Source organism: Lissotriton vulgaris, chromosome 4_1 (genome assembly GCF_964263255.1).
Source record: "Lissotriton vulgaris chromosome 4_1, aLisVul1.2, whole genome shotgun sequence".
Lineage (NCBI taxonomy): Eukaryota > Metazoa > Chordata > Amphibia > Caudata > Salamandridae > Lissotriton > Lissotriton vulgaris.
In genome coordinates this window covers 2,063,757,940-2,064,046,297 of record NC_141691.1, presented here as the reverse complement: position 1 = coordinate 2,064,046,297, position 288,358 = coordinate 2,063,757,940, and the positions used below count along the sequence as shown (strand labels likewise).

At 45.6% G+C, this 288,358-nt stretch overlaps 1 protein-coding gene across 1 annotated transcript; it reads right to left on the bottom strand.

The window, feature by feature from the left end:
• Positions 1-60,126: 60,126 nt before the first annotated feature.
• LOC147724986 (E3 ubiquitin-protein ligase TRIM39-like) lies at positions 60,127-285,127 on the bottom strand. The gene is made up of 6 exons (XM_086967097.1): positions 284,711-285,127; positions 148,570-148,665; positions 109,199-109,429; positions 107,287-107,309; positions 82,112-82,161; positions 60,127-60,659 (listed from the first exon to the last, which is right to left on the bottom strand). Exons 1-6 carry the CDS (start codon positions 285,125-285,127, stop codon positions 60,145-60,147), a joined length of 1,332 nt encoding a protein of 443 aa, XP_086823223.1. The 3' UTR covers positions 60,127-60,144.
• Between the last annotated feature and the right edge of the window lie 3,231 nt (positions 285,128-288,358).

The window sequence follows — 288,358 nt, the reverse complement described above, 5'->3', positions numbered from 1 at the left end:
AAGAGTTGCAGGGAAGGTGATGCGTCCGTTCCTTACATGCAAGAACAGGGATGCGTTGGTTCCTTACTCCGGGCAAGGTGATGCGTCGGTTTCCTACTGCTGTGTAGGGGACGGGGATGCGTCGGTTCCTTACCGGAGGTGAGGTGATGCATCGGTTCTTCTCCGCGTGGGGAGGTGATGCGTCGGTTTCTTACTACGCTTCTGTGGCAATACGACCAGCAATGCCGCGATGTGATGCCGATCCAATGCAATGAAACAAAATGGCGTCTTCTTCTTGATGTGACAATGATGAGGAGATGTGTGCATGCCTGAATTCAGGGGAGCTTGTTAGTAAAGTCTGTTATCCCTGAGACTTCAGCAGGAGGCAAGCTCAATCTTCAAGCCCTTGGAGATCCTTCACAAGATGATGTAAGTAGCACAAAGTTCCTTTCTCCTTCCTTTGGCAGTCAGGCAACCACTGCAGGCCAATCGCCCAAACAGCCCTCAGCTTAGTCTCCTCCTTCAGGTTCTCTCTGGTCCCTCTCCTCAGCAAAGGTTCTTCTTGTTTCCCAAAAGTGATGTAATGTTCTGGGGTCTGGGTCCCCCCTTTAATACACCTATCCTCTTTGTTCTCTTAAGGCAGAGAGTGTCTGTACCTAGTCCAAACCAGTTCTGGTCAGTCCTGGAGCACTTTGTTGACAAGACTCCTTCTTTCCTTTGACAGGGTTGGCCTGGGACATCAGACGCACCACAGGAGGTGTAGCCAGCATTGTTGAAGGCAGGCACAGCCCTATTCAGGTCCAAGTGCAACTCTATTGCCACCACTCTACATGCAGATAGCTCTATTCAGCCCTGTGCTGACTCACCCTGTCTCCTGGAATCCCCCAGCCCCTGTCACTCATACTCCAGACATGGAATACACAACCTAGCAGGGGTAGGCTTGGATAGTTAGGCAAGAAAATACCTACTTTCTAAAAGTGGTATTTTCAAACACAGAATGTGAAAACTAACTTCACTAAAAGATGTATTTTATCATTCTGAGTTCAGGCGTACTAAACGCAAATTTCTACCTAGTTAACCCTGGTAGTCACGTAGTACTGCGTAGCTTAGCTGATAGCACTGTGTATTTGTCTGCACTGTGAAATAATTTCAAATAACATCTTGCACAGTGGGTGCCAGTAATGATAACATAAGTATCTCTATCTTTATATGCTAAAAAAGCATATAATACTTTCACAAAAGTGAAACTGAAAAATTAGCAAGCAGTGAGAGAGGTGATGATTTTGGGATCCTCCCTAACCTAGGGAGAGAACCAAGCAGATGCCTTGAAAACAAAAGGCACATCTTGTTTGTTAGGCTCCAGCCCAACCCACACACTGCAGGAACGTTGCAAGTCCCAACCACTTCCCCGACTCACCGGTCACTCACTAGATGGTCAAAATGAGTTAACCGATGAACCAGAAAAGGGGGTGGAAACAAATGGCTCCAAACCTTCCACCCCTGTAGAACGGAGATTCAAATAACACCCTCCTCCTCGCTTCCGCACCGTTAGTAAATGCAGGTTTTGTTTCGAGGGGAATTATCAAGAACAGAGATCTTGGGTGTATCAGGTTTGGGCGTGACGGGATTGTTCAGGGTAAAAAACATGCAAAAGGAACGTGCATGAACAAAAAACCCCTGTGTCTCAAAGAACGAGTGAGAAGTGGTAAAACTAAAACAAATGAGAAACGATAATGCTCGTTTCACGAGTGGAAGTAAAAACTAATCCCAGCCGGGAATTAGCTAACAACGTCAGATCCGTCTACAACGAGGCGGATACTCTCCACAAGACTTGTTGATTGAACGGGCGACTAGCGCCCGATCTCAAGCTCTGACAAGTCTCGGGGTCCAAAGGGACAAAGACACAAAAGTTAGTGTCTGACAAACAGGAGCCCCTGAATGTCGTTGGATAATCTCTAATGGGGGTAGGAGGGGAACGGGAACTGGAACACTAACTAACTCACTACGGGAATACAAGGCGGGGAACAGCAAAGGAACAAGAGGGAACAGGATCAGGGAATTAACCACACTGGGGATCAAGGTAAGGGATACGGGAAAAAGGCAAGTTTTCCAATGTTCCTCATGAGCCCGTGAGGAACGGCAACGACCAACAGCTTTCTCAGGAACCAAAAGAAGCAGGAACCCACAGGTTTGTAATAACAAGCAAGGATCCTATGGTAAGACTCCTTTTTATACTGCTGGCGTGTCACGTGATGGTGAAGGCTATGGTCATCAACAGAGGACTGGGAACCGAATCCTAACAGTACCCCCCTCAATGATCCTCCCCACTGGTCTAGGCTTCCGGGGATGTTGTCTATGAAATAGCCTCACTAAACGGGGCGCATGGACCCCTCCGGCTGGTTCCCATGTCCTGTCCTCCGGAACATACCCCTTCCAATCTACCAGGTAATACAATCTACCCCTCCGTCTCCTAGAATCAAGGATGGCCTGAACTTCAAACTCCTCCTCTCCATCCACCACCACCGGAGCAGGAGGGGGCAAGACCTGATCTGAGGGGACAAAGGGCTTCAGCAAGGAAGTGTGAAATACTGGGTGAACCTTATAATCAGATGGCAATAACAGCTTCATCGCCACAGGATTGACCACCTGTACAATCGGAAAAGGGCCTACATACCGGGGCTGTAGCTTGCGCGACCCCTGTAGCCTCAGGTTACGTGAAACCAACCATACTTGATCGCCCACCTTATAAGCAAGGGCCGAAACCCTATGGCGATCCGCCTGTACTTTCATAGCTGCCTTGGCCTCCTGTAGCCTGACCCTAGCTACCTCCCAGATGTCACTCAATCGTTTACACGCATCATCAATGGCTGGCATGTGCCCAGTGGGTTGGATTGCTAGGGCTCTTGGATGATATCCCATAGAACAATAGAATGGTGTCATTCCCAGAGCCGTGTGGATGCTGTTGTTATATGCAAATTCTGCAATGGGTAATGCCATTACCCATTCACACGACAGGGAAGTAGTCAAGCACCTCAGGTATTGTTCCATTGTCTGGTTGGTGCGCTCTGTCTGCCCATCTGACTGGGGATGGTATGCAGATGACAAGCGTATATCCATCTTAAGCACCAGACAGAGCTCCGTCCAGAAATGGGATACAAATTGCGCCCCCCTGTCTGAGATGACAGCTGTTGGCAGCCCATGTAATCTTACTATTGAAGACATAAACTCCAAGGCCATTTCCTTTGCTGTGGGGATTTTCTGAAGCGGTATGAAGTGGGCCATTTTGGTGAACAAATCCACAACCACGAGAATGGCCGTGAAGCCGGATACCAAGGGAAGATCTGTGACAAAATCCATGCTGATGGTATGCCAAGGGGAAGGGGGTATCACCAAAGGTTGTAATAGACCGGAAGGCTTACTATGCAAAGGCTTATTGATGGCACAGACAGGACAAGCTGTTACGTATTTCTGAATATCCTGCGCCACATTTTCCCACCAAAACCACCTCAAAAACAATTCCTTTGTCTTCCCTATTCCTGGATGTGCGATCAAGGAGGAAGAGTGACATCACTCCACCACCTTTGCTCTCAACTCGGGCGGAACAAACAACCTATTCCCCTGATACAGCAACCCCTCCCGGAGCACCACCTGCGCTAGCCGTAACCACGGGGCCATATCCGTTTGCTTCAACTGCTCTTTTATCTTAGTAGTAAACTCTTCGACCGAGGTCACTCCCACAATCCTCCTGCTATCGAGCATTGGTCTGCTTTCTTTTCCTACTTTCCCTTCTTCCGGATCCATATGTATCCTAGACAGTGCATCTGATTTAATCTGCTGTGCAGCGGGTCTGTAAGTTATGATAAAATCATATTCATTAAAAAACAAGACCCACCGCATCTGTCTAGGTGTCAATGCCCTGGCTGATCTGAAAAACTCCAAGTTCTTATGATCCGTGTAAATCGTAATTCTATGGCGGGCCCCCCACAGATAGTGACGCCATTCCTCAAACGACAATTTCACTGCTAACAACTCCCGTTCCGCCACCGTGTAATTGCGTTCGGCCGGTAACAATGTCTTTGAAAAATGCGCAATAGGATGCATATGGCCAGTGCCCTCCTCCTTTTGGGACAACACCCCTCCTACTGCTCCCGCGGATGCATCTGTCTCAACAAAGAAAGGAAATGCTGGATCAGGATGGGCTAGTACTGGCGCCGTTGTAAAGGTCTTCAACAACAGATGAAAAGCACCCTGCGCTTCCTGAGACCACACAAAAGGGACTTCCTTACGCAACAACCTGGTCATCGGCGCCACTATATCTGAAAATCGAGCAATGAAGCGCCGATAAAAATTGGCGAACCCTAGGAGTACCTGAATGTGCTTAACAGAAGTTGGTACCGGCCAGTCCAGAATTGCCTGTATCTTTTTCGGGTCCATCCGTATTCCTTCGGCTGCTATTAAAAAACCCAGAAATTCTACCTCCTCCGCATCAAATAGGCACTTTTCCAGTTTGGCATAAAGCCGATGTTCCCGCAATTTCTGCAACACTTGCTGGACATGTGTATGGTGTTCTACACAGGTCTCTGAGAAGATAAGGATATCATCCAGGTACACAATTACCGTCCTATCCAAATACTCACTCAGGACCTCGTTAATGAAGTACTGGAATGCCGCTGGCGCATTGCACAGGCCAAACGGCATCACACAGTACTCATACAGCCCATGTTTCGTTTTAAAAGCCGTTTTCCACTCATCCCCGGGTCGCATACGGATCAGATGGTAGGCTCCACGCAAGTCCAGTTTAGTAAACACCTTGGCCTTGCGGAGTTGGGCCAGTAACACGGGGATAAGTGGAAGAGGGTACCTGTTCTTTATGGTAGCCTTATTTAGCGTCCGGTAGTCAACGCACGCCCTCAAAGTGCCTTCCTTCTTTGGTATAAAGAAGATTGCGGAAGACACGGGCGAAGAAGAAGGACGGATGAACCCTAATTCCAACATCTCATCCAGATAGTCTTTGAGATGCTTCTCATCCGGTTCAGACAAAGCATATATACGGCTACAGGGCAAAGGAGCCCCCTCCACTAGATCAATCCTACAGTCGAAAGACCGATGTGGGGGTAAACTCTGAGCACACCCTTTGTCAAAGACATCAGCATAATCCCCGTACTGTCTCGGAACTCCACTCTCCCCCACGGTCGCACAATACAAGGGAGGGACCTTCTTACTGGCCACACTATAGCAGTTCTTCAAACAATAATGCGAGTCTAGCGTAACTAACCGCCGCACCCAGTCAATCCTGGGATTGTGCTCCTGCAGCCAAGGCACCCCCAACACCAACCCGAAGAAAGGCGGATCAATCAAATCGAACACCACACACTCCGAGTGGCCGTTGTCGCATATCAACCGTAACGGCTTCGTCTGTCTAGTGATGCACCCAGATGACAACTCGGTTCCGTCTATTGCTCGAACCAACTCCGGTTGTTTCTTATACTGGCAGGGCACACCAAGTTTTTCCGCTAGGGAGATGTCAATGAAATTGCCGGTGGCACCCGAATCTAACAACACCGATACCGGCACTCTATTCTGAGCAGTTACTAGAAGTTGAGCCGAGATGACGAAATGTCGCGGCGCCAGATCAACCGCCCCCAACACCTCATACTGCCCTATCTTATGCTCCGGGAGGGGCAGCCTTTCTACCTGCACATATGCCACCTTTTTGCTGTAACCCACCCCTGATGGTTTGACGGGGCATTCCCTTGCAAAGTGGCCCCCCTGTCCACAATAGAGGCATAGATTCTTGTCTCTTCGTCGTTTCCTTTCTTCAGGTGTCAAAGGACCCCTTACTCCCCCTATTTCCATGGGCTCAGGCTTCGATTCCCCGAGAGGTTGTTTAACTTCAGGTTTTATGAAGCTACCGCGGGACACCTGAAATCGTAAACGATCCCCACGTCTTTCCGATAGTCGATGGTTCAATTTAACCACTAGGTCAATGAACGCGGCACACTCCTCCGGTGGATCCACCACTTGTGATACCACGTCTTTCAAATCGTCATTAAGACCCTGGTAAAATAATGAGGTCCGCTTATCGGCTGGCCAATGTGTCTCAGAGATCAAGCGATTGAAGGTCGCTATATACGTAAGGAGATCTTGTCTGCCCTGTCGCAATTTCAGCAGTTCTGAGTCGCTGGCTTGCATGAATGCATGTTTGGCAAACAACCCCCTCATCAGCTCCTTAAAGGCGTCATAATCCCTCAACACCTGATCCTTACCCTCCACTAAGGGGATAGCCCACTGGGCAGCAGTACCAGCCAAATACGAAAGCGTAAACGCTACCTTCGCCGCATCGTCAGGAAAGGCCCCTGGCCTACACATGAAGTGTAGCTGGCACTGATTCATGAACATGCCAAATTTCCCACTGTCTCCATAGAATCGTTCAGGTTGAGCCAGGGGAACAGGAACAGGGGAGGACACAGTGATCGCAACCGGGGTACTACCTCCAGGGTTACTCTGTCCCGCCCCTCCATACTGAAACGTGGCCGGGTGTATGAGAGGTGTCGGTCCCCTTGGTTGCACGGTTTCCCGCGCTCTTACCGCCCCCAGTTCTTGCCTCAATCCCACGTTCTCTTGTCTCAAGTCCTGCACCTGAGCCTGTAAGGCAGCTAAGGCACCCATAACATCGAGCATGGTAGGGACTTCCGTCCCTGCCGTGGCTCTGCCTTCTACATCCATTTGTTTGGGCAGTGTATTAAAACGTGGGCTTGTTATTCTGTTAGGCTCCAGCCCAACCCACACACTGCAGGAGCGTTGCAAGTCCCAACCACTTCCCCGACTCACCGGTCACTCACTAGATGGTCAAAATGAGTTAACCGATGAACCAGAAAAGGGGGTGGAAACAAATGGCTCCAAACCTTCCACCCCTGTAGAACGGAGATTCAAATAACACCCTCCTCCTCGCTTCCGCACCGTTAGTAAATGCAGGTTTTGTTTCGAGGGGAATTATCAAGAACAGAGATCTTGGGTGTATCAGGTTTGGGCGTGACGGGATTGCTCAGGGTAAAAAACATGCAAAAGGAACGTGCATGAACAAAAAACCCCTGTGTCTCAAAAAACGAGTGAGAAGTGGTAAAACTAAAACAAATGAGAAACGATAATGCTCGTTTCACGAGTGGAAGTAAAAACTAATCCCAGCCGGGAATTAGCTAACCACGTCAGATCCGTCTACAACGAGGCGGATACTCTCCACAAGACTTGTTGATTGAACGGGCGACTAGCGCCCGATCTCAAGCTCTGACAAGTCTCGGGGTCCAAAGGGACAAAGACACAAAAGTTAGTGTCTGACAAACAGGAGCCCCTGAATGTCGTTGGATAATCTCTAACGGGCGTAGGAGGGGAACGGGAACTGGAACACTAACTAACTCACTACGGGAATACAAGGCGGGGAACAGCAAAGGAACAAGAGGGAACAGGATCAGGGAATTAACCACACTGGGGATCAAGGTAAGGGATACGGGAAAAAGGCAAGTTTTCCAATGTTCCTCACGAGCCCGTGAGGAACGGCAACGACCAACAGCTTTCTCAGGAACCAAAAGAAGCAGGAACCCACAGGTTTGTAATAACAAGCAAGGATCCTATGGTAAGACTCCTTTTTATACTGCTGGCGTGTCACGTGATGGTGAAGGCTATGGTCATCAACAGAGGACTGGGAACCGAATCCTAACATTGTTGTACAATTTGGTGGGGCTCCCATCCTCCTAGGACCAACCCAAGCACAGTTATTATCGGCAAAAAAACAATCCGAACCAAAAGCCCTGCAAAGCATTATGGGATGAGATTAGCAGTGAGCAGTGAATTTTATAGTATCCAATATCAAAATAATTCTACAAAGAGCTGCAGTTCAACTGGTGGTTACTAGTTGTCCCTCACGAGTCAAATGCAAATGCTTGATGAAAGGGTTTCAATGATTTTGCATTTGACTCGTGAGGGACATCTAGTAACGACTAGTGGAACTGCAGCTTGATGTAAGAATAATTTCAATGCATTTTCATTTGACTCGTCAGGGACATCTAGTAACGACCAGTTGAACTGCAGCTCTTTGTAGAATTATTTTGATATTGGATACTATAATATTCACTGCCCACTGATAATCTTGTCCCATAATGCTGTGCTGGGCATTTGGTTGGGATTGTTTTTTTGCCATTAACTGTGCCTGGGGTGGTCCTAAGAGGATGAGACCACCACCGAAGTTCAACAAGATGTGCCTTTTGTTTATGCTCTTTGTCAAGGCATCTCCTTGGTCCTCCCCCTAGGTTTGGGGAGACCCGAAAATCAACACCTCTCTCATTGCCTAGTGTTTTCATTCAGAATTTTCACGTTAGTGGATTGGTTATATGCTTTTTAGCATGTAAATTTCCTTAATCAAAGAATCTGAGGGTGTTGTTGATTTAACTGCTACGTTACGTGAGCGCCGTTAGCGTAGCGTAGTACTATGCCCAGGGTTAGTCATATTCAAACTGCCCATTCTGGCCTATGGAGAACAGGTAGCCTTGCAATAGTGAAAAATGAAAATGGCTGTAATTCACTATCAGGACATGTCACACACATCAGGGCATGGCATTCCTTTTACCTACAATGCACCCTGCCCGTAGGCATACCATAGGGGTGACTAATATGCAGAAAAGGGAAGGTTTAGGGACTGAAGTGGGTGTACTTGCTAGTCAACATGGCAGCACCAGACTGCACACTGGCTCTGCAATGGCAGGCCTGAGACACACTTTACAAGCTGCTTCTGTGGGTGGCACAACCAGTGCTGCAAGCCCACCAGCAGCATTTGATTTACAAGCTCTGGGCACACGCAGTGCACTGTACTAGGGTCTGACAAGTAAACCAAATAAGCCAATCATGGATTCACTAATCCATACATTAATTTATAATAGGGAGAGCATATGCACTTTAGCACTGATCAGCAGTGGTTAAGTACCCAGAGTCATATAACTAACAAAAACAGGTCATACAAAATACAGGAGGAAGGCAAAAAGTTCAGGGATGACCCTACAAAAAGGGCCAAGTCCAACACAACTCCCTTCTAGCCAAAACGCAGGGTAGACCAATCACTACTGTGATGGGCTTCCCTGCTTTAGGCGATAGAACAGGGACCCTAGCCCGCAACAGCAGGGGCATATTCCAGTTCTACGCCAATATGATCCCAGTTGGATCCCTCTGTCCATACTCTCAGGACCAACTAGGCTACCCCACTGGTACTCCCTAGTTGTACACGGCCAGGACCAGGCCCTAGGCCATCCAGGGACCTCCGGTCCTTGCCAATCCACAGAGTGGGGTGCAGTAACCCCGGGCACAGAAGAGCCATTCTCCACCCTTCCTTTCAGTGTAGTTCCCAACTGCCATTGATCCTTCCACCTGGGGTTCTGCACTCTCCTCCTATGAGAGGCATCCTCAGAACACAACTCTCCCACCAGTACGGGACCTCTCTCCAGCAACTGGTCTACCAACCTGGGATCTAAACCCTCAGGCTGCACCGGGGTCAGAGGCAAAGACTCCCTCCCTTTGCACCCCCTTCTAGAGCACTGCACCCTTCCAACTGGAGTGGTACCCTAGAAGCTACATTGGTCAGGACACTGATTTCAGTTGCTCCTCCCTCCAGCTCAGACAACACCTGAACCTGGCTTCCCATCCCAGGGACCAACCCCTGCAGTTGAACACTTGCCCGGCTCACCAGGTCTTCGTTGGGAACACATATGCCCCACCCGAGGGTGACACATAACTCATGTGTCATGTGACAGTCTGCCTGGCTCAGATCTCCTGACCCCTGTCCATCTGACAGCTCGTGAAGATCCCCCAGGACAGAAGTGGGGTCCCCATGGTCATCCACCGGTGACTCAGCCCTTCTGGCTGGCCCCTGACCCACTGGTTCGTCCCCTGGGGACTCTTCCCCCTCTCACCCCTCAATATGGACTTCTGCACCCTCCACTTAGGAATGGTACTGCCAGACACCAGAACTGATGGAAGCCTGCTTACAGACACTCCCAGTTCACCAGACACTTGGGAATCTCGCTCAACGGGTGGCCCATCAGGACAGCCTAGGCTCCCCACCTGGTGTTCCCTTAAAAAAACCATCCAGGCTCTGAGACTGGGTTTCGGGCACCTTGGGACAGGCAGCCCCACACTCACGCCATTTCCACTGAGATAGGATGTGACCCCCTACACCCCTCCCACTACACCAGGACCTAGCTGGGGTACTCTGAACCTCTTCCCTCACATAGGTCTGGAAGATACCTGAGCCACTCCTGTTAGGATCACTCTAAAATGCCTCTTCAGACCCTCTCACACGCAGCCAGAGGTCTGCCTCCTGTGCAAGCTCCCTGGGATCAGAGACCTCACACTCCAACCGGTTTTGGCATAGCTCTGGGAAACAGGGACTTAGAATATGCTCTCCCACAATTAGATCACACAGCCTCCTACAAGGGTTAACCAAATTATCCTTCACCTCTCCATCCAGTGCCTCGTACACGTACTCCACACCACTCTCTTGAGATTGGCAAGACAGTATCTGACTGTCTCTGTCACTCAACCCATACTCTTCTGGACGGTCTTCACACTCACATACCAGGACTTCAACATTGGGGGAACCCCTCCCCCTGCACACCTCTCATCTAGAGTCAGTAGAGTGTTCCTGCCACCACTAGGACCATGAACACCTCGTCAGTTTTCCCATTTCCATCAGAGACACTGCACACTACTGGAGCTACGTCATGTCCTTGAACCTCCTGGTGTATGTTAACCTCCTCCTTCAAGTCAGGCGCCAAATCTCTGAGTGTGTGTACTACTCCCACAGCACTTGAAAATTCAATTTTGCTGCCACCATCTCAGCTTGACTCCACCTCCAACTCGGCAGAGCTAATTTCCTGAGCTACCCAGATTTCTTCTTCTTGGGCTAAGGCCCTTTTGGCCTCATCAAGCTTTCTCAGCTCCTCCTCAATCTCTGTCAGCTTCTGGTCACAAGCCAGAAACCAGTCATCTTCTTCTGTTTCTTCCTCATTTTTAGAGAACTCCCCCACCTTAGCTCAACTGGTAGTGTTGCCTTCCAGTTGTGTAACTCATACTGAAATAGGGATGCTCTAAATCCTCCCTGGACCTTCTCTTCAAAGGCAGCAACTCTTTCCTTGCAAAACACACGTAGCTCCTTGATTGTGTAGAGAAACATGTGCCAGAAGTCGAGTTCCATTTTGCAACAACTAACCAGAGTCATAGTATCAAAAATACTTCCAGGAGGACACCAGAAAACAGAAAAACAGTATGTGGTTGTGGTCTGCGCTCACTAGTGGTGTACACCCATCACTGTATATGAGTCACAAATGCAAGTCCAGAATCCTACTGCTGCTACCAATGTCAGATTTGGGGGGTCTCTAGTTGGCAGAGGTTGTTACATTTGACCAAATAGGGACCCTTGCGTCCAGTCAGGGTAAGGGACTACACTCCTAAATAACCCCTGCTCACCTCCTTGGTAGCTTGGCACGAGCAGACAGGCTTATCTCAGAGGCAATGTGTAAAGCATTTGTGAACACATACAGTAATACAGTGACAACACTACAGATGGACACCACACACGTTGTATTATAAAAAGAGTATTTTTATATAGGCTTAACAAAAGACCACAAATGACAATAATCCACAATACTCTACTTTAAAATGGCAGAAATAGCTTAGTTCTCTTTAGATGGTAAATGCAACACTTTATGTTCAATGTACCTTTGGATGTGTAGCGCTATACAACGAAAGCGTTGCAAGGGAGGTGATGCGTCAGTTCCTTACACGCAGGAACAGTGATGCATCGGTTCCTTACTGCGCTTCCGTGGAGATGCGACCAGCAGCGCTGTGATGGGATGACGATCCAATGCAATGAAACAAAATGGCGTCTTCTTCTTGATGCGAAAATGAAGAGACGGCCGTGCAGCGACTCGGTGAATCTTCTGAGCGGTGCCAGGCTTCTTCTGTTATGTGCCGGTGTCTGCTGCTACGGCAACACTCTTCTCTGGTAATGCGAGGCGCTTCGTGATGCGATGCAACAGCGGCAGCAGCAGCAGCAGCGGCACCCTTACACAGTGATGCGACGGCTGCGGCGGCAACACCCTTCTCCGATGATGCAACAGCATCTGCTGCAATTACGACACTCTTCTCCGGTGATGCAAGGTGCTTCGGTGATGCGATGCGACAGAGGCAGCGGTGGAACCCTTACTCAGTGTTGGGACTACAGCGGCTGTGCCGGCGTCATGCTTCTTCTCTGTTAGTCACGCTTCCAGCTCCCAGCGACACACAGTCTCTCAGAAGGTCCAGTACAATAGTAGGCACTTCAAATTCCCAGCAAGGGAATGCAGGGGAGCTGGTTGGTGAAGTCTGTTATCCCTGAGACTTCAGCAGGAGGCAAGCTCAATCTTCAAGCCCTTGGAGATCCTTTACAAGTTGATGAAAGTAGCACAAAGTTCCCTTCTCCTTTCTTTGGCAGTCAGGCAACCACTGCAGTCCAATCCCTCAAACAGCTCTCAGCTTAGGGATAGTCTCCTCCTTCAGTTTCTCTCTGGTTTCTCTCCTCAGCAAAGGCTCTTCTTGCTTCCCAAAATTTATAAATTATTATATATAAAATTGGGCCCCAATATTTATACTATTATTCTCTTTGTTCTCTGAAGGCAGAGAGTGTCTGTGCCTAGTCCAAACCAGTTCTGGTCAGTCCTGGAGCACTTTGTTTACAGGACTCCTTCCTTCATTTGACAGTGTGGGCCAGGGACATCAGACGCACCACAGGAGGTCGAGCCAGCAGAGTGGAAGGCAGGCACCACCCTATTGAGACCCAGGTGCCACTCCTTCCCTCATTCTCTATGCAGATAGCCTGTGGCGGCTGGTCCATAGGGGCGCCGGGGCGCTGGAAACTGCTCATTGCAGTTCCGGCAAAAGGAATGTAAGCAGACAAATTGACAGCTTTCACAGTTTTTCTGTTTACATTTCCGGGCCGGCCTGTGCTTCATTGGAGAAAGTGCGCATGTCAACGCACAGCACACGCAGGCTAGAGGCGAGAGGTGAGTAGGGATCCAGAAGATAGTCTGTCTGACTGCGCATGTGAGTGATGAGCGTTGCTCCTCACTCACATTCACGAACCATTAGGTATGCTGCACATGCCTAATGTACTGCAGGCGTCTATAGATAGGCTCCTGCTCGGGTGGTGATGTGTTTTTCGTAAAGTCGCCCCATGTCCTGTCAAATGCCAGCCGCCCGGCCCCCCATCGCATCCAGTCTCCTGATTTGGCAGTTCATTTCTTGTAGTGCGGCAAAGGAGCAGGTTAGTTCCAGTCCACCACGTTGCAGAGGAGACGTGATGCGACGCGGGACCGGAGGAGATGCCTGGTAAGTTTTATTCATTAAATTAAGTTTAACCCCCAAAGCCCCTCCCTGCGCGTAACCCCCCCCCCCCCCCCCCCCGGAGTCATGCCGGCTGAGACGGGTCAGGGGGTAATTTGCATATGCTTAGGGTGTGAAACGCTTGTGGGTGCACACAGGGTACGATATGTGGTGAGTCAACATACAGTAATACTCCAAGACTAAACGTAAGTGCTGCCACCTTTTCTCGACTGCTGCATCCTAAACGCCACATTTTCACTGTAACAGTGATGAGGTTTTATGGGTGACCAGAGAGTTTTCAGAGGATCGGTTTCACATTGGTTTCCAGGTTATTTAACCGAGTTAATATATCTTATAATGGGGGCATGGCTTACGCGCCGAAGGAAGATGGTGGCACCCTGCTAGGCCATTCCATCACGGAGCTTAATTAAAGATTACCGGCCTCTCCTGATGTTCCCCTGAGGCTCTTCTTCGTGCACTCATCCCCCGCACTTCCTGGCATCGATGTGAGGTGTTGTTGTGCCTTTCTGCGCTGTTTTCGCTACCCTACTTTCAACATGTCAATTCCTGTCAGACCTGCATCTCGGCCATTTTGCGGTTGTGGTGTCTTAATTAAATGAAATGATTCTATCTCCCGTGGCGGATTCATATGGGTGAGCTGATTGTATCCTCACTGATGTTGTGTGTAAGAAAGAGCCTGTTTTCTGTAAGCTGTTTTTGAAAAACTTTGGATTATGCACCTCGTCAACTTGAAAGTCAGCTTGAAAGCCTTTTGTTGAGCTCCGGTTTCCTCTATACTTCGTGACCGGCTGCTGATCTTTCCAAGCCATTAACTCCGAGCTCTTAGCACTAGACTGGATATACATTATTACCTCTGTCACCCTTTACAACTTATTGCTGAGCTACCTTTTGACTGAACTTTTGCAAACACTGCAGTAACTCTCTCTGGATAGCACTCAGCTGCTTTATTTGTTTCAGAATAAGCACACGCTATATATGTGGCGCTTTCAATGTTTCCTCTTCAATTTGTGGCAAGATATTTTCATCAGTTTTCTCTAACAAAACTCTTTTTTAAATTTTTTTATTTAAATTTTATTTATTTTTTATTATGTCATAAACTATGTGGTGGCTCATGCATTTTATAATGTATTACTGCTCTACTGCTACGCACTGAATGCGTTTTGTCTCCTTGCATGCCTCCTTGATATCCTGCATGGCTTTTTTCGCAGGCGTTGTTGAGATGACTTCTCCTTGAATTCACATAATATTTGGAACAGACTTTCCATATTTCTTCTTTTATAATTGTTGTTCCTTCTGCACCTCCGGCATTTCAATCCTTTCTGCCCATTTTTGGATGGTTACTGTTCCTGGCCACTTTTTCTCTGTTATATAGGCCTGATTCGTCCATTTTTACCCTCTACTCGTTGTTCTCTTCAACAATTTAAGATGGCCAGTGACCCACATGTCTCCTCTAAACCATTATCTTCATGTGCAAAGCCAAAAAGGCATAACAATTATCTGCCTTCTCCCATTCTCTCCTCCCAAAATCCTGTTTTGGACTCTATTCTGGAGGAGGTTCGCAGTCTTCAACCTTTCATGTCCGCCACTAATGAAAAGTTACGACAAATAGAAGACCGCTGGATCGTCATGGAAGGGAAAGTATTGGAGCTTGAGCATCGTGTGGAAGATCTTCAAGATATATCTACAAAAATTCCCCTGTTAGAACAAGAGATTCACAAACTCAAACTCCATACCGAGGACCTTGAAAACCGAAATCGTAGGATCCGACATAATATCCATCCTGAAGAAATTTTTACCAGAGCTCTTAGACCTTCCATTCTCCCCACCTCTCAATATACAACGTGCACATCGTTTGGGCCGTCTTCATCCAAACTCGAATAAGCCACATGGTATCATAATCCTTTTTCTGGAATTTACTGAACTTATGCATGTTCTCATCGCTGTTAAACTTAAACGACGTCTCATTTGGTCAGGACATAATATTTACATTTCACAGGATGTCTACAATTTTACGAATGCCCGTCGTAAGGAATTTTTGTCTCTTCGTCCTCACATGAACATCCAGTATGGCATTCTTCATCCCTGTCTTTGCAGGATTACCCATGAAGGATCCTCACTTTCTTTTGAAGACCCTGATAAACTGAAACTCTTTCTGCATAATATTTCTTCTCGTAATATGGAGTCTAATGCTTAGACTTTTTTTTTCCAGTTACCGATTTATTGTTCTTCCTAAAACCACTTACATATCTGTTTTCTATTACTTAAAACAGCATTTCCTCTCACAATACGAGTACTAATGTTAAACTTCTTTGTAGTTCACTGGTTGCTACTGTTCACCTAAATATACTCAGTTTCATGCTATATATTTCTTGAATTATATCTATCTTCTCATTCTTACTTTTTGTTTTCTGCTATATACTCATTTCTCTATTCTTACGAGGCTACTTCTTACCTTTTTACTTTTTCTTCACTTATTGTCTTCGCAATGTTACTGTTCTCCCAAGTATACTCCCTTTCTTGCTTTGTACTCCTTGACTTATCTTTATTTTCTCATCTTTCTTTTATACTTTCTGTCTTCTGATATGTGCTCACTTTCTTTGTTATTTCTGTATCCTTTAGGAGGCCTTTTCTTACCTATTCTCTTCTTCCGCCGTTTCTTGTCTTTGGCATCACCATGCTACTCTCATTCCGATTGCTTTTTTCTTTTCAGATCTGGACTCTTTTCCTTGATCTGCTTACTCTTTCTGTCTATATTTCTCTTGTTTCCTCTTTCTTACTTTTTCTTTTTATTCTCTGCTTACTCCTTCCCACATTTTCTTCTCACTTCATCTTTTTTACTCTTCTGAGTGTATTGTTGTTATCATATTGTAAATGTTTTACATTGGTCTTACAGCCTATTAGTCCCGTTTTCATATGTTCCTCCCTTCCCACCAACATGTTTAATATTGTCTCGCGGAATGTGCGAGGGTTAGGTCAACCTGTCAAGCGTCAAAAGGTATTGTCTCACCTATCCAAACTTAGTACCCATGTTGCCTTTTTACAAGAAACTCACTGTACTGATGTGGAATTGCTTAAACTTAAACATCAATGAGTTAATCAAATTGTTTTCTCTCCTGCTCTTGATCGTCATGGTGGTGTTGCTATTTTATTTCATAAGTCGATTAATGCACAAATTGTATCAACAGAATGTGATGCTAATGGACGATGGGTTCTGTAGTAGGGGATCTCTGTGTATAGTCATAATCTAGTGAATAGTCCCGCCCATGTGCGTGGACCCCGGCAATCAAAAATAATCTCTTAAAGTGTCAAATGATGCAGAAACTGCAAAGACACTTAAGAGAGAATTTAAAGACAAATAATGCAGCCTATATCCACAGGCTACACTGTCCAGTACTTCAACTAGAAATTCCACCAACAAAAACCACACACAACACAGCCTGCCCAGTTTCTTCCCTAGAGAAACTTGCCTCTACCAGTAAAAGACTCTGGAATGATAGAGAGGAACTAAACAAATAAAGAGAGTTCCCTTAAGTTCCTAGTTTCTTAATTCGGACTGGACAGTCCACTATAGAGATAGTAATCGTATATGTGACCCGCAAGCATTCAATTACTTCATACTTCCATGGAACCATCAAAAAGAGCACTTACAATCTAAAATCATATGTACTACGTAGCCGGTAAGTTGTATGTTATAAGCAAATTAATTTTTATTATTATTTATAAAAACAGAACCAAATATAAAAAAAGCCTTTCAGTTAAAAACATGCACATATATATATATTCCTTATGATAGTTGTTATTATTTGCATCAGTGTACTGTTGGTTTTAAAGCACTCTGTCAATTCAAAGGTACATTACTTCATGGCAGGAATTTTAGTAAACAATACATTCAAACAAATTTATTTTAAAATGATTTTTTTTAAAACCAAGTCGACGCGTTTCTGTGGATCTCTGCTGGGCGCACCACCTTCTTCAGGACAATAATTAAACAGTTCTGTAAAAATAGTTATTAAAAACAATATCAAACTTTATCCTCGGCATACGTTTACAAAGAAAAATAATAGTAACAATCTGACCATACATGTTATCAATTTATATACCGGTTATCCAAAGATCATTGACCGTTTTTGGCTACTAACATACAAAGATAGATTATAGGTACAGGACTACTTATTGTCTGTATTGTACATTCCTGTAAATCCTATTACTAGGTTCCATATTGGTTGCTAAGCATTACAGTTGAACCTTTCCCTGTGCTAATTTTGTGATCCCAATGTCTTACATACATCCCCACATGTTGTTGTCTGTTCTAGCACTACATATAGTCTATGCTAGATTTTTACTACGGTGGGCCACATGCATACAATGGTTAAGCACCCACCTTTTAGATTATCTTTTTTCAGCTTAAATCATAAACCTCCTAATCAATTGAGGCGCTGATTCCAGATGGTTATATAATTCCTGTATCAATAATAGACAGAAGTATTATAGTCACGAACACTTGTTGCCCTTCGGGTCATTATGTTTCTATACATAATACTTACTGATAGGGATAATGATTAAAGTGAATTCTTGTTATTTATTAGAAACTTCACGTCCTCGTAGTAGGTGAATAAGTTCTTTAACGTACAAGAGGGCACCTAATAATAAAAACATGTTTCAGGTGCTATTCTGACAATAGAGTCTCTATATTCGACTATGTTTAATAATAATGGAATTAGTCTTACCAATGTTAAAAGTGATTAGCTGATATGTGTAAGGTTGTTTCTTTCCTTACATCTGGGGTAATAATAATAATAATAATAAAACATTTATTAAGCGCATGGCTGCACAACTGTGTATTCCCGCGCTGATTGCTGAAAACTCTCATCCGAGAATCAAGTCAAAGGGAAGAGTGAGGCAGAATTATTGAGGGAAGAGGTGGGTTTTCAAGTTAGCTCTGAAAAGAGTTTCAGAGGGTTCCATTCTTAAATGAATCGGGAGAGCGTTCCAAAGTTTCACTCCTAGATAACGAAAGGAGCGGCCACCGATTTTAGCTCTGTGGACGCGGGGGAGTTTGAAAAGGGACATTCCTGAGGACCTCAGATGACGAGTGGGGCGATGAATGGTCATGAGGCTTCTTAAATAGGTAGGGCCCTTGTTGTGGGCTATCCTGTGGGCATAGCAGAGGCTCTTGAATTTTATTCTTTCCCTTACGGGGAGCCAGTGCAGTTTGGACAGTGCTGTCTTGGCAGAAGATCTTTTCGGAAGGCCTAATACCAATCGGGCTGCTGCATTTTGTACACATTGCAGCTGGTGAAGAAGTTTTTGGTTGATGCCTAGAAGGAGGGCATTCCCGTAGTCCAGGTGCGGTGTTATAAGAGCATGCACGATGGTTTTCCTGGCTTTGATAGGTATCAGGTCAATGATTTTTCTAAGAATTCTTAATGTGCCGATGCATTTACCAATGATCTTGTAAACTTGGGATTTTCCTGAAAGATCCGAGTCGATCATGATCCCAAGGTTCTTGACTTTCTCGACAGGTTGAGGACATTCGCCAAGAGATGTGGGCCACCACGCTTGAGACCATAGGGAGGTTTTGTTCCCTATCACTAACACCTCTGTTTTGTCTCCATTAAGCCGGAGGCAATTACTGTCCATCCACCCGGCAACAGCAGCCATGCACTCCGAGAAGTTTGAGGCACACTTCTCAGTATCCGGAGTGAGCTTAAACATGAGCTGAGTGTCATCGGCGTAGCTAACTATGCCAACACCAAAGTTCTCTATGATTTGAGCCAGGGGTTCCATATAGATGTTGAACAAGGTAGGGCTCAAACTAGAGCCCTGTGGAACCCCATAGCTCACGGCCCGAGAGGATGATTTAAAGGGCGGGCAATGAAGCTGGAAAGTTCTATTGGTGAGGAAAGATTTAATCCACTCCAATGCACAGTCTTTTACTCCGATATCTGAAAGACGGGACAGCAGCGTGGCATGTAGCACCGTGTCGAAAGCGGCGCTTAAGTCAAGCATGACCAACGCTGCTGTTTCACCCTCGTCCACCATCTTGCGGATAGATTCCGTGGAATACAGGACAGCTGTTTCCGTGGAGTAATTAGGTCTGAATCCGGATTGAGTGGGGTGGAGAATGTTTTCTTCCTCTAAAAACGCCATGAGTTGGATGTTCACAATTTTTTCTATTATTTTGGCGCATTGAGGCAATAGAGATATTGGCCGGAGGTTTTGGAATTGGGTGATCGGAACATTAGGTTTTTTTTTCAGGGGAATGACTTGGGCGTTTTTCCAAGCCTCCAGGACGTGACATTCTTTGAAAGAGAGGGTAATTAGTTGGCTTATTTGATCCATAAGAGTGTTGTTTATGATATCTTTGCATTTATCTAATGGACACACATCATTAGGGGAGCCAGAGTGGATACTGTTAATTATGCTGGACAGTTTTTCTTTGTCGGGAGTGTGAAAGTGGGTGAGAGTGGTTTTATGAAGAGGGGGTAATGTCTTACCAGATGTGGGGGGAGCGGAGAAAGTGGCGTGAATTTTATCTACTTTGTTGACAAAGAAGTCTGCAATTTCTTCGCATAACTCATCAGAATACGTGTCCTGCGTGTCCAGGCTCGATGTGTCTGTAAGTTCTTTGTAAATCCGAAATAATTCTTTAGATGGATTTATAGCCTCTTCAATTCTGTTTTGGTAAAAGAGACTTTTTTCCTCTCTTATAAGTCTCTGATAAGCCTTTAGTTCTTGTTTGTAGCTCTCCTTCAGTTCCGTGGAGTAGTTCTTTCTCCATTTCCTTTCAATCGCTTTGCATCGAGCTTTAGCTACCTTTAATTTTTCTGAGAACCACGGTTCAGATTTTGTTCGCCTAGCTGGGGGCTTACAAGTCCAAGGAGCGATTTTATCAAGTGCCTTGCCCAACCAAAGTTCATAAGAATTCCAGGTGTCTTGAAGAGACTGACCTTGGGGAGGGGGGTGAATTTGTAATTCGTCAATCAGACGTTCTGGGGTATAGTTTTTCCAGTTACGCCGCTTGGCATACAAGGGTTTTTGAACATTATTCTTAGTCCTGGTCTTGGGTATGTTGAACATGATCATATGGTGGTCTGACCAAATGATAGGGACCGGAGGGTGTATGTCAATGCCTTCCCAAGTCGCAAAGATAGGATCGAGAAGGTGGCCATGTTTATGTGTGGGAGAAGAGGAGAACAGGGTAATCCCCAAAGCATGTAGGGCAGTCTTCAGAAGTTGAGCTTCCTTAGCATGTAAATCTTCGAAATGAAGATTAAGATCACCTAGTATCATAAAGTTGTTATATTTAATAGCTAGTTGCGTTGCCGTTTCTATTAGCTGATTGCAAAAAAGAGTGGCATTGCCAGGGGGCCGATAAATGAGAAGCCCAGTAATGGTCATGTGAGGGGTCACTTTAACGGTGAAAGTGCCGCTTTCACTATTAGTGATGCCTTTGTTAGTGAGGGTACATTTCAGTTCTTTTTTAAAGATCATTGCAAGACCTCCACCGCGCTGAATAGGCCTATCAATTCTCAGTAAGCTGTAATTCAGCGGGACTGCCTCAAGTATTTCTGGGGATGAAGATTCTTCTAGCCAGGTTTCTGTTAAAAACAATACATCAAAGTCATTATGTAATAATAGGTCATGAAGTTCCAGTTTGTGTTTGACCATGGATCTACAGTTAAGTAGCATCAATTTAAGACTGGTTGCAAGATGGTTAGAGTTGGGGGCATCAACAAAGCGAAAGTTGCATGAATTGCATTGAGATAACAGCGCATTGGGGTCTATGGAGTGATGACATGATTTAGTGGGGATCTTACCGATTTCAAGTAGCATCTCGCGACTGTAGCGGATTTGCTGATGAGAGAGCGCTATCTCGGATGACTGCGTGATGACAGTATGGCCAGAGTCCCCTGCCCCGCGTCCCGTCTGGTCGCGGACGGGCGCAGACGGGCAGGACTCTGGCTTGACTCCGGCGCGCGATCGGCGCGCACGCAATGCGCGTCCGCTGCGCGGAGCCATGGACGTATGATTTTAAGCGCTCGAAGCGCGACGTGCAGCGCGAGCCCTCACCAAGATGGCCGCTGCCTGACTTCCCTGCCAATCTGTTGTCCCACCTGAAGCCGGTCTAACAGTCGACCGCTTCCCAGGACAGGCAGGAGTGAAAGTAGACTAAGGAAATTGGTCCTAGCGCAGTTAGGCGAGCGGCGCTAATGTAGCTGGTAATACTGGTTCAATTTTAAATTCAAAAATACTGTGCGAGGGGGGGGAGCGGACACACGGGAAGAAGTGAAGGTACAGCACACAATTTTAAAAGCAGCCTCCCGGCTCAAGCCTCAGGAGGAAAATAACAGCAAGGGGTCTTGCTGGGGATTCCTTCAGTCTTCTCCCTTACAGCATGCAGCTCTATCAGATAAATTGTTTTAATTAGGAGCATGCTGCTTAACTCTTAGATCAACTCGGTTGTTTATCTCTAGTGACTAGGCATAATTTGTGATGCTGTTCTCCATATATTTAAAAAATATATATATCACAAACTAGGATTCAGGGTTAGCGTTCATCAACCCGACCTCCTGGCTCTATAATCACTATTATAACCCCGTGTTATTGAAGATTTTATAAGGGTTGTTGGATCTAACATTTCTGCTAGTATCATGCAAAGCGCTAGTTAAATATCACGCTGGTTGTGTATAAACATTATTAATTGTGGGCGTGTTTTCTTCCTTTTGAGCTACCCCGTTGTTGTGTGTATAAAGCGAATTATATATTCTCAAGAAAACAGGCTAAATCTACCTCTTTACGTACGAGCACAGGCTCTTTACAGTGGGGGAGTGACATATCTTTCTCGGTGCCTGTCTACGTGTATCTACAACTCTGCAGAGCGTTGTCATCTACTTTACGTGTGCCACGTGGTATCCTACCCTGGTTCTTTAAAGAGAGCCCCTCATTATAGGAACTTCAAAAAAAACCTCAGTATGAACACCTCTTACTTGGTGCCTCTCTGTGTCACGTCTCTCATGGATTCTGGTAGGTTATACGGCACAGTCACTTCCTGTTTTTTAAGCGTTCACGTCCGATCACGTGGTTGCACTTAATGCGCCCACATCTATTGCTATTTAGAGAACCTTTCGGCCATCTTAGAATGGTGTTTTTTCTCGCATTATGACGTTTAAAAGTATAGTTTAAGTTTGTAGGAGCCTTATGTGCGTAGAGAACCGATATATTTAAGCCTTATACTACAGGTTTCTTCCGCATGTGTGTAATTATTTTAACTCAAAAACCTCTCTCGGGCGTACTCTCCTCTAAGGAGCCCTTTAATCGGGGTGTTTGTTGTTCTGCCTAGTCCCATTGCTTGTAGCATAATGTTACAAGTTATTTAATATTAATGGACATTCTCGATGAAATTCACAAATAATCTCTGGGAGTAATTCGGCTTGCTCTTTCTTACGCATATCAGTTACTAGTCAGGCTTAGCCTAACCATCCTCTGGTGCTGGTTCCCTTGGTGGTGATAGGGAATGGTCATCATTAGAGATACTAGTGGCCTAGATCTTACAGTTTACTTATACATTCTTTCCCACTCTTCACGTTTATTTAATCCATGCGTAAATGTTTTAAATTTACACATGTAGAATTGCTCTCTTATTTTTCTTTTATTTTCAATGTTGCCTCCTCGTTTGGATAGTTCTATTTTTTCAATGACACACCATCTGAGATCTTCTATTTTGTGTTTATTCTCAAACCAGTGTTCAGTGAGGGGGGCATTGCATTTATTGTTTTTCAGTGCTTATCTATGTTCATTAAGTCGTGTCCTGACTTCTCTGCCTGTCTCCCCTATATATCCTAAGCCACAAGGGCATTGGATCAGATAAATGACATTTTTTGTTCTACAGTTGAACATTTCCTTAGCTGTGTGTTCAATTCTGTTTATTGTTATTTTTTGTCCTGTAATGATTGATTTACAGTTAACACAACCATTGCATGGGTATGTTCCTATTACTTTTTTGTCGGTGTCTATGCTTTTTTGGTAACCAGTCTTTTTATCTTTATACGTTTTTACCAGTCTATTTCTGATGTTCCGGTTCCTTCTAAAGGAAAACAGGGGTTTTTCCAGAGCTGCCATGTTTTTATCTTGTAACAAACTCCAATTTCTATTAATAATATTTTTAATTTTGTTACTGAGTAAGGAGTAGTTTGTAACAAAGGTGATTCTGTTCAGTTCAGTTTTGTGGCTCTTTTCACTATCAAACAATAAATCAAGATTGTAATATTTAGCTCTTTTATATGCCTGCTTGATGATTCCTTTGGGATAACCTCTGCTGGATAGTTTCCTTTTTAGATTGCCTGCATGTTTTTCAAAGTCTCGTTTATCTGAGCAGTTTCTGCGTAGACGCAGAAACTGCCCAAACGGTATGTTGTCTTTTTGACATCTGGGGTGTTCACTGTCATAATGCAGCATGGTGTTCCTATCTGTTGGTTTTACATATAAATCCACGCTGAGTATGTTATCCTTATTTAGTATTTTAATGTCTAAGAAGTCACAGTATTCTTGACTGATATTATGTGTGAATCTCAGGTTGGGGTCACCGCAATTCAACCAATCAATAAATTCTAATAGGGTTGCTTCATCACCTGTCCAGATAAAGAAAATGTCATCGATGAAACGTGACCACTGGGTCACGTTTTCAAAGAAAGGGGCCGCCTCATTGTGTATGTGTTTATTCCTAAAGGCACCAACATAGAGACACGCCAGGCTCGGCGCACAGGTGGCCCCCATGCTGGTGCCCTTCGTTTGGCAGAATAGATCATCCTCAAAGATAAAAAAATTATTCATGAGGATTAGTTCAACCAGATCCACTATAAAATAAGAGTGTTCTGATAGATCTCCATTTATGTCCATTAGGACTTCCTTAACTGTATTCACTGTTGCTTTCTGCGGGATGTTCGTGTATAACGCCTCAATATCGAGGCTTACCATCCATTGGTTGTTGCTATTGAATTTAAGGCCTTCGACCTTTTTTATCATTTCGGTGGTATCTTTTATATAAGATTTTTGTAATGCTACCAATGGTCGCAGAAATTTATCTACGTAAATGCTCAATGGTTCAGTGGCTGAATTTAAACTAGAAACTATCGGTCTCATAGGGGGGTCTGTTATGCTTTTATGGACTTTAGGTAGTCCATAAATAGCTGGAAGGGTTGGGTCTTTATTGTATAAAAAATCATACTCTTCAATACATATAATTTGGTCTTCTTTTGCAAAGTCGAGGACTCTTTTTATATTAACTTGTAAATGTTTCCATTCCTCTCTAGTTGATTTCCTGTAGTGTTCATTTACATCTAGCAGGGACCTCATTCTTCTATTATAGTCATCCGTGTCTAATAACACGATACTCCCACCTTTGTCTCCAGGTTTTATTGTGAGCTGGTCACATTTTTCTAGATTTAATAAAGCATCTCTACACTCCTTGGACAAATTATTGTTGTAAATTTTAAGGTCTAAATCCAACAGATCTTCAATGTCTTTTTCCACAGCTCTTTCGAATAATTCCACATTTTTGTGTACCATGGTGCGAGATGGTGTCCACGTAGAGGCCGGCTTTAGACCTGAGAGGTTTATTTTATCATTTGGCTCTTTATTGAGGAAAAATTATTTTAGCCTAATTTTTTTAAATAAACTTTTTATGTCTTTCTGGATGTCATAACTGTTGGGTTTAGACGTGGGAGCAAAGCCTAAGCCTAAATTTAGTACTACCTCCTCTGATTTGTTTAGAACTTTTTTGGATAAATTAATGATTGGAGCTTTGTCATAGGGTGTTAGTCCCATTGTTTCTGGCTTCTCGTTCTCATATAGGGGGGTCGGTATGTTTGTGCTGGTCGTCGGTAGTTCCCACGGCCTCTCCCTCTGTTTACTTGGTTCGGTCTGGTTTGTTGTTGTCCTAAAAAAGGTCTTTGTTCCCTGTGTTGTCCTTGATTTTCTCATTTCTATTCATACCTCTAGAGCGATATGGGTACCAAGTTATTTTCTGATAGGTAGTATCCTGTGCTGGGGTATCAAAGTAGTCTTTTTTAGTGTAGGGATAAATTAATTCTCTACTGAATCTAGACACATCTTTGATTAGTTTATTCGTTTTTTTATTTATCAAATACTCTTTATACCCTTCAACATCAGTTTCTATTTCTTTGAGTTTACGTTTTGCCTCCTCTAGTGCGTTACTCATACTGGCTTTTAGTTCTTCTTCTAGTTTATCTAGCTCTCTTTTTTCTATTAGGATAAATTCTTGTGCAGTTTCAATTATTAACAGCATCCAGTCCCTGCTGCATCTGTTTGCTATCAGGGTCCAGTGCTCTATGAACTTATCATTTTTTACAAAGAGGCCAGGTTCATTCTTAACCTGTAATCCAATAGGAATAATACCCTTTTTACAGTATTCAATTAGGAACTCAGCGTGTGGTTCAGTCCGTGTCACCTTCTTTTTAAGGTTCCAAAAGTTATTCCACTTTTCTGCATTGCTACCCGTCAAAGCAGAGGTGTTAATATTTTTGGAACTACCAATAATTTTCGAAAATTGGTCTTCAGTAAAACCAAAGATTTTTATCGAGTCCATTGTGGGTTACACAATGTTGTGACTACCTCTCCGGCTAACCAGCCGTACAATAACAATGTAAATCAAAGGAGAGTAACCCTTATATGTCATGGGAACAGGGTATGTAAAACTAAACAAATAAAGAGAGTTCCCTTGAGTTCCTAGTTTCTTAATTCGGACTGGACAGTCCACTATAGAGATAGTAATCGTATATGTGACCCGCAAGCATTCAAATACTTCATACTTTCATGGAACCATCAAAAAGAACACTTACAATCTAAAATCATATGTACTACGTAGCCGGTAAGTTGTATGTTATAAGCAAATTAATTTGTATTATTATTTATAAAAACAGAACCAAATATAAAAAAACCCTTTCAGTTAAAAATATGCACATATATATATATTCCTTATGATAGTTGTTATTATTTGCATCAGTGTACTGTTGGTTTTAAAGCACTCTGTCAATTCAAAGGTACATTACTTCATGGCAGGAATTTTAGTAAACAATACATTCAAACAAATTTATTTTAAAATGATTTTTTTTTAAAACCAAGTCGACGCGTTTCGGTGGATCTCTGCTGTGCGCACCACCTTCTTCAGGACAATATTTAAACAGTTCTGTAAAAATAATTATTAAAAACAATATCAAACTTTATCCTCGGCATACGTTTACAAAGAAAAATAATAGTAACAATCTGACCATACATGTTATCAATTTATATACCGGTTATCCAAAGATCATTTACCGTTGTTGGCTACTTATATACAAAGATAGATTATAGGTACAGGACTACTTATTGTCTGTATTGTACATTCCTGTAAATCCTATTACTAGGTTCCATATTGGTTGCTAAGCATTACAGTTGAACCTTTCCCTGTGCTAATTTTGTGATCCCAATGTCTTTCATACATCCCCACATTCATACATGTTGTTGTCTGTTCTAGCACTACATATAGTCTATGCTAGATTTTTACTACGGTGGGCCACATGCATACAATGGTTAAGCACCCACCTTTTAGATTGTCTTTTTTCAGCTTAAATCATAAACCTCCTAATCAATTGAGGCGCTGATTCCAGATGGTTATATAATTCCTGCATCAATAATAGACAGAAGTATTATAGTCACGAACCCTTGTTGCCCTTCGGGTCATTATGTTTCTATACATAATACTTACTGATAGGGATAATGATTAACGTGAATTCTCTTTATTTATTAGAAACTTCACATCCTCGTGGTAGGTGAATATGTTCTTTAACGTACAAGAGGGCACCTAATAATAAAAACATGTTTCAGGTGCTATTCTGACAATAGAGTCTCTATATTCGACTATGTTTAATAATAATGGAATTAGTCTTACCAATGTTAAAAGTGATTAGCTGATATGTGTAAGGTTGTTTCTTTCCTTACATCTGGGGTCTTGCTGGGGATTCCTTCAGTCTTCTCCCTTACAGCATGCAGCTCTATCAGATACATTGTTTTAATTAGGAGCATGCTGCTTAACTCTTAGATCAACTTGGTTGTTTATCTCTAGTGACTAGGCATAATTCGTGATGCTGTTCTCCATATATTTAAAAAATATATATATCACACACTAGGATTCAGGGTTAGCGTTCATCAACCCGACCTCCTGGCTCTATAATCACTATTATAACCCCGTGTTATTGAAGATTTTATAAGGGTTGTTGGATCTATCATTTCTGCTAGTATCATGCAAAGCGCTAGTTAAATATCACGCTGGTTGTGTATAAACATTATTAATTGAGGGCGTGTTTTATTCCTTTTGAGCTACCCCGTTGTTGTGTGTATAAAGCGAATTATATATTCTCAAGAAAACAGGCTAAATCTACCTCTTTACGTACGAGCACAGGCTCTTTACAGTGGGGGAGTGACATATCTTTCCCGGTGCCTGTCTACTTGTATCTACAACTCTGCAAAGCGTGGTCATCCACTTTACGTGTGCCACGTGGTATCCTACCCTAGTTCTTTAAAGAGAGCCCCTCATTATAGGAACTTCAAAAAAAACCTCAGTATGAACACCTCTTACCTGGTGCCTCTCTGTGTCACGTCTCTCATGGATTCTGGTAGGTTATACGGCTCAGTCACTTCCTGTTTTTTAAGCGTTCACGTCCGATCACGTGGTTGCACTTAATGCGCCCACATCTATTGCTATTTAGAGAACCTTTCGGCCATCTTAGAATGGTGTTTTTTCTCGCATTATGTATAGTGATGCATCCATCTACTATGACGTTTAAAAGTATAGTTTAAGTTTGTAGGAGCCTTATGTGCGTAGAGAACCGATATATTTAAGCCTTATACTACAGATTTCTTCCGCATGTGTGTAATTAGTTTAACTTAAAAACCTCTCTCGGGCGTACTCTCCTCTCAGGAGCCCTTTAATCGGGGTGTTTGTTGTTCTGCCTAGTCCCATTGCTTGTAGCATAATGTTACAAGTTATTTAATATTAATGGACATTCTCGATGAAATTCACAAATAATCTCTGGGAGTAATTCGGCTTGCTCTTTCTTAAGCATATCAGTTACTAGTCAGGCTTGGCCTAACCATCCTCCGGTGCTGGTTCCCTTGGTGGTGATAGGGAATATTCATCATTAGAGATACTAGTGGCCTAGATCTTACAGTTTACTTATACATTCTTTCCCACTCTTCACGTTTATTTAATCCATGTGTAAATGTTTTAAATTTACACATGTAGAATTGCTCTCTTATTTTTCTTTTATTTTCAATGTTGCCTCCTCGTTTGGATAGTTCTAATTTTTTCAATGACACACCATCTGAGATCTTCTATTTTGTGTTTATTCTCAAACCAGTGTTCAGTGAGGGGGGCATTGCATTTATTGTTTTTCAGTGCTGATCCATGTTCATTAAGTCGTGTCCTGACTTCTCTGCCTGTCTCCCCTAAATATCCTAACCACAAGGGCATTGGATCAGATAAATGACATTTTTTGTTCTACAGTTGAACATTTCCTTAGCTGTGTGTTCAATTCTGTTTATTGTTATTTTTTGTCCTGTAATGATTGATTTACAGTTAACACAACCAGTGCATGAGTATGTTCCTATTACTTTTTTGACGGTGTCTATGCTTTTTTGGTAACCAGTCTTTTTATCTTTATACGTTTTTACCAGTCTATTTCTGATGTTCCGGTTCCTTCTAAAGGAAAACAGGGGGTTTTCCAGAGCTGCCATGTTTTTATCTTGTAACAAACTCCAATTTCTATTAATAATATTTTTAATTTTGTTACTGAGTAAGGAGTAGTTTGTAACAAAGGTGATTCTGTTCAGTTCAGTTTTGTGGCTCTTTTCACTATCAAACAATAAATCACAATTGTAATATTTAGCTCTTTTATATGCCTGCTTGATGATTCCTTTGGGATAACCTCTGCTGGATAGTTTCTTTTTTAGATTGCCTGCATGTTTTTCAAAGTCTCGTTTATCTGAGCAGTTTCTGCGTAGACGCAGAAACTGCCCAAACGGGATGTTGTCTTTTTGACATCTGGGGTGTTCACTGTCATAATGCAGCATGGTGTTCCTATCTGTTGGTTTTACATATAAATCCACGCTGAGTATGTTATCCTTATTTTGTATTTTAATGTCTAAGAAGTAACAGTATTCTTGACTGATATTATGTATGAATCTCAGGTTGGGGGCACCGCAATTCAACCAATAAATACATTCTAATAGGGTTGCTTCATCACCTGTCCAAATAAAGAAAATGTCATCGATGAAACGTGACCACTGGGTCACGTTTTCAAAGAAAGGGGCCGCCTCATTGTGTATGTCACAAAAGAGGGTGACAGTTTATATGGAGCGCACAGCGTGTATAAGTCAATCAAATCATAAATGTAACAAGGTGCTCAAAGTGAACAAGAGTCTGTCACCAAGACTCTTATAATTGCCAAAGGGTGGCTAATCACAGTACATTAATTCACCAAGCACTCAAATTAAAGTCCACTTAGAGTTCACAAAGTAAGTAAGCTTCTCCAATTCTTTTTTCTTTATTCGGTCATCAAATTCAATGGAATTCTTGAACAGCAATACAGCCAACACGTGTTTCGTCTAGTCTTTGTTTGACAATTAGACTTCTTCAGGGCAATAAATATACGACCAAATATTCAGCAATCCTCCGTACTAGTGCAACCTCATCTGTCCAATAGGGTACACAAATTCGTTCATCGTTCATCCGTAAATACGCGGAATTATGGATGAACGATAAGATTGGAGAACACTCCATGCAGGTATAAATACAGAGAAAGACGAATTACTTCGTGGGACTTATACTTTTGGATTTAGTAAAGCTACATGCAGATAGTTACAACTACGCTATTGAAAATTGAGGTTACTACTTGCTCTACATATATGTGATGATGATGGTATTAAGACGTGCTACAAGAGATTTGTGTACCCTATTGGACAGATGAGGTTGCACTAGTACGGAGGATTGCTGAATATTTGGTCGTATATTTATTGCCCTGAAGAAGTCTAATTGTCAAACAAAGACTAGACGAAACACGTGTTGGCTGTATTGCTGTTCAAGAATTCCATTGAATTTGATGACCGAATAAAGAAAAAAGAATTGGAGAAGCTTACTTACTTTGTGAACTCTAAGTGGACTTTAATTTGAGTGCTTGGTGAATTAATGTACTCATTGTGTATGTGTTTATTCTCAAAGGCACCAACATAGAGACACGCCAGTCTCGTCGCACAGGTGGCCCCCATGCTGGTGCCCTTCGTTTGGCAGAATAGATCATCCTCAAAGATAAAAATATTATTCATGAGGATTATTTCAACCAGCTCCACTATAAAATAAGAGTGTTCTGATAGATCTCCATTTATGTCCATTAGGACTTCCTTAACTGTATTCACTGTTGCTTTCTGCGGGATGTTCGTGTATAACGCCTCAATATCGAGGCTTACCATCCATTGGTTGTTGCTATTGAATTTAAGGCCTTCGACCTTTTTTATCATTTCGGTGGTATCTTTTATATAAGATTTTTGTAATGCTACCAATGGTCGCAGAAATTTATCTACGTAAATGCTCAATGGTTCAGTGGCTGAATTTAAACTAGAAACTATCGGTCTCATAGGGGGGTCTGTTATGCTTTTATGGACTTTAGGTAGTCCATAAATAGCTGGAAGGGTTGGGTCTTTATTGTATAAAAAACCATACTCTTCAATACATATATTTGGTCTTCTTTTGCAAAGTCGAGGACTCTTTTTATATTAACTTGTAAATTTTTCCATTCCTCTCTAGTTGATTTCCTGTAGTGTTCATTTACATATAGCAGGGACCTCATTCTTCTATTATAGTCATCCGTGTCTAATAACACGATACTCCCACCTTTGTCTCCAGGTTTTATTGTGAGCTGGTCACATTTTTCTAGATTTAATAAAGCATCTCTACACTCCTTGGACAAATTATTGTTGTAAATTTTAAGGTCTAAATCCAATAGATCTTCAATGTCTTTTTCCACAGCTCTTTCGAATAATTCCACATTTTTGTGTACCATGGTGCGAGCTGGTGTCCACGTAGAGGCCGGCTTTAGACCTGAGCGGTTTATTTTATCATTTGGCTCTTTATTGAGGAAAAAATATTTTAGCCTAATTCTTCTAAATAAACTTTTTATGTCTTTCTGGATGTCATAACTGTTGGGTTTAGACGTGGGAGCAAAGCCGAAGCCTACATTTAGTACTACCTCCTCTGATTTGTTTAAAACTTTTTTGGATAAATTAATGATTGGAGCTTTGTCATAGGGTGTTAGTCCCATTGTTTCTGGCTTCTCGTTCTCATATAGGGCGGTCTGTATGTTTGTGCTGGTCGTCGGTAGTTCCCACGGCCCCTCCCTCTGTTTACTTGGTTCGGTCTGGTTTGTTGTTGTCCTAAAAAAGGTCTTTGTTCCCTGTGTTGTCCTTGATTGTTCTCATTTCTATTCTTGTCACTAAGTTGACCTTCATCCTCTGATTCAGTGCTTGCATATGGGGTATCGGAAAAACGTACGTTTTTCTTCATACCTCTAGGGCGATATGGGTACCAAGTTTTTTTCTGATAGGTAGTATCCTGTGCTGGGGTATCATAGTAGTCTTTTTTAGTGTAGGGATAAATTAAATCTCTACTGAATCTAGACACATCTTTGATTAGTTTATTAGTTTTTTTATTTATCAAATACTCTTTATACCCTTCAACATCAGTTTCTATTTCTTTGAGTTTACGTTTTGCCTCCTCTAGTGCGTTACTCATACTGACTTTTAGTTCTTCTAGTTTATCTAGCTCTCTTTTTTCTATTATTTACAAGTTAATATAAAAAAAGTCCTCGACTTTGCAAAAGAAGACCAAATTATATGTATTGAAGAGTATGATTTTTTATACAATAAAGACCCAACCCTTCCAGCTATTTATGGACTATCTAAAGTCCATAAAGTCCATAAAAGCATAACAGACCCCCTATGAGGCCGATAGTTTCTAGTTTAAATTCAGCCACTGAACCATTGAGCATTTACGTAGATAAATTTCTGCGACCATTGGTAGCATTTCTTCATTTGGACAGGTGATGAAGCAAACCTATTAGAATTTATTGATTGGTTGAATTGCGGTGACCCCAACCTGAGATTCACACATAATATCAATGAAGAATACTGTGACTTCTTAGACATTAAAATACAAAATAAGGATAACATACTCAGCGTGGATTTATATGTAAAACCAACAGATAGGAAGACCATGCTGCATTATGACAGTGAATACCCCAGATGTCAAAAAGACAACATCCCGTTTGGGCAGTTTCTGCGTCTACGCAGAAACTGCTCAGATAAATGAGACTTTAAAAAACATGCAGGCAATCTAAAAAGGAAACAATCCAGCAGAGGTTATCCCAAAGGAATCATCAAGCAGGCATATAAAAGAGCTAAATATTACAATCGTGATGTATTGTTTGATAGTGAAAAGAGCCACAAAACTGAACTGAACAAAATCACCTTTGTTACAAACTACTCCTTACTCAGTAACAAAATTAAAAATATTATTAATAGAAATTGGAGTTTGTTACAAGATAAAAACATGGCAGCTCTGGAAAAACCCCTGTTTTCCTTTAGAAGGAACCGGAACATCAGAAATAGACTGGTAAAAACGTATAAAGATAAAAAGACTGGTTACCAAAAAAGCATAGACACCGACAAAAAAGTAATAGGAACATACCCATGCAATGGTTGTGTTAACTGTAAATCAATCATTACAGGACAAAAAAATAACAATAAACAGAATTGAACACACAGCTAAGGAAATGTTCAACCGTAGAACAAAAAATGTCATTTATCTGATCCAATGACCTTGTGGCTTAGGATATTTAGGGGAGACAGGCAGAGAAGTCAGGACACGACTTATTGAACATAGATCAGCACTGAAAAACAATAAATGCAATGCCCCCCTCACTGAACACTGGTTTGAGAATAAACACAAAATAGAAGATCTCAGATGGTGTGTCATTGAAAAAATAGAACTATCCAAACGAGGAGGCAACATTGAAAATAAAAGAAAAATAAGAGAGCAATTCTACATGTGTAAATTTAAAACATTTACACATGGATTAAATAATCGTGAAGAGTGGGAAAGAATGTATAAGTAAACTGTAAGATCTAGGCCACTAGTATCTCTAATGATGACCATTCCCTATCACCACCAAGGGAACCAGCACCAGAGGATGGTTAGGCTAAGCCTGACTAGTAACTGATATGCGTAAGAAAGAGCAAGCCAAATTACTCCCAGAGATTATTTGTGAATTTCATCGAGAATGTCCATTAATATTAAATAACTTGTAACATTATGCTACAAGCAATGGGACTAGGCAGAACAACAAACACCCCGATTAAAGGGCTCCTGAGAGGAGAGTACGCCCGAGAGAGGTTTTTGAGGTAAAATAATTACACACATGCGGAAGAAACCTGTAGTATAAGGCTTAAATATATCGGTTCTCTACGCACATAAGGCTCCTACAAACTTAAACTATACTTTTAAACGTCATAGTAGATGGATGCATCACTATACATAATGCAAGAAAAAACACCATTCTAAGACGGCCGAAAGGTTCTCTAAATAGCAATAGATGTGGGTGCATTAAGTGCAACCACGTGATCGGACGTGAACGCTTAAAAAACAGGAAGTGACTGAGCCGTATAACCTACCAGAATCCATGAGAGACGTGACACAGAGAGGCACCAGGTAAGAGGTGTTCATACCGAGGGTTTTTTTGATGTTCCTATAATGAGGGGCTCTCTTTAGAGAACTAGGTTAGGATACCACGTGGCACACATAAAGTGGATGACCACGCTCTGCAGAGTTGTAGATACACGTAGACAGGCACCGGGAAACATATGTCACTCCCCCACTGTAAAGAGCCTGTGCTCGTACGTAAAGAGGTAGATTTAGCCAGTTTTCTTGAGAATATATAATTCGCTTTATACACACAACAACGGGGTAGCTCAAAAGGAAGAAAACACTCCCACAATTAATAATGTTTATACACAACCAGCGTGATATTTAACTAGCGCTTTGCATGATACTAGCAGAAATGTTAGATCCAACAACCCTTATTAAATCTTCAATAACACTGGGTTATAATAGTGATTATAGAGCAAGGAGGTCGGGTTGATGAACGCTAACCCTGAATCCTAGTGTGTGATATATATATTTTTTAAATATATGGAGAACAGCATCACAAATTATGCCTAGTCACTAGAGATAAACAACCGAGTTGATCTAAGAGTTAAGCAGCATGCTCCTAATTAAAACAATTTATCTGATAGAGCTGCATGCTGTAAGGGAGAAGACTGAAGGAATCCCCAGCAAGACCCCAGATGTAAGGAAAGAAACAACCTTACACATATCAGCCAATCACTTTTAACATTGGTAAGACTAATTCCATTATTATTAAACATAGTCGAATATAGAGACTTTATTGTCAGAATAGCACCTGAAACATGTTTTTATTATTAGGTGCCCTCTTGTACGTTAAAGAACTTATTCACCTACCACGAGGACGTGAAGTTTCTAATAAATAACAAGAATTCACGTTAATCATTATCCCTATCATTAAGTATTATGTATAGAAACATAATGACCCGAAGGGCAACAAGGGTTCGTGACTATAATACTTCTGTCTATTATTGAGACAGTAATTATATAACCATCTGGAATCAGCGCCTCAATTGATTAGGAGGTTTATGATTTAAGCTGAAAAAAGACAATCTAAAAGGTGGGTGCTTAACCATTGTATGCATGTGGGCCACCGTAGTAAAAATCTAGCATAGACTATATGTAGTGCTAGAACAGACAACAACATGTATGAATGTGGGGATGTATGTAAGACATTGGGATCACAAAATTAGCACAGGGAAAGGTTCAACTGTAATGCTTAGCAACCAATATGGAACCTAGTAATAGGATTTACAGGAATGTACAATACAGACAATAAGTAGTCCTGTACCTATAATCTATCTTTGTATATAAGTAGCCAACAACGGTCAATGATCTTTGGATAACCGGTATATAAATTGATAGCATGTATGGTCAGATTGTTACTATTATTTTTCTTTGTAAACGTATGCCGAGGATAAAGTTTGATATTGTTTTTAATTATTATTTTTACAGAACTGTTTAAATATTGTCCTGAAGAAGGTGGTGTGCACAGCAGAGATCCACCGAAACGCGTCGACTTGGTTTTAAAAAAAAATCATTTTAAAATAAATTTGTTTGAATGTATTGTTTACTAAAATTCCTGCCATGAAGTAATGTACCTTTGAATTGACAGAGTGCTTTAAAACCAACAGTACACTGATGCAAATAATAACAACTATCATAAGGAATATATATATGTGCATGTTTTTAACTGAAAGGCTTTTTTTATATTTAGTTCTGTTTTTATAAATAATAATAAAAATTAGTTTGCTTATAACGTACAACTTACCGGCTACGTAGTACATATGATTTTAGATTGTAAGTGCTCTTTTTGATGGTTCCATGGAAGTATGAAGTAATTGAATGCTTGCTGGTCACATATACGATTACTATCTCTATAGTGGACTGTCCAGTCCGAATTAAGAAACTAGGAACTCAAGGGAACTCTCTTTATTTGTTTAGTTTTACATACCCTGTTCCCTTGACATATAAGGGTTACTCTCCTTTGATTTACATTACAATGATAGAGAGGAAGGCATGGACAGACAAGCCCCATAGGCTGTTATTATGTGGCTTAAATAGGATACTGAGAACTCTCCAGAACTTTCTCCCAGTATCCCAGAATGCACAGCAGGTCCCTTTTACTTTCAGTTCTTTTTTCCGACTCCTGCTAACAGGACCCTGGCATTGAGCTCTCCATTTTTCAAGGGTGTATATTGGATTTAAGTTCACTTTTCATGATAAAAGTGTTTGCAGTTATACTCTTGGTGTTTCCCTTCTCTCCTGTGTGTGTTTGTCAGGCTTTTAGGGCTCTAAAATGCCTGCTCTTTTCGACAAATGCCCAGCATGTGGAAGGAAGAAGGCCAAGACTGATCCACACGATGCCTGCATTATTTGTCTCCCTGAAGCATGTCCCTGAAGACTGTGACATCTGCCAGAACCTCTCAGCAAGGACCCTGAGGGACAGGCTGAAGATTAGGCTTCAAGGCCTGGAAGAGAGACGACTGCAGGCTGCAGGTGGGTCTGGGCAGACTAGGAAGGTTCCATCTGCCTCTGCTGAGGCCTCTGGGGGGGCTCCCCAGAGGCAGGAAGACCAGCAAGCGGTCCCGGTCTCCGTCGGGGTTGATTGCATCGACGACGACGTCGAGAGGGATGACGACGGTGTGTTCCCCGTCTCCCCGGCGCTCCGGGTCGAGGCGGCGTGAAGATTTGACGTCGAAGAGCCTGGTTAGGCCTCTGTCGAAACAACTGTCTACGGCGTCTTCGTCGTCGTCGTTGAAGGAGAAGCCACAGGCGTCGGCGCTCGTCATTGAGGCGATACCGACGGTCGCCGTCGAGGAGACGGTCAGCGTCGAGGGGATCCTCGGCATCGAGGACCTCGAGGAAGAGGACGACGTCAAGGAGGAGTCAACGATCGTCGTCGAGAAAGGTGCGGTCGACGTCGCGGAGGCGGCGTTCGGCGTCAAGAAAGGAACGGTCAACGTCGCGGAGGCGACGTTCGGCGTCAAGGAAGGAGAGGTCGACATCGCGGAGGCGACGGTCGACAACTGAGTCGCGGAGGCGACATTCGGCACCGGAAGAACGACGTTCGGAGTCGAGGAGAAAGAGGTCAGCGTCGCGGAGTCGTTCTTACTCCCCGAAGCGGTGCAGAAGGAGTTCTGGCGCCAGAAGTCACGCTGAGTCTGTTGGAGGGCACCAGAGACGGCGATCACATACTGGAGGGGCTGGTTCGCAGTCCCCTCCTCCGAAGAAGTAACCAGCCTTGGTGTACTCGGTGGTATATACACCACCTCGGCCGAAGACACCTCCTCCGCCTTTACCTAAGGAGAACCCTCCCGTCAACCCTCCGCTTCCATCACTTCCTCCCTCGGGACAGCCACCACCTCCGCTCCCGCCACGTGGTCCCGCCCCTCGGCCAGAGATACCTCCTGTTCCTCCTCCAAAATCGGTGTCACTACCTCTGCTGCCTACACCACCTAAGGGGACTCCAAAACCAAGACCCCAGGATAGGCCATGGAAACCTGCGGAGCGCCAACGAACCGGGAGGTCACGCTCTCGCTCCAGGAGGAGGGAGCGATCGCGCCAAAGGTCGTCCACGCGGTTGAGACGCCACTATTGGAGGCACAGATCTTGCTCTCACACAAGGTCCTCAGGGACCAGGGACTACTCTCCGACTTTGTCGTGATCACTGGACACAAGGGTGTCTCCGGTTGATGACCTGGTGGCGTTTCATGATGTCCTTTAGAGAGGCGCAGCCAAACTGGGCATATCCTTGATGGTGCCCACGCCCAAGACGTCGGTCATTTTCGAGACACTGCACCAGAAACACCTGTCTCGTCCACTACTACCTCTGGTTCTGGGCCTGGAGGAACCGGCCATGGACCTTTTCCTCACCCCTGCAGTGACTAAGGCGGCACCATCGAGATTGCAGAAAAAATACCGGGCTCCCGATTCGGACCCGGCTTTTCTAAGGGTGGAACCTCTTCCGGATTCTGTGATTGTGACGGCGGCCCGCAAACAGCATGCAGCCACCCCGTCATCCACTGCCCCCCCAGACAAAGAGTCTAGATGGATGGATTCAGCTGGAAGGAAAGTGTGTGGAACATCAGCGACCTCTATGAAGGCTGCGAGTGCCACGGCTTTGTTGGGACGCTACGACCGTGCCCTCTGGGACTCCCTCCAGCAGTTTGCGGAACACTTGCCTCGCGAGAAGCGGGAAGATTTCCAGGAAGTGCTAAACAAAGGGATGCTGGTAGCGAATCAAATTATCAGCGCTGCAGCAGATTCATCCATCTTGGCGGCACATGGCTTTTGCCATGGGATTAACCAGCGACGACACGCCTGGCTCCGCCTTACGTCACTAAAACCAGACGCACAGCAAAGGGTGGCCAATCTTCCATTCTCTGGCGAAACCCTATTTGGGAAACATGCGGATGACGAAATGGCCCGCATGAAGGCGGAGGCCGAAACACTCACGGCTGTGGGTCTAGAGAAGCCTAAAGAAGCGAAGAAATCGTACCGCCCTTTCCAGCGGCGGTTCGATGGGCAGGGCAGAGGACATGGCCAAGCTTCGGGACAGTCGCAGCAACAACAACAGTTCCGTAAGCCGTTCCAGAAATGCCCGAAGGGCAGAGGAGGCCAGCAGTCGGCAGCAGTGACCAAAGACCCGGCTGAGTCTAGGCCCTGAGCGCTTACTTCTCCCAGATCTGTTACCCACTCCGGTAGGGGGAAGCATTCAATTTTTTCTGGCAGAGTGGAGAAAAATTACTCCGGACAAGTGGGTGCTGAATATTGTTTGCAATGGATACAGTCTTCGGTTCACCAGCCCGCCTCCTGCAATTCCACCGGTCAGCTCGCAGTTTCAACTGCGCGAGCTCCAGGCGGAAGCAGATATTCTGTTAAGGAAAAGGGCGATAGAAGACGTACCTCTGTCTCAGAGAGGAAGAGGTCTGTACTCCCGGTTCTTCCTGGTTCGCAAAAAGGACAAGAACGAGTTCAGGCCCATTCTGGACTTGCGACAGGCAAACAGATGGATTCGCAGGGAAAAGTTTTGCATGCTGTCGTTGCATCAGATTTATCCTCAGTTGCAACAGGGAGACTGGCTATGTGCTATAGACCTACAGGATGCGTACTTCCATGTGCCCATTGCACACAAACACAGGAAGTTCCTGCGGTTCCAAGTCAGCGCCAATCATTATCAATACACAGTACTCCCATTCGGACTAAAGTCTGCGCCGAGAACATTCTCGAAGTGCATGGCGGTGGTAGCAGCACACCTGAGGAAGAACAAGGTGTTCGTCTACCCGTACCTGGACGATTGGTTGATCAAGGCATCCTCCTTCTCGGAAGCTCGAGCACACTTCCAGAAGACGTGCGTTCTCTTGAACAAACTGGGGTTGCACATCAACATGTCCAAGTCTATCCCGACTCCGGTCCAATACATACAGTACTTGGGAGCCTCCATCAATACGCTGTCAGCAAGCGTGTCTCCTTCGGAAGAGCGATGATTATCACTCCTTCGGAAGGCTCAGGCTCTTATGACCACTCCATCTACAACAGTGAGGACGGTGTCTTCTTTACTGGGATCGATGGCCTCCTGTATCTTCCTGACGCCACATGCACAGCTGCACATGAGACCTGCAGGAGTGCTTGGAGGACCAGTGGGATCAGAGGAAAGGATCTTGAGACAACAAGATACGGCTGTCTCTGTATGCTCTTCAGTCTCTGAAGTGGTGATGTTCAGCGGAGAATCTCCTCAGGGGGGTTCCCTTCCACAAGGACATTCCCACGCAGACTGTTGTGATGGATGCTTCTCTACAAGGGTGGGGAGCGCACTCCAGAAACCTACAGATTCAAGGAACGTGGTCCCCGATGGAGGCCACGTATCCCATCAATTTCCTGGAACTCAGGGCTGTTCACTTGGCGCTGAAGGCCTTTCTTCCGTCCTTTCAGACCAACTCTCTGCTTGTACAGACGGACAATACCACCACAATGTATTACCTCAACAAGCAGGGGGGCTCGAGGTCACGCACTCTGTCGCAGGAGGCGCAGGCGATCTGGCACTGGCTTCTGGCCAGAGGACTGACGATAACGGCTACCCCTCTGCCAGGTGTGCAGAATGTTCAGGCAGACGCGCTGAGCAGACTGATTCAGGAAAACCACGAATGGGTCATGAACGACGAAGTACTAGGAAAAGTCTTCGCAAGGTGGGGGACTCCAGACGTAGATCTGTTCGCCACCGCCGAAAACAGCAAATGCAGAGACTTCGCCTCTTCGGTACCACCAGCAGGGGACGCTGGGGAATGCGTTATGGATCAACTGGTCGAACAGCTTTCTGTATGCTTTTCCACCCATTCCCCTGATTCCGGCGGTGCTCATCAAACTGGCCCGGTCCAGGGCTCGGATGATACTCATTGCCCCGGAATGGCCCAGACAGTGGTGGTTCACGGACCTGCTTCACCGGTCTATCCTTCCTCGCATTCGGCTGCCGTGCAGGCCGGACCTTCTCACAAAGTTCGGGGGACAGATGTTGCACCCCAACCTCTCGTCTTTGAGTTTGGCAGCATGGCTCCTGAGATAGTACAATATGGCCATCTAAATCTGTCCGAAGATTGCATGGACATACTGAAGGAATCTAAGAGACCTTCCACTCGGACTTCCTATGCTTACAAGTGGAAGAGGTTCTGTATCTCGTGTCAGTCCAAGAACTATGACCCGACGACATGCAAGGAAGACGCCATCCTTCCTTACCTTCTACACTTGGCGCAGTCTGGCCTTAATGTTCATTCCATTAAGGTTCATCTTGCTGCATTGACTGCCTACAGGAAATGCCCTTCACAGACTTCCTTCTTCCAGATCCCTGTGATCAAAGATTTTTTGGAAGGCTTGAAGAAAGTGTTCCCTCCTGTCAGGCTTCCTTCGCCTTCATGGGAATTGAATGTGGTGCTGTCCAGATTGATGAAGGAGCCTTTTGAACCTATTCATAAGGCTTCATTGCAGCACCTATCCTGGAAGGCGGCGTTCCTCGTGGCCATTACATCGGCCCGCAGGGTGAGTGAAATTCAGGCGTTGTGTTGCCAAGAACCTTATACTGTATTTCATGCTGCTAAGGTTGTTATGCGTACTCACCCTAAATTTCTTCCCAAGGTTATTTCTGATTTTCATGTCAACCAGACTATAACTTTGCCTGCGTTTTTTCAGAATCCTTCATCTCCAGCGGAAAGGTCTCTACATTCCCTGGATGTTAGGAGGGTGTTGAAATTTTATCTGGATAAAACCAAAGATATTCGTAGGTCAGACCAATAATTTGTCAATTATGGATCGGTCGGGACGGGTCTTGCTACCTCTAAGCAGTCCATCTCTAGGTGGATTGTGTCCTGCATACAGTTGTGTTACCAAAAAGCTAATAAGACCTTAGGGGGTAAACCTAAGGCTCATTCCACCAGGGGAAAAGCTGCCACGACAGCTTTACTCCGTAATGTTACGATTGCAGAGATCTGCAAGGCAGCCACTTGGAAGTCGGTTCATACCTTTTGTAATATTTAATACTGCAGCTTTAATAGAATTTTATAGATCTCATTAGTTATGTCATCTTATGTTGACATGGGTATGTTCTAATTTCTGTCAGTTGATGTCTGCTGGCATTGTATGTGGATGGGATATTTTGTTCCTGGATTAAACTTCATTTTATGAACCATATTTTATCCTGGATTTATTGGAAAATACTTCACCGGCGTAGTCGGCTTGGAGCAAAGGAAAAAGATCCCAACATAAGTCTTTGTGAGGAGAGGAGAAGAATCAACTTTATTCTTTCTGGGCAAGAAGATAAGCCAACCCTTCACTTAACTGCCTAACATTGACATCAATCAACTATTGACAGCAATCAAAAGCAATCAACTTGTGAGTAATCTCTCTTTGACAAGAACACTTGCTAAAGATGTCTTCACTATTTTCTTCAAGTTAGTCTTGCTTTTCGCTCATGTGCAAACATTATTTAACCTCTTCATGTTAATCAGCTGCGTATTTTATAGACTATCCTCGTATGCTGGAGCGTAAAGAATATATTTGTCTTTAACTGAATCCATCTGGCAACTTGTTTCGTACGTTTTTGCAATTTATGTTTGGTTGTGGAATAGAAAAAGTTCGAGATGAGTTATGGCTAAAAGATGAGCCTTCACTTGATGAGGTATTATCTATTGCTAAGCGTATTGAACATTCACTTAAATGTGTGGCTATAATCAAAAAAAGTGCTGAAAAAGAGAATAAGGTCCAGATGGTAAAGACTAAAAATGATAAATATGTTAAGGATGCCACTAGGCCAGAGTCTAAAAGGTCTGGATCCGAACTTAATTGTTTCAGATGTGGCAAACCAGGTTATCTTGCTAATGACAAAAAAATTCGTGCTCTCAAACAAACCTGTTCTAAATGTAAGTTGAAAGGTCACGTCACTTCTTTGTGTAAAACAAAAATTAGATCTAAGGTAAAAGAGGTAGAAATTTTTGAGAGAACTTCTTCAGGATCTGATTGTGATATTGAAGTGGTTTAAGCTATTGGTGATGGTGGGGTAATCCCGCGTAAAAGACCTGATCCCATTGATGAAATATTAGTTGAGGGCGAAAAATCAAAAGTATTGTTTGATTCTGGTGCCAAAATTACTATCATTTCTGATGAATTTTTCACTAGGAAATTGAAAGGTAAGGTATCTCTTATAAAACCTGACATCATTCCATTAGGATATGATAAGAAACCTATAAAACTACATGGTTATTTTATAGGTCTTAAAGAGTACAAGTCTAGGTTTGTGTCTGGCAAAGTGTATGTCTCGAAGAAGGGAGACAGCATTATCAGCTGGATACATCAAGTTGATTTAGGTGTATATTTAGACCCTAATGCCACTCCTTGCATACAATTGAGAGATAAAATTCTTAGTGTTGTAAGTGAGGAAGAAAAATTAATTGAAGGGAAGTCAATGGAAGACAAATTTACATGTGAATTAAAAAAGAAATTTCCTAATGTCTTTAAGGAGACTCTAGGTTGCCTTAAAGGTTATCAACATAAGATACGGGTAAAGAATGATTCTATTCCTGTGAGTTGTAAGGTCAGGAGTGTACCTTTAGCAGTAAAAGAAGATATGAAAAGAGAAATTGGAAAACTCATTGAAAATGGCATAATTGAAGAAATAGAGGGTTGCGAATGGATGGCTCCGGTCGTCGCAGCGCGAAAACCTAATGGCGATTTGCGCTTATGCATTGATCTCAGGCAACTGAATAAATGTGTAATTGTTGACAGATATCCTTTACCTAATATTGCAGAGTTGTTGGTATTGTTAGGGAATGCTAAAGTCTTTAGTACAATAGATCTTACCTCTGCATATCATCAGATTGAATTAGAGGAGTCTTGCAGAGATCTTACGTCCTTTATTACACCTTTTGGCACGTATAGATTCAAGAGGATGCCATTTGGGTTAGTATCTGCTTCCTCTGTGTTTCAGCGGGTAATGTAGAAAGTCTTAAAAGATGTTCCTGGTGTTTGTATATATCAAGATGATGTATTAATCTTTGCAGATAATGTGTCTGATCATGATATAACATTGAATATGGTATTGGAAAGATTCAGCAAACACAATCTCACTGTAAAAGCAAGCAAATGTAGATTCAGATCTGATTCTATAAATTACTTCGGTCATAATATTTCAGGTGAAGGTGTGAAACCTAAATCCAAATTGGTAGACACTATAAACAAAATGGTGGCACCGGAAAATAAAACTGAACTCATAAAGCTTTTAGGTATGATAGAATATTATGCAAAATTTGTCAAAGGCTTTGCCGAATTAGCAGTAAACATGAGGTGTTTGTTGAGGAAAGGTGTGGAATTTCAGTGGTCTGATCAATGTGAGAATGAGTTTGTTGAAATTAAACAAAGGTTAAACAGTGCTCCTGCATTAAAAAGCTTCAACCCCAAGATCAAGTCTATTCTAGTCACTGATGCAAGTGAGAAAGGGTTAGGTGCTGTATTAAAGCAAAATGGTCCAGAAGGCATGCAAACCATAATGTTTCTGTCTAGAAGTTTGAGAGATGCTGAAACTCGTTATTCTGTCGTAGAGAGGGAAGCTTTGGCAGTGTTTTGGGCAGTGAGAAAGCTAAAGAAATTTCTTTGGGGTCTGGTCTTTGATGTCCATACTGATCATAAACCCTTAGTGGAAATTTTTAGTAAGAAAGGTTTGGATCTGGTATCTGGGAGGATATCAAAGTGGGTTATTGGCCTACAAGAATATAGCTTTGGTATTCAATACATTCCGGGTGTTGATAATGGTATAGCGGATGTTCTCTAACGTTTAGTTTCTAATAGAGATTTGGAAGATGATCTTTTGGAGTTAGATGATGAATTGGTTTGTGCTGTGGATTATGAATTTCTATCTGAGAAGAAATGGTCTGAAGAATTGGGAAAGGATGATACTTTATGTGGTTATGTCTTTGATGAAAAATGGTTGGGTCCATTGCAAAGAAGGTTCTGCTTTGACTAAGCCTTTTTGGACGGTACGCAGTGAATTATCTGTTGATAATGATTTATTGTTTCGTGGGACAAGGTTGATTCCTCCATCTAGTCTCAGGAAAGATTTGATAGATTTGGTTCATGTTGCTCATTCAGGTTTATCCAAAAGTAAGGAGATGCTTCGCATATCATATTGGTGGCCGGGCATGGATAAAATGGTTGAAAGAATAATTAGAGATTGTATACACTGTAATGTTAGCGACAAGTCGTATAGTACACACACACAACCTATGTTTTTAAGAAGAAGACCTAATGGTCCTTGGCAGGACATAGCTCTGGATTTAGTGGGTCCCATACAACATAGAGATTCTCAGGTTTTCATACTGGTGGTCATTGACATGTACTCAAGATGGCCAGAGGTATTTTTTTTGTCAGGAATTGATTCAGGTAAGATTATCTAATGTTTGGGTGAATTATTTTCTAAAGAAGGTCTTCCTGCAACCATTTTATCAGATAATGGTGTTCAATTTGTCTCCAAGGAAATGGAACATTATCTATCTTCTAATGGTATTTCTCATAAGACTTGTTCTCTTTACCACCCGGAGGCCAATGGTATAGTTGAGAGGTTTAATAAGGTGATCAAGGATACCATTTGTTTAGCTAAAAACTTGTCATCTGATTGGAAAAAATGTGTTTTGGCACAAATAGAAGAATACCGATTTACTCCTCATGCTACAACTGGAAAGACTCCATTTTTATTGTTTCGTGGGAGAATTCCTAACACGCATGTTGAACCTTTTTGGGTTAATAAGTATGAAATGTTGAAGGGTAAAGAATGTGTGTGCAACAAAGATGAAGTTATTAAAAATGAGAAGGATAAAGCTGAGCGTAGAAAAGCGTACTTTGATGTTAAAAAAAGCGTCAAAAAAACTGTTGTCTGTGTTGGCGATATGGTCATGGTCAGACGACCTGGTATGGTGGGTTGTTCGGTAACAAAGTTCATGAAGCCTATCAAAGTGATCAAAATTTTCAACAATGCAGTACAAACTCAAGATCATCGCATTTGGAATTTAAATAGAGTTGTCGTCGTTAGAAGGAAATTGCAAGGAGGTGAACATTTTGATTCCAAGGAAAAGGATTCGGAAAATTGTAAAGCAATTGATTCTGGAAATATTAGGTCTTCTACACGAGTGTCCAGAAGACCTAGTCATCTTACTGATTTTGTATAGTTTGAGTATCTTGATAATTTTGTGTAAGTTGTGTATCTTTATTTTTTGTTTTTTGGAGGGAAGGAGATGTGTAATATTTAACACTGCAGCTTTAATAGAATTTTATAGATGTCATTAGTTATGTCATCTTATGTTGACGTGGGTATGTTCTCATTTCTGTCAGTTGATGTCTGCTGGCATTGTATGTGGATGGGATCTTTTGTTCCTGGATTAAACTTCATTTTATGAACCATATTTTATCCTGGATTTATTGGAAAATACTTCACCTTTGCTAAGCATTACTGTCTGGACACTGATGCCAGGGCAGATGCTCAGGTTGGGCAGGCTTCGCTGCGGAATTTGTTCGCACAATAGTGGTGTTATTTTCATTTCTCCACCGCCGCTTTGGTGTGGGGATGGGCTTGCCATTCTATTCACTAGATTATGACTATACACAGAGATCCCCTACTACAGAAGGAGTAGTTTCTGTCCTGTAACTCCAGTTCTGTAGTAGGGGTATCTCTGTTATAGTCATAAGCGCCCGCCCTCCTCCCCGGTGGAGATAAATATTCATGTAGGAATGCTACAGGTCTGGCGTGCTACGCCTTCAAAAAGAACTGAAAGTAAAAGGGACCTGCTGTGCATTCTGGGATACTGGGAGAAAGTTCTGGAGAGTTCTCTTAAAGGCACAGTATCCTATTTAAGCCACATAATAGCAGCCTATGGGGCTTGTCTGTCCATGCCTTCCTTCTCTATCATTCCAGAGTCTTTTACTGGTAGAGGCAAGTTTCTCTAGGGAAGAAACTGGGCAGGCTGTGTTGTGTGTGGTTTTTGTTAGTGGAATTTCTAGTTGAAGTACTGGACAGTGTAGCCTGTGGATATAGGCTGCATTATTTCTCTTTAAATTCTCTCTTAAGTGTCTTTGCAGTTTCTGCATGATTTGACACCTTAAGAGATTATTTTTGATTGCCGGGGTCCACGCACATGGGCGGGACTATTCACTAGATTATGACTATAGCAGAGATACCCCTACTACAGAATTGGAGTTACAGGACAGAAACTACTCCTTATGGTTGATGCTAGAATTTGTAAAATGCAAATTACGTTCTTTAATATTTATGGTCCTGTTAAACCATACCCCGAATTTTGGAACTGTATTACATTGAAATTCTCTTCCATCTCTAATCCTAATATAATTTTTGGTGGTGACTTCAATATTTGTCTTGATCCCTTTTCTGATAGGAAATCAAATTGTAAATTTAAGCCTGACAAAACTCATAAAGCATTTCAATTGGCCATCACCTCTCGTCCTTTTTATGATGTATGGAAAACATGTAATCCTGATACCTCTGAATTTACCTCCTATTCTCCTGTTTACCATACTATGTCACGTATTGATTACATTTTGGTCTCTAAATCACTACTTCCTTGTATCCATACCTCCATAATTGGTTCTATTTATATCTCTGATCACGCCCCAATTTTTGCCTCTTTTGATTTATCCCATACCACTTGCAAATAAGGCCGTTGGTGTTTTAACAACCACCTACTCTCAGATCCAATTTTTATGTCAGGAGCGACATCTTTTATTAATTAATTTTTTCATTTCAATAAACCTTCAGATACCTCGGTTCATAACAATTGGGATGCCTTTAAAGTCGTATTTAGAGCATTTACCATTGCTTGATCTGAAAAGAAAAAAAAATTACTTCAAACTACTTATCAGGAACCTCATTTAAAAATTAAAACCCTGGAACACAGTTACTTTTCCGTGAAGTCCTCCTCTGATCTACAAGAACCCATTAAAGCCAAATGTACATTAAATAAAATTGCCACTGTTGATGCTTCTTAAGATGACATCTAAATTTCATGGTGACCAAAATAAAGCAGGAAAAATGTTAGCAAACTATTTAAAAATTAAGTCAGAACGCAAGAATATTGGTCCTATTCACTCGGAAAAAAACAACAAACTTCTTTATTCCGATTCTGACATTATTGATACATTCCAATCCTACTATGAACTTCTATATACAGAGGATACTAATCCTTATGAAAAAGGCCTTGAAACATTCTTTCAAGATATCCTTAAACCTCATTCTCCCCCGATACTTTTGTGTCCCTTGAGAATGATCTTTCCATTCAAGAAATAACCAATGCACTTAAATCCTTAAAAAAGGCCAAAGCACCGGGGCCCGATGGTTTTTTAATTGAGCTATTCTTATCTTTCTCCTCAATTTTTACACCAATATTATTAAACCTCTTTAACTCATTCCTCTTAAACTCTAAAGCATGTGGTTAATTTTTAGAAGCCCTTATTATTGTCATTCCCAAACCAGCCAAGGATTCTTCCTTTTGTAAAAAGTTTCGACCCATTTCGCTCATTAATTCTGATTGTAAAATGTTTGCAAACATTTTAGCTTCACGCTTAGAAAACATTATCCCACTTCTTATCAAACCAGATCAGTATGGATTTGTTAAGGGCAGACTTGCCTCTGACAATGCTAGAATGTTCTCAAATATTCTGCCCCTTGGTAGAAAGTACTACTCTCCTTTAGTTGCCCTTTTACTTGATGCTGAAAAAGCCTTTGACCGAATAAAGTGGCAATTCATGCTATATACCCTTCTATGGTTCGGCTTCGGTCAAAAGTTTATTTCTTATATTAAATTATTATATACTGCTCCACGTGCTTGTGTTTTTGTTAATGGTTCTTCCTCCCCTTATTTCCACTTGCAACAAGGTACCCGTCAGGGTTGTCCTCCCTCTCCATTACTTTTCCTTATTTGTTTGGAACCTTTTCCTGAACGTATTAGAAATATTCCTAATATTACTGGTTTCAATTTGAATTCCCACCATATTAAATTATCTGCTTATGCAGATGATATTCTTATTTATATGTCCAATCCCTGCAAATCTCTCCCTCCTTTTTTACAAGAGATTGCTTCATTTTCTAACGTCTCTGGATATAAACTAACATTTTCAAAAACTGAGATTTTACCTTTAAATTCAACATGTTATCAATATATGTTTGATACCACCAATTTTACTTGGTGTCCCCATAAGATTAACTATTTAGGAACATGGTTTTCCCCCAATATTTCTGTTACTTTAACTCATAATTTCTCAACATTACAATCCAAGATTACTAATTGGATTTCTTCCTGGTCCCCATTATTTTTATATTGGTGGGGTCGCTCAAATACGATTAAAATGATGATTGTTCCCCAAATACATTTTTAACTCTCAATGTTACCTTTTAAAATTCCTAATTATTATTTCTCTCAGATTAACTCTATTTGTACCATTTTTTTTGTGAAACAATTAACGAGCTTGTATTGCTCTTTCTAAATTAATTTGTCCTAAATCAGAGGGTGGTGTTCGATTTCTGATTTTAAAATGTATCACAATGCTTTTTTAATTTGTCAGTTTTATGCTACGTCCAAAGATTATCTTGATTTGCTGATACCAACCCGGGTGGTTGTTGAACGTTTATTGTTACAGGATTTTTCTTTTCAAGATATTATGTTTATGTCCAATTGTACTTTCATCTCCAAGTATCCCATTTTAAAACACTCTCACCACCTAATACACGCATTATTTTTCAAAGATTTTGACCCTTATCAATCTTTTCTTTCCTCGTCCATATGGTTTAATAAACACATTATATTTCGTTACAAATCTTTTTACTTCAAACATTGGAATAAAAAGGGCATTTATTATGTACATCAATTGCTATTTAATAACTCGATCATGCCTTTCCTCCAACTCCAAAAGACATTCAATCTTCCTGACTCTTGTATTCAACAATACAATAAATGATCTCCTATTATTCAAACCTGTTTCCAAGGATTTACCTCTTAAACTATTCATATTTCATTTACCCCTATTACACCGGTATTCCATGTACCTCATGATCCAATTCCCAGTGCTTCCTTTATATATAAAACCCTATCCTCACACACTACTATCCGTAGCAAATCCTATATTGAATTGTCCTGGGAACTAGACCTATCTCAATCAATGTCTATTCATCAATGGGATCGTTTTTGGCAAAAGATTTTCAAAACATCTAAAGCTGCTAACATTACACAATCATTATATTTTATTTTTAATAGGGTTATAAAACTCCCCTTTTTCTACATAAAATTGACCATTCTATTTCACCATTATGTTGCTCATGTCTTTCTTCTGAGGGCTCATTGATGCACTTGCTTTATTATTGTCCTAAGGTCCTTAACTTTTGGAAAACTATTTGGTCGAAGTGTTGCTTAATTTTCTCCTGTGATGTTCCTTTTGCTATTCATAATATCTTTTTATGTACTATGTCTCCCGATTTTGACCAAATCCTATCAAAAACTATATTATTTCCTTTTTATTGCTGTTGCATTTAAAGTCATATTAACATCTTGGAAAGACAACTATAAAATATCTTTTATGCTTTGGTGGAATTTAATTTGTGATGAACACAGAATTGCATCAGTCTCCCACTGTTCCGTTTACCAAAAGATTAAGCTAGATTTATTATGGTTACATTTTACATCATTCCTATCCTCACACTCATCTATCTCATAATTTTTGGTCTTCCTCCCTTTTCATGTTTTCTCCTTCTCTAATTCTTCCCCTCCCTTCTCTTCTTTCTTCTCGTCTCTTCTTTTTCTTTTCTTTCCTCCTCTCTATCACAAAATTATAATGCCTCTATAATTTTTATCTTTTGGAACACACTTTTCATTAAGATGTTATAAGGTTATACTACTCTTATTCCTCCTCTTATGCAATTATATTCTTTTCTTAAAATAGTTACAATTATCATTATACTATTCATTCATTCTTAATGGACTCTAGCAATGTATGCATAGTCTTATTTAATAGTTTTGTCCTAATTATGTACTGTCTATTTGATGTGTTCATTCTTTCACTAAAAAGTATTTAACGAAAAAAATATATATCTTGTAATGTCAAAAGTCGGCGAAGCGGCACTCATTCACTTTGTTTACTTACTCACGATAACCTTCACAGCAAAAACGGTTTATGATTTTACACTGGGGCTCTGCAAAAATCCGGTGACCTTACATTTTAGGAGCCTGTCTGTTGTTTATTTGTGTATCAGATTGGCTCGATAAAATATGAAATATAATCTTCCGCTTGTATTATTAATATGCTATTTTAGGGGTAAAAAATAACGAGGTTGTGAGGCCCACTGAGTTATCACCAATATAGAGAAAGAGACAGACGGGGCACCAGACAGATACTCAGAAAGAAAGTGAAACCGACAGAATGACCGAAAGTGACAGACAGAGTAAGACATAAACAGGCTTACAGTGAAAGACACAGAGAAAGAGATATAAAAGCAGGCACACGTAGAGTAAAATGCAAGCTATCAGTAAGACACAGGCAGGCATACGTAGTGGCATGAAAAAATACAAACCAAGACAGACAAGTACCATCGGCAGAATGACGATTAGAGAAAGAAAAATGGAAACAGTGACAGGCAGGACAGTAAGAACAGATAGAACAGTTAAGCAGAATTACAGAAATTAAGGACAATAGAGAGAGAGACGGGATGACGGTAGACACGCACAGAGTAACAAACAGATAAATAGTACCTGAGACATAATATTATGAGGACTGCCTAGAAATAAAATAACAGAACGACAAAATGACAGCTAGACACAGTGAGTCACAGAAAATGAATGACAGAGAGACTGTAAGACAAGTTGACAAACATAGACATAGAAACCAACAGACATATCGACAGAGAAATAGTCAGGGAAACTGTGTGACTTAGGACATGAGCTCACAGTGTGCAAGATTTGTCAACACGTATGAGCCTGCCTGGCTCATTCCGCTTGACTGTTTCCTCTGTCAGTCGGTCTGTCAACACAGTGAAACCCTCATCTTTGAATGCGCAACCATGTTCCATTTTCCTTGCATTTTGAAAGGATCGGGAAAGATAACTTCTTGTACAGCTGGAAGCCACCTCTCACCTTGCAGAACATTCAAATGCTGGAAAAAATACACAAGTTTCAGATCAATGCCACACTTAAGGTGAGGTGAGCAAGATTTAGATCTTGCGCCGAATTGCTGTGAGTGTCTTTATCTGGCAGAGTACTGGCATTTAAAACACCATTATGCACTGGCATAAAATGCCAGGCCCTCCATCTCCGTAACCAGGAAAAGGGTGGGCGTAAATACTGGTCTTTTTGTAGGACCAGATGTTAAACTATAGGTTGTAGTGTTTGGTGAGCTTTCGCCGCCACTGACTTTAGTGAGATCGGAACCTAGCTTGCTAAGGACTCGGTTGCAAGTCTGGTGGTGAAGCACTAGCCTCAGCAGGGTACTGCCTCAAACAAATTCTAAGGACCCATTTATTCTGCTTCAATTTACAAACTGCTTGCAGCCGGTGGTAAATTTCAAAGAAAAAGTCCCCAACATCAGGGATAACCAGTGCTTAATTTGAGCTGGTGGTTGTGAGTGTTTGTGTGCGTGAGGTTGTTTGCCATTTCTCAGTGGGAAAGAGTAGCGGACAGTGGAGGTGGGTGACAGACGGGGAACAGGGAGGGCCATTACGGGCCTTTGTAATGTTTGGCATTCAGTGAAATGATGAAGTCTGAGGAATGGTGCACTTGCCGGCGGCTGGTGTCAGGAGTTGTGATTGGCCCTCGCTGCACATTGCTCGCTCCTTTAGAAGTGGAGCTGCAGCATTTGCTCCCTTGTGAAATGGATCCAAATATCTGAGTCAGACCCAAAGCGAGAGATATGTGCTTACTGTGTAACATGTGTAACATGTGCTTACAGTGGCCAGTCCTCTGATGTATGGCATTTAAACTGGCCCTGTGTGCATGCCCCTAAGTTAACACTGATGCCAAAAACATGGATTGACTTGCAAGCAATGATATTAAAACTTTGAGGGAATGCATTTCAGTGATTTATTTATTTCTTATTTTACATGTATACTTGATCTTGCATTCCCCACGAGTTTGCTATTTTATAATGTAGTTGTTTATCTGTATTTAGTCTGTGCATACTTTGAGGCTTGAGCCATGCCAGGTGTTTGAGGGGCTTTGATTGAGCATGCAGGCACGAAGGCTAAAGCCAAACAATGTGCCTGTCAGTGGGTTGGCCTCTCTGCAGAGCACACAGAACAATATTTGTGTATTCCATTTTCAACTGAAACTCTGTGGAAATGTGTGTGAAGGGGGTACACTGATGTTAAAATATTTTCAAGGCAAAAGTAAGAGAAATTAAAGTGTTTATATTTGAGGGAGTGCAGTGCATGTTGGAGGCGGTGAAGTGACAGAGATGTGAAGAAGGGCATTCAGGGAAGAGTGAAAATAGGATGCTGAAGAGGAAAGAGAGGGGGTTGAAGATGTGCAGATGGCCAAGATATGCAGAGAAAAAGAGGATACATATCTAACATAAAGCACACATAATTGAAGGCCAAAAGTCCTTCCACAGGCATCAATGCTATTTAATTCACAGACTCACTATTTCAGAATTTAAAAATTTTCAATGTTAATTATTTATAAGAAATCATTGTTGTTACTCATTTATCTTAAACAGCTAACACCCACTGACAAAGCCAATCATACTGACAGGCTTTAGGCATATGTCAGTTGCTGTGCCATTTATCTGGATAAAATTACATCTCAGCGAGAAACCAAAATACTGGTCTGATGGCACACTATTGGAATCACAGAAATGTATTTGGCATGTTCCTTTATAGGGAGCACCCATTTTTTTTTATCTCACTTAAAGTCCTGTCTGCACATATTTCTATATGACTGGTTACAGCCAGCAGCCGTGGGTACTTCCCGAAGTCTGGTTAGAGCATATTTTTCCAAAGTTAATGCTTCATGCTGTGCAAGACACTGGGCAAGCATACATTTTAAAGGGCTAAAGTTGTCATGCAGAACACTTTACATATTACAGTAACTGTTGAACAAATTAATGCAAGAAGATACGGGGCAGTTTTTAATGTGTTTAATATTTCAAGACTATACGTTCCCACTGCTTAATAAGCCTTGCTTTATCGCTGCATTCATTTGCTTAAAATGCACCATTTGCCAATCTTTTTTAAATTTCTTTCTCAGGAGAGGGAGTCTCCATAGACCCCAGGTTTGTCCATTGAACGTGTTCACATCGCTAAGTAGTGGTTTCTATTGGAAAGGGTAGAGCTAAAGCAGTCTTGCTTAGTACCCTAGCCCTCTTCAGAAGCCAGACTTGCTTGGCAACCCAGAAATTCTCTGAAATAATGTATGAGTTTTAAATTATGAATGCCTAGAAGAACAGAATTTTTAGTCCATGTATCATAGAAATAGTGCTAAAAATCGCACCAAAAACAATTTATTCGTGGGGGAAGAACACCCCCGCACCCCACTGATTGCCGTCGGACTCGCTTGCTCGCATACTTTGATTCGTTCTGCATATGCATCACCAAGGTGGTTTCAAATTCCACCAGCCGCCACTGCAGATAGCTCCATTCAGCTCTGCGCTGACTCACCCTGTCTCCTGGAATCCCCCATCCCCTGTCACTCAAACTCCAGACATAAAATACACAACCTAGCAGAGGCAGGCTTGGATAGTTAGGCAATGAAATACCTACTATCTAAAAGTGGGTATTTTCAAACACTAAGGGGCCAATTCCTAAAAGTGGGTATTTTCAAACACTAAGGGGCCAATTCCGATGTCGGACGAACCTAAGTCCGTCCGACATCGGGCAGGAGCTGTAACCGACCGACCTGCTGTCATCGGTTACAGCTCTGCTAGTATGGTGCGACCAAATAGGGTTCGGTCGCATTCGTATACCTTACAATGCAAGCATGCTTTCCAACCAGAAAGCATGCTTGCAATGTAGAAAGCAGGGGTGCAGTTCATCCCTGCACCCTGTGGCCGGCACCCCAAAGTGCCTGCCTCCGGGTGCAGGGATCAACGGAGGGGCACCGTAGGTGCCCCCAGGCCACCATCCAGCAGCCTCACATCTATGGGGGCCCTGCTGGGGCCCCCAGAGACAGCTTCCGACTGCCTTTTTGTGCCAGACAGACCGGCACAAAAAGCAGTGAAAAGCTGCAATCGTACTCCCTTGGTCGCACAGAGGCGACCGGGGGAGTACTGGAGGATTTCCGGATTGCGGACAGGCTCTCCGAGCCCATCGTCTGTAATCCGGAAATCCGAGTCGGATTCCTTCCCGACCGAGCCCATCGGAATGGTTTGTTCGGGAAGGAATCCGTCCGGCACTGACCGATTCGGTCGGAAGGGATCCGAACATGGTTCGAAATCGGAATCGGCCCCAGAATGTTAAAACCAACTTCACTAAAAGATGTATTTTATCATTCTGAGTTCAGGTGTATTATACACAAATTTCTACCTAGTTCCCTGAGTCAGTTAGGATTATAAGATGTTATATTCAAACTGCTCATTCTGGCCTATGGAGAACAGGTAGTCGGGCAATAGTGAAAATGAAAATGGCTGTAATTCACTATCAGGACATGCCACACACATCAGGGCATGTCCTACCTTTTACTGACAATGCACCCTGCCCTTGGGCCTACCATAGGGGTGACTAACATGCAGAAAAGGGAAGGTTCAGGGGCTGGCAAGTGGGTACACTTGCCAGTCAACAAGGAAATACCAGACTGTACACAGGCTCTGAGACACACTTTACAAGCTGCTTCTTTGGGTGGCACACCCCGTACTGCAAGCCCACCAGCAGCATTTAATTTACAAGCCCTGGGCGCATGCAGTGCACTGTACTAGGGTCTGACAAGCAAACCAAATAAGCCAATCATTCAGTCACTAATTCATACATTCATTTATAATAGGGAGAGCATATGCACTTTAGCACTGATCAGCAGTGGTAAAGTGCCCAGAGTCAAAAAACCAACAAAAACAGGTCAGACAAAATACAGGAGGAAGGCAAAAAGTTCTGGGATGACCCTGCAAAATGATCCAAGTCCAACAATATGGTGTTCGGAAAACAATGCATATCGTCCATCACCAGTTCTTTTTATATATGTTTGAAATCAGGAATGCCTCTAGGGCTCATGCTGGTAGACTGGAGTACCTGTCACTGGAGTGACCATTACCTGCATTTGGAAAGAGATTATCTGTATTTGAGTGAGCAGTGCCTGTTTGTAGATTAAGCAGTGACAGTATTTCACATCAGTAGTGCCCATGTTAAGCAGTGCCTGTATTTGCAGTCAGCCTTATTTGTCATGGGTTTTGAGTGACTGTGCTTGGAGTGAGCAGTGCCTGTGATTTGAAAGAGAAGTGGCTGGGCTTGGAGTCAAGTGCCATTGAGTGGAGTCAGTAGTGCCTGTGTTTATGAGTTAGCAGTGCCTGTATTTGGAATCAGGGTTATCTGTAACTGAGGCAGCAATGCCTGTGCGTCAGTATTAGATGCACTGTAGACAGTGGTGTTTGAGGCACCTATGCCTGTGCTTGTGCCAGGAATCCCAGTGCTTGAAGTGAGCATTAAGTGTATCAGAATCAGTCAGGAGTGTCTGTGCTTCGAGTACAAATTAGAGAATAGTGCTCGGAGACAGCCTTGCCTGTTTTGAATGAGCAGTGCACATGTTTGAGGCAGCCGTTTCTGTGTTTGAATCAGCAGTGTCAATGCTTGCAGTCAGCAGTGCCTGGCTTGAGTCAACCGTTTCTGTACTTTGACTAAAAAGTGCTTAAAGTCAAGAGTGTCTGTATTTAGAGTCAGGAGTGCCCATGCGAGGAGTCTGTAGCACCTGTGCCTGGAGCAAAGGTCAGCTGTAACTGCGTGAGCAGTGCCTTTTCATGGAGTAAACTGGGACTGTGTTTTCATCAATAGTGATTGTGCCCCTGGGCTTGGAAGTCAACACTATGGGCCTCATTAGGATGGAGGATTTTCCGCATCCTCCGGGCCGGCGGAAGCCACCGCCGGCCTGGAGGATGCGGAAAATCCTCTGCGGACCCACCAAGACCCACCGCCACATTAGGATGGCTGGTGGGTCCTGGTTTCCGTCCGCAGCTTTTCCTCCGCGGTTGGCTTACAACCGCGGCGGAAAAGCACTAATATGGTGACGGTGTCTCTCAGACACCGTCAGCCAGATTAGGATGTGCATGGAAACATGCTTTTCTGTGCCGGCTTTTCCGCCGTGGAAAAGCATGTGTAACTTCACTGCGGGGGCCCGTTGCGGGCCCCCTAGGTGAAGGGGGGGTGCACATGGGGGGTACCTATGGTACCCCCCTGCATTTGTATGCAGTAAGCGGCAGGCACCGCGCGGTGCCTGCCACTTTCTACATAGAAATGCAATGCGTGCATTTTTAACATTGCTGCGGGTGCAGCTTGAAGCTCCACCCGCCGCAATGTTAAAAATAGAGGATGTGACCGCAACCCTTGCGGTCACATCCTAATTGCACAGGAGGGAACTCCGCATGCCATGCGGAGGTTCCCTCCTGCTCTGGGGTCGCGGACGGACGCAAGTCCGTCCGCGATCCTAATGACCCCCTATATGTAATGAATCAGGAGAGGTTGTGCCTGGAGTCAGCACTGCCTGTGTTTTGGAAGACAAGTGGCTGGGCTTCCACTCAAGTGCCACTGAATGAAGTCAGTAGTCCTGTGTTTTGAGTTAGCAGTGCCTGTATTTGTAATCCAGGTTATCTGGAGCTGATTCAGCAGTGCCTGTGCTTGTGTTGCAGGGATTCTGCACATACACAGAACTATGTGCAGGAAAACACGACCTCAGTGTATAGGGGTATACCAACCTCCCACATTAGTACCCAAAATCCTCAAACCGACTAGCTATAGTATCTCCTTCGTTCTCCTCCAAATATCACAAAGCTACAAATGATTAGACAACTCAGAACACAACACTCCCGACTCTCTCGGGAATCGCGGGAGCAAGACATACTCTTTCGCACACTCACTTGTACTCGTCCACAATAAGAATAGGCAGAGTCACTGAAATAGTTCAAAATGTTTATATTAACAATCGTGCTCTACAATACAGTATATGAGCCACTACCAGCAGCAAAATGCATAAACTCAACACAGTTAGCATTGTTACAATTCCAAAGAGTACAAAGGGGAAAGTCATTATATAAAGACTGGGAAAAGGACAATAAGGCCTAACCACCCTACCCTTGACTAGAATACGTTTATTTATATAAAGGAAGATCTCTGGGCTTTGGCAGCAGACCCCATACCTTAAAACCTAGATGTAGGGTTTACATAATAGGAACAGGGGAGCTCTTCTCCATGGAACAGCTTTCTCCAAGTGCATTAAAACAACATGCAACCCCGTAATATCAAAGCACGGCGCTTCAGTACTGCAGCTGTGTGTAGCATGTTATGTCTAGGTGCTAGGGACTGACCAGAACGGAATAAAAAGGGTCATTGTTTATCGACCTTGCACATAATGTTCAGACTAAACTCCAGGAAAGGCAGAGAACGCGAAAAGCAGCCCATTCTCATGTGAAAGGCACAAACAGAGTCTTGTAAAAACAAAGTCTTGTAGTAACATGCGCAAAAGAAGCATCATGGCAGCCAAGCTCCTGCTAATTTAGCAATGTCGAGAATGTCCCTATGGGCCATATAACACTTGGGAGTCAGTATTTGAAGCACTGGAGACAGTGGTGTTTTGTGCTTGGTGTAAGAATGATCTATAACTGAGTGAGCAGTGCCTATTATTTGAATCTGGACAGACTATGACTTGAGGGTTATCTAAAAATGCCTGTATTTGAAGTCAACAGTACTTGTAATTTGATTCAGCAGTGCCTGTGGTTGAGGTCAGTAGCGTCTGTATCAGCAGTATTAGTGTTTTTGCATCAGCAGTGCCTGTAGAGTAACTGTGATTGGAGTCAGCAGTGCCTGTGCTTGGAGACTGGGTTACCTGTAATTAAGTGAACAATATCTGATTGCGGAGTAACCTGTGACAGTATTTGACATCAGTGGAGCATGTGCTTGGAGTCAGTAGTGACTAATCATGGAATAGGCAGTCCATGTGACAGTATTCAGCAGTGCCTGTATTTGCATTCAGAAGTGCCTGTGATTGCAGTCAGAGTTATGTGCTAGCAGTGCTTGTTCGTGGAGTAAGCTGTGACAGTATTTTACATCAGTAGTCCATGTGCTGGGAGTCATCAGTGCCTGTTCTTGAAGCCCAAGATAGCTGTAATGGAGTCAGCAGTGCCTGCGTATTGAATAAGCAGTGCCAGTGACTAGAATCAGTGGTGCCGCTTTGAATCAGCAGTAATTGAGTTTTGAATCAGCAGTGCCTGTGCTTAGAGCTAGCAGTGCCTGTGGTCAGGTGTATCTGTGCTTGGGTTCAGAGTTAGTGGTGCATATGGTTGGAGTTGTGAGTGCCCGTGACAGGAGTCTGTAATACATGGGCCCGGAGTTAGGGTTATCTGTATTTGATTGAGCGGTGTCTGTTTTTGGAGTATGCAGGGACAGTGTTTCACATTAGTGATGCGTATGTTTAGTTTACAGTGGCTGTATTTGAAGTTACGGTCATCTGCAACTGAGCCAACAGTGCCTGTTCCTTGAGTCGGGAGTGAGGGGTGTCTGGAGTAATCATTATCGTTAATGAGACAGGAGTGCCTGTGACTAGACTAAGGAGTACCTTTTCTGGAATTGGCAGTGCCTGTGCCTCTAGTCTGTAGTGCCTGTTTTTGGGTTTAGTATTATTTGAAATGGAGCCGCCTGTGTTGGTAACTGGCAGTGCCGGTGGTTGCAGTGCTTGTATTCGGAATCAGCTGTGCTTGTGAAGTCAGTGCTGAATGTTAATTAAATGACAAATCAGGAGCAGAAGGGGTTAAATCTGAGCTGGGAGATGGAACATCACTGCCCCTCCCCCACACACGGCACAGATCCTACCCCACTTGAGCTGGCACCCCTCCCCACACAAGACAGAAATCCTACCCCACATGAGTCTCATAAACACAACCCCTCCAGTAAGAACAACTAAAGGGTCACCCCTCCCCCACTGGAGCCACACCTCTTCTCCCAAATGAGTCACAGCCCCTCCCCTACATGAAGAGACTCAGACACAGTGCTTCCCATCTGAACCACAAGCAGGGTCACCCGCTCCCCTCACTGGAGGCACAGCCCCTCCTCCACACACACAGGAATCACTGCCCCCCATAGAGGAGTCATTGCCCCTCTCCCACAATGGCCACAGCCCCTCCCACACACAGGAGTCACAGCTCCGGCTCCGGAGGGTGCTCCTACACCAGCCTCAGCTCTGCTCCTGGTGGGCTGCAGCTCCTACACCGGGCTGCACTTTGCACCCGGGGGGAGGCTGCAGCTCCTACACCAGCCTCAGCTCTGCTCCTATATATAGATAGAATGCCGGGAAGAGCCTGCGTGTGAAAGGAGCCAGGGGGAAATTGTAGAGACACTCCATGGAGTTCGCATTGTACAGGGACACCCGCCCCCCATCGTAGTCCAAATACACCCCCAGCTTGAGGGGCTTTTCTCGGGGGTACAGAGGGGCCGGAGGGGAGGTGAGAGCCCAGTACTGACCATTCCATCTCCTCTCCACAGCCCAGACTCCCCCCTCAGGTGACCATGTGATCAGCCCCTTCCTCTCTACAGACTCTGCTGCGACCCCCACAGTCCATCCTCCCCCCTCCTGCAGCAGCTGCACCTCCCAGTAATGTCTTCCAGAGGTGAACCCCTCGCTCCCCAGCACACAGGGCCAGGAGGTGAATCTCTTGGGGGTGTCTGGTAGGTGCTGCCATGGTTCTGTCTCTCTCACACATCTCCCCCCCTCAGATAGGTGGAGCTGCGGATGCGCTGTTTCTGGATCCAGAGTCACCGTCACTGCAGGGAAGAGATTCAGAATTAGAGATCTAAGCAGCAGTGCAGAGGACCAATCACAAAGAACCACGCCGTACTTTTACACTGCACTAGACAGCACATACGCAGAAGGATCACACTGTACCCTACAATATACTGCACTATAACAGCACCTACCTGGAAGGAGCACTAGACAGCACCTATCTGGACAGACATACTTTTGTAATATGCACTGCACTAGAAAGTTCCCGTGTGGAAGGAGCACACTATACAGTCAATATACCATACTATACAGCAGGTACTTGGAAGAGGCTCATTGCACTATGCAATACACTGCACGATACCACATCTACCTCGAAGGAGCACATTAGTAGTTACTGCACTAGACAGCACCTATCTGGACAGCGCATACTTTTGTAATGTGCACTGCACTAGACCGTTCCTACCTGGAAGGTGCACACTGTACCTTACAATACACTGCACTACACCACACCTACCTGGAAGGAGCGCACTGTACTGCTCTAGACAGAACCTATCCTACAGGGGCGCACTGACTGCACTGTACAATAGACAGCACAATATATTACAGAGCACACTGCAGAGTGCACAGTTCTAAAGTACCCACTGTCCTAGATGGGAGACTGAACCAGACAGCACAATATGCTACAGAGCACAGTGCAGAGAGTAGACAGCTCTAAAGCGCCCGCTGTCCTAGATGGGAGACTGCACTAGACACACAATACACTACGGGGTGAACTGCAGAGAGTACACTGTGCTAGAGTACCCCTGTCAGTCCTAGACAGAACAATGTGCTTGACAGCACACTGTACTAAACACTGAGATAGATGCTCACAGCACTAAACTGCACACTGCCCTAAGCCACTCTTTGCACTAGATGGTACTCAGTAATACACGCTATACCATAGTATACACTTCAATGCACATTGCACTAGACAGCACACTCCATTAGATGGTGCACAGCTCTAGACAGCACATCACAAACTACCACTGTACTAAATGTTAAGCTGTACAATACACACAGAGCACATCATTGTATAATTTAGTAGAGGGAACACTGTGCAAAGCTGCACTCTGCTCTAGACAGCACAATGATAGGCAGCACACTGGTATGCTGCACTTGACATACCAGCGCAGTAGAGAGCACCCAGTCCTAGATGTGCACTGCACTATTAAGCATACTATATTAGACCACACACTCCATCCAACTGAACCCTAAAATAGTGCAATCTACCACAGTACACTGCACCAATTAGCACACTGTATGAAAGTGCCTACTGCCATAGGCAGCCAAAGCTCTACACAGTACACTGCACTAGAACGATCACTATATTAGACAGCACATTAGGTTACAAAATACACTGTATTGGACAGCACATAGTTCTAGGCAGCATACAGCACTAGAGAGCAGAACACAATTGACAATACTCTATTTGACAAAACGCTGCACCAGAGAGCACACTGTACTATGTGTCACACAGTGCTAGATGACTTACTGTACAAGAGAGCTTTCTGCATTACGGCATACACTATACTACAGTGTCCACAGTGCTGCACTGGACAGTACACTGGAGTAAATGGTAGATTTTCCGCACCATCTCCATTCTCAACCAAATCTTTTTAGCTTTAGAAAACAGCTCAAGACTTTTCTGTTCATGCACAACTTTAATTTTGGCTAGTCTCCACTTTTGTTTTCCTTCCCATTTCCTTGATTTCAGGGTTAGAGATGGAGATGTGATCTTGGTTAGTTACCCAAGAGCCCAGGCAATGCTTTCTGAAGTAGCTGATTGTGCTTTTCGATCAATGCACCAGGCGTCACATTGCACTAGAGAGTACGGAGTGCTAGGGAGCTCACTGCACCAGATGACACACAGTAATAGACAGTATACTATATTAGAAAGCACACTGCATTAAACCAAACACTGCACTAGTGGTACACTGTATTAAACAGCAATCTGCACTTTGCAGTTAAGTCTACAAGGTGTCACACTCTGTTCAAAGATACGGTGCAGTAGACAGCACATTGCCCTAGAGGGCACACTGTACAAGACAGTACAACTATCAAGAGCACTGTGCTGTGTAGAACACAATACAAGACAGTACAGTGTAGAAGACGAACATTAACAAGAACCTTGCACTGTATGGCACACTGCCATAGAGGGTGCACTGTACATGACAGTGCAGGGACCATGAGAGCACTAGCAAAACACTGAACTATAAGGAACACTGCTCTAGAGAGAGCGCCGTACAAGACAGTGCAGTATTACCTACTGGCGGTCACCACTAGGTAGTTATAGTTAGGACCTAGTTTCCGTCGGAAAAGAGGTTTTTCTTTTGCCAATATCTTTGGCTCTGTTTGACAAATCTTTGAAGAATTGTCAAAACTAATGGCCCACTCACTTCAGCTGCTGTCTTGAAAGTTTCGGGGTGATTTGTCAAGCGGGGCAGAGAAAAAGGGGGGCCCTAAAGGCATTTTCTCCATGTTAATTTCCATTGGAAAATTTAAACACAGCTACAGCCCGAACTGCTGAACAGAATTACACCAAATTTGGAAAAAAGTTAGGTCTTGATTCAGAAAGCACTCTTTTTGTTAAATGGTGTAAATCTGTTCAGTGGTTCCTGAGAAATGTGAATATTTCTCAGATATACAACTAGTGACGCAGAGGATCCGCAAACCCTCCCGATCTTGTGCCTGCAATCTGATTGGCTGCCAACACTTTAAACCAGGAAGTGTTGGCAGCAACCTTGTGACTTAATAACCGAGTCACAAGGAAAAAGGTAAAAAACAATGAAAAACAAGAAAAAGGGGCGGGGTAGAAATACCTTGACCCCCTAGGCCTGCTCAGGGGGTCCCGCAGGGACCCCCAGATCCCAAAAAATCATTTTTTATTTTTGGCGGGATCCACACTTCGTTTTCTTTAAGCCCCGGGTGGGCCAGGTCCCGGGGGCACTGAAAAAATTAGATGCGGAGACTGCCACCTCCACTGGGCTTATAGAATGTATGCAGGCGGCTATGTGGCTCCCCTCAGCCCCTGGCACCGCCACCTCCCAGGGGGTCTGTTTGTGAAATAGGGGGATAAGTGGCCCCTGCAGGCTGGTGTAAGATCTTCAGCCCCCCTCCTATGATGCACAGGGTCAAGACTGATTTGCATATGGCTGGGTCCATACTGGGGTGGCGTAGTGGGCAAAAAAACAATGGATTTATCCCACATCTTTCGACTGGGGGAGAATGTTTGCATTGTCAGCATTCCGTCCATCATTTGTTTGCTGTAATATTACTTGAGCGCATGTTGACCTGACAATCCGATATCCAGCAGAGCGCAAGTTTCCCTTTATACTATTAAAAAAAAAACTATTCTGAGAATATTTGCATTGTCAGCATTCCGTCCATCATTTGTTTGCTGTAACACTTTTTGCCCTAAGTGGGATGGGTATGCCCAGACGTGGATCCCTTGCTCACTGTGCATCTGGATTCAAGCTAGCCTGGCTGACGAAGGGCGACATACCCTAAACCCGGTCCCAGGATGCCTGTTTCCGGTCCAGGGAGGACCTGGACTGGCAGTTCAGTCTGGACTGTTCCTCTGGGGCACAGGGTCAAGACTGATTTTCATATGGCTGGGTCCAAACTGAGGTGGTGTAGTGCACAAAAGAACAATGGATTTAACCCAGATCTTTTGACTGGGGGGAATGTTTGCATTGTCACAATTCCATCCATCATTTTGTTGCTGTAACACTTTTTGCCTTAAGTGGGATGGGTATGCCCAGACGTGGGTTCCTTGCTCACTGTGCTGCTGGATTCAAGCTAGCTTGGCTGAAGAAGGGTGACAGACCCTGAAACCGGTCCCAGGATGCTTGTTTCCGGTCCAGGGTGGACCATGACTGGCAGTTCGGTCTGGACTGTTCCTATGGGGCACAGGGTCAAGACTGATTTGCATATGGCTGGGTCCAAACTGGGGTGGTGTAGTGCGCAAAAGAACAATGGATTTAACCCAGATCTTTTGACTGCCGGGAATGTTTACATTGTCAGCATTCCATCCATCATTTGTTTGCTGTACCACTTTTCACCCTAAGTGGGATGGGTATGCCCAGACGTGGGTCTCTTGCTCGCTGTGCCACTGGATTCAAGCTAGCCTGGCTAAAGAAGGGTGACATACCCTGAAACCGGTCACAGGATCCTTGTTTCTGGTCTGGGGAGGACTTGGACGGGCAGTTCAGTCTGGACAGTTCCTATGGACACAGGTCAAGACTGATTTGCTTAAGGCGGGGTCAAACCTGGGGTGGCGTAGTGGGCAAAAAAACAATGGATTTAACCCAGATCTTTTGAATGGGGAGAATGTTTGCATTGTCAGCATTCCGTCTATCATTTGTTTGCTGTAACACTTTTCACCCTAAGTGGAATGGGTATGCCCAGACGTGGGTCATTGCTCACTGTGCCACTGGATTCAAGCTAGTGTGGTTGAAGAAGTGTGACAGACTCTGAAAATGGTCCCAGGATGCTTGTTTCTGGTCACGGGAGGACCAGGCCTGGCAGTTCAGTCTGGACTGTTCCTATGGGGCACAGGGTCAAGACTGATTTGCATATGGCTGGGCCCAAACTGGGGTGGCTTAGTGGGCAACAGAACAATGGATTTAACCCAGATCTTTTAAATGGGGGGAGAATATTTACATTGTCAGCATTCCGTTCATCATTTGTTTGCTGTAACACCCCCTCCAGGGACCAGCACCTTCCCAGGGCTCTTTACATAATAAGGCGTGGGGGGCTCCTGCCCCTTCAAGGCAGCCCCGGGGATCGCCACTTCCCCGGTGCAAAATAATATATGGTTGGGGCCTAAGCCCCCCACACTACCCTGGCAACCACCATCTCCTGGCTTCTTTGAAATGTATAGGAAGGTCGCGAGGCCCTCCTCCTGGAGCCATAAATGGCCTGGGGACCGACACCCCTCAGGGCCAGCTCTAGCAATGTCCTGGGGTGCCCACCCCCACAACATTGCAGTCTGCTATGCCTCGGCTGTAGAACTGCTCCTGCGAAACAATAGCAAACTCTGCTTTGCTTCATGGAAGCAAGAGCAGGAAGCATGCTCTACCTTCCATGAAGGGAAGCAGCATTGCTTTTGGCCAGAGGGAGCTGCTGAGTGTTAGCAACTCAATCTGCCCAAAAACAATGCCGGCTCCTGCAGGAGGCAGGGAGCCGATCCCCCTGCGCTCCCCAAGGACGTGGCCATGCCCCGAGGGATGTGATCCCTGGGCCGCAAATGGCCCGGGTAGGGCCCCATACCTATTTTTTTAAACAAGAAAGGAGGCAGGGGGATGTCATCCCCCAACCAAGAGCATGCCAGGAGGTGCGTTTGCAAAGTGGTGGAGAAAGGGGGCATGGCCTGTGACCACCTCTCAGTGAGCCCGCTGTGTGGGGCTTACTGAAGGTAACAGGTAAGCTAGTTGACCCCTAAGGACCCCCAGAAATGAAGGGGACTTGATTCCCCTACTAAGAGCGCGCCAGGAGGTGCGCTTTGCAGACTGGTAGAGAAAGGGGGTGTGGCCTGCTAAAAGAACTCCGCAATCCTGCTGTGTGGGACTTACTGGAGGTAGCCGGAGGTGTAGGTGGCCCACAAGGACATCCTTTGAGCCAACTACCCCTCTTGTTACCTCCAGTAAGTCCCACACAGCGCGATTCCTAAGAGGTCTTAGAATGCCATACCCCCCTTTCTCCAGCTCTCTGCAAACACGCCTCCTGGTGCACTACTGGTTGGGGGATGAAGTCCACTTTACCTCTGAGGGACCTTAGGGCCAAGAAGCCATCCTGGTATCTCCTGTAAGTCCTATGCAACGGAGAGCTGGTTGTAGACCCTTTCTCCACACCTCTTCAAATGTGACTACGACTTAAAAAAACTAAGAAATTCACAGCAAAAAAACAGAGATTACAGGGCCGTTATAGTTAGGAATTAGGATTTAAAAAACCTAGAAATTCACTGAAAAAACACACAGGTTTCAGGGACGTGCTAGTTAGGCTGACATTTCACTCATACACAACCAGAGAAATTCACTTGTTATAGTTAGCTGAGCTAAGTATACAGTTGCTCTTGTTAGATTGGGTGCATATTGAAGGGAAGGGCGGGCACACTGTGCTCTCACACCATCTAAAATAATAGATAATAAACTGTAGTTTAGCATCTCATGTTATAATGAATCATTAGATAAATGAAGAAAGAATTAATTATTTTACTAACCTCTGGCGTCATACGCTCAGAGTGATCTGGTAGTTGCTAAAAAAATTGGGAGCAGTCTGCTTCCTACGTAAAACCAAGTTTGTTTCTATTCAGTGATTCTCATCTATAATAGCACGTTAAAACAATCACTCTTGATGAAAATCTAATAAATTACAACGTTGCATACATGGTGATTCTTCTTAGTTTAGGAGTAGTAAAGTTAGGACTCCTAACTTTAGGACTCCTAAATGCCTTCTGTGAATACCGAAAGTCTTGAAGTTAAGATTGTTCTCAGTTTAGGAGTACTAAAGTTAGATGTCCTAACTTCACTACTCCTAAACTGAGAAAAATCCTAACTTTAAGACTTTGGGTATTCACAGAAGGCATTTAGGAGTCCTAAAGTTAGGACTCCTAACTTCTGTGAATACCGAAATGAGTAAGTGCCTTCTGTGAATACCAAAATGGTAGTAAGTTTAGGATTTTGTCTTAAGTTAGTTCTGTGAATCGGCCCATAGTGGCAGCCAAAAGAGGACATTTGATGCTCAACAGGTTTAAGGGTTAGAGTGATGTTTTTAACTTGCAAGGACTTACATAGCGCCCAATTATTTCCACTTGCCAAGCTTGCAAAGTTTTCCATTGAAATCCCACAAAGTTTGTCTCTGCATAGTGTGATCATTTCTACTGCATAGCAATATTTTTTTTCCCTTTCAACAAATATAGCCAGGATGAAAAATGTGTCTGCGAGTTTACCTGTTGCAGAGTTTTTCTATGTTTAATGACATTGCAGAGAGAAAGATACTGGCCACAATCTCCAAAGGTTTTTGCAATGACTTAATTTTGTAGCACTCCTGGTTTATGCTTGAATTCTGTGAGGAAGGCAGGAGTAAGTTAGGAACAGTCTACCTTATGTCTACAATTCATGAGCAAGATAGGAGTACTATATGTGTAAGTCTCACCTACTCCCAGCAAATCTTTTGTAAATTGGCTCATGGAGCTCAATTCAGACACACACTGATTCACAAAAGGTTTTCTTATGAGTTGGTATGACGTATTTGTGCATTATTCCTGGCTTACTTCAAAATTTCATTAATAAAACAGGAAAACTCTTGGCTTACTTCTGGAATTCAGTCCCAAGAATACACGCCATTCTCTGGTCCCCTCCTAAAACATCAGAACCCATTGCCTCTAATACCCCCTGAAGCCCTACCCACCCTACAAAGGCTCACCTGGTTCTGCACCTATTTATTACTTCCTAATAGCTGATGGTGAATCGAAGCAGATTTGTCCACAGAATGGAGGCTTCAGATGCTGTTTGTGACCAGGTAATTCCCAGTTCACATGTTAATTCACATTCTGGAGACCAGTACTCAGAACAGCAGGATTCAGGTCTGGATATACCATCTGGAATCGCTCTTTCTGGCTGGATAGTATCATGACATCTCTATCCAGACCACCTGTAATTGGGGGCTTAATGTTTCCTTTCATTTAAACCCATTCATTTTCTCTGCACCAGTTTTGGGAACGCCTTGAATTGGCTTAACCTGAGTGCCTACCTGCCGACCCATGACTGCTGCATGTTCTACTTTTATAAGCATAATGAGAAATACCACTTTAGCTTTCAAAAGAGATTGCTGACTATTTTAATCTTGAAGAGAAATATTAGTGCTCTCCTACTGTGGCTCATTTTTAGCAGGAACTAGATAAATAGACAAAGTTAGAGGGGATGAAGTGTTACCCCAATTTATGGTACCATGGCCCTCTTCGGGCATGGAGAGAAGAGTAACTAGCTATTTGCCTATACTATTATGGTTTCAGAGAGAGGTTTTCGAAACCTACAATCATGATTTTGATCCTGGCTTTAAATGCCTTCATAATTGCATAAAAATTACCTGTCCCCCTTAAAGAATCTATCTATCTATCTATCTATCTATCTATCTATCTATCTATCTATCTATCTATCTATCTATCTATCTAAAAAGTCCTCTGTATGCCTAAAGATGTGTACCCCTGCTCTGATGGCTCGGCTGTACTGTTGTCTGGATCCCTAAGGCTGATTTTTTTCTCATAGGTGATCACATATCTTGCGGGTACGCTATGACACAGGTCTACTTCAAGGTATGCAGTCTTGTTGGACCAGGAGGGGTACCTAATGTGCTATCCTTATAGTGGTGGAAGGCTACAGCCTTCGCCAGGTGTTACGCAGCACAAGCACAGTGGTGGCAGCATACTGTGTAGTGATCAGTAGTAGTGAACAGGTCCTTTTTACCCTGTCACCAGAGTGTGGCCTACAGGCACACTCACTTTAAAGTTCCACTGCTGTGTGCTTGACTCACCCAGGGTCTACTTCAGGTAGATGTGCAGTGCTGCGCAGGAGCAGTGACTCTGCACTAGATGTGTGTGTGCCTGGGAAGGGTACAGTACAGGGATTTTTAGGTCTCGGCCTGATCCAGCGCATGCGCTGGTCTGGCCGAGACATTTAGTAGCTGCTTTTAAAAGTGCTACTTTGCCGGCCACTAGCTTGCTAGAACGCGCACAAGAGCGCGAGGGCATGCGCGTAATAGCAAGCTGGTGGCCGGCAATTGACTCTGCCCTTCTAGACTCCACCACCTTTCTCCCTCCTAGATTTGTGGGTTCACTGGGTATATATTTTTCATTTCCATCACTGAACAGTAACTTGAAGAGTTAATTAAACAATTAAACTCTGAATGTAAATATTCTTTTGTGTCGCTGTTTATGTCAGAGGCTGGCGAAAGACTGCAAATTGCACCACTGTTTTGGATCTGTGTGCAAACTAAGACTCCTTTATTGACGTTTTTGGAGAAGAATTCCCTCTCCACGTATAAACAAATTAGATTTTATGAATTGTGTATGATTTGAAAGGTTTGGCGTAACTTTGCATTTATAACTATCCCTCCAAAGCAACCAACTTTACCTGTCCCCAACAAATGCGACACCGGAGCTTATTCAACTTTGCCTGTCCCCAACAAATGCGACACCAGAGCTTTTCTGACCTTGCCTGTCCCCAAAAAATGCAACACCGGAGCTTTCCCGACTTTGTATGTCCCCAACAAATGCGACACCGGAGCTTTACCGACTAAGACTGTCCCCAACAAATGCGATACCGGAGCTTTCCCGACTTTGCATGTCCCCAACAAATGCGACACCGGAGCTTTACCGACTACGACTGTCCCCAACAAAAGCGACACCGGAGCTTTCCCGACTTTGCTCTGCATGTCCCGATTTGTACAACCTCGTTGCACGGGTTTGTGGGCCGGGACTTTGCTCAACCTCAGAGGCAATTAATGTGCATCAGCTGCAAAACCTTTCAGAGACCGTGCAACTCGAAAGAAATGAAAGACGGAAGTTTCAGTTAGTCCTATGTAATGGAAGAGGGCGCTGTCTGCATTCTGACCAGTAAATGTCTACTCTTTTATGTACAGGTCATGTAAAACTTTGGATATATATATACTTTTTAAAAGAAAAAAATGAATAAAGAATAATTTTGCAACTGAGATACTGGCGTCAGATATAGTGATTTACGATATGTCGGACTCTCAATAAACTGATGTATTGTTAATAGAATTGTGAATGCTGGATCACCATTGAAACATTCATTGGCATAGCAAATAGGTCTCGCCTTTGGAACGTTATAAGTATTTAGTAATGCAGCACAATATACATGGTGCAACAACATTAACTGTTGCATGGCTAAACACTTAGAAGGTCCCAAAGGCGAGACCTATTGGCTATGCCAATGCTTGTTATATGCTGCTGCCTGCTGTACTTATTATTGTTTTAACAGTGACTTTCAAATATCTGCACCATCATGCACAAACCAAAGGGGCATTGGTTGACTAAGCTGGTTTGATTTTTGTATGCTGCTGCCGCCTGCTGTGCAGGAAGGTAGGATCTGCTTACTATGGTTACTCCCACTTTTTGCTTGTGTTTCACTGTTTTTCGACTTTAGTCTGGCTGGGGCCGTGCTATCCATGACCGCAGCCTGCCGCTTCCTCTCTAAATGGATTGCATGTACTATAGGTACACTCCAGTTTGGTTACTGGGGTACTCTTGTAAGTCCCTAGAATATGGTACACTAGGTACTAAGGGCATAGGTACCCCAGCGGCCTACCAGTGTCTGCAGCATGTATTATGCCACCCCTGGGAAGCCTTCCAAAATTACACCACAGGACTGCTACTGCAGCCTGGGTAAGGTGGTGCATGCACCCTTTACTAAGATATAGGTTACCTATATCTACCTTAAATCACTGCACATAGAAACCTATCAGTCACCCCTATGGCAGGCCTTATCAATCCTGAAGGCAGGGTGCTTGGGTTTGTGTGAGAGGGTGCCCATGCATGAGCTGAGCCCCTCTGCAGCCTTCGAAATCTATTCCCTGTGGCTGTTCTGTGATGCAGCCAGACCATATACTCTGAAGTGCATATGATCCTCGCGGTAAATGCTAACTTTGGAATGGCTGCATGGAAACATGTTGTGTTTGGTGTCAAACACTTTAAAATCCTACCCCCCGTCCCCCTGCCATTCCTGGCGGCAGGGGTAGATTTCCACCCTTCTAGAGGGAGAGACATGTACACACCGGTACACCCAGTACCAGTTTATAAGAGCCCTGGGATCACAAAATGGATGCTGCAGGCACAGACACGAGTCTGGCCTCCTGCTGTTGATTGAAACTCCAGCAGGGGAGGCCTGGACAATAGCTTTCCTGTCACAGGGAGGTGTAACCACCTCCCAGACAGGCTTTAGTGTATTGGGGCTGGGTGGGTGCACTATGAGAGTGCTTTAAAGTCTGCACTGGGGGCACATTTGGTGTCCCTGTGCATAGTCCAGTTCAAACCGGTTACAGGGGCTACCAGCCCCTGCTCTGGCGCGAAACTGGACAAAGGAAATGGGTGTGGCCACCACTCTTTCCAGACCCTCCCATAGGTGGGTCCCCATCGTATGCCCAACCCCTTTCTTCAGCATAAGTAAGGAATCCCTGGCAACAGGACTTGAGATTACACCTGGACGAAACTCTGAAACCGACTCCTGGAACTTCGATGCTCTACTAAAGACTAGAGGATGGAAGAATCTCCCTTGGGGTCAAGGAGTGACTCCCCTGCTTGGCAGGCACCAACGAAGCAATTGCTAGTATGCATCTCCGAAGCTCCCAATGGACTCCGAAGTACCTGCAACCCAGGAAGAGGATTTCCAGACTTCGCAGAGGCTGACCCGAGTCCCCAGCAAAGCTGAGACCCGCAGCCTTCGTGAGTGATCTGGAACCAGAACTCCTGGACACTGTGCTCATTTGCTAGTGCATTAACTTGTCAACGTCTCTTGAAGTTGTGATTTGGGTTACTTTTAGCCCAAGCCCTGAGCACCATCTGCACCGAAGATTGTGGGCCTACACTCCACGAGTGTCCCGTGAGCACGCTTCTTGCATTTCAGCTTGAGGCTCCTTCGCGATCCCTGGTGAGTCAACTGGTGGGTCCCTGTGAAGGCAACTCTTATTTTCCTTGGGCTTTCTTGATTGCTCCAGACGTGCCCTGAATCCCTACCAAGTGGTGAGTCCCTCGGACCTTGCTGGTCCGCACCGAAGCATTTCTCTGCTTTCTGTGTGGGTTGCTGTTGCCAAGGCTTGTTGGGTCCAATCCGGGCACCGATACCGCAGCCCTTGACATCTTTTGTGGACAGCTTGATTCCAGATCCTGGTTGTCGTCGACACCTCCTGGTCTTTGTGGCTGAAGAGTCAAGCTTCACCTTCACCTGAAATCACCCAACATCAGTGGGCAACCGCCTATCGTGCTCCTGGTCACTGGCTAGTGACCCAGACTCTATCCCCTTAGCTTTCAGGTTCTTCTCATCTTCGATCCAGGCTTGGATCACCCTGGACACTTTCCACTCCGACGGCAGCAGCACTTTGAAGCAGATCGCCATTGGAAACAACAACGATTCCCGACACCAAAAGACACCTATGCACCCGGCTTCCCTGGGTGAGGTAACTCAAGTACTCCGGTGCTCCCGTGGGTGTTGGCTCTAGAACCTCTGAAGTCTAAAGGGGTTTGCTCAAAGTCCTCTTCTAAGTGTCCCTTTTCTTTAAATTTCCAACCAGACTTTCCCCATAGAAGTTAACGGCAACCCGCGGCTGTGTTTAGACACTGCAAGCGTCCCCTGTGGGTCGCCTGTGTCACTACATTGGGTGGTTCCTTGTAGCCCCAGCACTTCTACAGGCTCTAGGCCTTGTATATAGGCAAGTTGTGGTTATTATACGACTTTCTAAATATATGGTTTGGTACCCCCCAAGGGCTCAACGTATATTGTGCTAATTTTCTGTGTGCTAATAAGTTTACTGTGTGTAATTTTGCCTCTAGCCTCATAAAGAGACTAGAGGGATGTATTTAAAATAAATACATATATTTTATATATATACCTGGTGTGGTTCTCCTTTCATTTGGTCATCACTTGACTATAGACTGGTAAAACAAGCTGCTTTACATTCCTTCAAGACTTAGCCTGATGGCTGCTCTCCATAGTTCGAATGTGTGTTTCCAAACACCTTGGTCACAAATCCCAATGGGGCACTCTTTTTTGGTGATCAAAATGAATGCTTCAAGTTTGATTAGTTGAATTTTATTCATTCAATAAGTTTTTTTCTTGGAAAATCACTTCATTTTCATGTATTACTTTCATTTCAGTTAATTCAGATGAGTAATGCAATTATATTCATATTAACAATATCCATCCTCCAATGCATTTCGAGCATAGAGTCTGCTCTTCATCAGGGAGTAATGTCTAAAAAAAGATACAATGCAACCAATAAGTTTCTCACTCCAAACGACAGGGATCATTGTACAAAAATTCATCATACATGCAAAATAAACCCAAATCTAAAGTGTCATTGTCAAGAATAGAAAAACTCAGTGAAAACCTTATAACCTCGTGAAAGAGTTGTGGGAAGGTCATGCCGAGTGCTGTGAGGGTTCAACTACTCACGTTTCCATATGTGCGTGTACGAAGTTACTCTGTAAAAGAGATATCGGGGAGCGAGGGTTAAGACAAAGCTGGTAGCGCTACCAATATTACAAATACAGACGTCGCGTTTCGAAATATGACGAAAACGCTTCAGAAGTTAAAGTGAGGAAACAAAGTCCGTTCAAAAAACGGAGGCAATGTTACAGAGGTAACATTTCTTACCCGATAATGATTATTCGCGTGTCCCAGTCAGAAACCGGCAACAAGTTCAGGGTGGCGTTTACCGCGTGTGTTGTGTGAAGTAAAGCGGGTGATAGAAATAAAGGGATGGACCAATGTAAACAAACCCGAAAAGTACGGCGGCCATGTTGGAGAAGTATAAACGAAAACTAAACAGTGATTACAAATGGTGTAATAGTAAGCAGTCTAAAGAACCATAAGTAAATTAAATGGAAAGGCATCTGTTAACAGGAATTAAAGAGCAATATAGTACATTGATTTTAGAGATTCAAAGGTAACATAAAAATTCAGTTCTTTCATTTAAACCTTTTGGTTTCAAAGCCTGTAGATGGTAAATCCAGTAATTTTCTCTGCGCAATAGTTCTTTATTATTGTCTTTTCCTTCAGTTTTTTCAACAACTTCCAGGATAAGAAATCTTAGTTGCGCAATGTTGTGTTTCAGTTCATGAAAATGAGTTGCTACAGTGGACTTCAAATTCTTTGTCCTAATATTGGATTTATGTTCATTTATGCGCAAACGAATTTTTCGTTCAGTCTTCCCCACATAGATTTTTCCACAGGGACATTTTAGAAGGTAGATGACGTTGGAGGTTTCACAAGTAGCAGAAACTCGTAATTTGATTTCTTGACCCCGCATGGGGTGATGAATCACATTTCCACGAATGATGTTATGGCAGTTTTGGCAGTTTAGACAAGGCATGGTGCCCATGTAAGATTGTTTGCGTGATTCTTTTTTCTTGATTATTTCTCCTATATTTCTATTCCTAGTGTAGGCAAATAGAGGAGGTTCCATAAATGCGTTTTTAAAATCTGGTTCCATAGTTAACACTGGCCAGTGTTTGTTGATAATCCTCTTGAACGTCTGACTCGACGTAGTAAATTTGGTAACTACCACCATTCTGGTGGTTTCCTTTTCTTTACTTTTGGTTAAAGAATCATTCCGTGAGATTTGTTGCCATTTTGAGGCAGATTTAACAATAACTGCTGGGGGATATCCTCTGTCTTTGAACCTTTCAGACATTTCCTTAATTCTTATTTCAACTTTTTGTTCATCAGACACAATTCTTTTGATTCTCAACATTTGAGATGTTGGTAAATTGTTTTTTAAGGAAAATTGATGGTGACTTGAATAGTGGAGAATGCTGTTTCTATCTGTGGTTTTCCTAAAAATATCCGTTTCCAAGCCAGTACTGTTTTTAGATATCAAGACATCAAGAAATGTGATTTCGCTGTCTGAGATTACATTGGTAAATTGAAGGTGCTCATTAAATGAGTTCCATGTTTCAATGGCCAACCTTGCACTTTCTTTGTCTCCTTTCCACAACATAAATACATCGTCTATATATCGTTGATACATTAGAATATGAGGCTTCCATTCCAGGTTCGACAATATATGATCCTCCTCAAATCTCTCCATCACAAGATTCGCATAGGAAGGAGCCATACAATTCCCCATGGAAGTACCGCTGAGTTGGAGGAACCATTCCTCCTTCCACTTGAAGTAGCTATGGTACAAGGAGAAAGTAACCAATTCCATAATAAACAATTGCATAGTGTGTTCTATGTTACTGTTTAACAAAGTATGTTCGATTGCCTCCAATCCTAATTGGTGAGGGATTGATGTGTAAAGTGATGAAACATCAGCTGTACATAACGTAATTTCCTCATCTTCTGACCATTTTATTTCTTGCAATTTCAAGATGAAGTCAGTGGTGTCCTTGGTATAGGATCTCATTTTTTTCACGCTCGGTTGTAAATATTTGTCAATGAATTGGCCAGTATGTTCGTGAATGCTACCACAAGTTGAGACTATTGGTCTAAAAGGTGGGTTTGTTAAGTTCTTGTGAACTTTGGGTAACATATACAGGGTTGGACTTCTAGGATTCGTGATAAGTAAGAATAGCTTAGTTTTCTCTTTAATAATGCCCATTTCTACAGCCTTATCCACAAGCCCTTTAAGTATCAAGTTGAATTCCCTAGTGGGATTTTTGTCGAGTTTCATGTAGGTATTTTGGTCCATAATATGTTCCAAGACTTTATTCTCATAATGTGAAGTATTAATGACTACCAGTCCTCCTCCTTTGTCGGCTTTTTGTAACGTTATTTCTGAGTTGTTTGATAGTTTTTTCAGGGTGTTCCAATCTCTCCGTGATAAGTTTTTCTTGTTGGTGGTTTTAAATTTCAATGAGTTCAACTCTTTTTTAACCAAGTTTTCGAATAGGTCAAGGGTTTTGTGGCTGACAGGAGTCATAAACGTGCTCCGATTTCTTAAACCCATAAGCTCACCCTCTTCCTCTTCTTCACCACTCTTGTTTGATAGTGTCACATTATCAAAAAAGTTTCTCAGACGGAGTTTTCGCATAAGTTTGAACAGATCAATTTCAAGTTCTAGTAAGTTACTATCTGACGTTGGTACAAATGAAATTCCCTTTTGTAATATGGCTAACTCGAGGAGATAGTTCATAGTCGGATATATTGATAACTAGGTTTCCTTCACTGTTTTCTTCTTGTCTTTTTTCGGAAGATTCATACTTCTGGTATTCGGATGTTCTTTCTCCCTCTCTTTTTCCTTTTCTCTTGTTCTTTCCCCGCCTGGGTCTTCTGTTACGTCTTGGCCTACCTCTAAAAAAGCATGTCCAGAAGTAGTTGGTGTGGACTTTTCAGTTGATTGTGCACTTATGTTACTCGTCGTGGTTCTTGATTGTTGTTGGGTCTTACGGGATTGGCGCTCTGTGTTATCACTGCCAGATGAAGACGTGTCTGTAGATTGAGTGTATGGACGATTTCTCCGCCGTTGGGCATAAACCTCAGCCCATGTATACACTTCCCCCAATTTATAATCTAGGGTGTCTCGTTTATATTTCCGTACTTTTCGTTCATTAACTTCCTGGGAATGTTTCGAAAGTTGATTGTTGATATCTTCCAATATCTTAGACCAATCCTCAGTTGACATCATTTTAGTTAACTCATCAGTGACCTCAATTATTTCTTTTGAAAGCTCTTCCAAAATGTTGGATAACTCTTCCACAATTAGCAAGATTAGGTCAAGCGAACATTTATTTAGAATAGCGTACCAACGCTCTTGGAATTTTTTTGCATTCTTACATAAAGAAGGTTTTAAAGCGATACGTAGCCCCCGGGGAATTCTTAGGGCCCGATGATATTTAATCAGGGTACTCGCGTGTAAACGCTGATTTATCTCTCGTTTTGACAAATATAATAGATGTTTAATACTTTGCTCTTTTGTTCTGTGTGTAGATGCCTCAGAGGTATCCTCTTGAATCAAAGCATAAATCCTGGTTGCTGCATCCTCTTTGAAAGCAAATGTATCTGCCCTTTGATCAGTTGTGTTAGTGATTTCCTCAAAAGTTGCCATGGTGTGCCACTTGTTAATGGTCGGAATCCAATTTAAAACAAACACTTGTGGACAAGTGCACAACCGTAGATTTGGTGATTTATATCCTTTTGTACTAGATTGCTCTTTAATTCCTGTTAACAGATGCCTTTCCATTTAATTTACTTATGGTTCTTTAGACTGCTTACTATTACACCATTTGTAATCACTGTTTAGTTTTCGTTTATACTTCTCCAACATGGCCGCCGTACTTTTCGGGTTTGTTTACATTGGTCCATCCCTTTATTTCTATCACCCGCTTTACTTCACACAACACACGCGGTAAACGCCACCCTGAACTTGTTGCCGGTTTCTGACTGGGACACGCGAATAATCATTATCGGGTAAGAAATGTTACCTCTGTAACATTGCCTCCATTTTTTGAACGGACTTTGTTTCCTTACTTTAACTTCTGAAGCGTTTCCGTCATATTTCGAAACGCGACGTCTGTATTTGTAATATTGGTAGCGCTACCAGCTTTGTCTTAACCCTCGCTCCCCGATATCTCTTTTACAGAGTAACTTCGTACACGCACATATGGAAACGTGAGTAGTTGAACCCTCACAGCACTCGGCATGACCTTCCCACAACTCTTTCACGAGGTTATAAGGTTTTCACTGAGTTTTTCTATTCTTGACAATGACACTTTAGATTTGGGTTTATTTTGCATGTATGATGAATTTTTGTACAATGATCCCTGTCGTTTGGAGTGAGAAACTTATTGGTTGCATTGTATCTTTTTTTAGACATTACTCCCTGATGAAGAGCAGACTCTATGCTCGAAATGCATTGGAGGATGGATATTGTCAATATGAATATAATTGCATTACTCATCTGAATTAACTGAAATGAAAGTAATACATGAAAATGAAGTGATTTTCAAAGAAAAAAAAACTTATTGAATGAATAAAATTCAACTAATCAAACTTGAAGCATTCATTTTGATCACCAAAAAGGAGTGCCCCATTGGGATTTGTGACCAAGGTGTTTGGAAACACACATTCGTGCTTTATTTTTACGTTTCACAGGACGGAAAACGTACTCCTGGGAGCAACCTTAAATTACTAAAAATTTCTTTTTGAACATCGCTGTTAACAAAAGGATATAAATCACCAAATCTACGGTTGTGCACTTGTCCACAAGTGTTTGCTCTCCATAGTTACCACTAGAATAGCTTTCAATAAAGGTTGTCTTTAACCTACCATCAATAAGGGGCTTTTGGACTAGTGCAAGGTGCCCACTAGAACAGTGGTTAGCATATGCCAGGCCAACTTCTCACATGCTGGACTTATTATTTTTTTAACAGAGACTTTGAAATATCTGCACCTTCATTCACAAATCAAAGGGGCATTGGTTGACTAAGCTGGTTTGATTTTTGTATGCTGCTGCCTGCTGTCCTTATTATTGTTTTAACAGTGACTTTGGAATATCTGCACCTTCATGCACAAACCAAAGTGGCATTGGTTGACTAAACTGGTTTGATTTTTGTATACTGCTGCCTGTTGTACTTGTTGTTGTTTAAAAAGTAATTGTGAAATATGTGCATCTTCATTCACAAACCAATGGGCCATAGTCTGATTAAACTGGTTAGATTTGATTTTTGTGTGCTGTTGTGCTTGTTATTGTTTGACCAGTCACTTTTAAATACTTGCGCCTTCATACACAAACCAAAGGGGAATTTGTTTTATCAACCTGGTTTCATTTCTGCATATTGCTGGATTTGTTTTTGTCACGCACTTTGATTAAAGTGTTTTCACCTTGGTGGAAGAAGAAAGGGGGAATGCTTTGCAAAACATGCTTGAGTTTTGTATATTGCTGGATTGCTGATTCTTTTATTATGCAATTTGAAAGTATTTGCACTTTCTCCTTTGCTTCACCAGCTACAGTTAGTATAGATTCTGTCATTAGGTACTTGCTAATATGGTTTGTTTTTATCCTATAATTGTGCACCTGAAATTGTATAATTAGCTTTGTGTACAATACAGAAATGATAAATACATACACACATCTGCATCAATGTTCTGAAGCATCCAAGCAGTTTTCATCGTCAGCCTTGTGTGGCTGCCTGTTTATGCCCTGCTTACTAAAAAAGCCCTGATTGTAGATATAGAAATTGCATCCTCAGTTCATTTTAATTACTATTGAGTGGTTAATATCATACAAAATCCCTGGCAGACGCGTGCGTGTGGCATGCAGATATTTCACATCAGTTTATTTCTCTTGTAGCTAGCAGGATACTGGGTTATATCTTGTGGACTGCTCGTGTATATGGTGTCAGTAGAGTTTGTTAAATTGCAGATTTGGGTTTGTCTTTCAGAGTTTCAAGTTTTTTTCCTTCAATGTCAATTCTAATTCAGACCCTATGTAGTTGTTCTTCAGCGAAAGGCAGTTCCTCAAACAATATGACCGCTCCTTGGCATTGCTCTGATTCCTGTCTCAGTTAAATAATCTGCTCTTGACAATAATGTTGCAAATGGCGTAGCTTATATGTTAAGAGTGTTTCTTACTTTCTCATTCAAACTTTGAGTATGCAATGTAGAGGCATTTCATTGAATGTTCGAGGTTTCAATTCAAAATATACCAGATTTTTTGGTGGTGGGCGGGGGGCCCCCTCCATGTAGTTTGCAGGGGGGCCCGTCAGGTTTTGTTATGCCACTGAGCAACACTTATAACTATGCGAGCGCCTACAAATAAGGGGCAGAAATTCCCTTCTAATTGAAATGGAACATACTTTCAAAATTGCTCGCACGGAGCGTAACAGCACTTCTTCTCTTTACGGGAGACCGCTGATTGTGAAGCAAATATAAAGCTTACGTGAGGCGTGACGTCAACGTCCTCGCCGGCAGTTAGTAACGTAGGAATGTGAATTCCTATGCGTCCCTTGTGGATTTGTCAGTTGCCTGGGTCTTGCAACAACGTTACACTTCCGATCTTGTTAGGGATAGTGTTTAGAATAATGTTTAGAAAAACTGATAAAAGAAATCAAATTAGATGCTCGACGTACTAGAAAGAGGACATTCAAAAGATTGTGGTGTGTTGTTGTGCTGATGACACGATTACATAATTGCATAGGTAATTTTTAGATATTTTTTGTACAAACAAAAGGAAGAATCCAGTGTGCGACGTTCTTAGAGTATGTTTCCTTATAGTGAAAAAACATACAAAGATCGTAGTGTTGCATTGCACAGATGAACAATTACATACATGTAGCAAACAATATTGGATAATGTGTGTATATAAAACAGTTACATTCATATAATAATTAATTCACATGTACAGTCAATGATTACATCATTCCATGTCTGCTCCATGCGTTATGTAATGAAGATGCTAGTATCAATCCAGGTACTCACTTCAATAAAATGCTTATGTCCTAAGATTATTATCTATTGGTTTAGATGGTGGGAGAGCATGGTGTGCCCGCCCTTCTCTTCAATACGCACCTAGGCCAACAGGAGCAATTCATAACCTATAGGAGGAATCAATATTAGCCCTCCTATTTACTATTGGATTCCCAATGGGACCATAAGGTGAGCTAAGTTGGTGATCTCACCCGATTTTATAAGCTACAGGTCTAAACACTTGAATTCTAAAATATTTATTTTTTCTATACAGGCTATACACAGATCTCATTTATCTTGTCCTGAAGAAGACCCTAATTTGATGCTTTTCATCCTGCACATGATAGAAGGGTCAAAACGCAGATGCCCATTTATACGCGCTAGTCCATTTTGGCCATTATAAATACCCCGGAATATACCCTTCGGTCATTCTGAGACATATTATGTTTTCACGCTATGCTTATATGTAATTGTTTGTCATGTAAATAATTTATGTAATCTTTGTATTGTACTGTGGTAGATGTACAATTCACTTCACTTATTTCTGTGTATTTGCTCTGTTTTTTTAATAGACTTATGACGTGTCCTGTTATTGAATGATATATGATTTTTCAATATATAAATTCCTGCAATATAATACATTTGTATTTTAGTTTTTGAATATGTATTTAGATCTTCTCTCTTGTAAATATTTAGTGTAATCCCACGGTTTAAGGGAATCAAAGGTCAATTGTGTAAAGTGTGTTGTGGCAGAACCACTGTTTGTTTACTGATACAGGCCCCAGGTTCTGAATGTTACTAGTAATCCCCATTGTTTAATACTGAAAAATCACTACAGAGCACAAAGTATTACTATGTATTAAACATCACACTGTACTAGACAGCAAACAGTACTAGACTGTCATACATAGCACAATGAACCAGTCTGAATACCGTGCACACAGTGTAAAACACCCACTGCACTAGAAAGAGCCTCAGACATCACACTGCACTAAACACTGCACTGCACTAAAGATTACACTGCAAACTATAGTACACTGAGTAGAGAAGAACTGCTTTTGTATATGAGTTCTCCCCGTGAGAGGTCTGCACTGCAGCTTATACAGGCCCCAGGAACAGACACACGTTAGTTTCATTGTGTCCCTGATCGAGCTCCGCCCTGAAGGGGCCCCTCTGGATTGTTAGTCATTTTCATGGCTCCTGTTTGGGGCCACGGACAGAGGTTCTATACTTAGAAGTGGTCTTATCACAGATCTGTTGGGTGGGAGTGTGGGGTAGGGGTAGTTGGGATCTGTCAGTTCAAGTCCACTTACCTTTATATATCTTGATCGGCACTGGACCCTGAATCTTCACCTCCTTACACCTGAAGGGACACACAAATCATGTTAGTGTTACAGAACACTAGGAGGCTACATAATCAGATCCACATAAGCAGGTCTGGGGTATTACAAATGTCACAAACTATCCCTTCGACTAGGAATGCCCCTCTGCTCAGAACATTGCAAGGATTCGCGCCTGATAAAGCAAACTTCAGGATCTAGGAGGAAACAGTGAAAAACTCAGCAACCAACACACACAACCACCCTTCCTCTCCTTCCCCGTCTATTTATCTGATTATCTGTGTCACTCTCTCTCCCTCTGCCACACCCCTTTGTGTTTCTCTCTCTCGCTGCCTCAATGAGTGTCTCAACCTAACTCCATCTCTTTGAGGAAGCTCCAGGGATCTCAAAGGTGACTGTGAACATTGCTTGTTACTACAAATGGAATCAAACACTCACTCTATTTGCCACACTCTCTACTTTGTTTCACTCTCTCTCTCCTCTCCCCGCTTTCTGTCTCTCTCGGCGACTCTAACAGCACAAAGATCATTGTGAACAATTGCTGTAACTGCACTCACACACTCTTTCTATCTCAGCATTTCTCTATCCCTCTTTGCTTTTCTGTCACTGAATAACACTAGTCACTACATACACACATATACGCACGCATGCACAAACACATATACACAGACACACTCTTTCTCTCTCTCTCTCTAACACTCCTGCTTTGTTTGTCTCTTTCTCTCACAGTTCTTGGGATCTCAAAGGCAGATGTGAATAATCACACTGACTATCTCTCTCACTCCCTCTTTCTCTCCCTACAGATGCCTTCTCATCTTCTACTCACTCTCAGGATCTCCTTCATCTGTCTGTCTTGCTCTCTCTCTGTGTCTCTCTTTTTTGCTTTCTCCCTCTCCCTCCTAGTTGTACTGCACATGAACATCTCAGTAGTGCTGACTAAAAGCGTCTGTGAAATGCTGAATCCTGCGCCTAGTCTGTGAAAGCCTTCAATCTGGAATTACTAAACCACCCGCATCTTCCACTCACTGAGCTCTTCCACCATGGCATCCTTGACATCCAACACCGTGGAATCTCTAGTCATGATCCTTGGAATCTTTGCAGCTCTGCACCTTGGAATTTCTGGACCCTTGCATCTTGGAATCTCTGGATTGCTTTACATTGGAATCTCTCAATTCCTGTACATTGGAATAACTGGATTCATGTACCTTGGAATCTCTGGATTCCTGTACCTTGGAATCTCTGGATCCCGGTAACTTGGACTCACTGAAGGCCTGTGCCGTGAATTCTCTAAATAGCTAAACACTGGACTCATTTAAGTCCTGCAGTTTAGAGGCCTTGGGACTCTGCATATTGATTCTCTGGATCCCTGTACCTTTAAATCACTGGATCCCTGCACACTGAAGTCACTGAAGTTCTGTACCTTGGAATTTATCAGGCTGTGCACCTTTGAGTCTATAAGCTCCTAACACTTGAAGGCTCGGAGGTCCTGCATCTTGGAGACTTGGAGGTCCTTCACCTTAGTCTCTCTGAGGTCTTGCACATTGGGGATTCTGAGGTCCTGCGCCTTGAAGACTTGGAGGTCCTGCACCTTTGGAGACTCAGAGATCTTGCATCTCTTGGAGATTCGAAGGTCCTTCACCTTGGAGTCTCTGAGGTACTGCACCTTTGACCCTGCTGCAAATGCTGTTTCTGAACATCTCATTTCAAGTCTGCAGCATTTGGTTTGACTACTTCTTGATGGCTACCTCTAGCACCTCCCTAAAATGGGACCTTAACTTTTCTTCTTTAGGTTGAGCCTATGCTGCTCGCTTTGCGAGGCATGCAGTATTCAGTATGGAGTGGAAGCTCCGCCCATTCTCCACCCATCTTTTTCATTGGTGTGTGTCTTTGTCGTTCCTAAATGCTGCCTTCCGATTGGTCTTAGGCTTGTTAGTCCGTTCTTATGAGGGCCATGTCGTCATTTGTATCCTTCCATAGCAACTGGCCCTTTTACTTCAAGTGTTGCACAGTATGCTTTATTTAAATTGTGAGCACTATTTTCTTCCTGTGCATTCCTCGCCTCCTGCAGTTCGTGCCTTCTCGCCCGCACTCCCGTTGTAGTGCTTTCTCGCCCTCCCTCACTCTCGTTTGCAATGCAATAGGTCTTGCGTAAATACAAGTCCTATTGCTTTGCAAATGCTTGTTCTAGTTAGATGCCTGTCTGGCCAGTTGGGTGTCAGTTTGCCTACTTGTGTGGCAGTGTACCTGATTGTGTCTCAGTGTTCATGGTCACTCCTCTGTCTCCCTAGTTATTTGTCAGTCTCTCCGTGTGGATGTCAGCCTCCCCGATTGGATGTTAGTCTCTGATTATATGTCGTTCTTGCTTGGATGAGTGTCAGTTTCCTCTGTTGAAAGCCAGTTCCCCTGTTAAATGCCAACTCCAGCAGTGGCGGGTGCAGCGCATCCCTGTCTAAGTGTCGAAGACCTTGAAAGGTGAGATCTGTATGGGACACACGGAATGAGCCCTGTGGGGACCCGTCCGGCCTGGTTCACTCCTCGAAGGCATTCAGTGTGCGCCTGTGAGTCCCTGTCTGGTATAACCGAGTGCTTGTGCGTCACTAACGGTGATATTGCCGCTGTGTGGGACACTCTGGCCGCGCACTTGTGTCACACTGAATGACTGTCTATCTATTACAGAGATGTGAAAAAGCGGCGTTTCTGGCTAAAAACATAAGAATTCTGTACAATATAAACAGTTGTGCGCATGAGTTGTGCAGTGAGAATAATGTTCAGATTTGAAGCCTTCAATACATACCCTGGCAGTTGTCTTGTGCACCGGTGGAGTTGAGTGGTCGGGCAGGAGTATGTTATGACGTAGAACGTGCCAGAAGGATGGATGCAGTCCTTTTAAAAGGCCAGTCACACGTCTTATGTGTCATAGGTCTAAGAGTGGGTCAGAGCTGCCAAGTTTTCAGTCTGCACATGTGTGACATTTCCACATTTGAGTATGCCCATGAGTGACATTTTCATTTCTTGTGTGTGACACGTCATCAATGGCAATTACAGTGCCCTGTGTTTTTCCTAGATATATCTCACGTGTCTGTCTGAGTACAGGGCCACAAGTCTTTTTTTTACGCTTGTTGTGCTCCGGCTCCATGAGGCCAGGTGGAGGCCCTTGCTTAATTTGTTTGTGAAACAAAGAAACAACGTATAAACGAGCTGGGTCAAGGCCGTCAACTAGCAACAGTCGCCCTCTCCTTAACCTGGGCTGCGCGGCTCATTATTCATATTGCCGTAGGCAGCAGTGCACATCACGCACGCTGGCTGCTTTACTCCCACTGAACTGCTGCAGGGCCTCATCACACTACTATGAGTTTGCAATACATGACTAATGAACTTTAGTGCAATGATGAGGACACTGGCACTAAAATGCGTTATTCTAACCTCTCATGCGTGGTACAAGGCAGGGCTAGTGTGCATGCCTTGATATGAATTTGCAGATAAAGTGGCAAACATCCAGCCGACAGTATGGCGCGTAGCTGTATTACAAGGGGTCGTCTCTAATGAGTACTGTTAGTGACTTAAATGTTTTAGTACCCCATAGCTCCCTCTCTATTTACTTGTCACAGAAAAGGCTACGTTGAGGCATCAGTGGGCATCCAGATAGTAGGCTCTAAAGGACGGCCTACAGCTTCTCATTGGGCATGAGCCACCGGCTTAAAAGGTGCAGTCCCACCATGAGATCTCAGCACTGACTTCTGAGTCTCCCTATGATAAAGTACCGGGAAAATTATTTTTTTTATTAGAAGAATGTAAGAAATTGGTAAACATTTTTATGTTAGTTATTATTTGTAAGAAACTGGCTCTATATATACTGCACCAAAGTGAGGTACAGTGTGTATAGAGTCCAAGGGTCTCCAGAGGTTTGGCAGAGGCTAATTTTAGATATAACCTTACTCTCTAAGTGGTAGCTTCGTCGAGCAGGAAGGCAGTATCAGAGGGCAGTCTTAAGCATTTGATGTACACACTCATTCAGCAAATGAATTCACACACTCAAGAACTGAACTCCAGGCAAATTGTTTTGAATACAAAAATATACTGTTATTTTATTTCTAGAACCAAGCAAGCCTGATACAGGTAAGCATCTAAATACTTTTCAGCTACAAGATGCTGTTGTTGAATACTTTCAAAATATAGTAGGACTTTGTACCAATTTCAGTTTACCAGGGTTGCAATGCAATGCACAAACTTAGTAAACTCAGTACATAGGAATCCATAGGCTTTTTCAGTAAAAATGCAATCAATTACTTTTCAGATTCCTTTTACTAACACAGTGCTGGATCCTAGATTCAACACTGCAGCATTTTCTGAAAACAGTTAAGTAAATACGTTTTAATTAGAGGTACAATTTTTAAAGAATATTATTGTATTTCAAAAGTTGACATAAAAACTTTTTCACATAGAATCACCAATGTTATCCTATGGGAGGAAATTCACTTAGCAGGTAAGTTACTTTAACAATACTTTTCTTACTCAGTGCTGGATACCTAGATTCAGCAGTGGGTCATCTCCTGAAAACAGCTGAGAAAATGCATTTTAGTTAATCGGGTGATTTTTAAGGAATATTCTCAGTTTTCAAAAGTCGACAATGAGTCGTTAATGAACAGCTTTATTTCCAATGAGTATCTCTTTTAAGTCCCTATCTCCATTACATTCTACTAGAGTGTATTGAAGTACCTGTAAGTGGTCACTCAACTCTGAAGTTTATCCTGAGTCCTAGGCCTCTTCTTGACCTTATAGATAACAGCAACTTACACAGTTCTGTTTCTGGCAAAGGCCTCTATTTTGTGGAGCATACGGGGGTCCTTCAGATGTCAGAAGAAGATCAACTACTAGCAGAGGTTAGCAGGTATGTATACTTTTTTGCTGGCACTGCCAGGAAACCAGAGCCTAACAAAGCACACGTTTTCTCAATCAGAGTGTCTCTTCCTGGGCTTTTCCAGTGGTCAGGCTACATGGATTAGCCTCTTACTGAAGCCAGGTGCTTCCAGCAAAGTCTCTATAGTTACTATGTGATACTCAGCACATCCCAGGGAAGGAGGAAGATAGAGTTGGTGTCTTTGGTAGACAGAAGATGATTGACAAGGGGAAGACGGATGTTTCCTCAAGACACCAGACACCCGCTGAGTTTTGGGGAAGAGTCCCTAGAACTCGGTCCATGCAGAATGTCAAAGCCACAGGGCAGGATAATGACAACTTGGAGATGAATCACCCTTTTATGGAGGCCCTCTACATTTGCCTTGCAAACAGGGTGCAGAGCACCCCTGTAACATGCCCCTGTCTGCCCACATCGTACCATAGGGGCATGAAAGGATCCTGGATATGGATTAACTCGCAGATTGTACAGTGGAGATATTGTTATTCCTGCTCATCCCCAAATGAACAGGAAAACATTCCTTGGCCTAGGATCAACTATCTTCAGTCTTCAGTCACCATCTCACCTGCTATGAGGAGGCTCTACTCACTCAGGACAAGACTTGGGATACATTTTGGGGGGATCCTCTGGGTAGAAGAGTTCTTCTGTTGAATGTCTCAGCAAAACATGGAACACCTCCGATAGACTCACAGATTGTTGAGTGCAGCAATGGGGGACAGGGGGGATATGGAGCAGGAGAGAAAATGGTGCTGCGGTGCATGCACAAGCACCAGTTGCTTTTGTAGAATATGTCAGAATATTGCCCCAAACCTGAGTCAATCACAGATCTACCACATTGCCTCAGATCTTCACTATTTACCCACATCATTCCCAGCCACAGGTCAAGTGCGGTGCCAGGGGGGTATTTTATGGGCAGATTCATTGGGTACGAGACTGGCTGAGTCTCTATAGTTTCAGGACACACTTTAGGGCCAGGTAGGGTGTTAATGGCAACACGTGTCTAGGTCTGGTGGCTCAGTGGACAAATGCGTCAACTGCAGGTACCTGTTTTTTATCTCATGATTCAGGTACAAAACCCGGCAAGCACACTCAGCCTTTCATCCATCTGAGGTCGATCAAATGAGTACCATTGAGTTGGGTAACAATAAACATTTGTTATTCAGTGCCAAGATGCCTACGGGTGAACGTGCGCTTTACAAATACATGTTAAGTTTTATGGGCAGTGCCAGGCACAATCTGTATTAGACATATTAGTAAGGTTTGGTGTAGGCACGATTAGGCTGGCTTTGTAAAGGAGCTACCAGACTGACTTGTTGTAGGTGTACGAGATCTATTTTGAAAAAAAAATTTGAGGCACTTTCTATATGGAAAGTTTCTCCCTAGACAAGAAAAAAGATGATGGACGGATGCTCAACATTATCAAACATTCACTCCTATTCCCAGATCTGGGCCTAAATCCTACATTTTTTTGCTTGCCATTCCAGTTTTGACTTCAAATCAGTCTTGACCCTGCTCCCCATGGTAACAGCCAGGCCCGTACTACCAGCTCAAGTCCTCTCTGGACCGGAAAACAAGCATCATGGGTCTAGTTTTGAGGTATCACCCCTCATCAGCCAGTCTAGCTTGAATCTGGTGGCGTAGTGAGCACGGGACCCAGGTCTGAGCATACCCATCACACTGAGGGCTGAAACTGCAACACAAAAAGATGGTGGACGGAATGATGAACATTGTCAAACATTCTGGGCCTAAATCCATTGTTTTTTTTGTTCCCCACACCATTTCAGTTTGGACCAACTATATGCAAATCAGTCTTGACCCTGTTCCCAGTGGAAAAGTCCAGCCCAAACTACCAGGTCAGGTCCTCGCTGGACCGGAAAACAAGCATCCTGGGACTGGTTTTCGTGGATCACCCCTCATCAGCCAGGCTAGCTTGAATCCGGTGGCATAGCGAGCACAGGACCTATATCTTCGCACACCCATCCCATTTAGGGCGAAAATTGTAATACAAAAAGTTGCACCTGGTGCCTGCCTGGATCACATTGACAATATCAGATTAGCCATTTATGGACTTTTTGCAATGCTTGGTCTTTATGGACCCTGACACGTAGGTGATAGAATGTTTGTGAATTGTTGTTCCAGACTTGCATGTGTAGGAAAGTAGGCTCTGCCTTCATGATTACTGCCACTTTTTGCTTGGTGTCAGTGTGTTTTTTAGGTCGAGCCTGGGCATTGCATGCGCTGCTGCGAGGCATGCTGTATTGGAGTAAGCACTTGAAGCCCCGCCCACTCACCGCCCATATTTTTTATTGGCTTGTGTCATTGTCCTTCGTAAATGCTGCCTTCTGATTTGTGAATAGGCTTGTTAGTCCCTCCTTAGTATCGCCTTGTCTTCATTTGTGACCTCCCATGAGGACTGGCCCTTTTACTTCGGTTGTTACACAGTATGTGTTATTTAGTCTGTAAGCACTATTTTCTTTAATGATTTTCTCCTACAGCGGGCACACCGTGCTTTAGCTTCTTAATCTGGTAAGGGTCATTGCCTCTCCCACCAGGACTAGGCCTGTGTACCTTTGTTGCTTTAGTGTAACACTGCTAATGCTAAGCAGCAAAAGCACCTATTCCAAAAAAACGCCTTTCCTTTGAACGCTGATTCGAGCTTATGCGCAACTTCATTCTGTTTCTCTTAACCAATATTACATTTTGTTATGCAAGCATTTATTTAGCATGCATCTTTTGCAGTCAGGCGTAATAAAAAGAGTGGGCGACTTGGTATTACGTTGTTCCCAAAAAAACAACCACAGAATACGACTGTGTATGTACGATGACATTTACATTCTAAGAGCTGCACAATTGCAGGAAGTGACTTAATACCTTATGCATAGGGTTTGTTCCCAGAAACAGATGCACATATTATTAACAAGCATTTGCAATACAATAGGTCTCGCATTTATGCAAGTTTGAGCTATTGGCATTATAAATGACAATGCCTTTTATTTATGCTTTGGTTTTTAAAACATAAATAAAAGGCATTGTAATTTACAATGCCAACAGCTTAAACTCGCCAAATGCGAGACCTATTGCATTGCAAATGCTTGTTTTCTTGGAGCCATTCTGTAAAGTACCGGATTACTCAAACTGCTCTCAGAGTATCCTAAACCAGGTGCACAAGATATTCACTCCAGCCCAGCTCCAAAAGTGAAATGGTGCCACCAGCAAGCAGGGGCTCTTCTCTCCAATTCCTGTCTGTGTCCCTTTCACTCTCCTCTTCTCCACCTCCCTCTGCATTGCTGTCCCTTCTCACTCCCTTCCTCAACAATCGCCTTTGTCTCTACCTCTTTCTTCTTTCTTCTTCTCTCTCGTTTTCAATATTTTAGTCTCTATCTCTCCCTCCCCATCTTTGTTGCCCTAAGTGAGGGTCCGGAACACTTTCAAATGATCAAGAATTTATTTGATGCTGACCTGAGGATGATGTAGGCTGAAGGGAAGTGATTGCGTGACAAACAAACGTTTCTTTCCACCAAAAGCAGAACTGAGGAATAAAGTTCGGTTCTTGAGGATCAAAAGCCATAATACAAAAGAAGAAGTAAACTTATAAGTAGGATTACAAAGTATTCAGATGAATTAATATCCACATTTGACCCCCACAATCAAATCCAGAGAGGACAAAGACCTGATTGACCTCCTACTAACAGCGGCGGTCAAGACAGTACTGAACAACTGGAAAGACACGGGGAAGGCCTCTCTCAAAACCTGGTTCAACTGGGTCACCTTTCTAAGGGGGGCAGACACCATAACGGCCAACTACACACCGAAGACACACACAAAGTGCGAAATGTGGCTCTCTCTAGACAACTACCTGTCCTCGCACAAGCCGCTGTAAACATCGCAGCAAACAAAGCTCCTGCAGGAGTCATAATTCTGGCCTAGAATAGTAACGCACGCCCTCTAGTACCACAGCCAAACTAAACTCTCCCTATACCTCCCACCTTTTGCTCCTTCTCTTTTCTCTTTTCCTGCCGCTGAGGGGGTGGACAATCAATGGCCACGAAAGGGACAATCTCACCGGCCACACGAATGTATACACAGCCTGACCGCAGACGCGGGTGGGGGGGAAAGAAGGGGCAGAAAGCCGAGATGTAACCCACAAGATGACACGAACAACAGGACGCAATGCCAAGACTACACAGCCAGTCAGAAATGCCAAAAGCCAATGTTATGTTATGTGATATTGTTACCTCTATACCCCCCCCCCCCCCTCCGGGCGTCTCTTCTGCCTCTCGCCTAATTGCTACCCATCTAAATGTAATGCACCGTGTATATATATATAATTTCAATAAAAAATTTACTGAAATGAAAAAAAAGAGCAGGAAACAATCCAAACAATGTGGACAGAGCCACACGCAAGGGCTACCACTCTTGCCTTAACAATGCATATGCCTTAACCACACATATGGGTGGTTACGGCTGTGCACGGTCTAGCTGCTGGAATGGGTGGAAGCAGGAAGGATAGGTGGGGATGGGGCCGGGATTTGGGGGGTAGGGGTCGTTTTTAGGGAAAGGGGGCAGGTTAGTTTTAGGGCTTAGGGGAGGGCAGAGTAGTGTTTAGGACTTAGGGGAGCAGGGAAGTTTTTAGGGCTCAGGGGAGGGGGTTGGTTTTCAGGACAGAGGGGGGTAGTTTTAGGTTTCCGGGCGGAGGCCAGGGGGTTGTTTTAGGGCTCACGGTGAGGGTAGGGATCAGGATACGTTTTAGGGCTATGGGGGGCAGGGTAGTTTTTAGGGCTCGGGGGCAGTGTCGTTTTCAGTGCTTAGGGGAGGGCAGAGTAGTTTTGGGATGGGGAAGGGGTTGGATTTCAGGAGGGAGGGGGTTCGTTTCAGATCTCAGGGTAGGGGTTATACTTACTTGATAAGTCTTAATCAAGCATATGTCTTTGCCATACATGCCTTAACAATGCATATTTCGTTGAATAGGCACAGCTGGTGAAGTCGTTAAGACCACATGGAACCGGCATGTGCAGTTATCGCATGCGTGGTTCCATCACACAACCTAAAAGAACTGAATCTAACAATGAGTGGAACTGTAGAGAAAATATAAATTGTACTTTTTTATAGAATGACCAGTGGGTTTGTTTATACCTGTACGCTCGCATTGAGGTTTTTGATTCCCAGAACTTTGACCGGCGCTGCAGGAGCAGCTTACTTGCTTCAAGCCCTGTTCAAGATCAACCGACACCACCGTGAGGAGACGTGTGTGTGCGAGGCCGCAGAGGAGGTGAGAGGTGCGGCCCCGGGACTGCGAGGACCAGCAAGCAACACCAACAGCTGGTAACACCAACAGCTGGTCCTCCTCCCGAGGGAGCCGCGCCCCCTCACAGTGCCACGCCCCCAGCCAGCGTCCATAACCTCTCGCGGCCCCCGCTTCGCGGGAGCCACTCGCATTGAGGTTTTTGATTCCCAGAACTTTGACCGGCGCTGCAGGAGCAGCTTACTTGCTTCAAGCCCTGTTCAAGATCAACCGACACCACCGTGAGGAGACGCGTGTGTGCGAGGCTGCAGAGGAGGTGAGAGGTGCGGCCCCGGGACTGCGAGGACCAGCAAGCAACACCAACAGCTGGTCCTCTTCCCGAGGGAGCCGCGCCCCCTCCCAGTGCCACGCCCCCTTTGACCTAACACCTATTAAAGAGAAATCACACCACGCAACGCGGGACGCGCGCGGGTCGCAGCCCAGGCCAAGGGCGGGCCCGTTGTTGCCCGTTAGTGCCCGGCAGTGACCGGACCGGGCCACCCCCCTTTCATCACTGAAACTCCAGCCTGCAGGCTACAACCATGCCGCCGAAAACCAGGAGTACCTCAAAGACGAAATCTAAGCACGCCCAGGAGGTTGCACAAATAACCGGGCCCATCGACTTATTCATCTCACGGACACATGAGGTAATCAATCAGAGCATTTCCCTCATGGAAAAGAGAGTGTCATTAGACCTCATGAATGCGAATGTGAAACGATCTTCCCTAGGCACCATAGCAACTGCCACTTCTCCCATTCACCTTAATTCCCAAAACTGTTCCCTTCCCGCGACTATGTCTGCTCCCGACATTAACACAGTCCCATCCATAGTAGATCTTTCCGTAACACAGTCGGAGTCTGATTTATCACTAACTTCAGACAATCTAGAGGCAACCCCCGATTTGGCGGCCTGTCAAACTCAGGAGGAAGTCCAGACCAATTCAAATCTGCACCTTCAAGGAGAAAGGGAAGGAGCCATCCCCAAACAAGGTACCACAAAAATCATTGATAATGCAGCAGCCTTAGTTCCCTGTTCAGGTCATGTTATAGCCCACCCAAACCTCACAATCCAACAAAACACATTACTTCCTTCTGTAGCTAATCCCCATCATTTTACAATCCCAAATGAGGCTATCGACAACCTCTGCAGAACATGCAAAGTCACCTCACAAGTTTTGACCACAACAAAAGATCTCCTGTTCCAGTATTTGAAACCTATTCAACTCAGCATCAGAAACATAGAAGCCCAGCTGTCCATACTTTCTGCAACACTTCTTGACACCAATACGCATATAGAAATAAAGGGCCAGCGAAATGCCCAGCAGCCCTCTAGAACTCATTTTCAAACACAACCACCCAAAGCATCAAAACGACCAAATCCGACTACCTTACCCCCAAAAAATCAAAAACAAAACACTACGAACCAAAATTCGCATATTACAACGCCCCGACCACAGCAGAGCAAAACCACTGTTGTACCAAACCAACAAACACCTAATACAGGCCCAATCACCCTAGATACTCCAGGACCTGCAATAAACAATCCTAGTAATGTTCACCCTACAAAAAAGCCAGTACCTCCTCCATCAAAACCAGCGGTCCCCCAGCCTTCTCCTAAAAACATCGCTAAAAAAACACCAGTAACCAGACGCCCAGCCCACTTACCTCCGGAAGCCACTCCCTATACAATAGTACTCACTGGCGTACCAGAGCTAACCGACGATACACCTGAAACTGCATGGTCACTTAAAAACAAGGTCATGCAATGGCTAAGTATTAACAGGCCTTTAGAACCCCATCTCTCTGGAGGGATCTCCACAGTCCACAGGGTAGTTTGGGTAGGCAAAACAACAAAAACGACCCGCGGAGACTGCATTATAGTAACTTGCAGAGACCCCTCCGCAGTGGATTATATTTGCGCCTGGCCCTCGCTGGAAAAAAAGGGGGGAATTGATACTCGGCATCTTTCTTTCTTTTATCCTCCAGCGAGACAACATCGCTATACCCCACCCTGGAACTGGCACCAGACCCCTAAAGAACCATGGAACCAAGAACCATGGAACCAGACGGAGTATACATACGACCATAGAGGCAGAAACGCCCCGAGAGAACGGCCAAGGCATTACTGGCAAGACAGGCCTTTCCAACCTTATGAAGGCTGGCAGGGCTTTCCAACGCAAAACCGCTTTGACTGTCTAGAGATGGTGGATTGACCACTCAGGGCTGAACCTAGGAATATAAATTCCATTGTCTCACCACAATCAACAAATCCTACCCAGCAGCTAGTATCCTTGGAGCCCACTCCTTACAACCATAAAAACCTATTCCAGGAACCGTCAACTGCTTCCCCCAACACTTCTAACAATGTTACTCACACACCCCCCTCATTTACAGACGGAATCACACCTGGTTCGTACCATCAGCAAATCATAGTTCCTAAAGCTTCCGTTAAACCCCCACAGGTTCAAATACACCAATTGCCAGAAACCCAGACTGCGAATACCGTGTTAGTTTCACCGCATGCCTCTGGAGACACCACAAATCTGAGTTTCTCCACCGCATATTGGAATATTGCAGGCTTGTCCTCAAAAATAACACTGGGGTTATGGCTCGACACAGCCAGGCAACATCAGATACTGTGCCTACAAGAAACCTGGTGCACAATCCCACTACACCTTGTGGGATATAAAACTTTTTTCACCCCTGCAGTACATGGAAACATGGGCAGACCAAAGGGGGGGCTCACGACCTATGTCGCCAATACCCTCCCCCTCAGAGTGAAACTATTAAAGGAGTCACCGACATTCCAAATCATGCAAATCATGCAGAAAACAGCACCCAAAGATAATAATTATATACTCGTAAATTACTACAATAACTCTGGTACTTTGGACTGCTGGTCAAAACTTAGAAGAGATAGCTACATTTCTAACCTCACTTCAAAATGATAATATATCTACAACTCACTTCATCTGGGGTGGCGACTTCAACTTCCCTTTGTGCCCAAACCACAAAAATGGAAACTGTGGTCTCCTAAACGAACTTGGGAACCCTATTCCTCACTTCGCCCACTCGACATGTGGTAACAAACTCAACGAAATCCTATTCTCCCTAGATATGGACTATGTGAATGAACTGGTTGACCCGCAGCAGGATTTTTTACCCACCTTCCACGGGCGAGGCTACTCCACAACCATAGATTATATAATAGCCTCAAACTCACTCAAAGGGCAATTAGCGAACTATGAAATTGGGTCAAACTCAATGAGTGACCACTACCCGCTCAGCATGAAAATCAACATCAAACGGGCAAGAGCTCACCCTGCAAAGTTAAGCTCTCTTAACCAACATTCACTGTCCATGAACAAACTGAATGGGTACACAGTTAAATGGGCAAAGATCGACCCGGAAGAGGTGACACAGAGGGTCCTTGAAAAAACTGAACAATGGTTATCTAAATGTATGTCTCTGGAGACACCACCGCAAATAATTGTCAGTAGTTTCCAAAGTATCCAGGAAACAGTAAGGGATGAGCTATTTGTTAACTTAAAAAACAAGACTAAGTCCCCCACCACGAGATGGTTCGACACCGCTTGCCGGAAGGCACTTACATCTCTTAAAGAAGCCCTGCGTAAACCTATGAGAGACCCCCAGGAAATCTCCTACCTGAGAAAAATTTATAATTCTGCAAGGCAAGACCGCAAAAAACAAATCAAACAAGATCTTTGGCTACGTTTACACGATAGTGCCAAAAGGAAAGACAGCACCGCATTCTGGCAAACTATAAGATCTCCTTTCTTGGCTAATAGCACAGATACTGAACATCTTGACGTGGCAATAACCGAGGAAGACTGGGTTTCCCACTTTGCAAAAACCTTTGGAACACCCTCAGACTCTGTAGTAGACAATCCAATACACGAGGTCCAGCCGATGAGAAACAACATCTACCCGATTAACATATATTTTTCTCTTAATGAAATTACAAAAGCAATCAGGGCTTCCAAAACAGGCAAGGCCCCCGGCCCTGACGGGGTTCCAATGGACTTGTTCCTCTATGATGTAGACTTCTGGTCGGAGATAATCACCCGGGTCATGTCAGCAGTAGCTTCGACCGGCCTTTTTCACTCATGGTCAACTTCAATCCTACTACCCATTTTCAAAAAAGGCGACCGCAACGATCCCGCTTGCTACAGACCAATCTCCCTTCTGGACTCCATGGGTAAGATTGCAGGTCGAGCGACTACAATCTTGGGCCCGGGAGAATAACATCATAACCGACCTGCAATACGGTTTCCAGAAGGGGCTCGGGACCGTGGAGCAGGCCCTCAATCTTGTTCTTCTGGCTGGTAAATACGTTCACGCCAAAGGAGGTAACATCTTCCTCGTCTATGTCGACTTAAGTGCGGCATTTGACTGCATCCAGCATGCGAAACTCTGGCAATTACTAACCGACCTTGGTGTGGATCCCCCGTTAATAACTTTTCTACGAGAACTCTACACAAATGCGGAAGGCCGAGTACGATTCGGTACCAGCGGCGAACTGTCACGACCATTCCAAATAACGAAGGGAGTAAGGCAGGGATGTGTACTGGCTCCCTTCCTGTTCAACCTTTATACAAACGGGCTTGAACAGGCTATGCTGGAAGGGATAGGTTAATCAAAAGGGAAGGATCACTTGTCCTGCTCAACCTTGAGTGTACAGGACTGGTAAGGGGTGTCCCAATAAAAAGACCCTCATGCACGTGATGGGTAAGGTGGGTTCAGAGCGGTATATCTTGATTCTCCGCTTTGCTATCACGTGTCTGCATAATCATAAGGTCTAGTTTCGGTATGCAGCCTCCACCCGGAGGTATTTTACCCAAGGTTGGTGCAGTAGTGAGCCAGAAATAAAAATAGAAATATTAAAAAGACCAAAAAGCTCAGATAAGGTAAATTTATTCAGTCTGGTTCATGGTCTAGTACACTCTGTTACAGTGCAACTTGTTTACTTGGTAATGGGTAGTAGTTGCACTTAGAGTTAAGAAATTACAAAAATAGGGAGGGGGGTGACTGAACATAGGTCGACATGTTTCTGCCTTGATTGCCTGGTTTTTAGGGCTTACGGGCATTCATCAGGACCAGTGATAAGTGAGGTGGGGGTTAAAAATTCAAGTGCTCAGAAAAGTGAAAAAAGGAAGAGGGTTATTGACCTGTTCCTATGTTTGGAGGTCTTATGGTACCTGTAACGAGTAAACACAAGTTTGCAACACTCATACAGGGAGGGGAATAGTGGAGGGACACACGTTAAGCAAAAGTTTGCTTCTCATATCCAACAATTGTAAACAACTATAAAATGACAATACTTTACAGGACCGGTTACTGTCTACGATAGTTTCAACTTACTCCACTACTTTCCTGTCTCATGCAGTAGGCTATAGCATGCTGGTGGAAAAACGAGCATGCATCTCTTGTGAGTATCACATCGTCTTGTGCTCGTAAAGGTTTGCGCTAAATGTGATCAACTCTGTCGTGTTTCCTATTAAATTGTGAAAAAAACACACTTAAAAATGCACAGAATCTTGGTGGGCATCGCGTATTTAATACGTGGAGCTAGGTGCAATAATGCGGATATACAGCGTAGTGCACGATGGACTGATTCGCATGCGTATGGGAAAAGGGGCATTGTGACTGTCGGCGTGTTCTGGCTTTACCTCGCGCAAATGTTATGCACACTCCAATCGGTGGTAAGGCTCTGAGGAGGGGCTATGAGGAAAGAAGAAAAGGCAGAAGGATTCTGAAAATTAGACAGAACGCCGTTCAATACTTGCGGTTTTGATGGGAGCGCATTCGCGATGTTTTGGCGTCTACCTATTGCGCCCATCCCGCTGCTTTCGAGTTGATGCGCTGTGCTGCTCTTACCGAACCGGAAGCACTAGGCATTGCTTCCGGTTCGTATAAATGGGCGTTGGTTGTGTACTTAGCGGCTTCCTATTGGTCTAGAGCTTGTATCAACGTTACTATGGAGACCGAGTGTGTTGATCTCGGTGTTATAGTCCGGTTTACGGAGGGCATTGTATGCGTTGTTAAGCTCATTGGGTCACTGGTTCATTTCAAGGTAGAGGGAGGATTTGAGTAGTCAAAAAATATTCCTGCATTTTATATTTCGTTCCCTCATGTTTTTGATGGAATATAATGTTCCTCTTTGGTGCACAGATTTATATTGCATACTGGACAGTGAGGGGATCATCGTGGATGTATATTTTCATATAATGGTATGTCTGGGTTATTCACTGATTGATCACCTTCTCACTAAGGATAACCAAGGTATATTATCATTCAGTCCCTCGGTATCGGTCCTGAGTCTATGGACCCATCTTTGCTCTTTCTCAAATAGGGTTTTTTCCGCATTGTGATCCTTATTTGTCAAAGTTTCAAGGACCACCCATTGTAGGTCCAGAACAGTGTGTCCTTTCTCCAGATAATGTGAAGCCATTTTGGTCGTGTTTTTTCTGCATTTCACGCTGCTTCTATGTTCACAAATTCTTTGCTTCACTTTTCTGCATGTCATCCCAATGTAGTTAAGTTGACACGGACACGTGATCATATATACAACATGTGTGGTGTTGCAGTTAGTATGGTTGTTAAGTGTCCATCTGAAATTGGGTAAAAGCTGTATTTCTTTTACTGATCTTGTCAGGGCACAGACCGAGCACGAGCCACATGGATAGTGGCCTATAACTCTGGGGTTGCCCCATAAAGAGACATTGTCTCTAGGTGTTTTAGGGGGCGGTCGTGTGTGAACCAGCATATCTTTTAGGTTTCTGTAAGGTAGACCTCTAAGAGAGAATCTACCTTACAGTCAGTTCCTCAGGTTACGACGTAATTGTAGCAACCTCTCAGAGTATAAGTCTCAAGCCAACGATCTTTGTGAAAAGCTTGAAGCCCGAGATTACCCAAAGAAGATCATATCTAACTGTAAGAAACGGGCTCGAAACCAGAACAGAGAGGCACTTCTGGATAGTGTTCAAAAAGCCCCACAAGAGGAAGTGCTGACATGTGTAACCACATACAGCCCCATGACAAATGCCATTAAAAAGATTGTCAATAAAAATTGGCGAATATTGACATCAGGTAATCTAACTTGGCAGAAACCCAGATTTGCAAACAAAAGGAGTAGAAACCTAAAAGATATGCTGGTTCACACACGACCGCCCCCTAAAACACCTAGAGACAATGTCTCTTTATGGGGCAACCCCAGAGTTATAGGCCACTATCCATGTGGCTCGTGCTCGGTCTGTGCCCTGACAAGATCAGTAAAAGAAATACAGCTTTTACCCAATTTCAGATGGACACTTAACAACCATACTAACTGCAACACCACACATGTTGTATATATGATCACGTGTCCGTGTCAACTTAACTACATTGGGATGACATGCAGAAAAGTGAAGCAAAGAATTTGTGAACATAGAAGCAGCGTGAAATGCAGAAAAAACACGACCAAAATGGCTTCACATTATCTGGAGAAAGGACACACTGTTCTGGACCTACAATGGGTGGTCCTTGAAACTTTGACAAATAAGGATCACAATGCGGAAAAAACCCTATTTGAGAAAGAGCAAAGATGGGTCCATAGACTCAGGACCGATACCGAGGGACTGAATGATAATATACCTTGGTTATCCTTAGTGAGAAGGTGATCAATCAGTGAATAACCCAGACATACCATTATATGAAAATATACATCCACGATGATCCCCTCACTGTCCAGTATGCAATATAAATCTGTGCACCAAAGAGGAACATTATATTCCATCAAAAACATGAGGGAACGAAATATAAAATGCAGGAATATTTTTTGACTACTCAAATCCTCCCTCTACCTTGAAATGAACCAGTGACCCAATGAGCTTAACAACGCATACAATGCCCTCCGTAAACCGGACTATAACACCGAGATCAACACACTCGGTCTCCATAGTAACGTTGATACAAGCTCTAGACCAATAGGAAGCCGCTAAGTACACAACCAACGCCCATTTATACGAACCGGAAGCAATGCCTAGTGCTTCCGGTTCGGTAAGAGCAGCACAGCGCATCAACTCGAAAGCAGCGGGACGGGCGCAATAGGTAGACGCCAAAACATCGCGAATGCGCTCCCATCAAAACCGCAAGTATTGAACGGCGTTCTGTCTAATTTTCAGAATCCTTCTGCCTTTTCTTCTTTCCTCATAGCCCCTCCTCAGAGCCTTACCACCGATTGGAGTGTGCATAACATTTGCGCGAGGTAAAGCCAGAACACGCCGACAGTCACAATGCCCCTTTTCCCATACGCATGCGAATCAGTCCATCGTGCACTACGCTGTATATCCGCATTATTGCACCTAGCTCCACGTATTAAATACGCGATGCCCACCAAGATTCTGTGCATTTTTAAGTGTGTTTTTTTCACAATTTAATAGGAAACACGACAGAGTTGATCACATTTAGCGCAAACCTTTACGAGCACAAGACGATGTGATACTCACAAGAGATGCATGCTCGTTTTTCCACCAGCATGCTATAGCCTACTGCATGAGACAGGAAAGTAGTGGAGTAAGTTGAAACTATCGTAGACAGTAACCGGTCCTGTAAAGTATTGTCATTTTATAGTTGTTTACAATTGTTGGATATGAGAAGCAAACTTTTGCTTAACGTGTGTCCCTCCACTATTCCCCTCCCTGTATGAGTGTTGCAAACTTGTGTTTACTCGTTACAGGTACCATAAGACCTCCAAACATAGGAACAGGTCAATAACCCTCTTCCTTTTTTCACTTTTCTGAGCACTTGAATTTTTAACCCCCACCTCACTTATCACTGGTCCTGATGAATGCCCGTAAGCCCTAAAAACCAGGCAATCAAGGCAGAAACATGTCGACCTATGTTCAGTCACCCCCCTCCCTATTTTTGTAATTTCTTAACTCTAAGTGCAACTACTACCCATTACCAAGTAAACAAGTTGCACTGTAACAGAGTGTACTAGACCATGAACCAGACTGAATAAATTTACCTTATCTGAGCTTTTTGGTCTTTTTAATATTTCTATTTTTATTTCTGGCTCACTACTGCACCAACCTTGGGTAAAATACCTCCGGGTGGAGGCTGCATACCGAAACTAGACCTTATGATTATGCAGACACGTGATAGCAAAGCGGAGAATCAAGATATACCGCTCTGAACCCACCTTACCCATCACGTGCATGAGGGTCTTTTTATTGGGACACCCCTTACCAGTCCTGTACACTCAAGGTTGAGCAGGACAAGTGATCCTTCCCTTTTGATTAACCTATATCTACCTGGAAAATGAATGGATCTATTTTCCACCTCCCCCTTTTTGATTAGAATATGCTGGAAGGGAGCCAGGACCTCCCCCAGATAAACCATCGCCCGATACCCATTCTCTTGTACGCTGACGATTCAGTTATTCTAGCACGGACTTTAAACCAACTCCAGCTACAAACAAACAAATACGCAGCATTTATGGAATCACTTGGTCTTAAAATAAACATCAAGAAAACCTTCACAATGCATATCGGTCCCAGGATTAAAAATTCCAAACCAATAATGGTTGACAACAACAAACTGGAAAAAACCCCGGTCTACCCATACCTGGGTATCCTAGTGGACGACGCAATGAATTGGCGAAAGGCAATTGAAGCCAGGAATCTCCATTTCCGTCGTGCAACCTCAGCACTAACCTCTTTCTCGAGGAAATTTGGGAAACCAGCTCCACCTGAACTCCTGACTATATACTATGCAAAATGCCATAGTGTGGCCACCTATGGTGCCGGAATCTGGGGCCATGGACGTATCGACCAGCTACAGGTCACTGAAAATGCTTTTATAAAATACATCTTAGCCCTCCCTCAAAGTTCCCCGATATTAGCCTCACACCGGGAGCTTGGCATGGAATACATCATTGACACCATCCGATGCCAGCCTATCTTACTGCTTAATTCAGACACTCTGTTCATCACCACCCCCTTTTCTGAATCGTTTTTGGCCACTATAGGTGTGGCAGGGTATACTCAGACATGAGTCCCTTTCTCAATGCACCATCAGGATTCAAGCAAGCCGGGCCGAAGACGGCTGAAATGCCAGAAACCGGTCCCCGGTAGCTTGTCTCCTTTCTGGTGAAGAATTGGCTTGGTAGTTTAGTCTGCCCTGTTCCCATGATGCACTGGGCCAGGGACAGACTGATTTGCATATAGCCAGGTTCTGAGCTGGGATGGTGCAGTGAGATAAATAACGGTGATGGATCAAGCCCTGATCTTTGGACTGGGTAAGAGTGGTCTGCTTAATTCAGACACTCTGTTCATCACCACCCCCTTTTCTGAATCGTTTTTGGCCACTATAGGTGTGGCAGGGTATACTCAGACATGAGTCCCTTTCTCACTGCACCATCAGGATTCAAGCAAGCCGGGCCGAAGACGGCTGAAATGCCAGAAACCGGTCCCCGGTAGCTTGTCTCCTTTCTGGTGAAGAATTGGCTTGGTAGTTTAGTCTGCCCTGTTCCCATGATGCACTGGGCCAGGGACAGACTGATTTGCATATAGCCAGGTTCTGAGCTGGGATGGTGTAGTGAGATAAATAACGGTGATGGATCAAGCCCTGATCTTTGGACTGGGTAAGAGTGGTCTGCTTAATTCAGACACTCTGTTCATCACCACCCCCTTTTCTGAATCGTTTTTGGCCACTATAGGTGTGGCAGGGTATACTCAGACATGAGTCCCTTTCTCACTGCACCATCAGGATTCAAGCAAGCCGGGCCGAAGACGGCTGAAATGCCAGAAACCGGTCCCCGGTAGCTTGTCTCCTTTCTGGTGAAGAATTGGCTTGGTAGTTTAGTCTGCCCTGTTCCCATGATGCACTGGGCCAGGGACAGACTGATTTGCATATAGCCAGGTTCTGAGCTGGGATGGTGCAGTGAGATAAATAACGGTGATGGATCAAGCCCTGATCTTTGGACTGGGTAAGAGTGGTCTGCTTAATTCAGACACTCTGTTCATCACCACCCCCTTTTCTGAATCGTTTTTGGCCACTATAGGTGTGGCAGGGTATACTCAGACATGAGTCCCTTTCTCACTGCACCATCAGGATTCAAGCAAGCCGGGCCGAAGACGGCTGAAATGCCAGAAACCGGTCCCCGGTAGCTTGTCTCCTTTCTGGTGAAGAATTGGCTTGGTAGTTTAGTCTGCCCTGTTCCCATGATGCACTGGGCCAGGGACAGACTGATTTGCATATAGCCAGGTTCTGAGCTGGGATGGTGCAGTGAGATAAATAACGGTGATGGATCAAGCCCTGATCTTTGGACTGGGTAAGAGTGGTCTGCTTAATTCAGACACTCTGTTCATCACCACCCCCTTTTCTGAATCGTTTTTGGCCACTATAGGTGTGGCAGGGTATACTCAGACATGAGTCCCTTTCTCACTGCACCATCAGGATTCAAGCAAGCCGGGCCGAAGACGGCTGAAATGCCAGAAACCGGTCCCCGGTAGCTTGTCTCCTTTCTGGTGAAGAATTGGCTTGGTAGTTTAGTCTGCCCTGTTCCCATGATGCACTGGGCCAGGGACAGACTGATTTGCATATAGCCAGGTTCTGAGCTGGGATGGTGCAGTGAGATAAATAACGGTGATGGATCAAGCCCTGATCTTTGGACTGGGTAAGAGTGGTCTGCTTAATTCAGACACTCTGTTCATCACCACCCCCTTTTCTGAATCGTTTTTGGCCACTATAGGTGTGGCAGGGTATACTCAGACATGAGTCCCTTTCTCACTGCACCATCAGGATTCAAGCAAGCCGGGCCGAAGACGGCTGAAATGCCAGAAACCGGTCCCCGGTAGCTTGTCTCCTTTCTGGTGAAGAATTGGCTTGGTAGTTTAGTCTGCCCTGTTCCCATGATGCACTGGGCCAGGGACAGACTGATTTGCATATAGCCAGGTTCTGAGCTGGGATGGTGCAGTGAGATAAATAACGGTGATGGATCAAGCCCTGATCTTTGGACTGGGTAAGAGTGGTCTGCTTAATTCAGACACTCTGTTCATCACCACCCCCTTTTCTGAATCGTTTTTGGCCACTATAGGTGTGGCAGGGTATACTCAGACATGAGTCCCTTTCTCACTGCACCATCAGGATTCAAGCAAGCCGGGCCGAAGACGGCTGAAATGCCAGAAACCGGTCCCCGGTAGCTTGTCTCCTTTCTGGTGAAGAATTGGCTTGGTAGTTTAGTCTGCCCTGTTCCCATGATGCACTGGGCCAGGGACAGACTGATTTGCATATAGCCAGGTTCTGAGCTGGGATGGTGCAGTGAGATAAATAACGGTGATGGATCAAGCCCTGATCTTTGGACTGGGTAAGAGTGGTCTGCTTAATTCAGACACTCTGTTCATCACCACCCCCTTTTCTGAATCGTTTTTGGCCACTATAGGTGTGGCAGGGTATACTCAGACATGAGTCCCTTTCTCACTGCACCATCAGGATTCAAGCAAGCCGGGCCGAAGACGGCTGAAATGCCAGAAACCGGTCCCCGGTAGCTTGTCTCCTTTCTGGTGAAGAATTGGCTTGGTAGTTTAGTCTGCCCTGTTCCCATGATGCACTGGGCCAGGGACAGACTGATTTGCATATAGCCAGGTTCTGAGCTGGGATGGTGCAGTGAGATAAATAACGGTGATGGATCAAGCCCTGATCTTTGGACTGGGTAAGAGTGGTCTGCTTAATTCAGACACTCTGTTCATCACCACCCCCTTTTCTGAATCGTAGCCTATCTTACTGTGGCATCAAATATGGTGCAATCCCGAATGTCATCTAACTCGCTCCCTCATCACTGACTGTTTAGCCCTGACAAACTGGCGAAAAATCCCGTGGCTAACCTATATATGTAACTTTTTTAAAGATCTGGATTGCGAGTCCTATTTCAAAGAACCTTCCTCAGAGGAAGACATTTCCAGGAAACAGTTAAAGCTAATGTGGATGGGTCATCTGACGGATCTTCGGAACCAGGCAGAGATCATTAAACCACAAAACGAGAAAATTTGCGCTCAACAGTCTGGAAAATGTATACAGCCCTACCTGACGTACTTTTTATCTAATCATGAAAAGTTCTTATTAACAAGACTACGCTTTAATATTTTCTCCCGTTTAGTTTCATTTCCGGAAACGCATAACTGGTCGCACAACTTGATGAATTGCCCCTGTGATGGAATCTCCCCACAATCTACGATGTCCTTTTTTTGCAAATATTATAAACTACCAAGGAAAACGTGGATTATCCCGATTCTCCGAACCAGTGGTCACAGACAATCTTATCCAGCATTTCTCTATTTGCAATCTCTAAAATCGCCACACGAAGCTAAACTTATAGTGACTTTTCTCAAAGCAGTCTTAACAATACGTCGCAATGTTCCCAGCTAAACCAGAACTGTATAGAATTGTTAAAACTATTTTTCTACTTCAAATGTCTTTTTCTACTGTGACTTAGTTTCTTCTTATTTATGTGCAAAAATTTTTTAACATGTACTTTTTATGATAACTTAATGATAATCGAATAAAAGTTGATGAAACTATACCTGTATTTTGGGCAATACATGACATTGTGATCAGACACAGGTACAAGCCCATTTCTGGGCTTAGTGTTCCAGTGCACGCAGGACGTCTTAATACAACTGTGACTTTCACTAGCCCAGGGCAGTATCTCTGAGTGCCGTTCCTTCATGCGCATCTTTATGGCACTGAATGACACTGGAATAATCCATTCCTATTTTATGTTGTCTCTTTGTTTCTTTTTTTTAACAACTGCTGCACATCAACCATTTCTCGCTTTTATAATCTGTTTCTCTTGAAGCCCTCACCGGGGCTGAAACTGATGGATTGGTGTGCAGAGTGTTACACACGTCAGGTGAACATATCACCATAAGAGTGGCGGTTTGCTTTAAATTGAAATAACTGCTCTAAAGATTTTCCCTTGGAACACCTTAATCACAAGTGGGTGAAAAGTGTTTTGACGCAGCCTTCTGAGCATAAAGTATGTGTGCGGAATGCATTATTATGCATAAACCGCTGAATGTGAAATATTAAGCCTGAATAACAAATGTATTATAATATTGTAACCTTCCTTTCCCCCAAGTGACCCTCTGTTTTCCTTTTTCCCTCTCGAGCCTGATTCTAGTGCAGCGCTGGGATGCCTCCGGGTAACCATGCGCTTTATAAAACCGGTTACATTACATTACATTACATTGTAACTCAGCAACCACATCACTTTGCCTCAATTTGAACAACTGTAGTCCGCGTCTCTCTACTGTACCCGTCATTATGTGAGAACTAGTCGCTTTCATTAAGCTGTTAATTCCCCAGAAAAAGTTTTCAAATTGTGCCCACTCACTTCTATTGGTAATTTAACTCTGGGTACTGGGGCCACTTGCAGTCCGATAGGCGCAAGCAATACATTATGTATGCTTCTTAAACTTGGGTCATAAAACTAGGATGAGACAGGTTTAGGGGAGGATGAGGGTTTTAGACATTTCTAATGATGTTTCAAAGCACTAGAGGGACATTTGAGGATTGGCAGTGGCGCCGGAATCTATCGAAGGAGGTTTTCAGTACTCTGGGTTTGTGGACAAAGGTGCTTTTTGTGGACACACAGGAATTCCAAGAGTAGATGTTTGAGGAGTGTCAAGGTCATTTTTTGAAAACTCAATTAATTTTTATTAGATTGAAATTTTTTTTTTAAAGTATGTGGATGGTTTGAAAACAAGCCAGGGGCCTCGACACTGTTTGTAAGTAGGAGAGTAGTTATGAGGTGATCTACATATAATAATTGTCTGAGGTGGTGTTGCTCTGGCAGCAGAGAGGATCTGTGTGAGCTCAGTACTGACATTTCCACACTGCAGCCAGACCTGCTCCCTACACACTGAGAGGAGGACAATAAAACAGCCTTACCTGTCCAGGGTGCTTCTGATATCCTGCAAAACAAAAGGACGACATCAGTTTCCACAACAGATTTTAAATGTTTGCAAAAGTTTAGGTATTAGTTGTACAATTCAGGGTAATGCAAGGATCTCATCTAAGGAGACACTAGGGTGCCCACCTCACACCTCAACACACACAGTCTGTGATATTCTGAATAGGGTCACATGACACAGCACAGCTTGCAAAATCCCAAATGGGCCCTCAAGACAGCAGAACTTTTAAATTCAGAGTGAGGGCAGATGGAGTACAGACTGATATATTCTGAATGCGTCATGCATTATAGCCTCTCGTTCCTGCTTTAAAACTCCTGCATCACTGGAAATAATTTGTGCTATACCAGAGAAACAACTAGTATCCATGCTCAGAGTATACCACACCAACATACTTCTAATGCTCTTATATGGAATTAAATGTACACCTATGAATAAACAAGGATTTTGGATAAAGCAGAGGATAAGACCCTTAAGCCTCTTGTTGCTGTTAGTTAATGTCTACCCATTCAAGCTGCAAAGCTAGAACTGGGTATAACCCGTACTCAGGAAAAAGCACTACTGTCTGCTATGCCAGGGTGTTTTTGTTCACAACAGGAGGCGCTTAATACTCTGGAAGAACTGGTCACACTTGAACTGGAACAGCCTCAGTCATTAAATCATGTTCTATGTAAAAAAAATGGACTTCACTCAGAATTGTTTCAGTTTTAAAAACAAATTATGAAATGAATGGACTGGGGTAATTCAGCTTAAGTGACCTTTAAGACCACGAGCACCAGAGCTTTATTACCGTTTGGATACACAGCGCTTAACCTTACTAAAAACCCTGAAACCTGCTGTTGATACAGCTGTACCAAAGTATTCAGCCATATCCCACAATGTGACCATTCTACGAGAGTCTTCTCTTTCACCTGTGCACACATGGTTTGTTGTAAAATGTAAACAAGGGGTGATGGGTCGTGCTAGCTAGATTCACTAAAACTGCACACACTGTAGTAAGTATATTCAGAGTCTCAACCAATTAATGAATTTGACCAGTGCTCACTCTATTTATTTGAGTTCCATCAATAATAGCATTAACTAGAAATGTATCAAATCCGTTAATATATTTCAGCTTAGGAATGAAATTGAAAAGATTCATATTTAACACTGTTTTAAGGATCTTCATTGCTGCCTCCATAGGAAATTTTAAGCAATAGAAATTAGAACATTGGAATGTTGGGAGCTCCATTGCGGACAATGGAGTGCTCCCTGCTTCTACGGGCCGGTAAAGGCCCGCAGAGCAACATTCCAATGTTCTACAAAGGCTTCTCGAAGCTCGAGGGGATTTATATCCCCTCGAGCTTCGAGAACCCTTTGTTTAATTTGTTATAACATTCTGTCCTCTAGTGGCAGAATGTTCTAATAGCCTTATAGCCCTTCGTAGCTGGGCTATACCGGCAATTAAAGTCCCGCTGTCTCGTTAAAGTCCCTCGCCTTCGGCTCGGGCCTTTAACGATTCAGCGGGCCTTTAATAGCCGGTATAGTCCGCTACGGCGGGCTATAAGGCTATAATAATGTATTACCACATTCTGAATGGGGTCATGTTACACAGCGGAGTGTGATATTCTGAATGGGATTGTTTGACGTAGTACAGCTCTTCTTTATACTGTGTTGGGCTGTCAGTATACAAGTAGTTTCCTCTGTACTGAATCAGTCTGTACTATGGGTAGGGCTGTCAGAGCAGAAGGATTTGCTGTTAGTTTATATTTTGTTGGGTTGTCTGAAATAGGAGGTCAATGTAAATTAACCCTGTCTGTTGATCATACATGTTCTCCACTTACATTCAACGCTTCACTCCATATGAATGTAGCTCTTCTGTATTGTCTTGTTTTCACTAAGCGGTGTCTCACCTTCAGGAGGTCCAACGCTGGCTCCTTGTATTTTTCCTCCAGATCTGTTATCAGGGCTTTCAGAGAAGTGATTTGATTGGACAACTTGGTGATATTTGCATTTTCTACAGCGGTAATCCTCTTCTCCATCTCCTCCAGTCTCTGGTTCAGTGTCTGCTCTTTATCTCTCAGGAGCTGGCGCAGCTGTTTACTCTCAGTCGCAATTTTCTGCTTCTCCGCTCTCACCTTGTTCTGTCAACATCAAAGAAATGATGGTTAGATTCTGGGGAGCTTTAAATGAGCATCGCTATATGTAGTGTGTAACCTGGGGGTGGGGGGTTTGAGGGGCACAAGGCGTTCTGACAGAAACCAACAAAACTAGGGCTGCTGCCATATTTAGGGGCGCAGGCGGTGCGAAGCTAAAGCTAAGCACGAAAACTGTGTTTTTGCAGCTGCGCACTCTTGCTGCCTTCCCTTCTACTGTCTTAGTTTTCCGGTCCCACCAACACAGCCCCTCACTGGCGGTGCACTGTCCACCCACTGCCCCCCTGAGCTCTGCACTCTCCACCAACACAGACCCTCCACCCCCAATGGGCGGTGCGCTGTCCACCCACCTCCCCCTCTGAGCTCTGCACTCTCCACCAACACAGACCCTCCACCCCCAACGGGCGGTGCGCTGTCCACCCACCTCCCCCTCTGAGCTCTGCACTCTCCACCAACACAGACCCTCCACCCCCAACGGGCGGTGCGCTGTCCACCCACCTCCCCCTCTGAGCTCTGCACTCTCCACCAACACAGACCCTCCACCCCCAACGGGCGGTGCACTGTCCACCCACCTCCCCCTCTGAGCTCTGCACTCTCCACCAACACAGACCCTCCACCCCCAACGGGCGGTGCACTGTCCACCCACCTCCCCCTCTGAGCTCTGCACTCTCCACCAACACAGACCCTCCACCCCCAATGGGCGGTGCACTGTCCACCCACCTCCCCCTGAGCTCTACCCACAGTTAAATCCTAAGGTTCTTAAAAACGTAACCAAATCACTGACTGTCCAAGGAGAGATGCATTTTCAACAACAGCCTCTAATCCTTCCTACCTAGGAACTTCAGGGAGGGGTTTTGTGAGTGGTAACGACACTGCCACAGCCTGTCAGAGGACCCACAGCTGCTCTCTTGTTAGTACTGAGATCCTCCTGGTGGACGTCCGTAAACATGGATGTCGAGCAGTATTTCCTGGCTTGCCGAATATTGCATTCAATGAAAATTAATGCATTCCAGACCATTTACATCTAAGCCTGGAACTCCTGAACCATGGCACAGAATGTCACCTGCTTTAAATCTTACATCCTGCAAGAGGATATCGATTTTTTATGGCCATCATTGAGGCCTTTTCCAATGTAGCTAATTTTTCTCTTCTTAAAACCATACCATCTGCTTCCACCATGGCCAAATACTTTCTAACAGATATGGATTGATCACATGGGCTTTGGGACACATACCATGGCTTGACAAATCTGCAGGAAAAAGGGAAAATCACGGAACTGCTCAGAACCAGTCTCAGAACTAGCTGCAGGAATACACAATGTCAGTCTGCAATTTGGAAAACTAACTCCCTGTAACGAGCTTTCTTGACTAGAAGCCGAGGGACAACAAACAAGCAACGACTGAGAGATTCTTTAGAAAACCATAGGTGGAGTAGCTGCTGCCAAACCCCCTTGCATGGATAACATTCAACCAGTCTGCCAGGATGGGTGCCCTTGACCCTGCTTCGAAGGAGTGATGTGACTGATTGCTCAAGAGCAGTGTTGGTGATGTCCTTGTATGAGAAAGAAACAACTTTAACCCCTCATTGTAACACAAGACATCATTACAGCTGTTCTGGAAATGTCTCCCTTGTGAACGCGGCTGTGCTGACACCTGAGGCACAGAGTGTCTTGGAACTCAACACGCTGCCAGTTCTGCTGCGCGGTCTAACACCAAGAAGCATCTGAAGTTTTGGATATCTTCGGTAGTAGGGAAGGCAGAAGTGACATGCGCTGGAAGAAGATTGGCACCATCAGAAGGCAGTGGCACCTGCCCGGAGCGCTCACCCCTGGGACACAGACTGTGGGTAGCTGCTTGCTTGGGTGCGGGGTTTTAGACTGGGATGAGAAGATCCCAAGCTTGTGGTCGGGATCTCCTTGACCACGAGCACCACAACCCCATCACAACACCCTCTTGAACGGTGTTGGCAGGGCTGTAGTTTACTTAAGGTTGTGAGCATCACCGCCTGTATCATGAATTGTAACTCCCCATCAACTGGGCAGGGGTATGGATTGGGGCATCATTGCCCAATGAGTCATGCATGGCGTACAGCATCCGGCGCTGTACGGACTCCACTGAATAGAGTCGTCGGCGTCGCTACCGGCACAAAAGAACTTCACATACTTTTACACCCAGGACATAGAGGTACGGCAGCATTTCATGCCAGGGGTCTGGAAAGAGTGCATGACTAGCTGGGACCGAATCAGAATATTCAAAGTGAGCTCCTCAAAAGAATGGCCCCAATAACACCACTGAGAATCCCCACGGCAGAGCCAGGGGTCCAAGAGATTTACCACTTGTCAGACCCTGTTGGGGGAGCCATGGGGAAGGCAGAGGCTAGAGGGCCTTGGCCATGGCTTGTTAAAGTCATTTGCCAATGATGACAGGTGGGCAGCTCTAATAAGACTGTAAAGTGGGTCAAGTGCAACCCCTTCACACTTGACACTCCGGGTAGCGAGGGTGAGCAGTCACAGGCCTCTCAGGACTGTAGTGTGGGGGGTTCTCAAGCTCAGCGCTCAACAATAAAATAAAAGACACATCAATCTTAAAGTACAGCCCAGTGGTTGTCTTTATAAAAAGACAGTTGTCCTAAATTTTACACATTAAAATGAACACACAGGATAGTGTTCCTGCGTGTAATCCCTCGAAGGCTCTACCATCGCCCCTCTCCATCTATACTGCTCCCCAGTGACCCCCCTCTGGATTGGGTTCCCCTTCCCTTCTGGCTGGTGAGTCATCAGTAGTGTGAGCCAAGCTCAGGTGCAGTTTATATGTGCCACAGTTTAAATGCTCTCAGTCGTTCCTTTTCTTACCCTTTCTCGAGAGAGGTGATACTGTTTCAGTCCTTCTGGTGTATCTTGTAGCGGTGGTGGCCCTACTGAGTACCCAGCAGGAGATGCAGAGAACCCACAAGTCTTCTGATGGGCGTCAGAGCCAGATGCAGGCCATGTCTGGCAGCGCACTCACCCAGCCCTGTTGGATAAGTTGCGGCGACAGGTTATACAGGAGCAGACCTATGTCAGATGGAGCTGAACTGACAGTCTTGAGGTTGCAATCCCAGATGGACCTAAGGGAAGCACAGCTCTGGCTAGGCAGAAGGCAATCCCTCAGTTGCAGCCCTCCGCAAGGCCTATGCAATAAAGCAGTTACTGCTCTCATGTGGCCCTACAGCAATCTTGCAGTCGCAGCACTTGTCATTGACTATGGCAATCCTGTAGTTGCAACTCTAACTGGACCGTCGTTGACCACAAAACAACCATTCTCACCAGGAACTGAGATGAGAAACTGTGGGGCACCAGGATCCTCTTAAGATTTCTCTTGAGTAGTCTGCTTCTTCCTGGATGTGCTGGACCTCGCTCATCCTAGACAGTGAAGTCACCTGCAGGATTAGACAGACAACGTACCACTCTCAGCAGACAGCCAGGCTTCAGGGCACATCAGGCAGGTCCACAGCTTCTTCAGTAGATAGGCCAGACTTCAGGTTATGCCCCTCACCTCTGGTAGATCATCTGTCAGGCAAACAGTATTCCTGTCTGCTCTTCAGTCTTTTGAATATTATGTGGAGTATTGCCTTTCTTGGTCATAAAATAAGTGGAACTGCAACTAAGTGGGTGGTTTTGGTCCCATTTTATAAACCACTTCCAGAAAGAGACTGTTGATCCACTGACTCAAACTGAGGAACCGGTTTGGGGTGGTTCTCCCTTAAATATAACATATAATTTGTATTTGGAAAACACAAATTCAAACTTGTATCTATTGGCACTGAAATAACAGATGTTTATTGTTAACAAACTCAATGTCACTCCTTTTGTGGAGCTCAGAAGGATGAAAGGCTGAGTGGACCCATCGGGATTCCAACCTGTGACCATGAGATGAACCCTCATTTCTGGAGTGAGTGTTCCAGTCCCCTGACCCACCAGACCCAGCAAGTGTTCCGCTCAGGCTGTTTCAAGAGGTCCCTTCAGGCTGCTCTCCTGACACAACCTTTGTGTAGAGTGATGGTTTTCACATCAGGTAGCACCGGGCCGTCTCCATCCTGGAGCACCACAACAGAGTCATAAAGAGGAGTGAGGTCTCTGCACCCAGATGTCATCAGCCCAACTGAAGGAGTAATAGGGACGGACAAAAGTGGAGGCCTCACCTAGAGACTTACTCACCTTCCAAAACCGATCCTACAATCTCAGCATTCATCCTGTCCATCCACCAAATGGCAGTGTTCAGTAACACTAATCAGCAGCTCATTCATTCCAAACCAAAAGCCTCATAGAATTGTGAAAAGGCCCCCCTGTCTCCACTCCCCTCACTTCAGTGAGTGGTTCTTCCCGCTTCAGCTACAGGTGACACACGCCCACTGTCCGACAACATAGTCATCATGCTCCACTTTGTTCTAGGCCTGTCTAGGGGTATCCAAATGGATCCCACTGTCCTCCATTACTCTGGATCACTCACATACCGTTGAAGTGCTACACTCATGTAAATGAAACAGTAAAACTAACATAAAGAGAGGACAATGAAATAAGAAAATGAAGGTTTAACAAAGAGATTAAGTGGAAAGAATAATCATTAAATTAAATGGAGCTAACCAAAGTGAAGAACATGAAAGATATAAATCAAAATAGAACAAAAGGGAAAAAAGAAAACCAGAAGAGAAAAAGCAGTGACAAGAAGTAAGGGAACAGTAAAGAGTGAGGGAAAGAAAAAGAGAAGGAGAAAGAAAACATTCTCACTTTTTTACAAATAACTTTATTACTGTGATTCATTAATATTGCACAGATGTGGCATAGATTGCAACAGTGCAAGCTGCCCTTAAATGCAGAGAATAAAATTACATAGCTGCAAAGTGGTCCTTTCTCCTTTCACCCCATATGCAGACTTTCATTTTTAACGTACAGCAACTTGCATTCTGGGTCTTGTATTTTTATTTCACATTGTAAATGTGGGCTCAAAATCACAGTAAACGTAATGCTATTGAATAAAATGCCAAGACCAGTTTAAGGTATCGCATGCCACAGAGCCGCATGCCAGTCCTTCTCATTTGATGCCTTCCATGTCCATCTTGGTTTGTCCCTCCCCTGGAGCATAGCCTCTTTACCATTGTTTAGCTTCACCAACTGAATACCACCGCTGCTCACTTTTAGTGAACTACTTTTTTCCTTTTGCTTAAGGAATCCATTAGAGTGCATGTGTTTTCCATCTCTCTCTTGCTTTATCACCCTTAAATATCCACCACTTGAGCTATATATGTTGATGGTTCCCTCGTGTGCTGCAAGCTCTCTATTGTGTACTTCTCAGCCTGGCCAACACCCTTGGCCCTTGTTCCATGTTGTTTCCCCCTCATGTGCTTCTATTCTACTCCCATGTTGCCATACCCAATCTGCCATTGCCCCAGTCCCCTGTGTGGTCCTTATTTTAAAAAAATTACTTTTGGGACTACAAATCAGCAAATTGCTGTGGGCCTCACAGCCTTAAAAAATACTTTAACACTATTTTTAACTAACGTTTCTTTATTTACCACTCCATCTAGGGTCCATAAATTAAATTGAAAAGCACCCACATCATTTAGTAGGTGTGTGCATGACCTTTCTTTCATCCTTTGACCATGCTCCACAGCATCCTGACAATGCTGTACAGCATTGCCCAAAAGCTAATGTAAAACTAATAAGTTCTGGAGGTGAGATTCTTTTTTGCAATTTTTCATGTCCAGTCCAATGATATTCTTACTGTGGGTGTGTCAGGTGTAGGAAGGTGGAATCTGACTGCATGATTGCCCCCACTTTTTTCCTGGTGTTTTGCTGGTTTTCGACTTAGTTTGGCTGGGATCCTGCTATTCAGGACCCTCGCCTATCTGTCCTCTCCCTAAATTGGTTGTTCCTGTACTTTAGGTACACTCCAGATTGGATTCTGGGGTACCCTTATAAGTCCCTAGTATATGGTATCCTGTAATCCCAGGGCATAGGTACCACAGGGATCTCCCAGGGACTGCAGCATGTATTATGCCACCCCTGAGAAGCCACTCAAAATGACACAACAGGTCTGCTACAGCAGCCTGTGTAAGGTGGTGTGTGCACCCCTTACTTAGATATAGGTTCCCTATATCTACCTTACATCACTACACATATAATCAGTCCCCCCTATGGCAGGGTTTATCAATCCTGAAGGCAGGGTGCTGGGTTTTGTGTAAGAGGGTGCCTATGCATGAGCTGGGCCCCTTTGCAGACTTCATTTAGTAATAAATACATATATATATATATATATATATATATATATATATATATATACACACACATATATATATATATATATATATATATATATATATATATATATATATATATATATATATATATATATATATATATATCTGGTTTGGTTCTCCTTTCATTTGGTCATTCAAGAGGTTATAATCCGGTAATCCAAGCTGCTTTACACTCCTTCAAGCTGCTCTCCATAGCTACCACGAGGATCGCTTTCGATAAAGGTTTTTTTTAAACCTACCATCAATAAGGGTTGTTTGGACTGGTGCAAGGGGCCCACTATAACTGTAACTTCTCACACCAGGAACAACAGAGAATGTGTGATTTTCAGCCAAACTGTCTGAGTCGTGGGTACTAATGGTGTTGTAGATGATGCAGGTGTTTATGTTGCTGGCTGAAAATGGGAGCCAGTGGGGTTTCTTTAGGGTATGAGTGATGGTTTATACTTCTTCAGGCTCTCAATGAGGCTTCTACAGCTTATAGGATGCCCTTAAGGGAGCGCACTCCGGAGTCAAGGTAGGCCGTGGATGTTGACACCATCCAGATGCGAGAGTATGAGGGCTTGGACAGCAGCTCTGAAGTCCCTCTGTGAAAAAACAGTTTCACTTTCATCAGTAGAGAGCGCTGGTACCATGTTTATTGTTCTTGGCAACGAGCAGGAATTCTGTCTTGGTGGGCTGAGCTGAAGGTAAGTGCTGGACATCCAGGTCTGGGTTAGTTGCAGACAGAGGCACTGGATGTCAGTAGCGGGGGAGACTTTCAAGCAGAGTTTTGTCATCAGTGCACTGGTGAATTTTGACGCTGTTATCGGTGATTAGCGTACGTGGGGCTCCATGTTGTGTCTCTTGAATCGGGAAGAGAACAGATAATTATGCTGTCAGTGAATCCCACTCAAGACTTCGGAGTGTGGATGAGGGTGAGGGAGTCAGTGGAGTCAAAGACTGCTGAGAGCTCCCGCCATGTCTGACGAGAGGGATCATCTTTGTCTGTGGTGTGAATGGTATTGCATTCAGTTTATTGGTAGCTGTCTCTGTGCTACAGAACAATTTAAAGCTGGATTGGTAGTTGTTTAGGAGATGATTTGGCAGGCTCTTGTTTGAAGTCTGAAAGGTTCGATGTGTGTCTTTTAATTGGAGTGTGAATGTTTACAGGGTTTTCCAGGAATGTGTGGAAGTCACTTGACAAGGGGTTGATGTTGATGGAGGTGGCAGGGCGAGAGAGGAGGTCAAGGTTTCCGTTTAAAGTTATCGATCAAGTATTTGAAACTTATAAAGTTGTTTTATGTTTTTGTCTGCTCTCTGAGGTTATGATAAAGGTGCTGATTGCACAGTTCACCAAGGGCATGACACTAGTTGCTGACACAAAATCCTAAATCATTTTGTTGTCCTCATATTGCTGCCTTTTAAATGGGTAAAGAAAAGGACAAGGTGTGGAAATGTGCTTAATCACACACACAAGACGGTTTGTGAAGTTTACCAAACTTGTTTATTTAACTTCCGTTGTAACCTGTCGACCTCAGCCACAGCCTCTCGCCAAGATCCTCTTCACACAGTCCCCGGCGCTTGCTCTGGAATGCTGGTCGCGGTGACATTTGAAGTGATGTCACCGCGAGCAGCTCCATTACACGCGGAGCCGCCGGGGGAAACAAAGGTGGGAGATACCACACATCCCCCTCCCCTGCGGAATGAAAAGTGGGAATAAAAAGAAGAACAACAGTGTACAGAAATGAACATCATGACATATTGACCTAAATCCAGTATACAGGAAGTCACATCATAACATATTGATCCCAGTGTCTGGGGGGCCTGGTCACTCTCCTACTAGACCTAACACCTGGGTGTGAGACCGGCAACGGCTTCCTAGCATTAGGACGATTGTTACCTCCCACATCACTTTTCTCCGGATGTATGACGTTACAACGCATACTTTTACAACGCCTACCTTTACAACGCAGTTTTTACAACGCATACCATTACAATGCATAATGCTTTTAGGCGCTGGATAGTGAATAGTTTAATTTACTATTCCAACTCCAGTCCCCGTGGATAGTAGGGAAGGTTATTGGATAGTAAATTAACCTATTCCCTATCCTAGAGCGCCCCCCAGCGCAATGCGTTGTAATAGTTTGCATTGTAAAAGTTGCGTTGTAATGGTAGGTCGTTGTAAAAGTTGCGTTGTAACGGTTGTATACCCTTTTCTCCTCCCCTTCACTATCGGAGTCATTCCCGGGTGGGTGAAACCTCACTACTCTTCCCAGGTTCCATATTTTCCCTTCCTGAGTCTTCGCAGCGTTCTTGAACAGCTTTGTGATCTTGGTTGGACCACTGCATCCTGACCAACTTGCTCTACCAGTAGGTGTCCTGATCTTGATGTTATCTCCTACTTTGAACTCAGCATCCCGCGTAGATTTGAGTTGGTCGTATCTTTCTTTCCTTTCCCTCATGGCTCCTTCTTGTTTCTCTAGGCTTTTAGTTTCTTTTGAGTGATCCGACCATCCCTTGTGCCACCCCATCCATCCTGGGGATAGCTTGGTGTTGGGTACCCTTGCCCTGAGGAACTCGAAAGGAGTGACCCCCGTCGTTTGATGCGGGGTGAACCTGTATGCTTCCACACGTCTCCACATCTCTTCCTTCCAGCTCAAACCACTGGCTTTCGCTAGTTGGATGCTTTCCTTGAGGTTTTATTGAAACGTTCGATCATGCCGTTAGTCTCAGGGTGATACAGGGCACACCGTTTATGTGTGATACCTCTTCCCTCCAGGAAGTCTTCCATCTCTTTGGAACACAATTGCACCCCATTGTCTATGAGTAGGCTGCTGGGTAGCCCCTCTCTGACAAATAACTCTTGCATGAATTCAATGACAACTTTCGTCGTGACCTCGCTCACTAGTCTCACTTCCGGCCATCTAGAATACATGTCCATGAGCACCAGAATGTACGGGGTGCGTACCTCTCCTGTCAATGGACCCACAATGTCCAGTGCCACCTCCTCCCAGGGTCCTGACGGGGTGGCCTACATACCATTGGTGGTGTCATTTGCTTCAAGACTGTTGCAGCACGGAATGCAGTCCCTAATTTTCCTTTCAATTGCAATGTCCATACTTGGCCACCAATAGTTCTCTCTCAGCCTTTGCTTCGTCTTGGTGATACCCATGTGGCCTTCATGGGCTATTTCGACTAGGCTTTCTCTCACCGACGCAGGCGGTACCAGTCTTGTCCCCCTGAACAGGCATTCATCGACCATGGAAAGCTCATCTTTGACCATCCAGTACGGCCGCATACTCTCCTCTTTTTTGTCTTCTTGCTTCCACCTGCTCTTTATTCTGTTGTACACCTTCTCCAAGATTTAGTCTTCCTTCATAGCGTTTTTCCATGTTTCTTCTCCTATTGCCCTCTGGATAGCGCAGACATTCTCCATCTGGTGTTCATCCGCTTCAACATCCGCCTCCTTCACTTCCTCTTCATTCACGAGTCTTGACAAGCAGTCCGCTGCAAAATTGTGCGTACCAGGGACATACTCGACGCAGAAGGTATATTCTTGAAGACTGACCACCCATCGCCTGATCCTGCTGGAGATGGCATCTAGGCCCTTCTTGCTGAAGACTTCGACTAGCCGCTTGTGGTCAGTACGCAGTGTGAATTGTGTGCCCCACAGGAAGTCTCTGAATTTACCTAGTGCCCAGGAAACTGGCAGAGCCTCTTTTTCCATGACTGAGTAGTTGTTTTCAGACTTCTGGAGTGATCTAGAGGCGAACGCAATGGTTTCTTCTCCGCCTCTGCCTATTTGTGTGAGGACCGCTCCCAGCCCTTTAGCACTTGCATCGGTGGTGACTACTGTCGCCTGGTTGGGTATGTAGGACTTCAAACTGGGGGCTTCTGACAGTGCTTTTCTTACATCTTCAAACTCCCTTTGACACTCTTTACTCCAGTTGAACTCCAACTCTTTCTTCAATAGCAACCTGATGGCGTACGTCCTTCCTGCAAGGTTCCGTATAAATTTCCCATAGAACTCCAACATACCCATGAATGACTTGATTTCATCCTTGCTTGTGGGGGGCATCAAACTCACAATAGTGTTCTGGAGCTCCGCTTTAGGCCATATTCCTTCAGCTGTCACTTTGTGTCCCAAAAAGTCCAATTCTGCGCAGCCAAAGACGCATTTTTCTTCTTTTAGAGTTAGCCCTTGTGACCTGAACCTTCCTAGCACTTGTCTCAAAGTTTCATCATGTTCTTTGTGGTCTTTAGCTAATTTCAGTACGTCGTCCTGATAACACACGACGCCAGGGATGCCTTTCAAAATGTTCCCCATGAGCCTCTGGAACACGGCGGCCGCCGAGACCAAACCAAAAGGCATCCTTTTGAACTTGTACGCGCCCATGGGTGTCACAAACGCCGTGAGTTCTTGTGACTCTTCATGCAGTTTGATCTGAAAGTATGCAGAGGTGAGGTTGAGGGTGGAGAACACCTTGGCCCCTTCAAGCAAGCTCATCATCTGGGTGATGTTCGGAAGGGGGAATCGATCAACCACGACCTCTCTGTTGAGCGCTCTCAGATCAATGCAGAGCCGGACCGACCCATCCTTTTTCTTAGCGTCCACAATGGGTGCCAACCATTCCGTCGCTTCCACTGGTTCGATGACCCCTGCTTTGCATAGTTTCTCCAGTTCAGATTTCACCTCTTCTTGGATGGCAATGGGAAGCTTCCTGACCTTGGCTACGACAGGCTTGGCGTTTTCCTTCAACTTGATTTTGTGGCAGTAGTTCTTTAAGCATCCTAGTTCTTCTCTGAATACTTCTTTAAACTCAGACACTACATCATCTTTATGTTGGATTATCTCCTGTATTAAAATCTGGGGGTTGCTGTTGGGATTGAGATATACCCCCAGCTCCTTTTGTGCCTGCCACCCCAAAATGCTGTCTCCGACAGTGGACACATACACCTTGGACACTGTTGACCTGTTCTTGTATTCTATTTTGCCCCAGAAATACCCTTTCATGGAGATGGGGCGCCCAGCATACCCTCCGGGTCTCATATCCATTCTCCTCAGGATTATCTTCCCCTTGGACACGCAGGTGAACTCCCTAGCATTAATAATTGTTATTCTAGAGCAGGAATCGAACAACACCTCTAACTCAGTGTTCCCTACTTTTATGGTGTCTTTGGGGCTGCTGACCTGCCCCTCCTCAACCTGTACTACAATTTCTTCACACACAGTGTCATTTTGGCATTTGACCTGACTTTCTTTGACCTGCACCACAAATTCATCACAGACTACGTACGTCCTGTCCCTACTCTGTCTGTTGAACCCTTGTCCAGTCTTGCAATATTGCTTAAAATGACTTTTCTTCCCACACTTGTTACATGTGAACCTCAAAGCGGGACACTCTTTATCATTGGCGAGAGGCCCTTGCTTGCCACATCTGTAACAGGTGCCCTTGAATGATCCACTCACTCTGTTTTCTTTCTGCTCTCTACCCGTTACTTTCTGCCCTTTGATCACTGAGACGGCCTCACATTCGGTCACCACTTCACTCACAACGGGCTTATCATCTTTCCATTTTTCTCCTGTGTCCTGCTTTATCTCCTTGACACACTGCAACATGTGCTCCACTTGTTTGGCTATGATCAAAACCTCCCTCAAAGGTGGGTCATCCTTGAGCCATAGTTCTTCACGTACACGCTCCATTCTGCAACCCACTACAAATTGATCCCTTATCCTCTCCTCACTTGCACCACCAAATTTACAAGTTGCAGCTAGTTTCCTCAACTCTGATACAAAATCTTCAATAGATTCTCCCTCCTTCTGTGCCCTCTTTCCAAAATGGTACCTTTCCATTATGGTGCTAGTCTTGGGAAGGTAATGTAAATCCAATTTTTTAAGACTCACTTCTAGCTCATTGAGGCCTCTCGCTTCCTGCGTGCCTAAGTCCGGGAGGTGATCTAGGACTTCTTCCCCCTCTGCCCCCAAGTAGTATGCCAATAACGCTACCTTCCTCTCAAGTCCCAGGTTAGGCCCGCACACTGTGGCATAATTCAAAAATACTTTCTTCCACTTTTTCCATTGAATACTCGGCTCCCCTGGGTTGGTCAGGAAGAAAGGCGGAGGAGTCACACTCTGCATAATTAGCGTGGGGAGCACTAAGTCAGCCTAAAACCCCAACCCACAGGTGATAGTTTCAGCGCGGGGACACGCCGGGAGGCGTCACCAGGCGCTTTACAAACCCCTATAATAATAGTTAGGTTGCAGGGGCAGGTAAAGGACAGTGTAGGGTAAAATGTCACAAAATGCTTAAGTAAACAGTAATGCAAACACAGGGTAAAAGGTAAACCACTAATGTACAGAGAGGTGCTCTGTGCTGTTCACAGTGTCATAGAAAAATAACGTACAGTTAATACTACCTCACATTTTCCTTAATGACTATTATGAGGGGGGTATAAATCAGTTATTTGTTGACAGCGGCGAGCATGCCAGTCCATGGGAATACAAGACACAATATGAGAGGTGTCTCCTCTGAGATGGCGCAGGGGAATACAGAGCACACAGCGTAAGACCCCTGTTACTATAACTAATTCCAACAGGGTGTCTTACACTGCTACAAACACACCACCGTTAAGAAAGCCGCAGGCTGATGAGGCGAGTTCCACACAATTTCCAGGTTCACACTGTTTCACGACAAGACGGCATGAATGTCAAAACGCAGCATGGGAAAGTTTAAGAGGTCTCAGTTAATGAAGGTGAGAGAGAACAAAGGTGACGACACGCTTAAGCCATCCTTAACTGCATCTAAATGCCAAGATCATCAATTGAAATGAAAGGCTGACGCGCTGAGGATTCCTTGCTTGTGATCACATATGGGGCGCAAAGTTGGCCTGTCAGGGATTTGTCTTGCTGCAACGCCCTCGTACTTGAGCTCACCACTAGCGTCACGGGTCATGTAGCGCACCTCCTTCTCCCCTCTTGGCGCTATGAATCAATGTAACGGGGACGAGATTAGAGCAGCCCACTCCCTGCGCTTCTGCTCCCCTCAGGAATGTCTCGTGGAGGTGGGAGCCACGCGCCTTACTTTTATTAGCTGGCTGACAGATGCCGGATGCCTACGATGTGCCTGCCACTTTAATCACTGCTCACAGACGCCGGCAGTCGAACGCCTCGCTTCTTCAGCTGATTGTCAAAAGCCGGTTTATACACTGTCGGGCTGCCGCCTCAATCTCTGCTTGCAGGCACCGACGGCAGCAAACACTTCACACACACGCTGACCCCAGCCGTGGGTACTGCTCTCCTCAATTACGGAACGCGGGCAATGAAATAGCGCACCAAGACCAGCTGGCAGGCATACCTTACTTCAGGCAAAGGCGCCGACCGGAGCACTCCTTCTTCCGACCAGCAGCCGCTTGCACTCACGCTTGTGGTGCCATGGTTCAGCACTTCTTCCACGACTGTTCCGTAGGAATTTCTTTACACGCCTCAGCTTCAGACATGAACGTTACTTCTTTCTTCCTTTTCTTCAGCGTGTTGAGGTCGCAGGAGAGAACCAGTCCTCCTCGCCAGTGTGGAAATGTGCTTAATCACACACACAAGACGGTTCGTGAAGTTTACCAAACTTGTTTATTTAACTTCCGTTGTAACCTGTCGACCTCAGCCACAGCCTCTCGCCAAGATCCTCTTCACACAGTCCCTGGCGCTCGCTCTGGAATGCTGGTCGCGGTGACATTCGAAGTGATGTCACCGCGAGCAGCTCCATTACACGCGGAGCCGCCGGGGGAAACAAAGGTGGGAGATACCACACAAGGTCACAAGGAGACCGAGAGGAATGATAGGATGAAGAGGGTGAGATATTTCCAGCATAAATGGGAGATTTTGTTACCACTCTACAGAATACCCATCACTGGTAAAACATCAAATGGGTTCAGTTTTGTATAAAATAAAGATCTGTATTGTGTTGTTGTTTACATTGTGTCCAGTCTGTAAGCCTAGTCTAGAGGATTGCATCCATATCTAAAGCCAATTTCTGGAGAGTTGTGTCCAGTTCTGGGGGTCATAGGTTAGATCTTGTTTGTGGGAACGGGGCAAGCAGAGGCTTCTGGGCCACGGCAGTGCAGCTTGGGCTTGCTTGCCTCTGATGTCCAGGGGTCCATCCTACTGTGAATGTTCAAACTGGGCCAAGCCCAAGCCCTTCACTGCTTTCCTCTCAGTGGCAGCGATGGCAGCAGCCACAGGCTTCACAGAGAGGTTAGTGTGAGGGGACAGCAAGCTCAGGACTCAACAAACACCCAACAGCAAAATACTCCACACTGGAAAAGTGCAGGTACTCACAATCGCTTGCATGGGGGGCACTGTCATATGTGTGAGGATGCCCCCTCGGCTCCCCTCCACCACCTGTCACTCTCTGTCCGTGTGAGGGTATCCCCGGTTGGGGGTCTCAGACACAGGTTCGTGCTCCTGTGGCAGTGTCCTTTGCCCTGTCTCAGTTTGGAGTTTCTCACCAAAGGCTAGTCTGTTGTAGCCCTCTGTGTACTTCATTCCATGTCCTCCTCTCAGTGAATGACAGATGAACAGTGAAATCCAGAGGCGGCAGCAGGCAGGAGCGTATCCCTCTTCAGGAAGGTGTCTATTGAAAGTAGGCTGGAGCTTTCAGCACACGGGTTCACTCTGGCTGCTTGGTGAGTCGGTGGCTTGGCTGAGTAGGTCTCCCATCGGTCGAGACAGAGATGCAGTTTGTTTTTGGCCTTAAGTCCATGTGGCTATATTTTGGCAGCTTCTAGGTGCTTCATAGGCCAGCGGCATAGTCCGATCAGACACACTTCTGGCCAGCACCTCCCAAAGCCGCACAGTCCCTTGGTCAAAAAATGGACAAGAGTCTTGAGGCAGCAGCTTCTATTACAGTGGCGTAGTCAGCTTGGGCACAAATTAAGCAAGTACTGTGCGCTAACCACTTAAAGACCATTGAGGCCCACTTGGCAAGTTCCTTGGACTCAGCAACAGTCAGTTCTCTGGCACTTCTTTGGCAGTACAGTCTGCTCAGGCACACTTGGGCCATGCTTCAGGCAAGCAGCAGGCTGGTTTCATCAGGGCAATGCACTCACGGACGCCACGGCTACGCTGCAGAATCCCCGCTTCAGCCTGGATGACAGCCTCTGAACATGATGCTACCAACCATGCTCTTTGCAATCTCCGCTGGGCAGACCCTCAGATCCAGGATCAAAGGTTCTTGGCCGAGTGGCGAGTGACCTGCAGGATTTGCCTGCTCCTTCCCTCTTCTCTCGGGCAGGTCACTTCCACGTGTTCCAGGACAGGGAGACGGCTCTCCAGACAGATCCCACTTCAGGTGATGTAGCCTCGCCTCTGAGAAGCGGGCTGCCAGGCAGACACCAGCTGTGGATGCCCCTTAGCCCCCTGGGTAACCTACTTCTTGGTCAAACAGAGACGGAACTGAAACCCAAAGTGAGCCAGCAGCTCTGACAGGAGATGTGAATTCTCCACCTGCACTTTCAGAACCGGTTTGGGTTGGTTCTCCGTTCATGTGTCCTCCTCAGGCAGAATTCAGACTCAGCCTTTGTCTGGAGTGATGCTCCTTACAGCAGAGCCATCTCCAGGCTGGAGCAACACAACAGAGGCATAAAAAGGTGCGAGAAATCTGCAACCAGCTATAAACATTCACACTGAGCGAGTCTAGGAGGAGAGACATGAAGCTCACCTCTTCCAAAGGATCCTTCGCACTCTGAACAACAGAGACTGCAGTCTCACCCTCCACCAAGGATGACTAACCAGCAGCTCACTGCAGCAAAAGAAACATATTGAATTACTAAAGGGTGACCTGACCCCAGGCCGCCCCCCACGCCGCACGGCTCCTCCTGACTGCCCGAGTCTCTGCCCCACTGCTCCTCCGGTTCGCCCCTGGAAAAGTGCTCTTGTTCCCCTCTGCACTGCCAACCTTTTTTCTCTGCTGGCACTGTATTTGCATTTTTGTCTGTTTTAATTGTATTTTTGTTTCGTTTCTGTATTGTATTTTCAGGCGCCCCTGCCCTCTGTCCCCCCCGCTCTCTGCTTCCCGCCGCTGCTCCCCCGCTGCACGCCCCCTTTTTTCTTCTGTACCCCCTGCCACTTGCCCATTGGTCGCCCCGCTCCCGCCTCCCAGCTGTTCCTCCCTCCCACAAGGCGCGCAAAAGGCAAGCCCATCTGCACCCGTCTGCGCCCGTACGCGCCTGGACCGCGCCCAGCGCCAGAACCACTGGCCCCCACCGAAGCCAAGCTACCCGAATGAGATAGGACTCCGCCGCCCTCAACGCACTCAACACCAGACGACCACCCGCCTGCCACCAAGCCACCCCAATGCAAATCCACGGACCCTTCACCTGCCAAGCCTGCAAATTCACCTGCCTCCGAACCTGCAGGCCTCCCACCGGACCTAACACCGACAACAACCACCTCAAGTGCATCCTCCTCAACACCCGCTCCGTCCACAAGCACGCCGTCGAACTCTGGGACCTCCTCGACACAACAGCACCAGACGTCGCCTTCCTCACGGAAACTTGGATGAACGCCTCCTCGGCCCCCGACATCGCCATAGCCATCCCGGACGGCTACAAAATCACACGGAAGGACCACATCAACCAAACCGGAGGAGGAATCGCCATCATCTACAGAAACACCATCAACATCACGACCAACGAAGAAGACACACTCTCTGCCGCCAAACACCTACACTTCCAGATTCACACCGACCCCAAGACCACCCTTAGAGGAACACTCATCTACAGACCCCCGGGCCCATGCACACAATTCAGCGAAACCATCGCCGACTTCATCAGCCCGCACGCCCTAGCCTCACCAGAATACATCCTCCTAGGGGACCTGAACTTCCACCTGGAGAAAAACAATGACAACACCACCACCCTGCTCACCAACCTCGGACTCAAGCAACTGGTGAACACCCCCTCCCACCGAACTGGCCACACACTCGACCCCATCTTCTCCGCCAGCAACCACATCTCCTTCAGCCACTCCACCGAGCTACACTGGACCAACCACAGATGCATCTACTTCACCTTCAAAGAGACTACATCCCACCTCCACATGCTACAAATCCCCTGCAGATGCTGGAGCAAAATTACCACCGACCAGCTCCTCTCATCACTGAGCCAGAACCCGCCAGCCGACACCACGGACACCAACAACGCAGCCCACAACCTCGCACAGTGGATCACCAATTGCGCCGACGACCTCGCTCCACTGAAGAACCCCCCAGGCGATTCTCGCAACAGGAAATCCTCATGGTTCACCGACGCCCTCAAAATCCCAAGGAAATCCTGCCGAACCCTCAAAAAAACTGGCGCCAGGATCAGACTACCGAAAACATGACTGCCCTCAAGAATGCCAATCGCGAACACCACCAGCGGATCCGCAACCCCAAAAGTGCATTGTTCAAAGAGCGGCTAGACAGCAACACCCACAACAGCAAGGAACTCTTCAGCATCGTCAAAGAGCTCTCCAACCCCAGCGCCAGCAACAACAACATCACACCATCACAAGACCTCTGCAACTCCCTCGACACATTCTTTTACCGCAAAATCGCAGACATACACGACAGCTTCGGACCCCAGACTCCGCCTCCAGCCACCGTACCACCGACCCCCAACACCATCCTCAGCACCTGGACCCCCATTAGCACTGAAGACACCACACATGTCATAAACACCATTCACTATGGCTCCCCCTCTGACCCTTGCCCCCATCACATCTTCAACAAAGCCGACATCATCATCGCACCCCACCTCCGGAACAACTCCTTCATGTCAGCCTCATTCCCTGAGAGCTGGAAGCACGCAGAAATTAACGCCCTTCTGAAGAAACCCACAGCAGACCCCAAAGACCTCAAGCACTTCCTCCCCATCTCTCTTCTTCCCTTCCGAGCTAAAGTCATCGAGAAGACCGTCAATAAACAGCTGACTACTTTCTTCGAGGCAAACAACTCGCTTGACCTGTCCCAGTCTGGATTTCGAGCCAAACACAGCACCGAGACCGCCCTCATTGCAGCCACAGATGACATCAGGACCCTAATGGACAACGAAGAAACTACCGCTCTCATCCTCCTAGACCTCTCAGCTGCCTTCGACACCATATGCCACCGCACCCTGATAACCCGCCTCTTCAATAAAGTGATCCAAGGAAAGGCCTCGGACTGGAACACCTTGTTCCTCTCCGACAGAACCCAGAGAGTCCGCCTACCCCCTTTCCGCTCAGCGGCCACCGGGATCATCTGCAGCGTACCCCAAGGCTCCTCATTCAGCCCAACCCTCTTCAATATCTACATGAGCCCCCTCGCCGCCATCGCACGCAAACACAACATCAACATCATCTCCTACGCCGACGACACCCAACTGATACTCTCCCTCACCAAAGACCCAGCCACCGCCAAAACCAACCTCCAGGAAGGAATGAAAGGCGTTGCAGAATGGATGAAACTTAGTCGCCTGAAGCTGAACTCAGACAAGATGGAGGTCCTCATCCTCGGACAATCCCCTTCCGCCTGGGACGACACCAGGTGGCCAACAGCGCTGGGCTCCGCACCAAAACCCACGGACTACGCACGCACCCTGGGATTCATCCTGGACTCCGCCCTCACTATGACCAAGCTAGTCAACGCCGTCTCGTCATCTTGCTTCAACACCCTGCGCATGCTCCGTAAAATCTTTCGGTGAATCCCCACCGAAACCAGAAAAACCGTCACCCAGGCCCTCGTCACCAGCCGACTGGACTACGGAAACGCCCTATACGCAGGAACCACAGCCAACCTTCAGAAACGACTCCAGCGCATACAGAACACCTCTGCACGACTCATCCTCGACATCCCCCGCCACAGCCACATATCCGCCCACCTGAGAAGCGTGCACTGGCTCCCCATCAGCAAGAGGATCACATTCAGGCTCCTCACCCACGCACACAAAGCACTTCACGACAATGGCCCAGAACACCTCAACAACCGCCTCTCGTTCTACATCCCCACTCGCCAGCTACACTCTGCCAGCCTCGCCCTCGCCACCGTCCCACGGATCCGCAGAACCACCACCGGAGGAATATCGTTCTCCTACCAGGCAGCCAAAACATGGAACTCCCTCCCCACACACCTACGACTGACCGAGGACCACCTCACCTTCAGGAAACACCTCAAGACCTGGCTTTTCGAGCAGTAGCGCCACCCCCCCTCACCCCTCCAGCGCCTTGAGACCCTCACGGGTGAGTAGCGCGCTCTATAAATGTTCTGATAGATTGATTGAAGGGAATCCTGTCTCCTGTTTCTCCACTTCAGCATTTAGGTCTCTTCCCACCATCTTCAGGGACGTCAGAAAAACACTTCTAATGTCTGTGAAAGTGACTTCACCTCACCATCACTCCAGTGACACAGATAAAAAGGTCTGGTCACAACTATATGATCACTAAAACGTGGTATGCTGCCACCACTGACAAAGACGGTAGTCTAATGTCATTTAAGGCTTGTTGAGCCCCTCTGGGTCCAGGACAGGCCTAGAACTGCTCTCATGCCTAGGCCTTCGTGCACGTGCTTGATTAATGTGGCACTGTGGGCAAAAATCCAAACACAGGATACCAGATACTTGCAGATAGACTCACCGGACAGGAACATGACTGTACACCATGCAGGGGAAATTCCTGCCCTAACACCGTATGAGAAGTGTTGTGTTCAGTGCCGAAGGCCTCATCTGAATTGTTGTGTCAAGCTCTTAAGGACATATATCAATTATTTTGGAAACAGTCCTGGAGGAGCAGTTTGGAGCACTGTGTTAAATGCGGGAAGTGACCTCTGAAGTGTTGTATATATGGCTCGCTGCCTCATCTGCAGTACTGCTACTACTACACAAGCCACATCTTTGATATTATACTTTCTTCGAGGGCTATATCTGAAGTGCCTCATTCATTGCTGGTGTCCTATCGGGAATATTGTGTCAATTGTCTATAACCCCATATTTGGTTGAGTGCTCAGCAGCTTCACTGAAAAGCTGCAACTTTTTATAGGGACCATATCTGGAATGTTGTGTCCAGTTCTGAAGCCCCTATCTCTGGCTTTATAAGGTTTTACATAGAGTTCTGGAGGCCACTTTTGATGTACATTAACATGTACTGGAGGACCCATTGTGGCCAGTTCTGGAGACAATGTCTTATGTGTTACTTCATGTTCCAGTCTTATTGTTTCCATTTCTTGGAGTTTCCTCTTGTGTTTATTGCCAGGTTCTGAAGTCCATATGTAGAATTTAGGGCCTGATTCACAGAACTAACTTAAGACAAAATCCTAAACTAGCTACCATTTTGGTATTTACAGAAGGCACTTACTCATTTTGGTATTCACAGAAGGCACTTACTCATTTTGGTATTCACAGAAGTTAGGAGTCCTAACTTTAGGACTCCTAAATGCTTTCTGTGAAAACCGAAAGTCTTAAAGTTAAGATTTGTCTCAGTTTAGGAGTAGTAAAGTTAGGACTCCTAAATGCCTTCTGTGAATACCGAAAGTCTTAAAGTTAGGATTTTTCTCAGTTTAGGAGTAGTAAAGTTAGGACTCCTAACTTCTGTGAATACCAAAATGAGTAAGTTCCTTCTGTGAATACCAAAATGGTAGTAAGTTTAGGATTTTGTCTTAAGTTAGTTCTGTGAATCGGGTCCTATGTGTCCAGTTCTGTAGCTCCATCTGGAGTATTGTGTTCACTTCTGGAGAATTAAGAGATGTTTTAATATTTACTTAAATGTTAATAAATTATTGGAATTGATATAGAATGTATTTGTTTATAACCATGTTTAATTTAGAGTTTTAGTTTAATTATGTAATGTTTCCATTCTGTTTACATTTTTAAATTCAAATAATGTATTCTTATGTTGTAACTTTTATTAATATGTCTTTTAATATTGTATATTTCTTAAAAATAATTAATTTTATGATCACAAAAAAATTGCTAACAATAAACATAATATATATATATATATTTATTTATATTAATATTTAAACATTTTTTAATTATGTTTCCATTTTAAAAATATTTTATCTTTTTTTAGTATGATCACAGAAAGGTTCGATAAACTTACTTTATACATATTTTATTTGTATTTTTTAAAACATATGAAACCTATATTTCACATTTGTTTGAAAGAAATATAAATATGGTGATTTATTTAGATTTGTTTTGGAGACGACGAAACACTATGAAGTAGGTGTGTCTTCCTGTAGCTCCCTGGCTGCCCGAGTCCCAACTCTTAATCCTGCCGCCTGTGTGCGGATCTGATATTAAAGGGGGGGAACTTGAGCTGCGCCCTTGTCGATGGAGAAAAGATTACCAAAGAACGGAGTGCCTTTGCCGCCACTGAAAAACAAGATGGCGCCTGTGTTGGATTGAATTGCGGCTGAGTGAGCTGGAGAGCCTCAGCGGGGCCTCAGAGTGTGGCTGTCCCTGTCTGAGCAGTGTGGGAACGACGGTAAGGGGGCCTAAGCAGTGCGGGACCCCCACCATCTCCTCCACACAGTTGAAATCTGGCACCCAGCTCTGGCCGAGGCCTGCTGCACACACCGGATGATCAGGCGTGCCAAGCAGGCAGTTTGGAGACAGACTGGTGGCAGATTGTGTCCCGGAGTCCCTGTGTTTGGGTTGGAGATGAGGAAGATGCCCACGTTGGGGGGAACGCACAGCGGCTCTCCTCCTGGGCTGATTGGAGCTGCTGCCCAGTTTCACTTCTCTGTGCCCTCCTCCCTTCAGATGGCCAATGCACTGTATTTCTGGATGGAAATCTGGGGGGGATTCCTCATCTCTGGATTTGCTTCGCCTTGGCAGGGAGCTCGAGGTCTGCCTCAAAGTCCTTTTAGGAACGTGGGCAGCTGCACTAATGCCGCCTGCCTAGATGCAAGCCTTGTCTGGCTGGAGGTGTTAGTCTACTTGGTCTGATCTACCTAGGGCTACAAATCATGGGGGGATATCCTTGATGTAGAATGGGCTTTTGATGCTGAACTGAACACTCCAACCCCACCCAATACTTATCAGGGGTGCGAAACAAACATAGCTGCTGGTCATGGTGCAGTTTGCTTTTGTTCCCACTGCTCATGGCTCAGGCAGCCTAAGAGCCTTGAAGCTATTTGGGTCTTCTGTTGGGAGGCCGGGGGCACAGTGGTATTCTGTTTTTGTCGTTCTCTTTCTCCCATCGCAGTTTTGACGAGGACCTGTAATGGGCCACATAGGAGTACAGTTACAAGTTGCCATACAATTTGGACTTTACACACTGCTGTATCTGACCTTGGTGGAGCAGATTGGGATGTTATGTTGATGGTTATCATTTTCTTTTAGTTAATGCAAGGGGGTTTGACCGGTATTGTCCAGATTTAGTTTATATGATGATGTGTCACAGGGCGGCGGAATGGGACCCAAGACAATAGCGCAGTGTTGATTACACGTGTTGCTTGTGTTCTGCTTCAGGAAGGACCTGGCCTGGCAGTTCAGGCTGGACTGTTGCAATGAGGAACAGGGTCAAGACTGATTTTCATATATAGCTAGGTCCAAACTGAGGTGGCATTGTGTGCACAATCACCATGGATTGGGATGCGGTCTCCAGTGATGACCAGTAGCAGTTATTAATCCAAGCATTCCATCCATCACTTTTTTGTATCCTTTGTTTTGTTCCAACAAGCCACACCCTCCAATGAAATCTGTTTTGGTCAGTAAAATGGGCTTGTTTCTTTCTCAGTTGGATGCTTCCTTGGGGACTGATCGATCAATGGAGGGCACGCAATAATGAGAGTAGGGAGTACATGTACATACTATTCTAGAATGCATGACCTACATGTATGGGTAGATAATTTGTCATGCAATAACGTTATGCATGGGTCACGCATGCTGAGTATCTTAGTAAATCTCGCTCAGATTATAGCCCATTCATGCTGTCATTGAACTGGGATTTAATCAGAAAGGCTATCCCGAATTGGAAGCTTAATGTAGAGGCGTTAGATATGCCGTTTTATTTACGGTACACTGGGGGAAGCCATTTGTAATTATTTTACTGGCAATTAGTGCATGGTATTTTCCTAGGAGTGGAGTGGGAGGCATTCAAAATTATGGTCAGGGGCCAGATGTATGAAGCACTGATCACCAAATACCAGTCGCAATTTGTGACCAGAATTTATTTTGCAACCATTGGCTTTTAGGAGTAGTAAAGTTAGGAATCCTAACTTTACTACTCCTAAATGCCTTTTGTGAATACCGAAAGTCGTAAAGTTAGGATTTTGTCCTAGTTTAGGAGTAGTAAAGTTGGGAATCCTAACTTTACTTCTCCTAAATGCCTTTTGTGAATACCGAAAGTCGTAAAGTTAGGATTTTGTCTCATATTACTTTTGAGAATCGGGCCCTATGTTTTCTATGCAATTAAATGTTTGTCTGTTCTAAAAGAGAAGCACTGGGCAGAGCCATTGTAGGATGGACACTCAACAGCAAAAGGCCTTAAACCCCACTGTTGTGACTCAGTATTTTGGACCACGTTTCTGCGTGTGTTCTTCTACTGTCATTTTGAGTTGCACGTTAGGTGTTTTTACTTGATGGATGGATGTGAAAAATGTTTTTCAGGAGCCCTTCCGCATGTACATTTATGCAGATCAGGTATAAGTGGAGACTGTTGGTACAGAATGCTGCTGCACAACTTTTATTGAAATTCCGTAGAGGTGGACATATCCGCCATCACCATAAGATGCTTCGATGGCTGCTGGTTAAAACGAGGATACAGTTTAAAGGCCTCAATTCGGCACATAGAGCCGTACTGGTCCTTTCTCTTTGGCCAAGAGGCTCTTTCTGTATCACCCTGCTAGAATCCTTTGCTCCTCTGGCGCCAAACTTGCTGTGGTCTTTGCTGTGATGGGTCATATCGTCTGCTTAGTGCAGGGACGCTCTTTGAGAAGCTGTGTGCTCTAAAATCCTTATTATTATTGACATTTTCCCAGCATTAATCAGTCAAGACCTGCAGCCAACCCGCAGGACACTTTACCCTGAAATTATGACACACCAGCAGAATCTTGGAAACTCACTAGTCAGATGAACCAGCCCTCAGCCAGACTTTGCCCATCACTAGCCGGACCATTCCTCCCACCATCAAGTGCTCATGACACACTAGCCAGACCGTAGGACTCAACAGCCAGGCAGAAGGACACACAAGTCTAGGCATGAGTCCCACCATCCTGACCTCCGAACCAAAGCGCTGGATCTTGACACATGCTGGCAGGATGTCTAAGCCCCACAGCCAGACTTTGTGAACGCCTAAACACATCTTGCATCTTCCAAGATGGACCTCCGGACCCACCAGCCTACTCTCTGCCCCCAGCAGCTGGACCTCAGCCCACACCAGTAGGACCTCAGGATCCATGGACCTAATATCAGGACCCACCAGGCTCACCAATCACATCTCAGTATTCACCATTCAAACCTCTGCCCCGTCAGACCTAACAGACTCCCAGCTTATCCTCCTGACCAACCAAGTGCCCCCCGCAGCCCCTAAGCGACATCTCTTGACCCCGCTCCACCATTCCTGGTGCTGGTCCCTGCTGTTTTATGGTCCTAAATCTTGTTCCTGGTGATCATCCTGGATGTCCTCCTCCTGGTCCATCAGGTCATGACCATGCTGGTCTTCCTCCTTGTTGTATTGCTTCTCTTCCTCACCCCCGGGGCTCTCTTCCGCCTGGGCTCTTTCTCCTGCTCCTGGTCCTCCTACACCTGTTCCTGGCTGGTGTCCTACTGGTCCTTCTTCTCATGGTGCCCCTGGTGGTCCTAGACTGCACCGCCTTCTCCCACACTCCACTCATCCCCACACCTACCTTAGGGTCAGCCTGTCACATAGATTTAACAGTATTATAGATGTGTTTATGCTGATGAGCGTGTTTAGGACGGAAAAAGAGACTTGTCCCAGCAGTGTCTGTTTTAGCCTTCCTAGTGCAGAGCACCAGTCTTCCCCAATCCACTAATGCTCTTGTTCCACCTCTCTGGGCTGCCTTACCGCATCTATTAAGGGCCTGACATCCACCCCAGCAAATGTTCAGCTTGGAATTCCAGACGTGAAATTACTGAATGAATAATGGGATGAACTGGTCCATAGGTCAGAGAACGAGAAGAAAAGTGTTCTCTAGATAAGGTACTAGCACACGGACCTGAGATATATAGGAACTTTGGGGTATCTCTAACCCATCACACCCATCACTCGTCCGGATCCTCAGCACACATTCTGCATGGGCCACCCACCACTGCTTCATCTCCACCACCCCTTATTCTCCACCACTGCTTCATCTCCACCACCCCTTGTTCTCCACCACCCCTTCATCTCCACCACCCCCTGTTCTCACCACTGCTTCATCTCCACCACCCCCTGTTCTCCACCACTGCTTCATCTCCTCCACCCCTTATTCTCCACCACCCCTTCATCTCCTCCACCCCTTATTCTCCACCACCCCTTCATCTCCACCACCCCTTATTCTCCACCACCCCTTCATCTCCTCCACCCCTTATTCTCCACCCCCTTTCATCTCCACCACCCCTTATTCTCCACCACCCCTTCATCTCCACCACTCCTGTTCTCCACCACTGCTTCATCTGCACCACCCCCTGTTCTCCACCACTGCTTCATCTTCTCCACCCCTTATTCTCCACCACCCCTTCATCTCCTCCACCTCTTATTCTCCACCACGCTTCATCTCCACCACCCCTTATTCTCCACCACCCCTTCATCTCCACCACCCCCTGTTCTCCACCACTGCTTCATCTCCACCACCCCCTGTTCTCCACCACCGCTTCATCTCCACCACCCCTTATTCTCCACCACCCCTTCATCTCCACCACCCCTTGTTCTCCACCAGTAGCCCCTCCCCATACACTCCAACACTCCAGATTAATGTGTGAAACTCCTGATTTTAGCAGTTAAAATTGGTTGAACTCGCCAATGTGTATTCTAAATCTTCCTCCCACGTTTTTCAAATGTTGCTGTTAATGTCCATCCTTCTTCTCTTGTCCCCTCCCCACTTACAGCTGTAAAAGATTTGCTTTTAAGGTTAAAAGACTTACAGTAAAAATTACAGTGCTTAAACTGTGGAAACACATTCTTTTCATCATTATAACTGATTCAATCATTAAATCATTCCTGCATTTAAAAAAAAAACATTACAAATATATTTGCCATATTATATAAATAAATCCCCATTAAACACTGTATATCCAATCATCGCTATTCTCTGTATTCATAAAGCTGCTGGGCCCTCCAAACAGAAGTTAATACAGTATTAATAACCACCAGATCACTAAACATTACTAACAATTGCATGCCAGTGTCTTTAACTGTCTTAAAACCAGAACTGGACATGGCATATCAAACAAACCCAAGCAAACACACAAAACGTGTAGCATACAACAAACTTTCGTCGGCGGGCCCAGACAGCCTTGCACCTGTTTTACCTTAGCTTTTAAGCCTTGTGGCTAAAACACCCGTATATAATGAACGCAACACACATGGCAAGGAATCACTTAGCAGCCGTGTTGTAGCCACTTTTCACTGTCATGCATTGTATTAAAAAAATTGTGCTACTTTAAACTGCACATTTTCAGTTGCAGGTAGATACCTAAACAAACATTGGTAGCTACAACAATTTTGCATGTTCTGTAGAGAAAAGGGTTATACCATGTTTCACTAACACACAACACTGCTATTGCAGAGTTAGCAGAAGTGCGAGCTTCCCTAGCACAAAGAATCGGTGCAAAACAAATGACAGCAGCAGGAGGAGCAGTGCTTGATCTGTCACACATACCAAACTGGTACCATACAGGAAACAGCAGCGAAAGCTTCCATTCCTCACATAATGGGTACAACTCCAACAACTCGCATATCAACAGTGCAAGCTTCCATTCTTTATGGAAAAGGTACAACTCACACAACTCACATATTAACAGGCAATCTTCCATTCCTCATGGCATAGGTACAACTCACATATAAACAGTGCAAGCTTTCATTCCTCGTGGCATTGATACAACTCACACAACTCACATATAAACAGTGCAAGCTTCCATTCCTTCCAGAATAGGTACAACTCACCCAACTCATCCAACTCGCATATCAACAGAGCAAGCTTCCATTCCTCATGAAATAGGTACAACTCACACAACTCATTTATTAACAGTGCAAGCTTCACATCCTCCCAGATTATGTACAACTCACCCTACTCACATATTAACAGGGTAAGCTTCCATTCCTTCCAAAATAGGTACAACTCACACAACTCACATATCAAAAGTACAAGCTTCCATTCCTTCCAGAATAGGTACAACTCACACAACTCACATATTAACAGTGCAAGCTTCCATTACTTCCAGAATAGGTACAACTCACACAACTCACATATTAACAGTGCAAGCTTCCATTTCTCATGGCATAGGTACAACTCACACAACTCGCATATCAACAGTGCAAGCTTCCATTCCTCCCAGAATATGTACAACTCACCCAACTCACATATTAACAGTGCAAGCTTCCATTCCTTCCACAATAGGTACATCTCACACAACTCACATATCAAAAGTGCAAGCTTCCATTCCTTCCAGAATAGGTACAACTCACGCAACTAACATATTAGCAGTGCAAGCTTCCATTCCTTATGGCATAGGTACAACTCACACAACTCGCATATCAACAGTGCAAGCTTCCATTCCTCCCAGAATATGTACAACTCACCCAACTCACATATTAACAGTGCAAGCTTCCATTCCTTCCACAATAGGTACATCTCACACAACTCACATATAAAAAGTGCAAGCTTCCATTCCTTCCAGAATAGGTACAACTCACGCAACTAACATATCAACAGAGCAAGCTTACCTTCTTAACAGAAAATGTACAGCTCACATAATTATTTTAAGCTTCTCTCCCACAAAAGAACGATACCGATGGGTCAACAGCAGTGCAAATGTCACTTCTTCATAGGCACAGCAGAGTAGTAGTAGTGCAAATTTCCTTCTCTCATACAACAGGTGCAGCTTGAAAAACATATTTCGAGCTTTGCTGCCTTACACAACAGGTACAGCCTGGAAAAGCATTACTAGCTTCACTTTCTCACACAACAGGTACAGCTTGGCAAGGCTCCACTAGTGAGTGAGCTGGACCACTGTGATGGGGAAAAAGAGTGGTTCTCCCCCCAGAAAGTTTTGAAAAAATGTGGAAAAGTGCTCAGAAATGTATTAGGGAAAAAGTAACACCCCAAAATTAATCAATCTTTAATTATTGCCCTGTGAGTGATTTCAAAGTGATTAGTGCTACCGAAAAAGAAACATGGAACCAAAGGAAACTGCCTCGTGGAAGTAGCAGCAGTGTGGGTGTATAGGAGCCGTGTGCTGTGATCACACTAGTGGAATAAGTGGCACAGGAATAGTGAATCGGGGTTCGGAGATTGTTTGTGTGCTGCAGGTGCAGATAGACACAGAGGGTTTCAGAGTGATTGTGAGAAGGAAACTCAGGAGGAGGGTTTCCCCCTCTATTTTTAGGTCTCGTCCTTCGCAACGCGCATGCGTTGCAAAGGAAAAAGACCTTGTCCAATAGCTTAGGCTTTTCAGCCAAACACGTGCACGTGTTCCATTGCCTTCAAAGGCAACGCGTGCACGTCAGGAGATTCACTCGCGGAAGCGCGTGCCACCATCTGACAGCAATTATCGCTCCCGCGAGTGAATCGCGCCCGCCCCCCTTCCCCCCCGTCGCGGGATGTGCTTGTGTTTTTTGGTTTTAATTCTCCTTCTTGAAAAATGCTGACACACAGCTAAAGCTGTTTTAGGGCAGACCTAAATGAAACATAGCCTGAGCAGGCGAACGAAGAAAGGATAACGGTGACTGATCAATGGAAAAGACAAACGTGTCTCTCAAATCTGAGAAACAACACAGTGTCATTGGAATCCATGTTCTGTCTTTTCATGGTGTGAGGGGCTGACCAGCTTTTTCTCCGGCTGTCTCGGAGGGCCCTGGGGGTAGGGGCACACCGGAGTACCTGCAGCCCAGCACATGAATATGAAATGTACCGGTGCTCTTTCAGCAGCAAGACCTGTGGGCTGAAAATTGTGTCTGCGTTCGTGTCGCTATTGATTTTCTCAATAATGGACTTGCCATTCCAGTGTGTGTTCATAATGCCATCTGCGCAAGCGCAGCTGAGGATAACGCCGTGTCCCTTCGCCACACTTGCAGAAACCCTGATGCCTGGCAAGCAAGAGAAACAGACGGAGCGGCTAATCTGCTTAACCAATATCAATTAAACAAAGTTTTAGTAAGTGCCGGTCTATTCCTACTTCTAAATACTCATATAATTCATCCACTCACCCACATATTTCCATCAACCCACACAAGCATATTTCAATCCACTAACAAGGAAACACTCATTTATCCACGGAGACCCAAGCATTCATCTATTCCCTCTCTCTTTTGTCCACCCAGCAATGCATCAACGCCCTTCTGTCTACACATCCTTCCACCCACCATCGCATCCACCCCCAGCCAGCTGTCCATCCCTCTATAGCACTGCACAGCCATGATTTTAAGCATTTTTCCAACCACCATCCACCTGCGTCTGCATGTGCTGCTACGTGTGCGGTCCGATTGTGTGTACATGTGCGTTCAAGTGCACATTCGGGGCGTGTCTGTAGGGAAATGAGCACCTGCACGTGCGGAGTTTGTCAATGCATTCAAAAGAAAACATGTACAAATGTATCAAGACCAGACCTATTGGCAAGGTTGGTTACTTTTTTACTTTCATTCTTACTTTTCATATATTTATATATTCTGAGACATTACTAAAGTGATGCATTTTTATATAAAATAAAACCTTGCAGGGCATTCCCAGTGTATTGCCGCTGTGATAAATATATAGCACCACTGCACTACCCCTTTTCCACCCCTCCACCCCTCTTCTACCTCTCTTCTACTTTTCTACCCCTCTACCCTTCTACCCCTCTAATACCCCTCTACCCTCTAGTACCCCACTTCTACCCCTCTACTACCCATCTTCTACCCCTCTTCTACCCCTATACCCCTCCTCTACCCTGCGACCCCTCTACTACCCCACTACCCCTCTTCTACCCCTCTACCCCTCCACCCCTCTAACCCTCTTCTACACCTCTTCTATCCCTCCACCCCTCTTCTACCCTCTACCCCTCTTCTACCCATCATCTACCCCTCTTCTACCCCTCCCCTACACCTCTATAACCCTTCCACCCCTCCACCCCTCTTCTACCCCTCTACCCCTCTTCAACACCTCTACCCCTTTACTACCCCTCTTCTACCCCTCTACCATCCCTTTACCACCCCTCTACCGCATCCTTCTACCCCTCTGCCCCTCTTCTACCCTTCTACCCCTCTGCCCCTCTTCTACCCCTCTACCCATCTTCTACCCCTCTACCCCTCTTCTACCCCTCTACTGTTCTACCCCACTACCCCTCTACTACCCCTCTACCCCACGACCCCTCTACCCCACTACCCCTCTACTACCCCTCTACCCCTCTTTTACATATCTTCTACCACTGTACCCCTCTTTTACCACTCTAACCCTCTACCCATCTTCTACTCCTCTTTCCTCCCTCTTCTACCCCTCTACCCCTCTTCTGCCTCTCTACCCCTCTTCTACCTCTCTACCCCTCTTCTACCTTGCTACCCCTCTTCTATCCCTCTTCTACCCTGCGGTGGACTAAGTGGCAGCCGGAGCCTGATAGCACTGCTTATCCTTCTACCCCTCTACTGTTCTACCCCACTACCCCTCTACTACCCTCTACCCCACAGCCCCTCTACCCCTCGTCTACCCATCTTCTACCCCTCTACTACTTGTATACCCCTCTTCTTCCCCCCTTCTTCCCCTCTTCTACCCCTCAACCCCTCAACGCCTCTACCCCTCTTCAACCCCTGTACCTCTCTACTACCTCTCTACACCTCTACCCCTCTTCTACCCCTCTACCATCCCTCTACCACCCTGCTTCCCCTACTCTACCACCCTTCTACCCCTCTGCCCCTCTTTCATCCCTCTACCCCTCTTCTACCCCTCTGCCCCTCTTCTACCCCTCTACCCTTCTTCTACCCCTCGTCTTCCCCTCTACTCCACTTCTACCCCTCTGCTGTTTTACCCCTCTACTACCCCTCTGCCCCACTACCCCCTACCCCTGTACTCCACTACCCCACTACCCCTCTACTACCCCTCTTCTACCCCTCTTCTACCCCGTACCCCTCTTCTACCCCTCTACCCCTCTTTTACCCCTCCACCCTTCTTTTACCCCTCTTCTACCCCTCTAACTCTCTTCTACCCCTCTAACCCTCTTCTAGCCCTCTACCCTTCTTCTACCCCTCTTTTACCCATCCCTCTACCACCCCTCTACCATCCTTTGACCCCTCTGCCATCCTTCTACCCCTCTACCATCCTTCTACCCTCTACCCATCTTCTACCCTTCTACCCCTCTACCCCACTTCTACTCCTCTACTGTTCTACCCATATGCCCCACTACCCATCTACCCCACTACCCCTCTACTGCCCCTCTACCCTTTTTCTGCCCCTCTTCTACCACTCTTATACCCCACTACCCCTCTTCTAGCCCTCTTCTACCCCTCTTCCCCTCTTCTAACCCTCTACCCCTATTCTAGCCCTCTTCTACCCCTCTACCCCTCTTCTATCCCTCTACCCCTCTGCCCCTCTTCTATCCCTCTTCTACCCCTCTACTAGCCCTCTTCCGACCCTCTTCTAGCCCTCTTCTACCCCTCTACCCCTCTTCTATCCCTCTTCTACCCTGCGGTGGACTAGGTGGCAGCCGGAGCCTGATAGCACTGCTTGTCCTTTTGAGGAAAAAAAAACATTGGCATAGCCAATAGGTCTCGCATTTGGGACCTTATAAGTGTTTAGTTATGCAGCACAATATCATTGGTACAACAACATCGACTGCTGCATGGCTAAGCACTTATAAGGTCCTAAAGGCGAGACCTATTGGTTAGGCCAATGCTTGTTTCTTTCTTTTGTCACCATAATGTAAAGTATGAGGGTTTGAGTTATCAGATGACATCAGATGATCAGCTATTGCCCTTTGGCCCCATTGAAGGGAGGAAGACTAAAGGTCTGTCTGTATGTATACGTGTTTGTATGTATGTATGTAGCACTTGTGTAGCACAAATTTAGCCAAAGAGCAGCGCAATGCTGTACAAGGTCAAATGCAAGTGTAAAGTCAAGGAGCGATAGAAGAGGTAGCCGGGTTGAGGATAGTTAATGCCCTGAAATTAAGTGTACTTTAAAGAGGTGTTTCTTCAACTTTTATCTAATTCGGAGCAGTGTTGAGATGACCCTGATGGATGCAGGGGTGTTGTACCAGATCCTGGGTGCATAAACGGAAAGGCCTGTTGCCTTGTTTTTTCTTCTTTTTTACACTTATTGAAGATGGCCTGGCTGCCTGTGTGCTGAGAACCACCAGAGTGGTGAGCTTGTCTGCGAAATAAGGAGGAGGGAATAACAGAGGATTGTGTCAGGGGGCGGAGTCAGAGGTGTGACTAAAAAGAGCAAAACATACTAACTTTTGGTATGTATGGCTTTTTACTGACCAGTTACAGCTTATAACAAACGTTATTAATTATAACCAATGGATACACGTTTATTTGAGGTTTAATATATGCGTTAATGACATTAAAATACATTTACAATGTTGGATACCTTTTCAATCACAGAAAGTCCCAAATACGCTTATAAGTTGAACCAGACCCAATTGTGCTCCGAGCCATTCAGTTTCTTTCATCAGCACTTCTCTCTTTTTTTAACTGTTTCTGAACATAAAATTTGGGTTTAAATTCTGACAGGAGACCCGACGTGTTGGGGAGTACTGTTGATTACATCATTCTGTGCCCCTCTGTCAATGTAAAATTGTAGTCTTACATTTTTTATGTGCTTCACGCAACATGTCATGAAGCCAGCATTTGTTGCCACCTGGTTTCCTGGTATTGTGTCTAGAAATAGCACTAAAAAATGAATATATACACCTAAAAAAAACAGGCTGCTTCATGCCACTGGGGCTATATTATAGATATAGCGCTCCGGGGCACAGCGGATGTGTGTGGGCCAGATTTTTGCACTATAGATTTACAGATCGAGATGAGCAAGTAAATAAATTAACAAGGGGAACCGAGCGGAGCCCAGTGCGAGCCTAGCCCTGACGATGTTTGGCGAGTAAACTGCGTAACAAACATACATTTATGAAAAAGATTCCTAAAAATTAAAAAGTGCCTTTCTTCAACATGCACAAGTGTTTCAGCTTAGCACATTACATTTTATCACTGCCTTGAGGGATTTATTAAAAATGACAGTTTTAAAATATGAACTTAAAAAATATTGATGTCCCTCTAACCCCTTCCATGCAGTGAGTAAATTAATAGGCAAGTCCTTTGTCATGTGCACTCAGTATTTGCCATATATTCTTACATTGAGTAGCATTGTGGTTTATATAAATGCGACACAACAGATACTTGTATAATATATACCTGAATTCTTGTATTTCAGAGTGCCCTCAAATGCAATGGGGAAAAAAAAGCACTGTCAAATAAAATATTTGACTAGGATCCAACAGTTTGGTCAAGTGAGGAAGCCTGGAAAATTCCTCGGTTTTCTGATTTCACATTGTGCCATTCATCCTCTAGATGGGCATCTATTTCCCACTCCTGTACTTATTCTGAGGTCAATGTGTTTTTCTTTCATTCTTGGCACTTTAGGTTAGTGTGGTGGCAGACAGAAGCAACATCAAAGCTCAGAGCTCATTTTGGGATCAAGGGTCAAAGAGTACTTCGAAGGGAGCCAGAGCCAGGCCTCTGGCTCGAGCTTTCAGTGGCTCGCCCATCTCTGATTACTAAAGGGTCATCAGACACTTGCATGCCTCCTTTGTAAATTAGATCTCGCCAGCACTAAAGGTGAACCAAAGTGATCCCAACAAGGTGCACCCAGATGTAAATAAGAGTACCCTTTGCCTTAACACTAATGCCATGTTAAGCCACAGGCACAAAGGCAAAGAGTCACCCCCTGTGAGAAGGTCAAGAAGGTTTCAGGGCACCCAGGCACCAGATTGCAGGCAGGTGGCATCAGTGCACCCATCTGCAGGGGAATATCTGCCCCCCTTTGAGATGGGCACCTACCTGCAATAAAAGACAGACCAGCGACTTCAAATATCAGGTCTGCCGTGCCTTTCACTAATGCGCTGTTCACAATGCAGGCGTGAGTTACCGCAATGAATGTGTAAGGACGCAGTGTGCCGTCTGCGCATGGTGTACCCAGTTAATGTATGCCACAGCACAGAGAGGGGCAGTGCATCCCATACATGGCCATGGCGCATCCGATCTGCCACATGTGTTAAATGGAGAGATAACCCCTGCGTTCTCCTTCAGGAGCAGTGCACCTGAGGTGATGTGGTTTGCCACGTTTTTACCCTGTGCAAGTGTTGTTTGTGGAAGTGAATGGACCGCCATTTACCTAATCTTAAAAAATGGATTAGGTACCCCTCGTCATTTTACCACTGCGGAGCACTAGGGAAGCGCTGCTTCAGGTTAATCCATCGGGTAGGCAGGTTAGTGTAAAGCCTTTTAATTTTTGTGAGGGTGTGACTGCAGCAAGTGCAACTTTAGCTGTAGGGTGGAGAATGTACTTAAGTGTTGCATGGTATAGCCAACATGATATCTCACTGTTTTGTTTATCACTATCATTAAGGCGTAAAATGGAAAACTGCCTCAAACCTTTCCCTACTGAAACAAGCATTTGCAATGCAATAGGTCTTGCAGTTGTGAGAGTTTGAGCTATTTGCATTGTAAATGGCAATGCCTTTTATTTACTTGTTGGTTTTTAAAACATAAATAAAAGTCATTGTCATTTATAATGGCAATAGCTTAAACTCTCACAAATGCGAGACCTATTGCATTGCAAATGCTTGTTTTTAAAAGCGCCAAAGTTTGTGCACAGTTAAGCATGGGCAGAAAATCCGTTCCGCTCGCGGATTTTGCGGATTTTCGGTAAATTCGCAATCCGCGAACGCTCGCGAATTTACCGAAAATCTGCAAATTCGCACGCAGCGGATTTTTTTTTCTTGGTGATACAATTTTGCGGCGTGCAGTGTAAGTTCGCAATTGCGAACATGTAGGTACGGGCGGGCAGCAACAATCTCGCACTCGCAAAATTACAAAAATTGCAATTCTGCACAAGAAATCTACTAGCAAGCAGCATAGACCTTCTGAAAATGATGATTTTTATCAGAATAACTCCTCAGGTTGACATTTGCCTGCACTTTTTTTGGATTTGAGGCCTTTTGATTATCTTTGGATAACTTTTGGATTAGAAATCAACTTTCTCATATAAGCTTGTTTGGGGTATTACAGTTGCTGTAATGCTGTTCTGCAGAAAAACGAGTTTTGCAATAGTGAAAGAATTCAGCAGGTTCAAAAGTTCAAACTCATCATTAGTAACCATTCCCTGTAGTGCTTCCTGACAAGGGCCCCTCCAGAGTTCAGTTGCTAGTTGCAACAATTGTATGACCCTACTCTGACCCTCACAGCAGGCTCATAGAATAGCTACAAGTAGGCCACAAAGGTCCTGGGAAAAACAGAAAGCAAATTACAGATAAGGAAGCAGGTGCCAGACTGGAATTTTAAAACAGTGACACATTAATAAATCAACCCCAAATTAATTCATGTCAGTTGAAGCAGGCAGGTGTGCTTGCTTTTTCCCCCCATAATCTACAGTGATGATGAACCAGAGGGTGGCATTGATGTACCAGAGGGTGGCATCGGTGAAACAGAGGGTGGCAGGGGTGAAACAGAGGGTGCTGGGAACCTGTGATGATGAACCAGACGTAGAAACAACATAATCGTGACCGTTGCGAGCCGACATGTAAGTTCGCAATTGCGAACTGGTACAAAACCCTCGCGAACTGGCAGAAATCCTTGCGAACTGGCAGAAATCCTTGCGAACACAAAAAAAAAATCTGCAAATTCGCGAGAATTCGCAGATTTTGCGGATTGCGAGTTCGCAAATTCGCAAAATTCGCGAACGCCAGATTCGCAAAATTCGCCCATGCTTATGCACAGTCTGTCACAAATTCCACACCTGAAGTGCTCTCCCTTTCCTTGTGGTGTCATCAGTCTGATGTGACTATTGAATTGTTCACAGTGGGGGCAGGCAGGGAGCCCGTTACTAAATGAGGTGTAAATGACTGCAGCAGCAGGGCCACCAAAGGAAGCCATTTTTGCTGCTGATTGATTACACCTCCAGTGAAACACTTCTCCTACAGTGTTGTTGGGCAGGCTCCTGGCCCCAGATTTAGAGGGGAAGGGGGAGGAGGTTGTGGTGACTTCAGAGGCCTTCCTCAATCTGCATCGCACAGGGCTGGACCGTCTCGCAATACTTTTTACATTAGACCAGCCCTGCCGTCCCGGGACGCATTTTTAAAATAAAGAAGTAGGGGAACGGACTGTGTTAAATTTAAAAAGTAGGGGCACGCCATGCCCTTCCGATCCCGCCCACTTCTACCACTGCTTGAATGTCATCACCTGTCACAGCGGAGATCCGGGCTGGATGCAGCCGATGGTCGCGTGCCAGTGGTGATAAATGTTCACTATTGTTGATGGTGCTTTCACTTTTCGGACCAGCTCTTTCTCCCGGCCTGAGGCTTCGCCATGTGCACCTGGTTTAATAACACCTTCACACTTCTGGGGTGTGATATTCAAGTATCCTCTGCCCTCTTAAAAGCAGTTTAATGCAAGCGCAAAATAGACCACTTCGAACATGAGTTATGATATTATTTCAGGTGAGATCCAGGTGATAATGGTGATCTGCCCACATTTTCAAAAATTTATAATTGATTCCTAATAAAAATAATTCGATATTTCCATAAAAGTACCTTAAATAGACCTTTGCAGTGACTCAGAGTTTGAAACTAATACTGTAGGATCATGTTAAGTCAACCTTAAAATCTCTTCGGCGACTCCCAGCTCCACTCGGGACTGAATCTGAAATGGTCTGTTCTGTTCATAAAGCTGTGAAGAGCGAGGCATGGCCAAGGGTCAAACATGTCATTCACGTCCCTCCCGCACCCTTTTAGTCATCCACCTGTGAGAGGAGATCATCCTCGTCTGGAGAGATCCTGGCTGACAGGGGGAATCCAAGATGTGTCCTATGATGGACGAAAAGGATTGAAGGGCCAGATGTACGACACTCAAAATAGCGCCTCGCAAATTGCGAGTTTTTTGCGACTCACGATTTGCAAAGCGCTATTATGCATGTACAACAGTGTTATTACACTGTTTAGCGATTCCCAATGGGGTCGCAAATACAGGCTCATGAATATTAATGAGCCTCTCGCAATTTTCGACCCCATTGGGAATGGCAGACCCTCCCAGGAATGGTGGCCTGCTGGGCTCAGCTGACCACCATGTCTGGGACCGCTTTTAAAAAAAGTAGGTTTTTTTCCGAAATGCATCGGGTTTTCCTTATGAGAAAACTGAACAATTAAAAAAAAAAATCTAACGTTTTCATTTCTTTTTTAAGGACAGGCAGTGGTCCTTGGGACCACTGCCTGCCCTTAAAAAATAAATTTTCTCTGTTTTTGCAAAGGGGAAGGGGTCCGAAGGTGACATGGGTGCCTGTGGAGAAGACGTGGTCTAGCGTGTGGCCATCGGCGTGGGTGGGTTTGGTGACGAGATGTTTGAGGCCGAGGTTTGCGAGGTTGTCGATCAGGGTGGCGGAGTTGGCGTCGTTGTTGATCTCGAGGTGGAAGTTCAGTCCTGAGGAGGAAGTAGTCCGTGTAGGCGAGTGCGTGGGTGCTGGCGAGGTGTAGTCGCTGAACTGAGCCCGGGTTCCGGGGGTTCTGTAGATGAGTGTTCCTCTGAGGGTGGTGTTGGGGTCGGTGTGGATCCAGATGTGCAGATGTTCGGCGGTGTTGAGGGTGTCGTCTGCATGGGTGGCGACCTTGAGGGTGAACTTGTGGAAAATGGATATTCCTCCTCCGGTTCCGTTGGCAAGTTCCCTGCGGGTGATCTTGTAGCCGTACAGGATGGCTATGGCGATGTACGGCGCTGAGGAGTCGTTCCACCAGGTCTCGGTCAGGGAGGCCACGTCTGGGGCGGAGGTGTCAAGCAGATCCCAGAGCTCGACAGCGTGTTTGCATGCAGAGCGGGTGTTGAGGAGTATGCAACGGAGGTGGTTGGGTCCAGTCCTTGGAGGTTTGTTGGTTCTGTTGCAGCTGCAGATGTGGCAGGAGAAGGGTCCGTGGGTCCGTTTGGGGTGGCCTGGAAGCAGGTGTGGTTTTGGCCGGTGTTGAGTGCGTGGATGCTGCTGGCGTTGTAGTGGAGTCTGGTGTTGTGGCGTTCGCTGGGTCCGGGGGTTCTGGCACTGGGTCCGGGGGTGCTGGCGCTGGGCGCGGTCCAGGCATGGACAGATTTGCCTTAGGCGCGTCTTCGGAGCGCCAGCGGCGTGGCTGCGCAGTTACCACCATTTAAATTGGAGTTGGGAGGGAGGAGCAGCTGGGAGGCGGGAGGCAGGGGAAGCGAATGGGTGTGGGGGGCAGGCCGCAGGGGCAGCAGCGGTGGGAGAGTGAGCAGTGGGAAATGGGGGGGCGAGGAAGAATAGCGCCCAGGGACGGGCAGCAGAGAGACCAGGGATGCAGGGCACAAGAGCTGGTGGAGCTGCAGTGGGGGGAGGGAGCGACCTACCTGTATCTGTATCTCTTACCTGGACAGGCACATAAACAGAGCTGCACATACACAATAACTGATCCTTATCTGCGCAACACTCACGCCTGCCACTCACCCTCAGGGTGTTACACTGTCCCTCCTCATTGAGTTTAGACTTCAGAATGTGTCCCATCTCTTTCCTCAAAGGACTCAGCCAGTCCTGGAGCTTCACCTGCAGAGAGGAAAGAACACACATGACAACTGTAGCTCTGTAAAGTGAGGTTGTTCATGGAAAATTAATCACTATATCAACATCCAGACTTATGCAAATTGTGAGTACCAACCACAAATCTTCACATTTATAGAACCAGTCACACATACCCTAATTACACGTTTTAGCCACAGCTATCCAGATTACATGTACCAGCCACACATCTAAAATATTAATATCTGGAACACATGTACAGATTATAAATACGAGGCCACATGTTTCCAGATCCTGCGTACAGCCACACATGTACAGATTGTAAGTACCAGGCCACGTGTTTCTGGCACATGTGTTTTAGCCACTCTCAGTCCTGGCACCATTGGCGTGGGTCTCCCTTCCATTTTTAGGTCTCAGCCTGATCCAGCGCTTCGCTGGTGTGGCAGAGACATTTAGTAGACTGCTTAGGAAAGTGCTACTTTTCCAGCAACCAGCTTACTATCGCGCACACAAGCATGTGCGTGACGTGCAGCTCACCTTTTTCACTGTGTGCGTGTGCACAACTCATTTTTAGGTCTCGCCTAGGCAGTGCACTGCTAGGAGGGACCACTTGGAATCGTTCCAGGCTTCACTTTAAACTTGTGCATATTTTGCACTGTTTCCTATTAGTGCTCATGCATGTATGGCGTTTACCTCGCGGGAGCCAGCAGCACCGCCATCTGTTAGTAATTATCGTGGTGCTGGTTCGCGCAAGGTAAACGCACCATACATGGACTTCCAGCTTCCAGCTATGCGCGACACCGAACCACCCAGCTGCCATGGCCCGAGCTCCCTAAAGAATCAGAGTGGAGATCTAGCCTTGTTGTTGTATTCATTGGCAGCCCACATAAATACCTTTTTCCCGACCTTTTAAAATACGAGGTTTATTGAACTCCTGTCCGGACGATGCATCCCGTAACAACTTTCAAGCGCCTTGTGGACTGTGGATTGGTTTCCTGAGCCGGCCCTTGTACACTCGCCCGAGCTGGTACCCTGCCTTAGTCTGTCAACTTTCATCAGTAGAGATGTGTCCCCAGGCCCCAGTCAGGCTGGGCCTTTTCCAATGACAACAGACACACATTAAACTTAGCCCTGCGCTGCACTCTTTTTTGGGGACCACTGGAACAAGGACTTATTTTTAATAGTCAGTCTTTGGACCAAGCATTCGAGAGAAAGACAGAAACATCGGAGATCAGTAGGGAACAAAGTAAGAGGTGGAAAAAACCTTCAAGAGTAACATAACGAGAAAGGAAGTGTAGGGTGGTGGTAGGAGGATGCTGAGATGGAGTCAATGATATGCTGCGGAGGCGTCCCCCTCTGAAGAAATACTTCAAGCCATGCAGTATGCACAGCCGGCATGGCGAGGAGGTCTGCTCAGATTCTACCATCAGACGAGACCATTCAGCACTGCAGGTGGCATCAACGTGAAGTGAACAGGTGTATTAAGGCCGTCCTGCACCCAGGGCTGTGTTTCCGAGCCATTTACGCTCCCTCTCTTAGGATGTGTGCTGGCCCGGTGGGGGAAGTGGAGTGGTGGGAGAGGTAGAGCTAGGCGTTGCCAGGGCATATTTGCCTGACAGGTACGTGCTAGCTGAGTGTTTAATCATTTGCAACAGGTACACCAGCAGAAAGGCATTTACTGATTTTTTTGAGTGTTTGAGCCATGTTTTTTTTGAGTACCTGCCCATCCACATTCCAGTACTTCACTGGGTCTCAGATATCTCTGCTGGAAGCTTAATATGACTATGAGGCGGAGGCCTGGCCATCATCCTAAAAGACAAGCACTGCTGCCGCACCACTACCGAAGCCATTCCTGAGTGCGAGAGTCTAGCATTTAGCATAGACTTCACTGCAAACATCTCCTTCTCTGGTACTCTGATTTACCGGCCCCCGGAACCAGCCAAGCTGTTTCACAAATCCCTACCAGATATTATAGCCAACCGTATGGTAACCCCCGCCAATTACACGGTTCTAGGGGATTTTAATTTTCATTTTAACTCTCCCACAGATCTCACCGCTATGGAATTGATAGACGACCTCGCAGCCCTACAGTTGACCCAGCTGGTCACAGCTCCCACCCATGAAAAGGGTAATCTCCTAGACCCAATATTTAGCAACTGCACGGAGCTAACAGTGGGGCAACCCATCCGTCTTCCGTGGTCGGACCACTGCCTAATCCCACTCACCTGGCTCACCAACAAGTCCTCCCCACCCATCCCCCAACCCGTAATCAAGCGCAACTGGAAAAAACTCCCTTTAGAGCCTTGGATAACCAACCTCGAGTGCTCTCGCCCACCATCCTGCACAGACCCCAACCAAGCAAATAAATACTATGAGAGTTGGGTCAGGGACTCACTAGACACTATCCTACCTCTACGGAAATCTATACCAAAGAGGCTAAACAAAACTGCACCTTGGTTCTCAGACACTCTGAGAGACCAAAAACGCCTCTGCAGAAAAAAAGAGAGAGCCTGGCGACTAGATTTTCACCCTGATAAAAAATCCCAATATAAAGAGGCAATCAAAGCCTATAGAAACGGGGTCAGGATGGCACAGACCTCCTACTTCGCAGATAAAATTATGGCAGCTAACTCAAAACCTAAGGAGATTTTCCACTTAATAAAAAACTGCATTAAAGTGAATTCTGCCCCCCCCTTGACAAAAACGTTGGTACAATGCAACGAGCTAGCAGATTTTTTTCATGATAAAGTTTCTCAAATTTACTCCTCTTTCCCGGTAGCAGCCAATAACCCAGGACCACCCAATCATTCTCCTGTAACCACTCCCCCCCCCCAGATCAGCCTACTTTAGAACGCTTCCCTCCACTAGACATAGACACCCTTCACAAACTGGCACAGCAGGTTAAATCCGGCTCTCCCCGCGACCCGGCACCTCCGGAGATACTGCTCCAGGCTAGCCAAGCCATCCTCCCCGTGGTTCTTGACCTACTCAACTCCTCCATCTCCTCGTGTACAGTACCCACTGGATGGAAAAGAGCTATGGTTCGGGCACTACTAAAAAAAAAAAACACTCTTAACCCAGAAGACCACTCCAGCTACCGACCAATCTCATTACTTCCTTGGGTAAGTAAGGTGCTGGAGAAGTACATAAATTCCCAATTAGTACAATTCTTGGAAAATAACCTGCTCCTGGACCCAACCCAGACAGGATTCAGGCCCAAGCACGGCACTGAAACTGCACTACTTGCAATCACCGAAGAGTCACAAAGGATACTAGATCAGGGAGGATCAGTGGCAGTGATCCTCCTTGATCTAAGTGCGGCCTTTGACACGGTCAGCTATGCCACCTTGCTGAACCGTCTATGTAACACCGGCGTCACAGGTGAGGCTCTAAGGTGGTTTGACTCCTTCCTCAACAATAGATCCTTTCAGATCTTTGACGGGGATACAGTGTCAGCCATCAAATTCCTGAACTGCGGGGTACCGCAAGGCTCCTCATTAAGCCCTGCGCTGTTTAACGTATATATGAGGCCGCTGGCTGGGATCGTCGAACCATACGGAATAAAAATTGTTTCGTATGCCGACGATACCCAGCTAGTGGTCTCATTGGCGCAAGAGGGTACCAGACACACGTCAGCAGGTCTGATGAAATGCCTTGAGGACGTCAAGGAGTGGATGACTTGCTCCTCCTTAAAACTTAACGGAGACAAGACTGAGCTCATGCTCCTGGGCTCAGTATCCCCAGTATCGCTCACTCCCCTGTGGCCTCCGTGCCTAGGTACCCCTCCAACTCCTAAGGACAGCGTAAAAAGCCTAGGAGTTTGGATTGACAAAAATCTTTCCTTCTCCACTCAGGCCACCAAGCTTTCTGCCACATGTTTTGGCCTACAAAGAACACTAAAGAAGGTTCTACCCCTCCTACCTATGGAAGCCAAACAGGTGGCTATACAAGGCCTGATTCAGTCCCGGTTAGACTCGAACAATGCCCTGTATGTCGGAGCCCCAGAGATGACCCTGCGAAAGCTACAGGTGGTGCAGAACTGTGCAGCCCGCATCCTGTTGCAGATCCCACGGACTCAGTCGGCTAAACCAGCACTGAATAAACTACACTGGCTTCCAGTGAGACAGAGAGTGGCATTCAAGGCACTATGTATTGCCCACCGGGCCTTCTGGAAATCAGGCCCAGTTATCATTGACAAACTAGTCACGCAATACCACCCTAAGAGAAACCTCAGATCTACAGAAGCCTTTCTGGCCATAGTACCCAGAGTAAAGAGAGCTAGGTCCGGAGGCAGGATGTTCTCCTTGAACGCCTCCAAGATGTGGAACTCACTCCCTTTACAGCTCCGGGCCAACCCAAACCTACTCTCCTTCCGCAAACAACTTAAAACCTACTTGTTTGCGAGGTCCACTGTACTCTAATTTCCTTCCGCTTACTCAGCTCTGTCTTAGGCCTCAGCGCTTGGACGCCCACTGGGCAGCAATCGCGCTATATAAATGACAATACAATACAATACAATACTAAGGGCGTGACTTAAAGCATGTGAGCCAAAGACGAGTCCTTAGCATAGTGTGCCGCCCGACTTGTATTTTGCTGTTTCTGTCATTGCATCCAGATTTTTATAAACAAGTCAGGACTATTGGAATTGTCAATGGTTGTTAGTTGTATATGATAACTAAGCAGCAACCATGGCTTGTATATAATACTAAAAAAGCTTTCACTTAAAGCCCTGGTCACACCACGAAAATGTTGCTGCTCCTGAGTTTCAAAAAGAGAAGGGAAATCCAGAGAGAAAATGACTATTTAAAGGATTTCCCTTCCCCTACAATTCTCACCTGGCTTGACGTCATGCCATAACTTCTCCACTAACGAGAAGTGAGCAGTGTGAGCATGTGCACATCAATGTGCCTGCTGTCCTTGCAGTCTGGAAAAAAATGGACCGCCTGTGCATGGGCACAAAAAAGAGCCCGTTAGGGACCCGTTTCGAGGCCCCGTTTAAAAAATTGCTGGTACTCAGCCCACTTAAAGCCCTGAGTGCCACCCCTTCACTGAGGGTGAGAGCAATGCCTTCAGGGTTGGATTTATAAGGTGGGCACTTGAGCAATAGGCTGGTATCCGAGTTGGAGCTCTGGGCCGCTTTTTTGGACAGCATGGTGGCTGATATGGGCTGTGTCTGTGCAGGTCAGGTGCCTCCACCAGCCCAGAAGGGCCCTGAGCGGCCTTTCTAGAGACAGATAGGCCTCTATTACCTACCTAAGGGGCCTGAGCCGAAGTGGCCTCCCTTATAGTCATGTGTGGTTCACCATTGTGAACTAATCCATGCACAAAGATTCCTGGCAACATTTGCATTTTTTTTTCTTAGTGAAGTTAATAAAACATGCATCTTTTATAGATTACCCCTCCTTCTTTGTATAATACTTAAAACACTGAAGCAGTGTTTTGAAAAAAGACGTATTTTTTAGGGTTCCTGGACCAATTTTTGATCCCAATCCAAATCTGAGTGTCAGTGAGTTTGTGGGAGAGTGCTGTTATGCACACCATGCCGTGGCTGACGGTGTCATGCTTTGGTTAAATTCCTGCACTGTGGACTTTGAATACCCCATGGTTGTAGCAGGACACAGGCACAGCCCTTGAGATCCGCCAATCAGAGTGTAGTCGCCCAGCTTGAGGGATAATGATTATTTTCCCCACTAGGATCCATAGCACAGTGGCTTGCCCTAGGGAGCTCTGGAGGAGAATGTTGTCCATCCACCGTATACATCCATCACTGTGTGGCGGATTCAGTTGGTTCTTTGTTGATACACCTGCGCTCCTGTATGTTCCCCTGCTCACCTCTCTCAGCCACATAGGTGTGGACTCCAAAGGCAGTCACCTAGCTGGATCCCAATAATTGAAACTACTTTTTCATTTGGAGGAGCAAGGGCCACAGGTTCATGCCAGGGTTTAACTCACATTCAACAAGGGCTCCTCTTGAAGACGGTGCAGATTCCTCTTCTTAACCAGTGGAACTGTACTCTCAGATGTCTCACTAATGCCCATCCGCGTCCTGTTTCCTTCCGATAACCATCAAACCATTCCTTAGATCCATGTAGCCATTTACTTCTCTGGTACCTCACCACAAGCTGCCCGTATGCTACTGGTAAGCACTCGTTCATTCATTAAACATTTGGTCCACACCAAAACCCTGGTGGTGGCAATTCTCTTCCAGCAACATTTAAACAGCAGCAGATCAGATGATGTGCTCATTCATACTCCCTAATGGCTGTCCACTTTGAGTTTATCCCTTCTTTCCTTTTACTTCTGAGTGGACAGTCAATTACAGATTTTCCGAACCATACATGTCCATACGTGTGAACATTCACACCCGGGTCATCCCCAAGTAGTTTCAAGGCTCTGGTTCCAGGGTCGGTGGCATGGTCTGGAGCATTTGTTTATCATGAGTTTCTCTTGAGATATTCACTGCAAATCAGCAGACTTGAGCAACCAAAGAGTGATGCCATCCAGTGTTTCTTTCTCTCATCCCATTACCTTTCCCCCAGCTGTTAATAAACATATCACTATTGTGCATGGTTGGCTGTGAGTATGGAAAAGTGTATAAAAGTACATTACTCCTTTGGGATATGGAATTCAGGTTAGTTCAATCAGACAGAACATGAGAAATGAAGCTGTTGAAAGCTTTGAGGTTGCATGGGAAGATGGGTTGCTGTACTGTGAGCTCTGGGGCTGACCTTGGACCTTGTTCAAGCAAGGGACTGTTGTTTCCCGGTGTCTCTGAACTTCTTTTGGGGTGCACCGAGAGGTCAGGAAAACCAGGGAATAGCTGTATCCCATGTTCTTCTAGCACATCAAGGATAGCAGATACAGAGAAGTAGTTCCGGACCTGCTGGAGGTGCTAGTTCATTGTGCGGCCAGGGTAGTAGACAAGGGTCTCCCTGTAGCGGTTGTACTACTGAATATCATCGCCAACAATATTGTGGTGCAAGAATATCGAGGGCAGAATATGGAGGGACCAAATATCAAAAGATAAGTGCATATAGGGAAGTATATATTTACTATCCTAATTCTACATTTACATACCTTGAAGATATGTGTGCTGAATAGGTACATTTATGTGGAGTTAGGTATAGAATATGTAGACATACTTCCCTCTCGAAATGTTATTTTCAATAGTGTGTCTTCGAAAATGTGTCCCATTGATATTGTAGTTTGGATATTCAGAGGGCACACCTCTTGTACATTGTCAGTATTGCCCCTGAATCCTACGGTTCTCGATAGTGAAAGCAAAGGTAATTGTTTACTCTATCTATCAGGGAGATCATCTCAGTTATGTTTAGACTGCCACAAACATCATTTTCTTCTTTCGTTTATAGAGCAATACTTCTAACAGAGGACGTTTCGACCTCCTCCACGATACGCATCCATAACAAAGCGGGCATCCCAGATACGGTATGAACACGCAGTACTGCTTATCTACTTTTCACGGGTAAAATAAAAGAACAATTTATAATCTTAGTGTCACTTTTTACTTTCAAGGTCTCAATTCAATCTCTTGCCGACATTAGAATCTGTATGCTAATCTAACATCACAAGGCAGCATAATATTCATGGTAAGTTTAAAACTTGCGCAAATTTCTTTTATAACTGCATCTCAGACAATCCCCATTTTCTTATCAGGGTTCTATACATTAGTATCCTTGAGCAATTTCATCAAGTTAAAAATCACAGTTTATCTTTAGAGAATATGCAACAATGTAGAAATTCAATGTATTCTGGGTTATGATGTAACATGATGTAAATCACAGTTAAAATCTTATGTATGAGTTTATATTATTGGAAAAAATCACCATTTTCATTTAACATAGTGTCAAATGTTAATGCTTTATTAGTTTTGGGAAAGCATGACAGACAACCTGCGAACTAATTGTTTGACAATTTCGTGTGCTGTTGATCACATTTTTAAGCACATTCATTTAATTATGTTTTTCAGCACCCCTGACGAAGGGATATAATCCCGAAATGCATTGGGACAGGATAACTTTTTTCTTTATTTTGTAACCCATGTGTGTTTATCAAATCAGCGAATTGAAAGGTTTTGAGAAAAACAGCATGACAAAGTTTCTTTATTGATACATGCAAAAGCATTAATTTTGGAAAAACAAAAGAAAAACGTTAACCCAATTAAACTTTTTTGAAATTTTGATCAATGTTCTTTATTCAAGATTACAATAGGCAGATGGATCTCTGCCAAAGGTAGTGCGGTGAGGGTCTAATGACGTCTGTCACTAGTATACATTCATTCTACAAAGGGAACCAGGGCACTGGCTGTGTACAAGTCCCCAAGCGTGTCCAACCCCCGGCCTGGGTCCAGTGTTCCAGTGCGGCCTTCACCTCCACTCCGCCTTCTCTGGGTGTTCCCAACAGTGGAAGTACCAGGGCATAGGGCGTCACAGCTCGGGTGAGTTTCGGGCTGCGAACATAGCATTTGCAGGCCACTGCCAAGTGTATCTGCGATGGGCATGTAGTTTTGGTGAAGGGGTGGAACAGTGTGTAGATCTGCATGTGATTCCAGACTGTAACATCCGTGGCAGCATCACACAGGTTCCTCCCACTCAGCCATCCAGCCACCCACTGCAGCTCTGCCGCCCGATAGTAAAGCTCCTGGTTAGGAACTGCTAGTCCTCCCTCTTCCACAGGTGCGTAAAGTTTTGTCAGTGCAACCCGGGGTCTCCCAGTATTCCCTATCGGGTTCCTGACCAAAGTTTCCAGTTCCCTAAAGATACGTGTCGGGACGTACACTGGGACGTTAGCATAATAATACAATAGCCTTGGTAAAACTATCATTTTTGTCAGCGTAATCCGGCTAGGCACATTGAGGGGGGTGTCTTCGAAAAAGGTCATTTGCGCTTGTAAGGAGGAGATTGCCGGTACTAGGTTGCCTTCCAATACATCAGGTAGGGTTCTATAGATATGGATTCCAAGATACAGAAACGTGGTGGGGTACCAAGTGAGCCTTGAGTCGTTGATACGGACCACACATTCCTGAGTGTCTGGGCTGAAGGAGTATACTCCAGATTTGGCCCAATTAACCCTGAGTCCCGACATAGTCTCTAAGGTGTGAAAGGCGTCAGACAGTGTCGGCAGTAAGCATGTCAGATCCTTAACGTATAAGAGGAGGTCGTCCGCTATTTTGCACCAGTGAACTCTAGCGCTCCTGAGGCGGAAGCCGGGAGCTAGGCACTTAAATCTGTTTTATTCTGTTTTTACCCTTTAAAAATTACTGCTTTTAATGTAAAATTGTGTTAGCTCCGTAATTTACCTGCTCAATTGTGTGACGCTTTCCTGCTGTTTGTTACAGCTGGGCGCTTCCAGTTTGCTATTTGCACAAACCGGGGGACGATTTTAGGGTCCTCTTGGGTGAATAACGGTTTTGCAAAGGGCGACGACTTTGGCCGCCATTTGCAACTGAAAGAACGCGGTCAGCGCTCTAGCGCTCGGGCGAATCACAGCCCGGGCGTTACTTATGAAGCCTGACTTCCGTCCGCGCAGCGGGCGGGCGCAGCGGGCGCGCCGATGGCGCGCCGGAGGCGCGCCAGAGGCAAGCCCGTCTGTGCCCGTCCGGGCCAGTCCGGGCCGAGGGCCAGCCACTATGCCCGTGTTTCCCCCCGGACCTATAAGGTATTCTAAGGAGGATCTACTGTCAATTCAACTCTTGGGCAATTCTGGATGCCCGCACTGGGTGGGTTCTAGCCCTCCCTTTTGCCGATGCCCTGTCTGCCCGGGCCCTCACAGTGGGGAGTCAATCGGTAAGCAGTTGAGTAGAACTCTGCAGATGGCTTTGCTGAACTGCAGATCGCTTCCGAAGCATGCGGTCGAGATCCACCTGCTGATAGAAGACAGTAAGCTCGACCTACTCTTCTTGACGGAGACATGGTTATCCCCTCACTCAGACTTCGATGTTGTATCAGCGCTCCCCAGCGGTTTCAATATCCAATGTCTGAACAGAGACAAAGGTATGGGGGGGGGACTTGCCATAATCCATCGGGAGTCTCTGACCTGTAGACTGAAGGAGGGTGGAATTTTAGATGCAGAAAGTGCTAGCTTTAACATTCAGCTCTCACCCACCCACTCCCTGTCAGGTCTTCTCATCTATAGACCCCCGGGGAGTCTAAAACACTTCCCTGACTCCCTGTTGGAAACCTCCCTATCAGCTGCCTCTCAGGCCCCGAATTTTTTGATCTTGGGCGACTTGAATATACACTTCGACGATCCCAAGGACAACTCTGGGGCTGAACTGATTACTAACCTTAGCTCCTTTGATCTTGAACTGACAAATAAGGAAGCCACCCATAATAAAGGTCACCTGTTAGACCCGATTTTTTCTAACATTCCCCAGATTAAAGTCAAACCACCCTTGCCCATATTATGGTCAGACCACTTCCTAGTTCCTTTCTCATGGGAACTCCACCAAGGAGGAATCAAGATCCCTTGTTCCCGTACGCTTCAAAGGCCATGGCCAAGGCTGTCAGTAGACAATTTGTCAACTGCTCTCGAAAAATCTGCTCCCCCCACAGAATCCGATGTTCTTCAGGCAGACATAAATTTTCGAGACTGGCTCATCAATTCCTTGGATTCGGTTCTGCCTCTTAAACCCTGTACAAAAAAGAGCAATACGTTTAAATCCCCCTGGTTCTCGCCTGAACTAAGAGACCTCAGGAAAGATTGCAAAAGAGCCGAGCGTGCCTGGCGCAAAGACTGGGCACCTATCCACAAAACCGCATACAAAGCAGCCCTTAAACTCTACAAACTAGGACGACAAAAATCTAAAGCTGCCTTTTTTGAAGAAAAAATTCGTCTCTCCTCTAATTCCTCCAGAGAAACATTCAAAATTGTGAACATGCTTCTTAAAGTCCCAGACCCCCCTTTGGTCCAAAATGACCCAGTACTGAGATGCAACCAGTTGGCAGAATTTTTCGACACCAAAATTCGGAAAATTCTAGACAGCCTCCCTCAAACCTCCATCACTGAACCTGTCGAGATCCCTCCCCCGGACCCTACCTGTCCCCAACTAGAGGCTTTCAGCCCCATATCCAAAGAAGATTTTTGTAGTATCTTTTCCACTATTAAAAGCGGCTCTCCCTCTGACCCAGCCCCGATGCACATTCTTAAACAAACTTTAAACATCATTGCCCCGGTAGCCACGGAGTTACTCAACTCGTCGCTATCTTCGGGCATAGTGCCCCCGAGCTGGAAACAGGCCAGAGTTAAAACACTTTTAAAAAAACCAGGACTGGACACCTCCGATCTGGCCAACTTTCGCCCGATCTCGCTTCTACCTGGACTGAGCAAAGTGGCCGAAAAAGTGGTGAATAAGCAGATCTCCGAGTACCTAGAGGTTAACCATCTCCTCAGTGACTCTCAGACTGGTTTTCGCCCGGGTCAGGGCACAGACACCGCCCTTTTGGCGGTGACTGAAGAGGTTAGATGCATCTTGGATTCAGGGGGATCAGTAGCTCTGATCCTCCTGGATCTGAGTGCTGCATTCGATACTGTGGATCATGCTGTCCTGGCCCAACGCCTGGCCTTGCTGGGCATTTCAGGATCAGCCCTCAAATGGTTGCAGTCCTACTTGGAGGAGAGATCCTTCAGGATCTGGGAAAATGGGTCCATGTCAGAGCCCTTCCCTCTTCAGTGTGGGGTGCCGCAGGGCTCCTCCCTCAGCCCCACACTGTTTAATGTCTACATGGCCCCGCTGGAGAAGGTGATAGCCCCATTCGGGGTTAAAGCTATAAGTTATGCTGACGACACGCAGCTTGTCGTTTCGCTGTCGCAACATGAGGGCAGCCCGGTTGATCTCCCAGATTGTCTTACAGCCATTTCCTCCTGGATGTCCAGCTCAAAACTCAAACTGAATGGATCTAAGACGGAGATCATGCTCCTAGGCAACCAATTCACCTCTCTGCCCCCTGAGATGTGGCCTGCCTGTATGGGAGATCTTCCCCCCCCTAAGCAGCAAATAAAAAGCCTCGGGATTTGGTTCGAACCCCAACTGACCTTCAAGACCCACGCGCAGAAAGTGGTTGGAGGCTGCTTCGGCTTGCTACGGGCAGCTCGAAAGGTACTCCCTCTCCTTCCATTTCAATCTAGAAAGTTATTAATCCAGGGCCTGATCTTGTCCAAACTGGATTATGGTAACTCTCTTTTCCTCGCAGCCCCTCTTGCTACCATCAAGACTCTTCAGCGAGCTCAGAATGCCGCAGCCAGGTTGCTGATGGGGGCGCCGAGACGGGCCTCAGCCAAACCATTGCTGAATGCCCTGCACTGGCTCCCCATCCAGGAGCGTGTCTCTTTCAAGTCTCTTTGTATTGCACATAAGACCTTGCAAGGTAAAGGCCCTCCAGCCTTGAGAGGTTTGATCCGACCTTACAAGTCGACCAGGGCCCTTCGCTCGGATGGAGAAAATCTGGCCATTGTCCCACGAGTGAGGAAAGCACGAACAGGAGGCCGACGGTTCTCTCTGAATGTGGCAAATAAATGGAATGCTCTCCCTAGAGAACTCCGAATGGAACCGGATCACTTGAAATTCAGAAGAGCACTTAAAACCTTTTTGTTCCCTACCACCCTCTAACCTTGCTTTGCTTGAGTTCACCAGGTTCAGACTAGGATTAGCGCTGGGACGCTCCAGGGCAGCCATGCGCTCTACAAGTCTAAATCAAATCAAATCAAATCAAATATAGGGAGACTGTTTGGAGACCATCCGCTAGGGGGATCCCCCACTCCGCGCCCTGTGTTCTCAGTAGCGCCGCTAATGGCTTGATTGCTAGCGAAAAAAGCTGCGGGGACAAAGGACATCCCTTCCTAGTGCCTCTCTTAATACGGATGGTATCTGACAACAGGTGACCTGTGTGTACACACACCATAGGTTTCTGGTACAGTAAACTGACCATATCGATATATTTATCAACAAGGTCATATTTCCTCAAGACAGCCAGGAGATAATGTCACTCTATTTGTTATGGCTGCTCATATTACCAAATATCCCAAAGCTGTGCCATCTCTCATGGCTAGGGCCCGCACTGTGATCTTTGGGGAATCAGATTTTCTACATGCCAGTTTTGTAGGACAACTGTGGTGCTCACTACCACTTTTTCACACCTACCACACGCCCGTTAATTGTATGACAGCAAGCCTATTATGACAGGAGTACTTGGTCCTAAGTTACAAACAAGTAAATAAAGGATAAGAACATTTAGGTCATAAAGGCCATACATGCAATGTAGATTATTAAGGAGAAGTATATACAGGGGCCAGCCCTTAGGGTCTACCCCCTTGTCCTGGATACCTTACCACAATTTTGCTACACTTGTTCATTGACTTGGATTTTTCACAATCCCTATGGTGTCAGTGATGTAACATTGTTGGCAGCACCCCACTCCGAAAATTGTACCAGCAACACTGGCTGGAGGAGCCTGGTTTCTTGGATATTGGGCTCGAGGGGAAGGATGTCTTTATTATTATTTTTTTAACTCTAGAATCTTAGCAGCTGAATTTCACCTTATTGAGCTCTTTTGTTTTGAAGCCAGAGACATTCTCGCCTGAGGGAGAACATGCACTGTCTCTTCGAGACATTTAGTAAGTGGCTTTTAAAAGTGCCACTAGAGGCTTTTGCTGGCCTACAGCTTGTGTTCACGAGCTTGTGAACGTGCACAGCTGCCATCTATGTTTTTATTGCTGTAATCAGGCTCCTCTGCTTTCACTACCCACCTCCCTTTTCCCCTCCCTCCTGGTCAGCTTCATTTGTGTCTTCTAGCTATGAATCATGCTCCTCTGCTCACACTCCCCGCTCCCTTCTCCCCCTCCCTCTTCAACAGTTTCATTTGTGTCTTCTATCACTGTGAATGCTCCTGCTTCCACCAGGGACACACACCACCAGCCGTCAGTGCACGCTTCCATCAGGCACACACACCACCAGCCGTCAGTGCACGCTTCCACCAGGCAATCACCACCAGCCATCAGTGCACACTTCCAACAGGTACACACACTACCAGCCGTCAGTGCACGCTTTACCAGTTATGGATGTATGACGTTACAATGCATACTTTTACAACCCATACCTTTACAACGCATTTTTTACAACGCAACATCCATTACAACGCATTCCATTACAACGCATGCCATTACAACACATTTTTAAAAACTACCTCTACAACGCATTCCATTACAAGGCATACTTCCTTTACAACGCATACCATTACAACGCATAACATTACATTGCATGTATGTTAAGTATTGGATAGTGTAGGGGAAAAATTACTACTCTAACTCCAGGGGGGTGCAAAAGTAGGGTAAGTGTTGGATAGTGTAGGGGTAAAAATTACTATTCTAACTCCGGGTGGGTGCAACAGTAGGGTAAGTTTTGGTAAGTTTAGGGGTAAAAATTACTTTTCTAACTCCAGGGGGTGCAACAGTAGGGTAAGTGTTGGAAAGTGTAAGGCTACTATGCGTTGTAATGTTATGCGTTGTAATGGTATGCGTTGTAATGACATGTGTTGTATTGGTATGCGTTGTAGTGTCATGCATTGTAATGGTTGCGTTGTAATGGCATGCGATCTAATGGATGTTGCGTTGTAAAAGTTTTGTTGTAATGGTAGTGCGTTGTAAAAGTTGTGTTGTAAAGGTTGTTTCCACCATTCACACACACCACCAGCCATCAGTGCACACTTCCACCAGGCACACACACCACCAGCCGTCAGTGCACGCTTCTACCAGGCACACACACCACCAGCCATCAGTGCACGCTTCCACCAGTCATACACACCTACAGCCATCAGTGTACGCTTCCACCAGGCACACACACCACCAGCCGTCAGTGCACACTTCCACCAAGCACACACACCACCAGCCGTCAGTGCACTCTTCCACCAGGCACACATACCACCAGCCGTCAGTGCACGCTTCCACCAAGCACACACACCACCAGCTGTTAGTGCACTCTTACACCAGGCACACACACCACTAGCTGTCAGTCCATGCTTCAACCAGGCACACACACCACCGGCCATCAGTGCACGCTTTTACCGGGCACAAACACAATCAGCCGTCAGGGCACGCTTTCACAAGGCACACACACCCCCAGCCATCAGTGCATGCTTTCACCAGGCACACACACCACCAGCCATCAGTGCAGCAGACAGGCTCTTCGCAGAGTTTCTTGGTAAATATGTGTTCGATGCCTGGGAGGGAGTGGGTCAAGTTTCCTTAAACCATTCTGAGTATACAGGTGCAGTGCATGAACTCCTGTTTGAGTGAGTCATGCTGCCTGGGGCTCACTCACTCCACATTTGTAAATTGCGCCTGCACCAATCTTTTTCTCATTTGCAAAGTTCGGCCCATGCACACAGCTAGGCAGCCCCCACACCCTCGGGAATGACTGCTTCCTACAACCAGAATGGAAACAACATTCAGAGCAATGAAAACAAGTTCATTTGATGCAAAGAACTGTTAACACAAACCTTGTCCAGCTATTGCAGTTCTGGCAACTTAAACAAAACAGCAACAAAAAACAAACAAGCATTGGCATAGCCAATAGGTCTCACTTTTTGGACCCTATAAGTATTTAGATAGGCAGCAGAATATCTTTGGTGCAAGAACACCAACTGTTGCATCGCTAAACACTTATAAGGTCCCAAATGTGAGACCTATTGGCTATGCCAATGCTTGTTTTTTAAATTATTTCTTTGTGGCCCGGCTGCGTGGCCAATGCTTGTTAATGATGGAAAAATGCACACCGGTCTGCATACTCTTCCACATCGCGTCCGTTGTACATAACTGAGCCTAACATTCCTAAGAAAAAAATTAAAACCGAAGGTGAGAGTCACAAATATGCATAGAAGTCTACTATCTTGCTAACAAAGTAGTTTTAAACGACGACTATGTATGATTCTACAAAGTAAGTGATCTGTAGTCGCTTTGGGCCAGATGTAGGAAGGCCATTACCGGTTGGCCGTTACCGACCGGTAATAGGCTTTTCCTATGTAGGTGGCAAATTTACTGATACGAGTTTAAAATACCTAATATTAGTTGGTGGTAAATAACTAATCCTGCAAGCACAGAAGCACTCTTCAAAGTGCTTCCTGCATTTCATTTTCCGATTCGGTATTTACCGAATCAGTATTTACCGAATCATTATTTACCTATTCGGTATTTACCGAATCGGAAAATGAAATGCAGGAAGCACTTTGAAGTGTGCTTCTGTGGTTACAGGATTTGTTATTTACCACCAACTATTAGTTGGTGGTAAATAACGAATACCTCTGTAAATGCAAATCTGTGCATTTACACCTGTGCCATGTGACAGACATACATGCCCTTAGGGCATGTATGTGTGCCACATGTGCACACAAGCACTATTCAGGGGTGCGACAGGGTGTCAAAGTGAAACCTCTGGCACCCTTGACTCTTTCCCTATTTTACTGAATCGGTAATTACCGATTTGGTAATTGACATTTATTCCTATGGGCCCCAGGAGATTGTTTCCTTGAACAGGTCATGTTTATTATCGTATTTTAGTGCTATTCCTTCAAGTTGACATGGTTATGTCTATTCATATGTGAGATCATTTTTCTTTCCCAACATGTTAGGAGAATGTTTCCTTGAACAGGTTATGTTTATTGTCGTATATTTAGTGCGATTCCTTGGTCAGGCGGTAAGGTCATGATTGGTGAGCAGTATAATTAAGGTCCTTAGAGGGCGGCGCCATTCTTGAATGGCGTCACACAAGGGGGAGGGACAAGTGGTCTCTCATAGAACTCCATGGGCAGTTACAGCCAGTTGGCTGGATGGGTGCAGGGAAGGGGAGTCACACTTTGCAGTAGGCTGCTTGGTAACCCCACACGTGCACAACGGCGCAAGAAAATGGCCTATAACTGCAAGGGCACCTTATGGAGATAATTTACAGGGCATATGGGGGTGACCTGGGGGGGGAGTACCTTCACGGGGAACTGGAACTCTGCGCATGCGCACTCTGGTTGGAGGGCGGGTAGAAGGGCATACGGGGGTGACCTGGGGGGAAGCACCCTCATGAGGAACAGGCCCTCTGCGCATGCGCACTACGGTTGAAGGTCGGGCATAAGGGTGTAGAGGGGTGACATGGGGGGAAGTACCCTCACTGTAAACTGGCCCCCTGCGCATGCGCGCTCCGTTGGAGTGCAGGTATAATTTGATAAGGATCTGGCGCCACTTAGTGACCTTGCCGTAGGCTCAAATAGGAATACGCAGAAAAGAAATGTTATTATAATGCCTATTGATTATTGTATGTTTAGATTCGGATAGGAATATCTTGTATTAGAGATATGTTAAGGTTAGAAAATGTACACCTGTACCTATCCAAGTAATCTATGTAATGGTTTTTTTGCCTATTGTTTAAATATTATATATAAAATTGTTGATTTGATTTTACGTTAATAAATACCGCCGGGGGGTTAACAACTTCCTAATCCAAAAAATTTCCGTGTGCTAAGTATGTTACTGTCTTAGTATTGATAGGGGAGGAGGGGGTCTAGGCTGTACCTGGCCATATCAGCACCCGGCTCGTGTGCGCTCTGCTCTGTCTGCGCTCACGCCCCCCTACGCACAGTCACCTGCTGACCCAGAAATGCTGACATGATCAATCATCCTGCTCTCACAGGCCATTGGTTGATCTTGACACCATAGAAGAGCGATGTACATCGCTTATCGACAATAACTACTGCTGCTGTAGGGTCAAATTGGTTGCGTGCCCCCGAGGTAGCATAGTCGGGTTTTTTTGGTCGGTGAGTCACAGAGTAAGTGAGGCAAAGTGAAGAAAAGCCCCTAAAGGCACTCAAGGCCTAAAACAGAACTCACCTGTATGAGGTGTATTTGTTGCCCTTCCTCTCCCACCCTTGTGCAACTGCTTATCTCAGGGGAGCCGGGGACGACGGTACACGGTTTGTAGAGACCACTCGGGTTGCGCGGAAAAGACTACGCTAAAACAAAAACCTAGACTAGGGCTACAATTTGCCGGCGAGTCCATTTTTGAGATCAAGAGGAGGAGGTAAGTGCTGTAAAGTGTTGCTGATTGCTTGTTGTTTGTTCCATTTTGTGTTCCACAGTACTTCCTTAATTGGTTTATGTAAGACCTGAAGATGACAGCTTTCCTTTCAGAAAGCTAAATCATCCGCTTCTTTGGTGGCCAGTGTGAAGGAGTTGCCAACGGACTGAGGAAACCCTCCCCCTCGGAAAAGAGCTGTCAATCCAAACATTCCTGCTAAGTGTTGCTCAGAGTGAAGTGAATGTGGTTGAAGCACCCGCCGGACCTACGACGCCACTGAACTCTACGCACTCAACGCCGGTCGAATCCCACCCCAAGACGCAACCACGGACCCTTCTGCTGCCACTTCTGCAAGTTGTGGTAGGTAATAACGGGGTAAACCCTTGATACTCACCGACCTAGGTCAAAGTGTAATTACAGAAAAGTGGTCGGCTATATAACATTTCGTAAAACAAACTTTGCAATGAATGCTTACAGTGGTACACAAAACAAAGGAGATTTAGGAGACTGAATTTTAATTCAGCTGTATGCAATAATATTGATTTCATTCACATATGATAAATCTCTCATTTCATCACATACAGAGTAATTACTGACATAGTTCATATGGTAATCACATCATATAGTGCTCCATAGGTGTCAAAGAAAGGGGTTAAAGCAGATGGGGTAGGGTGTGATTGGAATAGATGGAGGGACAAAGAAAAGGAATTGTGTCCTGTGAACAATTCTGCATCAATCTAAGAGCATTTCCAGTCTTAAATAGATCACAAGGTTCCCTAAACAAACATTGCATGTGAGCCATCTATGGCTAATTGTAATTTGACGTGTATGTTGAAGAAAAGACTGTCGACGTTTCGACCCCCGTGGTAAGGGCAGGTTATTCCTCAGTGTGGGGTCTTCATCAGGACTATAGGGGTTGTGAGCACATTAGTTATGGCGTTAGTGATGTCCCAGTTAGGTTGGAGACTTGCGCCGCTATGTTGATTTTTGTGTTCTCCTTCGAGAGGGAACTGAAGGTTATGGTGTATATGAAGTCCCAGTTGAGTTGGAGACTCGCACCGCTATGTTGATTTTTTTGTTCTCCTCCGAGGGGGAACAGGAGGTCCGGGTCGTGCCTGGTAACGACGTGGATCAATGAAAGAAGGTGTAGATCAGTCACACCATCTGCGTATATGCCGGATTCAATCCTGCAAGTTCACCTGCATCCGGACCTGCACTACACCGGCACCGACCAAGCCGAGCACCAGCAGCAACCACCTCAAGTGCATCCTGCTCAACACCCGCTCCATCCACAGACACGCCGTCGAGCTCTGGAACCTACTCGACACCACAGCCCCAGACGTCGCCTTCCTCACGGAAACCTGGATGAACGCCTCCTCAGCGCCCGACATCGCCATCGCCATCCCGGATGGCTACAAGATCATCCGGAGGGACCGCGTCAACCAGACAGGAGGAGGCATCGCCATCATCCACAGGGACACCATCTGCATCACGACCAACACCGACGACACCCTCGCACCCGCCAAACACCTGCACTTCCAGATCCACATCAACCCCAAGACCACCCTCAGAGGCACCCTCATCTACAGACCCCCCGGGACCACGCACACAATTCAGCGAAGACATCGCCGACTTCATTAGCCCGCACGCCCTCCTCTACACTGACTACATCCTCCTCGGGGACCTCAACTTCCACCTGGAGAACAACAACAACCGCAACACCACCACCCTGCTGGACAACCTCGCCAACCTCGGTCTCAAGCAGCTGGTGACCACCCCCACCCACTACGCCGGACACACACTCGACCCCGTGTTCTCATCCAGAAAGGACATCACCTTCAGCCACGCCACCGGACTCCACTGGACGGACCACAGCTGCGTCCACTTCAGCTTCAGAAAGACCATGATCCACCACCACCAGTAACAGGTTGCACGCAGAAGCTGGAACAAGATCACAGCCGACCAGCTTGCGACTTCCCTGAGCATGAACCCTCCCACCAGAGCAACAAACCCAAGCCAGGCAGCCACCAACCTCGCGAAGTGGATCAGCAACTGCGCAGACGACCTCACCCCTCTGAAGACCCCGCCTAGCAGACCCGGCAGCAAGAAAGCCCCATGGTTCACCGACGAACTCAAGAGTTCCAAGAAGAACTGCCGAGCACTCGAGAAAGCCTGGCGCAGAGACCCAACACCGAACAACATGACTGTCTCAAGCTCGCCACCCGAAAACACCACCAACTGATCCACGCCACCAAGAAAACTGCATTCAAGGAACGACTGGACAACAACGCACACAACAGCAAGGAACTCTTCAACATCGTTAAAGAGCTCTCCAACCCCAACGCCGGAAACAACGTCATCACCCCTTCTCAAGACCTCTGCAACTCCCTCTCCTCCTACTTCTACAACAAGATCGCGGACATACACAACAGCTTCAGCACTCAACCGACGCACGCCACGACTGAACCACCGCCCCCCCACCACCACCCTCCGCGCCTGGACCCCGATCAGCACCGAAGACACCATCCGCACGATGAACTCCATCCACTCCAGATCTCCGACCGACCCATGCCCTTACCACGTCTTCAACAAGGCCGACGCTGTCATCGCACCCCACCTGCGGGACATCATCAACACCTCCTTTGACACCGCTACCTTCCCAGAGAGCTGGAAGCACGCCGAACTCAGCACTCTACTAAAGAAGCCATCAGCCGACCCCCACCGACCTCAAGAACTAGCGCCCCATCTCGCTGCTCCCGTTTCCTGCAAAAGTCATCGAGAAGACCGTCAACAAGCAGCTGGCCGCCTTCCTCGCGACGAACGGATCCCTCGACCTCTCGCAGTCTGGCTCCCTGGCTAACCACAGCACCGAGACCGCCCTGATCGCAGCCACCGATGACATCCGAGCCCTGCTCGACAACAGAGAAACAGCGGCCCTCATCAGCCTAGACCTCTCCGCGGCCTTCGACACTGTCTGCCACCGTACCCTAGTGCGGCGCCTCAGCAACGTCGGAATCCAGGAGAAGGCACTGGAATGGATCATCTCGTTCCTCGCCGGAAGGACAGAGAGAGTCTGCCTCCCCCCGTTCAGATCAGAAGCCACCAAAGTCATCTGCGGCGTTCCTCAAGGCTCCTCGCTCAGCCCAACCCTCTTCAACGTCTACATGAGCCCCCTCGCAGCCATCCCACGCCAACACAACCTCAACATCATCTCCTATGCCGACGACACCCAGCTGATCCTCTCCCTCACCAACGATCCCGCCACCGCCAGAGCCAACCTACACGAAGGGATGACAGATGTAGCCAAGTGGATGATGAACAGCCGCCTGAAACTGAACTCGGACAAGACAGAAGTCCTCCTCCTGGGATCTTCACCCTCCGCCTGGGACGACTCCTGGTGGCCCCCCGCCCTGGGCAGCGCACCCAAACCAACAGACCACGCACGCAACCTGGGCTTCATCCTGAACTCCTCCCTCTCCATGACCGGAGAAGTCAACGCCGTCTCCTCGTCGTGCTTCAACATCCTGCGCATGCTACGTAAGATCTTCCGGTGGATCCCCACCGAGACCAGGAAGACAGTCACCCAGGCCCTCGTCACCAGCCGTCTGGACTACGGCAACTCCCTCTACGCCGGAACCACCGCCAAACTCCAGAAGAGACTCCAGCGGATTCAGAACGCCTCAGCACGACTCATCCTGGACATCCCCCGTGGCAGCCACATCTTCGGACACCTGAGAGATCTGCACTGGCTCCCGGTCAACAAGAGAATCACCTTCCGTCTCCTCACCCACGCACACAAAGCCCGCCTCAACTTCTACGCTCCCACACGCCAGCTTCGATCGACCGGCCACGCCCTCGCCGCCGTCCCCCGCAGCCGAAGAGCCACCACAGGAGGAAGGTCCTTCTCCTACCTGGCCGCCAAGACTTGGAACTCCCTCCCGACCCACCTCCGCCTGACCCAGGACCACCTTGCCTTCAGGAAGCAGCTCAAGACCTGCCTGTTCGAGCAGTAGCGGACCCCCCTCCCCTAGCGCCTTGAGACCCTCCGGGTGAGTAGTGCGCTATATAAATGCTTTGATTGATTGATTGATTGAAGCAGCTATTGAAGATGCAAATGGAAGGATAACCTACTTTCAATGAGTGATAACCTCCTAATCTCTCCATAATCCAAACGGATTTCCATTTTTTGTGTGTGTGTGTGTGTGTAGTTTTATATAGCGCAAACTAGACCCGAAGGTATCAGAACGCTTTATAGTCTTTCGAGCAGTGTACCACTGTTAATGAGGATGTTTTAACTTTGCCCCATCGAGGATATGGCACAGGGGGCACTGAACTGACCTGAGGGCATAGTCCGCCCGTTTCTGTAGCCACCAGCGTGACCGTGCTCCACCCTACCTGACCTGTCAAACATTAACCACCTTAATCCCCCTCTCCGGCCCTTGCTCCTTTCTTGCTTGTCTCTCATGCACATGTGCGTACAGTCGCACCCAGTGATCCAGAATCAGCGCTTCCCCAACCCTTCGCTCCAATTAAAGCCGACAATTTATATGCTCTGATTTTTTTTTGTGGTCACCCACTGCTTTCTTTAGTTGCTTTGTCAAGGTGGCTCATCGGGCTACTTGCACAATGAGCTGTGAGCAGGATGTTGGAACAGTCTGGGTGGATTTACTGACTGCCTTCTTTTAAGTCTCTTTGGGCCAGATGTAGGAAGCCTAATTCCGGTCGGTAACGGCTGAAATTACCGAATTTCGGCCGTTACCGACCGGAATTAGGCTTTTCAGATGGAGGTGGCCAAATTGTAGGATTCAGTAATTTACCGAATCGATACCTTAAGGAATCGGTAAATTACCAAGGGCCAGATGTAGGAGCCCTAATACCAGTCGGAAACGGCCGATTTTGGCCGTTTCCGATCGGTATTAGGGTTTTCATTTTTAGGGCATGCATTTACAGAATCGGTATTTTACCGATTCTGTATTTACTGATTCGGTAAAATTACCGAATCGGTAAATACAGACTCGGTAAAATACAGATTCTGTAAATGCAGATGTAGCTGGCACATGTCAGAGTGCCACAGGGCTTTAAGAATCGGTATTTTACCATCCAATCCAATTGGGTGGTAAAATACCGATTCCAGGTGTGCATGCACATCTGTGCATGCACACCTGTGCCATGTGACACACAGACATGCCCATAGGGCATGTCTGTGTGCCACATGGCACACAAGCCTGTAATTGGGGTGCCAGAGGGTATCAATGTGACACCCCCTGCACCCTTGCAGGAATAGGTAATTACCGAATCAGTAAATACCGATTCAGTATTCCACATTGATTCCGTTTGGGCTTCAAGGCCCATAGGAATCAATGAGGGATACCGATTCGGTATTTACAGAATCGGTAAATACCGAATCTTACAGATTCCGTATTTACCGAATCAGAATTACCTACATTTCCCCCCCTCTAATTTACCACTTCTTAAATACCGAATAGGTATGATTCGGTATTTTAGAAGTGGTAAATTAGATTTACCTACATCGGGCCCCAAATTTTTAACATACTGATTTGGTAAATTACCGAATCCTTAATGTAGAGAGCACTCAAGTGAGTGCTTTTTACATTTAAGAATTTGTTATTTACCACCAACTATTAGTTGGTGGTAAATTCCGAATGCCCTTTAAAAAGCAATTTTGTGCTTTTTTATTCAGTGCCATGTGGCAGAGATACATGCCCTTAGGGAATGCATGTGTGCCACATGTGCACCCATAAACTATTCAGGGGTGCAACAGGGCGTCAATGTGACACCCTGCCACCCTTGAAAGGATTCCCCCTATTACCGATACGGTATTTGCCAAATAGGTATTTACCGAATCGGTAATTACCGAATCGGTAATTCCAATTAATTCCTATGGGCCTCCAGATCCATAGGAATGAATGGGAATTACGGAATCAGTATATACCGAATCGGTAAATACCGATTCTTAATTACCGCTTACCGATTCGGTAATTGTTACCGAAAAATTATCTACATCCCATTTACCTATTCTTAAATACCGAATTGGTAAAATCCGATATTTAAGCATAGGTAAATTGAGATTACCTACATTTGGCCCTTTATTTCCACGATAGTCTGGAAAACACCACTGAGCCAGCAGCTGAATGTTTCCACACCCAGGACACTGCCCACTGAGCAGATCTGCTTCCATACGACAACAACATGTTGAATAATCCAATGCCTAGATTGTCAACATATTTTGAAGGTATTTTAAACTCGAATATTTCTGGAGCCAGTTTTTGCATGATGAAACCATTATTTTTGAGCACTGAAATAACGTTTTCATTGGCAATATTGCTCTTTTCCTTGATGACACCGTTTGTGTAAATAGCACTGTCACTGTTCAGCAGAGCACTTCACTCATGAAAAGAGTAGTTTTGAGTTAAATTATGCAAATATAAGTTTGGGTCCCACGCAAAATCCATATCACATAATTAGTCACATAGTGGATGTCTTCTCTTCCGGTTTTTCAGTGTACAAGCTGCTTATCTACTCGAAGAGTTCGCCAGAACTTGCCCTTTCAGCCGCCTTTGCAAAGTTACTCAAGCTCATTAGCGTTGCTTGGCACACTTTTGTTGTGGTTCAAGGTACTACATTTTTACTGTGACAAGTTCCTCAATCTTTCCTTAGAAGTGCCTCCCCAGTCATAACAGTCTAAGCATAGGCGGAAGTAGGATTTCTCCCCTTGCATTGGGAAATCCCCTAGGGACTCGAAGGTTCTTTTGGGGCACAACTTAAGCTAGTAGCACAAATTCTAACTCTAAAGCCAAGACTATTGAGTTTTATTCCCATTTTTGCAAATTTAGAAAACTGATCATGTGTAAATCACTCTGTCCGTGCCTCACTTTCCTTCCATGCCTACATTCATTAACATCACTTGCAATTTGATTGTTAAACATGATTGAGTGATGTCAGTCTGTGCCTTTTAAGTTTGCACCAAATCAATGTAGCTGCCAGAGTGGGACTGGAGAATAGTGCAATTAAAACCATAATTCAAAGAGATACATAACACCACAGGGGTGGGTGGTGACATTTGAAAGTGGTAGGCGTAAAATGCTAATCATACTGCACCGTAGCGAGCGAGCGCAGCGAGCGAGCCTGAACCCCCTAAGGAGGGTTCGGGGGGATTTCGCCCCGCAAAAATTTTGAAAAAAGCATGGACAAATGGTGCATTTTCAAGCAAATTTGAGAAAGCAGGAAAGCAATTGTGAAAGTGCAGTTATTACATTAATAGATGTCATAACATAGGTAGCTGCTTATTCAGTATAACCACAGAGCTTCATACATTCCGTCCTATTACGCTGCTGAATTCAGACTATAAGACTTTCATGAACATCTCAGCTCTAAGAGTAGAAGAAGTTGCACAGCAGTTGGGAACCTTCTCTTGCAGGTCAGTTCAAAACATGTTTGTTACACTCTCTCTTCTTCCTGCCACGGAGCTTTCTCCATGCTCCTGACAACAATAACCACAACTGCCACCATGGTAAGAACAACTAGACAGCAAAAGGTCAAAGCTCTAATTAAGGCAGTGATCGTATATGCCACCATGACTTTTACAACAGCGGCAATAACTTGGCATGGATTTCAACCATGAGAGCTGCTCTATTCCCTCGGTTAGTTAGCAGATGAAGAGATTGCCCGAACTGCATTGAGCATGCATTACAATATGGGTGCCTCTTTCAATGTGAGCATACAGTATTAGTGGAATCGTTCCTGTGTGAGTCTGCTTTGCAGTGTGAGTGTGCCCTGAAAAATGAGTATGCTTTAGATTCTATGTATAAGCACACAACATGCATATCAACCCTCCCAATTCAGGTGAGAGAAAACCGATTTCAAGGCTAGTCTCTTGCTGCACGATTCCCACATGCAAACAAGACATTCTCAGCGAACTTCTGCCAGCTGGGACTAGTATTGGGTATGTATGCACTGCGAGTAACCTGATATTAAAACATAGATTGCCTTCAGTTATGTCACATCCTCCTTGCAGTCTTTACCTTGGAAAATACTCATACAGCCTGTCTTAATAAGTTCAAAGGTGCTTTGATTTCCAAACAGGGCGCACCTTTTTTAGCTTCGATGTTGGCGCCCAGCCCTATTTATGCCCCAGTCCGCCCCTGACCAGAGCCATCTCGTGAACACGCCGATCTACTAAAAGGCAAAGCCAAAGCACTGTGAGTTAGAGTTCGTACAGAACATGTGGTCAGACAATTTTTAGCAATAAAGGATTGGTTTCATGGTTTGATTTGAGAAGCAACACAAACAAGGAAATATCGATCTTTGTGTCTTCATGATGTGTGATAGTGTGCATTGATGAGAAGTGTGTGTGTGTGAGTGATTTTTTGATGTATGCACGTGTAATATGGAATTTGTACTGGTGTGTGTGCAAAAGAGAGAATGAGTTTGATATAGTGTTAGAGATGGTGGAGTTATGAGGATTGGTGTGTCTGTGTGTGACTGGTGGTGGTGCTTGTGGTAGTAATTGTCATGGAATGTTTAATGGTGTGGAGTAATGCTGCATGTGCAAGACTGAATATGGTGGGTGTTTGTTAGGGGGTGATGTTTGTGTGTGTTCTCTTTGTGATGCTGTTGTGTGTGTATGTGTATTTGTGTGTGAGTGTATTTGTTTCTGTGTGTACTTGTATGACAAACACAGAATATCTGGGGGTGAACTACCAAGTAACCACCACAATCCAGGGACACAATCCAGGGACACAAGCACACCCAGCCAGGCAGCCACTTCCACAGTGTTACTTACAGTGATGTACAGCTTTGGTCACCTCATATTCCCCTTCTGGGCCTTTCAGTGGCTTACTAGGCATGCAGTCTATTTGTCTTTTGTGAAATCTGCATGTCTTAATTCTATGCAGGTAGAAGCAATTGTTGCCTTGGCCTTGCTCCAATTCCACATAGTGGATATAGTGGATACGGTGGGCATGGCGGCCAAAGACAGCCACTACCTGTAACCCGCCCCAGCAGGTGGCAATTTGGTTGCATCCTGCCAACTCATCAAATGACTCTTGCCTCTTGTTACAGGACCATATGCACGCTAATACGTGTCCATTCAAGCCTGTCCGATTCGGGCACTTTATCCTTTCGGATTAGGTACATTTTGTACTATCTAAACTGGAAAATACACATACCAGTCTAGTGCATTGGTTTGTTAATTTCTCTGTCATGGCACACTTCTTGAAAGACTACTGCAATAATTAGAGCATGGCAAATTCAATGGACCACTGTACAAAAACATAAAAATCCAGCTAAGATAAGATTTGAGAGAAGGCGAAATGAGAGAGTGAAAGGTGGGAGATCGGCAGGTGTAGAGGTAATTTGGGATGTAGCAGCTGTAGAGATTGGGCTTGAGATAATAATATGAAGGAAGAAGAAAAAGGGCAGGATTGGAAAAGTAATGGTAAAAGAAGAAAATAAATAAGGGGAGGAAGGACGGAGAATGCTACCCTACTCTAAGCTTGCCTATTCATTTGTTTCTAAATATTAGGCTGCTCAAGTATGCTTAATGCGGAAAAAGGTCTGCCATTTCTCCCTAAACATGAAGGTTCTCCACTGTCTCCCTAAATTCAAGCTGCTCTGCTCCCTTCAAAATCATTCTGAAAAAGGACCAACATAACATTACCTATGAAAAAAACCTTCACACTAGTGTCTCCCCAAAAACTTACATTCCAGCCAAGTGTACCTGAACCGCAAAAGGTGTCCAAAGGAAGAAACCTAGAGGAATTTATTAAGCATCATGGAGGAAGAACATTCCGTGATTTAGGGCTAACACTAAAACAATATGGAACTGGCTTCGAGAGACCAGCAGAGACCACCCTTTCAGGAGGGAAACGATTAGCAGATGCAAATTGGGTATATTGCACTGCCCTCCTCCTCTTCATTGAACACTCCTTTTGTCTACTTCTCAATTTCCAATTCCCTCTGGGCCTCAGTAGTCTTCAGGGGCCTCACCCACCATCGCGTTCTTTCCAGAAATAGAGGACAACCTGTGATTTGCTAGAGAGGTAATGTAATGGTGTCTTGGTGATATTTAGTCTGGGCAACCTTCACCATAAGAATTGGTTTGTTTACTAAAAGGGAGTTGCACTTGGCAGGGTTATTTTCCTGTTTATATGCCTGCATGGCGGATGGCTGTAGTGCATAATATTCCAGCGTCAGCCATTGATGAAAAGATTGCCAGGTCATCGGGGGAATTTTGTGATCTGGTGCTGATGCGAAGAGAAACTAGTGTGAGTAATTTTGGAAAAGGAGACAGGCACTGAAAGGTATCAGACAAGGAGCAGAAATGGATGAAGGCCAGGAGCCGCAGTTTGTAGACAAGTAATCAGATGGAAGCCTTTGTACAGGTATCTTTCTGAGTAACTCATGTTTTGAGAGTTACTAAGGAGCTCTCTCAAACACATCCTGAGACAGGCCTCACATTCGTTGGACACCAAACCTTTACTCAGTAGAACAGCTGCGAAATTAGAGGTATATCCTGAAATACATTTAATGGGAAGTGCATGATTCTACAGTATACAGCAGCAGTTCTGTAACAGAGCTATTCCATTGTGTTTCTGAAACAAATACAGCATAATCAGTAGAGAGAATGAAAGGTGGATGAGCTTAAAAAAGAAACAAAGCAGGGAGCGATGACGAGACCCCTCCGTTAGCACATTCTCAGTCATCAAATGGTCAGGAGACACACACAGATTGAAGACCCATCTGTCCCCTTTACGGTTTCATTCATCTGCCATTAGTAAGTTTAAAAGGGTCACCAACTTGATGAGATAGGACTTGCAGCAACTGGTGTCAGCATGATGAACCAGTCCAGACTGCACACTAAACCCACTGACTCTCCACCTCAACTAATCAAAGAGCCCATGGCAATCCACAAATTACATAAACAGCAGACCCACCACCAAGTGTACTGTACATCCGTTCCGATCCGAAGAAGGCATTGCACCACACCGTTCTGCTTTGAGTACATATACGCATGCTGAAAGGCAGACTTTTGTAAACATATCTCTGCCAGCGTTTCCCTGTACTTCCGGATTGCCAATGCCATGGCTTCTGTCTTATCCCATAATCAGAAATTTTAATGTGACAAACCACAAGTTCCAGCATGCTCCGTGCTGTAGGGTAGGATGTGAGTTCCTCTCAGTGTCGGGACCAGTTCATAGATATTTGTTTTATACCAAGTGTCCTCATCTGATGACAAGTTTAAAAGCCTGCTCTGAGCTCAAAAAATTCCTGCCCCCACCGAGGCCACTGTGACGTTGATAGAGCGCGCAGGTCACCCGGGTCACTAGTTTACCAATTTTCACCCCGCGTACTGGGCCCTGACGCGAGTGACCAAACAAAGTTTTGCAGTGAACCGGGTGATTTCTTGCACGCCACTATGAGTAATCCGGGGGGGTGATTCTTTCACCACTTACTATACATGTACCTGACTTACCACAGGCACATTACTCCCAACAGATCAGGAGCTAGCAGTGGACAGTGACAGGTTTCCTAGGAAAGAATATACTTTATAAACCACAATACATTTTTCCACCCTGTAATCTGTAAAATAACCATAGACACCTGATGGGGTTAAAAGTTTTATCTAATAATTTCAAAGTGAATATGTCAGGATAAGCAAGATACAAAATAACACGTCAAGCATTAGGATCACAACCAAAATATAACTGTGAATTAGAGCAAGGACCATTGAGTATAAGGGAATACCAAGGGATATGAGTACTTAGAAAACACGCAATTCAACATAAGTATGAACTAAACGAGGGACCTAAAGGATATACTTTGACTAAAACTACTTATGCTATTCTTACTACGTTCACTGCAACCATGCTAAAGGAAAAGGGGAAAACGGGAACACCCTAATAAAATATGACAGTTCGTTACTTTCCTACAGGTGGGGAGAGAAGTGGAACAATTCTAATAAACAATTTCATACAATTTGCATGTCAAGGAGATAGGGCAATATCACAGACAAGAGTGCTTTATTAAGGAAAAGAGAGGAAGTGAGAGAAAGACGCGAACCCACTAGCAATATTTACCTAATCAAGAATGAAGACTATCCCTGGCCATGGGTCAGCTTGGAAGGACGGGGACAAGGACCCTCAGATAAAGGAATGCCAGAATGCGAGCAGGTACAGCTCACGGACAGTCAGGACAGGATACCCCTCAGGATTTGGGTCGGGACTGGGCTTCACCAAGGTACGACCAACACCCACAGCTTCAGAAGCAACGCCTGCGTTACCCCTCTCTGCAAGTAATCCGCCAATAACCCCGATTGGGTTTTCGAATTTCCCAGCAAAGTGCTTCGCCAGCACTTAAGACTATTTCCACCCCTAGGAGTTTGTGGAAAGTATGGACAGAGTGCTCCGCAGCACTCAAGATTGGGCACCTATAGAGTTCGTAGGGTCAGTGACAGGTCTGCTACTCGGACAAGTCGGACAACTTTCCTAAGCTAAACTAGGGCAATTATACTATCTGGGGACCCTTAGACCACCCACCAATGTTGCAAGTGACAGTTTCTCACATTATGATTGGTCAGGAGAGGTGTCTCGGACATTGTCACCTCCTAGAATTCAGTGTTCCCATCATACATATTTAATTTTGCTTATCCGCCCCTTGGGTTCACGTTCCCATCCATAGGAATACAGTAGAAATTGCGAGAGTACAAGGTACAGTAACATTGTCTCTGTGTTTCAAGGTGATTTTCATCATCTTGTGCTGGGTTCTCAGGCGCATTGGGCTTCAGGAGCCAGCTGGCTGGTTTCAGCTTCTGCGCAGTAGAGTTTCTCCCAGGTCACATGGCAATACTCAGAGGAGCCTCATCATGGCGCCGGTTATGTACTTTCCAACCCCCAGAGACGTGATACATGAAAAATAAGCGAGAACAAATTAAAATCACACATAAAAATGATCACACTGTATACCGTGAAAAATCTTACACACCCCTTACTCTATAACAGCAATAGTATTAAAGTTTAGTGCGAAAAGCCAGGTTGGCTAAAGCAGCAGTTGCAAACGTAGAGCGTGATGAGAGACAAGCGGCCATGTTTGCAACAGTGCGCATGAGCACAGATTCCCTCCAGAATGCGAGTGCGTCACATCACATGGGTATGACCGACGCATGCGCAGACTGAATTCCAGCGAAGCGGCCATTTCTTTAGTGCAAGCTTTGTGAGAATGAAAAAACACATAGGCAAGCCTCTTGGGGACACCCGTGTGTGGGGAAAAATGCTAAATACAAGACGGACAGTTGGATTAATATGATTATAATTTAAATGAGGTTCATGAGTGCGAGCAAGTCGCTTTACGTGCGAATCCTTGCTCCATCAATCCCCCCTTTGATGATATTTACTATCATCACTATATAACGGAAACAGATGCCAACTCTCATTCTTCCATATCATTCATTTCAATTTCGACAAACTTGTTGTTGATTTTTCTTTCAGCTTCTCTATGAGAGTGGTGATTCTTCACCTTTTTGTAGATTTCATTCCTTAATTCTTCTAATTCTAATTCATCAATGTTTCTCTTCACCCCTCTTTTGTTTACAGTTTTTCTTTTGCACTTTTGACACTTACAGCAGATGAAAATTATCAACACAATCACACCTATTCCCATTATTGGCATCAGTATTTTCCACAAAATGTTTCTACCTAGGTTAGAAAACCAACTACCTATAGAGGAGAGACCTCCAGTCAGTCTCGTCCAGGCACTGTCAACCTCTAATGGTTTGAGCTCTTTTTCCAAATTAGTTATGTTCTTCACATATTGTTTTAATTCGATACTTTTGTCAGGAATGTAGGTGCAACAATGTTGCGCCTTCAGCATCCTACAGACTCCGCCCTCTTTTGCCAATAAGGTATCAAGAGCAAGGCGATTTTGCAAAACCATTGATCTGATCGCAACCATTTCAGTATTGACCAGCAGGAATCCAGCAGCAGTGTCAGTAGATAACCGATCCACTACTGTAGACAATTTGCAGATTCTATGAGTGTTCAGAACTACCCCCATTCCAGGTATCAGTGCACTAAAGATATCACCTATAATTTCACCTACACTTTCACGTTTACTACGCACTAAGCCATTAGTTTCTTCATCATTGCTTCCAGCAGCATTATTCACATGGTATATTTTCGGGTAAACAATGCCAAAGTAGCAGCTTCCATACCAGTGATCCGGCAATTTGAAATAAGCCTTGTTCCCACATATATAATATATTCCGGGAAACACAGGTTCTGACCCATTTTTAAAACCCCAACCTCCAATTACCTTATAATTATGTTCACACTCGCTGGAACCAATGAATACATTGTTATAATATTCTGTCCTTTCCCTATGGAGACAAAGTTTTCCTTTTCGTTCAAAATCCAGCAACAAAGCAGGATTAGCTTCGCCTTGAGAGGTGTTATCCATGTGCTCAGCCCACCTAGGGACTCTATCCTTTTCATCATTTGCCTTTCTCTGAAACTTTTCCCTCCTTCGGTCTGCCATTTTAATAAACATCTTTTCCTGCTCATGCAGAGAACAGGTCAGATTAGCTTGTCTTGCTTCCTCTAAATCTATGTTACCTATAGTCAGAAAGTATTCTCCCATATAACGTGTTACGTCACTTTTAATATGTACAAGGTTCAGGTGTCCTCTAATAGGAAGTTCAGAGAACACTACGTCAGCATTTGAATAGTAGTACTGCAAAGTGCTTCTATAAAATAAGCTAGCTAATATACTGCAGGAAATTCCATAGGTTAGGGGCAAGTGGTGGTATGTCACACCTTCAGCTACAGAAGTGGGTAGCTTCATGCAGACATAGCAGTCTTCTATTTCCATAGCTTCTACATAATGCACTAACAAGTTAGCGAAAACATTTAAATGCGTCCTGTTTTTCATTTTGTAAAAGTGCAGATCTCCCTCATCTGATGCTTCTAAATTCTGTCGTGTGAGTCTTTGCCTAACTGGATTGTCAGGTCGTTCTAAGCTTCATGGTGTTTCTACAGTCCGGGCAAAGTCTGTGTCTAATATTTCAGGTTCAGTAGGGGACAGGTTAGGATTTTTACTTATTATAAAAGGTAAAAAGACGGTTAACCCTATCCACATCACTATTAGCATTGCTATACTACACAAGCATATTTTACAGCAAGTTTTACAACACCCAAATCTGGATCTCCCAGCTACGTTTGAATCAGACATTTTAGCTTACAGGTGGCCTTTGCAACCTCTCTTCTTTTCTTTACACCAAGGCTTCGCTCTGTTTTGTCTCAAGGAGGGTCTTCGTCCGAACTCCGATCAGTGATTGACTCCTCGTCACTTTTCCCACTGTGGTTGGACTCATCAATTTCTTCCAGCACCAGGTATGTCCATTCGGGGCTCCGATACAGTTTATTCTGTTTCTTCACTCTGTCGCTTTTTCTCAGAAACTTGCCTCGGGCTGATTTTCGTTCACTTTCAGCCCTTTCACAGTCTTTCAGTTTCTCTTCGACTGTTTTTATTCGGAGTCTTAGCCTTTTGACGTACCTGGGTGTACTTTTGCTTCTGCGACTTTCAGTGGTCGAGGACACTTGGCCTTCCTCATGCACTCTCTTAATTTTCTTCTTGTGTTTGACAGAGTCTATTTCCCTCCCTGTCTGGCTAGTTCCAGGTCTTTCATCTATTTCTTCTGCCTGGTCCTCAAACTGGTCCTGTTCAGGTTCGCTTTGTAGGTTTTCTTTACTTTTAGGTGAACTGGATTCTGATTCCTGAACACGTTCATCTATTTCTATCTGCTCTGGTTCATGCACTTCGTTCTCTTCACTGTCTTCCGCATGAACTTCTGCCCTTACCACTATCTGTCCCTTCCCAGACTCCGGAGTTTCAGGTGGAGTGTCGACGTCTTGATCTGTCCCTACTTGGCCTACTTCCTGATCAGGTGTGCTGTGTGTCTTGTAGACCTGACCTTCTTCTTCTAGTTCTGTCTCACCTGGACTATCCCACTCACTGTCTAGGTAGGAATATTTCCTGGTTCGTATTGGATCATGAACCTGGTCGTCGGCAGGGTACCACTCAACGTCTCGACTTGTGCTCGGCAGTTCGATGTCAGCGAGATCCGGACTCTCCTCAGGAGTCTCCTCAGCAGCGCTGCCTTCAGCTTCAGTCGCGTTTTCTCCGGTTACCCGCTTTGTGTGGCTGGCATGGATCCACTTCGGCACACCAGCACACTTTACAGCAGTAGTGGTGACAAGAATCACTTGTCTCGGTTTTCCTCACTTCGGTCCAAGGCAACTCTTCCGGGTGTGTTTCTTCAACACCACCCAATCGCCTGGTCGTAGCTTATGTGCTGGAGTCTTGGGCCAGTCGTCTTCTGACTCTCCAATCTGGTTGGAGATAGAACGCACTTGATCACCCAGCTGCTTGCAGTATTCTAGCACCAAATCATCAGTAATGCTTAGCAGTTTGTGTCCAGGTACCCATGCTTGTCGCATCACTCTCCCCATTAGTACTTCATGGGGGCTCAGGCCTGTTTTTCGATTTGGAATACTTCTCAGACTCATCAGCACAAGGGGCAAAGCGTCTGTCCAGTTCATTTTGGTGGAATCACACATCTTCGCCAGCCTGGACTTTATCGTGCCATTTATCTGTTCAACCACCCCAGATGCCTCAGGATGGTAGGCACAGTGCAGTCTTTGCTTCATGTTAAAGGCCTTACAGAGCTCTTCTAGGACGTCGTTGGCAAAATGCCCACCTTGGTCCGTTTCAATCGTCTCAGGGATCCCAAACCTAGGTATCAACTCCCTGAGCAATAGCTTGGCTGTAGTTAGGGCATAATTTTTCTTAGCTGGGTAGGCCTCCACCCACCGGGAGAATAGACAAACTATGACCAGGATATATCTATATCCCTTGCATTTGGGCATTGTTATAAAGTCTGCCTGCATTCTAACAAAGGGACCTACTGCCTTGCCGATGGTACTCTGTTCTACTACAGTCCTCTTTCCTGCATTGAATTGCTGACACACTAGGCACCTCTGGCAAAGCCTTTCCGCCTGGTTCCTGAACTTCGAATTATAGAACACCTTGTCAAACACCCGACACATGGCATCCCTCCCCATATGTGTTGGCTCATGTATCATTCGGACCATGGGGTCTATCAGACTGCCGGGCAGCACGGGCACTCCACTCTTGTCTACCACCACACCGTCATTCCTCATTCTGCAGTCATTTTCACTCCATCTAGCCTTTTCTTCCCTGCCTGTTGACTGTTGTAAGACTTTCAATTCATCCCACGTTGACACATTATCAAACAACATCAGTTGGCAGCTGTGTCCACCCCACAACCCAATTTGGAGGGACATTTGGTGTCGGGCACAAAATTGGGCAATTTGGTCAGCGTATCTATTTCCGGCTGTCACATCATCATTTCCTGATCTGTGAGCCGCACACTTGACCACAGCCAATTCTTTGGGCAATTGAATAGCTTCCAATAATTCTTGTACCACCTTTCCATTTCTGATAGGGGTACCTGAGGAAGTCATGAATTCTCTTTGTAACCATAGTTGGCCGAAGTCATGAACAACTCCGTAACAGTACTGACTGTCGGTGTAAACAGTTATTCTTTTGTTCTTTCCCCTCCTACAGGCCCTTGTCAAGGCGATGAGCTCAGCTACTTGGGCTGATTTCACTTCGCATAGGTAAGAGGCTTCTATGGTGTTTGTCAACGTGACAACGGCATAGGCAGCACACAGACCCCCACTCTCATGTCTTAAACATGAGCCGTCCACGAACATTGTATGATCTCCATCAAGCAACGCTACTTCTCTGATGTCAGGACGGGGCTTAGTGCTGAATTCTGTTAGATCAATGCAATTATGTTCCATTTCACCCTCGTCGTCTACATCCAGGGGAACAGGTAACAGAGTGGCTGGGTTGAGGACATTGCACCGAGAAATTGTTACATTCTCAGCACCAATCAAAATTCTCTCATACTTAGTCAGCCGACTAGGTGTGAGATACTGGGTCTTGGTTCTTGTCAGTAGAATTACAACAGAATGTGGAACATATACTGTGACAGGATGTCCCATAACAATATTTTCACTCTGCTCCAGACTGACGCAAGTAGCAGCTACTGCTTTCAGGCATCCGGGCAGTCCAGCAGCCACCGGATCTAGAGTGGCTGAGAAATAGGCTACAGGCCGCCTGACCAGCCCATGCTCCTGGGTCAGGACTGAGAGAGCACAATTTTCTCTGGTGTCACAGAATAGTTCGAAACGCTTGGAATAGTCTGGCATACCTAATGCAGGTGCGGTACATAGACAATTTCGCAATGTTACCCATGCGGACATGCTTTCGCTGTCCCAACTGACTGGGTCTTCCACTCCTTTCTTGGTCATTTTTATCAAAGGTTTGGCTAGATTTGCAAAGCCCACAATCCACTGTCTGCAGTACCCCACAACTCCTAGAAACATCCTCACCTCTTTCTGAGTCCGGGGTAGGTCCATTGCTTTAATTATTTTGATCCTTTCAGTGGTGACCTTTCGGATCCCCTTCTCTATCTGGTGCCCCAGATATTTTACTGAGTTTTTACAGAACTGCAATTTGTCAGGGGATACTTTATGTCCTCCCTTTCCTAAGTGATTCAGCAAGGCGATGGTGTCGGTGACACAGTCATTTTGAGTTTTAGATGCCACTAGAAGGTCATCTATGTACTGTACCAAAACGGACTCTCTGGGCAATATTAGGGTCTCAAGACATTTCTTTAATATCTGGTTGAAAATCGAAGGACTTTCAGTGTACCCCTGGGGGACACGATTCCAGACATAGATATGACTGTCAAATTCAAAACTAAAAAGGAACTTGCTTTCTGGATGCAATGGGATGGAAAAGAATGCATGGCACAGGTCAATGACAGTGAACCATTCTGCATTCCAAGGAATCTGATACAGGATCACTGCAGGGTTGGGCACAATGGGACAGCAAGGTACAACAATTTGGTTTACCTTGCGCAGGTCCTGCACTACTCGGTATTTCCCACTAGGCTTTTTAATCCCAATGATAGGCGAATTACAGGGACTGCTCATTACTTCTTCTATGATCTCTGCTTCGAGCAATCGGGTAATTTCAGTTGCGACTCCTGCCTTCACTTCTGCACTCATTTTGTACTGCCTTGTTTTGGGGTATACTGCATTTGTCTTAATTGCTATTTTAACTGGGTCCACGTTTGCCATTAAGCCTACATCTTTTCCTGAAAAATCCCACACTTCTGGTACTACTCTTAACTGCAGCTCTTCAGGTAAGTCTTCAATTGACAACGTTTTAATGTCAGCATCAGGTCTTACTAACATTAGTTTGTACAAACCATCTTCATCGGGGGTCTGAACTTCAACGCCCTTTGGTGAGCAAAAGATGGTGCAGTTCATTTTGCACAACAAATCGCGTCCTAACAGGTTCACAGGACTGGAATCACAGACCACAAATCTGTGCATTTCTTTAAAGTTTCCTATGGAGATTTCCATAGGTTCAGGTACTGGAGTACTTATTATCTGATTCGAGACACCCACTACTTGGATAGCTTCTCCCGAGAGGGGTAGGTTAGGAACATCCACTGTTCTCACAGTGGACCGGGTAGCACCAGTGTCCAACAGAAAGGTGATGTCTTTTCCCTCAACCTTCCCTTCAATGTATGGTCCAGTCTGGTCTACCGGTAAGGAGGCGCCAAGCACGCACTCCTTGTCCTCCCCTCTCAGGCCCCGTCAATCTTGTTCATCACAGAGAAAAGTGTCATTTAACAGGTACTGTGGAATTGCTGCATTGCTTCCATTCTCTCCCTCCCATATTTCCGCCCTTTCATTCTGCTGGCCCTGGTTCTTGTAATTCTGTCTAGGAGCGCGAGGTACTGGAGGTAGCTTTACCTGTTGCTGGTTCTTTCTTGTCCCCTCTTTCTGCACCTGTGGATTTAAACCATTTATAGGGGCATTACCGGCCTGCAGGTGTGGACACTCGTCTCTCCAATGCCCTATCTGGCCGCACCCGTGGCAGGGGAACTTCTTCATAGCCTCTTCTCGACTCAATTTTGCCCGGGGCTTCCCTCCTCCCCCAGCAGTGGTATTCTGAGCATTATTATTGGAATTCAATTTACTTAACTGTTTTTCTTGCTGTTCAGCCAATTTTACTTGTGCCCACATCACTTTTTCCTTGAGGGCTTTCTTTTTATTTTCGATTTCATCTTCGCAATATTTTGCGTATTTCAGGACATCATCTATTGGTTTTCCCTGCCAACTTATTTTATTATCTCGAATCCATTGAGATATTTCAGGCCTTAATCCTAACACGAATCTGTAACTGAAATGGGTCATGTCTTTCATGTCCACATTATCGATACCACTGTAAGTTTTAAATACTTGCAGTAACCTTTCATAAAAGGAATGGACTGTTTCATCACGTTCTTGGGTGGTTCTATCTATTCTGGTCCAATCGGTCTCCTTTGCGGACACCTTTTTCTTGAGGTATTGTATGACTTGCTCATACTTCCTCATTACTTCAGGTGCGGGAGCTCCTGTTTTCTCATCTCTTGGAAATTCTTCACTGGGCCAATCAATTTCAATTTTGCAGTCGGTCCACAAATCTACAGGGACCACAATGTCGAAAAACCCATCCAGGTCTTTCAGAAGACATTTCTGAACCTTTATGAAGCGTTCAACCTGTCGGTACCAATCAACAGGCTTTTCCCGTAATTTCGGGAAGTCATTTGTAAATGACACAATATCCTGTCGGGACCAAGGGACATGGACATATTTCCCTCCCGGGACCTCTCTCATGGGACACAATTTTTCTGTCGGGGCTACTTCCTTTAACACGAATTCTGAAGCTTGAGACTTAGCCCTGCTGTCTTCCTTTTTCTTTGCCCACCGGGTTCTTCATTTCCCCACCTCTCCCCATTTCTGCAAGAGTTTCAATAATTCCTTTATCTGGATCTGTTTTCCTACCACATTCAAGCTCTCTAAGTCTTTATCCGAAAAATCTACTCTGTAGGGTTTCTGAAGGATTTTGGAGCGACGGATATCTATCCCCATTTCTGAGGCAGTGTCCATTAATCTTTCGTGGAGCAATCTAGCATTTCGGGTAAGGTGTTTGCTGACGAACAATAACTCTTCTTCACTGAAGGAGTTCAGGCGTTCCACTCCCACATTCCCAGCCATCATTTCTTCTATTTCTATTCTTAATTTATATATTTCCAATGCTTTGGATTGGGGAGTGGTCTCTTTCTCTAGCTCTTTGGTCCATCTGTCTAATTCTTCTGGGGATACTACTGTGGCACTCCTAACCCCCGACGTACTCTCAATCAGAACCTCTTTTGCCTTATTCTGACTTCTGGATTCTGACATGCTAGTTCTGTTTTCCCTGATGGGCATATCCATCAGGACCACTGATTCACATTCACTTTCTTGATCATCATCTATGAGCATTTCTTTTCTTGGGAGTGGAATGCTAGGAGTTGGCATAATTGGAGAGATAACAGGAGGACGAGGACTGGCTAGGACATCCCTATACAGAGGAATAGCAGGACCAATAGTTACTGGAATAGTCAGAGAATCTGGATGGGGATGTATTTGGGCTATGGTTCGAACTAAATTATCTCGCTGTCTAGCCAGGGCTTCTTTCTCCTTTTCTCGTAAAGCCTTTTCTGTGGAATTGTCATGCAATACTTGAGGTACCAAAGGAGGATATATACTAGGTGCAGTCGGAGTGACCAACCGAGGTGGACCTTCTCCAAACGGCTGATAATTTGGGACCGTAGATCTAGGTCTGCAAAACCCATCCCCGTTACTGGTTTTACTGTCTGTACCCGTTCCATCTGTATTGCTATCTCTCCGACATCTGGGATATTTTGAAAATGGGTTTGGTGAATGCACAGGTTCTGATTCTGCAACATAGGGAGGTGGGTTTTTCATTAATAAATCTTCTAGGTGCTCATCTTCAGAGTCTCCTACGGGCATTGTGTGATGGGTCTTTTCTTTACTTTTTCCTTTCCCTTGTTCTAATACCCCCATCATTGGAAACAATCCCTCAGTCATCGTGCTTTGTCTCCACTGTTTCATTTTCTGCTCTTTAGTTTCTCTATGGACCCTCGGATACCACTTACTCACTCCCTTGTCCATCCGGGGTCTATCTCTCTCCAAAGCCTCAATTTCCTACTCTTCTAAGGCTTCGTACTGGGTCAATCTGGGTCTGGGATGCAATTCATTCATGCGGATCCTTAAGTTAAACAGGATCCTACCATTAAAGGTACCATCAATAGGGAATGCTAGAACTCCGTCATCTGCAGTATACTTTGCCCAATTCTCTAGCCACACACAGGTATGATACCCTTTTTCAAACATCATGAAGGAAGCAGGAGTATTAGGTGGAGGAATGATCACACCTTCTCTCGTTCTAATGGGCTTATCTGTTTTAAAGAAATTCTTTACCTTGTCGGCAAATGACATTTTTCTCTTTATTCCGTACATCATGTGCGGTCTACCTCGTATAATCTGTTCCTTATAGAAGCCTGAGTTCTGTGGATTAGGTAAAAACTCAGGATACCACATATGTCTTTCCAGGCTCGCTTCTAACTCGACCTGATTAATTTTGTTTACTCTGGTACTTCCAATGCTAGCGCGACTCTTATTTTGTAGCAACCAATCAACACCGTGAATACAAAAATCCTTATCCAATGGGTGCGTGGCCTTTCGGGAGACCAAGTCCCACGCTCCGGCACTCACCCCTCCCTTACAAATTCGGCTTCACTACACACCCGCTGTTCTGACCAATACCAGCGCGGCACGGAGTGACGTCAGAGCAGCTCTCCGCCCGACTCCCTCCTTCACAAGGTAACGGAAACTTTTAACTTTTCCTAAAGTGCGGGTGCAAAACTTAGTTACTAACACACAACGTCTACCACTATGTTTGAGTGTTCTAAATAGGTAGAAAAATTTCCTCTCACTACAAGTAAACCACTTCTGTCTACTTTTCATTCACTCTGGATAGACTTCTTTGCCTGCCCCTTCACTCTAGTAATATAGAACCCGTTATTCTTCTGACTCATCCACCTTAGTCGGGGATATGTATTGAGCCAGGATTTCACCAGCGGACTATTTTACTTACCAGACAAGCCTTGGAGACCCTACTACTCCTCCCACATGTGACCCTTTCTAGGTGATATCACAAGGGAAGTTTTATACAAAGGACTCGTGGCTATCAGTTATACAGATGCAAAAAGATCCTAATTAGTGCTTCCAGGTATTTCTTAACCCTACACTAATGACTCTAAACAAGTGACTTTTCCAGCTAATCGGATTCTACTCACCGTTAGCTATATACTTCCCCGGGGATTCGGACTAAGCTGAACGCTTACAAACAGTTCTTTGTTAACACGACATGTAACATTTATAGCAGCAATGCAAAAATCATATACATTTACATATAAATCCTTAAAACATTTCAAAATTTTGAACCAATACAGTAGAATTTAGCAGCACATTTTTATTCTCACGGTTTGTTTTATTAACTATCCTGTCTACCTGTCTTAACTAGTCCTAACCATTACCTCTGCTACCAGAAAATTACTGATAGAGCGCGCAGGTCACCCGGGTCACTAGTTTACCAATTTTCACCCCGCGTACTGGGCCCTGACGCGAGTGACCAAACAAAGTTTTGCAGTGAACCGGGTGATTTCTTGCACGCCACTATGAGTAATTCGGGGGGGTGATTCTTTCACCACTTACTATACATGTACCTGACTTACCACAGGCACATTACTCCCAACAGATCAGGAGCTAGCAGTGGACAGTGACAGGTTTCCTAGGAAAGAATATACTTTATAAACCACAATACATTTTTCCACACTGTAATCTGTAAAATAACCACAGACACCTGATGGGGTTAAAAGTTTTATCTAATAATTTCAAAGTGAATATGTCAGGATAAGCAAGATACAAAATAACACGTCAAGCATTAGGATCACAACCAAAATATAACTGTGAATTAGAGCAAGGACCATTGAGTATAAGGGAATACCAAGGGATATGAGTACTTAGAAAACACGCAATTCAACATAAGTATGAACTAAACGAGGGACCTAAAGGATATACTTTGACTAAAACTACTTATGTTATTCTTACTACGTTCACTGCAACCATGCTAAAGGAAAAGGGGAAAACGGGAACACACTAATAAAATATGACAGTTCGTTACTTTCCTACAGGTGGGGAGAGAAGTGGAACAATTCTAATAAACAATTTCATACAATTTGCATGTCAAGGAGATAGGGCAATATCACAGACAAGAGTGCTTTATTAAGGAAAAGAGAGGAAGTGAGAGAAAGACGCGAACCCACTAGCAATATTTACCTAATCAAGAATGAAGACTAACCCTGGCTACGGGTCAGCTTGGAAGGACGGGGACAAGGACCCTCAGATAAAGGAATGCCAGAATGCGAGCAGGTACAGCTCACGGACAGTCAGGACAGGATACCCCTCAGGATTTGGGTCGGGACTGGGCTTCACCAAGGTACGACCAACACCCACAGCTTCAGAAGCAACGCCTGCGTTACCCCTCTCTGCAAGTAATCCGCCAATAACCCCGATTGGGTTTTCGAATTTCCCAGCAAAGTGCTTCGCCAGCACTTAAGACTATTTCCACCCCTAGGAGTTTGTGGAAAGTATGGACAGAGTGCTCCGCAGCACTCAAGATTGGGCACCTATAGAGTTCGTAGGGTCAGTGACAGGTCTGCTACTCGGACAAGTCGGACAACTTTCCTAAGCTAAACTAGGGCAATTATACTATCTGGGGACCCTTAGACCACCCACCAATGTTGCAAGTGACAGTTTCTCACATTATGATTGGTCAGGAGAGGTGTCTCGGACATTGTCACCTCCTAGAATTCAGTGTTCCCATCATACATATTTAATTTTGCTTATCCGCCCCTTGGGTTCACGTTCCCATCCATAGGAATACAGTAGAAATTGCGAGAGTACAAGGTACAGTAACATTGTCTCTGTGTTTCAAGGTGATTTTCATCATCTTGTGCTGGGTTCTCAGGCGCATTGGGCTTCAGGAGCCAGCTGGCTGGTTTCAGCTTCTGCGCAGTAGAGTTTCTCCCAGGTCACATGGCAATACTCAGAGGAGCCTCATCATGGCGCCGGTTATGTACTTTCCAACCCCCAGAGACGTGATACATGAAAAATAAGCGAGAACAAATTAAAATCACACATAAAAATGATCACACTGTATACCGTGAAAAATCTTACACACCCCTTACTCTATAACAGCAATAGTATTAAAGTTTAGTGCGAAAAGCCAGGTTGGCTAAAGCAGCAGTTGCAGGCGTAGAGTGTGATGAGAGACAAGCGGCCATGTTTGCAACAGTGCGCATGAGCACAGATTCCCTCCAGAATGCGAGTGCGTCACATCACATGGGTATGACCGACGCATGCGCAGACTGAATTCCAGCGAAGCGGCCATTTCTTTAGTGCAAGCTTTGTGAGAATGAAAAAACACATAGGCAAGCCTCTTGGGGACACCCGTGTGTGGGGAAAAATGCTAAATACAAGACGGACAGTTGGATTAATATGATTATAATTTAAATGAGGTTCATGAGTGCGAGCAAGTCGCTTTACGTGCGAATCCTTGCTCCATCAACGTCAATTAACAATGTTTGTGCAAGGAAAAAAGAAAACACAGCAGCACAATGGCGAACATTTTCGGGAACATTTGCAGAAGTAAAAAAGCATAGAAGCACGCTTTTTTTCCGAAGGTAATAATTTAAGAGGTATTTAATTGCTGGTGAAAACTTCAAGTAGGGCTAAACCCTCACCTTTTTGCAGTTGTATGGAGCGCTAACTAGGTCCCAGGGCATCAGAGCACTTTGCATGAACACCAGATTACATTACACAAAGACACATTCATTTTTTTTCTAGATTCAAAGATTTGTCCAGAATCACAGGATGGTGAGCCGACGCCTTTGATTGTCTCAATCAATCATAGTTGTGGTCAACATCAGTTCGGGGAAAAATGGGGAGTGACGCTATATATATATATATAATTAATGAAGGAACACACACCCAGCAGCATTACAACTATTGGCTTCACACAAATGAAAAGACACAAGTAATAGAATGACAGTAATGGAAATAAGGATATATATGTCAGCGTTTCGGTCCTGCACCATGAATACATTTGATCTTCATCAGTACAAAACACAATAGCATTCTCAATATGTGCCATGCCAGACTGACATCAGGATGGAAAAAATCATGTAAAGCGCAAAACCGACAGATATACATTCAATTCTAAGATACAAGAGTCAGGACTCGCCAGTATAAAAGTAGGCCTTCAATCCAAATGTAGCTAGGTTCTTTTGCAGAGGGGCTTCTGAAAAGATTTCTACAAGATGGGGAAGTGTGCCTGGCAGGAAATCATTGTCTTCACAGATTTTTTCACAATCAAAGAGTCAACAAAAGCACAGTCCTTTATGCAAAGAATGACAGACATTCACGCTGCAACCCACTTAGACTTCGAGCCTTAATTGAAGTAGGTTAAAGAAAAGGTTTCACAAGAGATAAGTGCCTCACTGCCTCATAGATAATTACATCAGGAATGCAATGTGCATTACAAAAGTACATGCCCACATTCCCTAGGGAGTAAAAACAGTTCCCAACAGGTATTATGCGGAGACAATTTCGACAGTGTATGCAATATGCATTACAAGAAAGGAAAACCAAGGAGTCAAGGGATTTTTGAGAGAGGGTAGTCTTATTTTCATTAGTAGTAAGAAAAAAACTTTCAAGGTTCAATACAGTTAAAGCAGCACTGTACAGAGTGGATCTTGTGACAACCCGGTGACACTTGGTGCAAGTGCTATATACAATCAGTGACAGGTGAGTGTGCAAGTGTTTACACTTGCACACTCACCTGTCACTGATTGTATATAGCACTTGCACCAAGTGTCACCGGGTTGTCACAAGATCCACTCTGTACAGTGCTGCTTTAACTGTATTGAACCTTGAAAGTTTTTTTCTTACTACTAATGAAAATAAGACTACCCTCTCTCAAAAATCCCTTGACTCCTTGGTTTTCCTTTCTTGTAATGCATATTGCATACACTGTCGAAATTGTCTCCGCATAATACCTGTTGGGAACTGTTTTTACTCACATGACACACCCATCCCAACGTGGTTTATGGGTCTTCTCCTGTTGTTTTCATACACATTCCCTAGGGGACATGATGCGGGTGCCCTGTAAGCAACGAACTGAATCAAATTACGATGCATAGGACTAAACAATTGCACACGAGTTACTTTTATAAAGCGATTTTCACCTTCTTATTCAACTCCTCATTTACTAAAAAAATCTGTTTTTCAGTGTCATCCCACGTGTGCTTACTAAAATCGTGACCCTGCCTGGTTCCAATTCGCCTCCCTCTCTGCTATCCCCCTGTTTTATCAGCCGTCCTCATTCCTAACATGCACCTGAACTCAAACGTCAGTTGACAGCTATTCTGCCGGTACTTTGCTAGTTTCCAAATTCCCTTTCCTTTCATGTACACTTCCACTCACCACTCGTTCTGCTCTACTTCTCATGCTCAAAACGAAATCTTAACCCTTAGTATTCCCCTTTTCTTCACTGTTCTACACTTTCCTTCGTCCTACCACTCTCTGATTCACACACCTATCTCTCTTTTCCCTATCACCCATGCATTTCAAACACAGCCCACTCCCTCTACAAAATGACTTGATACACCCCCTTACATCCATCTATTGCTCGCATGCATTTTAAAGAATATTTGAACTAACATCCAACAGCACGTTCATTCACATACCTGCCTCAACACAGTGACACTGACATGTCCCTCCTCGTTACGCCATCGCGCAGAAAATGTCTCCCATCCATTTCACAAATGGCGCATTTAAACCCCTCCTGTTTTTTTAACACCTCCTCACCTTAACAGCCAATTAGCAGCCTAAGTAGCCCACCCTCACTGAACCAAGCTCTCATTTCCTGAAAACTACATTGCATTCCCTACCTTGGAAAATGTAGTCTCATGTATTTACTTACAATGCTTGGCTCTCGTGGTTCTGAGTGACATGAGCACGCACCTACTATTTTATTCTTCTGTGTGGCAGGTATTGCCCGATCATCGGCACGACGAAACGAGAAGCCAGGGCAGGCAGCTCAGGCACACCGTGTGATGGTGACGAGGCGGCTGGGCCCGGACTGAGTAAAGTGAAGTCGCCGGACGTCTGCTGCTGCCTGCGCACACGTGGAGACTCGAGCCCCTACACTAAGTAGAAACTACTAGTACACGTCACGGCACGCGCACGTCCCGAATGGCCAATCACTGCATGACTTCACATGCTGAAGTCACAGTGATTGGCCATATGCAGTGCAGCTGAGGCAGTGTGCCACCACCCACGGGCGGCATCCAATATTGGATTGCCTGAAGCGCCAGGATTGGCTAGCGGGGCACACTGCCCACTCGCCCTGGCGCCTTTGAAACCCCTGAGGCTGCTGCGGCCCGGTTAAAGCAGCACCCCCTCGGTCCCTCATACTGTCAGCTTAGCAGCGCGCATGCTCGGGCTAGGAGCAAGCCAAAATTCCTCATGCGCAGTACTGCTGCTGGCCTGCTGCAGACTGTCACTCAAGCTGCAGCAGACCAGACAGCCCCACCCCATGCCTGCCCACTCTCCGGATTCAATCGGGCATGTCCCAGATAATGATTGAAGCGCTGCGGCGCTTATTATATTGTGCTATCCTTGCCAATTTCACAAAATACTTTTAGTGTGCTGTGTGCTCTTGTCACGGTTCGTCCAGGCTTAGTGGGGCTATGCCCATACGCCCCAATGGACGCACCGCGGCTGTAACACCATACTACAGTGTAAGTGGGTAGAGTAATGCTTCTCTCGCATACCAACACTCGCAGGTGCAACAAGTAGAAAGCATTAGAAAGACCATTCACCCCTACACGCACAACACACCAAAGTCACATAATTGGCAACACAGTGCTGGCTAACAATGCAATCTAACACAAACTATTAGGTTATAGACAACCATAACTAGGAAAGTCATGCATCTGACTACCGTCAACACAACACACACAGGGCCAGATGTAGATAATCCCAGTTTACCGACTCTTAAATACCGAATCATACAGAATCGGTATTTCATAATCGGAAAACGGGATGTAGGTTAAAAATTGGTAAAAATTACCGATTCGGTAATAGTCGGATTTTCACATTTGTATTTACCAATCGGTAATACTCATTCAATCCTATGGGCCTCCTGGCTCATAGGAATGATTTGGAATTACCGAATCGGTAAAACCGATTCCGTAAATACCGATTCGGTAAATACAAAAAGAGCCATGTGAGCCTGTCAACCAATCAGGAACATGAAGTACCGGGTTTTTAAGAACCCAGCGGTGCCAGGGAGAACACCCAAAGACTTCGAGTCCTTCCTGTTTCAGACTACAGAAACAGAGAATCTTCTTGGTGAAGTCAAAGATCGTATTTATTGGCTGCAGCCAGTAACAGGTATCCTAGAAGTACAACAGCGTGTATGTTCTCAGGAGACTGCTCAATCTTACAAAGCCAGACTTCTCCTTATGTACAAAATAATATGCTTCAGGCAAACATTCCTTATTTTACAGTAGACCATTCACATATTTTTACTACAAAGAAAAAGCAGAGTCATGATGACAAGCCCACATTTCAGTTTGTCCAGCCCATGATCAATTACCCGGCAAGGTCCAGTATTTCCATCAGATATCGGCGGACCCCCAATAAAATCGGTCACCTTCTCCTCGTAAAGCAAGCCATAAAGCAAAAAGCAGGGACAGGTGTGTGTAAGATTAGGCATGGATTGCGTGCGATGAAAGGTTTATGATATGTTGTGTCTTGATACTAATCTCATTCGGCCACTGGGAGTGGAACTGACCGAACAGGTTTGGCTTCAGGCAGTGGAGTCAGCTTGCCCAGGTCACAGAGGAGTCAGCAAAGGTGTACGTGTCCTTCAGAGTCAAATTTAGCCTTAGTCATTTGGCTATGTGAGGGCAATCACAAAATGGCTGCCGTACACAAAATGGAACCCGAGGGTTCTGGACGAAAGCTCCGATTTCAGGGTGATTTCGTCACGCGAACATGACGAAAATGCTTATGCATAGTATTCAAACCATTACCGGTCTGCTGATACCAAAATCGTCATGATACGACGATGTTTATAAGACGGGTCCAGCATTTTCAGTACCACAGACCCTCCTTTTGCCCTACATAGGCAAATAACCCATACTCACGCTAATCTGAGTCTAGGTCTACATTCATAAAGTCATTGAGATGTTGCTGTAGCATCATCCTACTACTTAGCTCGTTTCTTGGTACAGGTTTCCTTACACATGACGTAGCACAGAGGCCACATAATGCAGGAGCACACTGTACGCACAAACAGAACAGGAAAAGAATGGCTAGGATCATCCCAATGACTATCAGAATCTTCCATTCCCAGGGGGATACCAGTTCCCAGAACCACCCCATCAGTGACCAGTCTCCTTTATCCACGTGAATAGATTCAGAGATCTTATGCAGTTTGAAAATTGCCTGGTAGACTGTTGGAGCGTTAACTGGGATGAACACACAGCAACTTGATTGGATCACTTTACATACCCCACCTCGGTCTGCAAGTATGACGTCTAATGCGACCCTGTTCTGAAGAGTCATAAGGCGATCCGACTGGAGCTCAGCAGTCAAATTACCAAGGACACCAGCAGTTTCAACCACAGTGGATTCAACCACCCTTGTCAATTGCCTTATGTTCCTGCTGTTCACCATAGGCCCCCAAAACGGCAGAAAACCCTTAATGAAATCTCCAAATTCTTGCCCTGCAGTGTCCTCTTTACTCAAGACACCTCTAACTATCCTTGTCCTATGGTAATATGCGGCGGCCGTGTAGGTGGGAGGCAACAAGAACGAAACAAAACATGTGCCCGAGAAGTCAGGGGGCAACCATGTATAGGCTCTATCATGGCAGATGAAATAGGTGCCCTTAGCTGCTAAGAACGAAGGGGAAGTCCGGGATGCGAAAACATATGTTTCAGCGCAGACACTCTTCCCTAACTGAGCTCTGAGATTCTTGCCATTACCTTGCAGACATAGGTGACCCTGATGGGGTACAATCCAAATCAGGGAGGATCTCTTAGCTTGCTGGTTCTCACTCAGAGCAACTCTATATCCTGTTATGTTCCATCTAGTGTATACTTGCAACTCATCTCTGGGAATGGTTCTATACGAGTCAATGTCTCTGCTCATATTTGTGATTCCCACTACCAATGCCTTGTTGCTCGAGTTACTTCTCGTGGAACGTGGGGGATATGGTTCGATGGCATATATGAACATCTTCTGAAACGCCCACAAAGAACCATTGTAGCTGAATGGTAGGACCAAGTATGGGATGCCCTTATCTGTCGTATGTGGCATAAGACCACACACCCAGCAGTTGGTTGTGTTCACTACTAACTGGTGTTGGTGTAAAAGCTGAATGAATGAGTTATTGGCAAATTCTGATCTCCTAGAGGACTCGTGTTCGGGCAAAGGGTGAAAAGAATGCGAGGAAACAGTAGAAGGAGGTATAGGCTGTGTAGTGGGTGCAAATGTCACTTGAAAAGTGAATAAAACATATCCTATTAAAAACGTCATAATACTAAGCAACATGAAAATACATAATATCAAAAATCGTGTCTTTGTCATCAATTTACATATTCTGGCTTTAAAGTTCATTGTTTTGGCAGGTCTCTCCATCTTGGAAAACTCCATCCTCTATAATTGCTGCCCACGGCGGTAGGGTGTTCTATGTTAAGGAAGGTTTCTGTCAGTCCAGGGAAACTCCCTTAGACCAACCAGAACCGTCGACCTAACGTCTTCGGCTGCACCCCAAAGACTTGGGCAACCGCGACCCTAGCAGCTTAACCCGGATGGCGGTTCGAAAAACAAAAATAAGCAAGTTTCTCAGATGAGAGAGCTGCACTTTCAAAAATAGAAGAAAATAATTTTTTTATTTGTCCATAGTCATAGTTCTCGGCCTCAAATTATAACGGGTTCTTCCAGGTGTTGTCTGGTCTTGGAATAAGAGTTCAGGCTCTGTAGTGTTCAATCGAATTGACGGTGGCACAGCTTCTTGCAAAACATTGTCGCTTTCCTGTTCAGAAGTTGTTCCTTTTACACGTGCATCGCTAAAAGGCAGAAAACGAGGCACAGTCTCAGTCTCAGAGTCAGCGATACCCTCCTGGACCCACTGGTCGTGCGGCAGAGGTAAAGGGATCCTCTTGCAATGGATCCCGTGGATCCAGTTTTTCTTCCCTTCCACTCGAACAGCTGATCTCGTTGAGAGAAGGACTGGATAAGGGCCGGTCCACCGGGGCTGGTCATTCTTTGTTCGCTGGAAATTCTTAATCAGCACCCAGGTTCCAGGAGCGATCGGATGTCCTGGAGCTTCAGAGACCTGACGTAGAGTGTCGTGGACCTGTTGGTGTAAAACACGCAATTTAGCCGTCAATTCGTACAAATAATCAAGCAGTACAGGGTGTTCTAACTCCCTGAACTTGGTTGGCCTTGGCCCTCCCCATATGTTGGCCGGACGGCCGAACACAATTTCATAAGGACTAAGTCCCACTCTCGAGTGCACAGTCATTCTTGTTGATAGGAGTGCCAAAGGCAGAGCGTCAGGCCATTTAAGACCAGAGCTCGCTTTAATCTTGGCCAGTTTCAGTTTTAGCTTGCCGTTATAGCACTCTACTAGTCCAGCTGATTGGGGGTGATTTGCAGCGTGAAACTTTTGTACTATGCCTAGCCCTTCACATACTTTCTTCATCACTCGAACCACAAATTCACTCCCATTATCACTCCAGACTATTCTTGGCATTCCAAATCTGGGGAAGAATTCTTTGACAAGGGCTTTAGCTGTGGATAAGGCAGTATTATCTTTCAGGGGATATGCTTCTACCCATCTTGAAAAGGCACAAACAACAACGAGTACGTATTTCAAATTATTGCACCTTTCCATGTGGATGAAATCTAGCTGCAAAACCTCAAATGGATACGTAGGAGGAGCAAAATGACCAGCTGGAGTTGGGGTTCCCCTACCAGGATTGTATTTCAGAAACACCATGCAATTCCTGACCACATTCTCTGCATACTTAGGAATTCTAGCGTTTTGCCATACTGGAGCCAACAACTTACAAATCCCTTTCACACTGATGTGAGCCATCCCATGCGCCATTGTAACCACTGCAGGCACATACGCATCGGGTAACAATCAACGCTGATGCTCTGACAATTCGACACCAACAACCATTCGCATCCAATTTACCCATACTCTCTCTCAACACACTCAACTCTTTCTCTGTAGCTTCAGCTTGGATAGACTTCACACTTTCTATCGTGTCTTCGTACATTTCAATGTCACCAATCCATCTTGCAGGGCCTGCAACATACATTCGGTTCATCACATATTTTGCAGTGTTTCATATTTTGCAGTGTCTTTCACAACTTCATTCGCAAACACATTTCCGCGACCAACATCATCAGTGACCTTTTTGTGTGCACTGCATTTCACAATCGCAACCTGTAATGGCAATGTAAGTGCCTCGAGAAGCTCATTCACCAACTGACCATGTTGAATCTTAGCACCATGCGAAGTCAGGAACCCACGTTCTTTCCACAGTCATCCAAAACTATGGGCCACACTAAAAGTATACATGCTGTCAGTATATATGGTCACTTTCATTCCTTTTGATAGCACACATGCTCTCATAAGTGCAATCAACTCTGCTGCTTGTGCCGAATTATGTGGAATACGTGCAGTTTCAACAATCGTATGCAAAGTCGTCACAGCATATGCCGCAGTCGTATCACCATTCGGCAACTTGAAACACGAACCATCAACCCACAAAGTACCATCACATTCTGGAAGAGGAGTGTCCCTAAGGTCTATCCTCCCTTTCGTTTCTTCTTCAGTTCTAAAGAAACAGTCATGTTGTTCCTCAACATCCCCTGACTCAACTGGAATCGGCAACAACGTGGCTGGGTTCAAAGTATTGCACCTCTTAATGTGCACTTGACTCGCTAAAAGTGTTAACTCGTAGCTTGACAATCGAGCACTAGTTAAGTGTTGCGTCTTGGTCCTGTTTAACAACGTATCCACCGCATGTGGAACCCTCACAATTAGCATGTTATTCATCACTATACCAGCAGACTGTTGAATAGAAACGGCTGCTGCTGCCGTGGCTCTCAAACAACTCGGCAACGCCCTAGCTACCGGATCCAAAGTCGGCGAGAAATACGCGCATGGACGTTGCTTGTCTCCAAAAGACTGTGTCAACACTGACAATGCACAACCTTCTTTCTCATGGACATACAACGTAAAGGGCTTACTGTAGTCAGGGGTACCCAACACAGGAGCCGAACACAATGCATCACGCAATTCTGAAAAACTTTTCTGACAATCTTCAGACCACGGAATGGGATTTGGTGTATCTTTACAAGTTAATGCTACCAAAGGTTTGGCTAGCAGAGAAAAATTCGGTATCCATTGTCTGGCATAAGATGTAATGCCCAAGAAAGCACGTACTTCTCTCTGTGTCCTTGGCACACTCAATTTCGCAATTGCCTGAATTCTCTCTGGGGTCAGTTTCCTTCCCTCCTTCGATAAGAGATGACCTAAATAGGTCACTTCTTGTCGACAATATTGCAGCTTTGAAAGAGACACTTCGTGATGTAGATCAGACAAATGACGCAACAATGACAGTGTTGCTTCTTTACAAATTTCCTCAGTATCTGCAGCGATAAGCAAATCATCGACGTACTGAACAAGTGTGGCGCCATCAGGTAAAACAATCGTATCAAGCTGTGTTTTCAAAGCCTGACTATATATCGATGGACTTTCACAGTAGCCTTGAGGAGCGCGTTTGAAGCGGAAGCTTCGGCCTCCTAAACTGAAGCCTAAAATATCCCTGCTCTCCTCGGCAATCGGGATGCTGAAGAAAGCATTCTTCAAGTCGATCACCGGGAACCAAGTCGCTGAAGCTGGAATCATAGTCAATAGGGCAGTGATGTCAGGGACAACTGGAAACTGTGGCACAACGATCTTATTCATCTCTCTAAGATCAATCACAAACCTGTAAACAGGTGGCTGGGAAGGGTCGGTACGCTACAAAACAGGCAGGACAGGACTATTGCAAACGTTACCTCTTGTCTCTTCAATTACATCCTTTTCAATCAGATCATGAATGATCGCTAACAACGCCTTTTCACCTTCGCTAGAGATCTTATATTGGGGAATGCGCGGCATTCTAACATTGAGTAAGTAAGTAAATGCTTTATTGTACAGTTAATTAAAACCATTACAAATAGCTTTTAACAGTGAAAGAAAATGGTCAATTAAAACAACAACAAAAAAACAAAAACGGTTAAAAGGTCTGTCTAAAACCATAAAAAGTGGGACAGTGTTCATCCAGCGTTAAGTACAAGTAAGTTTCTATTTTAGATAAAAATGTATGTGTCTATCCACGCACTTGCTTCCGACAAGTGGGTTGTTCTTTCCCCTCCAAGGACAGTCCGGCTATCTCTCAGAGTGTTCGTGCCTCTTGGTAGAGTACTTTAATGTTCTCAGTCAGTATGGGTCTCTTGCCCGGTCTGAGGACTGGCGGCGGATGAAGTTGTATAGGTAATGTTGGTGTCCACTTGTTCTCTCATCATTTTGAGCCTGGATTCTGCCACTCTGAGGTATTTTACCTTCGGCAGGCCATTTGCACATCGTCTCCTCTAAAGCAGCTCAAAGCTGCTTCTCTGCAGGACCTGATTCCTTTCTTTAAAAATAAGGGTCTCAGTAAGTTCTTACTGCAGCTCTTTGCAAATAGTTATGAGGTGTAGGATGTTTTCCTCGTGCATTCCGCACAGGCGGCATTTTGCTGGTTTTGATGGTCGCAGCCACGGTGCCATGTGGTCCGCTGCTGGTAGCACTCCAAGTCGTAGTTTTAAAAACGATTCTTTTGTTGTTTTGGAGAAACTATTCACCAGATACGCCTGTGGAGTAAGTTTGTTGTATGTTTGCACAGTCAGCCAGCCGTGTGCTCTCTTGGCTAATGAAGCTTTGTCCTGCAGGAGGGATTCTTTCTTGACTATTTTGTTTATGGTATTTTTAAAGCCTAACGGGCTCCCTTGGAGATCCCATAGCTGCCTTGCTCTAAGGTGATTGATTGCATCCTCCAGGAAATGTCTTGCTGGGCAGTCTCTTTTACTTTGTAGTTCTTTCCAGAGGAGTGCGTTAAGGGTGTTTTCCTCACTTCTGCTTATTTTGTACCAGGTCTTAAGGTAAGTTCCCTTTCTTGCAAGTTCTTCTTTGGCCAACCCGAATTCTAGGCGGATCTGCGCCGGTGAGGTGAATTTTGGAAGATCGAACATGATCCGCATTGCTTTTGAAACTACTATGTTCAGAGTTCCCGTGTCCCTTCCTCTCATTGCTTCACTTCCATATGTGATGGATGCGATCAGCTTGGCTTGAATCACTTGTAGGAGGGGAGCGAGGTTTGGGCCAACGATTTTGTTTTTGAGGTTCCTGAGTGATGCTGCTATCATTAGGCATTCTAACATTGGCTTTCAATGTCACAACATATGGCGGTATTTCCAAAAGACCCACATCATTAGGACCAGTAGCCCAAAGAATATCCGGAAGAGAAGACAATTCTGTCGGAAGTTTATCCTTCGACAAATACATTGGGGAAATCACTTTCTTACCCAGTGTAAGTTGTACTCCCGAAGGAGAACAATACAACGTTGCATACAATCTTTTCAACAGATCCAATCCTAACAAGTTTTCACCACAACCTGTCGTTCGAATAAGGGGTGCTTCGAATTCACAAGGTCCAACAGAAAGAGACATTGGACTTGCAATCGAGTTCCTAACCGGGGCGCCAGAAAAACCTACTGAAACATTCATTTCGCCAGACAAAGGTGCGCCAGGGAGTTTTGAGTGCATGATAGAACTCTTTGTAGCACCAGTATCCAACAGGAAAGGCTCTGACACACCTGATGTAATCACCTCGACATAAGGTCCACTCTGATCTACTGGAACTGAAACAACTCCCTCTCTTTGTCTATGGCTGTCCTAACAATCATTACTTTCCACACTCTCATTTTCTGCATAGTAGTCATCAGCGTAGTACTGAGTCGTCCTACCAGACGCATTACCTTGCTGATCAAAGCGATTCATTGAGTTTTGGGTCGGAAAGGAACGCGCATTCTGTGGGAACGCACCGCGTCCCCTACCTCTAGGTGTCTGTTGAGCACCACGACCTCTCGCACCAAACCCATTTGTGCGCTGTGATAAAACCGGACAACTACTCTTAAAATGACCCTCTTCTCTGCAATACGCGCACTGATTGGGGCCATATGGTAAACGTTGTTGAGAAAACTCGTTTCTTTGCGAGTTTCCCGAATACTGCTGAGGTTTCTGATAATCACGCTGACTATTAGTATGAGGTGGATAAGCTTGTTGCAGAAGAACTTTAGTTTTCAATTCCTTAGTCTTTTTATCCACTTTCTCTAACTCATCTTTGCGCCTATTTTCATAGTACTGGGCCGTAGCTAAAATCTGTGCTGACGTAGAAATAGCCCAAGCACACTCAGAATCCTTCAACTTAGCACACAATTCGGGAAGTAAATTATACACAAATTTGTCGACGAACAATCTCTGGCCACCCTCAGTAGCCATATCCTGACCACTATGATCTACAAAAGTCTCTTCAAACCGCGTGAAAAAGTCGGACACCGTTTCATCTTTCTTCTGCTTACACGCAGACAACTTATCCCAATTGACACGCAATTCAGGCATAATGGTCTTCATATACGTAATAATCTTATTGGGAAGTTCAGTGATCAGGTCTTCAGGTTTAGCACCACCTACTTGCCTATTATCGGCATCTCTAAGGTTAACCCATGTATCACCCAATTCTTGTGCATGATCCATGTGGCGAATCTTACTCCAAATAGGTTGTGGGACAACATTCCCAAACACCATATCTATGTCGGCTAGATTCATGATACACAAACCCACAGTCTGGGTGAGCTCTTTATAATATCCTGCCGGAGTTTTGCGCGGATCAGGCAACAACTGCTTAATAGCTAAAACTTCAGCACGTTTCCAGGGAACATGCACCCAAACGCGCTGGAAATGAGCCGGTACACCCAGTGGATTATTACCTGCACCAGCAGCAATTGCTTCCTTCCACACCGGAGGAACCTCTCTCATGGGATATTGCCAGACCTCTCTTCTAGTACAAGCGCCAGGTTCAAAGGACGGTTGAGAAATACCCTCACTCCTAAACGACAGTAATTTTGCCACTGCTCTCCCAACATCATAGGGACCCACGATGGTCCCTTTCGCGAATTCGGAACGTAGGCGATACAACTCATCAGGATCCTTACCTACTTCTTCAACCCATTGTTCATGGAGGAACACACACATCATCTCAAAGACGTACTGTTGCTTTGGTTCTTCCCACTGAAGGAAAACATCCATAACACCCTCAAGATCATACTGTGTAGCGCACGTAACCCATGTGCGTGCCATATGATCTAAAATTGAATGTTCTCTTACACACCAGGCAACTGACTACGAGATTGACTACGCTCGGTAACAGGAGACATACCCAATTGACTCAACAAAGGAGAAAAGAAATCAGAAACTGCAGCAGTCATTTTCTGCCTGACAGAAGGAGAGGGTGAAAGAATAAGAGAGGACGGAATGATAGTAGAAGAATCCAAAGTCGGACCAGAAGGAGTACTAGAGACAGGCGTAGGAGTAGCAGACGAAGGAGGAGGCAAAGTTGGCGGCCCCTGAGGAGGCTGCGCCAAAGGAACAGTAGCCAACGGAAGAGGCGCTGGCTGTGGAGGAATCGCAGGTGGTACAACAATCGGAGGTTGCACAGCCACAACTGGTGGCGGTGGTGCCGTAGCACTCTGTGCATAAGGGGGTGGCGAACTCAATAGATGTGACATTAAAGGATCTCTCTCAAGATCTTTCTTTGCTTCCTGTTCTTTACGCGGCAAAACTGGGTAGCACTTATCTACCGCTAATTTCCTAATCCTAAGCATCTGTTCGCTCTCTTGCTCTTCCTCATTATCCCTAAACGCAACAGCAGATTGTACCATTGACATACCTCGTTCTCGTTTATTCTTCTTTGTTAACTTAATTTCTTTCTGTTTGGCTTCTTTGCGCCATATGCGAAAAGAGTCAAACATTGCCGGCCGGGCTTTCTTCTTAAAAAGTTTAACCTCTAGATTGTCTAAAACCTCTGTGTCAAAACTACCATATTGGGGCCATTTTAAAACACCATCTTTCCTGGTGTATCTTATCCATACTTCATTATATGCAAATTCATATAATTCATAGGTCGGAGTTCCAATCGGAGGAACCGGACACGAGACCTCCAATCGGGAATCCTTATTACAACCAAGACAAAACAAATTTCCAAGTCTGCTAAGACCAGGCATCTTCGCTCTCTAGTCTAGCTTCAAACTTCAAAGGTTTATCGAATACGATATTCTCGTGAATACACGAGTCCTTCGGTTTTGGCACTTGCAAGTTCCAAACAAAATGATCCCAAGGGGATACCAAAAACTAGGAACCAAACTAAGGACTGGAAGACGCTCCACTTATACTTAACTGAGGTATCGATGACGTCACCAGAAAACTCGTCTATCGTTTCGCTCTACCAATCATCAAGGGTCCAAAACAGGGCGATAGTCAGGGCAGCAGTCCTTCATAGCCGTCGGGACGCAGGGAACCTCGCAGCAAAGACTTTCGGACCACGTCGACATACAGGGGTCGATGAAGTGGTTGGCCGTCCTCCAGAATTTTCACACGAAGCTCCTCACGAACCTCTGGCTTGGACCGGTACCGCTGAAACCGCCCCACGTTGGGCGACAACTGAAGTACCGGGTTTTTAAGAACCCAGCGGGGCCAGGGAGAACACCCAAAGACTTCGAGTCCTTCCTGTTTCAGACTACAGAAACACAGAGTCTTCTTGGTGAAGTCAAAGATCGTATTTATTGGCTGCAGCCAGTAACAGGTATCCTAGAAGTACAACAGCATGTATGTTCTCAGGAGACTGCTCAATCTTACAAAGCCAGACTTCTCCTTATATACAAAATAATATGCTTCAGGCAAACATTCCTTATTTTACAGTAGACCATTCACATATTTTTACTACAAAGAAAAAGCAGAGTCATGATGACAAGCCCACATTTCAGTTTGTCCAGCCCATGATCAATTACTCGGCAAGGTCCAGTATTTCCATCAGATATCGGCGGACCCCCAATAAAATCGGTCACCTCCTCCTCGTAAAGCAAGCCATAAAGCAAAAAGCAGGGACAGGTGTGTGTAAGATTAGGCATGGATTGCGTGCGATGAAAGGTTTATGATATGTTGTGTCTTGATACTAATCTCATTCGGCCACTGGGAGTGGAACTGACCGAACAGGTTTGGCTTCAAGCAGTGGAGTCAGCTTGCCCAGGTCACAGAGGAGTCAGCAAAGGTGTATGTGTCCTTCAGAGTCAAATTTAGCCTTAGTCATTTGGCTATGTGAGGGCAATCACAAAATTGCTGCCGTACACAAAATGGAACCCGAGGTTTCTGAACGAAAGCTCAGATTTCAGGGTGATTTCGTCACGCGAACATGACGAAAATGCTTATGCATAGTATTCAAACCATTACCGGTCTGCTGATACCAGAATCGTCATGATACGACGATGTTTATAACACTGGTCCAGAATTTTCAGTACCACAAACACCCACCACACCCCACAACAAAGCAACAGAGGAACCAACCAATCCGATGCAACCACCCTACCCCAGTACCTGGAAGTGGCCACACCCATGCAGGTGCAGAGCAACTGAACTGTTTGGAGAGCTGGAGGAAACACAGAGGAGCAGGCAGTCCTGAGCATACCCGAGCTGCAGAATGGAGTCCCAGGATGGGCAGAAGGATGCAGCTGAGCACAAGAGGAAAATGAATGTCAATGCCATTGGGGTCATACGCAGGGACAGAGATGACCTGAAAAAAAGGTGGTATGATCTGCGGATCATTACCAAAAAATAAATTGCAGCACAGAGGAAAGAAGCCGGAGCCCCAGGTGAAGGGAGGAACAGAGCACCAAGACTGACAGACCTGGGGCAGCTGGTGGAATCCACCCTGGAGCCGGAATGTATCCATGGGATCGGGGATGCTGACAGCTCAGCCAGAGCTGGGAAAAAAAAGGTAAGATGCATGGACATGAATCCTCACCCTTTTTCCAGATTCCCTTCCCCAATGTGGGTGTCAGCATCACACTCCAGAACTGGTTTTAGTTATTTCCAGCAATGCATCATGTGAGGTGTAGTCCTAGGAACATACATTAATGCAGTCAACATAGAAATCAGCAAAGGCATGCCACACACCACATACAAAAGCTGTTGAGGACTAGGCAATTGTGTGATAGGAATGTGATTTAATATTGTTACACAGGTGAACAACACCACTGACCCAATGTCCATATGTGTCCACAGGAGAGTCATCGAGCAGTACAACACAGGAAAGGGAGGAGAGGGCACCGGCAATGGAGAGGAGTGAGAAAACAACCAAAACAGCAGGTCAAAGCACTGTTCTGCAAAGCACACCCTCAGCGCAGGCAGCCACTACACCGGAGCGACCCACCACACCACAGCCTCTGTCACCTCTGCTGTTTGGGTCACAACAGTTGGAACCACCAGCACTTTCCCCCACACCAACCTCAGAGTCATCTGTGCTGGGAAGGCCAAGGAGGGATGATGTACCCCCTCTCAGGATTCTTGAGATGTCAGATGAGGAAGATGTGGAGGGTCTCACACCAACAAATCCACCTCAGGCTGCAAACGCTGGGCAGCAGACTTCATCTCGAGCTGTGCGGACCGGTGTCAGGAGACGAAGGGTACAGGAGAGAGTGAAAGGCGAGGATGGAGAGGGGGTCTTCTTTGGTCTTGAGGCCACCATGGTTAAAGTCCAGCGCCTGCAAGCAAAGGGCATTTTAGCAGTTCATAGACAGGAGCACACTTTAAATAGCAGGATGTCCAACATAGACAGGAGGTTTGGCGCCATGACAGAGAGCATGCAGTCCATGCCAAAGGGAATGAGGGACATGACACAGTGTGTGAGTGCTCTCTGCGGAAAAACTAGACAGTGACCACTCAGAGAGGCGCAGGGATCGTCAGTGCATGCGGCAACAGTTGCTGCAGCAAGCCATTACCCGGCTTGCTGCAGCAACCTCCCTCCTATGCCTGCGCTCGGTCAACATGCAGGATGGTATTGTGCACTGCTGCACGAATTTGTCGAGTGGGATGGGGAGAGTCACCTCTGCCATGGAGCTTTTGCTCACACAACAGGCAGCCACTGCTGGAGACACAGGTGTCGGGGACACAGAAGACTCCACCAGCAGGAGTGGCTCTAGCACTCTTGTTCCTGACATTCGAAGGAGCAGCAGGTGGCAATCTGCTGACCCAGGCACCACTGCAACCGTTGACACCCAGCCTCGTGCATCCCGCACTGTAGTGCGTGGGCGCAAACATTGATGATGCACTCAACCCACAGGACAGATCACGGTGAGGGAAACTGTGACCACCCAGTGTGGAATACAGACATTGTAGTACCATGGTGTAGTATCAGTGAAGTGCGGTAGTGACTATTAAACTACGTACTTCAAATACTAAGCCTGTCTGCTTCTCCTTACTTACTAAGAAAAATCTGTGTGTGATCTCTGCCCGTCTCAGTCTCCCATCTGTTGCTGGTGCTGCTCCTGTTGCATAGGGCTCAGCCTGTTCTGTGTCATCATCAATGTCCTCATAATGTGTGATCTCCACCTCTGTGCCTTCCTTGGTGGCAAGATTGTGCAACATTGCACAGGTCGCTATCATTTTGCAGTAGATGATTGGAGTGTACTGCCGTGCACCTCCGCTCTTGTGGAGGCAGCGGAACCTGCTTTTTAGGAGTCCAAATGTGCGTTCTACAACGCTGCGAGTTGCTCTGTGTGCCACATTGTAACGCCTATCACTCCTGGTAGATGGATGGAGGTAGGGGGTGAGCACAAAGGACCGCAGGGCATAAGCCCTATCGCCTAGGTGGAAAAGAGAGTGCCATTAGATACATACTCATGATACATTCATCTGCATTAACTATCAGGGTGTGTCACAGTTATGGACAGAGTATTGACAATACAAACACTCACCCCCAGTCAACTGATCTGGGTTTAATCCATCACTGTTCTTTAGCTCACTCCGACACCCCAGTTCAGACAAGGCCCTGTGCAAATCAGTCTGACCCTGTGCCTCATGGGAACAGTCCAGCCAGAACTGCCAAGCCATGTTTTCCCTGGACCGGAATCAAGCTTCCCAGGAGCAGTTTCTGGCATTACAGCCGTCTTCAGCCGGCTGAAGACAGCTGATAGCCAGAAACCGGTCCTAGGATGCTTGATTCCGATCCAGGAAAGACATGGCTTGGCAGTTCGGGCTGGACTGTTCCCATGAGGCACGGGGTCAAGACTGATTTGCATATGGCCATGTCTGAACTGGGGTGGCTTGGTGAGCAAAATAACGATGGATTAAACCCAGATCTGTGACTGGGGGTGAATGTTTTGCCATTGTGCAACATTCGGTCCATCATCTTGTGTGTTTTGCTGTTCACGCTATTTGGGAAGGGTATGCCCAGACGTGGGTCCCTTGCTTACTAAGCCACTGAGTCAAGCTATCCTGGCTGAAGACGGCTGATAGCCAGAAACCGGTCCTAGAATGCCTAATTCCGGTCCAGGAAAGACATGGCTTGGCAGTTCGGGCTGGACTGTTCCCATGAGGCACAGGGTCAAGACTGATTTGTATATGTCCATGTCTGAACTGGGGTGGCTTGGTGAGCAAAATAACGATGGATTAAACCCAGATCTGTGACTGGGGGTGAATGTTTTGCCATTGTGCAACATTCCGTCCATCATCTTGTGTGTTTTGCTGTTCACCCTATGTGGGAAGGGTATGCCCAGACGTTGTTCCCTTGCTCACTTAGCCACTGGAGTCAAGCTATACTGGCTGAAGACGGCTGATAGTCAGAAACCGGTCCTAGGATGCTTGATTCCGGTCCAGGAAAGACATGGCTTGGCAGTTCGGGCTAAACTGTTCCCATGAGGCACAGGGTCAAAACTGATTTGCATATGGCCATGTCTGAACTGGGGTGGCTTGGTGAGCAAAACAACAATGGATTAAACCTAGATCTGTGACTGGGGGTGAATGTTTTGCCATTGTGCAACATTCCGTTCATCATCTTGTGTGTTTGCTGTTCACCCTATGTGGGAAGGGTATGCCCAGACGTGGGTCCCTTGCTCACTAAGCCACTGGAGTCAAGCTATCCTGGCTGAAGACGGCTGATAGCCAGAAACCGGTCCTAGGATGCTTGATTCCGGTCCAGGAAAAACATGGCTTGGCAGTTCGGGCTGGACTTTTCCCTTGAGGCACAGGGTCAAGAATGATTTGCATATGGCCATGTCTGAACTGGGGTGGCTTGGTCAGCAAAACAACAATGGATTAAACCCAGATCTGTGACTGGGGGTGAATGTTTTGCCATTGTGCAACATTCCTCTATCATCTTGTGTGTTTTGCTGTTCACCCTATGTGTGAAGGGTATGCCCAGACGTGGGTCCCTTGCTCACTAAGCCACTGGAGTCAAGCTATCCTGGCTGAAGACGGCTGATAGCCAGAAACCAGTCCTAGGATGCTTGATTCTGGTCCAGGAAAGACATGGCTTGGCAGTTCGGGCTGGACTGTTCCCATGAGGCACAGGGTCAAGACTGATTTGCATATGGCTATGTCTGAACTGGGGTGGCTTGGTGAGCAAAATAACGATGGATTAAACCCAGATCTGTGACTGGGGTGAATGTTTTGCAACTGTGCAACATTCCGTCCATCATCTTGTGTGTTTTGCTGTTCACCCTATGTGGGAAGGGTATGCCCAGACGTGGGGCCCGTGCTCACTAAGCCACTGGAGTAAAGCTATCCTGTCTGAAGACGGCTGATAGCCAGAAACCGGTCCTAGGATGCTTTATTCCGGTCCAGGAAAGACATGGCTTGGCAGTTCGGGCTGGATTGTTCCCATGAGGCACGGGGTCAAGACTGATTTGCATATGGCCATGTCTGAACTGGGGTGGCTTGGTGAGCAAAATAATGATGGATTAACCCCTCCGCTGCTCATGACGAACTCAGCTCGTCATGAGGCACACTGGAGCTGTGCTTATGACGAGCCGAGCTCGTCATGAACAATGGGAAATCTCCATCACCAGCACAGGAGGGGAAAAGTCATAGCAACCAAGGTGTTAAACCCAGATCTGTGACTGGGGGGTGAATGTTTTGCCATTGTGCAACATTCCGTCCATCATCTTGTGTGTTTTGCTGTTCACCCTATGTGGGAAGGGTATACCCAGACGTGGGTCCCTTGCTCACTTAGCCACTGGAGTCAAGCTATCCTGGCTGAAGACGGATGATAGCCAGAAACCGGTCCTAGGATGCTTGACTCCGGTCTAGGAAAGACATGGCTTGGCTGTTCAAGCTGGACTGTTCCCATGAGGCACAGGGTCAAGACTGATTTGCATATGGCCATGTCTTAACTGGGGTGGCTTGGTGAGCAAAATAACGATGGATTAAACCGAGATCTGTGACTGGGGGTCAATGTTTTGCCATTATGCACCATTCCCTCCATCATCTTGTGTGTTTTACAGGTATTTACCTAGCAGGTATCCGTCCCCAAAATCTCCAGCAACAAGGCGTGTGTATATCCCACTGTTCTGGAATATGTACCAGTCGTGAGTAGTCCCAGAAAATTTGGCCACAATGTCTGTTATGATGTTGCCAGCGTTGCATATCACCTGCACATTGATTGAGTGCGTTGACTTCTGGTTCCTGTAAATGTGTTCTGTGGCTGCAGGTGGGCAGAGTGGGATGTTGGTGCCATATATGCAGCCTATGACGTAAGGGAAGTGTGCCAGTTGATATAAATCTTTTTTTGTCATTGCAAGTTCTGCAAGTGTGTCAGGGAACCCAGTATAATGATGCATTCTCTGCATCATGGCCTCAAGGAACATCCTGAAGAAACGGTACAGGCAGCTCTGGGACACCCCACCTACTGCAGCAATCACACTCTAGTCACTCCCAGAGGCAAGAAGGTGTAGGCTACACAGCACCTGCACATAGGGTGGGATGACATGCGCCCTTGGTGTTGGGTGCTCCAGGAGTGGGTGCAGGTCCCTCATCAAGTCCAGGATGGTGTGGGGGTGTAGCCTGTACCTTTGCAGTATCCCTTGCTCAGTCAGTTGGAAGATTGTTATCCTCTGCCTGTAGACTTGCTCCTTCCTTCTCCATAGCCTCTCTCCTGCTGCCTGTAGCCGTAGCCGCCTTGCTATGATGTAGAATGCCGCCATTCTGGTAACACTGTTGCATTTTGGCTCCTTTCTTTATAGCCTGCACCTGGTTACCACCTGCTTTCAATCCATGGTAAATACCGACTCTTAAATACTGAATATCAAGAAATTCAGTATTTTCTAGGTTTCCTACATCTCGATAGTCATTTTTTACCATTTCTTATTTACCGATTCGGTAAATAAGAATTCGGTAAATAAGGATTCGGTAAATTCCGAATCGGTAGAATACCGACTCATATTTACTGAATCGGTAGATTTTTGACTCCTACATCTCATTTTCCAAATACCGGTCGGTAACGGACGAAATTACCGGTATTGGGCTACCTACATCTGGCCCACACTGTCAAAGACTGTATGATCTCTGCCACAATAGGTTCACCCACGGCATCCTCTGATAAAACAGAAGGACCCATATTGGAAGCCTTCTCTTCCGGTTTTTCAGTGTACAAGCTGCTTATCTACTCGAAGAGTTCGCCAGAACTTGCCCTTTCAGCCGCCTTTGCAAAGTTACTCAAGCTCATTAGCGTTGCTTCGCACACTTTTGTTGTGGTTCAAGGTACTCCATTTTTACTGTGACAAGTTCCTCAATCTTTCCTTAGAAGTGCCTCCCCAGTCATAACAGTCTAAGCATAGGCGGAAGTAGGATTGCTCCCCTGGCATTGGGAAATCTCCTAGGGACTCTAAGGTTCTTTTGGGGCAAAACATAAGCTAGTAGCACAAATTCTAACTCTAAAGCCAAGACTGTTGAGTTTTATTCCCATTTTTGCTCATTTAGAAAACTGATCATGTGTAAATCACTCTGTCAGTGCCTCACTTTACTTCCATGCCTATATTCACTTGCAATTTGATTGTTAAACATGATTGAGTGATGTCGGTCTGTGCCTTTTAAGTCTGCACCAAAGCAATGTAGCTGCCAGATTGGGACTCCGGAATAGTGAAATTAAAACCATAATTCAAAGAGATAGATAACACCATACTACAGTGTAAGTGGGTAGAGTAATGCTTCTCTCGCATACCAACACTCGCAGGTGCAACAAGTAGAAAGCATTAGAAAGACCATTCACCCCTACACGCACAACACACCAAAGTCACATAATTGGCAACACAGTGCTGGCTAACAATGCAATCTAACACAAAGTATTAGGTTATAGACAACCATAACTAGGAAAGTCATGCATCTGACTACCGTCAACACAACACACACACTGTCAAAGACTGTATGATCTCTGCCACAATATGTTCACCCAAAGCATCCTCTGATAAAACAGACAGACCCATCACTAAGCTTTACACAGATTATCCTCATTGTTAGATCGACCTAACAAAAACAAGCATTGGCATAGCCAATAGGTCTCGTCTTTGGGACCATATAAGTGTTTAGCCATGCAACAGTGGATGTTGTTGCACCAAGGATATTGTGCTGCATAACTAAATACTTATAAGGTCCCAAAGGCGAGACTTATTGGCTATGCAAAGGCTTGTTTGCTGTTCTCTCTGATGTTTTTGCTGGCTTTAGATGTTTTGGGCACTGTGCCACTGCTATTCAGTGCCACCGTGCAAGTGCTTCCTATGGTAAATTAATGTATGGATTAGTGACTCCATGATTGCCTTGTTTGGTTTACTTGTCAGACCCTAATACCGTGCACTGCGTGTGCGCCGGGCTTGTAAATCAAATGCAAGTCTAGAGTGAAAAGAGAACTTTCGGAGCCAGGTCTAGAGTGAAAAGAGAACCTTCAGAGACTGGTCGCGAGTGAAAAGAGAACTTTCAGAGACAGGTCATGAGTGAAAATAGAACCGTCAGAGACAGGTCTAGAGAGAAAAGAGAACCTTCAGAGACAGGTCTAGAGTGAAAAGAGAACCTTGGGACAGGTCTAGAGTGAGGTCTAGAGTGAAAAGAGAACCATGGGAGACAGGTCTAGAGTGAAAAGAGAACCTTAGTGAAACTAGAACTTTCAGAGACAGGTCTAGAGTGAAAAGAGAACCTTCAGAGACAGGTTTAGAGTAAAATGAGAGCCTTCAGAGGCAGGTCTAGAGTGAATATAGAACCTTCAGAGACAGGTCTAGAGAGAAAAGAGAACCTTCAGAGGCAGGTCTAGAGTGATTATAGAACCTTCAGAGACAGGTCTAGAGTGAATATAGAACCTTCAGAGACAGGTCGCAAGTGAAAAGAGAATCTTCAGAGACAGGTCTAGAGAGAACAGAGAACCGTCGGAGACAGGTCTAGAGCGAAAGGAGAAACTTTGGAGCCAGGTCTAGAGTGAAAAGAGAACCTTTGGTTCCAGGTCTAGAGTGAAAAGAGAACCTTCAGAGACAGGTCTAGAGTGAAAAGAGTACCTTCGGAGCCAGGTCTAGAGTGAAAAGAGAACCTTCGGGGCCAGGTCTAGAGTGAGGTCTAGAGTGAAAAGAGAACCATCGGAGACAGGTCTAGAGTGAAAAGAGAACCTTCAGAGACAGGTCTAGAGTGAAAAGAGAACGTTCAGAGACAGGTCTAAAGTGAAAATAGAACCTCAGAGACAGGTCTAAAGTGAAAATTGAACCTTCAGAGACAGGTCTAGAGTGAAAAGAGAACGTTCAGAGACAGGTTAGAGTGAAAAGAGAGCCTTCAGAGGCAGGTCTAGGGTGAATATAGAACCTTCAGAGACAGGTTTAGAGTGAAAAGAGAGCCTTCAGAGGCAGGTCTAGAGTAAATATAGAACCTTCAGAGACAGGTCGCGAGTGAAAAGAGAACCTTCAGAGACAGGTCGCGAGTGAAAAGAGAACCTTCAGAGACAGGTCGCGAGTGAAAATAGAACCTTCCGAGACAGGTCTAAAGAGAAAAGAGAACCGTCGGAGACAGGTCTAGAGCGAAAGGAGAACCTTCGGAGCCAGGTCTAGAGTGAAAAGAGAACCTTTGGTGCCAGGTCTAGAGTGAAAAGAGAACCTTCAGAGACAGGTCTAGAGTGAATAGAGAACCTTCGGAGCTAGGTCTAGAGTGAAAAGAGAACCTTCGGGGCAGGTCTAGAGTGAGGTCTAGAGTGAAAAGAGAACCATCGGAGACCGGTCAGAGAAAAAAGAAATTTTACATGGCCAATATGTCCCCTGCGTGTACCCCAACGTTTAGTGTACGTGCATGTCACCCATGCATTTTCCCTCTATGGCCGCAATAATAATGCCTCTGCATTTACGTCCCACATTAGGATGCCAGTCACCAAGTCTTCCATAAAAGAAACGTTAATTTTGCACTGAGGCCCATGTGGCCCATGTGTTTGCATTGTGCACTTTTAATATATCGCGAAGAACCCATTTCTCCATTTTGTGGCTCAGACAGTTCCCGAATTGAGGTTTCATGCCTCCAGACACTCTGAGGGCTGCAGCTACGTATCCCTGACCTCGCATACTTTTGGCTAAGCCGAGAGGGGCCCAGCACGGGGTGCCAAGACAGTATTGTGCACAACAGTTATCTGCTTGCTCTACAGAATCACATTCCTGCCTGGTGAAGGAGGTAAACAGAACCCGTCTGCAGAGATAGGGCCTAGCCTTTCTGTCTCAGTTTAAGTGATTTGCAGAGCTCGCGTCCATAGAAAGCTCAAGGCCCCCACGCAATGAACGAAGAAATAGATGCCCACACTGGCTCTTGGTGATGAGCGACCTTTGCTTCAGATAATACATCCCCGGACTTAAGATATCAGATAATACCAGACGTGCTGGTCGCCCTGACACTGAAGGCCTCCCTACCAGACCGAAAGTCAGCTCCCCCCAGTTACACGTCAGTTGCACGTCATGATCAAGTTGCGCACACAAGTAGGGCAAAGTTCCAGCTGGCCATGCAACCCCCCTCCATGTATCCACCCACCTATGACTCACCTATGACTCCTCAAGTGAACGCCCACATGTACGCCCTCATGCACGCCCACATGTTCTTATCTCTCTTTCTCTTGCTCTGCCTGGAGCGCTCCTCCCTATGTGCGAAATTGAATGTGTAAATATTGTACTCTGTGAATAAAGTTTAGAAGACCCTTCCTGAACCTTCGTGGTGATGGAACCGATTCTCCCCTAACTCGAGTTATTGAAATAAAGCCCTTTTGAATCGGACACCACGGACTCTGCCTCTCATTTTATGCATGACCCTTTGCTTATTTATAGAAATTATGACAGGGTAATACTTTATTTACCACATAAATCTGGCGCCCGAATAGGGACAAATCCCCTTCCCCACGCGCCGGAGATGTAGGTCCTGCCCTTGCCCCCTTCTACAGCCGTGACGGACTTCAAAGTGTACACGCCAGCGGGACTTCCCGCTTACTCCCTCAGGCCCATGGAGGAGGACGGACTGCCACCAGGCATCCACACGAGGCGGTGAGGATCGCGGATCATCCCAACCAGAGCCCAACCCGTGAGAGAGCAAGGTCCGAGGTTTCCAGAGGTCCACCTGTTCCGCGCATGCGCAGTATCAAGTGTCCGAGGCCTTCAAGTTCTGCTTCCCGGTGAGTACTACTATTGGGAACGCATAAAGATAAAGACGGGTTCATTTACATGAACACGGTAAAGACGGGTTCATTTACATGAACACGGTAAAGACGGGTTCATTTGCGTGAACACGGTAAAGACGTGTCTCGTTTACGAGACCGGTATGGTTGTGCTGTATTCCAGTGCATAAAGTTAACTGTTTTCAAGTACATGGAGTTAAACTGTATCTGTTTTAGTGTTTTAGTGTTTTAGTGTTAATGATTGTTTCAGTCAGACTATTTTGGTGTGTATTGTGTTTTCATTAAGTTGGTTTCAACATGCCACTGTTTTCAAAATTACGTCAGATAGGGACTAGAAAAGGTATACTAGAAGAGCCAGTTAACATCCCGCCTAGAGACACACCTGGTCATTATATGTATAATAAACATGGGCTAGATGCCATATTGTATTTAGACCTATGGGTAGATTACATAAAGGATTTAGAGGAGAAGTACAGATGGCCTGTCTCGGGAACGTGGGATTCTGAATGCATTATGAGAGTAGAGGAAGCGCTATGGAAAAAGAAATCAAGACCCTCTCAGAAAGATGCCATTGAGTTATGGCGCAAAGAAGCACATAGGAGAACAGAGAAAGAATTCAACCAAGCAGAGAGAACTAAACAAGCAGCAGAAAAAGCCAAAGAAAAAGAGCTGCGGGAGGAGGGGGAATGGGTCAAAGCAGAACAGGCTGATAGAGAAAGAAATGCCGTCGTTACTGGTATTTATCCCGTCCTCTCAGAAGAACTAGCTAGAGTAACCCCCTCAGAAACACCCCGTAGATCGCGAACGCCACCTCCTGTACCCTATAGAGTACATAGAATAAAGCCGACAGCATCCGAGGCGTTTATTTCCTCCTATCTAGAAGAGTCCCCACCGGACTACGCAAACGCAGATTTCCCTCCGCCCCCACCAGCGGAACAGCTCCAACAGCTCCAGCAGCTCGTGAAAGACGACGAGGGGCCCGGGGCCGTAGGAGGAGGGGGGCCTACTATAGATGTAGCAATCCCCCACTGTATATACGATCCAGAACCAGGAAAGGGCTCAATGCTCGTGATTTCACTAAGACTAAGACAGGCCGTCGCATATTTGGACAAACTACCAGATATGAAAGACCACCTAGATAAAATATACCGTTTCATTGGAACGGGGGAGGGACCCGAGAGTATAGCACAGGCCATGCAAAACAGAAAGGTGGGGGTTAAGAACTACATCCTCCGTTTTATTATTAACTGCCTGATCAGGAAAAAAGACGAAGGAGACGGGGATGTAGAGCCTGGTTTGATAGAATGGAGTGATCACATAGATGCCGGTCGGCATGATAAAATGGGACAGATAGACAGCATGATGAACAAAATACGAAAGTAAATAATAGCAACACACAAAGTAGAGCCTGGCGAGAAGGATGAGTCATCAACGGAAGAGGTAGACGAGGAGAAAGACAAAATAAATTATGTAGGTAATGCACGACGGTTTGACAGGCCCAAGTGCCTCAACTACCGTAAACAGGGGCCGGCTATAAAAGAAAGATATTCCCTTGAAAATCTATTCCAAGCTACTGAAAAAGCCCTGGACCGACGGATAAAGAACGAGCGATCTCACACCCCACACGAAATGGAGTTGGCCCGGTCAGCCACCCAGTGGGTGTCCAATTCTAATATATATAACAATGATATAGTGGCCCAAACATTCTTGAGCCTCCCGCCGAACGAACAGCGTTTGGCCGGTATTTACATGGTCCAACATTTAATAACGTTGTATGAGAATCAATATTCCGATCCCGGTCAATTGTATAAATTACTGGACGACATAGTTCTAGACAGATGGACATGCCTGGGTACTGAATTAATTAACGTCATCCTGGATCAACGACATAAGTACTTAAATTTTCTGACCACATGCATGCTTCCCGTCCCACACCACGACAGAAAGCACCTATACGTAGACAGACAGAACCCCCTACGAGAGGTACATCCCGTCCGAAATGCAAACAATGAGCTTCAATGGGTGTATGTTTACACCCCCTTGACGAAATTAGAAATACTGGAAATGAAAAAGATGCTTCCCTCCCATGATAAAGACCCGGGGGGGTTTCACCGAGAATTAAAAGACATTCTCCTCATCAGAGATTATACGTACGCTGACATTCTGAAACTATTGAAAGTACTATTGCCAGCGGGCATTTATGAAAAGCTTAAGGAAAAAGACTGGGAGGTGGGAGAGAAAAAGTTAAGCTGGGAAGCATTGGAAACAGAGGATAAAGACAGAGGCCCGGGGGTTGGTCTTGGTGACAAAGCTAAAGAACTACCTGAACTCCTAATACAGGTTTTGCCGAGACTATTGATTACTAAAAAGGAAGACTGGGATGCTATTTCAGCCTGTAAACAAAAACAAGAAGAGGACACAAGCGATTTCTATTCGAGATTTGAGAAATGCTTTGCTATTAATAGTGGCCTTCAGCCCGCTAGCGAATCATATCCCCATCTTTTCGTGAGCAAATTAGTAGAGAATTCCCTACCCCAGATCAAGAATAGAGTACTGAAGGTTGAGAGTACTTGGCAAGCAAACAGCCCTTCACAAATGTTGCAGATGCTACAATATCACCAGAACAGGATTAGAGAAGAGCAGGATCCGGAAAAGAGACAAAAATGAAGGTGCTGGTTGCCCAAACGGTACCGGCAAACACGAACAAAAATGGCACGACACCTGTCAAGGGGAACTGTAATTATTGCAAACAACCAGGTCACTATGTCAAGGAATGTGCTGTCCTGAAACACAATATAGCTACAGGCAAAACAAAAGAACGACCACACACTCCTAGGCAAAATAGCACCCAACAGAGCACACAACAGACAATAGCGACTTTTCAACCCCCAGCACCGCCTGTTCATGCCACACCACAAATGTATCAGTACACGGAGTCAGACTATCCAGAATACCAATCATTCTCATGAAACAGCCTTCAGAGGGAAGATGGCTTGCCCCTTATTCAGGTTCCTGTAGATCAAGAAGGTCCCTATGTACATGGTCATGTACTGGGACAGGACAGAAAGTTTCTGATTGACACAGGGGCGAGCAGAACTACCATCAGCCATGACGAGGTTCCAGGGGCACCTCTCTCGAGCTCACAGAATATTTCCCTGGGATTTTCAGGAAAGCCTATTATTAATGAAGTATCGAAACCAGTCTCCCTCGGGGTTGGTCCACTGTCACGTACCACAGACTTGCTACTTACTAAATCATGTCCAGAAAACTTACTTGGTATAAAGACATTAAAAGAACTAGGAGCAGTTATCTGTTGTTCTCCGGAGGGAGTGGGACTGTACTTACGTGATTTTAAGGGTCATTATGTGTTGACAGATTTTGACCACAGACTCCAGAATGTACCACAGCACCTATGGGCACAAGGTCCGACTGACGTAGGTTACATGAACATAACACCACACCGGGTCACTCTCAAAGCAGGAGTAGTACTACCACGTATACGACAATACAAATTACCACCTGATGCCGAAGTGGCCTTATTAAAAATTATTGACAAACTCATTGTACAAGGGGTGGTGGTGGAGACTGACTCGAATGTGTGTAACTCACCTGTCCTTCCTATCCTTAAACGATCAGACCCTAATGCACCACCAGTTTACAGACTAGTTGTTGACCTTCAAGAATTGAATAAATGCGTAGTCCCACAATACCCAGTGGTCCCAGACATTTCTTCATTACTGACTGCTATTGATTCTGAGGCAACGTTCTTTACAGTCATTGACTTGAAGAATGCTTTTTTTAGCGTTCCAATTCATCCAGACAGCCAATATCTTTTCGGATTCAGTTTAAAAGGACGCAGTTTTAAATTCACAAGAGCACCACAGGGCTTCACAGAGAGTCCTAGCGTTTACAGTCAAGCGTTAAAAAGACAGCTGGACAGTATTAATATGCCTACCAACACAGCACTGATACAGTACGTAGACGACATCCTCATTACAGCACGATCAGAAACAGACTGCGAAGATGCATCACTGACGGTTTTACACTTTCTGGCAGACAAGGGGCACAAAGTGTCCCCTTCAAAGTTACAATTCTGTGCACAGCAAGTGGTGTACCTTGGACACTTGCTGTCCAAGAGGGGTAGACAGCTGACACAAGAACGTATTCAGTTAATTTCTAACCTTTCATAGCCCAAGACACAAAAGGAAGTGCGGGCCTTCATTGGCCTCACTTCATACTGCAGGCAGTGGATTCCCCAGTATGCCTATCTAGCCAAACCACTCATACAGTTGACAACACAGGAGGCAGCGTCTTTGACTGTCCTCCCTTGGACACAAGAACACACCTTGGCATTTGAAGAATTAAAAAGAGCCTTATGTCAAGCGCCAGTTTTAGCGACTCCTAGTTACAGCAAACCCTTTATGCTTTTTGTAACTGAACGGGATGGAACAGCATTATCTGTCCTCACACAAGATCAAGCAGGAAAACATAAGCCTTGTGCTTATTTTTCTAGTACACTGGACCAAGTGGCCCAGGCTCTGCCTGCGTGCCTGAAATCGGTTGCGGCAACAGCCCTAGCCATAAGACAAAGTGACACGATAGTGCTGGGACACCCCCTGACAGTACAGGTACCGCATGCAGTGGAAGTTCTCTTGAACAGGACACAGACACAACACTTGACTGTAGCGAGACTGACAGGATATGAACTGACGTTATTTCAACCACACATAGAGATCAGACGATGTAACATACTAAATCCTGCTACACTTTTGCCCTCAAGTACAGTAGACACCGCACCACATGACTGTGTGGAAATAATGAATATAGTGACGAAACCAAGACAAGACCTGACAGATGTTGCACTCCCAGATCCTGACCTAACACTCTATGTAGATGGATCATGCATGAGGACGAGGGCGGGAGAATTAGTGGCAGCATATGCCGTGACCACTGCTACTGAAGTCATAGAGACACAAAGAATAGACATACTGTCAGCGCAAGCAGCAGAGCTCATCGCTCTGACACAAGCCTGCATAAGAGCTAAGCACTTGAAAGTGAACATTTATACAGATTCACAATATGCTTTTGGCGTAGTTCATGATTTTGGAGTACTATGGAGGGAGAGAGGTTTCTTGACCTCTCATGGGGCCAAAATTCAGCACGGCCCGCTTATTCAGGCCCTGTTGGAAGCAATACATTTACCTGCAGCCATAGCTATCCTAAAATGCAAAGCACACACCAAAGCTACAGACACCATTTCCCAGGGTAATGACCTGGCAGACCGAACTGCTAAACTTACAGCCCAGACGCCAACAGACACGACAAAGACAGAGGTACCATTACTGACAAAAAGTATGACAGTCAGGGATCCTTCTCAAGATGTACTCGACATACAGACACATGTCCCTTCAGATGAAATAAAGAAATGGACTGAACAAGGAGGGGTCCAGACTGACCAAGGTTGGATGACTAAGGGCAAAGCAACATGGTTTCTTCCTGATTCAATGGTACAAGTGATCATAAACACAGCACATAGTCCAGCACACTTGGGAGAGAAGGCAATGATGGACAGCTTACAGAATATCTGGTTTAACAAGCACCTGCGTGCAGCAGCGAAACAAAAAGTAAGAACATGCATGATCTGTTGTCAGTTCAATCCAGGTAAAGGCATCCCGGTGGAACAAGGCGGATTTCATCCTCCTGACCACCCTTTTGAGGTCCTCCAGATGGATTATATCCAAATGGACAGATGTAGAGGTTACAAGTATGTCCTGGTAGTTGTGTGTGCACTAACTAGATGGACAGAAGCGTATCCAGTCCCAGATTATACTGCTGTGACAACCGCCAGGCAATTGGTGCGCGAATTCTTTCCTAGATACGGATTGCCCCGTGTCGTTTACTCAGACAATGGTCAGCCTTTTTCTTCTGAATTAATGAAACAAGTGTCTCTTCTGTTAGGATATAACTGGAAGTTCCATTGTGTGCGACACCCTGAAGCAGCAGGCCTTGTAGAAAGACATAATCAGACAATTAAGACGAAACTAGCAAAGATCTGTGCAGACAAAGGCGTAGATTGGATGGTAACCTTGCCGGTTGCCCTCTTTTACATGCGTATGGTAGCCCATTCCAGAACAGACCTATCACCATATGAAGTGGTTTTCGGTAGACCGCCGAACATGTGGGGTACGCCTATGCCTAAGAAAATAACTGATGTTGACAGTAACATGCTTACAGATTACCTGGCTTCCTTGATGTCTGCACTACTCTCTTGTCGTTCACAGGTTGCCGCCGCCTTCCCTGACAACACCCAGGTCAAGGAGCACGCCATAGCCCCAGGAGACTACGTGCTCATCAGGAATTTTGATCGATCAAGCCCCCTTGAGCCGCGTTGGAAGGCGCCGAAGTTAGTGTTACTAACAACGAGGACAGCCATCAAAGTCGAAGGGAGAAAAGGGTGGCTTCACGCCCATCATTGTAAACGGTACTTTGGAGACTCTGGAACTTTGGTAAAGAAAAAAGACATTACAGACTTTGAGCCCCCTTTGCTAGAAAAGACTCCACAGCAAGAGTACAGGTCCAAATTACGATCTAGAAAGCCAGACTACATTTGATCATTTAAGTCAACTAGGTGGTGAATCGGTTGAACAGGATTTCTGACATGCATAAGATCGCGGACAATAATAGTAAAAAGAGCAAAATGAAAGAAAAATACTGCAAGATATTACGTAGTAGATGTATAGTAGCTTTGATTCTTCTGTCTCTTCTGTGCATCACTATAATCTGTGTCAGCTTAATACTACATGTTTTCTTTCCTCCTATTGCCTCACATATACACTCTTCCATTAATGACACCGTAGAGCATACATTTAGTGATCTGCCACCCCATGAACTGTCATATCGACTGGCCCTGCGCAACAATACTTTTATTCGGATGTTGCACCGTTCTCATCAGACCAGCAATGCGACAGATTGCTGGGTATGTGGCCGACTCCCACCTTATCAAAAGATGAAGGGAGTTCTGCCCCTCTTCCCCTTTCCATTCTCCCACAATGGTTCGTGCGGAGCATGGTTTGCCTTAATGTCATCAATCGACAAAAAGTCCACAGTTTACCAGGGTGACTGGATATGGGGAAATTTGAATAAAGTAATGAATGAGGTATGTTTTCCAGATGAAGACGGACTCCCCCAAAGGAAGGGGACCAATCTAGAAAATGAAGAGTACGAGCAAGGAAATGCTTCTCTCAGCTTTATAATGCTGAATGTTCAGCCCATGCAAAATGCGGGTCCACCGTCTATTTCAGTCCTACCAGTAAAAGGTGATTTGTGTGTTAGAAAGAAAGGATCAGTACATATGGGACACAGCGAGTGTAATGCTGTAGTAGAGTTTAATGATAAAGGAAAGTCTTCCTTCAAAGCATCTCGCCATACCTATTTCATTTGCGGTCAGACAGCCTATGTACATCTGCCCTTAGACTGGGGTGGGACATGCTATATAGCGTTCCTGCTGCCACCCGTCTTTCTGGCCCCATCCAATTATCATCGAGATTCACGACTAGAGCATGTTAGACACAGGAGAGAGGCCGATGCCTCAGAGATGATCAGACTGAGACAGCCTGGGAGCAATATACAGATTTCAACAAAGGATTCTTTTTCTTCATAGGTCCCGTCCAAAACAGTAAACTCATACGCAGGTTAACAAGGACTCTGGAAGCAGTTGTGAATGAGACTGCATCTGCCCTGGCGAACTTGACCCAGGAGCAGTCTGCCATGCGACTGGTTGTTCTTCAGAACCGCCTTGTTCTTGACGTCATCCTGGCGGATAGGGGCGGGGCCTGTAGGGTGATTGGCTCCAGTTGCTGCGTTTTCATACCTAATAACGCGCCATCTGTGTACGCAGCAATAACAAGGCTCCACAAGATTGCTCATGATATACATCAAGACCCCGGCACATGGACTTGGTCCAGTTGGCTCTGGGGTGTAATATCGGCATGGGGATGGAAAGTGTTGTCGTTCCTAGGAATGATACTGCTTATGATATTCGGCTGCTGTCTCTGTCTGCAGTGTGGCCCGGCCATTTGCGGCCTGTGTGCGACTGCCTGTGCTCCACATCCACGTATACAAAGGATCAAAGATGAACAAATGATGCAGTATGAACAAATATACGGTCTCATGAGAATAGATGTGTCCTGAAGGGTACAGTAGGGGACAAGGAGGGAATGAGAAAAAAGAAACTTTACATGGCCAATATGTCCCCTGCGTGTACCCCAACGTTTAGTGTACGTGCATGTCACCCATGCATTTTCCCTCTATGGCCGCAATAATGATGCCTCTGCATTTACGTCCCACATTAGGATGCCAGTCACCAAGTCTTCCATAAAAGAAACGTTAATTTTGCACTGAGGCCCATGTGGCCCATGTGTTTGCATTGTGCACTTTTAATATATCGCAAAGAACCCATTTCTCCATTTTGTGGCTCAGACAGTTCCCGAATTGAGGTTTCATGCCTCCAGACACTCTGAGGGCTGCAGCTACGTATCCCTGACCTTGCATACTTTTGGCTAAGCCGAGAGGGGCCCAGCACGGGGTGCCAAGACAGTATTGTGCACAACAGTTATCTGCTTGCTCTACAGAATCACATTCCTGCCTGGTGAAGGAGGTAAAGAGAACCCGTCTGCAGAGATAGGGCCTAGCCTTTCTGTCTCAGTTTAAGTGATTTGCAGAGCTCGCGTCCATATAAAGCTCAAGGCCCCCACGCAATGAACGAAGAAATAGATGCCCACACTGGCTCTTGGTGATGAGCGACCTTTGCTTCAGATAATACATCCCCGGACTTAAGATATCAGATAATACCAGACGTGCTGGTCGCCCTGACACTGAAGGCCTCCCTACCAGACCGAAAGTCAGCTCCCCCCAGTTACACGTCAGTTGCATGTCATGATCAAGTCGCGCACACAAGTAGGGCAAAGTTCCAGCTGGCCATGCAACCCCCCTCCATGTATCCACCCACCTATGATTCACCTATGACTCCTCAAGTGAACGCCCACATGTACGCCCTCATGCACGCCCACATGTTCTTATCTCTCTTTCTCTTGCTCTGCCTGGAGCACTCCTCCCTATGTGCGAAATTGAATGTATAAATATTGTACTCTGTGAATAAAGTTTAGAAGACCCTTCCTGAACCTTCGTGGTGATGGAACCGATTCTCCCCTAACTCGAGTTATTGAAATAAAGCCCTTTTGAATCGGACACCACGGACTCTGCCTCTCATTTTATGCATGACCCTTTGCTTATTTATAGAAATTATGACAGGGTAATACTTTATTTACCACAGGTCTATAGTGAAAAGAGAACCTTCAGAGACAGGTCTAGAGTGAAAAGAGAACCTTCAGAGACAGGTCTAGAGTGAAAATAGAACCTTCAGAGACAGGTCTAGAGTGAAAATAGAACCTTCAGAGACAGGTCTAGAGTGAAAAGAGAACCTTCAGAGGCAGGTCTAGAGTGAATATAGAACCTTCAGAGACAGGTCTAGAGAGAAAAGAGAACCTTGGGAGACAAGGCAGATATAGACTACACAGAGGAGAGAAACATCGAACTGCCAAAGCTGTTTGATGCACCCTGGCATGCAGCACGCACCAGCCTTGTGCACACTGCAGCACTGCTCTCTCAGCTGTATCTCAACAGAAATTAAACAACTTAAATGCATGGTTTGGGTCATGTTTTCCATCACAAGTTTTAATTAATATAAAACACAATTTAAATGTCCAGGGTTGGGAAACAACCTTTACAACGCAGTCATTAGATCGCACTACCTTAACAACGCAGTCATTACATCGCAACATCCTTTACATCGTATGCCATTACAAAGTAGCCATTAAATCGCATGTCACTACAACGCATGTAATTACAGGGCATGTCACTACAAGGCATACCATTACAACACATACCATTGCAACGCATTGTTTTTAACCGTTACACTATCCAACACTTACCCTACTGTTGCACTCACTGGAGTGGGAATAGTAATTTTTACCCCTACACTATCCAACACTTACCTTAAAATCAGTGTAATGGTATGCGTTGTAATGGTATAATGCGATGTAAGGGAATGCGTTGTACATTCAGTTTCTAAAATTGCGTTGTTATGGCATGCAATGTAAAATCATGCGTTGTAATGGATGTTGCAATGTAAAAACTGTGTCGCAAAGGCATGCATTGTAAATGTTTGCGTAGTATCATCATACATATCCAGGGTTTTGTCACATCAGTTGTGGTTTTCTTGGTGGAAAGTTTCGAGGGCAGAAATCCTTCTGTGCCTGTGTGTAACCTTAAACAAATTGCATATTGTTTTGTTCATCCAAGCAGAATGGCCCAAAGTCGTAGAGATGATAGTGGCTAACCGGCTGTCAGAGAGCAGACCTTGCCTTGCTGGATTTTATGTCAGGAGCGCTGAGGGTTTGTTGAAATTACCTGGAGCTACATTTTACTTGTCAGTCTCATTGGTTTCAGTTTCTAGATCTGGCCTTTGAGGCAGCTTTAGTTCTTGTCAGACTACTTTACATTTTGCTCCCTTCCACACACCGCATATGGCATTGGGTCATTGGCCAGCCGCCCAATTTACCTATTGGCTCCCTTCACTTTCAGTGACTGCACAATGCCTGTGCACATTGTTTTTTAAAAATTTGTATTTGATCTTCAACAAAAGGATAGACATTTACATAGAAAAGATAATACTGTATCTGAGATTTCAGTTCAGGGTTATATAGGCAAACATTAATATGGACACGAGAGCTGCAGAAAGTAAAAGCAATGGTTCAGAAGCCTGCAGTAGAACACGTGTTCCAGGAGGCATTTTACATATTGTGGTTTAATAAGCATACATTGTCTAGTTTATGTCTAGGGGCCTGTTCAAGTGTACAAAAGTCTCTTTCAAGCAAATTTCTAATTGTTTAGAGTCTGTTAATGCAAATGTGCATGCAATTGAGCCCATATATTCCTAGGTCTTGAAATTCCATGGGGGTTACAGGTACACTGTGTTCTCAATTACTGATCATCATTCTCAAAAAGCTAAACAGTACGTATGGTTATAGCTTGCATGAGTATGTCCCTTTCAGAGTTTCCCGCCTAAAGTTGTAGACGTATCGGACAGACATCACTCTCCGATAGACTGCTGCATTGGTGCTTGGTACTTAACGGCAGCTTCTCGTTATAGCAGCAGTTAGTGTCCTCTCACAGACCGAACCTATGTAAGTGCTCTAGAGTGTAAAAATATGCATGTACATATTTAAAATATATTAACCTATGTTGGCATGCAGCTGAGTAACAAAATAGCTACTGTCATCTGGTATTTTCTTTTTAATGTTAGTCTGCCATTGCAATGGTGCTCTAATGTTCTCCGCAGGTGTAGAATTCCAGGATAGTGTGTAGAGGTGGAAAGTGATACGCAGAGGGGTATCGCTAGGTATTAGATATGGTAATAGTGATAGATATGTAGGCTTGACAGGGAACTCTATACACTTTACTACCTAAATAGGGGACTGCTCGGTTGTCTATTTTTTTGCAACATAAGTTAGCAAGCATTAGTAGTTTCTTTCAGCGAACAAAGCAAGGCTTTGTCCCAATTTACTCTACAGCCAGAGATGTGCTCCTGTCGGAACTTCCTCATTGTAAGTCCTCCACACAGTGCTGCTACCTGCTTCTCTGGTCTAATCGGTAATTCCTAATTCTAGTTCTCTACACAGTGCTACTACCTGCTTCTCTGGTCTCATCAGTAATCCCTGATTCTAAGTTCTTTACACAGTGCTGCTACCTGCTTCTCTATTCTAATTCGTAATTCTCAGTCCTCTACACAGTGCTGCGAGCTGCTTCTCTGGTCTCATCAGTAATTCCTTATTCAAAGTCCTTTAGGCAGTGCCGCAGCAGCGTCTCTGTTCATGTATCCACTACACTCCAAACCTAAACACATAGGTAAAAGACATTGTCATTTACCAAGCCAATAGCTCTAACTTTTTTAGATCTATTGCGTTGCAAATGCTTCTTCTTCGTGTTGTGGCTTTTTAGGTCTCTCATAGACAGCACTTGCGCTCTCTCTTTGAGACATGCTGTATTGAGGAATGGACTTGAAGCTCCGCCCACTCTCCGCCTAGCTTTTAAATTGACTACTATCACTGTCCTTTGTAAATGTTGGCTTTTCATTCGTTAATAGCCTATGAGTCCCTCCTGAGTACCTCCCTGTCTTCTATTGTTACCTCCCTCGATTACTGGCCCTTTTACATGTGTTGTCACTCAAAAAGTTTCATTTATGGTCTGTCAGCACTGACTATGTTCTTAAACAAGATTCTCCTCCCTTCAGTTCCAGGCACACCTTGTTTCCTATTTAACACACAGCATTTGTATCGTGCTCATCAGAGCGTTTGGAGGGCACCTGCTCTGTCCCTTGCATTTAACAACTCCTGCCCCCCCTGCATGATTTAATAATTGTTGAAATCAGCTTCCCTCCGTCATTCTGTGCTCTCCTTCCCCCTCCCAATCAGTCAGCAGGCTCCAGCCTGCCTCACAGCAGAGCCCGGCCCCAGAGCAGGGGGAACTGCTGTCGGTGCCTGCCCCAGGCCCGGACTGGCCATAGCGGGCACCGGGCAAACCCCCGGTGAGCCGCACGGGTGGGGGCCTGTTTTGGGCCCCTGGGGGCCGTTTTAGTTACAGGGCCGTCTTTACAGCATAGCTGCAAAATCATCCCTGTAACAAAAACAGCAGAAAACCGGCCCTGGCAAAGAGCTCAGCGGCACCCCCAACCTCCCCGGATGGGAGGGGGTTGGGGTCGAGCACTTTGCCAGGGCCGGTTTTTGTTCCCAGTCCGGCCCTGCCCTGCCCTGCTCCCCGTAGCTGCCGCAGCTGTGGACTGGATCTGGTCTCCCAGAAGAACAACAGGGCATAACTCCTTCTATGAGCTCCAAGTTTCTATCAGCGCAGCGCCCTTTCAGAGCACCGTGCTAGTTCGCTTTCACTCTCCTGTCCCCCCAGTCCTGCTCCTCTACCCACTCTTTCTGCTCTCCCTCCCTCTCCCTTCCAATCGGTCACGGGGCCCACCTCACAGAGGATCCAGGTGGACCGAGATGGAGGGCAGTGCTGCTTGATGAGCATCATAAACAAGGCCCGGTTGCTGTCAAGCGCTGACGCCTTTCTTTCACATTCGAAATATTCTGTGGCATTGGTTAGAGGCACAAATGCACTTTGACAAGAGGAGAAAGTATGTTTGAAAAGTACACACTAAGCTTTCCCTGCTTTGGATTCAACATGATGTAACCACATTTGATATTCATAGCCTCCCTCCTATTGTTTTTCTACAAAAAACTCCTTTTCTAGAAAATCTCAATTAGGATTGTATTCACAATTATGTATTTCTATTGCTAACATGCTGATTGTTTTCTAAATTAATACGTATTTCTGTTGTAGTTTACATACATATATTTTTGTATTTGGTGCAATGGTTTTTGAGACTGTGCTATGTAACGGGCGCATTATGTAATATTCTGTTTGTCTTCTATAATATGCAGAAGTGAAAGTTATCTGTGTTATATTTAATATTTATTTTCCACAATATTGCTTTCGTTCGCGATGTGTAATAATAAATATGCTGTCAATTGATTTTTTTCAGTGTACTGGGAGTCAATGTATTGTGGCTAAAAATTACTTTTAAGGTGTGCAATTTTCGTTTTTACGAAGTGGAGTTGTAGACACTCGAACTTTGATACCTGGCTTCAAATTCGGCACCGTTCTCCCTTTATTTTGTTGATGTGTTTTTTCATCCTAGTTCTATGATATACCTTTTCTTTGCTAAAATGAAATTTATTTCTACTCTAGTTTAGCTATGTATATGTATTTTATTTTATTCTGTGCAATGTTTGTTTTGTGCGTGCTGGATAATGTGTGTGTTCTGTAATATGCTGTTTGTCTTTTAAAACACCCAGTATTAAAAGTCATCTGTGTTATACTTACAATTTAGGTTACACGATATTGCTTCTCTTCGCAGTGTGTCATAAAAATGCAGTTACATTATTTTTACACTTCAATACCTAAAACACATTTGTGGGGCATGTCTTTTTCCAATCACATTGTATATCTGCCTTATGTAAAGTTACACAGTTTTGTTAACTACTTACTGGAGGTAAATGTGCACTCATTTATGTAAACAATTTTAGACTTAAACTACTGCTTAATTTCAGCGGGGATTTTCCTGTACACAGCACAGCACTGAATAAGTAACACATGCACTTATAATGCAAAATTGGGGGCCACAGCAAAACTTAAACTTTAATTCCCAACCTCAAATTCGGCACCTTTCTCCCTTGCACCACATCCACTCAACATTTACCTTTCTCTCACACATTCTGTGTCTTCTTTACTACACATTTATTTACCTTTCTCACCTGATCCCTTTCCTCTTTTCTACTCTTACCCTCACACTTATCTTTTTAACATGTTCCCTATCTCTCTTGCACTCCTTTCCTAATTTCTCCCCACACTCGACCTCACTTACTCCTATTCTTTCTCTTAGCAACTCTCTCCACACTCAATTATACGCAACACCACTCCATGGAACACTACACTGCTTTACTCCACGCCACTCAGCTTTACTCCACTCCATTCAGCTTTACTCCACTCAACCCCACTCTGGTTTACTCCACTTCTCTCCAAACCACTCTGCTGTACTCCACTCAATCCTACTCTGTTTTACTCCACTCAACACTGATTTATTCCACTCAACTTCACTCTGCTTTACTCCAATCTACTTAACTCCACTCTGATTACTCAAGTCCAATCAGCTTTACTACACTCCACTCTGCTTTACTCCACGTCGCTTTACTCAGCTTACCTCAATGCCACTCTGTTTAACTCCCTGCCACTCTGTTTTACTCCACGCCGCTCGGCTTTACTCAACACCACTCTACATTACTCCACACTGCTACTCCACGTCACTCCAATTTACTCATCTCCAATCGACAGCACTCTGCTTTACTCCTCTTCACTCTACTTTACTCCACTCCATTCCACTCCAATCTGTTCAACACCTCGCTGCTTTAAATCAATCAACTCCACTCAACGCCACTCCACTTTACTCCACTCCACACCACTCTCCTTTACTCTATTCTCCTTTACTTCACTCTTCCTTACTCCACTCTGCTCAATCCCCTTGTGCTTTACTCCACTCTTCGCAACACCACTCTGCTTTACACCAATTGATTCAACGCCAATTTGCTTTACTCCACTCCACACCACTCTACTTTACTCTACTTTGCTTTACTTCACTCCACTATAATTTACTCCACTCCAACCAATGGCACTCTTTGCTTTAATCCACTCTTCTTTACTCCACTCAACACCAATCTGCTTTACTCTGCTCCACTCGCCTTTACTCCACTCCACTTTATGTCACTCTACTCCGCTTTACTCCGCTCCATCCCTGTAAGAAAGTAGGATCTGCTTCTTTTTGCTATATGTAATACCGTTTTTGACTAGTCTGACTGGGATCCTGCTAATCAAGACCCCAGTCTATCTGCTTTCTCCTTAAACTGTTATGCCATGTACTTAGATACACTCCAGGTTGGATACTGGGGTACCCTTGTCAGTCCCTAGTGTATATGGTACACATGTTCCCAGGGCATAGGTAGCCAAGAGGCCTCCCAGGGGCTGAAGCATGTATCATGCCAGCCATGAGAGGATATGCAAAATGGAACTACAGCCCTGCCATTGCAGCTGGTGTAAGTTGTTGCATGCACCACTTACTTAAGATGTAGGTTTAATATATTTAAGGGTCAATGCACTTAAAACCTATAAGTCATCCCTATAGCCGGTGTTAGAAATGGGATTTCTGGTTGGCTAAGGCTTGCGCCAAAGCCAGGCAGAAACCACCACTCTAGTCATGGCAAGGAAGTCACCCGCCAAGATAACCCCTGCTCACCCCCTTGGTAGCTTGGCACAAGCAGTCAGGCTTATCCCGGAGACAAGGTGTAAAGCAACAACACCCAAGGCCCCCCACAAAAGGAACTCCACACAAGGTTATATACAAATATACCTTGTATTATCAGAACACATCAGAATCATAATAACAGGATGTACATTGTGAGAACTGGCATGGGCAATATTTACAAGGGATTATATACACAGGACAGGGCCGCATGGACCACTGTCAGGAATAAGCACTTGGTAGAACTAGCACTTTGAACATAGAATAATTGTAGCATCAAATAATCATGGTAGGACACAACCAGTAACTACTGGTAAATCAATGTACTTTGCAACAGTCTGCGCCATGAAATCCATCCTACACAGTATCCCATCAGTCAACCTACATTAGACCCTCACCACCTAAGTAAAACCTTACACTAGGGGCGTAAATCACAGAGGGAAGTATAATCTCCCTAACACAAACCTAAACAGGTAAAACAACCTCCTATGCAGAAATCATATCTAGAGGCATCAACCACAGGGTGCGCAAAACATACCATACACAGTACATTTCCTAACACCCAAAGCATTAGCACATGAATCACATTTAGCACATAAATCACATCAAGGTCCAGGTTGCGCCACTGCGCCAAAACCTAAACGTAGCAGCTGCCCACTACTTGCTGGCCAGCTGAGGACAAGAACAGGGCCTAAAAGCTGCAGCTGGCACTAAGTGCTCCGCAGCTGGAGAAGGCCAAGGTAGGGGCGAAGGAGTGCGTCCCACTCCTGAGTTCCCAAACACAGGTCCCCTAGAAAGTAAACCTAAACGGAGCAGCAGCCCACTACTTGCTGGGCAGCTGTAGGTCAAAACTGCAACATGGGCTCTCACTGACACTAGGACAAAGACTGCGCCAAAACGTTGGAGCCCTCGGGCTCTGAAACACTCATGGGGGGGGGGGGAGCCACCTAGGCTCCTGAAACAAACATGTCCCCTAGAACTGGGGCCCTCAGGAGCAAGAACACGGCCCCTCTGGCCCTCGGGATCCCCCTGGGCCCTTTAAACACATATGGCCCAGTCAGAGCCACACAGGCTCTCTAAACAATTAAAAGTGCCCCCAAAACTGGAGCCACGCATAGGCTCTTAAAAATAGTAATGCCCCTATCGTTGGAGCGACTCTCCCTTCAGGCGGGGGCAGCTCAGGACACAGGCCGGGCTTGGACCGGCCCCCTCAAGGTACACCCGGAGCCCCCCCCAGCCCTTACCAACTAACCGGGCTGTTCTCAGGGGCTGGGGCGGACAGCGTCACTTTCCCTCTGTCTTCTCTTCACTCGGGCGGCAGGCAGGGCTCTCCCTCCTCCTAGGAGAGCCCCGCCTGGAATCAGCCTTTTGGCGCGGCACGCAGGGCTCCCTCCTCGCAATGGGAGCCCCCGAGAGGCAATCACCGGACTTCTGGGTCGCCTTCCCCCCGGCCGGGGAAGCGGAAGTGACGCCAGCGGCCCCACCCACAAACAGGCAATCTCGACTGTCTTCCGGGTAGCGCTGAGACGCGGCCCGGCCGTCTTCGTTCTCCTTGGGCTGGAAGAGGGGTAGGCTCCCTCGCAGTCACAAAAACACAGGGCGGTGGGCCCCCGCCTCAAAGATAGCACCATAAGCGGGGTGGCACCCGTGAGACAATGCTCAATGCGGGGTGGGCACCCGAGCCAATTACAACTCGGAGCGAAGACGCAGGGTGGGCACCTGCGCAATGAAATCCACAAATAAGCTGCAAACACACGGGGACTCCCCAAAGGGGGGGTTCCCTCCCAAAGGGGGCTGCAGCACCAAACTGCTAAGCCCACGCTACTCCCTTTCAGGGGAAATTAAAGGATAGCACATCCAGGCGCTAGATGAAGCCAGGAATCCGGGAATTAAAAGAAGAGCACTCCCAGGCACAGGTCAAGTCCTTAAAGTCCTGGAGGCATCAGGGATGTAGCAAAGCAGCTCCCAGGGCAGCCTAGCATCCATAGGGCTAGTAGAAGGGAAGCACAAAAAGGATCCACGAAGTCCTCCAGGCGCCGGGCAGGGCCCAGGGAGGCAAGTCTTCCCCTGGGCCCCAGCAGCAGCACGCCCCTGGTTGTTTCAAGCTGAACACAAGAACATTTAACATGAGGTCACAGCCTCTTTTTATACACCAAATCCCTTTGTCTCTAGGGTGCAGGGTGGGGGAAAACCAGACGCAGCTGGTTCTGGAGCACTCTGTTGTGCTCAGCCTCTCTCCCCATTCACTGGCCAGGCTAGGGACATCAGTCGCACCACAGGGGGCGGAGCCAGCATTGTGGAAGGAAAGCCCAGCCCTATTCAGGTCTCAGGTGCACTCCTCCCACCCATCTGGCTGTCAATCTCTCTATTCATTACCAGGGCAGACCATCCTGACTCCTGGAGCCAGGCTCACCAGCCAGCTCCAGCCAATCACAAGCCAGACAGTCGTTTCACCTTTATTACACAGACATGCCAATTTTTAGAAGTGGCACTTCCACACCAGACACATTAACGCCGCACACATCATCGCACAGCATTTAATCACACGAGTCCGCACATACCAAACTTAACCCTGCACTCCCCACGCATCAGGAACTACCATGGACACTCATATCCCCCATGCATTCCTAAGGGAGGGCAGGCCCATCTCACACACGCACTCAGAGAGCGCATGGACTTTACACTGGGACACAGTGAAAGTGCGCAGCAGCCAAAAACAACCAACACCAAGTCACATATCAAAACAAAACGTTTAGGGGTGAACCTGCTAGAAGGGCCAAGTCCAACAGCAGGCCTTTACAATCCTGAAGGAAGGGTGCTTGGTTCTAAGTGAGAGGGTGCCACGGCAAGAGCAGAACACCCCTGCAGTCTATGGAGTCCATTCTCCCGGTTTGTCAGTGAAGCAGCCATATGCGACATATAGATGGGCATTACGTGGCCGTTTAATGACCAACTCTAAAACGGCTGAAACTAACCCTATTGTGTTTGGTGTCAAACATGTTGGAATCATAAGCCTACACGGTAACTGGTGTGGGAGTATGATTCCACCCCTCAGAAGTGAGCTTTGTGGGGTCCCTGGCAATCCCGGTACCAGCGGTCTAACTCCATATAGCACAAAGTAGTTGCTGCTGACAAGAGACACATTTCTGGCCTCCTGCTGCTGAGACAAGCTCGATCAGGGGAAGGCAGAACAATAGGCATCCTGTCACATGGAGGTGTGACCTCCTCCCAGACAGGATTACGGGCTAGATGTAGGTAACAGGGAAATACCGATTCCTAAATATCAAATTTTACCGATTCAATATTTAGAAATTGTTATTTCAGATGTAGGAAAGAATTCAGTAAAAAATACCGAATTCTTAATATTCATTATTACAAAATTTGTAATTGAGATCCGGTAATAACAAATACCTACCCATTCATTCCTATGGGCTTGGAGGCCCTTGGGATTGAATGTGAAGACATTCTATATTACCGATTCAGTATTACTGAATCAGTAATACCGGGAGGTATTTCAAGGGTGCTAGGGTGTCCACAGGATACCCTGTTGCACCCCTGAAATGTGCATGTGTGCCCATGTGGCACACATGCATTCCCTAAGGGCGTGGATGTGTGCCACATGGCACATTTCAAAAAGCAGAAAAGTGCTTTTTAAAAGGAAATCGCTACTTACCACCAACTTGAAGTTGGTGGTAAATAGCGATTCCTTAAGGCTGAGGTGCACTGTTTTAAGTGCTACCTACATTGCATTTAGGTAATCCATATTACCGATTCCTTAAATGCAAGGCCAATAAAGAATCAGTATTAAGGGATTGTTATTTACCGATTCCTTATTACCGTTTCTTTCCCTACATCCCACATGGCTAAATACCGGTCGGTGAAATTTAACGAATTTCACTGGTATTTGCCCACCTACATCTGGCCCTTAGTGTATTAGGCCTGGGTGGGTGCTCTTGCCTGTGACTGAAAGTCTGCATGCGGGGCACATTTGGTGTCCCTGTGCGTAGTCCAGCTCAAAGGTGTCCTGGGAGCCGTTGGCTCCCGCTCTGGTGCGAAACTGGACAAAGGACATGGGAGTAACCTCCACTCTGTCCAGACCCTCCCCTCGGAGCACGCCCTGAATCTTTCTAACCCTCTCCCGTGAGTACTTAAGGGCTTACCTGGCTGTAGGACCTTAGATTCAACATGGACATGATTCTGAACAAGAAAACACTGTATTTCGACCGTCTGGACACTCAGGACTTCGTCTCCCTCTCAGTCTGTAGCATTGTCTGTACCCATGCACCATACAGGATCAATGTAGGACCTGTGGAGCATAATCTTCCTGGAAGTGAATGAGTCACTACCCTGCATTTGCAGGCACCTCAGCAGTGCAGACCGGTCTTGATCCCAAGCTCTTACGGACTCCGAAGGGTCCAGCGACATAGGAGGTGGGTTTCTTTATCTCTCGAGGTAAGAGCTGCCCTCTTACCAAGTTTGAGGCCAGCGTCCCTTGTGGGGCTGCAATACCCAAACCTCTGTTCACAGCTTGTATTTGCAAGTGCATGTGCTTGTTGGCAATTCCTGAACAAGTGCATTAGGTTCCGAGTAGCCCCAACCTCTGGCACTATTTCCAACCAAGAACTTTGACCTCCTTGCACAGAGTGCTCTGTGGGCTGTTGTTTGGTGAAATTACTTGAGATCCTCTCGCGACTCCTGTGCCTCCAGCCTGTGGGTATAATTGAGGGTCAACTTTGCTTCTCTGGGGCCCCTGTGGTTGCTCCAGGCTCACCTTGACTCCCCTGTGTGTGGTGAGCCTAGTTGGTCTGAATCGCAAACTGCCTTGACCTTCTGCTTGGGTTGCTGTTGCCAAGGCTTGTTGTTGCTCGCGCTGGACTACTACCCTTCGATACTCAACATCCTTCGTGGGCGCTCACATCCAGCCACTGGTTACCCTCAAATTCTCCTGGTGCCCACAGCTGCAGAGTCAAGGACTACATCAACCAACTTGAAGGACCCAACATTGGTGGGCATTCGTCTACCGAGCCAATGGTCCCTCCCAAGTGACCCAGTCTCTGTCCCCTCTGTTTTCAGGTACACCTTGACAAGAATCCACCTTTGGATTCCAGTGGACACTTTTTTCTCTTCCAGCAGCAGCTCTTCTTTAAAATACTCCATTTGGGTTCGACAGCGTTTTCCGACGCCACTTCAGACCTATGCACCCGGCTTCCCTGGGATAGGTAACTTGGGTGCCTCAGTATCCACAGGTGGGTTGGCTCTTCAACTTTCTGTCTTCCACAGGGTTTCTTCGAAGTCCATTTGGAAGGGTTCTTAAACTCAAAACTTTAACCTCAATTTTCCTATAGACTTGCACAGAGTAATCGGCCGTGTTCCCACACAGCACACGCACTCCGTGGGGTCCCTATCAACTCACCTTGGGTGGTTCCTTGGGGTAGCAGCAATTGTACATTGTCTCAACACTGTCTTGACTCGAGTCATGGTTCTTATACCACTTATTTAGTATATGGTTTGGTCCCCCGAGGCCCACTGTGTTTTAGTGCTATTTACTGTCATTTCTTTGCTCAAAAGTTGTGTTCTTTGTGATTATCTCCTTGTAGGAGATACTGTGTAGTACTAGATGGTGTTATAGTAATAAATCCATATTTTTATAAATACTGTGTGGTTCTCCTTTCATTTAACCAATACTATAAGATTGCCTTCTGGTAAAATTAGCTGCTTAACATTCCTTCAAGACTGAGCCTGAACACTCTACCCAACACTCCGTCTGCAACCATTGTGGCTTTCACCTTTCTCATGGTATAAAGAATCCCACTTCATTCTCCATGTTGTTGCTTAACTGTCGTTCGCTCCCTAAACACTCCGCAGAAATCTCTCTACTATTAGAGGAAATAAGTCCTGACGTCTTTTTCGCTACCGAGACCTGGTTACAGGAACATTCTGAACCTGACCTAGTACAAGCACTTCCCCCTGGCTATCAAATATTCTGCCTCGACCGGAAAAAAGGCATCGGCGGTGGTCTGGCTATAATTCACAAATCAAATTACACTGTCACCAGCACCCCCGTAGACTTCCCAGACTGCGAATGCCTCCCATTCTTCATAAAATTAAGTGCCACACATACCTTTTCGGGTATGCTTATATATCGTCCCCCTGGACCACAAAGGCAATTTCTTTCAGACCTCACCTCGATAGCGGCAAGTCTTGCAGTCAGCACTGCTAATTTCACAATTCTGGGTGACCTTAACATCCACCTGGATGACCCAAACGACTCTATAGCAAGGGATCTGTCTTTGGGCCTAAGTGCCCTTGAATTGCACCAACGTGTCACCGGGCCTACTCATCAAAAGGGTCATCTCCTGGACCCCGTTTTCAGCAACTGTAATAACCTCCAAATTGGAAATTCCTCTCCCCTCCCCTGGTCAGACCACTTCCTTATCCCGTTCACCTGGACCCTGCCCGATCACTCCCCCCCCCCAACCCCCGTTGGCGCAACGCTCACGTAACTGGTCTAAACTCCACCTAGCTGAGTGGAAGGAACTCCTACTAGGCACTAAACCCACCAATACATCTATCCCCACTCAAGACAATGACAATTTCAACCTGTGGATCACCAGTTCCCTGGATACAGTTTTGCCACTAAAAAACTCCCACCCTAAACGGGGCAATCCTACTGCCCCGTGGTACTCAAACGAGCTACGAGAGGCAAAACGTGTATGTAAGCGACTGGAGAGGAAATGGCGCCTCAGCTACCTCCCTTCAGATAAATCATGCTATAGAACAGCAATCAAAAACTACAAAACGGAAATTCACCAGGCCCAGGCTAAATACTTCGAACACAAGATTGAAAACGCAGCGTCCAAACCCAAAGAAATCTATCGAATAGCCAAAACCCTTCTACAACTTCCGGAACCACCGAAGGACCACAACAATACTCAGGCCCATTGCGAGGAAATAGCTGAGTTTTTCCACCAGAAAATTGAAACGATCAACTCCTCTTTCCCCCTCCTCATCACTCCACCCACAGATTTCGTCAACACAGGTAGCCCACCAGTCCCTCCCCAGGATCTGAACAGCTTTCCTCCTTTAGAACTTACTAATTTGGAGAGACTTATGGGACAGGCCAAATCTGGATCACCCGCCGACCCTGCTCCCCCCAGTACCCTCACACAGATCACACCTTTGATCTCGCCTATTATTCTAGACCTGCTCAATTCCTCACTCCGTACTGGGATCGTCCCTTCTCTATGGAAAAGAGCAATGGTCAAAGCACTTCTAAAAAAAACCAATCTCGACCCATCTAACCCCGCCAACTACCGTCCCATTTCCCTCCTGCCATGGCTCAGTAAACTCCTCGAGAAGCATGTCAACTCCGTTCTCACCAACTTCTTAGAAGTCAATAACATCCACGACTCTTCTCAGACCAGCTTTAGGCCCCGTCACGGAACGGAGACGGCATTGATTGCAGTGACGGAGGAGGCACGAAGGATCCTGGACGATGGCGGTTCTACGGCCATCGTCCTACTCGACCTAAGTGCCGCCTTCGACACTGTCAATCATAACATCCTACTCCATCGTCTCGGAGAAATAGGAGTGACCGGGACCGCCCTCAGTTGGATGAGTTCCTTTCTGACTGACAGATCCTTCAAGGTTTTTGAGAGAGACTTCTCCTCTGCCAGTAGACCACTTAATTGTGCAGTGCCTCAGGGCTCGTCCCTGAATCCCACCCTTTTTAATGTCTACCTGTGCCCCCTAACTGATGTCGTCCGCCCATTTGGCGTAAAGATCGTCTCCTATGCGGACGACACGCAGCTAGTGGTATCTCTGGACCCCCCCCTAAACTCTCAACACAGCCTACACAAATGTCTGGAAGCAGTCGCCACCTGGATGTCCAGCTCTTGTCTTAGGCTTAATGGGGAAAAAACTGAGATAATGCTCCTGGGTAATAACATCGCCAAAACCATCGACCCCATCTGGCCCTCCTGCTTAGGCAACCCAAGGAGCAAATCAAGAGCCTGGGCATCTGGCTTGACCACACTCTGTCCTTCAACCATCAGGCCACTAAGCTAGCTGCGACCTGTTTTGGCCTGATGAGACTGCTCCGCAAAATTCTCCCTTTGCTTCCATTCCACTCAAGACGAATCGTGGTTCAAGGCCTGATCCTCTCCCGCCTCGACTGTGGAAATGCCTTATATCTTGGAGCACCCCAATCCACAATCAACAGACTCCAGGTTATTCAAAATTGTGCAGCAAGAATTCTTCTGGATATCCCCCGCCGAACGTCAGTAAGAGCCAGACTGAGAGATCTTCACTGGCTCCCGGTGAGATCTAGAATCGAGTTTAAGAGCATGTGCATTGCACACCGCTCTTACTGGGGAACAGGCCCCCCAATTAACTCTCCCCTTGTGAAAACCTACCAGCCCACTCGTTCTCTCAGATCTGCGACCTCCTACCTCGCCTCAGTGCCACGCATCAGGAAGGCCAGATGTGGTGGTCGTTCGCTCTCCTACAACCTGGCCAAGATCTGGAACTCCCTCCCTCTCAATCTCAGATCCGAACCCAACCTCCTCACCTTCCGAAAAACTCTCAAAACCTGGCTATTCAGCAAAACCTCTGTTTAAAACCAAACCTAGCCTCCCTCTTCCTACCCCTCCGGATTAGCTCAAGTTCCCTACAGCGCTGGGACGCCCCTGGGTAGCCATCGCGCTCTACAAATCCTCATTCCATTCCATTCCATTCCAAGGCGTCTCTCCACAGCTACCACTTGGATAGCTTTCTAAGGTTATCTTTGACCTCTTAAATCACCATAAGGGTTGTTTGGACTGGTGTAAGGTGCCAACTTTAATTAGTGGACAGCATATACCAGGCCAACTTCTCACAACCCCACTCTGCTTTACTCCACTTCAATCTGCTTTACTCCACTCCACTCTAATTTATAGATTAAGGTGTAGTGTGCTACTCGCTGAAAAAGCGTTTCAACGCCTCATCATTGGTCGCAAGTGCTAAATAAATGCACACCTTTTTCCTCTTCTGTCCCTCCACTATCCTTCTCAATCCAAATAACTTATGGACATATCCACCACGCAAATTACTTTCATATTTCACTATACTAGTTCTCCATTAATCCTTTATAGTTTCCAGAATAGCATAGTACTCACCGAAAAAGCACTTCAACACCTCATCAGGGGTAGAAAGTGCTATACAAATGCAAACCTTTTTCCCTCTTCTATTCCTTCACTATCTTTCTCAATTCAAATAACTGACTAACATATCTACCACTCAAAATACTTTGATATTTCAATATACAAATTCACTGCTAATGCTTTATGGGTTCCAGGGTAGCGTGCTACACCCCAAAAAAGTGCTTTGATGCCTCATCGGGGTAGTATGCGCTATGTAAAGGCAATTACAATTTAATACTTTACTCCATGACACTCTTCTTTACTCCACTCCACTCCAGTCCGTTCCACGCCACTCTGCTTTGTTCCACACCACTCCATTCAAAAGCACTCTACTTTAATCCACTTCACTTGGCTCTACTCTGCTTCACTCCATACCACTCTCCTTTACGGCATGCCACTCTGCTTTACTCTACTCTGCCACTCTGCTCAATGCCACTCTGTTTTACTCAACACCACTCTGTTTCACTCCACTATACTCAACATCACTCTGCTTTACTGCACCCTGCTTTATTGCACTCCTCTTTACTCCACTCCGCTTTACTCCACTAATGCTCAATGCCACTCTGCTTTACATCACTCTGCTTTACTCAACTCCACACCGCTTTACTCCAATCCACTCTACCATACTCCACCCCACTCTACCTCACTCCATGCCACTCTGCTCTACTCCACTCAATGCCACTCTGATTACTCCACTCTGCTTTCTACACTCCACTCTGCTTTACTACGTTACTTTACTCCACTCCACTCACCTCAATGCAACTTTCGTCTACTCCGAGCCACTCTACTTTACTCCACTCAACACCACTCTGCTTTACTCCATTTCACTCAACTATACTTTACTTTACTCCACTCTGCTTTACTCCACGCCACTATGCTCAACACCACTCTACTTTACTCCATGCCTCTCTGTTTTACTTCTTTCCAGTTTGCTTTACTCTACACCATTCTTCTTTACTCCACTTCACTCTGCTCAGTGACACTCTGCTTTACCTTACTCTACTTAACTCCACTCAAGGCCTCTCTGCTTTACTACAAGCTTTTTTTTAAATGTATTTTTTCAGTACCAATTGGGGGTAAATGTGTGCACAGTTATTTATATAAACAATTTTAGCCTTGAAACTAGTGCTTAATTTAAGCCAGGATTTTCCGGTGCGCAACACCTCACCTAATAATTGTTAGAATGGGGGGTCTCTAGTTGGCACAGGTATGTACTTGAGACAAATAGGGACCCTCTCCTCTAGTCAGGATAAGGGAATTACACTCCTAAAATAACCCCTGCTCACCCCAATGGTAGCTTGGAACGAGCAGCAAGGCTTTATCTCAGAGACGTTGTAAGTTAAGCATTTGTGACCACATACAGTAACCCAGTGACAACACTACAAGTGGACACCACAAAAGGTTTTATATCAAAAATAAGTATATTTTATATAGAGTTACCACAAGACCAATAAACGACAAAAAGAATCCACAGTACTATTAGATTTCAAGAGTTCTGGTTAAAAGGCTTAATTCAAGGTTATGTGCAAGTCGGTAGCCCGGACTGGCTACGGTGTTGTTGAAATAACACAGAGTCTAGCAAATCCAGCGGACCACGTCGGTTTGGGCCCACTCAAATGTCGACAGACTCAGTCACACTACCTTTTACTTGAGGCGGCCGGCACGGATGTGCGAGCCGGTTCCAGTGTTCGTCGCGGTGCAGAAAGGAAGTGTTGCAGGATGCGGTGCAGGCAGCGGCCCGATGACAGAGTCGGTGGATCCAAGGCGTGCGTTGCAGGGTGAGACGGTGCTTCGATGCGGTGCTTGCAGCCTGCGGTGCGGCGACAGAGCCGGAGTTCGGGAACTGGCATTGATCAGTCCGGACAGCGGTGCGAGTCGGGCGGTGCGTTGCAAAGGGTGCGAGTAGGTGCCCAACTACGGTGCGTTCACTGGACTCGAAATCAGCAGCAGTGACCGCGTCAGTCAGAGCAGTACGAGTTGGTGTAGCGAGGCGTTGCACGTCTCGGTGTCCACATGTCGCGGTGCAGGCAACGGCTCGGTGACGGCATCAGGACGGAGTTGGTGAGCTCAGAGCTTGCGGTGTTCGAGGTGGACGTTGCTTGATGCGGTGCCTACAGGACACCGGGCCGGTCGTGAGAGTTGTTCAATCAATCAATCAATCAGTCATTTGTTGAGCGCACTACATACCCGCGAGGGTCTCAAGGCACGGGGGGGAGGTGGGGGCCGCTACTGATCAACCATCCAGGTCTTTAGTGTCCTCCTGAAGGTCAGCAGGTCTTGGGTCTTTCGTAGGCTCAGTGGGAGGGTGTTCCATGTCTTGGCGGCGAGGTGGGAGAAGGATCTCCCGCCAGTGATTGTTCTTCGGATGTGCGGGACGGTGGCGAGTGAGAGGTCGGCAGAGCGTAGCTGGCGGTTGGGGGTGTAGAAGGAGAGCCGTCTGTTGAGGTAGGCTGGGCCGGTCTTGTGGAGTGCCTTGTGTGCGTGGATGAGGAGCTTGAAGGATATCCTCTAGTTGACAGGGAGCCAGTGTAGGTTTCTCAGGTGGGGAGTGATGTGGCCGTGTCGTGGTACATCGAGGATCAGTCGTGCCGAGGCGTTTTGGATGCGTTGTAGTCGATTGATGAGCTTGGTCGGGGCTCCCGTTAAAGGGCGTTTCCGTGGTCAAGTCTTCTGCTGACGAGGGCCTGGGTGACTGTCTTTCTTGTATCTGTCGGGATCCATCTGTAGATCTTGCGGAGCATGCGGAGGGTGTTGAAGCAGGAGGAGGAGATGGCGTTGACTTGCTTGGTCATTGAGAGCGTTGAGTCGAGGATGATTCCCAGGTTGCGTGCGTGGTCGGTGGTGGTCGGGCTGCCCCAGTGCCGTTTCCCACCAGGAGTCGTCCCAGGCTGACGGGTTGGAGCCGAGGATAAGGACCTCCGTCTTGTCCGAGTTCAGCTTCAGACGGCTGATCTTCATCCAGTCGGCAACGGCCTTCATTCCTTCATTGAGGTTGGCTTTGGCGGTGATGGGATCTTGGTGAGTGTCGTCGACTTAGGAGATTATTTGGGGTCGTGCTGTCGGGCGACGTGTGCGAGCGGGGCCATGTAAATGTTGAACAGTGTCGGGCTGAAGGAGGATCCTTGAGGTACGACGCAGATGATCTCGGAGGCTTCGGAACAGAACGGGGGGAGGCGGACTCTCTGGGTTCTGCCGGAGAGGAAGGAGGTGGTCCATTCCAGAGCCTTCTCTCGGATCCCTGCGGCGTGGAGGCGTGCGTGTAGTGTGCAGTGGCAGACGGTGTCGAAGGCGGCGGAGAGGTCTAGGAGGATGAGTACTGCAGTCTCCCCATTGTCTAGCAGGGTCCTGATGTCGTCGGTGGCGGCGATGAGGGCAGTCTCGGTGCTGTGGTTGCTGCGGAACCCTGACTGGAAAGGTTCCAGGATTCTGTTCTCTTCGAGGTATCGGGTTAGCTGTCTGTTAACTATTTTCTCGATGACCTTGGCCGGGAAGGGGAGCAGAGAGATGGGTCGGAAGTTCTTGAGGTCTCTTGGATCTGCCTTTGGTTTTTTGAGTAGGGCGTTGATCTCGGTGTGTTTCCAGCTCTCTGGGAAGGTCACGGTCTCAAGGGAGAGATTGATGACGTTGCGTAGGTGGGGTGCGATGCAGCTGCTTGCTTTGTTGAAGACGTGGTGCGGGAAAGGGTCTGATGGTGAGCCAGAGTGGATTGTGCTCATGGTCTTGATGGTGTCATCGACACTCACGCTGGTCCAGGCTAGCAAGGGGATGTGGTCGATGATGTGCGGAGGTTCTGTTGTGTTGCTGTCTGTTGGGGCTGTGTGGGTGTTGAAGCTGTCATGGATGTCTGCTATCTTGCGGTGGAAGAAGGTGGTGAAGGAGTCACACAGGGCTTGCGATGGCGGATGTTGTTGGTGTTGGAGCTGGGGTTGTAGAGTTCCCTCACGATGTTTAAGACCTCCTTGCTGTTGTGTGCGTTGTTGGCGAGGCGGTCTTTGAAGGAGGTCTTCTTGGCAGCCCTAATGAGGTGGTGGTGGTTGAAGATGGCGTCCTTGTGTGCTGCGTGGCTGTCCGGAGTTTGTTCACGTTGCCATTTCTTCTCTAGTTTCCAGCAGGCTTGCTTGGAATCTAGTAGTTCTGAGGTGAACCAGTTGGCCCTCTTGCTGGTGTCTCTGTGGGGGGGGTTCTTCAGCGGGGCGAGGGTGTTGGCGCAGTCCTCGATCCAGCGTCTGAGGTTGTGGGCAGCGACGGCGGTGTTGGAGGGTTTGGTGGGTGGGCTGAAAGCAAGGTTTGCATATAGTTGGTCTTCAGTGATTTTGCTGCAGCAGCGGCGGGGGTTCTGTTGGGTACGGGGGTGTGTGGTGGGTTTCTGGAAGGTGAAGTGAATGCAGTGGTGGTCGGTCCAGAGGAGTTCAGTTGTGTGGCTGATGGAGAAGTGCGGGCTCAAGGAGAAGACGGGGTCAAACATGTGGCCGGCGGAGTGGGTGGGCGTTGTGACTAGTTGTCTCAGTCCGAGGTTGGCGAGGTTATCGATCAGGTTTGTGGAGTTGCTGTTGTTGTTGTTCTCAAGGTGAAAGTTCAGGTCTCCGAGGTGGATGTAGTCGGTGGAGGTCAGGGCGTGCGTGATGATGATGTCGGCGATAGAGTCGCTGAACTGGAGGTGGGGTCAGGGGGGTCGGTAGACGAGGGTGCCTCTGAGGGTGGAGTTGGGGTCTGTGTGGATCTGGAAATGCATGTGTCTGGCGGTGCTGAGCGCGTCGTCGGTGCTAGTCGAGATCCTGATGCTGTTCTTGTGGACGATACCAATTCCTCCTTCGACTCCGTTGGTGCAGTCTCTGCGGGTGATTTTGTAGCCGTCTGAGATGGCTATGGCGATGTCGGGTGTGGAGGAGCTGTTCAACCAGGTCTTAGTCAGGAAGGGGACGTCTGGGGAGGTTGTGTTGAGCAGGTCCCAGAGCTTGATGGCACGTTTGCGTGCGGAGCGGGTGTTCAGTAGTATGCATCGGAGGTGGTTGAGGTCTTTCTTGGCGGGTGGTTTGTCGGTTCTGTGGCTGGTGTAGCTGCAGTTCTGGCTGGTAAAGGGACCGTGTGATCGTTTCGGGGTGGCCTTGAAGCAGTTGTGGGTCCATCCGGGATTGAGAGCGTGCAGAGTGCTGGCTTAGTAGTGGTGGCGGGTGCGGGGGCCAGGGGTTCTTGCACTGGGCACGGTCCAGGCATGGGCAGGCGCAGACAGGCTTGCTGTGCACCAGCGGCGTGACTGCGCAGGGGCCGGCATGTGTGGGGAGGTGAGAGTGAGGAGCAGCTGGGAGGCGGGAGGCGGGGGCAGCGAATGGGCAGTCAGGGGGGCAGAGCCGAGGGGGACACAGTTGCGGGGTCAGTGAGGGCTGACAAAGGAAACATAAGGCAAAACAGCACAACAATTGAGGGGGAAACGAGTGGCACAGAGGGAAGAAAGGTCACAAAAAGGGCAAAAAGGTCACAAGAATACAGGGCGAAACGAGTGGCACAGAAGGCAAAAAGGTCACAGGAAGGGCAAAAAGGTCACAGAAAACGGGGGAAACGAGTGCCACAGAGGGCAAAATGTCACAAGAAAGGGCAGAAATGTCACAAAAAATGGGGGGAAACGAGTGGCACAGAAGGCAGAAAGGTCACAGAAATGCAGGGGCAGCTAAGCAACAGAAGGCAAAATGGGCAGAGAGGCACGGGGGCCGCGAGGGGAGCAGAAGGAAAAACCTGGCAGAGAGACACGGGGGCAGCGAGGGGAGCAGAAGGGAAAATGGGCAGAGAGACACGGGGGCAGCGAGGGAGAGAACGGGCACCGGCGGTGCTGTGTGGAGGGGGAGCGACCTACCTGCAAGGAACAAGGGTCGCTCTCCTCACCACGCAGCGGTCGGGCTATATGGGAAGGTGGGAGGGAGGAGCAGCTGGGAGGCGGGAGGTGGGGGCAGCGAATGGGCAGTCAGGGGGGCTGGGACGCAGCAGCGAGTGGCAACAAAGAAAACAGAAGGCAAAAGGGCACAACAATTGAAGGGGAAACGAGTGGCACAGAGACAGAAAGGTCCCAAGAAAGGGCAGAAAAGGTCACAAAAAACGGGGGGAAACGAGTGGCACAGAGGCAGAAAGGTCCCAGGAAAGGGCAGAAAAGGACACAAAAAACGGGGGGAAACGAGTTGCACATAGGGCACAAAGGTCACAAGAAAGAGCAGAAGAGGTCACAAAAAACAGGGGGAAACAAGTGGCACAGAGGCAGAAATGTTTCAAGAAAAGGCAGAAAAGGTCACCAAAAACGGGGGGAAACGAGTGGCACAGATGCACAAAGGTCACAAAATATTGCAGAAGAGGTTACAAAAAACGGGGGGAAACGAGTGGCACAGATGTACAAAAGTCACAAGAAAGGGCAGAAAAGGGCACAAAAAACGGGGTGAAATGAGTGGCACAGAGGCACAAAGGTCAAAAGAAAGGGCAGAAAAGGTCACAAAAAAACAGGGGGAAACGAGTGGCACAGATGCACAAAGGTCACAAGAAAGGGCAGAAAAAGGTCACAAAAAACGGGGGGAAGCGAGTGGCACAGATGCATAAAGGTCACAAGAAAGGGAAGAAAAGGTCACAAAAAATGGGGGGAACGAGTGGCACAGAGGCAGAAAGGTCACAAGAAAGGGCAGAAAAGGTCACCAAAAACGGGGAAACGAGTGGCACAGATGTACAAAGGTCACAATAAAGGGCAGAAAAGGTCACAAAAAACAGGGGGAAACAAGTGGCACAGATGCACAAAGGTCACAAGAAAGGGCAGAAAAAGGTCACAGAAAACGGGGGAAGCGAGTGGCACAGATGCACAAAGAACACAAGAAAGGGCAGAAAAGGTCACAAAAAATGGGGGGAAACGAGTGGCAAAGAGGCAGAAAGGTCCCAAGAAAGGAGAGAAAAGGTCACAAAAAATGGGGGCAAACGAGTGGCACAAAGGCAGAAAGGTCACAGAAATGTAGGGGCAGCTAGGCAACTGAAGGCAAAACCGGGCAGAGAGACATGGGGCAGCGAGGGGAGCAGAAAGGAAACCGGGCAGAGAGACACTGGGGCAGCGAGGGAGAGAATGGACACAGGCGGTGCTGTGCGGAGTGGGAACGACCTACCTGGAAGGGTCATGGGTCGCAGCTCCCTGCCTCTGTAGACACTGAAACAGCGTTTCCAGCAGCAATTCACAAAGGCTGGTGAAGTCTCCTGGTCCTGAGACTTCGGTCAGGGGGCAAGCTCTGTTCCAAGCCTTCAGAGATCTTTTCACAAGTTGAAAGTAAAGTACACACATTTCTTTCTCCTCTCTTTGGCAGTCAGGCAACCATTTCAGGCCAATCTCTCAAGCAGCACTTCAGCTTGGGAATAGCCTTGCTCAGCTTCTTCAGGTTCCTCTCCTCAGCAGAGGTTTTGTCTTGAAGTGATCTAATTTCTTGGGATCAGGGACCCAATACTTATACCCCAAAATCCTTTGGTCTCTGGGGGGAAAGGGGGGACTGTGCCCTGTCAAAACCAGTTCTGAAGCACTTTGTTTACCAGACTTCTCCTTCCCTTTCACAGCGCAGGGCAGGCATATCAGATGCCCCACAGGAGGTGGAGCCACCATTGTGGAAGGCAAGTACACTCCTGGAGCACTTTGTTGACAGTCTTCCTTCTCTTCTTTCAGTGTGCAGGGCAGAGACATCAGACACACCACAGGGGGTGGAGCGGCATTGTAGAGGGATGGCCCAGCCCTATTCAGGTCCCAGGTGCAACACCTCCCTCCCATCTAGATGCAGATCTCCCTATTCACCACCGGGCTGCCCCAGCCTGTCTCTTGGAATCCCCCAGTCCTGTCACTCACAAGACCAGATGAAGGAATACACAGCCTCGCAGAGGCAGGCTTAAATGGCTAGGCAAGCAAAATAACGACTTTCTAAACGTGGTATTTGCAAACACAGAATATTAAAATAAACTTCACTAAAAAAAGTATTTTATTATTCTGAGTCCAGGCATACTAAACTCGAATTTCTACCATGTTCTTTGAGTCTGTTATGATTATAAACATGTAATAATCTAACATCCCATTCTGGCCTATGAGGAACAGGTAGCCTTGCAATAGTGTAAAACGAAAATGGCTGTATTTCACTATTAGGACATGCCACACACATCAGGGCTTGTCCTACCTTATACTTACAATGCACCCTGCCCTTGGGCCTACCATAGGGGTGACTATTATGAAGACAAGGGAAGGTATAGGGACAGGCAAGTGGGTGCACTTGCCCAGTCAGCATGACAGTACCAGACTGCATGCAGGCTCTGCGATGGCAGAACTTAGACACGTTTTACAAGGCCGCTTCTGTGGGTGGCACAACCAGTGCTGCAAATCCACTAGCAGCATTTGGATTTACACGCCCTGGGCACACTCGGTGCACTGTACTAGGGTCTTACAAGTAAACCAAACATCCAATCATGGAACCACTAATCAATACATCAATTCACAGTAGGGAGCACTTGCACTGTGGCACTGGACTGCAGTGGCACAGTGTCCAAAGCATCTAACACCAGCAAAAACACATAAGGCAAAAGCAAAAAAGGAAGGGAGACCCACGGCAATGGTGCCAGGTCTAACAATAATTAACACATACCGTTATAGTAAAAAAAAAAAGACATCGCCCAAAGGTTTTGAAGGGATTTTAAATCACACCACTTGGGCCCATAATAAATTTACATACATACAAAGTAACTAAAATGTTTAGGGCCACGACAACATTTAAACTTTAATCCCCAACCCCAGAATCTGCTTCTTTCTCACTTACGCCACATACAATCCACAATGACCTTTCCCTCACACATTCTGTTCCTTCTTTACAGCAAATGCATTTACCTATATCAACTGATCCCTTTCCTTATTTTCTGATCTAACCCCTTCACGCTTTTTTCCTTTTAACATTTTCTCCTTCTCTCTTCCACTCCTTTCCTAATTTCTCCCAACTCTCGCCCTCACTCCTATTTTGTCTGCCTCTTAGCCACTCTCTCCACACTTCCTCTCCTTTTCCCATTTTCCTCCTCTTCCCTTCTCATCTGTTTTACCCCCTCCCTCTCTTATACACTCCTCTACCTAGGAGACATTTCACAGTCAAATTAATTATATTTAAATTAGTTCTTTCTTTTAGCTGGGTTTTCTAGTGCGCACCACAGCACTTAATAGCGACAAAATCACCCAAAAGTATTGTAAGTAATTTTTATTTTCACCACTTCAATACCATAATACATTTTCTTACATACAAAATAAATAAAGTATTCTGTCTCTGTTTAAATAATGCTTTCTTTCATATTTATTGTACAACACTTTTTTGGTGGCTTGGATGGCCATTTAAGTCAACAGTGCACACATGGCATTCTTTTTTTTTTTTTTTTTTTTTTTAAAAACTGAGCCATTAAGCATCCTGTCGCCCACTTGCATCGGAAGGTCTTTTGATAATTATCAGCATCACCTTCTTTTCTATATGGTTAAGTTACACCCAAACAATAAACACAACATGTGGTTTACCTCATTCTGTTTCATTTCACAGTTTGTTGTGAGCTTTCAGTTCTTGGGCTAGATTATTTCCTTGATGGATATATTAAATTACTGCTTTCATAACACAATTGGAGTTTACTATAGGTTTCTGCAAAATGTTTGTACCACCCAAACTGCAAATATGCCTATTTATCCCAAAGATATTACACTTTTGTTTAACATCACTTAGGACAAAATACATTTTCCTACAGACAAAAGCATTACAGGATTTTACCCCAAACACATGTGGTTAGGCCATGCCACGTTTGTAGTTGTAGGCTGCACAACAATGTGTTTTGCTTGTAAATGTAAGTGTCTTGTAAAGCGCACTGTTGCCCTGAGGCGTTGTGGCGCTGTAGACCGCTGGGGAACCCATCCTGGCTATTCCTGGGAGATGGTCCCTACTGGGTATCTCCAAGGTGAAACCAGGCATCCCCAGCGAATGTGGGGGGCCATTGTAGAGATGAAACAAGCTAATGCCCAGATTTGCCGAGTGTGATCCCTAGTTAGAGTAGGCACCGAGGCGAGAATTATCGAGTCCGCTGACCCTGGTGCACGACCCTGCCGCGTCAGGAATTGAACCCTGGTCCCGGGCCATTCTCTGCTTCCGGGTCTGCCGCCTCTAACCAGTGAGCCAAACCAATCCACGACATTGTGCAATCCATGACACTGCAGAATAGGTACTTTTTTTATATATAGAGCTGTGTAACATCTGTTTGTTTTAAACAATTTAAGCCTTTAAATTAGTGCTTAATTTGAACAGGGTTTTCTGGTGCCCACCCCGGCAATTAATCCTTAACACCTGCTTTTATTGCAAAAAATTCACCCACACATAGTAAAGTGAATTCAAATAGCAGCAGTTAAGGTTATAACATTTTTTTAGATATAAGGAAACTAATTTATTTGCCCAGGATCATAGGATAATGGGGCCATGGCAATACTCAAACTTTAATCCCCAGCTTCAAAGTTTGCAGCTTTCTCCCTTTATTTTTGTGGATTTTATTTGTCTTAGTTCTGTAACATTCGGTTTCTTTGCTAAAACAAAACGTATTTCTAATCTAGTTTAGATATATATATTAACCGTCAGTAGGTAGTTATAGTTAGGACCTAGTTACCATAGAAAAATGGCAGCATTCTATTCCCAATAACTTTTGGCGCTGATTGACGAATCTTCGCGAAATTTTCAAAACTAATTTTTCGTTGATATCAGCTCTTATGTTGAAAGTTCGGGGGTGATTCATCAAGGGGGGGCGAGAAAAAAGGGGGGTCTCAAAACGTGTTTTCTTCATGTTAATTTCCCTGGGAAACTTTAGACAAGGCCACAGGGTGAACGGAATTACTCCAAATTTGGTAGGGAGAAGGGTCTTGGTGTAGAAAGCCCGCTTTTGTTTACTTTGTGTAAATCCGTTCATTAGTTTTTGAGAAATATCGAAATTTACAGATATCGATATTTGGGAATTCTGCCATCTGATTGGCTGAGGCGTTTCGAGCACGAGCTTGCTGCTGATTGGCTGCAAGCGGTGCGAGCAGTTGCAACTAGGAAGTGTTGGCCGCCATTGTGTGATTCCGTTGAAGCGAGTAAGGGGAAAAAAGGGTGAAAAAAGTGGGAAAGAGAAGGGTAGGAGCACTGTAACCTCAGTGGGGTGTTTAGGGTGTGCTATAGAGGGGGTGCAAAGCAAATTATTCACCCCTACCAGTGTGAAAGTGGTGGGCTATGGAAATTAAGTGAGGTATTGCCTAGAGTCTGATGCTGCTAAGGTGAGCTCGTGCGGGACTCGGGGATTTAATGTGAGCCCAAATTGTGTGTCTTATGCTGTGAAGTCATGTGCTGTGGCCGCTGCACTACACTTATGGAAGTAGTGTCAGCATGTGTTTATAACTATTAGGACGAACTACTGACCCGTACTGGTCTGAAAGTTCTGGGGTACGGAAAATATGTGAGGTACTGTCTAGATTCCTATGCTGCTAAGCTGAGCTGCTGCCAGACTTGGGGATGAAAGCATGAGTCCAAACTGTGTGTCATATTCTGTGAAGTCATGTGCTCTGGCTGCTTTGCCACATCTGTCCAAGTAGTGTCAGCATGTAGTTATAGCTACTTGGATGAACTTTTGTTTTGAACATTGTAGCTTGTGTATGGTGCTTAGGGGGTGTTATAGAGGGAGTGCGAAGGTAAATGTGAGTGTATGAAAACAATTTGGTATTTGTGAAGTGCTAATTACTCACTCCTACGGATCTGATGGTGCTGGGGGCGTAAGCTGAGATGCTGACAGACTTGGGGTAAAGCCGTTGAACTACTGACCCCTACCGGTCTGAAATTGCTGGGCACGGAAATTAAGTGAGGTATTACCTAGCGTGTCATGCTGTTAAATTGAGCTGCTGCTGGACTCGGGGATAAAACTTTGAGCCTAAACTGTGTGTGCTATGCTGTGAAGTCATGTGCTCTGGGCGCTGTGCCACATGTTTTCAACTTGTATATGGTGCTTGTAGGAGAGTAGGGTCTGCTATCCTATGGTCACCCCAAATTTTTGCTTTTTGCTTCACTGGTTTATGACTTAATGTGGCTGTGGGCCTGCTAATCAAACCCACAGCCTGCTGTTCTCTCTCTAAATTACTGCCAATGCACTCTAGGTGCATTACGAATTGGATACTGGTTCACCCAGGGCATAGGTGTTTCCAAGGCCTACCAGGGGCTGCAGCATGTATTGTGCCACCCCTGGCCTGGCCTCCATATTTGACACAACTGGCTGATCACTCAGCTGGGGTAAGTTGGTGTAATCACCTCTTACTTAGATATAGTATCCCTAAATCTAACCCTAAACTGGACACATATGTTCCTATCAGCCACTCCTATGGAAGGCCTCATCAATCCTGGAGGCAAAGTGCTTGGAAATATGTGAGATGGTGCTCTAGCATGAGCTGAGCCTGTCTGCAGCTGTCGGGAACCACTCCCTAAGCTGTTCCTGGATATTGCCATACCATATACTCTTAAGTGCATTATAATCCTCGCGGTTATATGCTATCTTTGGTTTGGCTTTATCAAAACATGTCGAGTAAGGTGTCATACGAATTGGAATACTATCCCCTCGACAGTTCTGTCGACGGGGATAGCATTCCACCCTTCTAGAGGGACACGACATGTGTGTAGCCTTAACCCCGGTTAAAGTTAACCAGAGCCTCAGCATCACAAAATGGATGCTGCCACCACAGACACAAGTATGGCCCCCTGCTGCTGGGAGTCCTTCCAGCGAGGGAAGCCTGGACAAAGGGCTTCCTGCCTTGGGAGGTGCGAGCACCACCCCAGACAGGGTTTTGTGTATTGGGTAGGACAGGGCTGAATAGAAACAGACATGCCCGGGGCACACAAGGTGTCCCCGTGCATAAGCCAGCCCAAACCGGTCCTGGGACTTTCCAGACCCAGGCCTGGCGAGGATCTGGACAAAGGAAAGGGGGTGTAACCGCCCCCCTTCCTGGTTCCTCCCAGAGGAGGGACCTAGTAGGTTATCCACCCCTCAGATTGGGAATAAGAGTGGGAGCAGTGCCATTGCACAGCAGATCATCCTGAAATCAACTTTAAACAAAGAAGAAGACGGGACTTCGACATTCTGCTGCTCAGAAGACTGAAGAGAATCTCCCTTGTGGCCTAGGAGTGGCCACCCTATGAAAGCAGGTACCAACCAGCGAATCGACGTCTGCTTTGCCGCCACCTCCCGCCGGAGCCCGAGCCCAGAGCCTGACAAGACCCAGACTCCCAGACTTCTCAGAGCCCGATCCACAGTCCCTGCAAAGAAGGGACCCGTGGAGGCACCGAGCGACGTGGGACCGGACATCTTGGAAGACACCCGAAGAGCTGACAGCGCAGCACCAGAGGCATCCTCGACGTTGTGCTTTGGGGCCTTAGAATTTAATTGTGTAATCACCGCATTTGGCGGGTCCTCTGCCCCTTGCTCGAGGCGGCCATACTGGGTGAGTGTGTTTCACTGCGCTAGTCCTGTTTCTACTCGCCTTGCGAACATATAGGCAGCCATGCTGACGCGCAGCGGTAACGCGCAGCGGGGACGCCGTATTGACGCCGGAGTTACGCCAGAGTTCAGCCCGTCTGTGCCCGTCCGGGCCCAGACGGGCTCAGGGCTCGTCCTTATGCCCGATCCATCGGTGCTACCTCGCTATCGTATCGGGTATAGGAGGGAGGAACTCATGTCCTGGCGGACTTCGAAATCCACCACATGCAAATTCGCCCAGGAGGGATCGCTTCCGTTCCTGCCCTGCAGGACTTGTATTGTGGGTCAGGATACGGCTTTGGTTAAATCGGTGCTCTCCATAGCGTTGCTGAACTGTCGGTCCCTACCAAGTCATGTTACTGAAATCAACTCCCTCATTCTGGACCACGAGCTGGATGTGTTATTTCTAACTGAGACCTGGATTTCCTCCAGCTCGGGCCCCGATATGGTTAGAGCACTCCCTCCAGGTTTCCTTATATCCCATCTGGACAGGCCTGTGGGGAGGGGAGGAGGAATTGCCATCCTCTATAGGGACTCGTTAGTTTGTAAGGTTCAGGATGGAGGGATGAGCGATTGTGAGAGCTGTCAGTTCTCTCTTCGCTTGTCACCTACGGCGTTCATGGCGGGACTGCTGATTTATAGCCCACCTGGAACCTTGGGAAATTTTCTCAACTCCTTCCTAGAAACTGCCGCACTTCTTGCCTCCTCAACGGGTCACTTTGTTGCTTTAGGTGATCTTAACATCCACCTTGATGACCCCTCCAATTCCCTGGGAGTAGATCTGCTAGGCGATCTCAAAGCTTTTGGGATCAACCTGGCTAATTCGGGTGCCACAAATGGGAAAGGCCACTTGTTGGACCCTATATTTTCTAATTCGGACGGCCTTAAAGCACTTCCAGCGTTGGCTCTGCCTTGGACATACCACTTTATGGTGCCTGCCCATTGGCAGTTTGACATCCCAGTTGTGCTGGCCCCTAGGGTATACACCGTGGAAAGAGCCTGGTCTAGGCTCCCAGTGGACACATGGGCGGTACATCTGGAGGCGTCCCGGCCTCCCCCTGGGTCTAACCCGCTAGTTGCGGATGAGAACTTAAACATCTGGCTTACTAACTCGCTGGACGCTCTCCTCCCCAAAAAGAAACAACTTACCAGGGGTAAGAGAGTGGGATCTGCGCCCTGGTATACATCTGAGCTGAGGACATTGAGGAAGGGCTGCAAGAGGCTGGAGCGGACCTGGAGGAAAGATTGGAGCGAAACGAGCCAGAGAGAATATCAGGCGGCTCTTAGTACCTACAAATCTGCTATTCGGGTAGCTAAATCTGGATTCTTTGAGGAGAGAATAGGCTCTGCGGCCAACTCCTCGAAAGAATCGTTTAGGGTCATTAAAGAACTCCTGAAAACCCCCGAACCTCAGGTCATTCACGAGGACCCACGTAAGAAATGCTCAGAACTGGCCTCCTTCTTTAAAACTAAAATTGATAACATCTCGGCATCTCTCCCCCGGCTAACCGAGGACCTCTCCTCGAGTGGTAGCCCAGGGCCTCAGCCCAGGGTGCGATCAGCAGAGTTGGTTTCTCTTGGTCCTGTCACTGTGGAAGAAGTTCTCACAGTCTTGACAACCATGAAAAGTGGTTCTCCGAAAGACCCTGCACCCATGAAGTATCTGAAGCAGGTAGCCCCCACCATCGGCGGCCCAGTGACGGACCTTATAAACCTGTCTCTCACCCAAGGAGTGGTACCCCCCAGTTGGAAAGGAGCGGTTGTTAAGGCTCTCTTGAAGAAGCCTAACCTGGACCCAGCCGACCTTGCCAACTTTAGGCCTATTTCCCTGCTCCCCGGCCTCAGTAAGGTGGCGGAGAAGCTGGTGAATAGTCGCCTAGCGGGCTTCTTGGAGTCCAATTCCCTTCTGGGTGACTCCCAAACGGGCTTTCGCCCCGGCCAGGGGACCGATACTGCCCTGCTGGCAGTCGTGGAGAATGCTAGGAGCATTTTGGATTCAGGGGGATCGGTGGCAGTGATCCTCCTGGACCTCAGTGCTGCATTTTACACCGTAGACCATCAGGTGCTTCTCCAACGGCTGTCGGGGGTGGGGGTCTCCGGGATGGCCCTCAAGTGGTTCGCTTCCTTTTTGGAAGGCCGGACATTCGAGGTGTGGGAAGGCCATGAGAAATCATCCTCAGTACCTCTCCAGTGTGGTGTGCCACAGGGCTCATCGTTGAGCCCTACCTTATTCAACATTTACATGGCCCCTCTGGAGAGTGTGGTACTGCCTCTGGGTATCAAGATCATCAGCTATGCTGATGATACTCAGCTGGTGGTAGGGCTTTCCCAGTCGGCTTACCAACCCGACCGGCTGCACACGTGTTTGGACAAGATCTTCACGTGGATGTGTAGCTCAGCTCTCAAGCTTAACGGCTCCAAAACGGAACTGATGCTGCTGGGGAATTCCCCTCCCTCTTTGTCACCTAGCAGGTGGCCCAGCTGCCTGGGACCTGTACCCACCTCCAAGCAGGAGATCAAGAGCTTGGGGGTGTGGTTGGAGCAGGACCTTTCCTTTAAAACACACGCAAAAAAGACCGCAGGCGTGTGTTTTGGCCTGCTCTGATCAGCCAGGAAGATTTTACCTCTCCTCCCAGTGGCCTCTAGGAGGTTACTTATTCAGGGGCTTATCATCTCGCGGCTGGACTTTAGTAACGTGTTGTTTCTGGGTGCTCCAGAATCCACCCTTAACAAACTGCAGCAAGTGCAGAACGCGGCCGCCAGGCTCCTGATGGACCTTCCTAGGCATCAGTCGGCTCGCCCTGCGCTGAGGGTGCTACACTGGCTCCCTGTCAGAGAGAGGGTGAAATTCAAGGCACTCTGTATGGCCCACAAAATTCTGCAGGGGAAAGGCCCACCTATCCTAGGGGATATGGTTCAGTCTTACAAGGCCTCCCGCTCGCTCCGTTCAGACCATCAACACCTGTTGCAAGTTGTGAGGGTGAGGAAGGCAAGAACCGGTGGTAGAAGATTCTCCATAAACGTGGCCTCCCTGTGGAACTCTCTCCCTCTGTACTTGCGCTCGGAAACGAGTTTTCTACGGTTCCGCAAACTTTTAAAAACTCATCTCTTCCCTGCCTAATTCCTGTGCCTAGTGTGGTGGCGTTTCTCTCTGGATGAGCGCGGGGATGCCCAAGGGTAACCAGGCGCTATATAAAACTCTTTAATAATAATAATAATAATAAGAACCCCCACCACCGAGCAGCCCTTGCACCGAAGATCAGCCCCCCAGCATCTCCACGATCTGCGTGGGGCCCTTTTGCATTGTGCCACTCGACGCGCCATCACGGCCACTAGCCACGTGGTCAGCGGCCATCTTGGCAACTAAACCGACAAACTACACTGCGGGTCTGGTTGTTCCAGACTTGCCCTAGCTCCTGTAGAAAGGAGCCCCCGCTCTGACCTTGCTGGTCCGAGTGGTAAGCATTTTTTGATTCCTGCGTGGCTTGCATTAGCCAAGGCCTGTTTGCTCCGATCAAGTTGCCGACACCGCCAACAGCGAGAAGCCTGCTTTGGACAGCATGTGACCGACTCCTGGACGTCCTTGACTCCCGGTGTCCACGTGGCTGCAGAGAGAAGCTACACCTCAACGCCTGTTTGCACCCGACATCGCCTGGTTCCAATCTGGTTCCACGGTAGTCACTGGCTAGTGACTTTGAACATTGTCCCCTCTGCTTTCAGGTCTTCACATCTTCAGATCCACCCTTGGATCCACCGGAACTCTTCACCTCGAGCCGCCTGCAGCGTCTTCAGCTCCAATCACCATCGACCAGCCTGACGAAACCAGACACTACTTTGACCCTGTGCACCCGCTTCCTGTGGGTGAGGTAACTCAGCTTCGCCGGTGTTCCTACACTGGTACACATCTCAAGGGCATGTGTCTTAAGTTTCAGCTTTCTAGGTCACTCTGAAGGTTCCGAACTAACTAACTTTGTACTTTTTACGCACCATAGACTTTCCATTGGTGAGTGCGTGCACTTTAAACACTGCACCCGAGTCCCGTGGGCCTTTCCCGACTTAGTCACTGCTAGTCTCGAATAGCTCCAGCGATTCCCAAGGCCCTAGGCCTGTTTCCGTTCTGATTGGTATCTCTTATACCACTTTCCTAGTATATGGTTTAGGTGGCCCCTAGGGCTCATCCATATTGTGCAACTTTTGTGTATTTTAAACTGTCTTGTGATTTAACGCTTGTGCTTCTGTGCTCATAAAGAGTCCAGGGGATACTTTTAGTTAATAAATCTAAATATATATTTTCAATATATATCTGTGTGGTGTCCTTTCATTTGGTATTCAAGGGGGTTGTGTATGGTAATACAGCTGGCTTCACATGCCTTTCAGAGTTTAGCCTAAGACTGCTTTGTCCACGTTACCACTAGGATAACTGGTCTATAAGGTTGACTTACAACCAATCATCATAAGGGTTGCTTGGCATGGTACAAAGTGATCACTAGAATTAGTGAGCATTATATACCAGGCCAACTTCTCACAGTGCTTAGGTAGTGTTGTAGAGGGAGTGCGAAGGTAAATCGATACGGTATTTGTAAAGTGCCAACTACTTACCCTTATGGGTGAGTAGAGCCGGGGATCAAAGCGAGAGGTCTGTTCTGCAAAGTGAGATGGTCAGGCCGCGGTGCCACAGCTGTGTGGAGAATACATTTTGGCGAGGGTCCGGGAGTTGCCGTTATCTGGACCTAAAATAGCGGGCTTACGTTTTAAGTTATAGGGTGGCTCTAAAATGAGCCCTTGTGTTCATTAGTTGGAGCTACATATAAGTGCAGATGCACAGCTTCAAGTCATTCAGGACAACTCGGTTTCCCTGATATGTGAAGTGTACTTCTTCGCTTCTGTATATATCCGCCATATCAAAACGTATGTTGTTGTTGTAGATGGAGCCCATTTTGTGGTCTCTGAGGTATGCAGAGACAGCTTTGTTGACTTTCTTCTGAGATTTTTCCATCTGAGAAGAACATTCTTTGGATCATTTCCACTTCTGTCTTTGGCATATATTGGAATATAAAAAGACAGTTTGAGTCAAAAGTAACAACAATTGTTCAAAGGTGTCAAGGTCAGGGTGTTGGAGATGCAAACAGGTTTTAACCAAAGGCACTAATTGGTGCCACTTCAATCCTCTCTGTCCAAACCATTTAATGTCTACATTTTGTAAACCTAGGTCTAAGTCAATACGTCTCTGTTCTGCATACCTCTTGTACCAGAAAACATAACTATGTCCTACGATCCACTCTAGCATTTTGAAGGTATGACTGGAAGGTATGGAAAGATGTCTGTAGCTCATGCAGTTCCTTTGTAGACTAAGAGATATGTTTAAAGATGGGGAACTAGTTTCTTTTCGCATAGAAAATGGTACCTGATTGGAAGATGAAAAGCATTGTTTTTTAAAAGTAGGGTGCACATTCGTTTTGTGGAAAAGCATCTTTGTGATTGGTTAAGAAAAAGAAGTTTGAACGTGAAGTACATGTTATAGGATAAAATTTGCTCAACTGAACCACACCTGCTACTTGCTTTTGGAAGGCACTCCTTGAACTTAAAACAATCGTGAACTTTCAACCTGCACGTGCCGTTAAATGTTCAAGAAAATGTTGCACAAAAATATTGTTAGGTTTAAAAAAATGTATGTACTTTTAACCTCAACCTATTGTAGAATGTTTTAGAAAGTGTATTGATAGAATACTAAGTTGCATTTCTGACTTCTATGTGTACTTGACATCGCTAAGCGCACACACCGGCTTCAGGAGGGGTCACAGCGCTTTACTGCATGCTGCACTGACCTGACAAGCAAAACCTCGCAGCGCCGCTGGGTTCCTGACGCTGCGATTGGACTACAGCTCCCAGCTTGCTCTGCACCCACACCGCTTCCTCTTCCTGCCGAAAGCGCCAGGAGGCGCACAAAAGGGAACAGCTCCCACAGAGGAGCGGGGGACATCGCTAAGCGCACACCGGCTCCAGGAGGGGTCACAGCGCTTTACTGCATGCTGCACTGACCTGACAAGCAAAACCTCGCAGCGCCGCTGGGTTCCTGACGCTGTGATTGGACTACAGCTCCCAGCTTGCTCTGCACCCACACCGCTTCCTCTTCCTGCCGAAAGCGCCAGGAGGCGCACAAAAGGGAACAGCTCCCACAGAGGAGCGGGGGACATCGCTAAGCGCACACCGGCTCCAGGAGGGGTCACAGCGCTTTACTGCATGCTGCACTGACCTGACAAGCAAAACCTCGCAGCGCCGCTGGGTTCCTGACGCTGTGATTGGACTACAGCTCCCAGCTTGCTCTGCACCCACACCGCTTCCTCTTCCTGCCGAAAGCGCCAGGAGGCGCACAAAAGGGAACAGCTCCCACAGAGGAGCGGGGGACATCGCTAAGCGCACACCGGCTCCAGGAGGGGTCACAGCGCTTTACTGCATACTGCACTGACCTGACAAGCAAAACCTCGCAGCGCCGCTGGGTTCCTGACGCTGTGATTGGACTACAGCTCCCAGCTTGCTCTGCACCCACACCGCTTCCTCTTCCTGCCGAAAGCACCAGGAGGCGCACAAAAGGGAACAGCTCCCACAGAGGAGCGGGGGACATCGCTAAGCGCACACCGGCTCCAGGAGGGGTCACAGCGCTTTACTGCATGCTGCACTGACCTGACAAGCAAAACCTCGCAGCGCCGCTGGGTTCCTGACGCTGTGATTGGACTACAGCTCCCAGCTTGCTCTGCATCTACACCGCTTCCTCTTCCTGCCGAAAGCGCCAGGAGGCGCACAAAAGGGAACAGCTCCCACAGAGGAGCGGGGGACATCGCTAAGCGCACACCGGCTCCAGGAGGGGTCACAGCGCTTTACTGCATGCTGCACTGACCTGACAAGCAAAACCTCGCAGCGCCGCTGGGTTCCTGACGCTGTGATTGGACTACAGCTCCCAGCTTGCTCTGCACCCACACCGCTTCCTCTTCCTGCCGAAAGCGCCAGGAGGCGCACAAAAGGGAACAGCTTCCTCCGCGTCGCGGACGCGCGCGGACGGCGCCGGGCGGAGCCCGGGCAGAGGGCGGGCCGTCTGTGGCCGTCTAGGGACGACGAGGGACGGGACGGGCCACCCCCCTTACGCCCAGGACCCAGGATTCAGGACTCAAGCTCAAAATGGGTAAGAGAAAGTTACCCTCCCCTACTGCTGGTGGTACACCCAAGGATAAGGCCCCCAGGAAATCTAATAGCATTCTCTCCTTTTTGACCTCGGAGGTGGGGAAGTTGACCACTGAAATTGCAAGAACTGAACGCAAACTGGGGTTAGAACCATCGCTGACTAGCAAGGAGAGCATAAGCCCACCGCAATCTGGTACTACACCTATTCCCCTTGAACCAAAAATTGTTATTGCCCCGCCTCAGGAGTCTGCGTTACCTTCCACTCTTACTACTGATGACTCTAATGGGGCAACTTCTAAACTCCTTAGTTCAGCTGGACTAATCAGAGCTACATGCTCAAAGCAAACGAAAAGACAGTACAAAACAAGGAACACACACAAACCCAAGGGAGGAAAGGGCACAGTGGGCTCACTTGAAAAGGCTATCAGAGATATGGTGGAAAGAGTAATCACTGACAAGATAGAGCCCACACTTACAAAAATAGCCTCAGACATCATTGACATTTTACATCCGTGCGTCGATGGTATCTTAAGGAAATGTGAGCGCCTGAATGTATGCCTTAAAACTGCTGAACCTGCTACTTTTGTTTTTAAAGGAAATACACCGGCGGTATTAGATACTATATGTACTCAACCAAACAGTGGCAGTAAAAGACCAAGGGAAGAATCCCCAGTAGCCAGGAGTGTGGTACCCAACTTGTCCTCTGGCCCAGCAACCACACCGACAGTCGTCCCCAGATCAACAGGAGATACAAATAGGTCTGCTATACCTGTAACTATAGGTCAACAGAATCTACCCATCTTACCCAAACCCGTTCGTCAACCTTTCATTAACTTACCCCCGGAGGCTGCTCCTTTTGTAGCCATTTTGGTAAATGTTCCCCCACTCAAGTCAGGTGAATATGAACAACCGCCCCAACTGTTAGCCAGGGCCAAGTCTTGGGCAAATTCGACCTGTTCGGGAGATAATGAAGTTTCTAATGCCATCCTTTCTGTCCGGCGGGTGGGCTGGATTGGGCGAACTACCAAAACAACAGAGGGTGCTTGCCTGATAATTAACTTTAATAATCCCGGAGAGGCTCGCAGATTACTCTGGGATGCTTCACCCCTAGAGGGTTTAGACGCTGGGCCCCGCGCCGTACCTTTGGGCTTTTTCTATCCCAAACCTAAATCTTATCCATTCTCGAACATGGGTCACGACCAAGGCAAGGGATACGACAGGACTCCTAGCTTGCCTTCTCATCCCGCCAACATTCGTCTGGAACCTGATTATAGCTGGTCCACGATTAATAGGATGAGTAACCAAAAGTCGGGCATACATACATCAATGCCCTCTAACAGTCCTATAACCTTGTATAATAGATTCACGCCCCTGGCTCGGGCGACTGAACAAAACTGATGCCCAGTAATCAATAACTCTTTGCTTACACAATCCACAGGGGACAGTCCCCCTTTAGGAATACCCAGTAGAAGGCCTAAAATCATAAGCTGGAATATAGCCGGCCTCCGATCAAAAAGGGAAGATAGTGCATGGCTGAACCTCTTGAACCAACATGACATCATAGCCCTGCAAGAAACCTGGGACTGTAACAGCAACTTTTGGGTTCCTGGGTTTACATCTTATTTTGTCCCAGCTACCAGATCCCCCTGTGGTAGGGACAAAGGCGGCCTCATGATCCTGATCACTGTCCAACTGGCGGGAACCGCTAAACAAATAACCACTGGCTCCCCCAATTTCCTGTGTCTAGAGATCAGCTTAGCCAATGGCCACAAATTCATCCTCATTAACTTTTATAATTCTGTAGCAGACGGACACTCTACTGAGCATCTCTGCTCTCTACAGTCCTTTCTGATTAATTATAAAGAACGCCAAACCACTTTTTTGCACATTATAATTATGGGGGATTTTAATATTCATCTTTGTAGGCTTTCCTGTCACATTGAAGATACTGATTGCCCCATCTCAGCCCACTACCAACATTTCGAACACAACCCTAAAGGTCTGGCACTAGAAAATCTTTTAGCAAGCGTGGATCTTTACGAACCGGGGTTCAATGACTATAGTGAACGGGTCATGACTTATAGCGCTAGAAACTCCGAATCCATTATTGATTATATTTTTGTTTCTCCTGGTTTATTAAGTTTGGTCTTCTTTTACAACGCAGTTGTGGCTGCGTTCAGTGACCATAACCCAGTCATCCTTGAGCTCGCTAGCTCTGTGGGCTTACTCAAGGAGGGAACAATCAAAATGCCTGAGTTGGCTGTGCGGCCCACGGACCAAGGTAGAAGGCTGAAGTGGTCTAAAGTAGTTCCAGCTGAGTTTTTTAACAATTTAACTTGTAAAGCCCGCAATGAATTAGATATCTGCCAAGATAATTCAAAACAGGGGGAGGAAGTAATCACCGCCTTTGCCACCATGTGTGCTTTAATTTCTGAAGAACTTACAGTCAAATCCAGAAAGAAGGTATGACCGACCAAGGGCTGGTTTGACAAAGCCTGCTCAAAAGCACACAGTTGCCTCCTGGAAGAATTAAAAAAATCACCAAGGGACAGAGGGGAAGTTGCCAGACTAAGAAAAGAATACTATAACATCATTCATGCACGCAAAGACGCTCTCAAAAACGATGCCTGGGCCTCACTAATGGAAAAGGCCACTTTAAGAGACAGTGCTAGCTTCTGGGCCATTATAAACAATCCTCTTTTTTCTGGAGAAGCCAATGATAACTTGGAGGCTAACATTAGTGAGGAGGACTGGTAAAATCATCTATGGGAGTGACGAAGTATGTGAAACACCTACTCTCCTCAAAACGAACTCCCCCAAGCCAGCACTCTCCTTCAACATGGAAGAAGTAGAGAAGGCCATAACCAACACAGTAGGGAAGAAAGCGCCAGGCCCGGATGGCGTCCCAGCCGACATGTTCAAGGCCAATGCTTCCTTCTGGGCTAACATCTTGACCAACGTCTTCAATGCCGCCATGAAACACAGCTTGCCTGCCTCCTGGTCACATGCCACCATTATACCTATCTTCAAGAAAGGCCAGAGGGGAGACCCGAGGTGTTACCGCCCCATTTCACTTATTGACTCGTCGTTCAAAATCCTGGTGAAAGTGAAACTGGCAAGGATCGATGAGTGGGCTGCCAGTAATAACATCTTATCAAACGCCCAATATGGGTTCCGAAGGGGAAGAGGGACGGAGGACCAGTGCCTCAACTTACATCTGATCCTAGGTAAATACACAGTGGCATCCAGTGGATCAATCTACCTAGGGTTCATGGATTTGTCCACAGCCTTCGACCTAGTGAATAGGTCTAGGCTGTGAGAAATCCTTTTGGACCTGGGGATGGACCATTCCTTGGTTTATTTTCTTGCCTGGGCACACCGGGACCTAGAAGCCTCCATCAGGATGACACAGGAAGGAGCCTGTACAGCTGGCTTCAAGTCCACTAGAGGGGTGCGACAGGGGTGCATCCTCGCCCCAATGTTATTTACACTATATATTAACCACCTTGAATCCACACTGGAGTTGGCAACACTAGACGTCCCGCGTTTTGGTGGACTGTCCACCCCGGTCCTCCTTTACGTGGATGACGCGGTGCTCGTGGCACGCACTCCCCTTGGGCTACAAAGACTACTGACAGCCTTCGATGCCTTTATGACCTCCCTTGATTTAAAAATCAATACAGACAAGTCTCATGTTATGGCCGTGGGTGGGAGAAAAAATAAGGATTTGAAGACCTTTTTCTGTGCCAATACACCAATTTCTAGCGTCAGAACTTTTACTTATCTGGGGGTAGTTTACGACGATAAGGGCACGTGGGCACCTCAAATAACCGTCAAAATCAACGCCATGAAAAGATCAGCAGCTGCCATTGTCGGTTTTTCAAAACGTCTGGGTGGTAAACCCACGGAAGCAATGCTGGCACTTTACAGAGCGAAATCAATCTCAATAGCAAGGTACGGGGCTTCCATCTGGGGTTATACCAACAATGTAGAAGCAATCCAGGTGGAAGAAAACAAATTTTTACGTATGCTCTTAGGTCTGCCTCAATCTACAGCCACTTTCTCCGTTCATATGGAATTAGGCCAGGGGTATATAAGCGACATCATCAAACAGTCCCCAATTCTGATGTGGTTAAAAACATGGCTGAACTCTAATTTAACCCTGAACCACACAATTATGAGAGACTGCCTACTTTTGGACATATGAAAAACATCCCGTGGCTTGCATACATTAAAAAAATTCTAACTTCCCTGGGCCGCCCAGATCTTTTCTACAAACCAGACTGCATTGTTAAAGATGACCTGGAATGGTTCAAACCGACTTTTATCAAAATGAGAGAAATAGAGCGGGAGAGCTGTGAGCTTGTGAAACCCACTGTGAGGGAGCATTATACTTCTAAAACTACACTGGCCATCGAACCCTATCTAACGGTAGTGTCAATTCCGTTACATCGCTGGTTATTAACCAAACTAAGACTTAACCAGATTCACTTCCTGTTAAATGACTCTAAGGTGTGGGCTAAGCCCGAGGATTTAGCGGTCTGCAAATGTGATAGTTTTTCTCTGCAGGACACTATTCATTTTATGTTCTTTTGCAATATATATGCCCTGCCCAGTAAAAAGTACATTGTTCCGTTGCTTAAAAACAAGGGGTTCGCCCAAGCCAAGCCTGCTCTATTTTATTTAAAAAAGTTAGATTCACCATTAACAATGTTCAGTGTCGCAAACTTCTTGGTAGCTGCTTTTCGCCTCAAAAAACGTTCTGGAAATAGATAATATAACAGTATTGGCGACACCCTATGGAACTATTGAAAAATTGCTGTATTTTTTAAAATTTGTAAATATTTTAATTGTTCTATCTTAACAGTGACATCAATTTTATGTAACTGCACCCCTTAATTATGCATTTTGTGTCTATGTGCTTTTTATGATTCGTTATGAATCGAAATAAAGTTGTTTTGAACTTGAACTACTTGAATATTAATAAAATTGTTTATATGGAAAATTTGAAAGATAGTAATAGAGAGAAGTTTTGAAAGCTAAAAGAATCAAGGAACTATTCTTTTGTATTCTTTATTACCTACTGGTGGGAAACATCACTTACAACGCAACTTTTACAACGACATACCATTACAACGGAACTTTTACAAAGCAAAATCTTTTACAACGCATGTATTTACAACGCATGTTTTTACAACGCAGGTACCTTTACAATGCATACCATTACAACGTAAGTATTGGTAAGTATATCATTATATTTTAAATGTTATATGTTTGGGGTAAAGGGGTATTTTTAGGGTTCAGGGTCAGTTTGGGGTTTTTGGGTAAAGGGGTATTTTTAGGGTTCAGGGTCAGTTTTTAGTTTTTGGGTAAAGGGGTATTTTTGGGGTTCAGGGTCAGTTTTTAGTTTTTGGGTAAAGGGGTATTTTTGGGGTTCAGGGTCAGTTTTTAGTTTTTGGGTAAAGGGGTATTTTTGGGGTTCAGGGTCAGTTTTTAGTTTTTGGGTAAAGGGGTATTTTTGGGGTTCAGGGTCAGTTTTTAGTTTTTGGGTAAAGGGGTATTTTTGGGGTTCAGGGTCAGTTTTTAGTTTTTGGGTAAAGGGGTATTTTTGGGGTTCAGGGTCAGTTTTTAGTTTTTGGGTAAAGGGGTATTTTTAGGGTTCAGGGTCAGTTTTTAGTTTTTGGGTAAAGGGGTATTTTTGGGGTTCAGGGTCAGTTTTTAGTTTTTGGGTAAAGGGGTATTTTTGGGGTTCAGGGTCAGTTTTTAGTTTTTGGGTAAAGGGGTATTTTTGGGGTTGAGGGTCAGTTTTGGGTTTTTGGGGTACAGGGGTACAGGGTAAAAATAAATTAAAATTAAATTAAAATTAAATTTAAATTAAATTAATTAAATGAAATTAAATTAAATTAAATTACATTAAATTATATTTTCAATTAATTTACGATTATAAAATTAATATATATTTACCAATACTTACGTTGTAATGGTATGCGTTGTAAAGGTACCTGCGTTGTAAAAACATGCGTTGTAAATACATGCGTTGTAAAAGTTTTTGCGTTGTAAAAAATGCGATGTAAAAGCATGCGTTGTAATAACATGCGTTGTATCATCATATATCCCTACTGGTGGTCGCCAGTATGTAGTTACAGAGTTAGGACAGAGTTTCCATAGGAAGAGCATTTTTTTTGCTTATAACTTTGGCATCATTTGATGAATCTTCATGAAATTATGAATACTAATTCTTTCTTCATATCATCTCCTATGTTGAAAGTTTGGGGGTGATTTGTCAAGGGGGCACCGAGTTAAAAGGGGGTCCCAAAACATGTTTTCTCCATGTTAATTTCCATAGGAAAGTTTAGATAAGGCTATAGGTCGAACGGGTGAACGGAATTACCCCAAATTTGGCAGGGAGAAGGGTCTTGGTGTAGAAAGCACGCTTTTGTTTATTTGGTGTAAATCCATTCAGTAGTTTTTGAGAAATATCGAAATTTATAGATATCTATATTTGGGAATTCTGCCATCTGAGGTGTTATGAGCAGAAGCTTGCTGCTTAGTGGCTGTGATGGTTTTACAACTAGGAAGTCTTGGCCGCCATTTTGTGATTCCGTTGAAGCTAGTAAGGGGAAAAAAGGGCGAAAAAAGTAGAAAAGGAGGGTAGGAGCACAGTAAGATTTGTGGGGGAGTGTGAGGCGAAGTAGTCACTCCTACCGATCTGAAAGTGCAGTGTTGCTCAAAGTGACATGGTGCTGATATGATATGGTGCTGCACTCGGGTATAAAACCGAGAGTCTAAATGGTGAGGTCATTGCTGGAAAGTGATGTGGTGTGGTGATTGTAGCATACGTGTGCCAGTAGTTTTCGTAGGCGTTTATACCATACAGGGAGTGGGAAGCGAACTAGTGACCGCTACTGTGTGTTGATAGTATCCTGGAAGCAGGAAGCGAAGTAATTACGCCTAACAGTGTCAAGACTTGGGGATGAAATCGAGGTGATTGCTGTAATAGGTTGGGCTCTGGGAGCTGTAGTATACGTGTGCAAGTAGTGTTAGTAGGTGTTTATACGATACAGGGAGTGGGAAGCGAACTACTGACCGGTACCGTGCATTTATACTATACCGGAAGTGGTAAGCGCGTTACTTGCGACTACCGGTGTGAAAACTCGGGGATCAAACCGAGCTGATTGCTGTAAAGTTATGGCCTCTGGGCACTGTAGAATACAGCCGCTGTAGTATAAGTGTGTAAGTAGTGTTAGTATGCGTTTATAATATATAGGGAGTGGGAAGCAACCTACTCACCCCTACTGGTGTGAAGACTCGGGGATTAAACCGTGAGCCTAAATTATGAGCTCATGGCTGTAAAGTGATGTGCTCTGGGCGATGTAGCATACATGTCGAAGAAGTGTTAGTTTCCGTTTATACAATATAGGGAGTGGGAAGCGAAATACTTACCCCTACCGGTCTCAAGACTTGTGGATGAAACCATGAGCTACATGTTGTCGTCATGTGCTCTGTGTAGTATTCCAATGTAAGTCATAGTAGAATGTTAGTATGTAATTCTACTAGAATCTAAGTATGTAATGTTAGAATGTAGGGCTGTCATGAGGGGAACATTGTGGAGTTTGTACACAGTGCTGGAGAAGACGGTTGCCTTGCTGTCTGCTCCTGTTGGTGGTTGTTTCAGGTATCTTGTTTTCTTGTAATAAATCTACTTATTGGATCCACTGCTGCTTCCCTCTTCATTACATAAATTTGGCGACGAGCAGGAGAAGGTAAAAAGAAAGCACCACTCACCAATATTTCAAAATTGCTTGCTTTCTGCTGAAGACCCTTTTTCTTCCTGTAGCTGTTTCTACTCATGCCCGGTTCATCGGCTCATTGAATTGTCATCCAACTTCTGGTAGGATTTATATTTTGCGCTTCCTCTGATTCTTCACTACATTATGGTCGCTGTACTATATGTGTATAAGTAGTGTTAGTATGCGTTTATACTAACAAATGGATCATGGTCCGAGGGAGGGCGACATGTCAGGCACAGGTCATACAATGTCCCGGGGTGTGCATTCGCGGGACATTTGTGTTTGCTATTAGAGGGCTGGTGCATAGCTTCCACCCTGTGATAGCAAATACTTGTTTGACTACTTGAAGCGAGAGGAGAAAAACCTCGAATTGCTTTAATAGAGGGGATGTGGATGGTAAAAATGGAGCGAAAAAAACAAAAAGCGGGGTCTCACCCCTTCTTTTAATGAGGCTCCTGGTGGATAATGTTCCATGGCCAATCCAAATATTATATTGTGGGGTCTCTGTAGGACTGGGGATCTTAATGTCACATGTAAATTCGGTGCGGAAGGGCACAGAGTCATTTTGCAGCCTAGGGGACTGCCACCTTCCCGGGTATTGTTTACTAATTGTTCCGGGAGGTTCGAGGTCAACTGAAGTCCGGGGATCGCCACACTCCGGGGCTTTATTTAAATATGCAGGGTGGGCGTTGGTAGTCCCTGAAGCCTCTGTAGTCCTAGGCAGTGTCTTATTTGTTCGGTAATCACACGGGCAGTACTTATGGTGTTATAAAGTGATACCCTCATGGGAGACAACCATTACAACGCGGTCCTTACACCGCGATACCATTACGACGCGTCATCACAACGCAAGTCGTTACAATGACTTGCGCTGGATGGCGATATGTATACTAAGGAATAGTATGATTTACTATTCCAACATTTTCCCTACTGTTACGTAGGCTGGAGTTGGAATAGTAAATCATACTATTCCTAAATCCAGCGCCTCTAGCGCAAGTCGTTGTAACGACTTGAGTTGTGATGACTGCGTCGTAATGGTATTGCGGTGTAAAGACCGCATTGTAACGTCATACATCCTACTCTCCTAGAACTCTTACAGTTGTACAATTACCAAGGCTTCGTTTGTCTAATAGTCAGATTATGTTTGGTAGGTGCACTCAAATATTAGATAACTTTATCCTTAAAATCTCTTATAAACAGATGATTTTCACAATAAATAATAGACAAGTGTGGTCAGAAAAAGAAGCCTTTATTAAAACACAAATTAATAGAAACGTAACTTTAATTAAAAAAAACGTGGGTTGGACTCCAGTGGAAGCAGGGTAGGAAACCTGCAAGACAAAAATGAAACATAAGTATGTGTGCTATGTGGAAGAGGTAAAGAAAGGAAGTCCGAATGAAAGGACGATAGTGAGAATGGAAGGGAGGGGGAGTGGGTGGAAGGGAGAAGGGGAGGGAGAGTAAAAACAAGAGAGGTAGGAGGAGACAGAGCATCGGCCTACTGTACACAGCCCTTAGTGTTTACCCTCCAGTCACCAGTTTGACTAGGACGCTGGAATCACGAGAAAGAGTGTGGTTCAGCAAGTCCTTAAAATGAAACACATGAGGCCCGAGATTACGGGCCATATTATCAAGGAATGGCGATAACATTATCGCCGCTTTAGTGGCAGGAAACTGCTGCTAAAGCGGCGAAAAGGGGTTGATAATATGCCCTTGTGAATTCCCATAGAAACCCAGGTTCTGGTGTGAACCTGGGCTTCTATGGGAATTCACGGGCATATTATCAAGCCCATTCTAGGCACTTTAGCTGCAGTTTCCTGCCGCTAAAGTGGTGATGTTATCGCCGTTCTTTGATAATATAGTCCTAAATTATTACCTACGGGAAAATCGCTGTGCATGCACCTGTGCACCCAGGGTTCTGCACCCCAGTCCCTTCCCCCGCACTGTGCTCAATTGTAGGCCTTGAACACCGAGGCTTCACTGCTCACCTGCCACCACCAGTGTGTCCCACAACGTGTTGGTGCAAGCTTTGAGTCCTGGGTATGCTTGTAGGGTAGACCAGGTCTCCGGTCAGGGATGGTGTCTTGATACCACGATGGAAGGTGTCAGAATGCCCAGTGCATCATTCCGGGATCAGATACCACTCCGCCCTTCTTGAGGCAATCAATGGAATGCCTGAAAAGGGAGAAATAATTTAATGGTGGAAACGCCTAGAGGTAAATTAAGGTTTATTTCAAGCTTAATAGAAAATAGGAGTTGAGTGCATCCTTCGTATTTAAAGTATGATCTACCAACAGTTAGTGGTAATCGTGGTTCAAAGAGGAGATGGAGTGCTCGAGAATTCACAAGATTAAATAATTACACGTTATACGAATGTTTATATAGAAAGGAACAGAGCACATGCTAGAAGCATAATGTGCGCGTGTAATGCAGGGGCGGAAGCCTGTGTGCATGTACACTTAGTAACGAGCTCACTACAGTGTCCTAAAAGCCAACTGCTTGTGTCTGTAGGGCAGTGCTTCCCGCAGGCACAGGCCTACAGTACAGTCCAGCAGGTCCTTAAAATGAGACAGATGTGACTGAATGAGGTTAGAGATCACATCATTATGCACAGCAACATCGCTTTTTCGCACGTGCGCACTAAGGGTGATGCACCCCACCCCTCCCGCAGCATCCCGCTCAACAGGTGTCTGTAGGGCAGCATTGCCCGTAGGCTCAGGCCTACAGTATGGTACAGCAGGTCTTTAAAATGAGACAGAGATGTGACTGAGTCAGGTCAGAGATCACATCATTACACACGGCAACATCGCTTATTCGCATGTGTGCACTCTGGCTGATGCATCCCACCCCTCCCGCAGCAGCGCGCACAAGAGGTGTCTGCAGGGCAGTGCTGAGCGCTGGCTCAGGCCTACAGTACAGTCCAGCAGGTCCTTAAAATGAGACAGGGATGAGACTGAATGAGGTCAGAGATCACATCATTACGCACAGCAACATTGTTTGTTCGCACCTGCGCAGCCGGAGTGATGCACCCCACCCGTCCCGCTGCACCGCACCCAGTTGGAGGCCCTGTGCACCCAGGCCACTCTGCTTACCTGCTGTCATTGTTGTGTGAGCAAACACTACGGGCAGCAGTCCTCACAATTCAGATGGAGTGTTGATTGCAGGATAGTGTACACCTCATGGATCCCTTTCGTAGACGATGGGAACAATTTAGAGCCCGTGTTGATTACCAGGATGGTGTACACCTCATGGATCCATTTTTTTTTATTGCGCATTGCGATATGTGAGGTCGATGCAGCCATATCACTTGAGGCAGTGTGGAAGAACTGGGAGATGTGGCGTCGTAGGGATCCTATTTATATGTATGCAAAGAGGTCTGGGCCTGCGTATGCCTGGCCAGCATAGGGGTGTGAATAATTATTCCGGGGACCTGGGCGTTGTTCAGTTCCTGTCTGGCCAGGAAGTGTACTGATGTGTGTTTCTTTTGTAGTTTTGACCTCGCAGAGTGTGCAATTTACATTAGTGTAGCATGTGTCGTGAGGGCGGAAACTATTGTTAATGAGATGGTGTTTAAAAAGATTGAATGGTGAACATCACATGTCGTTGTCAATGTTGTGGATATGCGCAGACACGCATGTCAATGGTGTGCGGTATTATTGAAAGTGTTGCTATCGCGAAGCGTACACATGTGATTGTGCTCGGATACAGGGAGGATCAGCAGTGAGGCTACGTCATACACAGTGATAACACTCATTACAGTCAAGCAATGCATGTCAAATGTGAATCTGAAAGTCTCACATATAACACACTACTATATTGGTAAAGCCCGACAGAGCGTACAGCAAAATAAATCTACACATTGCTTTTTACTGTTTGTCACATGTGATCTATGATGTGCCCTCAGCCCATGGCTCCTGATCCATGTCTTGAGGGGGCCCTGAAGGGACTGACAAAGCAGAAATAAAACAAACCTCAAAGGGCCGTGTTTACTTTCCCTCTTGATTCCACTTTAGATACTTCCTGCAGTACCCCAGCAGCAAACAGGAGACAATTGCACAGCAAAGCAGGGAAATGGAGGATAATAACTGCGTGATATCACTTCTGCTACCCTGGTATTTGGTGATCTGACCTCCAGAGAGAGTTCCCTCCTTCTCTGAAACAGAGATTCAGTTCATTTTGCTCTTTATTTAATGGATGTGAGTTAATAACATGCAAGAAAACATGGCATCTCTTTTTTTAGACTGCCCTGTATGGTAGAAGCTGTTAGGCAAACTGCCTTGTTTAGCGGGTGCTCTTGACATCACTGCCTGACAGGCGCGCCCTTTCTTCACATGCAAGGATAATTCACTCAATTGAACACAAGCAATTTTCGTTCCAGCTTGCAACTCTAACAATGTTGCAGGGTGCAGTACCTTATGTGGCCAAAAGAGGTTCCAAGGGACACATAGTGACAGCCTGTGGTACTGCACTCTTTCACTGCCTGCTGTACAGTACAGCAGTAAATGTTGCTGCACCCACAATAATGTGCTGTAGAGCTAAATACTTATAAGGTTTCAAAGGCAAGACCAATTGCATTGCAAATGCTTGTTTGAGCAGTCGCTGGGAATCCTTAAGTTAGGAAGCATGCTCCAGTGTTTGCGAAAGGTAAAGGTTATCACTGTGGTGTATAGCTGTCTTTGGCTTCACTCAACCTTTTATCTCTTATGATTAGCTGTTGGATTCTGGGGGTTTGAGTCATTAAAAGTAAAACTACCAGCTCCAGACGTAACGTGCTGCACGTAAAAAGGCAGACATGTGCATCTTAATCGGACAAACAAACATATGTGTGCCATTAGCTGTCTCCCACCCGAAATTGCCTCCGCCTCCATAGAAGTCATTGGGGAGAATACATTCCCCCATTTTTTTCCAAAACTTTCGCTTTCTTTTTCTAATAAGTTATGCATAAATCAGCACTTGGCGTGCATGTATAATAATGTAGCGTTGCTTTGCTCTTAAAAAATGTTACATTTCCTGTCTTGCATACCAGTCATTCCCCCGTTCGTGCACATCTCACTTTATACCTGGCAACACAAGGAAGCTCTTGAAGAGACCGAAAACATCGAGAGAAATATTATTCAATTAACTTCCTTTACGGGCATTTTTAAGTGTAAGGAATATAAAAATAAGTTTACTTTTGCTGACAAAAACTTGGAATTCTACACACTAAATCGTATCTCTGGAATTTGAACATTACTGAACATAGTTGTCTGAAACTCTCGATTCCATGCAGCTGCACTTTTACCTACACATGAAACAGCTGGAGCACCAATGTACTGGCCTCGATGACACGTGCGTTTCAAGCACTTTTCTAAATCACTTTGTGGTGGGCATCCGGTGGCGCCGGGAGGGACATCACCCAGAAAGTAACCTCACCTGCCTGGGCTGACATTACATAAGAACTTCAGTGTACATGAATAACATAAACGATACAAACAGATAAACTCTAAATTCACAAAAAATGATACTAAGTACAAAAGTCTACAGATACTAGTGGTTAGAGTTACATATTTAAAAGTTGCAAATTCACTCAAGGGTACATTTTAAGAAAGTTGAAGCGATTAGGGTTGGCCAAATATATATGACCTATTTACACTGCATGATCTTCTCGCCATTGCTGGGGTTCTTGCTTTCAGCCCAGCCTTCAGCGTGTTGTTGCACTCATGGGCAGTGATCTTGGGCCTGGAGGGATCCTTGAGCTGGTGATGACCAGATGTCCTCCACGTAAACGTAGGGGGTAACAAGCCAGGCTTTACTTAACGTTCCTCAAGTGGGATAACCTTCTCTGTTGTCCTCGGCATTGCTCCAGGCATCGGTTGAGCGTTTCAGGCTGGGGAAGCTGAATGGCAGAGGTGCGCAGCAATGGTCTCCTCACCTCCAATATGGCCGCCATACTATATACTATTTAGTCCACCGGGGCACTCCTTTCGATTCACTGGCTGCTCCCATACAGTCCAGGGCAATCACAGGGCAACACAAGGAGCCAGTTAGCACATGCAAGCCCCCTAAAAGCCCCAGGGGATCGCTGCTGCACTCACTCGCACAGGTTCGGTCCTCCAAGCCTCACCCCAAGCCTTTCGCCACCGACCCTGTCCAGCGCCTGGTGAGAATCCATGACCTCACTGATCATTGGGGGCCACCCCACCTCACTACAAGGGCACTTCAGTAAGCCCACAATCCTCAGGCCCCGACGTAGTGGACAACGCACCACCAGGCTCCGTACCTTGGGCGCTGCCATCTTGGCAGTCACCAACGTAGTCACAGACCGGCTGACACCATGAGCAGGGAACTGCGATCTCACTCCCTGCAGCCGGGTGGGAGGCACGGAGAATGGCATCAAGTGCTGCTAGGATCCCCTTAGTGACGGGGGTATATTTAGATGCCAGGATGGGGCCAGAAGTGGAAGCTCCGCAAGCTGCATCCTACTCCATCACCAGGGAACACGCGAGGATACGGCCGGGAAATCAAAGAGGAGTATGAAAAAGAAGAATGATCGCTCTTCTTTGCATTTCTCAAATACATTATTCAGCAACTAATAACTCGAAGGTCTCACATTCAGCCTCTGTTTCCAAATAGCTTTGAGGTAAAAAGAGTGGACAGTGAAATAGTAGGATTATATTTGTAGGAAAGTTCCCCTTTTTGCATAGTTCCCCCCACTTTTTGCCGGACATCTGATGCAACTTGACTTGATGTGCCCTGGGTCCATGCTAATCAGGCAGGTACCCAGGGCACAGGCCGGGGCCCTTGGTACCCACAATTGGCATATCTCTGGTCACAGGTTGGTCCCTTGTAAAAGGTTCCATGTGTACCAAGGGCACTTTGACCAGGGAAGGCTTTTAAGGGCTGCAGAACCTATTGTGCCACCCTTAGAGGACATGTATCTTAACACCCACACACTACCATTGCAAGCTGTGTGTTATGGTGCAAAGAAAAGGGAAGAGTCAACATGGCAAACATCCCATGCTTGCAACCAACTGCCTGGGCTCGAGCTAACTCACCCCTGTAGCAGGGTGCAATAGCCCTTTGGTGAGGATACAGTGGAATCCACTAGGGTGCTTTCAAGTACCTACCTAAAATCCTTCCTAAACCCCTCTTTAGTCCTTCCTATCCCCCAGTAGTATTTCCCATTTTCCAACCACTCCTCTCTGTCCCTCAAACATTTACTACTAATATGTATACTCCTGCATGCGGAGAGTATGCTGTCAGAGGAGAGATTTTGGAGGGGGGAGAATGTGACCTCTGCACAGAAAAATATAGAAGAGGCGTAAACATTGCACATAGGTTTGTAAATAGCATTTTGTTGCATTACATAAGACCTTCAGAGGACATCAATAACATAAACAAAACAAACAGATAAACTCTAAATTTACATAAGAATTGTAGTGAGTACGAAGTCTACTAAATATACTAATGGTTAGAGTTACATTTATAAACGTTCCAGATTCACTCAAGGGTACACATTACGAAATGCAGTTTGTGACTATGCCAGTTAGTGTTTCGACACTCTGATATGACTACGTTCCTCATCAAATGACCTGTCCTACAGTGAAGTTTAGGCTGCTGCTGTTATCACGGATGTGCACCATCCTACTCACTTTCAAGGCCAGTTCATAAACAGTGAGAGAGTGACGGCTTTTAGAAATGGAGGCCTCTAGTTGGCAGGCTGTTACCATATCCAAGTAGGGACCCTACTTCTTAGTCAGGATAAGGGGGGATACATTCCTTAAATAACCCCCGCTTACCCCTCTGGTAGCTTGGCAAGAGCGGTCAGGCTTGTCTCATGTGCATTTGCACATAATCAATAGTAACACAATGAAAACACTGCAAAAGGCAAACTTGAAAAAATATCCAATATTTTATCTGTGCAAAACAAGACCAAAACCAATAGAAAATCCACCATACAGTTCTTAGAAATGTCAATAAGCAAAAATAGACTTAAAAAACAGTTCCTTGAAGTCAATAGCTCCGTCTGGGGCTATTACAGAGTCATGAACAAATCAAAACAGTTCTGGCTGACCGCAGCTTCGCCGGCCGACGATGGTGTCGGGAAAACCTGCAAAACAGTACCTTTAGAAATACAGGGCTTCGGCAACCTCTTGTGCTCTGAAGAGTCGGCGTTGGATCTGGAGGTCTGTGCAGAAGTCGTCTGACCTTTGAATTAACATGCTTTGCAGCTCAAACTCCTAGCGGTTAAAGTTGGGAGCGCCGGCGTCGGCAGGCACCAAGGCTGCAGTGTGAAGTGCAGCAATGTGGCGTGCGGTACCGTCAGGTTACAGCGCAGGGAGCGGCTTGGTGACGGTCATCTAGCGACAGCGGTGAGACCAGGGCTGCAGTGCAAAGTGATGCGGTGCTCATCTTGGTTCTGGCAGGTCACAGTGCAAGCAGCTGCATAGTCGTTGCTGAAGCACTGTCGTCAGCTGAAGAACTGAACTAGAGGGTGCCGGCATCAGTAGGCCAAGGCTGTGGTGCGGGATGAGAGTGGTGCATCGTGTAACTTACCAGTGGTGCCCTTGAGCCACGTGCAGGCAGCGGCGTCGATGTCGGTGGGGAAAGATGTTTTGTTGGGATACCAGGGGGGCGGTGTGAAGTGAGGCAGTGCAAAGTGCGGTACCCAAAGTTCACGGTGCAAGCAGTGGCTTGGTGGCAGCATCAATAGGAGTTATCAGTGAGACCAGGTTTGTAGTGCATAGTGCGGCGCACCCCGCAGCGGTGCCTTCAGGACACGCAGTCAACAGCGGCATCAGTGACAGTGTCAGCTAGCTTTTTCTTCTGTTGCGATATAAAACACACAGTTCGCAGTGATGGTAAGAGATGAACTTGAAGTCTTTGCTGTTCCTGAGACTTCTTGAACAGGGGCAAGCTCTACCTCAGATCGTTAGAAATACTCAAAAAAAGAAGTTGCAGAATGTTCATTCCAGTCCTTTCTCTGCCCAAGACAGAAGCAACCACTGCAGACCAACACAGCAAAACACACAGCAAAGTGGTAGTTCCTCCTCACAGCTTCTCCAGCTCTTCTTCTTGGCAGGTTTCTGAGTCCCAAAATGATACCACATTTCCCTTTGTTCCCTGTGGCAGAGAGCATCTGTGCTTAGTCCAAACAAGTACTATCCACTCTGTCCCAGGTTCCTGGCAGGAGGTGGAGACAGCACTGTGTAAGGCAGACCAGTCCTATCCAGGTGCAAGGAAATCTCCTTCCACTACTCCAAATGCAGCCCAGGTCTAGTCAGCCCATCCCAACTCATCTAGGAAAGGCAGGACACATCTCACCCCCCCCCCCCCCCAGTGGCTGTCTACATTGAATGCACATCCTTAGCCCCTGTCACTCCAAAGCCAGACAGTCAATTCACAACCTAGCAGAGGCACACAGTATGGTTAACGAAGATAATGCCTACTTTATAAAAGTGGCATTTTCAAACACATAATTTAAAAACCATCTTTACTAAAATATGTTTTTTTTAATTCTTAGTTCAGAAAGCCCACACTCTTGTCCCACTGGAAGTTGTATTTGTAAAATGTTACAAAGCATCTCCCGTTACATCCTATGGGACAGATAGCCTTTCCATAGTGAAAACGAAATACACTGTATTTCACTAGCAGGACATGTCACACACACCAGTACATGTCCTACCTTTCATCCACACTGTACCCTGCCCATGGGGGTACCTTGGGCCTACCTTAGGGGTGCCTTGCATGTAAGTAAAGGGAAGCCCTTGGCCTGGCAAGTGAGTGCATTTGCCAGGTCGACATGACAGTCACAGAAGCAGGCAGACGCTGCAGTGGCAGGTCTGAGAACCCTTTGAAGGGCTGCTTGTATGGGTGGCACAACCAGTGTTGGCAGGCGCACTAGCAACATTTGATTTACAGGCCCTGGCACACATTGTGCACTTTACCAAGGACTTACCAGTAAATCAAATAAGCCAAACATGGAAACGCCAATCCATAAACATAATTTATCATAGAAGCTCTTACACTTTAACACTGATCAGCAGTGAGAAAGTACGCAGAGACACTAAACAAGCAAATACAGAGTCAAAACCATGAGGTCAGGAAGCAAGAAGACAGGGGAAACATGCCAAAAGATGTCAGGTCTAACAGCGTCCATCACGTAAGCTGAGATTTATAAGTGCATTTATTATACGGAATTGCATAGAATAAGCCTGCAAGCCTATTCTACTTTGCAAGGCATCCTTTTTTTAGGACTTACTCCTTGCATGTAATAGAGAATACATGTCTTTCATTGGTTGTCTTGACTGCAAAGCACTTTTAACATAACTTTAAAAAATATGAATGAAAAAATGTATACAATAAATAGTTGCATCAAAGTGGTTTTATGTTTACTGGTTTCTCTTGCTTTTTGAGGACAGGGAAGACTATGATTGTTTGATAACTTAAAGCGCCTAATTTCACACTGGGATAAAGACTGTTGCTCCCTAATTAAATTATGTATGACTCTTCAATCGTTATTAAAGAGAACACCTTTTCTCTGATTCCATCTCTACCTGTATGAAAAATGTGTGAATACTTCCATGAGCAAAAGAGAGGTGTACAATCTGAGATTGACTGCCTAAAAGTTAAGTAAAGGGCATTCCATTTTGACCCGATAAATGGCAACCAATTTTCAGAGATTTGTATCTGGCAACTCCCAACTCCATAACACTTTTCCCCTCCACCTGTATGGCCCCAAAATATATTTCCCAAAACTGATTGCTTGAAATTATTTCTATCCATTATAGCTCAGGTATGTGGCACATGCTTAACCACATGGCTGCTGCGGGGATTTTTGCGCTGTGCTGCAAATTGCTAATCTGCTGCAGATATGACGAGCTCAGCTCGTCATCAGCACACGACACCCGTGGGTGATGACGAGCTGAGCTCGTCATCAGCAGCGAAAGGGTTAACGGAGGTGGCTATCAAATCATTTGCCCGCAGCAGTCTGCATTCACAAGGTAAAACATCAAACAAAATATCCTCAACATCATGAATATTCAATGGATCATTTGCAATACAAAGGGTGGTTTGCTTTTTCTCCTTCGGTTTATTATAAGTATGTTACAATCTAAAAGTGTTTTTGTGGAAATATTTCATATATATCTATTTATTTTTATGGACTTAAAAACGTAATTTCTGTCACTCTTAGGTGAGCCATGCCTAGATGTCATATTACTTTCCACAGACTACCACTTTATATTTTTACTTTATGTTGAAAATATTATGATGGCATGTATGTTAATACTTTGCGTGACTATGTTTAGGTGATGATGAAAGATTCCACTAATCCTTCCAGATACAGAAATGACCTTAACCAAAGAGAGGATTGCACAAGCTGTTGGAAAAAGCCAAGTTTGCCTTGGACTGTGCACGTTTTCTCCTCACTGGTTTGAGTGAGTTACATTTTTACCAAAAAGTGGCATTGTGTTACCAAGGATCATGATGTAACTGCTGCTCTTGGTGAAATAACAGTTGATCTTTGATAAGATAGTTCATGTGTCTTAATTATCATAAAACATCTTGTTGCATGTGGTACCGTAGCATATCCAAGAAGCACATGAGGATTCCACTGTTGCTGTTTCATTGCCTTTCCTCTCTTAACTGGCTCCAAATGAGAACGAGCAGGTCTGCTCTGGTCCCAGGAGAGGGCTCCAACGTGAAGTCTAGTGACAGCACACAGCACTGACAGCGCTCACCACTCCAAACATTACCTCGCACTTGTGCATCACTTGTACTCTGTAGGTAAGCCGCCCCGTTTTACAACTTGGGTGTAGGATCCTTTCAGGCACCAGATACTTGTTGGCAGTGCAATCTCTTAACTAATTGAACAGTCTCTGATCACTGTATCCTGTCTAACAATAGGGTCCATGTAGGGCACAGCTAGGAAGGTGTTATTTGCTGTTTTGTTGAGCAGGAGATCAAAAAGTGAAATAGTACACTTTGCAGATTGACCATATCTGTCTACACCCTCTTACCTATGAGATTGATCTTCTGAACCCACTTCTTTCCCTATTACTTTTCAGAAATATTTTTTTCCCCACCGCCAACATGACAATTGAACTAATATCACTCGTGTGACCCCTCACCATAAGCAAACTGTTCGAGGCTTATGGTCATGTTGCACCCTCTTTGAAAGAAGATCCTAACCTATAGTTTTGATATCCTTTCAGAGTTTATGTAATCTGTGTACAAGGCCAAAAGCTGACCATCCATGAACGTAAAAAGATGCAGGGAAAACTTGCCATTAAGATCTACGTTGCCAGAAGAGAACTGAAGAAACCAGCAAATCTAGAAGCAAACAACCAAGGTCTAGTTTTCATTGACCATTTCTTGTCTAATTATACTATTCTATTTTATGGTACTCTGAGGCCTTTTGGGACCAGGAATGTGCTTCAGTTAAGTAAAATTGAATTTAGAAGTAATTCATTTATTTTAACCTGTGTTTTGTTTAGTCATTTCCCACAGATCATCATATTAGGAAAAAAGACAGGTAATGTCTTTGTACACAAATTAAGGCAAGCTCTACTAGATATGAGGGAGTATCACAAGTTAAAATCCTTTTTTTGAATACAAAGTGTGTTGTATTCTTGCTAATTCCTACTTCAGATTTTCTTATATCCCACCACCCTTTATTGTGCAGAACAATAAGGTATTATGCCAAAGCCGTAGTTTCATTTTAGCTTCTTAATAGTTACTCAGAATTCATTGGGCTCTCTAAACTAGGTATATTTATTACATTCAAGCACAATTCCCATTGTACTAAATGGTACATAGTTCATGCATCTCAAAGCACTTGTTTTGCAACAGATTAGTTGATCTAAAGTACTTGATGGGCACTGGATTTGAGAAGATGTGACTATAGAATATTCTCATGTCATAGAATCTGCAATGAGTATTACAACCATTACTCAATATTAAATCATGAATTGGTTACCAACAGCCATCAAAATGTTTCCTGGAATCATCCAGGATCTATTCACACACCATGTGCAGTTGTCATGAAGGTATCCTATAGTAAGCCACACTCATTCTAAAGTTGTCATGGAGTCATCCTACAGTTATTAACACTCATCCTGAATATTTAAAAATCATCACGCATATTCAATTGAAGTAATCAGGACACCATCTCAGAGTAGTTTTTCAGACGACTCTAGAGTCATCTCATTTAAATATGTTGCCCTATTCACATACTTCAGGATGGTTTCAGATGACTTCAGGAATGGCCCAGCTGGAATCATCAGCTAACTTCAGAATGACTACAGGATGATCTTCCTTTTTAACGTGGGTTAGAGTCTGACTCCTTACCTTGTACTCCTGCGCTGCTTCCTTGACGGGGATCACACCGTGTTCTCTGTGTGCCTGGGACTTACTACAGACCACACACAGGAGTTCACAATCGGTTTCACAGAAGAGCTGCAGCCTCTCCCCGTGCTCCCGACAAAGACTTCCTGTGGCAGGGCCTCTGGCCGCTATATCCAGTCTTTTCAGCATTTCTACCATATTTGCTAATCTCTTATTTGGCTTCAGTTCTTTCTCAAGGTCAAACCTCTGTCTGCATTCTGGGCAGGATTTCTCCAAGTCCTCGCTGGCCTTGAATCTGGTGAAGCAGGAGAGGCAGAAGATGTGTCCACAGTCCAAGGTCACGGGGTCAGTGAACAGGTCTGTGCAGATAGAGCAGGTGGCCTCTTCTAACAGCCCGGCTCTGGGGTCTGCGGCCGCCATGTCTGCAGTGAGCTTTGCTGGCTCCTTTCACTTTTACGTTAAATACTGCAGAGGGGTGAGAGCGGTGCATGCGTGGAATGTAGTAGAACTGGATACACCACATGCAGCACTTCAAGGAGCAGATTACAAGCAGAGAGAGAGAAGCAGATGGATTGTTCTGGGCCCAGCCACACTTGCTCTGGGCAGAGGGGTTTGGCCCTGTTCTGGTGCAGTGTTCCAGGGCCCTGCCTCTGGCCGGGGTAAGTGATATTGGTCCTGGTGGGAACAGTTAAGGTTGAGAGCCCTCTCCAAGTAGCTCACTTGCAGTGTCTTCTTGTTCTGCTGTCGATGCTCTCAGTTGTGAGTCCAGCGCATTCCTAAGACTTCTTGGCACTTAGAGAGCAGCTCTAAGAGCCAGACAGAAATGTGATGGAGTTCTGTTTATATAGATAGGTCTGCCCTGTGCCCTGTCACTGCTTCCGGGGGCAGGTGAGCACTGTGCCATGGCAGACATGTAAGTAGGGCAGTTTCTGATGACAGGGAGGCACTGTGCCCTTGCAAATGTGTAAGGACCGGTTTGTAGTTGGAAATACGCACTGTGCTCTAGTCGGCATGTAAAGGGACAGTTCTTTGTGATAGGTACTCACTGTGCCCTAGCAAACATATAAGGGGGCAGTTTCTGATGTTAGGTGAGCACTTACCCCTAGCAGGCATCTAATGGGGCTGTTCAATCTGTGGTGATAGGTAGGCACTGTGCCGTAGCAGGCATGTATAGGGGCAATTTCTGGTGACAGGTAGACACTGTGCATAGCAGGGGTGTAAAGGGGCAGTTTCTGGTGATAGGTAGGCACTGTGCCTAGCAGGGGTGTAAAGGGGCAGTTTCTGGTGATAGGTAGGCACTGTGCCTAGCAGGGGTGTAAAGGGGCAGTTTCTGGTGATAGGTAGGCACTGTGCCTAGCAGGGGTGTAAAGGGGCAGTTTCTGGTGATAGGTAGGCACTGTGCCTAGCAGGTGTTTAAGGACAGTCTCTGGTGATAGGTAGGCACTGTGTCCTAGCAGGGGTGTAAAGGGGCAGTTTCTGGTGATAGGTAGGCACTGTGCCTAGCAGGGGTGTAAAGGGGCAGTTTCTGGTGTAGGTGAGCACTGTGTCAAAGCAACTGTGTAAGGGGGACCGTTTATAGCATCAGGTGTGCACTGAGCCCTAGCAGGCTTGTAAAGGGGGAGGTTCCTGGTGATAGGTAGGCACTTAACCTTAACAGTCATGTAAAGGGGCCGTCTCTTGTAGTAGCTGAGAACTGTGACCTAGCACACGTATAAGGGGCAGTTCAGTCTCTGGTGATGGGTAGGCACTGTGTTCTTAATCAATAGTAGTGAGAGAGTATTGGAGGTAATGATCAAGTATGTCCTCATAGCTAACAGATCAACACACAAAAAATACTTGAGGCTTTTATAGTCACACTAATAAGTGATTCAGACTTAAGAGGATAGGCTCATCAAAATTTATTTCAGAGGTCTTTTCACCTTTAATGTATCAAGTCATGCGTTGGCGACCTCTCCGACTGGGGTAAGAGCAAAGCCACTCCAGCAGACTCAAACGAATGAGAAAAGAGGTGCCCTGGGAGTTCTTATAAATCTTGTTTCATGACAAATATTTAGGTCCTGTTTGAAGCAGATATAGTTAAAAATACCTCGAGGTATACTCAAATAATTCTTTTACTATTGAGTACCCCTGGTATCCTTTAAAAACACTAAACATTGGTCATCTGGGGAAATACAATGATTCACCTGGCCATTTTGTATCTATCCATTACAAACATGTTTCAACCTATACAACAGTCTAAAAAGGTCTAATGTCTTATTCAGAGTATTAGGATTCCCTTTTTATGGTATCCAGTAAAACCATGCACAAAGAAAGGAATTATTCAAACCCCACTGGTCCCTCTTTGGATAAGTTAGAACCTAGAGAAACAAAACAAAATGTAAGAGGGACAATCATAAGTGGGACCCCAAATTTGTTTAATTAGTTCCACTACAGTTCTAAAAACAAGTGCCCGTTATATGTCTAAAATTCATTCCCACCAAGTGATGGTCATTAAATAAAGGCAAATCCAATTTACACAACCATTTTTAAAAGACAGAGGACACAACCGTAACAATGGTCACAACTGCTCTCCTGTGTTGCCGTTCAGCAAATTACCCCTGTGCTCATGAATGGGGTTCATAAATACGCAGGTAGCTATTTAAGTTTGCTGTATTTCACACTAATTGCGCTGGGTAATATGGCAGTAATAACGTGCCCCACACTATAATGTTAAGTTGTTTAGTAGCCAGCAATGACCACCTCAGCCTACTTTCTATCCTTGCTTTGAAGATTTCCCACCAGGGCTAGCCCAGCATAACATCTGACTGAGTGAACAAGCAGTAAGTTCACAGAGACAAAGCCCCCAGGCCATCCAAGAAACCGCTTCAGATCCTAGCACGTTTGCACCAGCTGTTGGACTCCAACTCCAACACAAGAAACCACTCCCAATCGGAGCATGTTTGCACTCGTCTGTGGACTACAACTCTCATGAGGAATGTGACATCCAACGGGGCGCAGTATTTCCGACAAGTGCATCATCTACAATGCGTTTGGCACCTAGGAAGCAAACTGGATGAGCCTCCCACACTACAGTACTGATGGGGGGCGGGGAGGGCAGCTATGGCGGACTGGTGCTGGGTTTTTGAATAAAGAAATTCTGCACTATCTATGGTCTTGCTTCGTCTATCTACCTAGTTGCTGGCTATTTGGACGTCTACATACTGAATTTATATATATATATATATATATATATATATATAGTTCCCTGGAAACTTTGTTTTTTTGTCAATATATATATATATATATTGACAAAAAAACAAAGTTTCCAGGGAACTTATAGTTAGAGTCAGATTTTACTCATACAAAATCAGAGCAATTCAGCCATTATAGTTACTTGAGTTAACTATAACTCACGCCCCGCAATACACTGCTAATGACCTCACATATTACATCACTCATGACATGGTCAGTGACATCACTAATGATGTCAGAAATGACATCACTGATGACATCAGTGATGACATCATCCAGTGACTGTTAGCGTTTAAAAAAAGTTTGTGTGTGTTAAATATGTATATTAAGGTGTATTGGTTAATCAGAGGGTGTATGAGTGACTGTATGGATCACTCCATGGATGCGTGATTTACTGGATTGTAGAAAATGGAAACCTTC

What these genes read in the sequence shown, in the direction of transcription:
- LOC147724986 (XM_086967097.1), bottom strand. Translation starts at nt 285,127, where the DNA reads ATGGCGGCCGCAGACCCCAGAGCCGGGCTGTTAGAAGAGGCCACCTGC. An exon ending in AAGCAGCGCAGGAGTACAAG is followed by an intron (nt 148,666 to 284,710) that starts GTAAGGAGTCAG and finishes TCCTCTCTGCAG; the next exon opens with GTGAAGCTCCAGGACTGGCT. An exon ending in GACAGTGTAACACCCTGAGG is followed by an intron (nt 109,430 to 148,569) that starts GTGAGTGGCAGG and finishes TGATGTTGACAG; the next exon opens with AACAAGGTGAGAGCGGAGAA.